Genomic DNA, 287,396 nt, shown 5'->3' on the forward strand with positions numbered 1-287,396 from the left:
GGATAAACATCAGTTATTTACTATAGGCCCTAGTGTTAATATATAGATCTTTTTCCTGATAACAGAAAAGTAAGGGTTTTACTTCAGCAAATTTACATTTATGTGTATTAGCTACGTATAACATTACCTCGTGTATATTACCTTGTACATTACCGTTTGTACTACTCTGGTCACTCTGTGTATTACTCTGTTTATATCACTGTGGGCACTTGTTTACCCTACCTGCACTGCTCTGTCAGTACATTTAACATTCCATTCGCACAATGTACATTTTCAGACATTTAATTCCAAAATTCCAGATTGTTTTATTTAATTTACTTGTATATAATTCACTACTTACTATATATAATGTCACCTTTATGCACATTCGAGGAGCGTTTCACAATTTCACTGCGCGTTGTGCTCGTATAACTATGCATTTGACAAATAAAGAATCTTGACTATTACCTACATAAACACATCTTGCTTGTTTGTGGGTATGTTTGGACTACAGGTATAGCTGGATTACAGTGTCAGAGGACATTCAGGGGTATTTCTGGTAAAACTAGTCTGCAACACGAAGTTATCACGATATTTGATGACGCGGACATTTAGCATACCAAAGCAAAGTGACCAGTAAGGTTATCATATTACGTTTTGTTATTAATAAGTTTATTTGAAAAAAAAAAAATGTCATTATTTACACCATAAGATACATATGATACATTTTGGGGATGAGTAAGTTTATAACTTGTTTTTCGTTCTTTGAAAAATACACACAGCCTCTCAGATGTTTCTAGAGAAGCCAATTAGCACAATGAGCTAACAGCTGTCTGTGAAATGAAATGTCTGTACACCGTGTATCAAGATATAGCTGATTTAATTGTTGTCAAATTTACACAAATTTAGCATTAGGCTATATTAATTAGTAGTTATAAATAGGTGGGCAGAGTCGGTGCTGCGACCTCCGTCCACCCAGGAGTTTGTCTTCCAAAAGCGTCCACTAAATATAAACTAACACAAATCATAAGGAAGAAAATGGAGCAATGCATGATAGGAAACTGCTTATTAACTGCTTTAAGAGATAAATTCAGGGTGGTTGATAAATAAAGGATTAAGCGCACAGGGATTAGGTTTAGGGTCATGTGTTTACAAGTTAAAGGTTTTTAATGGACTCGCTAAGTCCTTCACAGATACTGTAACGTGTGTATGTAGTAATGAGGGGGATGGGGTTAAAGATGGGGTTAGGGTCCTACAAACAAAGGCTCTACTGGGAGCACAAAAGAAGTGGGTCACGGCCTGCTGGCCCACCATGGCCTAACTTTGTGGATGGGGGTGCTACCATAGCTCAGTGGATAAGCTCTGCTTTGATAAACCTAAGCTTAATGAATTTATCCGTATTAATGTAATACCTACTGTTGCTCGCAAATATAAGGAGAAATTATAACATTTGTCCTATAGATAAATAGTTGTACAGTTCAAACTTTTTATATAGTGCTAAATCACAACAACAGTTGCCTAAAGTCACTTTATATTGTAAGGTAAACACTCTGCAATAATAGAGAGAAAATACCAACAATTACACGACCACCTATGGGCAAGCACTTTGGGACAGTGAGAAGGAAAAACTTACTTTTAATAGGAAGAAACGTCTGGCAGGACCAGGCTCAGGGAGTGGCATCTGCTATTGGGAAAGAGGTTAGAGAGACAGGACAAAAGACACACTGTGGAAGAAAGCCTAACTAAGGTAGGTGAAAGCTGAAGGCTCTACCTCCCATTCTACTTTTAAATATACTAGGAACCAACCGTCAAAGAGAGAAGTTCTCTTTTGGGGTGATATGGTACTATAAGGTCTTTAAGAGAAGATGGGGCCTGGTTATTCAAGACCTTGTATGTGGGGAGAAGGATTTTAAATTAATCTTTGTTACTATAAGTTTATTCATTTTCCTTTTATTTTTTGATAGTCATTTTTAAGGTTTAAGTAAATGCAAACCCCCTGGTCAAAAACAAGGTTTGAAACCTTTTCCAATTTTTCATAGAGGGTAAAAATTTCTTTAGAGGATACCAACGTTTTTATATGCAAGAGAAATCATGAAAAATATTTTTTTTCTTTTTCTTCTACTTCTTTTTTTGACGGATAAGGGATTAATCAATTGCTTAAAGCTTATTATTAGGGCTGATGATCAAAGGGACACAAATCAGACCAACCCCGGTGATTCTTTATTATAGACTGTGGCTCCCTCTGTGGAAAAAATGATGATATTACATCCACCTTCCCCAAGTGATGAATAAGAGATGATCATCCTACTTTCACTACTTGCAGCTCACTTCCTGCACAGATCTAAAAAGTATTTTAGGGTTGTGATGTGTTATAAATATTTATGCTATAAAACTGTATCTGAGCTCTTTCTGAATCATAGCCAATCCCTTTGTGTACAAAATGTTTTGAAATAAGTGAAGATTATTATAGAGATTCATGAGCAAAACATGTAAATTGTTGACATATTCTGTGAAGCTTCAGTATTTATGAGCAGTCAGAACGACCAACAAAAGAAGACGAAGAGCTTTCTGCCTGTGCTGGATTGTGAGTGACAATTCTCCATCCCCTTTTCACGTCAGTTGCCTAATTAACTGATTGAGTAATCAATTTTAAAATCCTCTAAAGAGCAAAATTAGCTCCCTTAATAGTGACAGTTCGGAGTGAATATGAGCAGTCTTTTAGTACTTTGTGTTCTGTGCTTATGTAACACCAACCCTTAGTCATACAGGCCTGACTTTGCCTTTTTTTTTCAACTGATGCAAGGTTTGGCTTCCTGTTATGTAACAGAACCAGGCTCTTCAAACCTCTAGATTACTGTATTTCTCCTTGATAGCCCTCACCCTCTACCAACATAACAGAACATACGGAATGCAGAAATGATGCTATATAAATTATTTTGCCAGTGGGTGGCAGTGTTTTTGCACTGCTCCTTCTGGTCAATGACTTGGAAAGCTTGTAACACCTGCAGAAGAGGTACTGCTCTTTCTGGGAATTTCAGTTTTTCCCTGTTGATTGTTTCTGCCAGTCGTATGCTCAAAAAATATTTCCTAATGTTTACAGGAACAAAATAACCCCTAAATTCAAGAATCCTCGCTTTAAAACGATTTGACACCAATCATCAGTCAATACAATATGGATCTGAGGTGATCTGGGAGTAAATCTTTACAGTGGTGTACATTACAGTGAAATACAAGTGAAAACAGCCTTGGAAAAGGCCTGTTATTTTCCATCTTCACTTCAGAATTAAGCTGTGGTCTTAGACACATACAATACCTTGTTGCTAGGTAACATCAGTATGATGCCTGTGCTCAGCCCAGTACTCAAGATCACTTTGAAAATGCAGCCTTATTTCACACTAATGCCAGTAAAGTATGCTAACTAAAATATTCCATGAACAGTTTTGTCAGTAAATTGACTTCATTGTGACTTTAATATTAATTGTAATCAGACTAACTTGTAATGACAGGTCAATTTCTACCGTTCTATTCAATGTAGATCCACACTTGTATATATATTAGCTATAAAGATTGGGAAAAGTACCAAGTGGAAACTTTACATACCTTTAATAACATGCTGGATTGTGCAGTGGCGTAAGCTAGAAGTAGCTCTATTTATAAATCATCACACATTTTTTTCCTTCAGATATTTAAGGATAAACAAAACAAACATTCTGTAATACTCTACTCCACAGATTTTGGTTTTCAGGTTTCCATAGCAGGTGTGTGCACTGTTTCTGAGTGTCATCCCAAGGTCTGTATGCTGAACTCTATAATTAAGGGCTCTTCTTGTATGTGTGTTTTTGCAGACACAGGAGGTTTCACAGTAACTGAAACAACTCAAAAGTGTTGTTAATGCGCCAAATTCAAGGAGGAAAGAGGCAAAATTGGTCCGTTACCTACAGCAAGGAGGATGTGCAGAGTTGGAGATGAGAAAGTGGAGGTGTGAGCTGATTCAAGGCCAACATATGGGGGTATGCAGGCCTTAAGAAAGAAAAAAGATGGCTTTTGTTACACAACTAAGTCAGTGATTTCATAACCTTTTTTTAAGTATGAAAGACACGGCGATCTAATTAGCAGCCATAACGAAGCATAAGTGAATACTGCCCATGTTCTCTGTCTGCCACTGATTACTGTCACACTCACTAAATGTACAGTACTGTATTTTCACCTTGATAGCATTTTGTCCCTTCTGTTGCGCTGATGTAGTACTGCTTGCCAGGTTAGGTTCTGCCATCTGTTACTGAGTGTGTAATCTGTCACTGTGCGCGTGTAGTTTGCAAGTCAGTGCTACAGTGACGTGTCACTTAGATTACATTTGGATGAAGATAAAAAAATAAATAAATAGAGATAAGTCCAGGCTAGTGTGCCAGACACCAGGGACCTTGTTAAGTTGTGAGATGACATGTACCATTATTCTGTTAGCCCATGTGCAATAATACTTTAATGTGTATTGCACCTGGTTTCAGTACTTTAAGTGTACTTTGTTACAGAGCTATTAGACACCATTATGGTTTATTGGGCCTTACTGAGTTTAAGCTAAAAGAGGGAAAATATATGTGAAAATGCAACATGTGGCTGACTCAGCTGTTCACAGCTCCTGCTTTATGTGGGAAAAGTCTTTCACAGTCCATGGAAATGGACTGATTAATTACTTTGCTGATTTAAAGCATTTCAAAGGAATACTATTGTAGGTTACAAACCATATTTGGCTGCCAACCTTGGATGACTTGAGTCTTTTTCCGTCAACTTGAAAATGAAAACAGATATTTGCTGTAATAGCACTCTTGTCCTGTCAGTTATTAGAGTGCAGTTCTGCTCCTCAATTAGAAGCTGTTTAGTGAGGGTCATTGCATTTAGAAACTAATGAGGTGCCCTGTTTAAGAAGTGTTAAGCAAACTAAATGATGTACAGGACGTGGATCAGGCTGCCTACATTAGTGTGATTAGTTCTGGCTGCTACAGAATAGAGAGGAAGACAGAATTTGGGGAACGGTAAGGGTGAACGGATGACAAACAAGCGAGAGAGAGAGAGCTTCCTCTCACACTATGGTATGTGATCTGGTCTGCTGCATTACTCTACAATGCATTTTCTATGTAGTCCTCCACTCCCTCCCTCTCTCCGCTCTCTGCAAGCAGTAATCTCCGGTCGCTCTCACTGCCTCGCAGCTTTCTGCCCTGCCACAGCGCATCTCTCTCTCCCTCACTCTCTCTCATTCTATCTCTCTCTCTCACTCTCTCTCCTTTCAGCTCTACTTTCTCCCCAGTGAGGATGACAACCCCGAATTTGATGAACCAGCGAAGCTCTCATTCCGGCTGGTGGCTTCTGAGGGAGACCCCACATGAATGGGCTTACTGGACGAGGAGGTGCCGCTTCTAAAGAGCTTCGTAGGAAACCTGTCAGCTGTAGCAGTCGCTGAGTGAGTGTTATACTATTTTACTTAGGGTTTCTGTCAAGGATAAAGAATGAGTGAGGGTGATTACTGGATCGGGGAAAGAATGAAACCAGGATTTTATTGCTTTTCAGGTGTGACAGTGCATTATTTCCCCTTTAAGCAAGCTGGAACCATTAGTTGACTGATTGATTGTCTGACACTACAGCTGAGGATTTATAGACTTACGAGATAACTAAGGCAGCGCTGAGCTTATGCAGCAGCTGTATCCCGTCTGTCAGGGCTGAGCACTGTTCTTGGTCACGACACTGAAATGCTGTGCCTTTGTTTGCCCATCTCTCTTCATCGCTGTGCTTACTGTAGCATACACTCATACAGATGGCTATCACTCCCTAGGGTTGTGTTCAAACTCACCATTGTTTGTAAATGGTCAGATTACGATCACATCAGGCTTTTTCAAACATCTGCCTATCTATACTAAGAGTGGGGAAGTTTTGAAACAAAGTTGACATGACTATTTATCATGTAAGGATTTTTCAGATGATCTTAGCTCACTTTAACCATCCACTTGGCTGTAATAGTTCACAATTGAAAAAACTAAAAAACTGTTTCTAAACTTCATCTATAGTATTCTGACTATATTTAATGTAAAACAGTTCATCAAGAGGGTTGGTTTGTTGGAGTTTCATCTCTAGTTTCCTGTTTGCGGAGGCAGGCCAGTCTGATGGTAGAGGGCAAAGAGGGAATAGAAGACACCGAGAAACTCTCGGCAGAAAAGATCTTCCAATGTTAACGTGAGCAGCGACGAGAGAGAGTTCGGCTGCTCCACATCCTCAAGTGTCATTTCCCCAAAAGGCTCCTTTAGAAGCCCACACTGTTCCTCTTTGTCATTTGGATTTGAAGTATAATGATGAGCTAGATTTGTGAAGTGGTTTTCCAAATGCTCAGCATAAATTGTGACATTCATTCAATTTGATCGCTGAAAATGGCTAACTCTGGAGCTCCGGAGCATTCAGTAGCTAGTCTGTAGCACTGATGGAGCTAGTTAAAAGTAAAAGTGTTTTTGGTGCCACGTCGTGAATATAGGACAGTTATCACCATCAATGAAGGTTTTAGGAAGGCTAACCAGTCGGTTAGTGATTAAAGTCTAACTGTGGCTTTAGTTTAAGGTCTGCACATTTTAACATGGCAGCAGATCTGTCTACAACTGGCTGCTTGGTAACTGGAAGCATTGAAGTGTAGCTCTGAATACCATTTTAACTGTTTCAGGGTGGAATTTTCCTGTAATGCTTATGTAACAAATGATATTTCTGGCCAGTGTTTACTCTGAGTGTGCTAGTTCTTCATGCTGTAAGTATAAGAACCTCTAGTGTCACTTGCATTGCCTTAAAACCTCTATCTTATGGAAAATAGTATCTTATATCTGATTCTGATATTCCCATGCACTAGGCCTATGATGGACCTTCAAATTAATATTCCTGTAGTCAAGCACCAAATAACATGGATAAGGCTACATTAGTAGTAGCCTTCAAAACTAAAATGCTAGCAGGAAACTGTGGAGCTTGAGAGCCTTGCACTGGGGTATTGTTAATTTGTCGTTGTCATGAAAATCAGCATAAAATCTCTCAGTATACATGGAAAAGATGGCCTGAAAGATCAACTTAGAGGGAAGTGGTTGAAAGAGAGACACTGAGCTTGTTCTTAGGGAGAATCTGTGCCACTACAAAGTTGCAACAGGTCTGTGATTCACCGCTGCCTACAGCCCATACAGTGGCCGTGGCCCTTGGTCACCTAGACTGAATGTGGAGCAACACCATGACTGGGATGCAACCTCTCTCCACTCTCCTCCTCTTCAACAACTCTGACTCACAGCCCAGCATGCATTATTCAACCCACGAAAAAGAGCTCTTCGAATGAAGCCAGTGTTCTTCTCGGAGCTCTCATTTGTCTCATTTAAAGTTTTTCTGGAGTTGTTTTGATTGCACTAGCACGCCAAACTGTTTTCAGGATTTGAGCACTGTTAAGTTTGAACAGCAGAAATCTAGAGATGTTCAATAGATACAGATTGGCTAGCTCAGAGGTCAAACTGTCTTTCCTGTTGTTGCAATGAGGTTTTAAAAGTATAGTTATTAGTAATTGCTTTCTGGGAGCTAATTATTGCTGAGGAGAGCCCAGCTGCACAGTCTGTTAGCTCAGCTCATTATGGGCAGTCAGCTAACACTCGAATCTTAGAGGAAGACAGCCAGATCTGAATCCCATCTGGTGCCTCATGCTCGGATGGCACCCATAACCACCAACTTTACCACTGGCTGACTGCTGATGAAGTTCTCCACATTGTTAAGAAGTATCAGCACATATAGATTCATTAGTGGCTTTGAGCCTCTTAGACCCACGAGCAGACATGAACCAAAGGCACATAAATCTTCTGTGCCTCTCTGAGTCAAAACAATTTCACAGGAGTGAAAATCTTTTGGGGATCACACTTGCAAAATTGTTTTTCTAACCGCACTGTCACCGTCGAATACAAATGGGACTTTTTGACATCTCATATAAACTATACAGAGGGAACACGCACCTCTGACGTGATGTGCTTACAGGCTGAAAAATCATCAGGTGCATGAGGAAGCTAACCTCATGCATCATCACCCATTACAAGCCACCTGCTCCTGCATCATGTTGTGCCAGTGAAACTTGAACTCTAGGCTGATGCAGCTTGGGCACATGCTGCGTGGCCTGTTGTGATACCGGACAGAACACTCAAAAAAAACCCTCGAAGCATGATGATTACAGAACGTCAGATTTCCGGAGGAAGTATTAGTAAGCACCAGTGGCGTCTCTAGAAGTTCACAGTGTGTGTTGTTCATCTGCAAAGTGTGCATAGCTTAGTTTCCACTTAGAAATCTATGCAATCTTCTAGTAAACATCCTGGTTATGGAAAAAATAGCAAAATTTCACTAACAGAGGATTGTCAAAAAATGGAAGTGTTCCTACTATGTTCATTTCTTTAGAGACATTACCAGCCATCTAAACCCTAAGTTTAAACATTACTTGTACATATTCTGACTTTATTATTTGAAATTTCACCATCTTTAATATGACCATCCCCCACCCCACTGCTACAGCATTTTTATGGCAGAAAATCAGAAGAACCAAACTAGATGGCCTTAAAACGAAATAATAAAGCATTTGAATAGTAAATTAAATCTCTTATGAACACAGTGCAGCGGCAGTAGAACACATACAGTAGTTGAGCTTGAGCCGAGCTTGTTACTGTAGCGAGGAGTGGGAGGTGAGCCTGTGCTTTTAATAGACATCCTGCCTCTGCCACTCATTCTTGTGCATGCTACTTGATCACAAAAGCTGCCAAATATATCCAGTGGTGGTAAAAGAGGCTGTTGTTGTGAACACAAGCAGGCTATTTATAGTCTCTGCCAGGAGAGAATATATGATCACGTATTTGATCAGCACAGTGGTTTGCTTACTAAATATCTAAGCTGTGAACAGCATCCTTTCTTCTAGTCATCTGTGTTATCATGTTAATGGAGTAAGTGTTAATGTATAAAGTGTCGCTGCTCTGGAATGACTGTGTGCTATGTGAATTTCACAAGTCTTCAGTGCTTGTTTGATAAATGCTATTTTTGGTATGAAAGTGAGCATTTGAGTTGGGATTTAAAGTGTATGTAATCACGGTACATTTGCCCGAGTCACTACATGCAGTAAACAGTTTTGACAATATGCCACTTATTTACTAGTTAAATATGTTGACACTTAAACACATGAATTCTGTTATGTATGGTCACAGGAAATATAGAAGGTAAAATATCCCAACTGACTTATGGAATAAGTCATCTATACAGTATGATTATGAAAGGTAAGTGTTTTACATAAGAGCACTGAGTCAGCCCTTCATATTTCAAGAGAGGATTAGCAGAAACTGTTTATTGTAATGTGTCTCTAACTGCTATCCGTTCACTCTCACCTACAGATTAATGACTGCATCTATCAACTCTCCCGATAAGACCATCTCCTTTGGCACAGCCTCATTACTTTAAAAGCACCAAAACAAAGGCCAGGATTGCCAGACACATGTCACAGGTATAACTTTTCACATGGTAAGAGTTTGTTTCTAGAGTCAGCCATCTGTTTGCCAGTTTGCCTTGCCTGACGTCTGTTTCTGTATCTTTGGAATTTCTGGCTATTTACCCTTGTGGCTACACTATGTGCTTTACCTTTAACAGCTATGGTAAGAATACCAATCTCTGAAGTTCAGCAACTGCTGTGAAAAATATAGTAATTAATCCTGACTGATGTGATGTAACTGATGCTTAGCAAAGAGGCCACGTAATCGTTCTCATAAAGTTGTCATGATAAATGTCGAAAGTAGAATCATCTAAATCAGCGTTCCCCAACCCCCGTGCCACAGACCGGTACCGGTCCGTGAGTCATTTGGTCCCGGGCTGCGAGAGAGTTGAGGTTCAGGTGTGAAATTTATGGTTTTCAGGATTTTTAGCGGTTTTTAGCATTATTTTTTTATCGTTTTTATCATTAACTCAGTTTCCAGTGTCTTATGAATAAATCTTCTTTTTTTTTGGTACCGGTACTGGTTTTATTTTGTTGTATTTATCTGCGAAACCTTAAAGGCTGGTCCGTGAAAATATTGTTGCACATAAACTGGTCAGTGGTGCAAAAAAGGTTGGGGACCGCTGATCCAAGTGGTGAAACACTTAAAAATATTCACTTGAGTTTTATTTATATTGCATCGAATCACAACATCCAACATGGTAACTGTGGGGAGGAAAAACTCTCTTTTAACAGGAAGAAACCTCCCACAGCACCGGGCTCAGAAAAGGGGTCCCTTCACCCCCATCTGAGTACGGGGTGAGGGGAACTGAACTGAGAAGGTGCTCAGACATTTATAAGTTAAATAAGGATCATTATGAATTGTGAATCATGCTAAGCTAGTTTAGTCCAAGAATAAAAATATGGAGTTGAAAAATGGTCCCTTTTAATGTTTGTTTTGCTGCATGAGCTCATCAACAAATGTTACCATTTTATTTCATAACTTAAACAAGTTAATTCTCACAAACAGATATAATATTTTGTTGAACGTGCTCTACTGATCGGTGGTGAGATTCAGTTCTGTATTGACTGTTTGTTTTGTATGCAACTCAAATCAAAATACTCAGAGTTAGGCATCTGGTTCAGTGCATCAAACCTAGCAGCTTGTAACACAAAGAATCCATCAGTGAGGGAGCAGTAATGTCTCAGCTACTTCAACACCTCCATCTCCTTGTTAAGCACATATTTAAACCTATCAGAAAGAAACTTTGCTGACTTATAAGATCTGGCTAATGTAATCTGTATGACTCAAAACATACCTCTTATAACACCTCCACAAGCCCCAACCAGATGAAGATATAATGAGCAGTGTACTTCAGTGTCCTGAGTCACATATAAATGTGTGCAGATTTACACCAGTCCACCTTTATTCATGTCACTGTATTTCTCTGAGCTGTCTGCTGAAAGACTCGTGAGTGACACATCATTTTGGATTCCTGTACCACACTGACCCTTTGGTTTTACTGGCTGCAACACCCATGCCGTGGTGCTGTGTTTTCGTGAGCATGTGTCTGCATTATGACTGTGTGTTAGTGCTGCCATAGACTAAGCGCTGTCACAGTATCTGTGACTGTGCTGCCTGTCCTGCTGTTTCTCTGGTTTCCAACCCTCCTCTTGGCCTGTAATGCTATAATGGCAAATGTAATTGTAACATCAATCACTACCAATGACATGTGGCACCAAACAAGTCTACTGCACTTTAACACAGACACACACACACAGATACGCATATTGCATGTGTGTTGTGGCAATTACACAAATATAGTAAATTTAGAAAAATTTGGTCACTGATGTTTTTTGTTTTCAGGTTGAGCAAGAGATCTCGCTCATTCAGAGGAAGATGTCTGACCTTGAGTCAGTGCTCCAGCAAAAGGACATAGAGTTGAAGGCCTCAGAGACTCAGAGGACAATCCTAGAACAGGATCTGGCCACTTATATCACCGAATGCAGTGTGAGTATCTCCAGGGCTTATAACACAGAGACATAGCACTGGAAAGAGTGTGAAATCTATGGAAAAATTTGCTAAAAGCAAAACTGAAACTGAACTACCAGGGAGAAAATTTTAGCAAGCCTTATTTTGGGGCAAAATTGATTTAACAAGAGATTTTATATTAATGTTTTTTATGATGTGTGACTACTGGAATTAATCAAGCACCAGAAGTGTCTCATGATGGTTGGGAAGAGGTAAGAACTGCTTCTACAAGAACTTTGTATTACTACAATCGCTAGCATATGGGCCGCTTCCCCATATGCATGTGTGTGTATGCCATATATACTATGACATCTGTTGTCAATTCACTGAAATGCAATGGTAGATGAACAAGATATTGGAAATACTATTTAGCTGATGATAGTACAATTCAACAGCATCCAAAAAGTGAAACGACACCTATTTAACGAACTATTTATTTCAGGATTTTGATATCAGGATGATTTGTGTTCAGCTGACTGAACACAAGTTTGTCTTGATTTCAGAGTCTAAAGCGCAGTTTGGAACAGGCTCGTATGGAGGTGACACAGGAGGATGATAAAGCACTGCAGCTCCTTCATGACATCCGGGAGCAAAGCAACAAACTTCAGGAGATCAAAGAACAGGTAGGACGACATTTTGGGTGTCACATTAGGTCAGCTGGCTGAGAGTACGCCTGATGCTGTGGGCTCAGAATTGAATAATTAATGAGGAAATTAGTCAGCTCTCTACTGTTGCAGTCATTTTGAATTTCATTTAAGTTTTGTTCTTTTGAGAGAAAAGACTTTTCTTTAGTGACTGTTTTTTTCCCCGTCGTTTTCCAATGAGTATTCATGCAGTACTTTGCAGTGAAGGGAAGTACTGTATTACATAAATAACGAATTATGTTTTTCAAAAAGAAGAGCATTTTAAGAGGATTTCATAATGGCAGTCAGATGGAGCAGGTCGAGCCACCAAGGCTGAGTGTGTGGGTTGTGAGTGTTAATTAGACAGGCACATGATGCTGAAACCCCACAGCTAGGGATGGGAGTTGATAAGAATTTAGTGATTCCGATTGCACTATCTATATCACTTATCGATTGTCATTGGGTTCTCATTGACTCTGTTTTGAGAGTCAGCACCATCACTAAGCAGCAACAAAGAAATTACATTCATGCAAATGAACTGCATGCTGTGGGTCAAATGTTTGTGCATGTTTGCTGAGCTATTTCCCCTCTTTGTTGTGCTCAGTGAGGAGTCGTTACTCAAAAAGTCATTATTTAACATAATACACACTTTTTTTTAATGTAATGCAGTACGTTTCTAAATTACTCTCAGGAAAAAGTAATTTGTTGTACTACTCGTTACATTACTTTCATGTTACTCTGTAAAAAGCTGAAAACACTGTCTCATAATCACTATTTTACAATATAAACAACCCCACACACCAACAAAAATCCCTAACGAGGACACACATCTCTAAGTTCTTTCTCTTAATAGAATACAAAGCAGACCGCACAAAGCACAGATGAAACCCAGCTCAAAAAAGCGATCGCTGCAGTGATTCTGCTTTAGAAACATAAACAGGTAGAAAGGGAGGCTGCAGCCTGACTGCTCATCTGCTTGTTACCTGTTGAAGGTCAGGGTCTGGCTGCATTCACTCAGCTTTCATGCTAGGTTCTTGGCTAGCTTAGCGTTAGCATGCTGTCTTGGCAGATGCTTGCAAAGAAAGTTGTGTTAGCAGCATAATGCGTTTTTTTCTGTCCTGGATGCAGTTTTAAGCTTTATCATTTATCTCGTTCTTTTGTGCAATAAAAATAAATGTGCATATCCAAGCTCTAGACTGCATCGCTGTTTTCCTCCTCTGAATTCAGCTGATTGTGGCAAGAGTGCAAGAACCGATAACCGGGATCGATAGGCAGGGAGACTAACAGTTCCAAGGAACTGGACTACTGGGAACCAGTTTTCTACGGGAACCGGTTCTTGATTCCCATGCCTACCCACAACACGCTGTAGGGGTGCAGTCAGTGTGTAGAAATGCCTCATGTTGGAGTACCCTCTTAATGTAAATGATTGTGGTCTTTTTTAATCCTTGAAAATCCATTTTTTATACATGTATATATTCAATTTACAGTATACGGATGGAGTTCATGTACAGCGCTTTATTGGAAAAAGGTTTGTTTACCACAAGACTGAGAAAAAGATCATCAAAGGTTTAGTTTACTTCTCTGTTTGTAAGACCTTGCTTTATTAGGCTAAGTTGATTGTGCAGTTTTTAAGATGTTAAAATACAGTGAGTCTATAAAGTGCTTCGGCTCAGTGTGTCTCTTTGGAATCAAGAATACGTCTGATATCAAATGAGACAGGAGTGTACACACAGCTCTTAATTAATGAAATCAAAAGTGATGAGTGTGTGGCATGTGTTTGTGCGAGCATGTATAGTTCTGCAGGGGTGACGGCACAACATGAAAGAATGTTGCCAGCTGTGAGAATCAAGATGATACAAGACTGACAATTTAGGACAAGAGATAAGGAGCATGAAAAATCATCTTCCTGGCATTATGCACCATTTTTTTCTTAAAAAGCAACCTGTTTTCCTCAGCCTACACTAGTGCTGGTTACCAAGCACTGAATACAGGGAATATAACTGGTTGCCATGGTGATGAGAGCCATATACCTACAAGTGAGGAGACCGCTGATGCAGTGGGCAGGCTGTCGTGATGAGGTGTTGGGGCCTTAGCTCATACTGTTTGGAAAACAGAAATTTTGACCATCACTTCATATTCTCCTTAAACAAACAGCGATCTGTGTGATGTAAGAGATTGCAAAATATCTCTCAGATTAATAAACTGTCCTGAAAAAAAGTGATTGAAGTATTTTCTGGGGGGGAAGAAAATGGGAAAAAAGCTTGAAATGGAGAGTGATATACTGTCACAAAGCTGTAAAGTCACTTTGTGAAGTGAGGATAGTTATCACATTGTCTTTTTGGAAAGTTACAGAGATGTTGGACACAGAGCAGAATCAGTTTTCAGCTTGCTTTTCGCGTAAAGCATACTGTGGCCCCCGGGGATCCCTCAGCAGGAGTCTGAGGAAGCTGTTTTTGTGTCTGTTTGTGTCTTTTTCTCAACATTTCAGTATTATTATTCATTTTAGCGTGTTACTGTGCAGAGCTCAGACTGATAACCTGAGAGTACAGTCAGTCTCACTGAGTTAAGTTAACATTACGGTTGTGGTTGATTGTGCTGACTTATATGTGTAATGCATAACAGGGGGTACTAAAATATCAAACATCATTAGGTGTTTTTTCAGGTTTCTTCTTATATGGAAGCCCTTCATGGATAAATTCTGACTAAAATAAAAAGAGTTCAGACTACACTGTCAAATTTGTGAGGGTTTTCTGCTGCTCGTGTGTATTATACGGCTCTGTGTTCCCACTGGTGCCTCCCAGCAGGGTATTTACACCAGCTAAATCCTGCATTTCATCTTGAATAGCATCTGTCTCCCACGCTCTGTCACATGACTGCAGTGTTTACCACTTTTGTGCAAAAAATCATGCAGTGTTGGATCAACAAAGAGAGATTGGGGATAGATTCATTTACAAAGAGAAGAACTCTGTGCCAAAGCCAGGAAGACCTGCAAACATATAGAAAGAGACAGTTTCACTAAAGATACAAGAGTAAAGAAGACCCACAGAAAAGCACACGGTTCCTTTTTCTGCTGTATTAACAAAAGAAAGGTTAGAAGTCATGAAATTTAAGAAAGTACCAAGAAAGAGTGCATGTACTGTGTCTGTATATATACATAATAGAATACTGCATACAAAAAATTAGAGTTAGACTTAAAAAACAAGACAAAACAAAAAACCCGCCCAACAATGGTTTGAATTTAGTTTTGATCTTAATAGGTCCCTCTGTGGAACAGTCCAAAACTAAGCCATGGGATGAGTGAAAATTTTGGGGAGGACTGTGTCCTGTTGACTTTCATTGTTATCAGTTGCAAACTCATGCAAGTTTCAAGAGCCTAACATTTTTCTTACTGAGTGGGAATAACTAAAACAACATTTAAGACAAATTCAATTCAAATTTTTTAATATTATAGAGAGAAAACTAATGAAGTAATGAAGAGAAAACCCACCAATCACACAGTCACCTACAGCATAAGCAAGCACTTGGCGACAGTGGGAAGGAGAAACTTCCTTTTAACAGGAAGAAATCTGAGGCAGGACCAGGCTCAGGGAGGGGCGGGGCCATCTGCCGCGACTGGTGGGGTGAGGTGAGGAGGACAGGTTGAAACACACTGTGGAAGAGAGCCAGAAATTAATGATTAAATGCAAAGTGGTGTGTAATTCAGTTTAATTCAATTCAGTTTTATTTATACAGCACCAAATCACAACAACAGTCGCCTCAAGGTGCTTTATATTGCAAGGTAGACCCTACAATAATACATACAGAGAGAAACCCAACAATCATATGATCCCCTATGAGCAAACACTTTGGCAACAGTGGGAAGGAAAAACTCCCTTTTAACAGGAAGAAACCTCCAGCAAAACCAGGCTCAGGGAGGGGCGGGGCCATTTGCCGCGACTGCTTGGGGAGAACACATAGTGAGTGAAAAGGGGTGCGTGAAGGAGAAATGCTCAGTGTGTCATGGGAAGTCTCCAACAGCCTATCCCTATTGCAGCATAACTAAGGGTCACCTGATCCAGCCCTAACTGCAAAACTAAAAAGGAAGTAAAAAAGATTTAAGCCTAATCTTACAAGTAGAGAGAGTTTCTGTCTCCTGAATCCAACCTAGAAGCTGGTTCAATAGGAGAGGAACATGAAAGCTGAAGGCTCTGCTTTTAAATATCCTAGGAACCACAAATAACCCTGCACTCTGAGAGTGAAGTGCTCCATTAAGCTGATAGGGTACAATGCGGTCCAAGTAAGCGCACCACCCAAATAAAATTAAAAACACAGCAAGGTTTGAAACATCAGAACACAATTCAGAATCAGAATTTTTTTACCTCTAATGAGGTGAAAATTGTAAACTACCTTAGAAACAATACATTTATGGATCCTTGTGTATTTGTCTTATGAAGTGAACAAGTAGGAACAATTTAATGTCATCAATTTGCTTCTTTTTCCAGTTTTTTCCTTTGAGTTTATCAATTGTTAAAAAAAATGTGCATAGAAAAGAAAAAAGATTTATTTATTTACTCTTTTTTTGTTTGCTTTTTTCTTCGCCAGTAAACGCAGATATGAAGATCTCAGTCTTTAGGAGTTTGAAGGTGTTAACAGTGGCTGCCTTCATTGCATCAGCTTATCTAAGTTTTGAATGTCATGTCTTGTCTCAGAGTTTTTTTTTTCTGTGCAGGTGTGTGAGCCACAATTATGCTCCATGTGAAGAAAAGACCGCTGCTGTGATTCAGCAGTTCACAAGCTGTATTTGTTTAGCACACTGAAACTTTTTTTTTTATTTCTTTAGACCGAATCATTGTTCTGCTAAAGAATTACTGGAATTGGAGAAACATTTCTAACCCATAATGATGATTATTGTCACTATCAAATGGGAGATGTACCTACGGATCCAATGAATTGTCACTATAATGGAAACTGCCTTGCTTTAATGAAGCCAAAGTGGTCATGGTGGAGGCAAATGTTTACTTCAACATGGTGCCAAGCCAGCTCAGTGATGTTTTTCTTCCTGGCCCACAGCAGTACATTCTGACAATGTGGGGACTCTTCGGATCACCATGTCTGATGCTGTGTGCTTCGACATAAATCTGTGTCGGCTGAGCATTGGTCTCCCTGGATGCACAATGATGCTAGTTTTTATTAGACTGACAGACAGGCTGATGTACCCTGTAAGCAGATGAGGTGGTTAAAATTAGATTTGTTATGCAGTGACTAATTACTGTTTAACAGACATGTGCAAATGACTGTGGCCGATCATTGTTTCTACATTCTTTTCTCCTTTTAACGGTCTTTTCATAAATGTACCGTTTATTTTCCTCTACTATGTGATGAGTTTTGAACATGTGCCTGGGACTGCTATAAATGATGCAGTGATCTCTAACAAGGACATCTTCTTCAGGTTCTAGTCAAACAATGTTAAGGTTGTTTCAGAAAGCGTGCAGTATTTGCTCTAACCAAATATGCTACACTGGAATGAGGGCATCCTTAATGGCTACTAAAAATATAGTTAAGTTACCTGGGTGGCTGTAGCTCAGGTGGCAGAGCAGGTCAGCCACTAATCAGAAGGTCGGTGGTTTGATCCCAGGCTGCCTCCTGGCTGCTTGGGCAAGATACTAACCCCATGTTTGCCTACTGGTGGTGGTCAGAGGGCCCGGTGGCACCAGTGTCCGGCAGCCTTACCTCTGTCAGTGCCCCCCCAGGACAGCTGTGGCTACAATGTAGCTTGCCATCACCAGTGTGTGAATGGGTGAATGACTGAATGTAGTGTAAAGCGCTTTGGGGTCCTTAGGGGCTGAGTAAAGCGCTATACAAATGCAGGCCATTTACCTGGATTAAGTGCTTTAAAATATTAAATCCTTGCAATATTGTGCACAAGTATTAATTCAACTCTCATTTGTTCATTGTTTTGCTTCTAAGGAAACAGACCTTCTTGCAGTTCAGTCCCTGTACCTGACAAAAAGGAGTGTTTGTCTTTGTTGTCTACAGTATGTTCAACATGTTTTAGTAAGCTTTCATAAACCTTTAAGAAACCTTCTTATTTCAAGGTTGAGTCCTGTCACTGTGCATTTGGAAAGCCCTATTTGTCACCATGTACAAAACCATTTGTAAAAGCACAATTGGACAATGCTCCCAGCTTCCTGACCGTAGTTTGCTGATGGTTGATGTAGATTCAAGTCTGAATTATGTGAGAGTCCCTAATTCGGGTAGATGTGCTGTTGGGTCAGCGTTTTGTGGGACTACTTGGACCCTTTGCTTTAATTTCTGTTTGTGTTCAGCCTCACTTATATAGTCATCTAAGGTTTCTCTTACCTGTGTGTAGGAATATCATGCCCAGCTGGAGGAGATGCGAGTTTCCATTAGACAGCTGGAAGAGGACCTGTCTGCTGCCCGTCGCCGTAGCGACCTTTATGAGGCTGAACTGAAAGAGTCCCGTCAGGCCAGCGAAGAACTGAAGAGGAAAGCTTCAGAGTACCAGCACAGGATTCAGAAGGTCTGCATTGGAACTAAAGCTTTTCATGATTCAAAGGTTTTAGGAAGGCAACGGTGACACAAACTGTACGAACAGTTGTGGTCAGACGTTTACATCTTGGGCATGAATGTCATGGTATTTTGGGGTTTTGATGATTTCTTTGAAATGTTCTTTCTCCACATTGCTGAGCAGTGATTGTATGGCATACATCTGTAATGGCTAAAACACAAGAATTGGGTGCCTAAGTTCGTGGACTACATTTAAAGGCAGGTCAGTTACAGGAAACCAAACAATGGTGCAACTTTCTAAGGGGCATTAAACCAAATATTAGTGTGGGTGTGTGCATATATTTGAGCCTAATTTTGAGCCTTAGTGGATTTGATGAATGCTGTGTAAACTACTGACCATACCTGTAATCTGGCTATTGGCAATTGTAGCGCTCAGAGCAACCACATGATCATGATTCATAACTTCTCACTTTTCTAGTAAAGCAGTGATCATTTCTGGGGTTCTCTTCCTGACCTTTATCTTCACAGGCCAAAGATCAAGGGAAAGCAGAAGGAGATGAGACAATCACCAAGTTGGAGAAGGTAGCTCATGAAGTTAATTTATTTGTGATAAAACTGTGTGATTGGTGAGGGTTAAAATTTATTCTAGGTAAAGACACTGAAGAGTTTCAATGACTTTAATGTGGGATAATATTTCCATATTTAAACGATTTTCTTTTTCCTTTTAAGACAAATACTGAACAGCAGATAAAGATCCAAGAGCTACAGGAAAAACTCACCAAGGTAAAATATTTTTGTTTAAAAGACCAATTAATAATTTATTTGAACTTGTATCCCAAATGGAAGAGATGCAGCAGTATTTTTGCACTTTGAGATGACTTTATAAACTTTTCATTACCCTTCCCAACCTCCTCCTTACTCTCTCTGTCTCTTGATTAAACTTTGGTCTCCTGTCAGATGTAGGCTATTGCCAGAGAACGATTAAGCTGGAGTTACTGATTAATAATCAACAATCAAACAGTTTTGGCTGATAATTGGCCTAAATCTGACACAGTGTGAACTAAATGTGAAATAATTAACATGTAGCATGTAATTTTCTTAAGAATTTGGTATGAGCATTATAAAGTAGTTTATTTAAAAGTAAGAAAGAGAGCAAAAGTTAGGTTATCCCTTCTAAATGTTTCCCATCTTTTCCTTGTAATTACTAGGCATTAAAAGCAAATGCTGAGGCTACTGACCTCCTTCAGACCACAAAACTGGCCAAAGAGCGCATGGAGCGGGATCTAGAGAGGCTCCAGAATAAGGAAGACTCCAGTGACAGCCTACGCAGACGTCTCCGTGAGACTGAGGTACACACACACAAACACTGCTGTCACAGGCATTGTACACGTGCACAAAGACTTTCATACATGCGTTCTGTTTTTTTCCTTGCTATTCTGTGATTTCAGTCATTGGCAGATTTGCACCGTCAAAATTTCTGTGTTAAAAGTCTTAAATAATCTGATAGAAGCACAAACCTGTTCTGTAATGATTCGTTGCTTGTCATAGAGCTTTTGTTTTGGGATTTGATTATTTCCTGGTTGTCGGGATCTCCCCCCGCTGTCCAGTTCTTGTGAGTGACACTAAATTAAACCAGACAAAAATGTCTAAGCTCATCGAAACATTTATATCCTTTAGTTTAAGGTCTTCAGTTAAGTTCCTGTTTTATCCATTCTGTAGCGACTGTGTGGTTTTGGACAGAAGGACATTTACTGTGAAGCTAACCAGGCTGCCTATTATATTTTACTACATGATCATCGAGTGGCTGTTTCTGAATGCAGTTTTATTCCAGGCCACATTCAGGTGACTGCCTTAACATCTTTTTTAAAGAAGCCCATTCCTTTTTTAAGCCTTTTGTCCTGTTTTGACATAAAAATTTAAGCATCTAAATCTGGATTCTTTTGACAAACTGATTAGTCCTTTAACAAAATTTACATTCCAATTTAGATTTTATACAAGCAAATAAAAAATAAAACACTCCAGTGTGCAGACAATCAGGCACCAGCAGCATGTCTTCAGTTTCAGCATCATCGAATTCGTATCTTTCTGACAGTACTAATCTGAATCTGAATGCAGTGCTACGTCACACAACTGTCAGGATAAATTATGACATAAAGATAACATTATGTATACTTTTTGCATTTTTTTGTGCAGTATCTAGAGTTTCATATAGAAGCTCTGTTTTTAGGGTCTTTTTGTTATGAACATATCTTAGTACTTCTGTAAATAGCATAACTTATAGTCAGAGAAAAGAGAATATGCAACAAGGTCAAATTTATACAGCTCCAAAGATCTCCTACACCTCCCAACATGAAAGGAAATGAGCTCTGTGGAACTTTAGTTGCGAGTAACTTGAAATAATGAGATATAAACACAGCAGAGATGCATCACTAACAAGCCAAATGGGTGTGACCAGTACAGTAAGTCCCCGGTTCTTCCTTGAAGTGGAAATTTAAAGTTAATTGCTGTTCTTATAATTGTGTGTTATGTCTAGATAGCAAAAAAGCACTGCTTTAGAGCATTCATTCTTTTGACTTGGGGATGAATTTGAAAAAATCATCGCTATGTTTTGTGCATAACTTTGGCTTGTTTTGTGTTTCCAGGATGGCAGGAAGACTCTTGAGAACCAGGTGAAGAGGCTCGAGATTGTTGAGCGCCGGGAGGCCAAACTGAAGGATGAAATCCAGAGCAAGGGCCAGCAGATTCAGCAGATGGCAGATAAGATTCTGGTAACTCACCTTTCATCTTTCGAGCAGAGCAAATCAGAGGAGGTGTGAAATAAACAGAACTCATTGTCATCATTGCAAAAGAAGTGCAAATTTACATGATAAATTATTCTAATATTTTTACATATGCAGTGCTCAGACACTCCACATTTTTTATTTTAATTCCCTTTCAGCTGTGATACAACCACGCCAGCGCTTTGAATCAGTTTACATCACCAGACTGTGTGTGATCAGATCTCTCTCTAACTTTCTAACTCTAAGTTTTGTTGCACCTGTTGTGGGAAATTGCTCCTTTATTTCCATTATTTTCTGCATTATCAGCATCTGAACTGTGTGCTTGAGATGAAAGTATTAAGCATATCCACTCAAAGCTGACAAACCGTCTCAAACAGACAGTTTAGAGGACTGTGAACCATGAGCTTTTGACTCACAGGGATTATACAGGGAGTGCAGAATTATTAGGCAAATGAGTATTTTGTCCACATCATCCTCTTCATGCATGTTGTCTTACTCCAAGCTGTATAGGCTCGAAAGCCTACTACCAATTAAGCATATTAGGTGATGTGCATCTCTGTAATGAGAAGAGGTGTGGTCTAATGACATCAACACCATATATCAGGTGTGCATAATTATTAGGCAACTTCCTTTCCTTTGGCAAAATGGGTCAAAAGAAGGACTTGACAGGCTCAGAAAAGTCAAAAATAGTGAGATATCTTGCAGAGGGATGCAGCAGTCTTAAAATTGCAAAGCTTCTGAAGCGTGATCATCGAACAATCAAGCGTTTCATTCAAAATAGTCAACAGGGTCACAAGAAGCGTGTGGACAAACCAAGGCGCAAAATAACTGCCCATGAACTGAGAAAAGTCAAGCGTGCAGCTGCCAAGATGCCACTTGCCACCAGTTTGGCCATATTTCAGAGCTGCAACATCACTGGAGTGCCCAAAAGCACAAGGTGTGCAATACTCAGAGTCATGGCCGAGGTAAGAAAGGCTGAAAGACGACCACCACTGAACAAGACACACAAGCTGAAACGTCAAGACTGGGCCAAGAAATATCTCAAGACTGATTTTTCTAAGGTTTTATGGACTGATGAAATGAGAGTGAGTCTTGATGGGCCAGATGGATGGGCCCGTGGCTGGATTGGTAAAGGGCAGAGAGCTCCAGTCCGACTCAGACGCCAGCAAGGTGGAGGTGGAGTACTGGTTTGGGCTGGTATCATCAAAGATGAGCTTGTGGGGACTTTTCGGGTTGAGGATGGAGTCAAGCTCAACTCCCAGTCCTACTGCCAGTTTCTGGAAGACACCTTCTTCAAGCAGTGGTACAGGAAGAAGTCTGCATCCTTCAAGAAAAACATGATTTTCATGCAGGACAATGGTCCATCACACGCGTCCAAGTACTCCACAGCGTGGCTGGCAAGAAAGGGTATAAAAGAAGAAAAACTAATGACATGGCCTCCTTGTTCACCTGATCTGAACCCCATTGAGAACCTGTGGTCCATCATCAAATGTGAGATTTACAAGGAGGGAAAACAGTACACCTCTCTGAACAGTGTCTGGGAGGCTGTGGTTGCTGCTGCACGCAATGTTGATGGTGAACAGACCAAAACACTGACAGAATCCATGGATGGCAGGCTTTTGAGTGTCCTTGCAAAGAAAGGTGGCTATATTGGTCGCTGATTTGTTTTTGTTTTGTTTTTGAATGTCATAAATGTATATTTGTGAATGTGGAGATGTTATATTGGTTTCACTGGTAAAAATAAATAATTGAAATGGGTATATATTTGTTTTTTGTTAAGTTGCCTAATAATTATGCACAGCAATAGTCACCTGCACACACAGATATCCCCCTAAAATAGCTAAAACTAAAAACAAACTAAAAACTACTTCCAAAAACATTCAGCTTTGATATTAATGAGTTTTTTGGGTTCGTTGAGAACATGGTTGTTGTTCAATAATAAAATTATTCCTCAAAAATACAACTTGCCTAATAATTCTGCACTCCCTGTAGGGATTTAATATGTGCAACCACAAAATACATGCAGTCATCTGAAAAAAAAAGTTTTTACAAGACTCTTTGGTGTCCTGTGAAAAACTAAGAACACCTCTTACTATTGACATGAATTAACAGGGTGAGTGCATTTGCTGATAACCAAACGCATCATTAACATTAACTGATTATCAGGAAGTGTGAGCACCTCCATAAAAGCAGTTTTTTTGCCATGTTGCTGGTCTGGATGATTCATGTGTTTATTGTCACAATGCCATAACAGTCCCCTGAGTGTGAATATTACGCAAATTCATATATCATGCCCTGCAGATTCAACTGAAATCAGAGTGTGCAGTGCTCAGGAAAAAAACAAAACAAAAAGCTGACAGCTGACAGCACAATTTGAAAAAAGACTGATCACATAGGGAGTGTTGCAGCTGGAGAAACCACAAGACTTCTGAAACAATGTACTTTGGGCAGATGAGACCAAAGTTGATGTTTGGCCATGATGCTCGACACCACGTTTGGCAAAAACCAAACACGGCATATCAGCAAAAACACCTTATACCAGCTGTCGAGCACGGTGGTGAGCAGTGATGATTTGGGCTTGCTTTGCACTCACACTGAGCACTTTTGCAGACCAAGAACTATTCTAGAGTTGAATGTGAGCCCATTTCTCTGAAGCTAGGTAAATGGCCTGGTTCTTATATAGTGCTTTTCTCTACCCGAGTGCTCAAAGTGCTTTATATAGCTTACCTCATTCACTCATTCACACAAGCACTTAAATACTTTCTGTCTTTCTAACTAACATTCACGCACATTTACACGCCAGTGGATGCATTGGAGACCACCTTGAGGTTAGTATCTTCCCAAGGATATTTAAGATGAAGACGGAAGCAGTCATTGATCAAGACACCAACCTTCCCATTAGTAGATGACCTGCTCCACCTCCTGAGCTACAGCCACCCCTTGACCAAAACTTGTTCATGTAGCAGGACAATGATACCAAACACATCAGCAAATTTCCAAGAGAGAGGCTAAAAAAGTAACAGTCAAGGTTTAGCAATGATCTAGTCAAGATCAATCTGATTGAAATGTTATACCTCAAGAGAGCTGTGCATTAATGGATGCCGCAAACCTCGATAAACTGGAGCAACGCCGTAAAGAAGAGTGGGCCAAAATTCATCCACAATGATGTGAAAGACATACAGAAAATGATTAGTTCAAGTTATTCCTGCTAAGGGTAAATCTATAAGGCACTAAATTATGGGACTGGGGACTGCACAGAGTCTCGTGAAAACGTTCTGGTTCATGTGTCGGCTTGTGACAATCAATAACAAAAGAAGTCCCTTTTAAAACCCTGAGAGAGTTGAGAGTCACAAAGCTTCTCCATTTACCTTGATTAAAAAGAAGTCATAGAAATTGACCTTTTGCAGCAGTGTGTGTGAGGTCCACCTGTGCATTCCCTGCTGCGTCTCAGCCAAAATCTGTGCGAGGAGCTGACGCTGGAATCATTGATATAAATGATTTTGTGTTACCTGAGCTCCTCTACATCCATAGTAACAAAGACAAGGAATTTTTCACTGTAATCATTGCATTTTAATACTAATCTTGCTCCTATATTGTATAAGGGATTAAAAACACCTGTGTGTTGGTGATTGAATCTCTCGCTGACTACCAGAGACCACAATCAACCAGAGCAGAGCTAAATAAACAGTTGTTATAATTATATCTCAAAACTCTCAAAACCTGCTGGTGACATCACCAGCAGGAACCATCACTGATTGTGATTAGGTGTTAGTGATTTTGAAGTCCTGCCTCTAACAAGTGTATGAGTTGTGTTTTGTGATGAAATGTTTTAAGCATTACCTTTATGCCAGAAATGATGGCTACTTTAGCGTTTGCGAGCATGGCTGCTGATGTCAATATGCAGCAGGTGACCTATTTGTATTTTGTGTAGGAGCTGGAGGAGAATTTGCGAGAGACTCAAGCCACAGCCCAGCGCCTGGAGACTCATCTGAAACAGAAAGAGAAGCTCTACGAAGACAAAATAAAGGTTCGATTTATAAATATGTACACACAATCATATACGCAGACCCATTGGTTTGATGTAAAACACCGTGCAGAAATGTCCTGATAAACTTGCTGCAAGTGCTCTGTCTCGTGGTCGTGCCTTAGCCGGGATGCTGGGAAGAGCAGCAATATGTCATATTCAAATTCATATTTTACCCTGTTAAGTGATATCCCGGCTATGGGTCTGTGGGTTGCCTGGCATTGAGCAGGTGCTAGAGGCCCAGATGAAGGCGGACATGGCCGATAAGGAGATGCTGGAGTCCAGTCAGAGCAAATATGAGGAGGAGGTGCGGGAGAAGTGCAGCATCATCAGTGAACAGAAGGCGGTAAGAACTGACCAGCTTGGGAACGCTATTTCAGGCGTATTTTAATATTTATCACACTGACATAGATTCCATGTTTGGAATAATGATTGTATAATTAAAAAGCACAAAAATCACCCGTAATCTGATCCCATTTAAACCTCTGATAGGAAGACCAAACTAAATGTTTGTTAAGCGTATGTTATAGCTTCCACAATTTCTTTTCAGACAATAAATGCTATGGACTCAAAGATGAACAGTCTGGAGCAGAGAATTGCTGAACTGTCTGAGGCCAACAAACTAGCAGCTAACAGCAGTATCTATACCCAGAAAAACATGTAAGTACCCCCAACACAAAGCATGGTTATTGTGCTCCACAGGAACAATAAAATAATAATACAATAGATACAAATACCCAGTGTAAGGGCAGAGTGAAGCTGCAGCTTGTGCACAATAATATCTGGAAGCTACTTAATTCTGACCTTGCCGTTGCTACGTAGCCTTCTATTTAACCTTTTGCACATTTTGATGTTTTGTCTTGCCAGGAAAGCCCAAGAGGAGATGATCTCAGAGCTTCGCCAGCAGAAGTTCTACTTGGAGTCTCAGGCCGGGAAGCTGGAAGCTCAGAATGCCAAACTGGAAGAGCATCTAGAGAAAATGACTCAGCAAGAGCAAAGCAATAAGAGCCGCGTGCTGGAGCTGGAAACCAGGCTCCGAGAGGTGAGGAGACATTAGAACAGGTGCAGGATATCTCTGCTGATAGATGGTGGTGGATTTTCCAACTGTGTGACAACACTTTTCTTTGTATTTGCTCTGTTACCTGTCTGTTTGTCACAGCACCATCCGCTTCATAGAGTCTTTTATTTCTATACTTTATTTTGTACATATGAAGTAATCTTAGTTAATAATATATTAACTAATTATAGAGTATCTGCACAGATATTTTATCAAAGCATAAAAGGCATTTTTAAATATTAAATAGACGAAGCTGAGCAGTAAACCTCTTCCATCTGTGTTGATCTGGCTCCATGTAGTATAAACACACTTGCGTGGAACTGTGTCCCCGAGTGTATGTTGAGGAAATAATTATAGTGTAGTATATATATTGTGACCTCTTGGGGAAGCAGGTGGTGCATATAAAATAGTTGTTTGATGATAATATATGGACTAGAGCTGCTAAGTTGGACATTGAAAAGGTAGGGACCATTTGATGTGCAGTGCATATTATGATATATGGAGTTTGGGATCCAGTAGCATAATTTAGGATACGTCCAGATGAACAGAATCAACTTTTTGGGATTTAGGATACAGGATATTTTCTTTAGAACTCCATGTATCTCCATAATAGCTTGTAATTTGAATTTCCCCGGGCCATAAAAGTCTCACTTGCTACTGTAAAGTCAGATGTTATAAAAAGTGAAGCCCAATAACTCAAGGCAGTCAGTCATGTGTCAGGTGTAATGCTCTCACACCAAGGTGATGTCAGCATGTGTCTGACTGCGCTGGGGATGAATCGCCTCCTCCTCCTGATCCTGGTCTTTCTGTCTGCTTTTGTAGATTGGGCTGGAGCATGAGGAACAAAAGCTGGAGATTAAACGTCAGGTGACAGAGCTGACCCTTTCACTGCAAGAGCGTGAATCTCAGATCAGCAACCTGCAGGCAGCTCGCCATGCCCTGGAAAGCCAGCTGCAGCAGGCTAAGACCGAGCTGGAGGAGACCACTGCAGAGGCCGAGGAGGAGATAACTGTGCTCAGAGTAAGAGAAATGGAAAGGAACAAAAGTAGTGAAGATGCTGTCTCATTGATGTTGTGTAATGTAGGCAGTAATATCTGTCCCTGTATCTCCTGTTATTCCTCCTAGGCACACAGAGATGAAATACAACGCAAATATGATGCCTTGAGAGACAGCTGCGCGGTAAGCTGCTCACACCCTTATTTTTGTCGTTCGCTCTTTACAGGAATAAACAGCTCTTCTGGCACCAAACACCAGCTGAATCATCGCACTAGAAGTAGCCTCGTTTCAGTCCATATGTGTTTCTGTCACTCTTGGATGAATTAAAATTTTAAATCATTTGGCTCCGTGTCACTTTTAACACCTTTTTTTGTCTACCTTGTTGGTGCTCTTTATGGAGATGTAAAACTGACTGCATAAATGTGCATCCTTAAATATGAGCAGGTCTCCACCCTGTTTTCAAAACATTATGTTTCTGGTCAAGGTGAGAATTGTTATTCCAGATAGAATTTTTACAGTAATATTAGACCAACTCTCAGTGGAACTGTTTGTTGTTTTCATGGCACCATTGTGCGCATTAACACAGAAACTAAGTGAGCCTCCATTAACCAAAGTTAACCCTACTGGATCAGAAAATAATGCCCTCTGTTCGGTGATCATTGCCATTTGGGAGCTCCAAACTCTGGAATTTTTTTCTTTTTATTTGCTTTACGTTGTTATGAATGAACATTTCCTGGTAACTCTTTGGTTTACTAACAAAGGATCTTGTGACATGACGGACCCTCGTTGTGCCACTAACCTTGAGAAATTATGTTGTCATTTTTCAGGTATTTAGGTGCCGTCAAGTTTATGTATCTTGAATAAATCCCCAAACCATCACAGTCTTCCTTTATCCCATTGCCCTACTTTTGAGATCCTCCCACTCACAAACTGTTCAGAAAGCGACAACCATAGATTTAGCTGGCCAGTATTCAGGCAAGCACAGCCAAATTCAGCAACAAGCAGAGCTTGAAATGCCACTCTATTTTTTGCCCTGCTGACTTGCAGTGTTGGTTTAACCATTAGTCTGTGGAGCATTTTGGAGGAGAACAGGATATCTGGACAACTGTGAGCCAAAGTGTCATTTAATTTAGTGAGGTCTCCCGGAAATTATTAATGCTTTATGGTGTGCGTTTTATATTATGAGAGCATTGTAGCGACTAGTCACCGGATGTGAGCTCATGATGTTTTTACTGCTTTATGATCTTTTTAAAACATCTGCATTCATTGAGGTTCATAGCATATCTTCACTTTTTTAACATTGTAGGTAATCAATATGTTAGATATGTGTAGAAACTGTATAGGATTAAGGCTGGAGCTATCATGGGTGTATTAGACTGCTGTGGGCAATGTTTAAAATCCATACAGACTGCAAATTCATTGGATGTAGTTATATATTGCCTGCATTGCATTTACACTCTATAGCATTCACGCTGCTCACTGAAAGAAAGATCCTCCTCTGTGTTTTGTAGCAGAGGTAAACAGTAAATGATATGTTAATTTTAATCAGTGAAAGTGTGTGACAGCCACAGATTTCACAAACAGCACTGAGCAATTTGTATTCAGCAGCGTTGCGGATGCAGATCTAGATGTGATTTACCTTAGCTCTGTAAGTTACTCTATAGATTTGGTTGACAGATGATTGGAATAAATATAGAGGGCTTGCCAGATCACCGCTGCACTCATTCCACTGTTGACTTCTAGCCTTGCCTTAAGAATTTAGTCGCTGCTGTCAGTCCCCTGCCGAAAGGCAGCAGAAGCACTGAGTCAGTACAGAACAGGCAGCTAATTTATGTACTTAAAAGCTTTGCCTCTTCCCCCCTGCCACCTTGAAGTTCTGTGTGGTCCCCTTGTTCCCACAAGGGCTGAGAATAAGGGGCTTTTAACAGACAGCCTCATCAGTTTCTAACCCTCATCTCTACAGTGTGCACTGTAGTCATGGCTGATTAAGGGAACAGACCGATGCTGATGAAATGATTATTCTCATTCTGAACGCTACTTGGGTTTAAACAGCAGCATAGAAAAATGATTACTGCATTACATCACTAACCCAGATATGTGCATCATGTAATCATGCAGCAGTAGAGTTGAGATTGTGTGGGGTGTTAGGTCAGCTGTTATTGTGGAGGAGCAACGATCTGAGCATTATATGCACAACAGCACCAAAACTTTTTCTTATGTGCGAAATGTAAAATTAACATTTTTATTACTTTTCCCGAACATCCAGGAATTCTGCTTTTACAGTGTAGGTACACACTGCCTTTGGAGCAACAAAAGCACTGTGTAGTGTCACATTACAGGCTTATAGTATTATACACAAATACAGCAAAAGGTTTTGGGTTTTTGGGGTACATTTTAGTTGCAGATGGATACTGTGTATGTATTCAGCCATTTAAATGTGAAATATGAATGTTCCCTTTACTCTGTAGGTGATCACAGACCTAGAGGAGCAGCTGACAACACTGACTCAGGAGAATGCAGAGCTTAACCGTCAGAACTTCTACCTGTCCAAGCAGCTGGATGAAGCCTCTGATGAGAGAGAAGATCGACTGCAGCTCAGCCAGGATGTGGACAGGCTGCGTCGGGAGGTGGCTGACCGTGAAATGCACCTTAACAACCAGAAACAGGTGCTGACTTCCGATGATGGTGTTCTGGTTCTGAATGTATGTCTTTGACAGATGCATGTTTTGTTTGTTTGTTTCTTGGTGATCCTTGGTGCAATCCTAAAATGCAGATGGGTTTGTGAACCCTGAATAAAACAGAAACTTAGTTATGAGAAATCACATTGAACCTCTAATATTAGCCCAGAGAGATGTTTTAATCCGATTTAAGAGACATAGCTCTTGTTAGGGTTTCACCTGGCTCAGAATGGGGCTTTAGAGGGCGACTACACAGGCCACTCACATGTCCCCACATACAGTATACATTACTTTTTGTTGTTATTTTCCACTACGGTAAACTTTTATATCTATTAATCTTAAAAATAAAATCCTAATTTTAAAAAAGGTGTAAAATCTGAATAAAAACGCAATGATTTGCGAATCTCATAAACACATATTACATTCACAGTAGAACATAGAAATAAAGAAATGGTTTAAAATGACAAAATTTAACATTTTAAGAAAAATAATCACTCATTATGAATTTGATAGCAGAATGCATATATAAACACTGGGTCAGGGGGCATATTTATCACTGTGTGGCATTCCCTCTTCTTTTAACATCAGTCTGTAAATGACTGCGAGCAGCTGCTGGACTTTTGGGTGAGGAAACTCATCCCATTGTTGTGTGATGTAGGATCCTTTGCTCAGCGGTCCTGGGTCTACTTTGTTGTATTGTTTGTTTCTTGAGCCCCAAATCTTTTCAAGCCTGTATACAGCTTTTAGCATTGATGGTGCCTTTCCAGACATAGGCAGTGATGCCCCCCCATAATAAGCTGAATGGTCCCTCTCCTCTTAAATCTAGTTGATGTGGTGTCCATATTTTCCAAAAAGAATTTAAAAGTTGGATTTGTCTCACCACAGAGCAGCTTTCCACTTTGCCTCAGTCTATTTTAAATTAGCTTTGGACCAGAAAAGATTACATCTGTGGAAGTGTTTCAGAATCATGTCTGTTTTAAATGGTCTCGTGCTTATATAGTGCTTTTCTACTCAATCTGAGCACTTCCATAAGGCCTTTTTTTCCAAGCGCTTCCTGTCTAACGTTCACATACGTTTATACTCTGATGGACGCATCTAAGAGTAACATGGGGTTAGTAGTTTGCCCAAGGATATATGCAGACTGGGATCAAACCACCAACCTTCTGTTTAGTAGGTGACCTGCTCTACTACCTGAGCTACAGCCACCCCTAATGCTGTTCCTTGTGAGGGCCCAGAGATCGCAGGCATCCAATATTAATTTTTGTCCTCGTCCTTTGTCCTCAGAGGTTTCTTCATATTCTGAGAATCTTTTGATGATATTATGTGTTGCAGATTATTCAGGAGAAATTGTTGCATAGCTTTTTGCAGATCGATGTCTCTAAGATGATCTTTTTCGTACCCAGTTTTGTTTTGACCTGTTGCTAATTAACCTAAATAGCTGCAAAATGTTTAATTTTAGTACCACTTACATTTTTTTCAATGTTTTATTGACCCCATCTCAACATTGAAATAGCTATTTCCATCAAATTAAAATGAACTAGTGAAATGTCTCAGTTTAAACATTTGATATATTTTCTGTGTTCTGCTGTGAATGAAATCACTGTATGCTGTTTTCATTTACATTTTGCACAGACTGGATCTTCCTTTGGTGCTGGCAAGAATTGCAAAAATTCTTATATGCAGGAACAACCCCGCTGGTATTTTTTATTATTTGCCAGCAGATTTATTAACTTCTGACACTGAATTTCCTGCTCAAAAGAAAAAGTCAGGGAGGTTCAAATCAAATAACTGTTTACTAAGCTCGAGCAAGGTCAGTAACAGGAAGTCTGTCAGAGAAGGCATGAGCATCAGATGAAGAGCAGCAAGCAAAACTACATGTACAGACAGGAACACTGTATTAAGCACAGGGAACACTACACAACAATAACATGACAACCAGATGTGAAATAAAAATAGATTTTACTGCAAAGCAAGAGCACAAATCAGATAAGCGAGAAAGAAAAACATAAGCAAAACTCAGATAAAGTGTGAAGTCTGCATTCATTCTCTGTATCATTTTGCACGGGCGGGCAGTCATTCAGCAACTAAACACATAAAGAGTTGACATCTGAACCCAGCATTTAGAGTCGGTCACAGTGCTTACCACTCCGCCAACATGCCACCGCTATTGTGTAGCAGTTGTCAAGTTTCTGCATGAAAGTTGAAGTCTGTGAGAAAACATCATTTTCTGTTTTCTAAGACAGTTGTATTCCTTCCTCTTATTCAAGTTTCTTCACCCTGCCCACTTCCCACTCACAGTCAGACAGGAGCTTTTCACTTACACTCACATTATTTGATATCTCCACAACACCTGTGACAGGTGACCTAGACATCTCTCCCAGCTCCGAGAGTGCCAAGTGTAAATCAGGCAGCCGAAACACTGGAATAATTTTATTATTGTTATGCGTCGTATTCTCAACGCAGTGAGAAAGAGAGATGGAGAGAGAGAGAGAGAGAGAGGAGGCTGTGTGATGGTGTGTTGCCCCTGTGGGAGGATTTGTGTGTGGGTGTCCAGTAGCGCTCTCAGTCCTGCTGGTTGTGTAACCATCGATGGAAGTCATAGACGAGGGATGGGGTGGTGTGTGGGAGGGATGTGTCATCCCCATCACTCCCAGGTCGTGTCAGCTGTGGAAGCATTGGACTTCAGAGGGCCGTGGTGTTGCTGCAGCACCGGCAGAGGCTATATTTGTCTCCCCATGCTTTGTCTAAAGGAGTCTGTTGTAAGACATTAAACATGGAGCTTTGTGTAGGCCTGGTGAAAAATATAGGAAAACATTCCGAGGCATGAAAATAACTCCACTCAAATGAAGGTTCAAATAGTCATTTACATGGAACGTTAGTTGTCAGACTTCATGTATATTATTTAAACAGTTTGTGAGCCCCTGGCTATAGCATGGTGATTTATATTTAACAGTTTGTGAATGACAATGCCACGAAAACATTTTTACCAATTTTTGATTTCTTAGTTTTTTGCATATTTGTTACACCTACATTTTTCAGATCATCAAACAGTTTTCGATACCCAATGCCCGTTGGTGATGTGATACCCACGTCTGTGAATATGACAACTCAAGAACAAGGCAAATTAAAATTTTCAAATTGATACCGTTGGTGCACCTACTAAAAATCTCTGATAAGTTTGAATCTCAGTAATTTTGACCTCAAGGTCAGGCTTAATCTTTTATGAAAATCACCCAGGATGTTCACATTTATACCATAAGTGCATCTGCTCAGAGACTGAGGGGTACCTAAGGCGGCCACCAGTATTTTTTCTTTTTGGACAAATAAATATAAAATGCTGTTTAAATTATGAATTCATTTTTAAGGGAAAAAGCTCTCTAACCTTCCTGTTCCAATGTGAAAAAGTAATTAATAACTTAATATAACTGGATGTGCCACCCTTGAGAGCAAAAACTACAATCAAGTGTTTGGTATTCCTGAATTTCAGATCGCTGTGGATGAATTTTGGCCCACTCTTCTTTGCAGAATTAAATTTTAATTCAGCCACATGGGAGGATTTTTCATCATGAAAGGCCTGTTTAAGATCGTACTAAAGCATGTCAATCTGATTAATGTCTGGACTTTATTAGGCCAATCTAAAACCTTCATTTAGTTTTGTGCTTTGAGTCATTCAGGAGGTGGACTTGCTGGTGTGCTTTGGATCATTGTCCTGCTACTTGAACCAAGTGTGTTTGAGGTTCAGAGCATGAACTGATGGCCGTTCATTCTCCATCAGACTTTTATGGTAGAGAGCAGCATTCATGCTTCTGCTCTTTACTGTAATTGAATACAGACCTGGATGGAGTATTTAATTACGACCGTACAGGTCCTAAAGTAGCAAAACAGCCCCAGACTATCACACTACCACCACCATGTGTGACTGTAGGAGTGATGTTCTGTTTGTGAAACGCTCAGTTATTTTTACGCCAGACTCAAACCTTCCAAAAAAGATCAACTTTTGCCTCATCAGTCCAAAAGTTTTAGGGATCATCACGTTTTTGGCAAATGTGAGACGAGCCTTTGTGTCCTGTTTGGTCAGAAGTGGTTTTCTCTGTGGAACGCTCCCATGCATACTTTGCTGAACCTTAACTGAAGCAAGTGAGACCTGCTGTTCTTTAGATATGGTGTTTGGATCTTTTGTGACCTCCTGGATGAGAATAGCTCTCACAGTGGTTCACTGGAGTCCTAAAGCATTAGAAATGCTTTGTAAACCTTTCTAAGCTGACAGATTTCAGTTACTTTGTTTGGCTTTAAGTGATTTCTTGATTCAACAGCTCTGGCAGTAATCAGACCAGGGTGGGGCAGGTGAAATTGAATGCAGCTGTCCAACAAATGTGATTAGTCACAGTTAATTCATGATTGAACAAGGAGGGGCAATTACTTTGTCCAGGTAGGATTGGACAGTCTTTTTTCCCCCATAGTAAATCAAATCTTCATTTAAAACCCTGACTTGGTATTTTCTTGGGTTATTTTTGTCTAGTATTGACATTTGTTTGATAATCTGAAACATTTAAATGTGACGAATATGTAAGAAAAAACAAGAAATCAGGAAAGGGACAAATACTTTTTAGCAGCGGTCCCCAACCTTTTTTCCACGAACCGGTTTATGTCTGACAATATTTTCACATACCAGCTTTTAAGGTGTCACGGATAAATACAACAAAATAAAACCAGTACTGGTACCAAAAAAAGAATTTATTCATAACACACAGGAAAAGACCCAGGGAAACCGAGTTAATGATAAAAACGATAAAAATATTAAGGATAAAAACCCTGAAAACCATAAATTTCACACCTGAGCCTCAACTCTGGCGGCCCGGTACCGGCTCGTGGCCGGGGGGTTGGGGACTGCTCCTTTATAACATTTTACAGTATAATACAACCATAGCTTGGGAATTTAAATGGCACCCGCTCACTTCCAGTTTTGCATTCTTACTAGAGTTGCTTTCCCACAGTCCTACAGTTTAAATAATCTTTATTTATCTTAAACCGAGTCTTGGTGCAGCCACTCTGTTAATTGATTAGTTCTTAAAGAAGCCATTTTGACTCTTGTCAACTTTCTTCTGATTGGCAGCCTCTTGTAAACAGAAGGTTTGAACAGTGGGTGGGCGTGGCTTCTGGATTCAAAAACAGAACTGTGCGCCTGAGGTGAACATTTTAAAGACGTGCCCTCAAACAGATCAAAAACAGTCTGAAACATTCTCATCTGTTCACCAGAATCTTGAGACTCTGAAGACCACGTGCACCATGCTGGAGGAACAGGTCATGGAGCTGGAGACTCTGAATGATGAACTGCTGGAAAAGGAGAGACAGTGGGATGCCTGGAGGGCAACACTGGAGGAGGAGAAGAACCAGGCTGAGCGGAGGACCAGAGAGATCCAGAGACTCTTAGACACTGAAAAACAGAATAGGTGACCACCACAAGATGTATCACTGTAACTCTGTGGGTGTCAACAATGAGCCCTAAATAGCTCAAATGTTTTCCTCACTGTTCTGTTTCTATTTTGCTTGTAATTTTCTTGCTACTATGAAAACAGTGTACAGCACATTAACTTATATTCAGTGCACCTATAGTTGCCTCAAAGAAACGTTAGTATATTTATTTCTGCACATTGCAATAGTCCAGTTATGTAATCTTGCCACAAGACCTTTAAGAAGGCTTATGAGTTTCTTATTTCATCAGCAGAGAAAACTATTTTTGCTCTAAATGTTTCTCTTGCTATCAGTGTTGGATAAAGCTCCCTTCGCCTACACGCACTGGATTCGACAGGCTTTGCCGTATTGTCTAGGGTCTGTCAAAGCAGGAATTCTAGGTAAAATATGAAATGATTTTCTGAGTTGCCTGAAACAGTGGAAAGTGATGAAAATTAGGTGAACTTTAAAGCATTCAAAAACTGAAATTGCATTTTAGTGGTGTGTTTTTCTCTATCCAGAACCACACGACTTTACCCCAAACAAACCATTGAGTGAAACAGCGAAATGAACATTACGAAATACTTCAGTCAGTTTGATTCAAATTATGTGTGTGTGTGTGTTTCAAAGAGCCTGTAAACACATAACAGATGAACTTGAAGAGCATGCACTTGAATGCTGAAAAATAACTGGCATTAATAGAGGACTTTTCTCCGATCTAGGCTCCGTGCAGAGCAGCGCAGCACCGAGTCTCGGCAGGCTGTGGAACAGGCAGTTAAAGAGCACAAAGCTGAGATCCTGGCCCTGCAGCAGGCCCTCAAAGACCAGAAACTCAAAGCCGAGAGCCTTGCAGACACTGTACGCATTTTCACACTCCTGAATAACATCTGTTAAGTTTCGTGTGGTTAGCAGATGTCGCAGCAAACTCTTCCTTTTCATTCCTCAGCTGAACGATCTGGAGAAGAAGCATGCCATGCTGGAGATGAATGCCCGCAGTTTGCAGCAAAAACTGGAGAGTGAGAGGGAGCTGAAGCAGAGGCTGCTGGAAGAGGCACAGTATTTCATTATTTTCACAGAGCCACTGATCTGATCGTTTTATTACACTTTTATTACAGACATGTGGTCAAAAACTGAAAATAAGTCTTAGCGGTAATAATAATAAACCTTTCTGTATGAAACCACGCTGAAAGTTTTAGCGATCAGTAAAAGCAATCAGTTGTAAGAAGTGTGTGTGGCTTAGTAAAGACCTTCAGAGGGTGATGTAAAGGTGCTTTACCTCCACAGCAAGAGAAGCTGCAACAGCAGATGGATGCCCAGAAGACCCACATATTTCGTCTGACCCAGGGGCTGCAGGACGCTTTGGACCAGACTGACCTGTTGAAAACTGAAAGGACTGACCTGGAATACCAGCTGGAGAACATCCAGGTGCTGCTACACACATACATGCACACGCCTACTAAAGAGAAATGAAAAAAAAAAACCCACACATGTAGGAATCATGTGAGTTTTAAATCACTGCAGGTACATGCACGTTGCTGGACTGTGTCATTTTCAGTCTTGTTCCTCCCCCACTGTTCTGAGCCACACGTATGTGCACACACACTATTTGTTTTACCGCGCGGCACACAACTCCCTCCCCTCCTTTCTGTCTCTGTCAACCTCTCTGTATGAAATGAAGTACTTGAGGAGAAATTCATGGCAGTAGTGATGTTCACTTAGCTCCACCTGCAGGCTGTATACTCTCATGAGAAGGTGAAAATGGAGGGAACCATTACCCAGCAGACTAAGCTCATAGACTTCCTCCAGGCCCAGGCACATGGTGGCTCCAAGAAGAAAAAGGTCAGATGGGATTACATATATATATATATATATGTATTGAATAATTTCTTATCTTTCTATTTCTTCTTGTTCATTTCTGGGCTCATTTCTTGTGTTTCTCCCTGTTTGTGTTTGCTTGTGTGTGTCTCAGGGTCTTTTTGGACGTCGTCGGGAGGACCTGTTGGCCGCCATGGCTGCTCAGGCTCAGGCTCAGGGTCAGACTCAGACTCAAGGGCAGGCTTCCCCTGTGCCTGCCATCCAGCCGGTGCCTCTGCAGTACAGCGACATGAAGGCAGCTCTGGACAAAGAACGTTCTCGTTGCACAGAGTTAGAAGATGCTCTGCAGAAAATGAGAGCAGAGCTGCGAGCACTGAGAGAAGAAGGTGAGACTGCCCTGCACCAATCTGTGGACTTTACACTCTGTTGTTCATTTATAATCATCGGTAGAAACTTGGACTGAGAATTTTTTTAATTTAATTTAATTTTACTCAAAACAAAATACTCAAAGTTAGTCTTTCCAACCCAGCTCTGCAGTATAAGGACCACGGAAGTTCTACAAACCCACCCACAGCTCGGCAACAGATAATTATGTCTGCCATGGTGAAGTCTCCTGAGCACCAGCAGGGCCCCACCAGCCTTGCACCCTCCAACTCTGGACGGAGGAAGGACACTCCCACACCCGAGGGTAAGGGAAGGGTGATTTTCATAGTAGCTCAGTGTGTTTTGTAATCCAATGGCACAAACATGTAGGCTCACAGGAGATGCATAGAGGAGAGTGAGGTAAGATGAGCCGGCAGGTTTGTTATCTCATCTAGCAACCACTCATAATTTTTGTCGTGTGACTTTTTCTTCTTTTTTACCTTGCTGTGTAAGGAAGAACTATTTAAGAAGACGTGTAAAAAGCTCAAATCAAAGCCTTTTTTGGCAGCTCAGTTTATTAAGTTCAATCTGATGTACTGTGTAGAAACATGTGAAGGAGTCAGTAAAGCGCTCTAGTTTACTCTAGTCTGAGTCTGATAAACACTGTGGTTGTGGTGTAACATGGGAAAGAGCCTTTGTGGTAAGCTGTGCTTGCATCAAGTGAGATATTTGAGGTTTAAACTCGTTTCCATTGTACCAGTGAGCAGATATTATTGTTCTCATTTTAGACGCGCTGTAGCCCGAGCGCTATCTTGCAGCATAATTACAGAAGAAAAAGAAACACAGGTCCCCTGCACCGCTATACTTCAAACCGGGACCTCTGTATGAAGTATCTGCAGTATTGCATGCAGCAAGATTCTGAGCTCCTAGTGCTTGTTCTTATTTGCTATTTTGAATAATGGTCAGCACAGCAGGTGCAGTGGTTAGCACTGTCGCCTCACAGCAAGAAAGGGCTTGATTTGGGCCCCCATGCATGGAGCCCGCATGTTCTCCTTGTGTCTGTGTGGGTTTCCTCTGAGCAATCTGTTGTCCTCCCACACTCCAAAGACATGCCTTATACTTTAACTGGTAATTTTAATTGGATGTAGAAGTATATAGAATAAAGCACTGTATAAATGTGTCTTGTTGTCACATTGATAAAGTTCAGGCAGTTTTCTTAATCTCTCAGAACTGTGGACAAGTTGTACTAGTATTTATTTCATGATCACCAATAATATCAGTAGAACTGGGGATTTGATTATTTAATTACTAGCTTTTTGTAATTATATTTTTCAGACAGCTGTTAAATCTTCTTACAGTCACACTAGATCAATTTTTACATGGGGTGACTTGATCCCAAAGACCAGTTGTTTTTTGGTTGTCTATTTAAGTGAGGCACGACTGATAGGTATCATATGACTTGAGTGCAAAATGGCTTATCTCTTAGCTGACTCTCCTCTACTGCCTCTGCAGCACACACCTCACATTCAAAGGTTGATTTTTGAAGCTCTTACTGTCCTCTTCTTTCACACACCTTTCAGAGGGAAGGAGGGTCACTTTTGAAAGTAAGTCATCCAAATTCATGGTTTCTGCAGCTTGGTCTCTTATCTCTCCTCTACTTTGCTACATCCACATCTTTGACAGGCCAGATTTTAAAAGCTCTGCACTTTTACAGTATAAAATGTCAGATCCAAACAGGTTTGTCAGATGAGGCTGAAGAACCTTCAGTGCAGAGCTTTAGAAATCTGAAGCATTTTATCTTGGTTGCTGAAGCGTGTGATTTGCAGAACCCTTCTACTTTATTTAACTCACTTTATTTCCACCTCAAATTCACATCATATACACAAATGTACCATATTAAAAATTCTGCAATGCAAAAACCGCTGTGTGCACTTTAAACCCACACTCTGATCTAAAGGTATTATCTAGCCATTTTGTTAGTCAAGGTTACAACAAGAAAAGAAAAGTCTCATATCTACGTTTTATGTCATAGTGACCTGCTAGTCACAAACAGAAACAACAGAAGCAAGAAAGGAAAGAAAGAAAAAGATGTACAGCTGTCAGTTACAATAGCAAATCTGATGGACACAAACAGCTTTGAGGCCTTGGGGAACAGACACAGGCTCCCTGAGAGCGTCCTGTGTCAGGGTTGTCTCTGGGATGCCGGATGAGATAACTGCACCTTTGGCTCATTGTTGTGTTCCCCAAGCTGTTCCTAAACAACTTTGCAGTCTGGGGGAAGGCCATTGCTGTCAGTGGGTGCCATTGCCAATGGGCAGGTGTATTTAGTTTGTAACAGTGCTTACCTTGGAGGTTTAACATCCACATGAATACCAGCTGCACAGCAGTTTGGACACTAATGTATGTGTTTCATGCAAGAGGATTAAAGAAGATGCCCAAGTTATTATGATTTATTTTAAATTGCTAGCTCTAATCATAAATAAGTGTAAAATGTACAGAGTTGGAAGGTGCTTTAAAGAACTCATTAATATAGATCACAATCAAAAAGTGAAGTGATGCAGTTAAAATAAAAAGAACATAAATGCTGTACAGTGTGAACGGTATTACAAGTAAAATAAATAAACACGGAAATAAATAAGTCCACAAAGAAGTGATAAGAAGATAAAACACTTTGATCAGTTTTCTGTAAATGTACGTTTGTAATGTAATCTAGATGTAAATGAAAGGTGAGTTTGCGAACATCAGCTGCTTTGTTAGAGAACAGTTAAGGGCTCTGATCAGAGGAACAACCCAGCAGCTCGGTTCCTAGGGTCTGGCTGTAAATTTATAACACAGGTAAAAGTGTGGAACAAGTTTAAAATCAGCTGAAATAGCTGGATAAAGTAGCTAGTGTACAGTAGCAAAACTGAGAGTGATATGGTGTTGTCTCTTTGATTTTGTTAAAAGTCTGGCAGCTGAGTTTAGGACAGACTGGAGGCGGGGTAAGAAGACCAAGGCTTTACATTTTACTTAAGTCCAATTAAACTGTAATTTGCCTCCATTCCCCTGCTATTAGAATAAAGGTCTAAACAACAGGCCCAGCACGGTGTGATGCTAGGATTTCGGAGCTCATACGTATCTATTAGTGAGATATGGCTCTATTGATTATTCCATTTTACTCATACTATGATTTACTCACTGATTTGGTCTCTTTCATACTTTTCTCATGCAATATCACATTAAGGTAGTTTTGTATGAGAAAAATACAAAAGGGGCCATATTCATCAGTAACTTAGCAACGATATTCAATACGTACACAAAATAAAGGGCTCACGTTTTTCTTTCTTTCCATGTTGGTTGTAGACATACGATTTGTAAATTTCATACTGATTGACATTATTATATCAACAAGTGTGACATGAAATTTTTCGACCATCTTTAATGCAGAATGCAGATCGCTGATGCTGACTGGATAATGCCTTTAAAATGCTGCAGTGTGTGGGCACAAGCAGAGGGACTGACAAAATGAATAATCTGTTTCAAGCATTTCCGTCTTCAGAGTACTTGCATTAATGCATTTTGCCAAACATGTACCACTCCTTTTGGAAAGCTTTTGTTGTTTTTTTGTTGAACTGATCTCATAGATGGTATGGCATGATGCACTGAGGTTTTGAAGCGATGGATGTACCTGACAGAGTAAGACATGCTGGCGCTGCCTGCCCTCACTGTGTTCCCTGCTGACTGTATTCAGAGTATAGCCGTCGCTTGAAGGACAGTCAGAGAGACAGAGAGAGGGAGAGAGAGAGGGTGATGCACCACAACACACCTCACCGCTTCACAGTGGGACTCAACATGAGAGCTGCCAAGTGTACTGTGTGCCTGGATACTGTGCACTTTGGTCGCCAGGCAGCTACCTGTCTTGGTAAGTTACGATTGTGCTCACAAGGACTATCAACAAACAGTGATGTATACCTTCACATAAACCATTTTTTTAACTTCTTGCTATATTACATTTTTTCCCAATTGTTTACACACATTTTCTGGAAACATCCCTCATATTATCAGAACTCTACACACAAATTAAAAAAAACACACACACACAAAAGGCAAAACCCTTCAATTCTCCTGCAAAATGAAACTTTACATTCAAAATAATGTAATTTCTTCTCAAAATTGTATTTTGTTTTCAAATGACACATGAACAGAGATGGGCAGTAATGCGTTACTTGTAACGCGTTACTGTAATCTGATTACTTTTTTCAAGTAACGAGTAATGTAAGGGATTACCATTGCAAAAACGGTAATTAGATTACCTTACTTTCCCGTAGGAACGCTGCGTTACTGCGTTACTAAAACCGTGATTTTTTGCGAGAATGTCTCATGACAGTGACGTAAGCGAGTGCGATGTTCGTGACAACAGCTGTTCACAGATCAACAATGGATAATATATCAAGTACGGGAGAGAGTATGAGCATGCAGCGTTTAAAGCGTGGAAGTACTGACCTTATTTTGAGTTTGATTCCATAAAAAGTGACAAAAACATTAGTGTCCATTGTGTGTGGGAAGAAAACTTCTTTTTACAGCGAAAAAAACCCCTAAACTTCCAAGCAAGCACCGAGTGTGCTACGACTGTAATGGGAAATTCACAGAGAAACTCGCGGATTCTTCCACTGACCGCCGCGGCACACCTGCACCAGGGTAAACCTCCGCCTACCCCACTCCTGCTTTACAGGTGAAAATAGAGCAACAGGACCGCTGAGTCTTTGATTTTATTTATTTTCTGCTGTGTTTTACTTGCATCTATTTGAAAGAGTGAGTGTAAACACAAAAAAATATTTTATTTTATGTGCTGGAATGTGCAGAAAATAGGTTTAAATGTTAAACAAATTTCTTCCAGTCAGAGAATGTTGCATATAATTAAGTTTTTGCTTGATGCATAAAGTTAAAAGATTTAACGTTTTAAAAAGAGACGTTTCCATTTGATTACATTTTGTATGATGGATTATGCAGAAAAAGTAGAATTGGGCTGAAAGATCTATCGCTTTATCACCTATTCAGGTTGTAAATTGTGTTTTTAAAAAGTAACTAAGTAACTAAGTAATTAATTACTTTTGAAAATAAGTAATCAGTAAAGTAACGGGATTACTTTTGGGGGGAGGTAATCAGTAATTAGTAACTGATTACTTTTTTCAAGTAACTTGACCAACACTGCACATGAATAAACATTTATAAGAACCAGTTGAACAGTGATGTGCTTAAAGTCATCATAATGACTTACTGTAAGCCTTTTGTTCAATGTTGCACTTACTACAGACACTACATAGGCCTACATAAGTGCATTGTAAAAGATTTCAGAATGTTTGTATACAAAACACAAATACGTGGTACCAAATATATTTTACTGTATTTTAAAACAATGTACACAGTTTTCATCCCAACCAACTCAAAGTTGCACATACCGTGGTCTACATATACAAACAACAGACGAATGTACTGAATACAGTTACATTGAAAATAAAACAAAAAAAACAACTATGCTGCATCCTCTCTTCTGTTCTATTGGATTTTGGTCATACACTTTCCATCTCCAGGCAGAAAAAAAATCCTCAAAAGGATTGAGGAATGGAGAATATGGAGGGAGATAAACAAGTAAAAAGCGTGGGTGGGCAGTGTACCAGTTACGAACCAGAGCAGCCCGGTGGAAACTTATGTTGTCCCAAATGACAACATACCTGAGCTGCAATGGGGCAATTTATCTCATCTGAACATATCTGATAAAAAAAAATAAAAGAAAAAAGCAAATAAGAACTAAACTAAAGAAAACCTAAACTGGGAGCAAATACAAAAGTAATACAAAGGAATTTAAAAAACCTGAGTGTAAGAGACATGAAACACAGAATATGGAAGAACTGAACTATGCAACCTGGAACACAGAACAAAGCAAAGAGTGATACACAGACAATCAAGCAACAAACACAGGAAGACAAAGGGCTTAAATACAGAGAGGGATAATGAGGGAAAGAGACACAGGAGGAGAGCACACCTGGGAGCAATCACAAACAACAAGACCGGGGAAGCAAAACTGAAAACACTAACATAGCACACGAGAGTATCAAAGTAAAACAGGAAACAAGAGACATTCAGAAAACAAAAGAAAGAAAACTTTTACAGTTTTTCTGAATTGCTAAAACACTAAATCCCATTGTAAAAACTAAACTCAACTATGAAAACTCTTTCATCAAATCAATCCCTCTGTTGCCAAAATCTTAAACACTATTCATCTGGTTAGGACACCATTTGCAAACCTGAATCTTTCATTTGCCAAAACTCTAAACACATTCTCAAACACAAAACACATTTAGCAGTGTGGTGCACTTGTACCCAGAATGGTGCACACAGGCCACAGAAGTTAAACACAACTAACACGCTGTTTTCATCATTAACACACTACCACTCAAAATGGAAAACACATGTTGCGACCTCTTCTTCTTTTGATTCTGATGAGGCCTAACCACTGAGTCAAGCTCAAAGATTCTCTGTACACAACAAACTAATTTTAGTTCTGTAAATGAAATAGTATGATGTATACATGTGCTATGTGTACAAGTATACTTATAACTAAATGATATTTTGGGCAGCCACATGAGGGTGGAAGAACACGCATGCGCTCACAACACCAGGAGACACTTGTTGTGGATATGGGCTGTCAGAATAATGCAATTCGACTGCATGAAATACAGCAGTGGATTATAGAAGACAACATACATGTTGAATCTAGCAAAAAGGAGAAGAAAAGGTCGCAATGTCATAGGTGCCATTATTGAACTGCCTGGTCAGCGTGGTGGAGATGTAACTATCTGTGCTGGCATTAGGAGCTATGGGGTTCTCCACAGTCATGTTACTGTTGGGCCATACAACACCGAACTTCTAGTAACATTCCTGATTAGTCCTGGATGGTGTGTCCACCATACTCTCCCTTTTTTTCACAATAGTGACCACTCCAAGTCTGTATTACGTATCATGTGTGTTTCAGAGTCGGTAACTGGTTCCCTGTCCACCCACGCTTTTTACTTGTTTATCTCCCTCCATATTCTCCATTCCTCAATCCTACTGAGGAATGTTTTTCTGCCTGGAGATGGAAAGCGTATGGCTGAAATCCACACACATATAGCCGTCGCTATACCCCCTTCTCCAATATAGCAGTTGATGCTAGTCATGGCTGGATTTGCCAAGCTAAGCGATATTTGCCCTGCTGATCAGCCAGGGAAATGATGTGGATGAGGTGCTGTGGCCAGATAGAAACAGAAGAGAGGATGCAGCATCATTGGTTTTTTGTTTTGTTTTCACTGTAACTGTATTCAGTACATTCGTCTGTTGTTTGTATATGTAGACCACGGTATGTGCAACTTTGAGTTGGTTGGGATGAAAACTGTGTACATTGTTTTAAAATACAGTAAAATATATTTGGTACCACGTATTTGTGTTTTGTATACAAACGTTCTGAAATCTTTTACAATGCACTTATGTAGGCCTATGTAGTGTCTGTAGTAAGTGTAACACTGAACAAAAAAGGCTTACATTAAGTCATTATGATGTCTGGAGAAGAAGTAGTCATAGTGTTTTACATTAAGCACATCAGTGTTTAACTGGTTCTTATAAATGTCTATTCATGTGATGGTTTGTGTGTGTCATTTGAAAACAAAATGCCATTTTGACAAGAAATTACATTGTTTTGAATGTAGAGTTTCATTTTGCAGGAGAATTGAATGGTTTTTTATTTGTGTGTAGAGTTCTGACAATATGAGCGATGTTTTCAGGAAATCTGTGTAAACAATTGGGAAAAAACTGTATGTTACTGTCTCTCCATCTTCTATTTGCCAGACTGAACCCTGCTTCATCTTTCAAAATATATCTCATGCGAGTTTCCATGAAATCCAGTTCAAACACTCTCTATAATAGATAATAGATAAGTAGTGATACAGAAAGACAGACTTATGAGTTAGTGTATTTACACTATATGCACACCAGATATATGTGCATTACAATATATAACTACAGTACTGCAAGAGTACCATCTGCAACAACCTAGCCAACAGTAACAGTAGGCCTATGGGCCTAGAATTGTACTAGAAGAGTCGCTGGTTACAGGTTACACTCGCACATACTGATATCGTAGATCTTTAAGTCTTGCAGAGGGTCTGATCACATCATTAGAAACATGTGTGTTCAGTTGTGAGTTGCTGTGTGTAAAAGATGACAGCTGTGTTGAAGTTGTGTTCACATTTTGCTGCCAGTGTTTATAGTTTTGCAACACACATGTGAAATGTGTTTAGTGACTAAGAATATGTTTAAGGTTTTGAAAAAAAGAGTGTATGAGTTTTGCAAATTGTGTCTAAGTACCTGAACCGTGTTTAAGGTTTGGCCAAAAGAGTGTTTGATTCGAAAAATAGGTTTAGGCCACTAAGAATTTGTCTTAGAGAATGGAGTCTAGTGTTTTACCAATTCAGAAAAACTGTGATAAGACCAAAGTTGACATTAGCCTTTCTGTATGTGTTTTGAAGTTTTCCGTTTTACAATGAAAGTCACCATTCTGGGTTTTATTAAGCTGAACACCCTGGTGACAGCTGCTTGTGCTGTTACCTAACACTCCTGATACCTTATGCCCTGCAAAAATAACAGCATTTCATCTTTGAATCTTTACATCAGTGAACACATATACAAAATGTTCAGTCTTTGATGGTTTGGAGATGTTTACAAGCTAGCAAACACAAGCTTTTTTCACAAGAAAAGGGCATTTTTATGGACAGATAAACCTACTGTGCATTCTCCTTACACTGATAATGTTAACACTCTCTCCTTTTAGACTGGCGGTGTCAGTAGTGTCGCTCTGCTCTCTTTAACAATGTTCTTTCTCCTCAGAATGCCATGCTTTGTGCCACCCGAAATGCTCCCCCTGCCTTCCAGCCACATGCGGCATGTCCAGTGACTGCTCCCTGCATCTGTCTGAGGGCCTGTGTCGAGATAAAAGCAGCGCTCCGGGCCAGCAGCTGAAAGAGGCCGGCGGACACATGCACTTGGAGGGCTGGATGAAACAGCCCAGGTTAGCTGTGGACACAGTGGTGTCTAACTCAGTCTTTGCTCACTTGCATTATTATATATCAAGACCGTCCTACACATCACCTGCCGAAACAGCTGCACATAAATCTGCAGTTCTAATGTGCAGACTTCACACATACCCATTTTTAAAGTGAGTTAAACCTCCAGCAGTGAGATGGAGATGAATGTGAGACACGATTTAACAAAATCTGACAAATTAGAGCATTATAGTGTAAATATTATCAAGCTTATATTTTTAATATTAGTAGTAGTAAAAGTACAAATTTTCAAACTTTTTTTTTGCCTTTTTTTTCTGTAATTCTCCAGTTCTCAGTTTCACTTTGTGTTACTATGTTACTATGTTACATTTCACAACGGTAGAGATTTACAAACGAGGAGTGTCTGTATAAATATCAACAAGAGTGGGTACCTCACACAGCTTTCTACACATCTGGTCCCTGATGTTTCGTATGTACAGTCAGTGAAAAAGAAATGATACCCAGGACGGCAAAGTTATCTCAGGACTCACCTGGTCTTTAGCAGATCTTCTAGTTAAGTAAATACTAAATTAGGTAATTAACATATTGTATACGTCATCAACAAAAACTTAATAAATCAAACAATAGTTCAGCCAATATACAGAAACAGTGTGTGGAAAAACAAAGTCCACCTGTACTCAATGAAGAGGGAAAGTAGCAGCCAGCTGCTGCTAATCACATATATTGATTAATTGATGATCAGCAAGTGAGAGCAACTCACATGCTCACAGCTGTAAAAGCAGAAGTTTTGGAACATTTGGGTGTGTTACAGTGTCAAGGAGGAAAGACATCAGTGATGATCTTAAAGAAGCAATCGTTAGTACCTGCCAATCTGGGAAGGACTACAAGTTACATACATTTCCATACAATATGAAGTCTGTCATTCTACAGTGAGGGAGATGTATGCACCCATGTCCTCTAACTGATCAGGTGGCCTGATGTTACTGAGAACAACTCCTCATATGCCCTCACAATAATACTCTGTCTAGTAAAATCCACTCATTTGGTACTTGAGCCTGTTTGAACTAAACCACCATCTATCTTCACAGTGGTTTTGTTGTCGTCTTATGTTTTTGCAGGAATGGCAAACGAGGCCAGGGCTGGGAGAGGAAATATGTGGTCCTGGATGGGACTAAAATATCCATCTATGAGATAGAGCCCAGAGAAGGTGACATGTTTAGCTGTCTGGATTTTTAGATAGATGGAAAGTTATTAGAGTGGGCACCAGTGCTTATAATCTCCTTATGTGTGTTGCTCAGAGTCAGTGAAACCACTGGAGGAGTTTGATCTGTGTCTGTCAGATGGAGAGGTGGTGGTTCATGGAGCAGTGGGAGCATCTGAACTACCAAACACTGCCAAGTCAGGTAGATGTGAAGTGTACCAGGCAACCTTTGCCTTCCCAATGTTGTTCAAAAGTCTGTCAAATATTAATCATTTGAAGTCGTGTCATACTTTATTCTCTCTGTGTGTCAGATGTTCCTTATGTCCTAAAGCTGGAGTCACGCTGTCACACTCCCTGTTGGCCTGGTCAGGCTGTTTACTTCATGGCTCCCAGTTTCCCAGACAAACAGCGCTGGGTGGCTGTGATGGAGTCTGTGGTGGCTGCGGGTCGAGCCTCCCGGGAGAAGGCAGAGGCTGACGCAGTGAGTATCTCTGGAGCAGGCGAACGCAACCCGGGGCAGCTCGCTCTCTGTCTTTAAGGTCTGCTGACTCAATTCATATCCGGCCGTGGTCACAGCTGTCGCGTCTGTGGTCATAAACTTGATATTTGACTGTGTTGGTGCTATTCACCATGAGCAGATTTCCCCTCCGTAGTCTATTTAAGACGTAGGCTTCGAGTTTAAAGTTTAACGGGTAGTTTCGCTTATGTGCGTCATTAATTGTCCCTTTCTCCTCTCTTCTTTTCTCTTTCTCTCCTCTCTCTTTGTCTCTCTCGCCTGTGTTTGTTGCTTTTTCATCGTGACACATTGTATGTCCGGCATATGGGCGTGTTTTGTCGATTTGCTCTATTCCTACCCATGTGTCACTGCACACATAGGCTGCTGTGTCCAAAAGACAAATGGTTCTGTCTCCACTGGTCCAGGTAAACAGTTAGACATGAGACATTCTGACACACACAAGCACTGCACATCCTACACGAGGCACGCTGTAGTGCATGAGTCTGTCATTTCGTTGGCTGTCACCTGCCCCCCACCCTGCTGTCACTTCACTTGCTGTGACCACTTCTCACTTTCACTCTCCTTTGCTGTATCCTGTACAAACTCTCAAATATTCTTCCCTGTCTCCAATGTCCTTTTTTCTAACCACAGTACACAAATACTCGCCAAGATGTCTGATCATCTTTGGGTTGAATCTCTGCAGCTGTCCTGTCCGGAGGAGCAGGGATCGCACTGCCGAGTTTTACCTGTTTGTGTACTTGTATGCGTTGTTACCTCTGCCCTTTCTGCACACTCTTCTGAGGCTGGGACTCAAGTCACTTGACTTAACCAAGAGACGCAAGTCATATTTGTACAAATCTTTAAAAAAAAAAAAAACAACATAAGAATCTATAGAATCTGTAGGTGAAGGAGAAGGTTTGTGCACTGGAACCTGGAACCTGTTTGCAGTGAGAATTCTCTGACCAGTCAAATCCGAACATGTTTTGGCTGCATGCTGGTAAACAGTCAGTGTGGAGGAAAAACGAGGGACTGTATTTGCTGAAATACAACCTTGGAATCATTAGCTTTTTTTTTCCCAATGACATTTTAGCTTTTTGTGAACTTATTAAACACTTATCTGCATTCATAAACAAAAACTGGTAAACACAACACAAGTCTTGAACTGAAAAGCCATTATCTGCTGTCTGGATAGCCTAGCTGCACCAAAATTGCTGAAATACTGTCTATTGCCCCAGATGCCTGTAAATTGCATACAAGGTGTCACACAGTTGAATTAAACCTTTACTTTAAATTACTTCAAACTAATGTTGTCTAAGTAATTTTTTCTCATTCTCATTAACTTGTAAATTCAGGTTGATATGAGTGAAACAACGAGTGAAACCTCACGTGTCAGTCATGGAGTGCATCTGAAGTCACTTTATGCCTGACTCTGTAAATGGCAATGCTCATTCTTCATAATTTACTCTATTTATGGACCAATCCCTGAAACTGTATAAGCACTATGAATGTGATGGACATGAGCTTAGTACATCTGTCATCCATATAAATCAGCACAGATCCGATTGGGTACACAGGCGAGTGAGGCCTAAAGCATGCTACTGTATTTCTACCCAATCCCTTAAGAAGTTCAAATTCCTATCAAACTCAATTATTATTATAATAATATTAATAGTTTAAGTTGCTATGGCAACTGTCCTAATCTGCTTGACCCTCTCATGTCAGCTTGCAGCTGTATGTATCTGATGTAATTCTGTTGTATATGTATAGAAGGCATCAGCAGCGTATGAGCTGGAACACTGATTCAGTAATGAGGAAGCCGGCGGTGAAGCTGATTACAGTGTTAATAATGACTCTTGTTTAAACGCAGTAGAGCTTGTAGACTTTGATCCTTTCACTCTGATCATTTGTGTAAACATTACATTTTTGCAATCTGTACATGACCACTGGTAAAATATTTACTTCATTTATTCATTTCAAATGTAAAATCTTGTTCTCAGCTTCGTAGGAGTTGCACACGTTTATTAAAAGTATCTTTTATTCCCTTTAATGCTGACAAGTTATACAAAATTACTTTATTACATATGAAAGCCTCATCTCTTTGGTACTGTAGAGCCTCTGAATAAAACAGCTGAAGACCGCTTGTGACTTGGTCCCACGTCTGACACTGTGACTCTGAACCCAGTCCTCCAGCCATCCAGCCCCTCCCGTCCTGCTCCTCTGTTCCCTCCTACCCAAGGTCACGTGGAGGTCGTGATCCAGCTGACCCCTCACCTCTCTCTCTGTTCTTTCAGAAGCTGCTGGGAAACTCTCTGCTGAAGCTGGAGGGAGATGACAGGCTGGACATTAACTGCACCCTTCCGCTCACAGATCAGGTAGGAATATGTTTTATATCCTATAAATAACATTATGTAACTACATATATATTTATTAGAAAATATGCGTTGGCCATGCATATAAAATATGTTTACTTCTTAATTGTGTATTTTAAGCATTAGAAAAAGACATGATCTGCATTTGCAGGTGTATTCAGGAGAAGAACGATTTATTGGAGCATGGAGCAGATGCTCGGGGCTCTCTGCCAGGATTTGCCACATGTTGCTCCAGTTTGAGATGTCACCACGTTCACCTGAATATTTATGTTTTTTTGTGTTTCGCTGCTCTGCTGCAGATCGTTCTGGTGGGCTCTGAAGAGGGGCTGTATGCGCTGAATGTTATCAAGAACTCCCTGACTCACATTCCTGGCCTGGGGTCGGTCTTTCAGATCTACATCATCAAAGAGCAGGAGAAACTGCTGATGATTGTTGGTAAGAGACCCAGCTTTGGTATTTTCAGTAGAAAATAAATGTCTGCTGAGCAGCAGGAGTCGACTCTGGATTTTCGTTCGCTCAGACATTCACAGTGACGGTCGTAAATCAAAAGGTTAATATCTGCTGCCATTACAAATAACTGGCATAATTGATGAAGTGCAATTATTATGCATCATTTAAACTGAAAGGTCGCTCTGCCATACTAATAACTTTGGAGAAACTTGTAAATATCTTGTTACACAAGACAGCAGGGTGGCTTAAAAGTGACTAATGTCTTTATCCTTGAACATCAGCTATGTGTAATGTCTGTGTGCTGCAGGGGACGAGCGAGCGCTGTGTCTGGTGGAGATTAAAAGAGTGAAGCAGTCTCTGGCCCAGTCCCACCTGCCTAGCCAGTCTGAACTGGCTCCATACATCTTTGAGACTGTGAAAGGCTGCCATCTGTTTGCTGCAGGAAGAGTAGGTCTTCTGTCTTTGCATGAATGCTGTTTTCATGCTTGCAATGTGATTGTACATAAGAGCGTGTGCATTCTCTTTGCAGATAGACAACACGCCTTGTATATGTGCTGCAATGCCAAACAAAATAACCATTCTGCGCTACAATGAAAATCTTAACAAATACTGCATTCGCAAGGTGAGTATGACTGGGGTTCACACTACAGTCTTTTATACTGTTGAAAGTATGTCATGCTTTTTTTCTTTTGACCAAACAAAAACAACATCTGGTTTTAAAGTGGATAAGTCTTCTACATTCAAAACATTTTCTACTACTAGATGTGCTTCAAAGTACTGGCTTTCCCTCACCTCCTAATTCTTTACCTCACAGGAAATTGAAACTCTGGAGCCCTGCAGCTGCATCCATCTGACCAGTTACAGCATCATCATCGGCACAAACAAGTTCTACGAGATTGAAATGAAGCAATTTGTACTTGAAGGTGAAGTACTTCTTTATGCCTTTAATGCTTCCAGGATCAAATCAGTTACCAGCCAGTCACAGGATGATATTTTACAGTTGTTGGATCACTGTGTGGCTTTTAACCTCAGCTTTTTCCGCTGCAGAATTTTTGGACAAGAATGACGTTTCGCTGGCCCCGGCTGTGTTTGCAGCCTCGTCTCACAGTTTTCCCATCGCCATCATGCAGGTGGCCAGCAGCATGCAGAAGGAGGAATATCTTCTGTGTTTTCACGGTAAATCCGAAGGAACTGAGCTCCATGAGCTTATGAGATATGATTAGTCAAGTCAGTGCAACAGAAGGAGTTTTTCTTCTAACCTCGCTAGATCGAAACATGTTTCAGGCTCCAAGTGTTTTACATTTTCAGCTGGGCGAATGTGTTTTACACGTGCATCCTGTCGTGCTAGTAGTACTGCAGTTTCAGAAGCACAAACTCTTCTTATCCCAGGATTTTTAAGGCATTATTTGCATAGTGGTTACCACTCTCACACTCCAAAGACATGCACTTACTGGGGTTGTTTCTATGGCAGAGTTTGGAGTGTTCGTGGACTCGTATGGACGAAGAAGCCGCACCGAGGAAATCAAGTGGAGCCGTTTGCCTCTGTCGTTTGGTAACGGATGCTTCTTTCATCCTTATTCTCTCATTGGATTAAAAAAACAAACAAACATTAAACTGTACCAAATCCACTTTGTAAAGGTACCTTTTATAAGACTAAATAATTGTGTCTGTGTCGTCTGATGCAGCCTACAGAGAGCCCTACCTGTTTGTCACCTACTTCAACTCCTTGGATGTCATTGAGGTGCAGGGGCACGCTGCTCTGGGGTGAGACACAGTGGCCTCTTTGTGTCACATTTTACACTCATTGAGTTTACTTGTCAGCTGCATTTCTCTCAATTTGGTCTTTTCTTCCAGTCCTACAGTGCTGGCACACCTAGATATCCCAAATCCGCGTTACCTGGGCCCAGCTATTTCCTCTGGGGCAATTTACCTCGCCTCCTCCTACCAGAACAAACTGCGGGTCATCTGCTGTAAGGGAAGTTTGATCAGAGAGTCTGGGGAGCTCCAGAGGACCGGGTCCAGTCGAGGGTCAGTTCACTCTGTCATGTTTGCTCACTTTAATCCAGTTTAAACAAACAAAAAATGATATTTCAGTGACAGTCGGAGTGAGTAAAACATTCAAACACAAAATAAATCACCTAAAAACTCCTGAATGCTTGTAGTGTCTGCTAAAAATCACTGGAGGGTTGGTTTTACTATATCTGCTACCATCCATGGTGTTTTGTTTTTTGTTAACAGGAGTCCCAGTAAGCGGTGTCCGCCCACCTACACAGAGCACATCACTAAGCGTCTGACCTCAGGCCCCGGCAGCCATGACGGCTTGCATCGGGAGCCGAGCACCCCACATCGTTATCGGGAGGGCCGCACAGAGTTCAGAAGAGACAAGTCTCCTGCCCGGCCTCTGGACCGGGAGAAGTCACCAGGCAGGGTGTTGGACAGCCGCAGGGAGAGGTCTCCTGGCAGATTCGGAGACAGCACTCGACTCCACGCTGGCTCTGTCCGAACCCAGCTCGCACCTGTTAACAAGGTATGCAGAAGTGTCAGGTCGGCCTGAGGAAGCGCTAAGGAAAAATTATGAACAAAATCAAGCTGCCCTTCTGGTAGAAAGGGCATCCAGATATTTAATGAACAAAGTCCTATTCTTGATATGGTAACACAAAGCTGTTCTGCTGAATGTGGATACATCATTCTGACATGTTTTGTCTCCAGATGTCTTCTCCCTGGTTATTTCTATCAATGTGCAGAAAAACACAGTTTATATCTGTAAAGTGTGGAGAATGTTGCACTTTCACAAAGTCTTCTGAAGAGGCTGAAGCTCCAGCAGCGCTTGTGGTATAAAGAGCAACCTTACTGCTTAGTCAGCGTGTTTCAGGTCCTCCTGATGAAGACTGCAAGCAAAAACCTTTATGCTGCAGTGTTGCTGCTGGAGCTTCAGACTCTTTAGATGTTTCACAAACCTCTGCCCTGTCTGAGCACAGATACATTAAAACAATTATGCACGTAACCACACACACAGTAGGTTATTTTGATTTGAACAAAGTGACTCTGTAGACAGGCGTACACAGGTGTGTGCTATGAGGAAGGTTCATCAGTATAGCATCTCCAGCTTACAATAGAAGGCAACTGTTGTTGTTATTTGGCGCTATATCAATAAAACTGAATTGAAATGAAATGAATGAAATAGGCTGGATATCTTTTTCCATATCTAACAAGTTACTGTCTGCAGATGAAGTGCTGAACTATAGGTGAAATACACAACACAGGCTAAAGGCAAAACAGCTGATGTGCGAGGATGCAGAGAAATACTACATGAATGTGTTTGTGCTTTAAGCGCAGAGTTCAGTAAGACTGGGAGAAAGCAACGTGAATTTAAAAGCTGTGTCACTGCCCAGCATCAGGAAAAGCATCACCTCTGATTAGAGTTGCAGATTTTATTAAAATACTCCAGGCTGTGTAAGACAAACTGCGACCCCAGTGGTGTGAGAGCAGGTAAAGAACAAATTTTTAATAAATGAATTCAAAAAACGAAATTAGACTCCTTTTTTTTTAAGGTTAATGTGAACGAGGCTCAGTTGCCCTGTTTGAGGATAGATAATATTAAGTATTGTAACATGCAGACATTATCCAAGGCACTGCAGTCCCCATTATGAGCTGCCTCTTGAGACCTTTTCATAGTGTGTAACAGATCTGATAATAGAAGTCAAAATCAAATAAACGGGGGGGGACCCTTTAAAGTGTGTGCACACTGCTGAGGACAAAAAAACCCTATAATATGCACCTTGTACTGGGATTCCCTGCTTCTCTCCCGGTGTACCAAATAAATATTCCTAGCAGCAACGATCAGGTGCAAAATAAGACAAGCTTTTGTTGTTAAATTTAGCAGTTTGCTGTAAACTTTAGTAAATCATGTTTGTACGATTCATTTAAATACATCCAGTAAGGCCTTTAGTCTCACAACTGATGCTGCAGCTCTTTAGTAAATACAGACAACGCCAAACTGTTCATGATGTTTAACCCACAGTAACACGCTTTGACCTTTGCCCTTAATCTGTTTGCAGGTGTGGGATCAGTCGTCAGTGTGAATTCACTTGCTGCTCCTGACTGGAGGTTGTAGAGAACCAACTGGAAAAGCCCTTATTCCACCCTGAGTGCAAGCACACACACAGAGACACATACACACACACAGCCACATTGCCTGTACATAGTGCAGCGTCAGTTCCTCGTTCAACCTCACAAAAACCTGCAACGGGAGAGGTCTCCTGTGACAATCCTCTTGACACGTGCTTTGATGGGAGTTATCCCGCAGTAGATTTGGTGGCAGGGAACCTACGCTGATCTACAGAAGCTACTTTCTATCTCCTCAGAGTTGTAAATATTGCTGTCGGAGTTTTTATAGATAAAAGGGAAGAGTCGGCTGGTAAAGCCATGTCTATTTTTTTTAAAAAATGAGTTTCTAAAGATGTTGCAGGGAGATTAATGCTGTCGCTGGCTAGGACGTACAATATCAACCTTACATAAAAATCTGAAATATCACATGGTTTTTTTCTCCGTTAAGAGAATTAAACTGACATTTAATTACTTTCATAGCTCACTAACGGTAGGGAGAGCTGAGGAGGCAACACTTTGCACACGAGACTGGATTTGATCAGAAGTTTAAAAGCTCATTTTTGTTACACGACCAGATCAACCGTGTGGTCTTCTTGACTGAATAGCCTTTGATATATAACTGCATACGAGTGCTTTGACCGTCGTTGTCCGGCCATACTTTGTAAAACAATTATTAAGCAGTGTTTCGCTCCAAGTGTTCCTTGTGTTGTTTTTAGCAAACCTAAGAAAGAAACACGCAGCTCTGCCTCCGATGCCGGACGCCGTGCTGTCAGGCTGGCTCAAAGCGCCTCAGCTTGCTCTTAGTCCGCTGCTGCCGATTATGGTACAGATGTCATGTTTCTGTGCAGTGATATGAAGTCTAGTAACCGTCAGGGGTCGTCACTTGCTAGTATCGTTTCTTTAGAGGCAGCAAGACCACCTCCACTCATCACATCAGTGAGCATGACTAACTTAGAGCAGCACTGTCGCTTTTTGATCGATTCTCTTGGTTGTTCTTTTCTGTCATGTACTCACTTGAATTTGCATTATATAAGTAGAAATTGATGTTAGACAGTGTAACTTAAGATTTTCTTGATTTTTAGAGCTGTATACCAGTACACGCATTAAACATGATTCCAGTGTGTGTTTTCTTCTTTGTGCGCTCTCAGTTGCAGATTCTCCACCACAGCAACTTGTGTCAGTGAAAGCAGGCATCATCTAACAAGCAAACACAGTCACAACAGAGCTTCATCTTCTAGTTTATTTATTCCTTTAATTCTACAACAATGTAATGCTCTTTAAAAGGAAATCCAAAACAGAACAAAATATTCAGACTGAACAAGGAGCACTTGTTGTTACAGGAATTTGCTATGTACAGCCATACACTCGACAGACGTGAGAAGGTTCAAAGTGCTTAACAGAGGGGGAGGAAAAAAACAAAAAAAAACAAAACAAAAAAAAACAAAAGAAAAGCACGAGTGATCCCTTTGTGAGAGACCCGTAATAAAAACTGCTTGGCACCAGGCTCCACCAAAGAGACACGCAGTCACACCAATGCTTGATGCATTTATACACTCACACACACACCTCATGTGACTACTGGGCCATTGCAGTGATGCCTCTAAAAGCAAGTCAGCGTGAGTGGGGGGGGGACACCCCCAACATATGCATGCTGGGGGTGGGGACACAGCAACGTGTTAACTGAAGCCCATATTACCAGCCCCTCCAACACACACACACACACACACACACACAGATCTGTCCATAGCTCGATCATGCTGTTGCAATACTGAAAAGCACACTTTCAGTTTCACTTTACTCAGATGCACCCTGTGGCAGTGTTTACTTAATGTCATGTGCAAATAAACAGCCTTTCCTCTCCTTTGAGACCATTCACATTCATGGATTGTTGAACAAGACGTCCCTGTGACGGTGGTGAAACTAGAAAATGGGAACTCACGCTGCTGGTCGTCAATGTGGGGAAGGTCAAAAAGCTTTGGCTTCACAAGGGAGTGTGGAGTCTTAGAATAAATTGTCTATTTGGACACTATTGCTCCATTTTGTTGCCATCGGATCTAGTTTGTGGAATTGACTCGTCTTATGCGAGAGGGCCAAAATAATGTATTTCAGTTCTCTTTGAAAGACTAAAGGTCAGGCTGTCAAATTAAACACCTTCACCACTTCCAGAGGAGGTCAACATTAAAACACACACACACACACACACACACACCCTGTTGTTTTGACCACCTAAAACAGCAGCTTCACCACCAGATGGCAACAATCTCAACTCAGCATCATGCACAAATCCAACAGGAAGTGGCAGGAACATGGGCTCAGTCAAACAGCTTTAGGATAATTAAGTAGCATCAGGTTGTCAATCACAGTTAAATGTCCGTTTCCTCCCATAGTCCAAAACTCGCTGTGTTTATATCTACAGCAGCCATCTGACACAGCGAGCTGGATCACGGGAATAGAGATTGGCAGTCTGAACAAAGATTATCAACCTAGTCTACGCTTCTGTGCTGTACCTTTAAATGTTCCAGCTGAACAGTAATCAGGGGAGGGGTTTACAAAAAGATTTGCAACACAACAACAACCCATTCACGCTGGAAATCTGAAAAGCAAGAGTCACTCAGCAACTAGAAGCCCAGTATGTGAATGTATGCGTGTCTACATGAACAAGTGTGGATGCAAGTAGAGGTAGTGTTTGTAGATGGGTGTGAATGGTATAAATGTATGAGAGCTTTAAAGGGGGTGGGGCTTCATTTTGGGTTCAGGCTGCTTGTTTTGGACCACTGTTCACTCAGTGCATAGACATCTCGTTGGCTACCTTTCACTGCTCACCCCCTCATAATGCTGAAATCTTTACATCCACACATGTTGTGATTGGCCAACACAAAATATTCTGATGGGATGCTGTAGCCAAAGTTCAGAACCACCGCTCCGTCTCTGTTTCTGATTATCCTGTGGCAAAAACTGAGTTAACTGGAGTTTTAACAGCAAGTCAACAATACAAATATCAATAAATAAAATCCAAGTAGGGGGAGGAGAGAGAACCACTGCAGCATCAAATCAGGTCACCCTGCTTCTCCATTTATTCAAAAAAAACAAAAACAACAAAAAAACAAAACTGCCTTAAACAGATTGCAAAATATAGGTATTTTATGCAATTTCAAAAAAAAAAAAAAAAAACCCACTTTGGTGACTAATTAAGTGCCACTATTCAAAGATTCTATACATTTTTCTTAAATGCTATGTAGGTATCCGAATATATTATTCCTCTCATTTACTGTACAAAAGTTGTGTCTGTGTGTGCACACAAGTAGTTCGTGAATGGGTGTGAGGCAGAGCAGGCGTCTCAGCGACACTTTGACGATTTCATGTGGCGTTACAGACCTGGGAAAATGCAGAAAGCCCTTTCTACTGCTGCTGTGCTCCTCTGTGATTTAGACAAAGTGGAATTTGTTTCGTAGTGGCTGACAGCCACCTGGAAAATATATATAGATAAAAAAGATGTCTTGTTGTGAGCTTTACACCCATCTGATTAGTACCAGAGGACTGAGGGGAGGAAAAACAAAAAACAAAAAAACAAAAAAAATTTGTTGTTCCGTCCCAGTGCCTGCTGGGTAAAACAAAACTGGATCTTTTGGCAGCGGTTGGCCGCACCGTCACGTGCTTCAGTTTGTCCATGGCAGACTGAAGCAGTATTAATGCAGGTCTATCGGCTAAACCTGTGTGATGATGTCAATGCTTTGGAACAAAAAACAAAAACAAAAACAAAACAAAAAAACAAAAAAAACAAAAACCAAAACCTGAAATCGGCAGAGTCTCACAGTGAGTGCTCCCTGCACACGAGTAATAAACTGTCTGTTTGTATGGAGGAGCAGCGCAGCACGAGCGGTTAAAGGATCAAATAGCCACAAGCCTTTTCCTCTCACTAACTTGCTGCATGACTTGTCTACACGGGGGCTTCAAACACAAAATGATTCACCATCCTCACCGTGGTCAGGATAAGAATGCCAAACTACTGAAAAAAATTAAAAAGCAATTAGAAAGGAAAAAAAGTGCATTTAAATATGTGAACAGCACAGAATTTTACAAATTCACAAACTCCACAAGTCCAGCCTCCCTTCTGTACTCTGGACTGAATCTCAACCATAACTAAATGTGATGTTCACAACAAAGCATCGAGGGCTTTTTGATTTGTACATCACTTGTTTGCCACCACATTTGTGCGTCTCCCTTCTGAAAAGCTGCTTAAAAGCTCACCCAAACAAAGCAAGCACAGTTGAGACTCAGCCCACAGAAAGTTAAAGGCTCAATTCACCCAGTTATCCAGAGTAATGACACTGCAAACAAAAGCTGCAGCCAGTTTCTTTAAGAGATACTTCACTGTTTTACACACTTTTCAGACAAGCTCTCCTCTAGACTGAACATGTGACTGAGTGTCTGTATGTAAGCATCCTCACAGCACTCTTACCAAGTCAAAATGGCAAAACTTGCCTCACTCTCAACAAGTCTGAATATATGGAGCCTAAACAAGCTTCTTAGGCACTCTGGTTTAATTTGGAATATGATGTTCTTCAGCATTCCCAGTCCAGGAGAGGGAGGAATGGGGTTTTCAAATGTACTGAGCTCTTGCACACAATGGTAGAGAGGACCAAATATTCCCAAGTGTGGTATTACTAGTTGATGGTGACAATACAAATGCATGTCTAAATATCACCTGCGTACAGTTGTTCTTGAGCAGTGGGGAACATCAACATTTAAGTGACCCATCTTTAAATAGGATGCTATCACTTCAGCTGATGATCAACCAATGTCTGAAAAGCATGCAGTGAGTTTTTCCACAGAGGACTTCATGTAGTTTATTACTAACTGATCAGTATGCGGTCATGTTATCATTAGAAAAGCAGCATTTTTGAACAAGATTCTGAGTTACATAGCCGGAAGTATTAGTAGTAATTTAAAAAAAATTAGTTTCCTGCACTCTTAGGACCTTTGACCATCCTAAAGTGTAACAGGTTCAGTGGGTCTGTGCCTCGAGTCAGATCAGTCTTATTTTAATGTGGCAATCATACCTGCAAGTGTAGCACTGCAAAGTTGATAGTTTGATTGGGGGACGAATCTCACATTGGATCAGGCTTCTCAAATTTGCTTGTTACATGTATTCAGATATAAAGGTGTTTAGGTTTCATTTTGGACTGTTTGAATATGTAACCAAGTTTTCTGGTAAAAACAGCCCAACCTTACAGTATTAACAATTTACACAAAAATATGCTGAACTGATAACATGACCTGCAGACTAATTGGCAGCAGAAATCTCAGATAAGGTTAAAGTATAATAATTTTTGCTGGATTGTTGGTACCATAGGAAGTGAGGGAATATGACTACCATCTCCTCTGGTGATCTGGGTGAATTGTTCCTTTAGTCCTTCACTGAGACATTGGCTTGCTATGTGGATATTTCCAACGCTGAGGGACAGTCTCGTGATTGCCAGGATGTCGGAACACCCTGCAGAGATGAGTCCATGCTCCAGGCTAGGAGATGAGAAACCTTTATGATTTTTTTCAGGATCTTCAGGAGAATCTTTCACAGACCAAAGTCCTCCAGGAGACTTCAGCAAATACAGTGAGACAACCTCCCCTGCCTGCCTGGTCCAAGGCACCAGGATGTCCATTTTCATTCCTTTGTGCGCAGTCCCATCTCACCAACATGCCACTCAGCTTCTCTTTCACACATACACTCACACTCCAAAGTGCAGCAGCACTCACAAAGTTGATGGGACATTCTTTAGCTCCTGTGCTCTTCAGCAGTGCTTCCGCATCAGCGACTTGCAGCTCAGCCCGACTCCCGTCTGTCCTGGTCCTCTGGACCTCAGTTGGAGCTGGCTGTAATGGGCTTCTCCAGCTCCAGGTCCAGGGCAGCTGAGCCATGCTGGAGATTGCTGTAGCAGGTCTTACAGACGCGACTGGGCTCAAAGAGCTGCTGGCTTGGCACTGGGATCCTCTGGTCACAACAGCTGGCGCAGAACACGTTACCGCAGTTCCTGCCAAGGAACACGGAGATGTTATTTGGGGGACTCTCAGATTCTTTACACCTCAAGTTACCATGCGTCCCTGTGGTAGATTCTTAGAAAATAACACCCCATTTAAAACTGTTTACTTAAACTGGACTGATGTGAGGAGTTGACATAAGGAGCTTGTGTTAAGTTGATTTATTTAAATAAATAAATTAAAAGGCTTTCAGGGGAAAAAAAATAAAGAAAAAAATATCAAGCTGGCGTGTGGGCTAGCTTATCTGGATGAAGTTTAAATTAAACTACGAACATTCACTTATCTAGGAGGTCCACACAGGGAAATACTGAACACCGGTTTTAAAGCAGGACTTGGGTGCTACTTATTTAAAAAAATAAAAATAAAATAAAAATTAAACCTCACACCTGCTGAAGTGACGCATCTATGATTCAACCACGTGTGACGCATGATAAACTTTTATTTTAAACATGATTTGAGAGTTGTGGGTAGACCCCACCCATCCAGTTTACAGCGCAGCTCTGCTGTGATGTTTACTACATGCCGCTTAGCAGAGGTGCTCCAAACATAACATGTTGATTATTCAACTCAAAACACTGCTGTGATCACTTGACAGACAGGTCACACTGAAGATTTCAAACACCCATGCTCTAATTCTGATGTAAGGCCATGCTCACATACACAGCGCTCCCTTTCAATTGCTTGTAACCACACAGAGCAGAAAGTGAATTAGATTCTGTTTTTCTTCCAACTCTTTACCCTTTTGCACCACCGAGTGGCCTGAGAGGTGTCTTACACCATGCTGTGCTGCTGGGAAGTGGGATGCAGGGTTGGTTAGGGGCAGCATGCTGCCAGGGTGTGTGCCGTGTAGGGGTGTAACGGTTCAGAGACAGAATCTGCAATAACAAACGTCCATGGTCTCCAGATGTGCCACGGTGGATTTGGAGAATCGTTACAACCCTGACGTTGTGGGTGAGTCGGGGGCAGGGTGCTGATGTGTTGCTATACTAGGATGGTCGAGGCTGAGGGATCAATTTAGTACAGATTTACAAATTTTCCAATGAAACAGGCAGCCTCTGACCGAGTGACAGCACCATGCTCACTGTCACAGCCAATTCAAAACTGCTGTATGGAAACACACTGCTGCTGCTGGAGGACACACACAAATCAACCCATCTCGGAAATGAAGACGTTTCCCTGATAACTTGCTGATTGCCAAAACAGAATGAGGGGATTCAGATGCAGCAGGTGAGTAAGGGAAAGGTTGAGGTGGGATTGGGTTAGGATGAGGAGGAAAGTGAAGGATGCTGGGTTGAAAAGGTTGGAGGGTGGGTGGGTGGGACAGGGGAGCCGGATCTCACCAGACCTCCTGAACAGGCTCCCTGCCACTGTAGAGGAGGAGAGGGGCAGAAAATGGATAAGTACTGCTGAACAGCAGAGGAAAACATAACACTTAAAATAAAAAAAAATTAAAAAGTCCTGATGGAGATGTCATGTTTAAGTTGCATTCACAGGATTCACACAAATTACATTTACAACTAAACATGCTAAAAGATTCAACCTCAAAGTTCTCCCTGAGTGACTTATGTGATCCACTGACAAAAAGGGAAGTACAGAGCAGTCAGCAGTATAAAAGGAAGTGATGACACCAGGAAGAAGTGTCCACCAGCTAATTCACCACATGATTATCAACCTGACTCAGTTTTGTGTGGACACATCGGTGCAAAACAGAGGGCGTCTATAATAAATTAAACAACCAAACAGTTTGTCTCCCTGGCTCTTGTTTATAGACTGACACAGTACAGACAACCAGTGTGAGTGCAGCGTCATTCCATCGGCAAATGAAATGCAAATTAGGTTCTCAAATTTTAAAAATAACTTTTCCTCTCCTTCTGAATGAAGGAAATGACACTGGGACCAATCCATGTCCTGAAGTTCACTAGTCTTCACTAGTTTAGTGAAGTATGACCACAATAAGATTTAGAAAAGCTGTAAAGGAGGCACATGAAACTCTTTGAAAGACCTGGACTACAGTATTCCTAAGCATTCAAATACAATTTTTGTTTTTTTTTGTTTTTTTTTACTTTATTTAGGGGGTGTAATGATGGTGCCCATTTTTAAGTTGTACCTATTGCATTTGTGTGTGGATCCTGGCTGCCCCGATGGCAGTGAACCAGGATCCAACCAAATAAACCAGGCAGGAAGGGTATAGAGATTTCTTTTTAATTCACAAAACAAAAACACCCTTCCTTTAATTAATAGTAGACATAGCTGATTAATAGCTGCCAACATTATACCAGTTCCAAGTACTGCTTAGTGCTTCCTTGAAATATTCTGAACATTCATTCTAACCGAATTTCCCAGAGGAACCCACCCGAGGGATTAATAAAGTTTTCTTATCTCTTCTCTATCTTTCACCCGAACGCTGTGTCCCTGCACGGACATGTACACTATGAGAAAAATGCATCAAGTGAGAAACTCTGCGTTGAAAGCCAAAATAGGTAAACTGATTTTAAGCTTTGGTCCACAGACAGGAAGTAAACCTCGTCACAAACGGGTTGACAAAGATTCTCAAGTTCATCTTCAGGTACCAAGCATGAACAGCCTCAGCTGAACCTACATACAAGAAGCTCATCTGACCTGAAGAGGAGTGAGCTAAACAGCAAAGGCCTCAATAGGAGAGACAGAATTGATTTGTGACAGAGTGAAGCCCTGATATTCTGCAAAAACAAAGCTGTTCTCACCTGCAGTGATGTTTCCTGGTAGCAAGCCAGAACCTGCTTTCACAGCCGTAACACTGGGCTGCCAAATGATCAGGGTACCAGCGGGTGACCTGCAATGTTTGGGGAAAGTATCAGTTCAGTTTCCATACACCGAGCAGCTCATCCAGGTTCTTCTGCATTGAATAAATGCTGCTAAAAGACCGCTTTGTGAGCCTTGTGCCATCTTTCCCTGACGAGTGTCTTTATATGGCTGCAGCTGCTCACCTCAGTGTCCTGCTTGTCCACCTGCTCCCAACTGGCCTCAGAGAGGAGCTCTGTGCTGCAGCGCGACAAACAGTTTGGGTCCAAGTTGTACTCAGAGTCCGTCATTGAGGTCTGAATGGAGGGAGACAAAGTGAACCTTACTGTGATCATCTAACTGGCAATGGTAAGCAGGGCAGTCTGAAGTGGATCGCTTCCATTTACAAGTTGTAAACAGATCAGAGGGTCAGTTAACTTTCAGTGGCTTACCACTTCATCTCCCATGTCTCCGTTGATCCGGTGGGAGCTAATGTGCTGTTGACTCTCCAGGCGGCTCCAGAGCTCCTGGACTTGCTTCTTCAGGGTCTCCACCTCCATCTGGTGCCCCGCTTCGATCTGCCTCAGTCTTTGCTGGATAGCATCATTGTGCAGCGTCAGCCCATCGTCATCCAGATGGCTCCGAGTTGGCTGCTCAGGGCTCATGGTGACCCGGCCTAGCAGGGCGTGACACCAGCGGTGCTGAGAGCAGCTGCCTCGTGGGTGGAGGATCAGAGAGTTGCAGCTTGCTACAGATACCTGACGGCTCAAAGGGGCCCTCTCCACATTCCCTTTGGCCCAGTAAGGTGCTCCACATGGCTCCCTTTCGGAGTTGTCCCCATTACAAAGTCCATCCCTGCTAAGGTCAGCACGAACTGACTGAAAGGCACTGACAGAGGGCCGCTTGCTGCCCTCGCTTAAAGTTCTGATCAAGCCATGTTCACTGGTCTCCAGCCCCTTCTCTTTCTTGGAACAGGGAACTGGGCTCCTGCCATCACTCATGAGGTGATGGTTGAAACCAACAGGTGGCTGCGCAGGGAGCTCCACCCTGCCACAGGCCTCTTCAGTTAAAGTCTCTGTGGAGCTTTCCATCAAGGAGGCCCTTTTATCTACCAACTCCACTGACTCAGGGACACTGTGGTCAGATTCAGAGTCAGGGCAGCTTCTCTCATCTAAGCCTAGTTTTTCAGGTGACCTATACATTAAGTCACTATTTATAGTTCTATGAGCTGCAGGCTCTTCTGGCTCACCTGTGCTACACTCCTTCGGTACATGTGCAAGTTCTTCTTGTACAGAAGATTTCTCTACATTCTCTGTCACCAAGTCCTCAGTTCTCTGAGACACATTGGCTTCCTGTTGATCCTGTTCCTCTTCCTTCTGTGTGGGCGCAGAAGAAGAGTCACCATTCTCCTGAGCCTTCATCTCACCATTTTCTGGGAGCTGACCATTTGCGAACATGTCTCTCTTCATGACAGTTTCACTGACATCCACCATCTGATGCTGCTCTACATGTCCATCCACCTCCTGATCTACAGCATTAAAAACCTGAGCAGCATCAGCATGGTCCTCTCTTGGCACGTCGCATCCTGCCTCCTCCTTTGTGGCTTCCTGAAGAATGTTCACCATTTGTCCCTCAGCCACACCCACTGCCACAGAGAGCTCTGCCTCCTCCGCTTCATCTCCTGCTGGGTTCACAGAGGACTCTTCTCTACGTTCAGTATTTGAGCCCTGGGATTGCTGCTTGCTGTGATCCATCTCAGAGTCCAGTCTGTCATGATATGGCTGCACCTCATCCTGGTTCTCCCCTCCTTCAGGCCCCACTGCCACATTGAGCTCCAGAGATCGCCGGTGGTCCTGCCACTTCTCATTCAGGCTTGGGTCACTGGAGCGACGGTTGGGAGCCAGTGAGCTTCCCAGCTCACACGCACTAGGCAAGTTGTCAAAGGAGCGAGTCTTTGTTCGCCTTAACAGGAAAGGAGAAAAATAATTACAAACAAACGGCATTTCATTACATAACAATAGCCTAGTATGCTTGACAGCCTATAATTTAATGAGAAACCGCAAACAATTATAAAATGTTTGCCTAACAAATCACTCACATGTCTGTCTTGTCAAAACAAGACAAGTAAAACAGACATTTCAGCAAAGTATCCAGACCATCTCTTTCATTCTAACCTGGCTGTCACAAACTATGTAAATGAACTGGCATTCACAGCACTTTTCTAGTCCTATCGACCACCTGAAGCGCTTTAATGACAGCCTTAAAGACTTCCTGTTGCACTCCCAAGATGTTTTGACTGTCGTGACACAAGATAAGAGCATAGACTGCATCTAAGCAGAGCATGTGACCAGCAGAGTGGAAAAGCCGGCCCCCTCTGGCTGTGGGTAGTCTGTGGCTTGCGTTTTATCTTACACGATAGGGAGAAGAGTGGGAAGGGGTCGGGTGCCAGCGCGCCAGGCTCACCTGCCCAGGGGTGCATCTTCCGGGTTGGCACCGGGCACTGGGTAGGGAGCGCAGGAATCATCGGAAGGAGTGGTAGGGGAGGAGCTGGGCAGATAGACGGCCGTCCACAGCATCAAATTCCGTACATGACACACTGGATGGAGAACCTGCAACAAGAGCTGCAAACTTAACTCAAGATATAATCAGACATGACGATGACAAAAGTTATCTGAATGCAAATCTTTAGAAGGGAGTGGAATAGAATAAATGAATAAACAAGAAGTGCCTAAATCTGGGATGAATAACGTTTTATAAGATTTGTCAAGAACATCTAAACTCGTTTGTAGTTTCTTTTCATACCAAGAGGACAATATTTATGTCTGCCTGTCTCCACCCACACAAAGCAAATGCAAAAGTAGTAACCACAAAAATGCAATTCTCAGAAGGGTGTCAAAAGCACTGGTATTTCACAGTATTTTAGATTTATTGCCAATTGTTATGTACAAAAATTTACAGCACTCTTGGGTTCCTTAAAAAAAATAAAATAAAGCAGCATGTGAAGACATGCTGTCTGCAATGGCAAAAAACACATCTTGATTCTGAGATAGATTGGACCGTTTCAAACAGGACGACCGCTTTACAAGCTTCCTTTTATACTGTATCCTGTTCACTTCTAGTCAGTTTTGTTTAAAAGCAGAAAAACTTTGAATGAGCCTCAGGAAATCTTTCATTTAACTGCAGGAATCAATCTGACTGTCTTTCCACTTACGAACAATCCAGATACCTCAGTTTCACCAAAGTTCACTATATCTCTATAGTAATTCCACATGTTTTTGTTCCCTAGTGCACGCAACAACAAGAAAAGCTGAGGTATGTCTCAGACAGACAGCATCACTGGAGCACTTGCTAGCTGCACTCCATACGACAGGAAGGGCAAAAAGTGGATGGAAATTACTGATGCAGTTAGATCAGTAATGAGGGTTTTAAGGAACTGTTTTACTAAAATATAACTGAAATACAGTTATGTTATTCACACTATTTTTACTTCTCATATTAAGAGTAAGCAACCAGGCTCCTACATAATGCCGTCAGACACTAGTTTCTCTATTCCTTGTCCTCACTAGTGCACCTACTTACACTCACTAACACCACGTGTTGAGTAGAGCTGATAGGTTAATGACAGCATAATGAGTGTGAGACTGAGCCAGCGAACCTCACAGTAAAAGCATTGCTGTCTGAGCTTTTCACTTTGTTCAAGTAAGTCTATGCAACGTTTACATTTATGTAAACATGCCAAGAGAAAAGCTGTTGGTTTTGCTGTGTAATACTTCTGAATTGATGAACTGCTGCTGACACAGTGTAGTAACTACACAACTGAGTACAGTGGCATTCTGTCACTGACATCCCATCCAGCTTTCTGAGCTGGGAGCCGATCAATTCTGTCCAATAGCTTGGTACATCTCCAGTTGTCTTTAAGTTTAAACATTAAATGTTAAAGTCAGAAAAAACAAAGACAAGTATCTTTGCTTTCTTTCTGTAGGACTGAATGATTAAAAGTGTTGACGTACAATTTCGGAGTGTGAGGAGTAGAGCATGTTCCTCAGAGAGCGGTTGGCTGGCCTGAGGAGTGACCAAACCGAGCAGGTCCTCTCCTGAACGTGGCGATCCTCCCTGTCCTTGCCGCTGTTACACAGGAAAGTCCCGAAGAGACACGAGTAGGTGTGCTGCACCAGTTTCACCTGCACAAATGTGAGACAAACGCTTGTATACACATTTTCAAATATAACAAAAGCTTGGATAAAAAATTCCTCATATTACATTTTAGCACACCATGAAGGTAAATGCATCTCATCTCTCACATCTAGAACCTGAACGTCAATACACTTTAATCAGAGACACCATTATGTCTGTAGATAAATAGCCAATTTCTAAGGATTTTTTTTGTAAAAAAGCAACAAAAAAAACAACAACAACAAATGTACATACCAGGAAGGCTTCATTGAACTCAAATGAGCATGGAAACTGCCTCTGCAGTTGGTGAACACAGTCCAGCCACTGCAGGAAAACAGGGCAGCGCTCATTTAGGTCCTCTGAATTTTCTCCATGGCCACATCTGTCAGCAAACTTGTGGCCAAAGTCCAGCCATTCTGTCTCCACCAAAACTTGGAAACCCTGCATGAAATATCATGAGACAATCCAATAAATGCTTTCATCATTTATAAATTTTATTTGAATACAACAACATTACCATCTCCATCCATACCTCAATAGTGCGGTAGTAAGGGTCCAGCAGTAGCTTGGACAAAGCAACAATCTGTGGTGTGCGGTCCCAGCCGTCAGAGCAGTGCACAAGAACAGGCCTGTGGTCTCTGTTCACAGCATTGACCACCAGCAGAGCTGCCTTCAGTAGCAGGGACAGGTGTTGCAACCACTTTGTGCTCTCAAGTGCAGAAAGCCAGCTGCAGACATAGACAGCAACAGTTCATAGTGCCCAGTTTATAAAAGTTGAAGCGCTGAAATAAATATAATCTTCCAACAACACCACGTTATGTGACTAGGACACATACATACACCCTGACTGACATAAATTATGATTTTAAACAGTGTCTGTGACTGATTCTTTCATATTACATAGTTTATCAATCTAAACTGTGTTTTCTAGATCAACAGTCAAAAAGAGTGCACACATATACACAACACCCCTAATAAACACCCTGCTTCAGAGTCAGTTTTATCTCCATCTTGATCTGCAAACCATATGAAGAAGAAGAAAAAAAAAGCTCCACACAAACACTTAAAGCTGACAATTCAGCTACACATCACTGCAGTGTTGAATATGGCAGTGAAAAGAGAAAGAGGGTTTGGGCCAAGTTCTCAGTATCAGGCACAGCTGTAAGCCCAAAGTCAAAACAGCTATGATTACTAGTTACATCCAGCTACTACTAAAGGTTGTTGGGTTTTTTTAGTTTTAATAGTTTAGTGTTAGTGTTATGTCATAAAATCTTGACTTGGGAAATCTGGGTGTACAGCTGGAGGCATATTTATAAACACACACATACTTGGCTGGGTCAGGCATCTGAGTGCAGAGGAATCGTAGAGACTGGAAACTCTTGCGAATGGAGTGGATGTTAGCCATTCCCATGAAAACCACCTCGCAGTTGGGATAGTATTCTGAAATAAGATGAAAGCAACACTTCATATAAGAAAAAATTGATGTCTTTAAGCTAAACTGAGGTGCACACACTGACCCAATTCGGTATGCGACTTGGGACCAAAGAGACCAGACTTACCTGGGCATTCACAGCCTCCACCTTTGGCCCTGTTAGCTACAGCAGCTGCGTAGGACCTGGCATCTAAGATCAGCAACTTGTGAGGTTGGGTGGCCAGTGTCTCCACCTCTGAGCTGTTGGTCATGGAGGATTCTGACAGGCACACACACAAAAACAAGAGTTGCAGCTCAGGTTGTATAAAGCAACTTCTGGGGACATAAGTGAGATTCTTTTAGGCACATCAAACATATCTTTGACAGAAATTTACTGTCGTTTGCAGCTTCAGACAAGCACCAACAAGTCAGACAAGTCAACAGTGTCTGCTGCAAATTCATAAAGACAGCAACACTTCGAGAAAATGTGCAGTGGTAGGTGCATGTTCAGCTGGAAGCATGCAGTTGTTTGTGGGCGTACACGGCATGTCAGAGAGGCTGACTGAAGGACATTTTACACAGATCTCACTGCACCACTAAGGCCCCTCCTTGTGATAGCTTTGCTTGTTTACACTGAACTAAATAGAGCCAGCATAACACTGCAGCAGTGAGGAGTGTTATGAATGAATGCTGGGCTAACATGATGTAACAGTAGTTTCTAGTATGATGCAACACAGGGACCCAAATTTCAAACATATGGGTTCTGCTTTCAAAACAATAGCAAGCAGGTGAACAGACTTGGAGAAAGAAGGGGAAAAAATATAACAAACATTTCAGCTCTGACAGCCTCTGCTGCCAAATAAAGCAGAATATTAACAAATCCTACTCTGAGTGGGCAGTATAAAAGTGTCCGAGTGAGAGCTCTTACCAAAATCAGTGTCAGGCAGGTCTGAGCTGTTGGTATAGCTACCGTTGGGAACATGTTTTCGGGAGCTGCTGTCCACAGCACAGGCCTTGGCGATGGACTGAACCAGGTGCTCATCATCAGCGTTCCTCCAGCCCCACCAGCTGACCTCTGGCTGGCCACAGCGAGCAATTACAGCCCCAGTAGTTGTATGCCTATGTGAAGGGCAAGTGAGGAGAAGCTAGCAGAATGGTAATGTCTGGTCAGTGTAGAGTTTATTTAACCTCCTAAGACCCAAACTCTTTCATGACATGCATTTTTAAATTCTCTTTGCTATTTGAGACCTGATGAATTAAAAAAAAAAAAAAAAATTACCAGATTTTTTTTCCTGATTTTTGTTTCTGAGAAAAGCGAGATCCACATATGAGGACATTCATTTCAAACTTCAATAGAACAGTGGCAGTATGTCCTCGTAAGTGGATATCAGGACCTTGTAGAGCAAAATTTTGTATTTTGGTCTAGACAACCCATATATGGGCGCCTGGTCCTATGAGGTTAATGGAAGTAATTACTTTAATGATAGCAATACCAGTACAAATCCTACAGAAAAAGACCATTTATTGCCTTTCACAGAATTTTACACTACATTCAACTTTTCTTAGATTTCCAAAAATACCAATCAGACCCTTAGAATGAAAAAGTAAATTAAAAATAGAACTTCATAATCACAACTCAGTGTGTACAAAACAGGCATACCAAGTTTTCACTTCTGAGTGGTTCAAGCATTAAGTTGACTAAACAGTCCCAAGCACTATTAAACTAAAAGTGCCACAAATGCTTGAAGCACTTAGAAAATTGGTGACATCAGTGCTTTTGGTCGGGTAGCACACTCTAAACAAAAAAATAAATCTGAAACTAGGAGGGTTTATGGCACTGATATAGAACAGTCAAGATTTTAATCCAACAGTTGCTTCATTTCCTCTGCAGGAAGGTTTTTACCTCTCTAATGATAAACAGGCCAAGGGTCTGCTTTGAATAGCTGCGGAAGAAATAAACAAACCTGTAAACTACAGCAGGAAACCTCTTCCAGGAGCGGAAGGCTGCCACATTTTCTAGCTCTTTGTCAGTAATCCAGGCTGGCACTAGGAGTTGCTGAGGATAGCTGGGGCAAAGCCTGGCAGTGCAGAAGGGCACAAAGAGCAAAGTTAAACAAGGAGAGGGAACACCAAAGGATTGTGATGGCTCAACAAAAGTCTCTGTCTGCAGACACCTAATCCTGGGCCGGCCCCTTATCTGTCCAGGGTTCAGCACTCATGGAGTACAATAACACAACCACCCACTGTTTAACACATACTGACTTGTGCTGTTTGCCAACGAAAGCAGAGGATGGGATCCATCTTCTAGCTACGATTCTGAAATCAACACGGGAGCAGTATCCTGAAAGAAAGCCGCATCTACCTGAACTTGCTGTTGATGTCAGATATCCTCCAAGCATTTTGAGTGTCAAAGCCCATCCTCTCCACCTCATTCTTGAACCATGAGGTCACGTGTTCACCTACAGTGACAGCAGAGATGCCCGATAAGAGCAAAATACAGGTTTTGGGAAGGTTTCTATGAAGACAAGTGAGCGATTAAAAGGGTACCTGGTCTGCACAGCTCGCCATGCTGTTCTTTCTCTCCTGCGTACACCTCCATGCACCAGGCGTGGAAGGCAAAGGCAAAGAGGTCTTCCAACCGAGACGGAGGCCTCACTGCTGTGTTCAGACGTTTCAACCATTCCTGGCACTGCTCAAAGGTGGAGAACTGACATCTGGGGATAAAATTGAAAGAACACATTTAAAATTAAAAAAAAAAAAAAAAAAAAAAAAAAAAAAAAAAAAGGTACAGAATGCAGGAGTCTAGTACTCAAATATTCATCTTCACTAATAATACAAGTTTTATCTTAAGTGTAATCAAGACAATTTCATAGCCATTTAGTCATACAAACCAGGCTCACACTTTAAGCAAGGGGTCTTTTTTGGATACTGCAGTGATTAATACAAACAAGCTTTATCTTTTTACTCTCAGGACTCAAAGTTTCTCATCTAGACAAAGACAAGAAGGTTCAATGGTCATACCTGATGACTTTACAATCCTTACAGGTGACATGAAGCTGGAACATATCCCTACACTCCACACACTCAATGAGCTGAAGAGGAACCTGAATAGGGGGGGAGGAAAACAAGGAACCATCAAATCACTTACACTAGTGTTGCAATGTAAAGCCTTAAAAAAATAAAATAAAATAAAATAATCTCAAACCCATGCAGTCAGTACAAGTAGTGTGGCAGACTTCAGCAATCCTTTAAGCAAATTAGTGGTGGCTGAATAGTGGCTTCATGCCAACAACACACAAAGTATGTGCTGATGTGCAAGAGCAGTTTAATAAGTATCAATAAAAAGTAAACCATCAGTCACAGTGGTAAAAATTCAAAGTTAAAAGGTTATTTGTTGAAGTACATTTTTATTTTTTTTACAAATCACATCCCATTCTGCTCTGCAAATATACACTGTCAGAAAATTCAGACCCTTTCAAATCTTATTTCAGTTTTACTGCAATCCTTCAAATGTCATGGAGAAATGCTAACAACTGAGGCTGTTGCTTAAAAGTGCTGAAGAGTCTGAATAAATCAATTTGTTTATTAAAATTTTGATTGGAAAACTATTTATATAATCACCCCATGCCCGACCAAAAAATAAAAATTAATGTGTAGATTAACAAAAAAAAAAAAAAGAAACATCTTAAGATGAGTCCACACAAGATGTGGAAAACTTGAAAGAGTCTGAAAACTTTCCAAACAGACAGCACATAATCCTCTTAACTTTGCATATGGGAACCAAAAAGAAAGAAAGAAAAAAAGCAATCCTAGATCTTACAGTAGTATCTGCATTTCCCTTTGGCACAAAGCCACAGTCTTTTTTTTCCCCTCCTCTCCCTAAGCAAAGTACAGAACTGGCTTGTGCTTATGACTTAACAGCATACTTTAAATACTGCAGGGAAATACCTATGCTGCCTTTGACTAAGCTTTGTTAATTAGATAAGAACATTTCAGTAGCTCTGTGGGATAAAAAGTTGATGTTCACACAGTCTGGAGTCATGCATGATCATCAGCCAGTCATCAGCACGTCAAGCTCTCCAGACATATGCACAGTGGCAGAGTCACAGCCATATGGAGACTTTATTGCAGTATTTAGAGATTGGCAACCTAAATGCTGTGAGGATAGATTTCCCCCATACATATTTTTTGTCATGTCTAGTTTAATCCAGCACCTTGTGCAAAACTAACAAGCAGTTTTCTAGTCTGAGGCACCAGCTTGTTAACAGGCAGATACACACGAAACTGTACAGTTTAACCACACCATGCAGCTCTTCTGGGTACTTACTGACATCTCACAACAACAACTCTATGCAAAACAAAGAGAATACTAACGTAAGCGATGCTTGTCGATTTGTGTGAGGCTGGCGTCACCGCACATTCCAGACATTCATGCATCTTGCTGTCACAACTTAATTCCAATCTGCAACCCTAATCTAGCCACCCTGAAAATTCCTGGGCTGCTTGTTAACAACCTCTCCCTCTCTTGCAGCACATCCCACCCCTGATTTGCCATGTGATGCAACACATCCAAATATGTGTGAGGAAAATGCTGGCTGTGTGACATGGGCACAGGGAGGCACTGTGTGAGGCATGAACCAGAGGGTTCCTGAGGTCAACAGGAAACACTGATGGATGCACACACTGGAGTAAATACACCAAAAAAAATAAAAATGTTCCAGTTATTTGGATAAGTTGTCTTTGAGACTAAATCTGGTGTATTCATACCTTCATTTATGGAACTTGGCCAAAAAAACAACAACAAAAACAAAACAAAAGAAAGCACCACTCACACTTTCAACTTTTCAGAAAGATATTACTTGATGAGATTCTTTATGCGTTTGGGCTTTTCATGAGATTTGAAATGACACAAATGAAATAAAAAAAACATTTCAACACTAAAACAATGAGCAAATAAACTTCTCTATAGATGATTAAACGTTTTCATTGAGGCGGAAGTGAAACAACCAAAACTTCTGTAGCACATGCTTGCTCATTGCAAAACTGTCTTGTGGTTGTACGTCACTAGCGGATTAGCTTAATCAAATGATGGCAGATACTCAGCTGAGATAAACAGCAGAAATAAAAACAATAGTAATAACTTTTTAAAAATACTACACAACATAAAAATCCAGGACCACTGGGCTTTAACGGGCTGTTAATATGAGGTAAAGGTGGCCAGCAGGCACCAAGACCCTGGTGAGTAAAGCAAGCAAGAGGCTAGCTGCAATATGACGACCAGAAACCATGAAAGGCAAATGAAATTCACAGGGTAGTAGTCATGACAGGGCAACTACCATTTGCAGTGTTAAAGTCTCCTCTGTAACTTTAGGTTGTGATAAATCATCTTTTTCTGAATAAAGAAAAAGTAAAGATCCATACAAGGACAGTGTGATGGTATATGAAGACCGTACTTTGTTAACAAAGCTTATCTCTAACATAGTGAAAAGAGATGGAAAGAAGGGCCCTGGCTTTTATGCAGGACCCTGTGGGCCAACTGCATCCATGGCAACAGCAAGTTCCAGAGAGAAGCCAAAGTGAGTAGACAAGTGTAGAAAGAGAGGTGATGAAGAGTCACATGACACTGCTGCCAGTGGAGAGCAGCTTTGAATGGCCTGGTCACCACAGTGCTGGCCCTAGCTCTGTCCATTCACAAAATACACAATACACACATACTGATACAGCCTCCAATGGAGACAATGTGGTTCATTTTGTAGTGATTTTGTGCCACATGAAGATTTTCTCTCTGAAGCTACAACACTTGTCACTTAGAGATACTTACATTGACAACTGATTCTTTGAACTTTATGTGTAAGCGGTAGTTGGACATTGCAATAATGGCATCCTCTGCTCTCCCCACATATTCTGTGAACTCCCCGTGCAGCTCAGGAAAGGGCACCTGACAACAGCAAGAGAGAAAACATTTCAAATAAACTGCAGAGCTACACAAACAGTGGGAAAAGTCATGAGTCATATGACAACTTTGAAAGTTGTGTCAACTTTATGCCCATTTAAAAGAAAAAAACAAACAAACAAACAAACCACCCCCCCCCCCCCAGAATCCAGCTGACTCAAAGCACCAAAAATAAAAATAAGTAACCAGAAAGAGTCTGTGTCTCCAACTAGGCAACAATGAGTTTCTGAAGAGGTGGTAAAAGTTTATTGACGTGTTCTGAAGAAACACTTTATGCTCAACACAAACTCTTGAGCATAAAAGGTAAGCAGAAGCAAGCAAAAGTTCCATATGTCATCAGGGTTGTGTAACTGATTAGGAAAGATTTACACAACTGTCACCAAGTTTGTTTTCTCCCTCATACTGCACAAAACAAGCAGCTAGTTGCAGTGGTTTTCTTACCTGCATGTTTTCCTCCTCCAGGACGGGGGACTTCTTGGGGAAGATCTGATTGGCCTGGATACACTCCAAGCTCTGCTGCCCCTCCTCCTCCTACAGAGCAACAGTCTGTTAATGTTTCTAGTGAACTAGTACTAACAACTTTAACTATGACATTCCTCTCCACACACATTCCTTTTTAGTCTGACTACTTTCTAGCCTGTTTGGAAGATGCACGCAGTATATTTTTGTAATGTAGTAGCTGTGGTCAAACTAACTGCATTTTATGCTTATACAGCCACACAATGATCTTGTGCTGACAGTCAGACTCTGTAGCATTCTTGTTTGGCCATTAACAAATTTTAGATTGAAAACTGAGCAAAGAAAGATTAGGTTTGTTTGAAAGAGATGATAGATATCACACAGAGGAAAAACTTCCTCCAAGATCTTGTCTGAACATGAGCAGAGCTAATATGAACAGTTGCCACAGCTAGAAGAGCACCATGCCTAGGCCAGACAGGGACAGGCACAACATAGCAGCATGCCAAAAATGGCAACAGAAGAAAAAAAAAAAGCCAGGTTCAAAAAAGGCAATGCATCAGATGCAAAGGTTATGTCATGGTGCAACGCAACAACTCATTTCTGCAGTGGAAACTGAAAGTGTTCCTGCATGGATGGCAAACTTGGAGGACCTTTGATACTGCTGACACTGACATAACTGTCTGCCTCCTGGTAAACCGTGCTGATTAAGAGCAAAAATCAATTGAGAGTTCCGATTATAGAGACAGTACTCAGGCCACACAACAGTTATTATCAAAAGCATGCCTGGAATGATAATACATTACCATGGCCCCTGTCAAGGAGTGTGGGTCACCCAACAAGGAACTCCGGCCTGGATCTGTCTGTAGAAAAATAAAGAGACAATTTATTAAAAAAAAAAAAAAAATATGCCAGTAACTTTAGGAGAAAATGGCTCATTTAATCTCAAGTTATCTTTTCACAGTTGGTAAAGTTTTAAACTCAGTCTTTCCAAGAATTAATCAAATTATTAATGTAAATTCTCGAACCCACAGGCCACCCCAGGCCAATGATATCAGAGACATTTCTCCATTCACCACCTGAACAAACTTGACTCCCTGAAACAAGATTTGGGGATTTTTTGGGAGGTGGAGGGCTGTTGTAGTTTATCGAAGAGCTGAACCCACACACAGTGGGCAGCAAAGATGCATTTAAAGAAGAGTTAAAACGTTGAGTTGATAACACTGTCACTAATAGTCAGATCCTTTGCTGGGAAAAAAGAAAAAAAGTTTTAATAAAACGAACAAAATCAAGAAGCTTAATACCACCTGTTCCTATCCATGCCCATTTTTGTTTTACACAGAGACAAAGCTTTTAAATTATGTCCAATTTTTTATAGTCTACCATGAGCTTTAATTGTGGCAGATTTATCATAAACTTTGCTGCAGGCTGACAGCAGCATCCTCTCTCTGATGCTTTGTCCTTGCAGCATGCAACATGTCTAAACAAGGAATGGACTAGTATGTAGTATGTAATGTAGAATAAAGCCAACAGTTATGCTACATTTACAGATTAAGCTATGATACATTACATATAGTACTCAATGACACTGTTCAAACACAGCTCAGTGCAGGCACAGATACTGACAGGCACACTTCTTTCATCATACTGTTAAAGCTGAGGCTATTACTTGTAAAATACAACACAACTTGCTAATCAAAACAATTTTATTAGAATAAAAATTAATAAATCAGCTCACTGGACAATAATTAGTAACAGAAATTTGGCTAGCAGATGGCACTTAATGAGGAATCTCTATCATAGATTTTTATTGTCAACTACAAACTGAGTAATACATGTTACCAATAACACCTTGGGTAACACCCTCCCCCACCAACCAACCCCCCCTTGCTTCTATTGATATTTTATGAATTTTTGTCAAAGAGATACCACCCGACTTCTGCTGATACACAACTGAGATTAGGGCAAGTATACTGTACATCTGTACTAGAATACTATTAGTATTTAAACTTCAATCCTGGTTAACCTACTGGTCAAATTATGAGTTAGGTTTGTAATTCGCTGTCATTTAGGGACGCTAAAACTTTCCCTTTTTGATAAAGCTTATAGTTAGGGCTGGATCAGGGGACCCTGAACCCTCCCATAGTTATGCTGAAATAGGTGTAGGCTGCTGGGGGATTCCCATGATGCACTGAGTATTTCTTCTTAAGTCACCTTTCTCACTCATTTTTTGTTAATAGACCTCTCTGCATTGAATAATACTTGTTATTAATCTCTGGCTCTCTTCCACAGCATGTCCTGTGTCCTGTCGTCCTCCCCTCACCCCAACCGGTCGCGATAGATGCCCGCCGCTCACTGAGCCTGGTGGTGCTGGAGATTTCTTCCTGTTAAAAGGAAGTTTTTCCTTCCCACTGACGCCAAAGTGCTTGCTCACAGGGAGTCATGATTGTTGGGTTTCTCTAAATATGCATTATTGCAGGGTCTACCTTAGAATATAAATTGTCTTGAGACGACTGTTGTTGTGATTTGGCGCTGTATAAATAAATTAAAAAAAAAAAAACACCAAAAAAAAAAAAAAACCACTGAATTGGCCCTGTGCTCTCAGCCCTTGCCTTTATGGACAAAATGCTATATACCCGTCTTCACTGAGCTTGATTATGAGCCGATTTCTAGGCAATGTTAAACTAAGCATAGTTTAACTGTTCAACTCATAGTTCCAGCAAATTAACAAATATTTGGGAACCAGCATAGTAAATACGAGTGAACATCATCTCTTTCAACACATTCATCCAGGGTTAACTTCAGCATGACAGATGATTGTCAGAACTACTGGCACAAAATCAAATGAACTAGCAATTGGCTAATCAACTTTCTCAAAGCATTTCACTATGAATCCTGACCTTGGATTTACATTGTAAAACATAGAATTTATGGAAAAACACATTAGCAAATTGGTCTGACTAGTTGGCCAATGTCCCTAGCAAGAATTTAATTGTCATTTAGGGACACTATGAAACTGCCATTTTACCAGAAGAGAATGCATCCACAATTACGTTTGCAATTCAGTTCAACATGCATTTAATCATTTAAACCAGAAACCCTCACCTTTGCCCACATACAACCCAGGTTCTTGGTGGTGTGGGTGTGCTAGAAATAAACTGAAATCCACTTTTAAGGTTTCAAACCTTGTTCTTGAAGCTGGCACCGGCCTGGTATGTAAATACATGTTTGTGCGGACGCCAGGGTGGTTGAGGGGTTAAGACACCAACCACAAACTACAATATCCCCAGTTCGACTCCAGACCAGATCTCTCATCTCTGACCAACCTCATTTCTCTGCTGACATGAACAGACTAACAGCATTTTCTACATAAATTTTAAGTGTTTCTGTTAGCATTAGAAAGCATGTGAGCATATTTTCAAGTTTACACGTATAAAAGTAGTAGTAGTAGTAGTAGTAGAAGCAGAAGCGAGAGGGAAAAAAAAAAAAAAAAAAAAGGAGTGGCTCATAATACGTTAATGAGGCTGTACATGAGCACCTGGATGCACAAATGCCTTTCCCATGCAGTGTGTCCAGGCATTGAGAAGACTGTAAATGATGATCAACTATGATATGTTGGGCAGTCAGAAAAATGGCAGTATGGGGGAAATCCAATGGTTGGATTTACATGGTTAAAATTTAAGAAAATGAACAAAATGTGAAAACACAGATTTTTAGACTTACCACAAACAATCACTAATGGATGATAGGCAGACCTGATGATCCTGTGTGGAAACTCTCACAAGTAAGACATGGAAATCTGTGGAAATGAAAGTGAATAATGAGAAAATGCTTCTCCTTACTGAGGCACACAAGCTACAGAAGCTCTTTTGATTCACTGGCAAATATAGATGCCCTGGTGGTCACAGTGGCTTGCATGTGAGCTCAGATACCACTTAAAACTGTACTGCAGACTGGAAAATAAGCCAGCTGGTTCTCCGAGCCTACAGTTTAGCTTGCATAAAGACATGGTTCAGTCACGTGAATTGATCGGCTAATGTTCACCTTCAAAAAAAAATAAACAATTATGTGCACAATACATATTTAAGAACATACAGTCACATTTTGAGGTTCTTAAAGGGTAGTGAAAGACATCAGAAATGCTAGTGTTCAATGAATTGTGCTTTGTGGTTCAACTACCCAACAATGGTTGGTAATTTGCCCAAATGGTTGGCCAAGCAGAGCCAAAGACCTTGCAGGACTTGTCCAGTGGCTGACTGGTTTTAAGTTCCTACCCAGGTTGCCCTTGAAAGAGCAAAAGAAATGCAACTTATCAAGAACAGTAAAAGCAGCAGCAGCTTTGTTGGTCAGATCATGCAAACCATCTATACAGAGCTTTTTCTTACATTCCATTATCGATATCCTCTAACATCACTTTTCAAAAGGCAACCTGTTAGGATCTCTCAGCAAACAGGCCCACAAGTAGTTGTAAAGGTCAGCTACGCTTGCAAAGACTGAAATTTGATCTAAGAGGGTCAGTGGAGGGGCAGCTCAGGAGACCAACACACCTTCTCAGGAACATTTAAGCAGCCTGGAGACAGAAAAAAGACAAAATATCCCGCTGTACTGCCAGAAGCATCTCCGGTCATTGAGAGAGAGTTGTGAAGGAGGCAAACGAGGTCATTACTTCACTGAGAGCAGAGGCCAACTTTTACTGCTGCTGCTACCTGATAAAGCATATCTGCCCAACACACGGCTCTGTTTACTGCAGCCCGCTCGTGACCCGTGGCTACGGCTCAGTCTGGCTCTCAGTTCAGCAGTCACACAGAAAAGTCTAAGCCCCTTAGAGCCTTAACCTTACTCCTATCCCGTGACAGGCCAGTAATTTTCACAAGTGGTAACATTATCGACACTCTAGCGTCTAAATGATATAAGGAAAAAACAAGAAACGAGACAATGAACCAACACGGTTGACAGCGGAGCTTTGCGTTCACAGCTGGGTAGCCATACTGAACAGCGCCGCTAAAAAGTGTATAAACGCAAAAGCCTCGGCTAACTTCGTATTTGGGGAAAAAGGATTTCCCAGCTCAATTTTAACACTTTGTCGTTACCTTTTACTTCACTAGGGCGAATAAAACGTAAACTGGACTTAATTAATCACCAGTTAATGTTATTTCAGCTAGTTAGTATTCGATGTAAAGATACCGGTAGTTTTGGCCACTAAAAAAAATAAGCTACGGTCAACCCCAAAACAAATGCTTCTCGCAAGTGCTCTGCAACGTTACATTAACACGTTGCTAGTTGACGAAAAACCGTTTGCAAGGGTGGAAAAGAAAATAGCTAACGCTTCTTGTACTAGCAGGTTGTTAAGTCAAGTAACTCCTCTTTCGTTATTTCCTTTTTTTTTTTTTGAATAGCGGTTAGCTAGTTTTTCTGCAGCTATGTAATGTAAACTGTTGGCTAACCAGTGTTCATCAACAACCACTCGACAGCGTAAAATAATGCTAGCGAGCTAACGCTCAGTCGAAGAGCTATTTACATGCAAACAGTGGAAATTAACATTTGCTGGCAGGCAGTGAACTGTTGTGCAGCGGTCTTTTAACACTCGACGTTTGGCATTAAAAGCCATGACACAGAGCAGCGCGTAGACCTGCTAGCTAGCACTAGCTGGTTAGGCTGAAGCTGCTTTCTGCAACTGTTTTTGTTGTTATGAGATGGAGGGCGGACCCCAGAGCGGAGGCCTCTGTCAAAACACACCGAGCAACGACTACAACCGGCGGACTCACCAGTCAAACGAGTGCTGAGGTGTTAGACGACAAAGACTCATCCGAAACTTGTGCAATTACCAAACATTAAAACAACGTGTCCAACATGAACATGAATCATACCAGAGCCGAGGCCAGCTTCACTGCGTCCCTTTCCAACACCGAGCCGTCGTCGCCATCGCCGCGAACTCTCCCGTCTAAAGAGCTCTACGTGTGAGTGACGTCATCGCGTCAGAGTGGTTCTCTGGAAAAGGGGAGGGGCTCAGCCACACGGTAAGTCATGTAAACACTGGCAAGTGGGCTGCCTGATAAATTAATATTACAACAGCTTTAAAACGTTTTTTCCTTTTCCTTTTTTGTATTCAGGTAGAAATGCGATCTCAAGTATCATCGATTTTCAAACGCCTTATAAGCAGACAGAGTACATCTAATTAAACAAATGGGACACTATATTATATATACTCATTTTACACACTAAGGTAAAATATGTAGTTATATATCTGATTGGTGAATGAAATTAGAAGTCAGATGTTTGAACTCAATGACATTTAGTCATCAGTGACATTCATTCAGTCTGAAGAAATCCAAAACCATTATTCTTATTCCAAGAGGTTCATATTAATGAATGTAATAGTGAGTCATTTTCCTAAATAAATAAACATTCAGTCTACTTTGTTTGACTGGCTTTTCTTTGAAAATCCAGTGGTGTTTATTGTCATATTTATAATATCCACAATTGCCCAAGTATCACTGCTTAATGTAGTGGACATGAATGACCCTGAATTCAATAGGAAAGATGAAGTGTTTCCTTCACTGAAAGACTGCCAGAGAAGAGTGCGATGTGAAAATGATTACACTTAAAAATAGTTAGGGATGCACGCTACAGTGTAATATTTTATATATCCACATGAATTTGCAGTAACTTTTGTATGTTAATGTGTGGAGCACTCTTTGCTCATCATAAAGAAATAAAAACACAACACAACAGGATCTTAAACAATTATGTATTGACTGATGGCTTACACAGCCTATGCAATTTCATTTCCAAGATGCTTGGCATACCATTGTCCATTCTTTAACATTTAATAGCCTGACGTGAGGCATCAGACAGTTATCTAAGCCTGAAGGATGCTTCTTTCGATTGGCCCACAGCTGACTTATAAATGACAACTTCCCTTGGTGACAAACTCTTGGTGCCAGATTTTTTTTTTTTTTATATAAGCAAATCTTAATGCATTCATTCAAGTTTTGCCAATCAATCAGTTTCTCCATTATTTAGTGACTGAAGTCAGTTATAAAATTAAAACATCTACTGTGTAGGGCTATTGTGATATAGAAAAAGCTTTGCTGTTTTCTGAACTTACAAAAAGCCCTACACCCCTCTCGGATCAGACTTCACCACAAGGCATTTCTCCATGAGGATAATGCATGGGGCATGTGATATGGCACAAAATAAATCTGGAAGTATAACGTTTGTAGGGCCAGTCTCAGGTTCTGATTTGACTGTAATCTTGACAAGTTTGTGAGAGCAAATTTCTCAGCTGCACCATGCGTGGACTTCCCTAATGCAAAAAGACTTCAAGTGCTGATTCAATGTCCCTGTGCAAGAACAATAACACAAAAACAGTCTATCCCTTGTTGTGTGAGCAGAATGGATTTGCATGCAAAACAATGAGATGAGCTTTACATGAAGAGATAATGGTCTGGGTAAATACATTTCATTTTCAGTCATATGTCCATGTTACCTTGAGAAACAATGAAGCTTTCACATAAGAAATGCCACTTCTAATCATACAGTATATTATGCACAAAATATGATGGTAAGAAAACCAGAGAGAAATCTTCTGTGGCTCCAAGAAAAAAACAAAACAAAACAAAACAAACAAACAAAAAAAAACCAAACAGTATTTCCAAGAGCAAAGTCTACTGATCTAAAAAATGCAACCCATTTAGCCTCATCCTGGTGGTTCCGCTCGACACTGTACTTTGACACATCCATGTAATGAATTACAAAACAGCCACGACTTTCCAACAATCCGCTTTTTTTCCCCTCCGTGTGAGTGTCGAAAATCCCATAATCATACAACTTCCACATGTTCGTCGAATATTTAATGGAGTCATTCTCCACGTCACATAGTTTTCATATTCAACACCACTGATGAGAGCAACTGTTTCAATAAAGCTTTAAAAAGCAAGACTACCCTGAGAGAAGGTCTAAAACGTGGGCAAGCTTGCCAGACCAGAACTGGCTTGAATGGGTTTGGTTTATTAAATCTGTACACTCTATTTCAATATAATCAGCACATTTTTGTTCCAAGAATGTAAGATAGTATTTTTTTTTAGTAATTGTGTAATATATATCTCTACATAATACAATCCAAGTCCTCTGAACTATGTAGACATGTGCAAGTGTTCACTACCAACTTCAACGATACAGTAAAGGCAAAGACTTGTGGACACTAAGTTAGGATAATGTTGATATTTGAAATTTTTCTTGAGTCCTCACAATTATCAAAAAAATCTAAGTGCTGTAAGTACTTCATACACGAGGTATTGAATATCTAGTTAACTGTTCTGAGTATAAAATAGAGGCAAAATACATAAAGAACATCTTGCAAGCATGACAAAGAAACGTCTACAGACACAATACACACGTGGTCAAAGATAATATGAGGGGATACCTGTAACCTTTTGTGTTCTTGAATATAGCATACTTACAGACTGATGAGAGGTCACACTGTACGTATCATGCTTTTAAACACTGGGAACTTCAGCCTCAAAGTAGATCAACGCAGAGCAGGGGTGGCCTAGCTAAACAGCATCTCTGTGCTTGAGGTGTTTTGTTCCGTATCATTTACAGTAAAACGCAGATTTTCAGAATGTGCAATCAATCAGGTGTTACTCCATAACACATACAAAGGGACGAACAGCAGCAGATTTATCTCGTAACCCCCCAGCCCCCCAATCGCCACCACCACTCGCTTCATTGTTTGACCCTCTGAGGCGTGAGCTCGCACCCGAAGCATGATACGCCAGCGCCTTCCCTCCGTCGGTCCAAACAAGTGTGCGTCGTGTTTATGCAAAAGAATGGAACGCATGGTCGTCGCATGATGTGCATCAACATAATCTGAGGTAAACTGGGTGTCCTGTGTCTTGGCCCGTTACAGTCTGAGAACCAGTGCCTTAGAGAGTCAGAGAGGTAAGTCTGAAAGAAATCGTGTAAACTGTGCTCGTGCGAAGTGACTGTTGCACTCACTACCAAAAGCACAAGGGCCCTAAACTGTAAACCTCGAGGATTATTCAAAGCAAACTAAAGAAACCAAAAACACTTCAAAAGTACTCTACTCATTAGGTTTAACATTTCCTTTTTTTTCTCGTTTTTTGCAGGGTTTTCAACTTTTTTCTTTTTTCTCGTGTTTTCGCTCAAGTATAATCACAGGTGACTAACTACAGAGGATAAACAGGGTCAGGTGAGTACCATGCTACATCAGGTTTAGAGAAGGCTATTGCAGACAATTCTACAACATGTACAACCACATTTTATACGAGTGAGTTACAAATATTTCAAAACATATCACCAGGAAACTAAGTACATACAAGATGTTGAATATTTAGAGTCTTAAAGGACTATCCCTCAGTCAGTAATAGGATTTCATGTTACTTGACTTAAACTGTCCAGTCTTACAGACAAAATCTGAAAAATTGCTATTCAAAAAGTAGCAAATTTGGTCAGTGTCTCTTTTCAAATAGTTATAGTGCTTTTAATGGCTTAAGACAGGGGTCTTCTTTTAATCTCACCCAGTGGCAATCTACAGAACTTCAGTGTACATTTGATGACACCATAGCTGCAAAAGTCTTCATGTCAAGTCCAATAAGTAAAACGACAGCTAGTGCTGTCACATATATTTCAAAGTAGTATGCATTATCAAAAGGAAAAAAACAAACAAACTAATACACATTTATAAATTTTTTTTCAACTCTCAAGTTCTTGTAGGGAATTCAACCGTATGATTAGCTCCGTGTTCCCATTTCCTGTGAGTTATCGTTCTTGGAGGACAGGCCTTCAGGAGCCACGCTCCATTTAAAGACGTCAGGAAGCTTCTGAGACTCTCCTGTGTGGCGCAAAGGTTTGGATACACCTAAAGTGGACTTAAAACTCCCATTCCAGAGTCTCTTCTCGATTGGCTGCTCTCTCTAACCTGTGGATGATGTTATTGAGGTTGGCCATTTTCTCCGTGCGTCTCTGAGTGCTCCTGTTGAGTTTGGGACTTTGGAAGGGAGGGGGCGGGTTAGGGTCCAGGCTGTGACTGGTGCTCGTCGATGGAGGGTTGGGCAGCGAGGGCGATATGGGCGCAGAGGAGGAGGGAACGGGCGACACTGACATCATGAGGCCAGGTGAGGATGCAGCAGAGGGCGAGTTGAGGGAGACCTCCAGGCTGCTGCGGCAGGGCTCTGACGAAGCCTTGAAGCTGACCGGGTCGACGGGTGACTTTCCGGAGTCTTCCCCCTCGTGCCTGGTCTGATTGGTTCTCTGTGGACCGTCTACGGAGAGCCCTCCAGGGTAGAGACCCTGACCTTCTTCCTGCCTCAGGCTCTGGCCTGCCAAGTGGGGCTCGCGACAGCCCGCGATGGAGTCCTCGTGCTCACTTTTCAACTGCGGGAGCGGCACGGCTGTTGGAAAACACTGAACCCTGGACTGTTTCGCCGAGCTTTCCCTTCCCTCCTCTGCGTCATCTTCCCTGTCTAATGCCTCCTGTTTGACATGAGGCAGTGAGGTGTTGGCACTAAGAGGAAGGCTGGAATGGATGTGTCCTGAGGGCTGCTGCAGCCTCCTCTCCTCTCCGTCAGAGTGAGGGCTCCGTGTCACTGAGGGGGAGTAGCTGTGGTGCTCAGCATCCGTGTCATTGTCTGGCAGACCCTCCATCAGCACCTCCCGTCGCATCCTGGACCTGCACACAAATACCACAGTTAGACATTGACTGAAAGAGACTTTAGAGACTAAAGTTTACTTTCTAAATCAGATTTCAGTTGAAGTGTAAGAGACAGTTTATCACAAAATTAGATTTACATATTCTTCCTTTGGCTCTTTAGGTTTTACATTTCAGAAATCAGGACTTGATTACTCAAAAAGATAAAAAATACACGTCTATTTGCCTATTTTCCTTTTACTGGATGTAGACAATAGAAAGAAAATAGTTCCTAAATGAAATTTCTGTAATGTCTGTTGCCATATTATTCAAGAAATGGCTCTATAGCAGTTCTCTTTAACACTGGACAACACAGCTCTGGAGGCCAGAGAAGAACTGATTTTGAATGTAGTGTGAGCTGTCCATCTAAAGTAAATGTACAGTAATAATAAAAACAGCAAAAACAGCCATTTGTAAAGCTTATAAAGGACTGGCCTGTAGTTATGAAACCAGTTGATGACGGTGTTGGTTTTGAGGTTGAGCTGCGACGCCAGCATCTCGATGGTGTTTTGAGAAGGGTAGGGCTCTAAAAGGTAGGCCTTCCTCAGGGCATCTTTCTCTTCGGCTCCCAGCACCACCCGAGGCTTCTTCGCCTGGCTGTAGGGGCACAAATCCAGAGAGGCCAAAGCCGGACTCACACACTCAGAGCGAGTGCTGGGCGAGTCGCTGTCCGAGCCGGTGCTCAGCAGGCCGTATCGCCTCTTCAAATAGGCTGGAGGGCAGACAGAAACATGAAGAGTATGGAGATTACAAACGTGTCAGAATCATCTCTCCCGTCATATTACAAAGTAGACTCTGGTTCCCACCTTTCTTCTCCATCTTTTTCATTGCCCTCAGCTTGTCTACATTGTGAGGATCATTGAGCCACAGCTGCATGCGGACGAAGGGCTCCCTGCCTTTCAGACTGAGCTTGTGCCATGGTTTGGGTCTGGAGAGCAGGTCAGACACCGAGCCCTGCGTCAGGCCCAGGATGGTCTCCCCAAAAAGACGCTGGCCTGTGGAGAACAAATATACACAGGTGTATAGTTGCTATGGTGTCTTCAAGAAGTGTTTTGCGGGGGTTTTTATCCCAAGTTGTGAACTCAGACCCACCTAAGTTATTATCTGTTAGCACCTCTTTGACCTTCTTGGTGATGGCATAAGTATCTAGCTCCGGAGACATGGCCACCAGCTCCTGGATGCCCAGTGGGTTTGTGGGCTGATGCAAGGTCATGAGGCTGGGAGTGGATTTCACTCCCTCTGGGTTGGTGGACAATCCCAAGCTCAGGCCCTCTGGCTGCTGGTTCTCTTTACTGCTCTCCAGGGAGAGACTCACAGGCTCTACCAGGGGACTTGGGTGGCTGTCCGCCGGGCTGGGAGGTGGGGATGGTGAGGACTGGGCCGTCACTGGGCTTTTATCTGTAAGTAGGAAAGAATAGTCACACCAATCAAATAAATACAGTTGACTTTGTAAGCTGTGCGTCTGTGATTTTGTTTGTTTTTATTAGTTGCAAAGTTTCTCAAGGAGTCTAGATATTCTCAAGCGTGTGTTGTGAAATGCAGACTCACCCTGAGTGTGGCCCTGGTTTGGGGGCTGGTTAAGGCTCTGTCCTAGCTGATCCAGTAACCACAGCTGCATACGGATGAAGGGCTCCCTGCCTTTCTGGGTCAGCTTGCTCCAGGGTTTGGGCCGAGACAGCATATCGCTCACGCTGCCCTGAGAAAGCCCCAGCACCTGGAACACAAACACTGGTTGATATATTTACCTTTTAATTAGACACACTATCTATGTCATTACTCACATCAAATGTATATGTTGCACAGAAATGACTGAAGCTCCAAGTTATTATTGTGAAAGATGGAAAACTATTTGGTCATGCACTTTCCCCATACAACCACTGGAGGGAGACAATGTACTATAAATCTTCATGGTTAATGGTTTAAGTTCGACTTGCAGCACACCTCATATTTGATCAGTATGAATTTTCATATGTGATTTATATTTCTGCGATTCAAATACGCAAATTTCTGTAACGATAAATTTTCTTCCTTTTTTCTCACAAGATCGTATATTTTAAAAAATAAAAAAACTGCTGCACCGTCTTCAGCTTTAGTGGGAATCGCATTAAAGATATTTTACAACAGTCATATCAACACAGCAGAGAAGGAAGACAGCACCTTTCATATCACTCTGAAAAACCTTTGTGACACCCGTTATATTTTATCCACTCCAGACAGAATAAAGTGATATATCACAAAGGCTGCCTAGGAAGACACCCAGAGGGATTTTAACGACAATAAAGGCACACTTTCTGGGGCTTGAACTAACAAAACTGATACAGAGTCTTCAGTAGCTCATTTCAGGGAAAATGCAAATAAAACACAGTGTTCTGAACACACCATTTTTAAAAAAAAAATGATTTAATCTTCTGTGTGTTTGTCACAGAAAATATAACACCTGGGTGAAGAAAAACTAACACGTTCTGCTCAGCAAAGAGTTGTTGAAAAGATGACTTTGGCTGAAAAGTGAAAGAATGTTTCACCAGATGATTCAAACTCAGAACCTTTCAGCCGTGCAGCAGTAAAAACCTCTGCACCACCGGGCTGTCCCAGCAATAAAGTTTGATTGCATTGAGGCCTCTATAATATATATATATATATATTTTTAGTCTAAGAACCTTGAGTGAATGCTTTATTGCTGTTTTATCACAACAATTTATCAACCAAATTTAACTAAATTTTGAAAAATTCTCAAAAATTTACATTTCACTCTTCAACTAAATTCAGATATAACAGAGGCGCTAATCAGAAACCCCAGAAAACATCACTGGACATTTGATGCTCCGTGGGATTTGATAAGACTGAGATTATAATGTTATTCATTTAAGGAACACCCGATAAAAATTAATTAATTAATAAAAAATAGCCGTATTTCCCTCAGGTTCACACCACAAAAGTCCCACAAGCACACTGCACCACAAATGTAACTCTGAAAGAGATGAGCTGCTCAGATGCCTCATTCTGGAAAGCCCTCCCAAACCACTGTGACAGCTAGGGAGAATAATGTGGTATGGTAAAACTTGCGGGCAGCCTCTAAAAGGTTTTTCAAGGGCACGAATGACAGCTCAACCAAACGCAAGCCTCTCAGCTAAAAATGTTGATGGTTAAGAAAGAGATGCGAGAAACTAGGATTCAAAGGAAGAGCAGCAAAGCAGAATCTATTGCTGTCTGACATATGGGGAAAAGCACCTGAAGGCTTTTTAGGACAATGTTGTATGCAGAAAGTAATAAAATGGCAAACTTTTAACCGTTTTCTTACAGGGCATATAATGTCAAGACTTCACATCATTATGTCAAGTCTGCTGCAAGAAATTCTAAAGAGCAGACTAAAATTCTTTCACAGCGATGTCAAATACCAGCACCGTATTATGCAAAGCTCTGAGCTGCAGATATGGCTACTAAAGTGCCGGGACCTGTTATTAGGTTTAAAAGGAGTCCATTACTTTTCCACATGGATGAGTTGTTTTTTTTTTTAACATAATTAAAATGTGTTTTATGTTTACTGAGATCACCTCAGTCTAATATTTCACATGCTCTGAAAATCCTCACAAATTCTCATTATATATGTGCTGCTGCTTACATTTGCTGTCTATAGAGATAAGATGAATTTTATGATTACAATTGCCATGAAAACATATTCAGTTTAAACTAAAATTCTATCCTTAATATCATTTTCTTCTTTTGTATTTGCAGGCTGTTTCGTTTGCAGTATGTGTTAATGTGAAAGGCCAACATCTGACCTTTTCACCAAAGATCCTCTGACAGATGCCGTTCTTTGCCAGCTTCTCCTTCACCTGCCGGGTCAGCTCGATGGTGTCCACCTCCCGGTACATGTACATCTCATACTGCTCTGGTGTCAGTGGGGGCACGGTGGGCTTCAGTGCACGGGGGATATATGCTGGATAATAGGAAAGGCGTCCCGGGCCGGGTCCTGGGGACTCCCCGCTTACCGAGGTATCTGACTCCACCTTCACCTCCACCGGCCGGCTCAGGCCCAGCTCGTCCTCGGCAGCAGAGGCCTCCTCACTGTTGGGGAGACCCTCGCCGTTCTCCAGACGCAGCCACGGTCGGGGTAAGGTGGAGGGCCCGGAGGAGGAGGAAGACAAGGAAGGGGAGACCGAGCTGAAGGGCCGAGAGCTGCTTCCACCACCGAGCACCATAGATCCCCGCTCCTGAGACCAGTGCTGATCGAAGTAGGTGCCCGCTTCGCCGATTTCTGATTTGACTTTGCGGATGATGTTCTGGACGAAAGCGGCAGGGGAGAGGACGCTGAGGGGTGTCTGGGGGCTGCTCACGGGGTTGGCTGTGCACACTGTAATGCAGCCCCCTTCCTCCTGCTTGATGGAGACGGGTAAAGGCAGGCCCCTGGAGCGCTCAGGGGGCCCCAGACGTTCCACCTGAACTCCTGAGCTAGCAGTCGAAGCCCTGCCGCACACTTCCATCTCCATCAGGGCCTGCTGCTGAGCTTCCATCTCCCTCCTGGCCTGTTCGAGGATGCTCTTTATGGTTTCGTCAGAGCTGCTGCCAGGCCCGTTACTGCTTCTGCCTGATGAGCTGTTTAGAGATGACTTGCCATCACCTAAACAAGAAAAACACACACGCTGACACTGACGCACACTCAAATCACCTTTCCTTTCTAATCTAGATGCATTCAAGTACTGATCAAAATAGATAATAGAACTCATTGTGCATAGAAAAAAAAACAATCAATAGGGCTTTTAACTATGACTTATGACTCGAAGCTTCATCCTCACCCCTCTGGGACTGGATCTCCTTCTTAGCCTGCTCCAGGATATTCCTAATGGCGTCGTCTGACCCAGTTTCAGGAGTTCGGATGCGTGGAGTGATGCTCCCTGCCACAGAGGGTAACAGAAAGAGATGGAGATAGAGAGAGAGGGAGGAGAGAGGAGGGGGTGAGTGGGATGGTTGATCAGAGAGCAGTTCCAAGGCTTTGCTTTTGACTGGTAGATCAATGGCTGCCTTTGAGCGCGTGCTGTCTGAGGTTGCAGTATACGGGAAGCTCAACTTTCAAAAGCTGTGAATCTAGGGAGAAAACAAAGTTTAAAAGTAACACTATAAACATGGCAGAGGAAACCGTGATGAAGTCAAGGATGAGGGCCAAGTAGATTTAAATGTAGAAGGTTTAAATGTGCACAGGTCCAGGAGCTAAGCCACCAATAGATCTGCTTTAAAAACCTCTGCGTACATAGTAGCACAGAACTGATGAAGCTTTTCAGTCGTATATTGTATACGAATGCTCATACCAAACATCAAGTTTCAAATAATGAGGTCAGAATATCCAGTTGCGTGAAGCCTTCAGACAGTTTTTTCTACTTCTGCCTCTCAATGATGTCAGTGAGAGAATATTTGCCTAATATGGTCATCACAGGTACGCAGCTCTGCTTGTGGCCAGTAAGCCCAGACAACATGTCTTTCAAAGATTTTGATTGGAAACAGCAACCAATCAGAAGACAGCTGGCTTAAAGGGAAGGGGAAGCTAAATAAGGATTATTTTGAATTATACAAAGTTAGTCTAGGAATAAAACTTGCAAATTAGTGCAATATGTCCCCGCTAAGCATTCTGAAATGCACTTTGTCTAAAAACGTATTTTATTAAGAATATTTCTGGATACCATTTGTAGTCTGCTTGCAGTGCATGTTCAAGCTTTGGCTGCATGCAAGTAAACAGTCTGTATGGAGAGCCAAAGAGGAATGGCTGTACCAAAATGCCTTTAATAACTACAGTCATCTGATGATGATTTCACTTTTTATTAGCTTTTTCCCCCCATTTATCTGCATTCAAAAACAATGAACAGAGCACAGAACAGAAGTCTTAGCACACATATCCGCTGGCTGCCGGCAGTCAGCAGACTAGCCTAATGGTTTCCAGACTGGTACTTGTTCAATTAATTTGATTATTTCATCGTTACTGTAAAATATGACCTTCCTTGTGCTTCATCTATCGTCATGTATGAGTGCAGTGGATGAAAATCACTGTCACTTCTAATGTTTGATTTGCAAGCCAGCGGTCTTTAAATTATGCTTAAAACAAACTTAATTTGCCAAACTTTCTGACGCTATGTCAGCTGTTGTTATGTGCTATAATGGTATTGTGTATTGTACTTTATACGTCCATGTGTTGCAGCACGGTTTTCATTTAGTCCGTGTCCTGTCACAGTGTGTGCTTCAGATGCAAACCCAAATGCAGACACAGGAGAACAGAGCTTGAATTCAAACAAAAAGCGAGAAACATGGAAACATGAAAACTAACAAAACTATGAACAAACTATGATAAACAATGACTTGAATGACAGAGCATGATTTACTGTAACGTTGATAACAGACGACACGACGCTGAACACAGGAAGACTGAGGACTTAAATACACACATGAGGTGATCAGGGGAAGTGGAGACAGATGAGGACACAGCTGACTAGAATTAAACATAATGACAACACAGGGGAGAGTAAAACTAACCACATGAACACAGAACACACACACACACGATCTATTTCAAAATAAAACAGGAAACTAGACATGACAACACTAAGCTTACAGACCTAAAACACATGATGAACTAGAAAAGAATCCAAACATGGAAACCAAGGAAACAATAAATAATGGCTGCCTTTAACCTAAGCTAAACAGGAATAACACATGATCACAAAGCTAACATGAGACAAATACAAAAATAAACTCAGAGCGATGGGTCAGAGACCCAGGCTGTGACACACAGTATTTAGCACTCACCTCTCTGTCGGACCTGGATGGTTCTGAGTGCCAGAATGTTCTGTTCATCAGACAGAAACTGCTTCATCTTAATAAAAGGTTCTTTGCCTTTCACAGTCAGCTTCCTCCAGGGTTTGGGTCTTGCCAGGATCTCGCTGACCGAACCCTGGGACAGGCCCAGCACATAGTGGCCAAACACTCGCTGGCCGATGTTATGCTTTAGCAGCTGCTCCTTCACCTGGAAGGCAATCTCTGCCGTGTCCAGTTGGTCATCGTCTCCTGCGGTCGAGCTGCCGCTTTCTGACTGGTCGCTGGGCAAGCCGGCATCAACGCTGCCCGCCCCCACAGGCCCTTGTGAGGCCGACATAAGCGCGACTTTGGCTGCATAGAGGGCGGTAGGGAAAGCCATGAGGCCATCCTTTTTAAAGTGTGGAGATAACAGCTGTTTGTGGAGGATGTGGTCTCCTGACAGCCGGTCCCCGGAGCACGGCGACACTGAGAAAGGCCGGGGGAGATCGTGGCTGGAGGAGGAGCGGTCCAGGGTGGGGGGACCGGGGCTGGGGGAGGCACGACTGTCCACCTGAGAGGAGGATGAGTGGGATCCGGGCGGCCTGCCTATCTCCCTGCCTGCATCCTCAGAATGGTCATCATCTGGTGACAGAAAAGCCATCTCACTCAGGCTACATGTGTACAGCTACATGGCTTTAACAATGAAGACCTAACTATTATTCAGCTTATAAAAGATATTTCCTGAATTAAATCACTTACTTTATACCCTTGCAAGTCCTACATTATGCAAACTCAGTTTAAGCACAGCGATTTAAATGTGGAAGTAATCAACTACAGAATCAGCTGCCCAGTGAGTGCCAAACAATCTGTGAACAGTATTTGGTAGATCACAAAACTCAACACCATTTAGAACCTCACAATCTCTTAGTACTAGTTTTCTTTTAACTTTATAGGCTAAAAAAATGAGACATTTATTTTACCATTGCTGTGTAGTATTCGGGTCTTATCCACCAGGTACTTGTGAGATGGAAGAAAGGCCTCTTTATCCAGCAAAAGAGCCTCTGCAGCCTTAGCAGAATCCTACACACACACACACACACACACACACACACACACACACACACAACACACACACACACAAAAGCTGTTAATTCTCGATTAATCAATTGCAGTGGCTGCCGATATCCTTATATTGGATATAATGGATGATGGATCAGTGATGCATTCAATTGCACTGCTGTAGTTTTTCTTCTCTGGCACTAAGAGAACATTAGGAAGAAACCAGAGGTCTGATTGTTAAGAGGAAGGCAAACGTGTGAAAGTGCAGGAACATGCGTACCTGGGATGAGCTGCCATTGGCTGAAGCCAGCTTCATTACCTTTAGGATACTACGGCGAAAACCAAAAGAAGCACAGTCATATATTTGGATGTACATTAACATTACTATGAATTATTGACACGTTCAATATCAATTATCACCTGAGTTCAGTTTTAATCTCTTCATAGTCCATCTGGGATTGCAGTTTAGCTTCTAATCTCTGAAACGAAAACACAGAAGGATAATATTTTACTCCGAATTAGTAAAAGATTCTGCGGACAGAGGACGCTTTCCCACATTTCCCATCATGCGTCCCAGCCACTCACCTCTATAGCTTCTGTCTTATAGGCTAGCTGGCGCTCCAGCTCTAGAATCTGATTGGCTGAGGTTTCTTGAACTTCCTGCAGTGTGAACTGCAACCGCTGAATGTTTTCGAGAAGGCGGAGGATTTCACGGTCTTTAGCCAGCAAGGCAGCCTCCAGCTGGGAGGGCAACACCTCTCCCTTCTCGTTCTTCTCCTGACAGGGTGACAGGAAGATGTGACAAAAGGTGTGAGAGTGAGGGAGAGGGAAAAAGTGATAAAGGGAGTGAGGGCAGCCCGTGAATCACAACCTCTGCTGTGGTGATGAAAGGTGAGAGAATATGACTTCTGCAAAGATGATGAGGTCACAATTAATAGCATATTCTAATTTATCTCAGAGACTGATAAAAGACAACACATTTCTACACCAATTAAAAAGCTCTCTGGCAGGGATTTCATAATTTCATAACCTGGTGATTTTTACAGAACAAATCGTCAAATGTGGTTTGAAAATTTTAAAAAGGTACGTGTACATAATACGTTTTTAAGATGCTCTAATATCTAGTTAATGACCACTTTGTTAGGTACACCTGTTCAACTGTTTGTTAATACAAATGAATTAATCAATTAATAACATTGCAGCAACTCAGTGCATTTAGACATTTGGACGTGGTCAAGATGACCTGCTGAAGTACAAACTGACCATCAGCCTGGGGAAGAAACACGATTTAAGTGACTTTGACCGTGACTTCATTGTTGGTGCCAGACGGGCTGGTCTGAGTATTTCAGAATGACGCTCTACTGGGGATTTTTCTACACAACTAACTTTAGGGTCATTCTCTGTAAACCATAGAGAGTGGCAGTGGGTGAATATGCTTTATTGATGTCACAGGAGAATGTCCAGACTGCTTCAAGATGATAAAGTGGCAACAGTAACTCAAATAACCACTTGTTACAACCAATGCAGAAGAGAATGTTGAACTTGAAGAAGATAACAGAAGATTGAAAACAACATTGCCTAATCTGACCAGTCTCAAATTAGATGCGATATTTGGATGGTAGTGTCAGAATTTGGCACGAACACCATGAAAGCATGGATGGACCATGCTGCTTTGTATCATTGGCTTAGGTTGGTGCTGGTGGTGTTGGTGTAGGAGACATTTCTCATGGCTGCTTCCAGCAGAATAAAGCGCCATTGCCCAAACTTTAAATCATCTCAAACTGCTTTCTTGAAAACAACAATGAGTTATCTGCGCTCAGAAGTCACCAGATCTCAGTCTAATAGAGCACCTTTGGGATCTGGTGGAATGAGAGATTCACATCATAGATGTGCAGCCAACAAATTTGCAGCAGCTGTGTGATTCCTTGTCAATATGGACCAAAGTCTCTGATGAATGTTTCCAGTGCCTTGTTGAATCTATGCCATGAAGAATAAATGTGTACTGATGTGTGTATGTTTATCTAGCTGTTGTGTTACATATTATGGTATAAACTGTAAAAAATGGAATTAACAAATTTGTGGTTATTTTATTAGTAGTAGTATTATATCAACATTATTTGATTAATGTGCTAACATGTGAACTGAAAGTTACAGTTCAATGGTGTTAAACATGAGACCCACAGGCTAAAATCCAGCCAATTGGAAGGCTTTGCAGAGTGAAACAATTGGAAAAAACACATGGAGTTACTTTTAGACTTATACCTGCATTTTTCACCAGAAATGTTACACATGGTAATCACTTGTTCTTATGAAGGCATTTATGGCTGTTTGTTATCTTTTCTAAGTTGCAATTTCAAGGTCGGGGCTCTGGGAGTCTAATCCATGTCCAATAGTGTTCCTTTGTTTGTTTGTTTGTTTGTTCAAATCCAGGTATGCTGGTAGTGTGTTTGGGATCATTCAGTTCAGTAGTCCAGTTCTAGTGTAATTTAGCTAACCTCAGCCTTTTGTCCTGGTTTGCGTTCCTCAAACGGGCTTCTTGACAGCCATCCTTCCACCGAGACCGTTTCTGTTGAGGCTTCAGTGAACAATCAGCTAAAAGGCCAAGTTTATCTCTGAGGTCTTGTGTCAGACTTTGCTGGATTTGTTCCTATTTCTGAAGGACATCACTTTCAGACACTGTTCATCTGTTGTAGATTTTTTGTTGTAGGTTTTTTAGACCTGCCAGTTCTTTTGTTCTGCACTCATTTTCTCCATTTTTTAAGGACACACTGCCCAGCATGCTCAGGTTTGCCAGTCTTTTGGCTAATAGCTGTAAAATCTGTAAATCACCTTGTTTTAATAGATTCAACTAAAGAAATGAGAACATGTGAGTGTGTTTGTAACAGGCTGCTAGTAACAACATGTCTAAAGATAAAACTTAAAATGAGTTCTTTGCTGAGCTGTGTATTTTATGTTATATAAACACGATAGCTTGAAAATATTTGAATGAAATCTAATCACATCTATATCACATTTCACCTCTGATCTCTCGTTTGCATTTCACCTGTGCCTTTCTTTCAAGTTGACCCCAAAATCTGTTCCATCTTTAAACAAAGTCACATGAAGAGAACGAGAACGAGCTTCCCAGTTAGTTAGAAATATACTGCAGTATAATATTATATTATAAACTGAAGTTATTCATGTCCAGTTATTTACAAATCAATACTTATTATCCACTATCTACTCCTACATAATGTTTATATACAATATACAATACTATTCAATACTACAGTCAGGTAGAAGGACTGGATTGAAAATGAGTGAAAATAAAGTAAAATATCTCAAAATGATACCTGCAGTTGAGTAATACATTATTTGTGGCCATTAAAAAAGCAAAAACTAAAGAAAAAAAGAAGAAGAATAAAAATATTTTACACACAACATGTAACAGTTCTTACCCTGCTAGTGCCCTCTGCTGGATGGCAGCTCCCTGCGGTGACGCCGTGGCCACTGGATAGCTGTTCCTTTAGCCTTTCCACTTCCCTCTGAGCCATTTCCGCTCTCTGCGCACAGACAAGGCATCACAGCGTTACAGTTTTCATACACCGGCCACATCAATTGGCTAATGAGTTGATCACAGCGAGAGCACACTCACACAGTAAATCAAAAAAAAAAAAAAAGGCGCCCTCGCTCAGAAAATTTAGCGAAAACCTGAGCAGGGGCCCAAGGAGGTGAGTGCAGCCACTGGTTTATTCTGCTGCGAGGGGTGTTTAGTCAGCCCACTTTATTCCCCAAACTGTTTACCTGCTCTGTCACACCCGGCCTGCTAATTAATGATTCATTTTGAGAACATTTATCTGGGAGCGGTTGGCAGAGAGCAGCAGCAGCAGCAGAGAGAGGGAGAGAACGAGAGCGAGGGAGAAAATCAGAGCAGAGAAGAGGGAAGCAGAAGAAAAGAAGTATCACCAGGACAGGAAGCAATCAAGGCAATGAGATAACTAAGAACCCCGGCGTTCGCCACTCCGGCATCAATCGCGCTCGGCAGTCTCCTGTTCTCTGCTGAGTGGAGCCGTGCTGCCGTAGCACGCCCACCGACGGGGCTTCGGGTTTACATTCACTAATCACACTCTCAGGGCACGGGAGGCAGAAGGGGGAGGAAGAGGAGAGGGTTGGGGAGGGGGGGGCACAGGGCGGAGGGTGCCTAATTAAAGCCGAGGCTTGATTACAGGAGTGATTACCTTAATGAAGGAGCATCTCAATCAGAGGAGTGCACAGGAAGACCGAACTCACCTGGTTTGCTTTCTCAAGACTTGCCATGATGCCGCCGACCTCCTCCGCCCTGCAGCACATGCACATCCAGACAGAGAAGGTTTACTGAGGACATATTTTCACTTTCAAATAAACAAAAAAACAAAACCAACTCCTATTACACATTCTGCTACACATGAAAAAAAAAGCTGTAGCGTGACAGTCATATTTCAGGAAAGCTGTGGCCTTATAACCAAATACTGACCAAAAAACGGGAAATGCACAATAGAGTTTTGCATGCAAGCAGATAAATTTACACATATACTTTATACTCAAAGGACGTTCTAACACTTACTACACATAAATCATTATGCACAGAATATTTGGGGGAAAAAACTGTTCAACACACTAGAGGCTAAAAGTCCCTAATGAACTGGCAATTGAGTTTTATCACTGTCTGTATTCTGGCATTTCAGTTCCTCAAATTAGAAACTCAGCCGGGATTTTGGAAAAAGTGAGTTTAAATTCCCACCCCCTACAGCTAATATGTTACCAAGCATGAAAAAAAGAACTATCAATTAGAATTTCAGAGACATATTTTCAAAGCAAAGTCCACAATAACAAAAAATCAACTCCCGAACTGTTTATTCCCTCAAAATCATGGAAATAATGGGTTTTCTTTAATCCACCAGGTGTAGCCGGTGTCTATGTAAACCCAGGTCATTAATAATCCTAGATACCCCAAAACAGTCCTGATGGCACAACGTCAGCGGCCGAGCGAGCGGATGCATACACGAATCATGTTTTTTTCCCCCTCAGAACTCTTGAGGCTGAACTCCAACTTCCAGCCTCCATACATCTAACAATCAGAGAAGTCTAATTTAAACAGAAGCTCAGCAGGATTATTCATGAGGTGTGTTTGAAGTTCAACAGTTTCATTTTGCACACATGGGATCAGATTTTCAAAAGGTAGATAAGGATGAATTAACGAGAACGCTGTGATTGATTTAAATATGCACATAGGTTTCTCAAGTTTCGGGACACAGCAGTCCTTTTTAACCAAAGGAAATAAAACTGTTCAAAGAACACATCAGACTTTTTAAATCCTTATTAAACTAACTATATTCAGCCAAACCCTCATTATCTTTCATGTTTGCGCCTATCTGCTCCATTGTCTCACATCAAAAGCTGTGATTACCTGAAAAATCATTAATCCAATGGGATCACAAGAACGCACAAATACAATCTTTCAATACTTGTGCATAAGACATTAAGACAAATGAACTTGATAATTTTGGGAGAATCAGCTGCTCTCTCTCATATGTGGTGCACACTTCTGCAAAGTTTAGAGGAGCTAGACTTGTGGCTTGAGCGTGCAGGAGGCAGGACACATGGCATCCATGCACTACTTATAAATGCACCAGGAGGTAAGCTGCGTTATTCACTCATCAACACGAGGTGGCTTTGCATGACAACCAAGGTAGTGCAGGTATGAATGCAAATGTCTGATTGGACATCAATATTCTCACATGCACTTCTGTCAGGTATGTATGAGCAAAGTTCAGGAATGCAATGCATGTGTGAACGTGGCTGTAGTGCAGCTATCTGTCAGATGATGTCTCTGACCAATCCCGTTCTTGCAGTTGGTGCAGCCCCAGTTTTAAAGGGTCCTGGGCATGCCCAATAAGGCCTGTATAGATGGCGTCCTCCTGACAGTAAACACTAACAGGTGTCAGTTCCACGTTTAATGAACTTGTGCACTACGGAAAATGTTTTGTATTGATTACCTGTTCAGCTACTCAAGCCGAGGCAGACAAATAGTTTTTCTTATCAGCACCGAGGAAAGAGTCAGTGAGACTAATAGAGGCCCGGCACGGCGCTCAGACGCTTGGGGTCAGGGCGGGATAGCTGCAGCTTGAGCTGCGAGGTCGCTGCTGCTACTGTCGGCCTTGAGGAATGCGTCCGGGGCAACACGCGCACACAGTATGACAAACTGCATGACAGAAATGCTCTTTCACATTGCAGCTCTTTGCAAAAAGGTAAGGCCAAACTGAAAATGTGTCCAATCCGACAAAATGGATGGCAGCGGGTCTGGAGACATCAGTTCAATTGCGCCAAGGATTAAGCCTGGGAGAAAATCCATTAGCAGCGGCTGACTGTGCTCTAGAGCACAACCCAAACAAAGGAGTGTTTACTTTGAATGTCTATCGACATCCTTCATACAAGCTCAGATTCATTTCAGCCGTGTGGTGGATACATTGCGCTCAAAGACCAGGACAAGGTAGAGTGTTTTCTGAAGCAATCTTTAAATGAAGCAATTCTTCTTGAGGGCTGTCAAGGCCCAGCTGCCAGTGAAAGCAAACATAGACCTCTCTCATCGACCTGCATTAGTGGCTGAGTCACTCTCACTCTCTGCTTTTACAATGGCATTCCTCAGCTCTACACTGGACGCGAGTTTATGTAGGTAAAATAAGAGAGGCTTGAGCGCTCGAAATGCTACAGTGATGCCGGCGTGCGGCCGTCACGACTGCGGGAGGGACCGGGGAAAAACCTCTGAAATTTGGAAATGTGTGCCAAAGTAAACAGAAAACGTGAGATGAGAGGCAGACTCTTACTTGTTCGTCATCTCCTGGTTGTATTTACACCGCAGCTCCAGCAGCTCTGTCTGTGCAGTGTTCAAAGCTAATGAGAAACACACAGGGGGGAGTCAGAAATTAATGTTAAAAGAAAAAAAAAAGACACAGGAACTTTTACCTTGTACAGGTCCAATTTCAAGATGGATCAATATCCGTTCCAGATTCAAAACACAGCTTGTTATAAGTTAAGTTTAACAGCTGACATTATCCTATAACAGTACACAACTTACACTGACAAAATATATCAACTTCCCATTTTTATTTATGTAAACACGAGCACCAATCAGGGAGCAGTGTTGCAGCAGGGGGCACCATACTGCAATTAGACAAGCAATGGTTCTTTAATGGGTTGATATTAAATCTAACAGCTACAGCACATGCCAGTGTTTAAACCACTTACATGAATGCAGAACTTTGATCTTCTCCTCGGCCTCTGATAGTCTGTCAGCCAAGCTAACATCAGCGCTCTCCTCCTCCTCCCTGAGAAAAGAAACTCTTGTCAGTTCCTGCCTACATCATGGCCATACGTTAACACGCACTTTAATATGTTAATCAAAACCAAGTAGAAAGAGCAAAGGGAAAATGCAAAGTAGAAAATGCTTTAAATTACTGAAATGCTGACGTGTTTTGGGCCACATTTGATGCATGTAGATAAAGTGGGGTGTTTGCAACCATTCCTCATGATTGCTCACTACAGACACCAAACCACACACACACTAGAAGCCAGTTTTAGCTCAAATTTAAAATCATTTTACTAGCTTTTTCAGGTTAGCCACATTCTTTTGCCCATTTTTGCCCACTATAAAAAGTTTTCCAGTATACAGGGTAGTCCATCCCAATCTGGAAATACTGCTAATATACTACCAGGCTTTTCTTCTGTTCCCTATCCATGTCGCTATGCAACATGCTAACATGATACCCTTCTAGCAACTAATTTTGCAAAATTTCAGACAGAGAACAAGCAGCTGCCTTAAAAGATCCAGATGCAGTCAGCTGCTTCACAGTCCGCCATTACTGCCTTGCTAGAGCTGCTTTTGCTAACTTTAAAATATGTTAGCAAGGTACACAAAATGTTAGCTGTGTGTTGCAGGAGTGGACCAAAACATTTTCATGTATTCCCAACATCTGAGGAACTGAAGAGCCAGTATATAAGTTTTAGTTCTGACGGTAATGTCCCCACCATAAAAGGAAAATCCCCAAACGCTTAGTGTTAGCATGGTGCGCAGCTAATCTGGGTAATTTTACCATCTGTTTGCTTCTCTCCCACTCACTGGGCTCACAAACACTATATTTTTATACAGCCAAATTTACATTTTGTGTATGTAAGGTGTATGAACATATTTTTATGTTTCTGCAGCATTATGTGGTGAAAACACGGCCATTAGAGTCATTTTTTAAACCGCAAATGGCTTCACATAAGTTACAGAAATGACTGTGTTGTGATATTGTTTACATTTATGTGTAAAATTATCACCCAGAGACAATGTTAGAAGGCACAGAAGCCAAAATGGATTTGTTAGCAGTCAGCAGCTATATGAAGTAAGCAGTCTTGCCTCATTTTTTGCTATTTTAGGAGTTAAGTCCTAAAAAGATGGGATTGGCCTAACAAGCAAAAAAAATAACAGCAAAAAGAATAGGCTGGTTCATTTCTGTAAGTACTGGAAATACTTTGGGGTATCCAGTGTAAAAATCTGACAAATCAAACATGTGGAGCTACCTGCTGTGGTGATCCCTTGTGAAAAAGGGATGGGAGCTAAAAAGGTATATTTCAGACAGGGTGAGAAAAGGTGCAGCGGTGTAAAATGGAATATTAAAGCCTGTTTTCCAACAGATTCCCAAAATAACAAACCTCTACATGAGAATAATAAAGTCAGTGTAAAGTCAGCATGAGCTAGAAAATGTTTATAACATTTCTATAATCTTCAATTACACATTTAATTAAGAATTACAAACCTCTGTGTGGCACAGGCTATAACAACAATTTATTATTTTTATAAATTAAAAACTAGCTCTCACCGGCCATCATTAGCTCGATCCCGGTGGTTCTGCTGTGGGGAGTCTGGGGCCCCAGAAGCCGGGGTGCTGTTTGGGGTCATCAGGGCGGCTGGAGAGCTGGATTCTGGGGCCTCTTTATTCACTGCTGTGTCTGAGATTGCCTGATCGTCCTCTGTGGGCTCTGTGTAAATGAAGAGCCGTGAGTGGGTAAAGTGAAATAAACACGACAGTTTATTTTATGTAACGATGTTGCTTTTACACACTTCCTCAGATACTCAGATATATTTCAAGTCCAGGTGTATTTTAATGAAGCTTCGTATACCCGCAGACACGTACTGCAGCAGGCGCTTAATGTAGATGATTTGAGGCTGACCTGTCTTTTCAAGGCACTCCAGGTGTTTCTTCCAGTGCCCACTGATCTCTCGTACCAGGGCCTCGCTGTCTGGGGCTGAACTCTGAAGCTGCTGCAGCCTTTCCTCCAGGGAATGTGAGGCCTCCAGCACAGGAGCGGGATCTGTGGAAACACGCGCAAACAAATCTGTGCAGAAAGAACAACTGAGATTCACATGATACCCATACACTTCTACTTTTCAAAAAAAGCAAAATAGCTGTTTAACTGTGTGCACTGTCTGTGAAGCACATTACAGAGTTTTCTGCTTCGCACTTTCAACAGAAGCAGGCTATTCCGCTGAGACTTGTTTCCAAAGAGTGACTCTTAGACTTTCCCCACTCAGCCGCCTTTGAAAATTTCACAGCCTGGACCTAATGACACAAGTGCTGTTCCGACCCTTCACATGTTCAAAAATCTAATCTAATGAGTCCTCTCACATGCTGATGAATGGCAAAGAAGACAAAAAAAAGGAGAGATTACAATGAATATGTGACGGAGACTTAAGTCCCATGTATACACCTAGGCAAAGTGTAGAAAAACTCTGCTCCTGAAAAGGAGGTTAAAAAAAAAGCGGGATTCTTTAGCACAACAGAGGAGCTGTTTTGCAATGCATGCGCGGCAGCACCAGGCCCATGGGGCCAACTAGGAGGCTGTTTCTCAGCTAACAAGTCTCCTCTGTATCATTTGATCATTTAAATTATTATGCCAGGAATTCTCAGGAGGCAGCTCGGCACTCCACATCACAGGGCTGTTTTTAATCTTCCCCTTCCCTTTTTTCCCCTCCCGAAAAGTTCAACAGCTCAGAGAGAGAGAGCTGCTCCTGTTGTGTACCTGCCTGCCGAACACCAAAGGAGGTGACTTCTAGTGCCAAAGCACAGAGAAGGAAGCTCAGGGGAGCTCCTTGACAAGTGGGGGGGGGAGCAAGAGCCACGCGCACACATTCACACTCACCCACACACACACACACACACACGCAGATGCACAGACACACCGCAGCCCTTCAAAACTCTAAAAGAGGAGGAAAATCGCTGCTTTGCTGCACAAACTTTTCTCCCACAGCTTTCATCCACTCATCTTAGACTTCTGTGTGGAACCCAATTGGATCCCTTCTTCAGTATGGGCACTGACTGAAGTGACTTTTCATAAGAAGTTGGAGCCACAGACATTTAAACTTTGCCAGATGCCACCGAGAGAATGCAAACTCTGAACCAGCAGGCCACGAAATAATAAACGCTCATCAAAGAGCCGAAAACTTCTGCAACGTGCAATTTGTTGAAATCCTGCTCGAACATTGCAGCTCGCCATATCTGCATTTTCATCAGACAAACATTTTGGGCCATTTAATTGATTGAGCTATTTTTCCCAGGACCGTTTACAGTCAAACATTGTCTGCATTCATTGTTACACCAACTGTAGAGATATTGCATCAGTCACGAGGGACATCACTATTAAGAGCACAGCTCTTCTAAGACAAACAGGATGACTTAAAGCACTGCTATTCCATCGACCCACTGTCACAGAAATCACTTTATCAGCCTCTTTCCCATATATCCTTTCAACTTTTAATGATCAAAGGACAGAGATTATAGTAAGGGATCTTTCACGCATGGACAAGCCAGGATTATCAATCAGTGGCAGGGGAGTAAAGTAAAGTCAAATTTAAAGTGAAGGGATATAACTTAAGTCTGTATACAAAATTAACCCCCATCAAAGTAGAGCAGAGAGGATATTCTCCAAGGGGCTCGGATCTACAGTTACTCAAGGAGAGTCCAGAAAGACTGCGGCTAACTTTGGAAAATAGAGCTACTAATTGATGGAGGTTCTTCTTAGAGCAGCTCTGGTCCTAAATCCAACATTAAAAAACTGGAATTGGAGAGGAATTCAACACTAACCTTAAAGTTCACATTCCCGCCAATCAAGAAATATAATGCAGCTGATGAGGCTTTATGTACGTTGTGCGAGTCACACCAGAGTCTGCCCAAATAAATGGTTCCATTTAATTCATCCCTTATCTTAATTATGGATGATTGGATGTGCGCTCTCAGGTCGTGGTAAGTGACTGGGCAACAGTGGGTCGTTTCAGCTAATAAATCACAGGACATTTAATGCATCGTTTTCTCTGGTTAATATAGGTCCAAGTGTGCGAACACTGAAATCGCTGCCACTGAACAGAGTGAGATTTTCTTCCTCTTCTAAATGAGGGAGGCTGGTAATAATATGTCTGCCTGGCTGACTTCTTGTGTTTCTTGATCCAGTCAACTCCTTTTTTAGTTAACATCAAGACATTTTTAGTTTTGTAAATGTCATTATATACACTGTAAAGCCCGAGCAGCAACTTCCAGGTATCAAAAACTGCAGTTCCTCAAATGACCACTTGAGGTTTGCCTCAAAAGTAAGTCACTCAACATCAACTAATGTTAAAATATCCAACTTTACAAGTGAAATATACATAAATTTGTTTTAGTTTCCAAGTAGGTGACAGATGTACCGGAGTGAATTATTCATGCATTCATTTTTTAAACTTCTAAAAATATTATTTATGGCTAAAAGGCCATTTTGAGTGACAGGTGGCAGCTGCGAGACATCTGTCTGGCATCACCTGAAGTCCCTGGACTTGGTCTCTCATCGTCTGTGCTGTCGATGCCTTTTGGAGCATTTTCACATGCAATTTTAAATTTTAATTTTAAATATCACTGACTGGCTATGAGCTTAACTGCACCATTAGCCAATTTGGTGTGTGAAATAACAGAATTTTATTAATATGCCAAACAAAAATTTGGCATCCACCCATAAAGGCTATGAATGCGACTTGCTGAACGCCTCCATCTCATCCACATGTGGTCACTTCTGGCTCGAAAAACAAAAAAGCACAAGGGGGAAGTTCCAGCCCATTTTCACTCCCGAGGCGTAACATCCTGACAATTTGTCACATCCCGCGGTGTTCCTGAGGAACGCGAAAGGTGACCTTCCCTGTTGTTATGCTATGCACTGGGTTATGGGTGAAATCCAGTAGAATCATAATGGTATAAACGTGGTAATACACGTTCCAGCCATGTATTCCAGCCCTAACCATAACCATAACCTTATCCCTAACCTTAACCAGCACTTTAATGATGTTAAATAGCGTTTTCCAAAGCGATTTAAGTAAAATGACTGAACAGGTGTAGATTGATTCCAAACGGTTCTCATGTTTCCTCATTTTTCTGATCTCATCATTTAGGGACGTAATGGGTGTCCGCAAGCATAATATGTTGACGATTTGTCACCTAGCGCAAAATGTTACGCTTTGAGATTGAGAACGTGTTGGGAAGTTCACAGTGAATACATCCATCTTTTATATACAGTCTGTGGTAAAGACCATATTTTAAACCCTGAACAGGTCAGGTGTTCTGCAAAACTTAGACATAAGTATGAAAAAAACAACAGGTTAACATAAAATACTGTTTCACACTGATGTCGCCACATTATTGATGACGCTGTACACGGTTTCTTTCTTAATCGTCCGCATCCATGAGAAGTTGCCACTAATCGTTAACTGTATGCGAGGAAACTGGAAGTAGAGAAGATGCATGGGCGTGCTGCAGATTTTCATTCTGGCTGTCTCGCTCATCTTGCTGTGTGTGCATCCTTAATTAGAAATTACAATGTAATTAATACCAACATAAGCGAAGGCCAAACTACATAAACAATACCCATTTGATTAATGTAACCCCAACTGATCCTCAACAAAAGGTTAGCGTGACTTTTTAAAGTTTTCACGCCACCTCACTCGCTGTGTTGATATTGAGTTTCATCACTTTAGCTGAGCGATAATGAGGTTACCACCCTGTAGCTCCTTGCTTGTGGTCACTGTGCTGCTGTTTCTGTGCTGTTACACATCTCAAAGCAGCTACTGTGTGTCTGGGTGAGCCTTCGGTCCAGCAGTCAGAGCCTGGCTAGGTGGACGGCGTGTGGCACCGGGGGGGAGGAGGAGGGTGCACAGGTTCAGGCTGCGCGTCTAGGTGGGTGGGGGTGGACGAGCGTGGCGTGCGCCAAGACAAGCAGGTGTGTCGGGGCGGTCCGTCTTGGCCCTGTCAGCGATACACCATCATTAGGCGGTGTGGGCGCAGTAGGGTGCACCATTATGTCTCCCTGGGCCCTGTGTAATTACGCTCTGACATAATTAACCCAGCAAGCCCATTAGCCAAGCATTGGCTGGCTGAAGAGAGAAGAAAAAAAAAAACGCTATAATTATTTGTTGTGCGCATGTTAATGAGGCCAGCTGTGTTCCCATCATACAACACGAACAAATTAATTTACAAGGCTGTGCTCCAAGGTTTTTTCTTTTCATTCAAAACAGTCTTGTTTTTTTTCCCCCTCTGAGTGGACTTCAAGGTCCATAAACATGCTCTGGCGCTGCTGCAACAAACAGCAAGACTGCTGTAATATTGTTGTCAAGGATTAAAACTAGGTTGACAGAACACTAAAGCTTCGCTCTCACCTTCGCACACAATGCATCGTGACATAAGATGTATCGAATAAAACGGTGCCTCTTTCCCGCAACCAGTCAAGGATTAGTTTTGATTAGAAGAAACACAAACCACTTGCAGCAAATTCAGAAACATAACTTTGTTCCTTTTGTGGCGTATTTTAAACCAACGAGCATTTGATATTCAGATAGCAAACCCAAGTCTCGCTTTACCTTGATGTGGCAGGAGTGAGAAAATGCTAAAATAAAAAATAAATAAATAAAAAAATAATGAAAAAAGATAGAAGGTGGAATGAAAAAATATGATTGTGGGAAGCGGAGGCTTTTGTGTGCGCGAACAAAACAAAGCTGAAAGAGAAACTTTTTAACCTGTTCTTTTTCATTGCCGTTCTGCGTCTTTGTTTGACAGACTGAAGGACGAAGAAGGAATGACATCAATACCGAGACATTTTAAAGCTCAGAACAAAGACCGGGGCTTTGGAACAAAGAGTAGAGCTAGACAGCATTTAAAATTAACACGAGATGCTGCAGTGAAAAAAAAAAAGATGTGCCAATAACATCCAAACCAAACTTCACTGGAAATGTGACAATGATAAAACCACCTACCTCCCAGTCTTGTTTTATTAGAGTTGTAAGACAAATCACAATGATTTAACCTCATCAAATATACCGGCCTATTGTTTTAACATTTTTTTGAATACTTTGGTTAGACACGCACGCACACACATACATTCCTACACACGTGCACACAAACACACACACGCTGCTGTCTTTTAAGAGCACACTCTCCTGGTCCCTCTGGGGTCTCCTACTCCACAGGGATCAGTTGGAGAGGCCCCGGCTCTTTTATGAACATAATGCATTATTAAGCACCTCAAACATCTCCTGGGCCTTTGTTTATTACTGCTCTTATTAATCACTTGTGCATAATCTCGTCCCGCCCAGAGAGCTTTCATTTTTCCATCAGCTTTTATATGCCCTTATTTTCCAACAGGACTGCCACAAATGCACAAGGCACTTCTCCTTCGCTCTCCTCCTGACTGTAGGTACTCAGCTGCACAATTACAATAAAGCCAGCTCGCCGTGCCTTGCAGGCCTCTCTTGCTGGTGCTCGCATTTGTATATGGGAGGTTGAAGAAGGACAACTATTCTTTATGCATCTGAACAACTCTGAATTACTAAGGTCAGCGTGCTGCGTTCAGATAATCTCATAGCCGAGGGAAACATCTGATGTGAATATGTGAGGCACTTACAAGCATCTCCTAACATGAGACGACGCGCGCCTTAATGTGGCAAAAAAGCTGCTTGTGCCTGGGCTCTCGTCTGCAGTGCTCGCGGTCACCACTAGCAAGCGCTGTTGTCATAACATTTCCACATAAATAGACACACATCAGACACGCCGTAGGCCCCAACACAGACACACATACACACTTAGAGGGGTGTATTCAGATCAGAATCTTCAGAAAGTCTCAGTGAGCTCCCCGCTCAGATAAAAGGCGATGTGTTCTAAAGGAGAGGGGGAGCGGGGTGGATCCTGAGGGATGAGTGTGTGAACTGCGAGGAGGAGAGGAAGAGCAAACACCTGGAGCGTCAGTCTCAGGGCTACGCCCCTGGCGACAGGGCCTCCTTGCTCTCACAGAGGTGGCAACAAACGCAGACGTTCAAACGCCACTCGAACACGCAGGCACGCGCACGCACACGCGCACACTCCAGGAGAGAAGGCGAGGAAGAAGAAGACAGAGACGAAGTCGGGAGCATCTCTGGGAAACCGATGAATTCGGGCAGAAGCTGCCACTGTTTTTCAGCATTCAGTGATCAGGAGGTGTTTATGTGCGCTGATCAAAACCATGTGGAGGTGATATAAACATTGTTAGGGAAACACTGTTAACAGGCCTCTTTCAAGCCCCAGACTGGGTAGGAGTTACACTGCACAGCATGGGGAGATGTCACAGGCAAATCAAAATATAGAACGCTAATGAAACACTCCAGCGGATTGACATCTCGGCTTAGGGGCCTCATGAAAGGAGACGAAAAAAATCACTTCAATCACTCGCATCAAAAAGTTATTTCTGCTCTGAGTTTACTGTTGCAATCTGAACAGCAGCATTAACAAACCGCAGCATTATCACGCTGGAATCTCACAACTGTAATGGATACGGCTTTTTGGAGCCGATAGCGTGCGTGGCAAAGTGAATAACTGATATGTGACCACATGTTAATGATATCCATATACAACAGGTCACTTATTGAGCCTCTGCACTAGGGGGCCCCTCCCCCCTTCTTTCCTTGTTCTCCTCTTGCATTCAATAACTCCGCTGTCGGCCCGCTCTGATTGGACCACAGGCTTGGTGCTGGCGCACACTGAGCGTGCACACGGACGCACACACACACACACACACACTGAGGGAGAGGCACTTTCAAATAAAATAATAGGAGGGGAAAAACGTCCTGCAATGAATAGTAATAACTGCATTAAGATTAACGAGCACGGCGTGTAAAGAATAATTGCATCTGTCAAAAGATTAAAAATACATGAGCTGTAGCGTTTGTTGGGGGAATGGTGGGAAAGCTCACTGTTGTGTTTGAGGGGCAGAGAGAAATGAAGTGGGGCCACAGCCAAATGACTGTCCTCCGGTGTACCTGGAGTCATCCATTCTAGCGAGAGGTGGGCGGGGAGGGGGGGGGGGGTTGACCTTGGACACAAGCAGCAAGATGTACAGTGACAAACACGCACAGGATACTGTAGGCCCTTCTCACAGATGGCAGATACTGGAAGGCCCAAAAACATAAGCACTCAGTGCTCTGACTGTTGTTTGGCTGCTGAGATCAAACCACACCATGTGACAGTGAGTAGGCAACTGCAGAGTGAGACATTCTAGCAGACAGACATGGAGACCCTGGTCACATCATTACAGGATAATGTAATATTTTATGAGTGGCAAGTGGAGCAAAAAAATGATTAGAGGGAGGTTCCAATTAAGTTATTTAATTCTCCTTTAAAAAGCCTGTGTATTCAGTGTAACCTAGCTTCCTTTGGTCATAGTTACAATTTACAGATGTCCTATAAACGTGTCAGATGTTACTGAGAACAGTTATGTGACTGTGCCTGTTAAAAACGTAGCTGTGCAGAATGGGAAGACAGCGAGCTGGAGCATCCAGACAACTTTAAGAGCTTAATTTTAAAGGGAAAGTTAAAATTTGGTTCGAGTGCAGTCTTGCCAGTTATGTTCAACTGTTAAACTTAGAGGTACGAGGCTGTCCTCACAAAGCTAGCCAAATAAAAACTGTGGCTCTGTGTGCATGTATGTTGCTACTCACAGACCAGGCAATAACAAAAGCAATACACCAAAATATGAAAAGGAGTCATCCAAATGACATCCGCCATGGCAAGGTTATTGTGGTGAATAACAGAGAAACAGATGAGCATACAGAGCTTTCCCGAATTGATATTTGACAGATATTTCAAAATTGTTTATTTTTTAAGTAGTGCTCTTTTGATTTTGCCTCAATTAGTACCTTAATTGCTAATTGCTCAGTGTTTTATTTACCTACAAGTTAAAAAAGCAAAGCTGTGACACCATGAGTGCAGTGGGTAGCACGGTGACTGTCACTGTGGTAGACAAGTGCAGGTGCAGACAGTCGTGTGCAGAGTGATGCTTTTAAGATTGTAAAAAAGGAAGACCTTTAATGAATACTGAGGAGGCTACACCTTAATTTGAGAGTAATGTAATATTAATTTGTATTGTCTGAAAATGACAATTTAATGCTCTTTGATAGTAATACTAGTAGTACATATAGTATGTAATCCAAATTGTGGAAATTCTTCTTAAAAATTACTTTTAAGTTCAAAAAAGCAAGTAGTAGTTTTTCTGTCAGCTTCGTTCGGTAATTTTGTCACCTCTGCTCAGCTGAGTAATAAAAATCAATGTTGCACTAAACGTAAGGATCTCTGGTTTATCATTACGCTGTTATTACAGTTTTCATTGAGTAGTTATTACAGTATTAAATCATGCTCCCGTGGAGTTACAAGCAATGACTGCCTCATGGTGTTCAGTACCATAGCTAACTCCCTGACCTTTGCTGAGTGCTGAGAGTGAAAACAACTCGCTTCACTCTGTATGAGTCGCAGTGCTACAGTGAAACAGACTCCCTTTGTAAATGTAAGGTCAAATGGAGGTAGGAGGTTGGCTGCGCTACGTCACCTGATGTAACCTGATATAGGAATGTCTACTCCTGCATACTCGATATAATGACCACAGGCGGGGTGAATAAATACACTCGATATAAAGAAACACGGAGAGAAAAAAATAGTCGTTACCCTGCAAACGAATGCTTTTTCTTAACAGCAGGTGTTGGATGTTTTTTGGTTTTTTTGGTTTTAATTTATCAGTCTTTGTTCTTGAACATAACATAACTCTTAGTTGACTCTATTTGCTACTTGAGAGAGTTTTGTGACAATATATATCTCACAAGACCCTCCTGGGCTTGAATTAAGGCCTCGATATAAAAGGTATAGGTCAGAAAATCAAACTGAATACATCTTCAAAGAAAGCTATCTTTTATCAAGGAAATAACTCCATTCAAAGTGTGTGAGAGTGTATGTGTGTGGGTGTGTGCATGTGTGTGGTGGTGCAATATCAAGCAGGGGACTTCAAGGAAAAATGGAGACCTTTAAAAGTCAGTTGCCGCCGTCGCTATTTCTCTGACGCAGACTTTTATCTTGTATTCATTGAATCTGTAAACAGCATTCTCTACTCCTGCCACAAGTGTTTCTCTGATCTAGACTGAGATTGGGCTGCGTTTTGCTGCCGTCTCCTGCAACAAAGAGCAATACAGTACATGTGCCCTGCGTGGCATTGAAATAACAACTAAATAAACACGCAATATGTCTTTCCTCCGCTCTAACTTACTGTCTTTCCCCCCTTTTTCCCCCCATTGGCCTCATCAGACCTGCGTTCTGCACAGAGCCAGACTTCAGTTGGGATTTTAATTGGCCCTCCACAATCAACAGCAAAGCTCCTCAAGGATGTGTTCGCTCCTCAGCCAGGCTACACTCAAGGACCAGTGCTGGGTTTTGAAGTGGCCTCACGCAGAGTTTTGGAAACCACTCTGAGAGCGTAGACTTTGAAAAACAGATAAGAGCCACAGGCTATAGGGTTTTATGCATCTTGTATCATATACTGTTCCACCATATCTGTCTATGGTTAGAAAATTACTTTTTTGCTTCACATATGCATGATATGTCTCTGCGTGTACACTTAGAGGCCTGGTCCAGTGATAGGGAATTGATCTCTGGGGAGGGATCTTGGAAGGGAGAGAGATAATTCTAGGAGTAACACCGGTGTTTATGCTGCTGCCGCCGCTGTTGTTTGTGAAGATGCACATCTCAGGTCTTAGTGGGAGACTCACCTGGGGCCTCGATAAGCTGTTTGTAGATTCCCAGGAACGCAGACTCTGCCTCCTTACTGCGCTTGTTCAGAGCAACCACCTGCAGGGGAGAAGATGCCATTAAGGAAAACACGGACTGATACGATCCTGGCACACGCCTAACTCACAATGCACAGAATATTTGCACTGCAGGCATTAAATTGACGCTTTTACACAGAGCAGAAAGCATGCAAACTCTCCTATTGCTCGCAATAAATGAATGGTAGCGAGAGCAAAGGTCAGCCTCACAGCATCCTGCCGATAAATCAAACATTCCTGCTTCTCTTTTATATGTGCATACCAGAAAAATGCTGCGTGGCTTCTACTGCACATAATCTGCGACAACTAGAGAAACAAGGTATAAACTACGACCACGTCCTTGCTGTTTCACTGCCAAGATGCTACATGTTGCGAGGTGACATTTGGCCTGTTAAATGTAGGTGCTGGTGTGTGCGAGGAGACTTGCCAGTGGCCTCCATCACCAGCAGCACTCAGCACCTGCTATCCTTGGCGCTGCGGGTGATGCAAACCAATTAACGATTCATTAGGAGGGACAAAGAAAGTGAATTAGCCACCACCTGGCCCCATGGAGAGGGCACCTGCACTAGTGGATATGTGGGTTACTCTGCTCCCAGCTCCCGCTAAGACCTCAGGCCTGTTTTCGTAAGTCAGAATCTGCCTCTCCATGTCCTCATGCAACAGTAAATCAGATCAGGCTTGTTCAAATGGCCCCCCACTCCAAAAGCAGATAGAATTCAAATTATTGTCATCTATTGTCCGTGTCATTTCTGTCACTGTTGATTACAGACTCTGTCGAATTGGCTCAATGGACTCCACAACAGTGGGTCAAGTGTGCAGTATGGCTAAGCCGGGGCCCCTCCTCATCAGCACGGCTGCACTCGAAGGGGGAAAAAAAAAAGAAAACATTCATTTTGCAAAGGCAGAAAACACTTATGAGAATGGTGGCAATGTGTTGGGGGCGGTTTAGTGGGGTTATAAATAAGGTGTGTGGAAAACAGCGAGGGACGCAGAGCCTTTGATTTACTGGAAATGGCTGGTGTCTTCCCCAGGGAGGCATAACGACAGCATCATGTTTAAAGAAATATCATAAAGATCAGGCAAATCCCCCCCATCACTCCCACTTGGAGCAGCTCCGAGGAGTTCATGGAAAATGGAAAAGGCTGGAGCCCAATCAATACAGATGCAATAGTCTGCCGCTCTCAGTCAGCTGCCTGCTACACTATGCTGTTCTGTTTCACTCCGCTCTACCCATATTTAACCATCCCACCACCCTCCATTTGCCCCCCTCCTCCCCCAGTCACCCGTCTCCCCTGTCCCTTTGGAACATGACATTAATGTTGGCATGTTGGTGCACAAACAGTGAAAATGCGTGAAGCTCAATGGCACCATAAATAACGTTCCGGCTTTATCTTTTGCTTATGAGTACATCAACAACTGAGCTGCTTCAGCTGAGGTGGGCTTTATTCCCAATGATGAGACACTGTTTTTATGTTTGCTTCCCGAGGAGGAGCAGTTTGGTGACCCAGAGCTTGTTTTTGAGCCAGTAACTACAAAGACTCCTTCTCCTCTCTTCAGCGTGACAATGAGCAAACCAACAACACCACTCTGTGACACCAAGACAAACTATCACCAACCTGAGCTTACACCTCATCTACATGGCCACTACAGCAGGGTGGCTGATCCCACAGCTAGTCATCAACTTTTCACTGACAGTCTGCTGGCTGGCGTGCCTTCCTCAAAGCATATACATCAAATGAGGCTCCCAACTGCATATGTAAAAAGCCTGAGCTCCTTGTGAAGTCACCAGCCAGGGCTCCATCTTCCAGGGTCTGCTGGCCCTCCATCATCCTTTAATGAGAGAACACGGAGATTACCTTCACAATCACACCATTAACCTGCCTACAGACGCTAGCAAAGACATCAATCACACGCCCGTCTGATGCCTTCTCACGTTAGTGCCCGCTCTGCGTAAAGACACCCCCACCCAAATCTGCCTTTCCTGTCATCGAAGCACTTTGTGGTGTCGTGCATGATCACAGAGTCATCCTCTGGACCCCGATAATCCACCTCCAGTCAAGCACGTGGGATTTTTGAGCCACAAGTCTAACTGATATGAGCAGATGAAGCTGGTGCACAGGGACCAACATTTGTATGATACCCCTGGGATAACAAGTACCTCAGCCGATCAATGTTTATGATGACATCACAAAGATCCAGTTCCAGCTTTAGTTCACAGTCTGCTACTCCAGTATTATTATGTTGACTACTCTTTGATGATACTAAAATGTGGAATTACTTCATGCATTTGCATTGTTATACCATAAAACATTAGCTTGCACAGATGAGCTAGGCAAATATTACCAGAAAAACCTGCCCAGGATTATCCTGAAGTCCTGGATAGTGACAAACACAACAGTATTATGGACAACTTGCTATGTTTAGGAATGCATTAGGACATTTGAGAAACGTTAGGAGTATAAATATGAATAATACAGCTAAGTATCTGCTTTGTTAGCTAAACCAAACTTTTTCCAGCATCCTTTACATATAGAGATAAATTTTATTTGACTCAAAATTATTTTTGAGTCAAATATCTGTATTTATGCTGCTCATTTAACTTTGCTTTGTAACTTGCTAGCATGTGCATTTTTATTGTTACCTAAGTTTTAGCCTAGATATTAAACTGCCAGATATGTCACTACTGTATTATGTAACTAAAAATTCTGCTTTGTTAAATCAAAATATATATTTTGCTCGTATACTTTAAATATCCATATGAATCACATTCTTTTCAACTTAAATATACAGTAAAAAACCCTCTTAATACTATGGTTGTGCATACCAGGACATAAACAAAAAAATGTTACGTCCTTACCAAATCTTACAATTATTTATATGCAAACTCACATGAACAACAGCTCATTTGACATTACACCACATCATCGTTTATATACTAAAAACTAAGCCAACATGCAGAAGCAGTTTGTGGAAAAACTACAGAACCATTATTCAGTAGCTTATAGAATCAGAAATAACATGATGAAATGGTGGTTGATCATTTTCTGTTTGATTTAATCAACGCTAAAATGCTGTGGAGATTTGAGATCATTTTGATTCTTTTCTTTTGCTGCTGTTGTCCTGTTGCATAACCTACTGTCAGCCAAGCTCGATCTGTCAGACAGATGGCTTACATTTGACCCAAGAATACTTTGGTATACAGACAAGTTCACGGTGGACTCAATGACTGCAAGGTGCCCAGTTCCTGTTGCTGCCAAACAAGCCCAAATCATCACCACTGTGGTTGACAGTTGGTATGAGCTCTTTGTGCTAATATTCTGCATGTGCTTTTCACTAAACCTGGAACTGTGCATTAAAGCCGAACATCTCCACTTTGGCCTCGTCTGTCCGAAGGACATTTTTCCAGAAGTGTCACGGTTTGTTCAAATGCAACTTTATAAACCTAAGATATGATGCCATGTCGTTTTAGTGAGAAGAGACTTTCTCCTGGCAAGTGGCTCCATAGTGTATGATTTACGCATTTGTCTAACAAGTTAAAGACCCCGATTCAATCCTGGGAGCAGACAAATCTCTTGGGGGCCACATCAGGAAGTGAAGCTGGCATAAAAATCTGCCAGATATGCAGAGAGCTACAGCTGTGGTCGCCAATTGTGATTAAGGGAACAGCCAAAAGTAGCTGCTACTACTACTAAGCACAAAGCCATAATTGTTCATCCTCTTTTTAATTGTAATGTTATGAATTTTAACACGCTAACCGAGGCCTGGGATGTAAGTGTGAGATGTAATGTTTGGGGTTTATTTAGTTTTTCTCAGCACTGCATGGTTTAATCTTGGGGTGAATTTGCTGGAACATTCACTCCTGTAAAGATTGGCATCTGCCTTGAAGGTTTACCACTTGTGAATCATCTCTCATTGGAGGTGCCCAGGACTGCAACTTGTCTGGAAATGGCCTTATAACCCTTCCAAGATTTTGAATGGCAGCCACAGTTGCTCATTTAAACTGATGTTTTCCTCCTTGGCATTGTGTTAACACACACACACACACACACACACACACACACACACACACACACACAAACTGCCGAAACGTGTGCTCTTATGATATTAGTAAAGCTGTAGCAGCAACGTGGAGAAAAAACCTTCACACTGCTCTTAAGTACCGGATAGCTTGTTTTTCTTTGTCCTTCTTTTTTTGTTTTTGGTCTGAGGCAGTTATTCCGGGCATGTTGTTGGTCTCAGGATGACAACAGCTTGCCAAAAACCAGGACATGCGCTGTAAGAACAGGTGCAGCTCAAGGTAGGTCTATAACTACCAGATCACTTCTCCTCTTTTGGCTGTGTGATATGGCTCTTGCCCTGGGTTTGGCTCACATTTCTTTCTTTGTTTTCACCCATTTCATGATTAAGGATATGGCTACCAAGGGAATGGGCTTGGCCGCAGGTTGATTTTCCAAAGAGGAATAAAGCCTGAGGCAGAGCAGCAAAAGAGAGACAAAGGAAACCTGTTAACGCTCCTCCATAACTCTTCACGCAGCAGCGGAGTGGGCAGAGCACAGCCTCTGGGACAAGGCTGCTGGGAAATACTTACTGATAAGCCTTTGAGAATACTTACAGTGCCCACTAGTGAGTGTCTATGTGTGTATGTGAGAAATAGCTAGCATGTGCTGAAGAGAGAGGAATAAATAAAGGAGAACAAGTCAAGAATGAAGTAGAGGAGGCAGCGTGAAGGGCTACTGAGCAATGCTGAGAGAGAGAGACCGAGAGACAACAGAAAAGAGAGGTTCCCATAAAGAGCGCAATTAGCAATTATGCAGTCATCAATTACAATTATCACAACTGGTGATTATGCAATTATCACACTAAATCATCGTTTCCCCCCTCTGCCTTACCAGTTTGCCACCCCCTGTGATTTGGTTGTTTGAGGATGGGTTGTGATGATGCAGGTGATTAGAGTGTGCGACAATGATGGGGGTGTTGGGCGGGTGTCAACGCGGAGAGTGTGCAAATAAATGTGTGAATGCTTGGAGCATGTCTGCATATGCATCTGTGCCTCCGTGTGAGCAGCGTGCCATTTCATTCTCTCTGAGTTAGTGTGTGCATGTGTGTATTCACGGATGCGCCGCCTCCATCTCAAGGTGAATGTGGTCGTCGCTGGGGGTGGTTTGGGGACAGAAAATGTATGGTTCCACAGTCCCTGAGGCCTCTAAATTACCTGTCATCTTCCCCATGATGCAAAGGTCAGCGCACAATCAGAGGGAGTCCATCCTACTGTGCTGCTCACTGAGCTCCAGTCCAGCCCACAGGCTGACAGGATGTCACAACAACCCCGGTCCCGCTCCATGCTTATTAGAACAAAACAGTGGGAAGCCCACTACCACCACAGCACCACTTGTCACCAGAATTTCCGGAAGAATCTGCTGGATATGTGACAAATATTTGCTCCTTGGAGCTGATACAGGAGATAAGCCAAAATATGATCGATATTATTCTTTCCTGAGATACAGGTTTATAACATATATTCAGTATATAACCCCCAGTGATTGTTTGAGGATTTTTTTTTTTACATTTCCAAACACTGGTTTTAGTGGACTGACTTCTCCCAGTCTGCAGGTAATACTATTTTAGGGTGTACTTGTTGACTACCACTCTGGAAATAAGGTGACATTTACCCGTGGCTGTGGCTGATAATTATCTGTGCTATGCATGTTGTTTACAGAGATACCCAGCGGTGCATCCCTATAAACCACATTCATTCTGACCTGTCCTGAGTAAAATTACTTTGATAAAGTATCTCATAGTGGCTTTGATGCAAAATTTCTTTGTTTCCCTGGCGCAAAAAAAATGGAATATATAAATAAATAACCAAAAACTGGTAAACAAAAAAAAATATTGGTATCATCTATCAGCCAAATTGCTATTTCAGACAACGGCACCAGTGTGGATTTCCTGGTCAGTGGGTCCTTCATCTGTAAATCATCATTTAAAGCCAGCAAAATTATTCAGCATCTCACTCGGTAATTTATAGCTGAGTATTAAGGAGGCCTTAAATAAAGGTCAAAAGAGTTAAAATAATTTCAAGATGACTTTTTAATGGCTGACTGGTCACAGGAATGCCTCTGTGAAGCATGACAAAATTTTGATTGTAAAAGACAATTCAAGGAGGAAACCGGTGAGTTACCTGCTTTCAGTTTCTTTTATGTGATCTGTATGTTAAAACGAAAACAAATGCAAAAAAGAAAACTATCATCATTTTCTCCTCAGAAGCAGGAAAGAGATCTGATCTTAGCCATGCAGGCCCAGCACTTGTGCAGCTGTCACTGCAGGCGGTTGTTTTGCTTTGAGAGTAGGTTCACAGGAGAGGCGGGAGCGCAGAGATGAGTTGGTGAGGAGTGACTGATGAGTGGGTGGAGGAGAGAGTCAGAGGTAAACACTATTGCAATACAGTCTGGACATTGAGGGACCCGTGTACACCCACACATGCACTCCCACGTACACACACACACACACACATATACATCAAGTTGCTCTCATTCAGCCTGTGTTTGAGGGCAGATTTAATCATGGTGACACCCATCTTGGAGCGGTGGTGGCAGCATGGCGGTGGCTGCGGCCATCTTTGGGTGCCCGGTGAGATGAGCAGTCAGAGCACTGACACACATCTCGTCGCCACGTCAATTCCAATCAGCGGTGCCTGTCAGTCAATGCGCCGCGCTCACAAAAGACTGACGCTGCCGCCACTCAGCCACTGCAGAGCTGCCGTCTCAGCCAAATAAATGGCCAAAGCTGACCAAACCAATATTCTTCTGAACCACTTATCCGCTCCTCGTGTGAATACATGCTGCAACAAAAGCAATGACAAATTCAATGTGAAAATTTGACACCATTCATGGTAGCCTGTAAGCCCAAGGGGAGAGGCTCAACTGTATTGGAATAGTTGAATGATATTTGAATGGTACAATGAATGGAGGCAGAGTAGGACCTTATAAAGTGTACACCAGAAAAAAATCCAATATAGGTTTCAAGACCCTATTAACCTATGGAGAAGAAGGCAGAAAGGTTTTCATATAGCATTTTACAGCTGCTACTGGATTAGGCTGTGGTTATATACTTTCCGTGTTCGTGAGTCTGCTCAGCTGCACTCGGGTCTCAGTGTTGCAAACTCTGTCATCAAACGGAGTTCAAGGGTCTGTGCAGATGTTCGAAGGCCAGCCTTTTTTTTAAAGACTCGTCCATAGAGAATTTACATTAGAATGCACCAACTATGCATGCGATCCAGCTGGCGGACATCGAAGAAGCATAGCAGGAATGACTACTTGGCTGTCGGGGCTTCTACAGTCTGCGTCCACAATGGAGTATCATGTAGGCCTGCCCTAACCCTTTGACTGATGAGATATAATAAGCTTTGTTAGGTTTTAATGCTCAAACTCAGGGACTGAAACTGAAGCCAGAACTACCGCAGTTCCTTGAATAGTCCCCACAAATTAAGTGTTACAAGGAACAAATTTAAAGCAGAAAAAAACAAACATGTTTATATCCTAGTGCAAAAATTTGTGTTATGAAGGGTTTTTTAAAAATAACTAATAAATTTAAATTATTCTGAGGCACAGGTGTCGAACTTCAGGCCTCGAGGGCCGGTGTCCTGCAGGTTTTAGATGAGTCCTTGATCCAACACAGCTGATTTAAATGGCTAAATTACCTCCTCAACTTATCTTGAAGTTCTCCAGAAGCCTGGTAATAAACTGATCATTTGATTCAGGTGTGCTGACCCAGGGTGTTATCTAAAACCTGCAGGACACCGGCCCTCGAGGCCTGGAGTTTGACACCCCTGTTCTAAGGCTTAAAGTTATGCATTGTTTGAGGTGTGGCCACTTTTACAGGTGTGCTGACACAGGTGTCTGCGGCTGAAAGCTATCAGCTCGGCTTTACATCCACTAATTCAATCCACTGCACTTGACCTCTCAACTCTCTCGGTGCCATTTGGAGCATTTTTAATGGAATTATCTGACAAATAATAGAGCCTGCTGTGCAGTTAATTATACAGAGCAGCCCATCCAAGAAATCTGTGCTCCAGTTTTTCTAAGTAAATTCTACCATTTTATATATGTTACTCAGTAATAATTAGCTTTTTTCTTTGAATACAGGGTCTTTTCACACCTATTGCCACAGGTGTATAATATCAAGCACCTACCCATACAGTCTGCCTTTATGATCATAAAGGCAGACTTGACGTTCTAATGAGCCATTTACAGTTTAATTCCACATTAAACTGTAAATGGTTTTAATACAAAGTGCAAAAATTTAATAACGACAGCAACTCATCCACAAAGTGCCAGGCCACGCAAACTTAGAGCGGTGTCACTGAGTGCTGAGGCACATAGTCACCAACGCTCAACTGACTCCATAACTGCAGAGCTCCAGCCCTCCTCTGGCTTTAACATCAGCACAGAAACTGTCTGCTGGGAGCTTCATGATTTGGGTTTTTATATCCACGCAGCTCCTGTAGGTGTACTGTGGCCCAGTACTTTTGTCCATATGCATGTCTGGGCAATATGCCAACACAGGGCCAGATTGACTGAATGCAACAAACTACTGTGTGAGCACAATCCCCAAATAACGCTTATAGTTGAAGTTAGTTTTATGAGTGATTTGCAAAATGTGCATTGTTTTAGTTTAATTTTAGTTTTGCGTTGTTTAATTAGCAGCAAATTGCATGTTGCAAACATTAGTAAATCTTTGTGCCTTTTTTGCAGATTTCAGAAAAACTCCCAGAAACATATATGCAAGTGGGTCAATGCATCTTATTAGTATGGCTCGCTAGTGTTAGCACTCCTCTCACCTAAATACGCTTACTTCTACACCTGCTTGGTTCAAATAACCAAGATGGCGACAGCAAAAATACTAAGCTCAAGGCTTTAAAATAAAACCAATGGATAACCTCAGGATGGCTACATTAATCTTTTATATACAATCATATATAAGATTTGCCAAATTAATAATTCAGAATCATGCTAGATATAAAGACAAATGTCATCCTTTGAAGACTTAAGGTTTGCATCTAATAGTTGCAAGATACTTCAGTTGGTGCCTAAAGGTGGATACACCGACATCATTTTCTCTACGGCAGCTAACATGGCTAAAACTGCAAATCTACATATACTGTGTAAGAGGAGAGAGACTTCAGGTCAATGCCCCAGTGTAGTATGCTGATAATGACCCAGACAGAGAGAGAGAGAGAGACAGCAAACCTCTACAGATCAAGGTGGGGCTGACGTAATCCTGACGGACGTGGCACGTGTCGCTGCATGAGAGACACAGAACATGGCACGACATTAAACCGAGATCAAAGGGCCTGCTGTCTCCGCTAGGCAGCAGGTGCCTTCTGGGTCCCCCCCCCAGTCATCATCAACAGGCGGTAGAACCACTGTGTTTCCCACCCTCTCAACAAAATTCAAAAGCACCAGCCTCCGTACTAACACCTCAAAGTCACAGCAAAGTCAAAGTCAAGAGCCGGCGAGAGACAAACGGAGAAGAGAAAACAAATCTTTTTTGAACGTCTTTGTAGTTCAAAAGACGGGAGTTGTCATTTTCTTTGAGTTTGCTCTTTCAAATGTTTCAAGCAGCGAGTGACCTAAACCTTGAGGAAAGTGTGTCTCCTGAAAATGTATCCATCATGGCATGATGGGAGGGAGCGCGGGCATGCTGAGGGTAAGATGAAGGCACCGGTTGATGTGCTGAGAGGGAGGGCTGCGAAAAGTAGTAATGAGTGCACCTGGACTAGATTTCTGTGCTGGGAGAACTGTTAAGAGGAGAGAAGAGAAGAGAGGAGAAGTGTAGGTAAGGGCTAATTATAAAAATAAAGTGCCCCCATTATCCCGGCGCTGTACTGCCCTAGTGAACAGAGCTACAACAGATGGGGTGTCACGGGTAACTGTGCCAATGTGAGCCAAAGCCCTGGAGTGGATGGACCCTGGCAGGCCGCTGGTGGAGCAGCTCTGGCAAGGGGGAGGCACAGCTGCATATCTCGCCCCCCCAGACACATGTTGACAGTGTTTCTCTAGCCCTGCCTACACTAGTCAAGGTGAGACAGCATGACACGAGAGGAGAGGGAGGCAGCGAAAGAGGGAGTGCGAGTGCTCCTCTATGATGGATAGCGCTCTCCAGCCACCTCTCCTCTCTCTCCCTCTTAGAAGGCTGGTGACTTTCCAGTGAGGCAATTATCATTGCGGAATGCATAATAGCCTAATTAATTACAGGTGTCAGCGCTGCCTTTGTTTCAGCATGGAGGAACATCATGCCAAAGCCGCATCCGCTAAAAAGAACAGCGCTGATGAACGAGCCTTGAACCGCGGTTAGAAGAGCGCAGCTGACAGAGGAGCGAACGGTGTGGAGATGGCTTGAAGTCTGCCAAACAATCCGGCGTCTGTTGCAGGCAGAAGATGGATCGGAAACACATGGTGCAGAAATTAGGTCCATTATTTGCTTGATAAATCTGCCGTTGTCAATCGCAAGGGCTCGGAGGAAGATCTCAGGTAGGCCCCGCGTAGGACGGCTCTGCGGTTAATTTGGCTTCAAGTAGAGGAAGAACGAGCGCGACGTTGGTGGCGGCACTATCAACAATCAAACGGCCCCCTTCACCCAGCCTTCCCTGACAAACACGCCGTATCATTTGTCCTGTCAGATTTGCCGATCTCATTCATTGTAGTGAAAAAGCCGGAAAGTAGACAATTGCCGGGGAAAAGAAACGGGACCTGCGAAGGAGAGGAGTGAATGATGGGGTGACTAGGGAGGAGAGACAAGCACAGAGATTTGTGCTCCTCTCCGCCGCAGCTAAACACAAGCATACATTTGTGCAGAACTTAATGGAACGTCACATTTAGTGTGCCAGTGTGAGCGTACTGTACAGCCGTGTGTGTGTCTGTGTGGGGGTCGTGGTGGTAGGCTGATAATCCCTCCACGCCCCCAGGCAGCGAGGGCTCATTGTAGAGTACATTGAGTCTAATAGAAGCAGGCGCTGCAGTTGTATGCAGCTTTTTTCTGCTCCCACTATGAGAAGAGTTTTTACATAATTAATGACTGTTGATGTTTCCTAGGTAGTCGCCCGGCAAATTCACTCCAGACTCGGCTGCCACCATCGTTGGTTCCACAGAGAATGAGCGACAGTAGAACAGACAGCTTACATTACAGGCATAAATAAGGCAATTTTGTACAGTGTCTTCAGACATTACTGTGAGGGGGGTTCAGGGCCAATGATTCGACTTGCTTCAGAGAAACGCTCAGAAAGAGCTTTTCTGTGTCTCCGAGTCTTCCGAGAATTTGCGCTTGATGCGAGTAAAACTACTTCCTTTAGTGTTTTGTTTTTTTTTTCATTCTGTATGCTCTTAGAGAGGCGCAGATGAAGAGGCGCCTTTTCAAAAACACTTGACGGCTCCAGACGGGCGATCATTCACATCTGCATGAATCAGTCTAATCTGAATGTCGCTTTTAATACACGTGAGTCCGGCGTAGGAGTCTGGGTTTGTACGCCGCAGACCTCCGGCAGTCTGGCGAGGCCTCGGGGCCCTTTGCACATCTTGCTGGGAGGCAGTCCACATTTATACTGGAGCATGTTAAATTAAACATTTAAACACGACACCAAGGGAAGGCTATTTTTTACTGCTCCCAGCCCACTACTCATTATTAATTTGTAATAACCTTTAAGGCTTTTTGATGTCATACATATTTTACAGAGAGATATCACTCCCAGCCAGACTGGTGAGGGCCTGTCGATGACAGATCACCAGAGTGCCACTGAAATGTGGCTTCATCTGCTATAATTAGGACCAGGTGGGGGTTGGATTCCCTGTGTGTGTGTGTTTGTCTATACACCAACTCACACACAAATGTAATGACGTGTCAAAGACCAAAAAAGTGTGGAGGGTCAAAAAGAAAAGGGAAAAAAAGGCATCTTACTGGCAGTTACCTGTCCATCACTGTATACCTTTTAGATATTTATGAATGCCAAATGTGAAAGTAGTTAATTTCAGCTACATAAATCACCCGAGTGGCTGAATGCTTCAAAAGGAGGGGGGGCACATTAACACCCCACACTCTGTCTCCTTCATATTCCTCCGTTAGAGGGCTGGCCAAGACCCATCTTACTCCCGCTCTGCTGGGAGGCCCTTCGTGCCCGCTGGATGCCAGCCTAAAGCTCATGTACGCTGGTGCCAACATGCCACTAAAAGCTGTAAAACAAACGAGCTCTGTTTGGTTAATGTACACTGATTGACCTCCGCTGCCAGGCATTTGATGTCATGATTGTAATGACCAGCTTTCTGCCTGATCACTCATATACAATGTGACAAGCGTGAGGTGGCGTTTCTATTTGAGTGAATGAGGACTAATCAGAGGAGATGGCTATAGCGGCACAGCTGATGTTTGCAAACGCAGATCTCGGCGACGATCGACAAAATGACACCAGCCACATTTTATTAGTTGATATTTCTTAAAGGTCAGTTAACCAAAATTATGATTTTTTTTCTTTTAGGGATGCACTGATTTTCTAATACTCCCCTTTCAAGTAGCAATCTGGCTGCCAGCAGATAGCAACACTGATTATTTTGTTTTGCTCTTGGTTGTTCTCCTTTTTAGTGCCATGGAAGTTTTAAAGTCATTCAGCACACTATGGACATGACATAAAGAGATATTCTGATATCAGTCAACAGATGTTGTTACAGGCATTAGGTTGCAATATATTAGTAGGTACATTTGTGAGGCATAGCTGAAGAAATGTAGTATTTTATTTCATAAAATTGTGCAGTTTCACACCTTTTTGACAGATAAAATTTCTACTTGACTCTTCAATCTCGTGGAGCATTTGCATTAGTGCTTGGCAGTTTGATCGAAGCACGACTTATGTTAAGTTTTAAAGCTAAAACTATACAGCATTTCAAAAGAAAGAAGCCAATATCACAGATTTAGAGAGTTTATCTTACTCCAGCTAGCATCTGCCAACCCTGACCTCTCGGATTCATCCATGAACCCGTTGCAGGAGTCCTGACCGTGAGGTTGGAAACCACTGAGCCACAGTTTCAACAGTTTTCTTAGCAGTGTTTTTTCATTTTAGCGACTTTTTTTTGTCCTCCCCTCAATAAAAAGAATGTGAAATAAAAATGACGAGAGTGAGGTCCTTGGATTATCCTGAGTAATAAGGACATCGCTTCTTTTTTAATATTTCTTCGCTTTGAGGACCACCAACGAAATTCCTTCCTCATCCATTGTATGAAGGGGTGGAGGCAAATCTCACAAACCGACAACTGTGCAAAGCATTTAGATACTAAGAGGAAAGCAAAGATACTTTCAAAAATAATTCCACGAATAGTTTTTATTGATCAAATAACCTCATACAAAGTGCAGCAAACATGAACAAAAGATAAGCTCAACCTTGATGAGCCCCCCCCCCCATTGCCTTTAAAACAGTGCTAGTCTTCCTCGGCACTCTTGCACTGTTTTCCACATAGGTTTCGCACATAGGTTTGTTTTTTTCCCCCGTAGGCATCTGAATAACATGCCACAGTTTTTGTTATGGATTACAGCTTTCTCAGTGTCTCCTCTCCTCACCGGACTCCCCACAACATCCATCAACATACTTCTTCAGACGTGTTTTCACGCATCAGCTTTGAACGATTTCAGAAAAATCAAGCTGGGAGAAAATTCCACAATTTTCCTTTATCACACATAACACACAAGAGGAAGTAGTGCACTTCAGATGGGTTCACGCTACAGAAAACGCTCCTGCCTGGACAGAGCGTGCAGGAGGCAGCACACACGACGCCCACTCAAAGGCAGTGAATGCACCAGACTATTAGCTCCACACACACAGGCTGTGAACTAGTGAGCTGGCAGGTTAAACACGGGCTATTGTCCTACGTGACTGAGTCAGAAATTTGCGCTGGCACCTCTGCGAGGTAATGTTTCGAAAACTTCAGAGCCGCACAGCATGTGTGGAAATGACATTAGAACCCGGCCATATTTCTGAGGTCATGTCGAACAATGAGTTTTGATTAGATGTCTCCCTGATGGCGTGCCTAATGGAATATAAAAATCGGAAGTGCCTAGAGCCTTTAAAATAAAACAAAAACATTGTATATATTTCAAAACCTGTGTAAATAAAAATCACTAAAGTTAAGAGACAAAATACTTCTTTTTTTTTCTTTTTTACCTGAGTGAACCGACCCATTAAAGAAAGAGCCAGGAAAAATATGCTTTTTGTTACATCATTGTGAGGCAGACGTTCAGGAGTGCCAAATCAATCTTAAGCAGCCTCAGAAACAAGTCTTCAGCGAGCTTTATATATAGGCCCTCACTTTAGTGGTTATCTATTGGATGCTGAGTGTTACATAATCCTCCATATGCTCAGAGTGTAGGACAATTCCGTACGGGTTATAAATAAAGAAACCTGACGCACGGCTGCAGCCACTGTGATTTGGGCAAGTTCTCACATGGGATGTCATAGTTCTGCAGTGCTAGCCCCACTGCTATTTCAGGCTCTGCCTCATTAGAACATCCACTGTGAGTGAAAAAAAAAAAAATATATATGTGTGTAACTGAATCTACAAAAGTCATTTCATTAGGGACAAGAGCGCATAAAGACGACGTTCACCCTTGCAGCAACCGTGCGGCTCAAGCTAAACTCTACACGTTTGCTACACTTAAGGTAGCTGCATCTGTGCTGCCTGGTCCCACAAGGAGGTCTGCAGACCTCACTGACAGGGGCACGCACGCAACCTATCACAATGACTGCAATTACCCCACATCCACTGCCTTCACCAGGGGAGTGTGTGAGCGTGTGTGTGTGTAAGTGTGAGAGAGGGAAAGCGAGAAACAGGACGTGCGAATATGTATGGAAGTTTGCGTGAGAGTAGAGGGGGAGGAGAACCATGCACAATATTGCATGACTGCCTGTACCTGCCTCTGTGACTGTGTGTGTGTGCCTGTGGAGGCCCTCTCACACCACAGCGGCTGGCTAATTTAGTTAGGGAATAGCTGGCTGTCCTTCGGGTGAACGGACAGAGATTGGTCTCAATATGAGATGTAATAAAACAAGCCCATCACTGGATCTCGCCGCACCTTCGGCTGTCCTTCACATGTCTCTCCAGAAGAAGACACACACCCACAAATATATCCGCATTCACACGCGGACACACAAACACACACACACACATTCGAGTTTGTGCGCCTTTATATATAAGAAGACCTATAAGAGTTGAGAATTTGTGAAAACAGCAGAACAATTGTTGGTTTTTCCAGTTACTTTGCTTTGCCTGCAATGTGTTTGTCATTTGTTCATCACCACCATCAATAACTACAAGTATAACTAATGCCAACTGAATATCCATGAACATTTTAGTTTATTTTTTATTTAACCTTTATTTATACAGGTAGTCCCATTGAGACCCAATGTCTCATTTGCAAGAGAGACTTGTTCCAGAAAAACAGTAAAAGTACAAAAAAAGACCCAAATTCGTCTAATGTACATACATATATATCTTCAGTTTAAACAAGCTGGTGAATGAAGTGATTATTTACTTTTCCCTGTGCCCGTTCAGGACTGAGATATATCAGGCAACAAGTGAAAAATCCATTATTTAAGTTGATATTTTGGAAGAACTGAAAATGGCCAAGCTTAAGACTTTGTCACCCAAACACCAGTTTGACTCGTTCAAGCTTTTTTGTTATATTTTGTAACTTTGTAATATACTGTATTATTTAATTTACTTTAGCTAATTAGTGTCTCACTGTCTTGGAGCAACAGTGACCATATAATTTCCTCTTGGATTAATAAAGGATTCTGATTCTCATGTTGCATTTCCAACATGGTAGGTCATGTGGGTGCTGCAGTGGTTAACAAAGTGACTCAGTGAATGACAAACACTGAACCAGTGACACAGGCATGGACACCCAGGTTTCAATGAGGGAGGGAAGTGAGGAGCAAAGACCGGCAGTCTGTAACGTAAACTGCTGCAAACCTTGATGCTAGCAACAGAGGGCTACTAGATCATGCAGTGCCTCACAGCTTGCCACCCTTGAGGCTTCATATCCATAAACCAGTCAGAGTGCCCACGCTGAGCTTTGTCCACAGCTGGAAGGGCCTACACTGGTTCCACTGGTCTTCTTCCATTGCTCCTTGTATCTTTGTTACTGTTTATAGTGGGGACAGATGGCACCAGGATGCACTATGGAGAGCCGGTGGAGGTGCTGAGCATCATTCTGCTAGGAAGCCTTTGTGTCTGGCAATCACATGAATATTATTCTGATATGGACCACCTACTAAAACATTGTTAAAGATTATGCATCCTTTCATCCTGGCTATAGTATTGGATTCTTTCATCAGGATACTGGAAACACTATTCCCGAATAGTTTCAACGTGTCTGTCTTGGTATTCACATACCCAAGATCTCAATTCGGCTCAACATCTGTGGGAAGAACAGAAGCCCCAACTCCATACGTAACAAGACATTCTGGAATTTGCAATTACTCACAGGTCCTATTGTCACAGGTTGGCCAATTAAAAGTTTTGTCAAAGGATTAACCATTTCTTTAATTCTCCTTATCTCATTACAGTGTTATAATCTAATGTAATCTATTGATTAACTATTCATGTATCGGATTCAAATTACTGCAGCTATTATTTTAGTGTAATGAAATGTTTACAACTTCTTGGTTATAGCAACCAACTGCAGGAAAACCAGGCCACCCAGGCGGTTCTGCCGTCTCCTTATCTCGTCCTGACTGACTAACAGTGCCTCTCTGTTTGGGACTGGAGCACGGTCGAGCGCCTTCATTCCACCTGTCCTCCCGTTTGGCTGCATCTGACTCCTGTTCCTTCCTGCCAGCTGCTAGCGTCCAGAGCCAGACGACCAGCAGCTTTTTCCTCTTTGGCTGTCCCCTTAGCCCCACTCCACAAGAAGAGCTGGAACTCTCCCGCTAAATCCACAGAGACCCAATTACGGGGACTGCAGGAGAAATGACGAGGAGATGCAAAGTTACTCTGCTTTAATTGAGAATGTGTTTAACATTCTCCTCAGGCCACCGTGGCTTACGTCTCTGATGAAACACAGAGCCCTGCAGTGGGACTTTAAAACATATATCTGTTTGTGACAAAGGCAAAGCAGACTCTGATCTGTGGGCTTAAGATATTTTTGGGGGGTGGGTGGGTGGGTGTGTGTGGCGGGGGTGATTTAGGAGGTCGCATTTCCAGTAGAAAATAGGAAAAGAAACAAGGAGGTCTCTTAAAAGTGTTGGAGCTGATTTGTGATCAGGATGCAACACTTTAATGTGGGGCGTACATCAGAAGAGAGTTACTTCACTTGCAGCTGCTAGTTTTAATAGAGCCACATGTTAATTAGCATTGTAGCTAATCCCATATTAAAGAGACCCAAACTGTCAGGTCACATTATAAACAATCGGTCCTAATGTTCGTGCATGTGACATTTGGAGCTGCTATCTCTTCTAGCAAAATGTTCCCTAGGTACTAATTGGCCTACTTTACGCTGTCTTTCTTTGAATTGCCACTTTCTTTATCATTTAGGATATTAGCCTTGACAAGCATCATCTCATATACCATAGGCTCACTAAAACTGGAGATGAGGTGCATCTTTTTTCCTTCTTTTTTTTTTTTTGCAGAGGTACAGCAAAAATGGGAATAAATGTTTTATGCTAGCATGTAATACTGCGAGATCTACCTTCATGGGATATTAAATACAATTTGAAAGAAGAATAAAAAGTTCAAACACTTAGCCAGCAGCAAAGTAAGTGTAACTTTTCACCGCTTGCATTATTTAAGATAGGCTCCATCATTTTATCAATCTATCGATCTCGCACCAGAAAGATGAAAATGGAAAAATAATGAGGCCGATGAATGCTGTGTAAAGAACATCAATGTGCAAAATTTAATTATCTGTGCTGGAAAGAGCAGAGAAAATGTGTCGGCTGTTTTCTAAAACAAAAAGAAAGTGAAAAAAGGAGCAGTTAATATTTTTCCCTCTCTGCATATTTTAATTACCAGATCAATCATAACTACGTACTGCAGCACTGCAGAGAAAAGAAAATTGCAAGTCTAAATGAAAAACAATAGATTTGCTTTAAAGTCTTCACTCTTTTGAAGTCTAAATTAAAATTTCAGGTACCTTTACAAGAGCCTTCTTCAGAAAGTTATGATATTTAATTAGCGTGTTTAGATTTTGCTGAAATTAAACTTCACAGCCGAGCATCATGTGAAATGAAGACTGGTATTCCCAGGCTTCAGGTGTGGGGGTGGGGATGGTGGGGATGGTGAGGGGGGAGGCCACTGCAGATGAACAGTGGGAATTAAATCACTTCGGCACGTGAGGCCTGTGTATCCTCTGACAGAAGCTCATGTTCTTCTGACTTGTGCTGACACCGGCCTGATCCGGTGCCGGGTCTCTGTGTTCAGTGGAGTGGAGAAACAACTTTACTCCGACTGTGTCTGTGCAGCTCCGATTCTGCGCCTGAAATCAGAGAGTCGTGCCGTAGAATCGACGGAGCAGCTCTCCCGTTCCGCCTTTTTCCTCTTCACACGAGCCTTTCCTGGTTGTGCGAGCACTGATGTTTATTTCTCCTGGCACGTCCTCGCCGGCACTGAGCCACCGATTTCACACATTTTTATTGGCTAATTTGACTGTGCTCTTGCCAGCAGCTGAGAGTGAGCCAGGACTCAGAGAATCTCAGAGACAGTGCTGCTGCTGTGGTTCGTCCTGCTGCTGCTGCTGTCTGACTTAGGGTGCCTGGAGGGAGCAGATGAGGAAACAGAGGCGTTCACCTGCCTCGTAACCAGTAGCTGACCATGTTAAGACCGAGGCGAGCTCAGTCTTAGAAGCTGCCTCTTGGATTAGTTACTGTGTGCTGCTGGTGAGTGTCCAGTCAGGGATGTGATTGCCTGTCTGTTAAGGTGACAGGGGTTTAGAGGAGGGGATGTACACCCAGTCAGACATCCAATAGGAGCGCTGCAGCCGGTGCTATGCGTGCGTCCATCCTCAAACATGGCTAACATTTGCACAGCAGCGGCAGTCAGGCGTGATGTCTCTGGGCTCTGAGGTTTGTGCTGTCAGGACGGTAGAAATTAAACCTGGCACTGCAGAGCAGAATGTGCTGAAACTCATCAATTCCACATGGCTAGAGAGCCAAGTGCCTATTTATAACAACCCCCCCCCCCCCAACCTTCTCTTCTTTACCTGGTGTGCATCCCTGACTCTAAACACGCATCCATAATGATGAATACACCCAACTGGGACGCTCCGACAGGGCATCAGTCAGGACAGGAAAACAAACACGCCAACACACACACATACACACGCCATCAGATCACAGCACAGCAGAGGAGGGATAAGACTGACACTGGGAAGGCTGATGGAAAGGTTGAGGCGTCTCAGCATAAAAACACCCGGCAGAATCACAACAATCAGTCACCACACAGGAAACAAACAAGGGCAGTCAGATATATTAAACTTCTACAAAAGGCCCAATATGCAGCTGAAAGATGGTGCAGCGCTGGTGAAACGCTGCCACCCAACTACTGGGTTTGTTTATGTTGTCATTTACTGAATTAATGATATTTCATTTTAAAAAGGTACTGTCTGAGCTTCTGCCAAGCAGACGGATGGCAAATTCTTAAGCTATAAATTTGGCCAGAAAAAAAAAAATGTGCTCACCTCTGCAGACAGAAAACATGTGTAGCAAGCATATTTAAAAAGAAAACACAACCTGTATTTTCTGTTTGGATCTGCGAGGTAATGATTTCTATTTTTGTCCATCTCGTTGAAGGCTGTTTCTGTTACAGCCCTCAGTTTTATTTTATGAGAACAAACTGGTTTGGTACAAAACTGGCAGTGTTCACCAATTCAGTATTTACTTGTAGCTAGCAACAAATCACGACCTATATGAGACACCTAGAAAAACCTATTTGTCCATATCAAGCATTAACTTCCAGTTCGGGGAAATGAAGCGCTTGTCAAACTGCAGTTCCTCTAGTGGCCACTTGAGGCTATCTTTAAGGGAAGTGAACTCTCATAAACTTGCGGCTGCGGCTCTCTTCCACAGCATGTCTTTTATCCCGTCTTCCTTCTCTCACCCCAACCGGTCGCAGCAGATGGCCCCGCCCCTCCCTGAGCCTGGTTCTGCCGGAGGTTTCTTCCTGTTAAAAGGGAGTTTTTCCTTCCCACTGTCGCCAAAGTGCTTGCTCATAGGGGGTCATATGACTGTTGGGTTTTTCTCTGTATGTATTATTGTAGGGTCTACCTTACAATATAAAGCACCTTGAGGCAACTGTGATTTGGCGCTAAAATAAATAAAATTGAATAAAATTGAATTGAATAAACTTCCATGTTAAAATGACAATTACAATAAACATTTTTGGTCTTTATTACTAATGTACTTCATAGTAGGTAGATTTTTATTTTTCTCATTCATTTAAATCCTTCATAAGGCTTAAAATTTTACATTGCGCATTAACAGCATGCCCTCTTTGAGTGAAAGGTGAATGCTGACACAGCTGTATGTCTTTTTGTAACAACAAACCACCCAGGAAGTGCATGCTTTTAGGTGAGGGCAATTCTACTTTTTTCTCTTTTTTTTGACTTCAAAAGCCAAAGTTCACAAACCTGTGGGTGGCATCATCCTGGCTTTATATTAAATTTATCTGTAAATATACCAACTTAAAATTCACTTGGTGATTACAATATTTTCACATTTATTATTGTGTATTTTGTCAGTTGTGCCCACAGTACCTGGCAGATGTTACATGGGTCACTTTAAAGTTATTCCAAACAAGGATGTCGGTATAGTGCAAAAGGCTGTGCAGGTTAACCAGAAGCCCAGGTTCAAATTCGCCCCGAGGCCGTTTACTACGTGTCTTGCACTGCCCCCGCTCCAGAAAAAAGAGTTATCTGAAGCAAAAATGACTCAAAAAACAATTCAGTACATAACTGAATGCATAGAGGATACTATCTGGAAATAATCTGCTGAATAAGTTTAGAATATAAAGTGATGTGTCAACTTAAACTAGACTATCTCTAAGAAATATCAGTATCTTCAGAAAAAGGCTATTTATTCACTGCTCATGTACAGGACTTGGCATTAGACGAGATGAAGTTGCAGTGGTACAGCAGGATACAGAGCATTTGATCCAACATCCACATATAAGCTTGTTCATCTCTGATTAATCGTGATCGATAAAAGTAAACTTTAAAGTAATAGAGACTGAAACAGCGAGTGAATCGAGGTGCATTACGTTTGGCTCAAAGCAGCTTTTCTGCACTGATGTGGAGAACATGCAAGGCCATTCACCCTCAGGAGATGCAAAGGACGTAGAAGACTCGAGGAAGGTATTATCTAATGTCCAATTACACTCCCACGCCCCCTCACATCCCTCTCCCTCTTGGCTCTCCCTTCTCTCTCCTAACTTCCTTACTCTCACCTTCATTCCCTCTCCTTAGCATGAAAAGGACACAAGCGATAAACTGGGAGCAGAAAGCCGGTGGTTTACATGGCCCCGGAGCCCATTATGTTCCCCACAATAGGCTGGAGGCCTGTGCGTGCTATGAATAGGTAATGGCCTGGAGATCCTGGGCCTGGCCTGCTGCTCAATGAGCCTAAGACAGCCGAGCAGGAGACAGGCATTAGAGATACCTCGTCGGCCCAGTATGGAGCAGCCTGGTCATAGCCGGGGGGGAAGCATGGGAGGATGGGCGAGTGGGAGTGAGTAGGAGGGTGTCGTAAATGCCCCTTACATAAGGTAGGGCATGAATAATAACACAAAGGGAATATTCAGAGGTACCTGGGAGGCACAGATCTGGTTTACTGGCACAGAAATATGAGCCTATAATGTACAAAGAAATCCACACTAGCTTGCTTTTAAAACTGTACGTAGTCTACTAGCAGCTTTTTATCAGACTGTATGACTCTGCTGCTCACTCATTCCGACACCACCTTCCCAAGTTAGCCATCCACTCAAGCAATCTGTACCTAATAACCGCAAGGTTTAGCCCATGATGAAGATCTGTCTTCATTGAGCTGGAAAAGCTGTAGCGTCGCCGAGCATTTTTCCTAACGGCGCAGTCCCTCATCTATGAAAGTGCCATAGAGCCCCTCAGACAATTAGGCAGGGAAAAGCTTTATGACCGTTAGACTCACTCAGCGAGCGGCACTCTCACTGCCAGCACCGCCAGGAGCGCTGGCTCGTGCAGAAAGGTAATTATGGAGCCTCTCATAATGACACAGAGGAAGCTTGCGTCATAACACCCACAGCCTTTTATCATAGCGCTGTAATTAATTATCATCCTTTACTCTTTGATTCATTCCACTATTCATAACATATTCATACATTCAAGAGAAATTATCATTTCCTTCAGGAATTAATCAAAAAGGAGGAAAAACTGGTCGGCTCTCGATGGATGATCAAAGATTGTGGTCGTCTACCTCGCCGCGTGGAGTACGGGAGGGCAGCTCAGGGCGAGGCATTATGGGCAAAGGTCTCCACTCAGCTCTTACACTCGTGGACAAATTATCTGCAAGAAGCCTTAAACGAGGATGAAAATACAGTTGCAGAAGCTTTTAACGACAACAAAAAAAGCACTAAAGCAGATATGACGATCCAAACAACTGTTTTGGCTTTTTTATTGCACATTTCTGGTGTCGCTCTCCAGCATGAAAGGTCATATTACCAGCTCAGTCCACCTTTCCAGACAAGACACAGCAGCCATTTTGAGATGTCTTAATTCATTTGAAAAAGACCTCCGAAGCTCACACAGAAAAACAAGCAACCACAACAACAACACTATACATGAAAACATTGTCTTCCCTCACATCATCACTTTTAGCACCTCAGGGGAAGAAATGGCACAGTTAGACTCATAAACAGGTGTCCACCGGCCCCCAGCTCGCACTGCTTTAATAGCTGTTTGATGTTTTTGATGTCTAGTCAGCTCGATCGTACCTTACTGCTTGATAATGAGGGCCAATAATGATTCCTGAGCTTGAGGGGTTAATGGCATGTAACCGGCAGAGCTGCTAATTACACGTTACAAACTATTTATCAGAATCTCCATCTGCGCAAGCACCACAACTCTCATTGTGCACGCTAAATTACTCTACGGATTATCATTGTAAAGCAAGTTTCAGTAATTAGGGACCCATACTGCTGTTTTCTTTTTCCGAGAGCGCTGTCGACATCAAGAGGAGAGGAGAGAAAAATAGAATGAGTGCTTAATTTGGGCCTGATATTCAGATTGTCCGGATGTGAGGAGGAATCTGCCTCTCTCCTGCAAACATACCAGGAATCAAGGTTCATCCTGAGGGGAGTTTATACTCTAAAGTGAGAGGGAGGTGTAAATTGCACTGAGAAGCCCGCGAAGTCTCGGTGAGAGTCGGCAAAGTCTGTTTTTCCTGTATGTTCAGATGGCAGCGAGAGCTCTGAGAGAGAGAGCTGTGTGAACAGCGCGGTCCAACGGGCCCCGGCTCTCCAGCGATCGGTTATTTGAGAAATAACTGTCATATCCCTCAGCCCCAAAGGTGTGCCTGAGACCATGGAGACGTGTACCATCTCCTCTTCTTCGCCGTAAATTTTTATTAAAATTACCTTCTTAATAAGACAGTGTTCATTATAAAACCAAAAACGCCGGTCTCCCAGGGCCCTGTGGATTAATAAGGACAGCGGTGTATTTTAAGCCGTAAACTCAGCTCCTCACTGTCCTTAATCTCCTTCCTACTTCACAAGGCCAAATTAACACCTCTCCTCAGCTCTGACGGGACCTCATTAGCAAACTTCCAGGGAAAGAAAAGAGGAGAGCAGAACGAAAGGAGAAAAAAAAGAGAGAAGAGAAGAAGGAGGGAAGCGACCAATGACAGCCACCAGCTCTGGGATTAACCCTTTCTCCTCCTCCAGCTCTGCGGAAAAACTAGGTCGGCAACGTGTTTCTAATCAGTCGCCTGGTTAGTGATAATTAGAAGGCGAGATTGGACGGGAGAAGAGAGGGAAAGTGGGTGGGGAACATTGAAATGAAAAAAGAAAAGAAAGGGAACCTGTCATGTCGCAAACACTTCAAAGGAGCCGACTTCTCCTTTAGAAGTGGCATGATGAGGGTCCAAATACCAAGAGGCACTCCTCTGGGCCTCCGAACTGCAATGAGGGAGGGGAGGGAAAGGGGGGCAAGGACCCAGTTTTTTTCCTCCTCGCAAGTATGCATCCTCACACACGCACACGCAGAACACGCCGGGACTTTTCTACGGTTCACCACCTGTACAGCGCACCTGCAGGGGAGCTTCGGTCTATCCCAAACCACACAGCCAAATAAGCACATCCAACTCCAACCTTCCCTTCCACTTTCTCCCCCTGCAGCAGCAGCAGGTCGAGGTCCCACGGCTTACACTGAGGTCGAGCAGACTACTGCTGGGTAAAGTTCACAAGCCTCTGCAAGCTGTTTGACATTACCAATAAGGTCAAAGTGTATCAGAAAAACACCAGAGGATTAGATTATTATGGTGTGCCGAGTTGCCTGCTGCACCCCGCGATCAAAAAAATAGCTTTTTTTGCTCTGCAAGCTGGCTTACTTATAAATGTGCAGAACACGAGCCTGTGGTAGTTACACAAGAGAGACCAAGAGGTACCCAGAGAGGCCTGAAGCTAACATGAAAAAAAAGAAAAAAAATCATTGCTCATTATCAGCCATCTATTTTATCTACTATGAAACATCTCGAGACTCCCAGTTGTCAGACATCAATGGTGCTTAAATTAATCCTTTGGGTTCCTGTTTGCACAATAAAGATATGGAAGGGTGCTTCTGATATTTGTGGAACTTTACAGTCGGAGTAATTGAATTAGCACAGAAATCAACCACAGGGTGCTGAATGTGATAGCTCCTGCCAGAGAACACGCTTACTTGGGCATAGTCAATTATAAAGCATTAAAAAGAAGCTGCCAATAATCGCTTCCAAGAGATCTGAACAATCCATGCCGAGTGTTCTAATGTTTACCGATGATGAGGCTTTCAGGTTAGCGCTGAGCGGGAGTTTAGAAGGGGGAGAACGAGACTGGAAACATATTTGTGGTATCATTTCCATAAGCCTCTGCTTCGTGGACCATAATGCAGCTCACAAATGTGATTTATGACCTTGGTTTAATGGCTAGAGCAGAGTCTTGGTAGGTATCAGATGACTTTTTCAATATGGCGACGTCAGAGGGGGCACGCTGAATGCACCATCACAACAGGAAATGAGGGCTTGTCTCAGCCAAGAAAATATGAGAAGCCAGATATCTGATCATCTAATGGCAGATAGATGCTACTTCACTTTGACAGAAAAGGCATCAGTCAATAAGCACCAGATGAGCAGTAACATGAAAAGCACGCCATGGATTCCTTGCCCTATCAATCAAGTGTTTCTTTCCAGGAGTACAGCGGTCTGCTTTGGTCAGTGTGCTAAGCAAGAGTGTCTCCTTTCAGTAGATTATAATGTTGTGCAGACAAAGCCTCAGACATCGTCGATAAAAGCGCTGAATCTGCTAAATCCGCTGCTGAATCAGTGATCTGTAACATGCAAAAGTCGTGTGACTCACCTGGGCTTGGAAACTCTTGAGAACAGGTGCCACCATCTCCCGGACTTCCTGTGTACAGACAAAAAAAAAAAGTAAACTCTGTCTCGGCACTTTGTCGTTTTTGCACACACTCCACCTGTCTACCAGTCCCAGTGAGGCACAAACATAGGAAAGAGCACGTTAACGGATTCTGACCACAGCTTCCCTCACATTGCACGTGTGCTGCCAGTGAGTTACGTCGTAATGGGGTGTGAGTATTAGTGGTTAAACCTGAAGAGTTTGAGTGGGCATGTTTCAAAAGTGGGGCTTTCCACTAGCTAGAGATCCAGACGTGTGCGAGCTCTCGCAGCCTCAGGTAAGGGGATTGTGCTGCCAGTGGTGACAGCCTGATCCTGTCTTAAACGCCTGTATTATACTGACAAGATTACAGCAGCGCACTACAGGCTGAGATAGGCAGGCAGCATGGCAAATAGCCTGGAGGTTAATTTATAAAATATAAAAATATTCTCTTTGAATTCAGCCTACATGTCAATAGTTGATCATTTCAAAGGAAGATGATGAAAAAGGACTAAATCATATCTGTATCTCTCTTAGGTTTTGCTTTTCATGTACTCGGTTCAATCTACCTTAATTGCCATTTTGCTTTACAAAAGCAAGGTGCATCGAGGTCTCAGCACATTTTTAATGTAAAGCAGAAGAACATGAAAATAAGTGATGTCTATATAGTTTTAAGTAGGTATCAAAAATAGCCCAGAACATAAATAATGACACATGAAATTCTACATGTTGTTAAAATCTTATTGTGATGTATTAAGCGTAATGGTTAGGATAGTTTGACATCCACCCCTCTTAGTAGAATTTAGTAGCTTCTGAAAGTATGATTAGTCATTGCTCTTTCACTTTTTCTACTCTTGGTCCTGCATGATGTCAATGCAAGGGGATATCCCTGTTGTAGTCACCTGAGCCACACACCTCTGGATGTAAGAATTCAAGCCCCACCCACCTGATGTTCAAACCTCTTGTAGTCAGAAGAAAGTTTGCTTAAAGGGAGGGGAAAGGAAGCTGAAGCAGCTCGCTTCAGACTGAAGATAAGATGAGCTCAATAAAGATAATATTTTAACTGTGAATTATGCAAAGCTATTCAGGTCCAAGAACACAAATATGGAGCTAGAAAATGAGCATAACGGGTCCTGGTTAAATAAGACATTTTTAGTACCTCTAAATAATGACAAGATAGAACTGATCGTAAACAGATCCCAAGAAATATTACAGCTAACGTTCGCTTCAAATGACATTCACATTCCAGTACTTACACTGGAAGATGCATTGCTTGTGTTTAATAGTTTCTCTCGGTCGTGCTAACCACAAGGAGATCTCATATCTGACTACACTGTAGTTAATGCAATGAAATTTCATTAAGGAAAGCTATTCAGAACTGGTTCCAGATTGTCCAGTTCATCAGAATCACATGGCTCCAAGTGCATCACTCCTTTTTACCAGTGTCAACATGTTTCTTTTGACAGCTACATATTGAAAAATAATCAACATTAGCTTTTAATAAGTGGGGCACACCTGAATCAAATACATCGCTTTTTTTCTCCTTTAGTTTCTACACTGTGTTCAAAACTCTAACATAACAAAACTGTTTTGTTGTGGCTGAACTAAGAAGAATCAATAGCAGTATTGGTATCATAAAGTCTTATCAATATCTATCGCCAGTCCTCATTCTACGGCAGCCCTGAGAGGTCAAATGCATTGCAACTTAAGAAAACGTCAGCATGTAGAAAAGCTAAAAAAAAAAAAAACTACACACACAAAACACAACGGAAAGAGAAAAGATAAAATGCAACTCAAGTGTTTCTGTGGAGACGATAACGTGACGGAACAGCTGCGAAAGTGACAAGCTAACAATAAATGGCTAATAGCAAACACGTAGCTACAGTATTACATGAATCATGTGACTTTACCTTTATCTTTTCTCCCTCACGGCACTGATTAGTCCTTCTTTTAAGCGTGTCTCAGCGCAATCCTTCACATGTTTTGGTTTCTGTCACTTCTGCAGCTGTTTTGTCACCTTAATGCCCCCCCCCAAAAAAAACAACCCCAAAACATCTGTTGTGCTTTGACTCTCAGGGCCACCGTATCATTCGCTTTAAAGTCTTAATTAAGGAATCTCGTCAGTGGCAAACAACAACTTCAACATTTAAATTTGACTTTGGCTTAAGGTAGACATTTTTTGTGTGTCCCTCAACAAAAAAATCTAAGAATTACAGATTAACTAGTAATTAAGAAATAAAATAAAGAGGAAAAATAGTGCTGGTGGCAAGGCAGCAGCGGAAGGAAGTAGCAAGAGGCTATATGAAAAGATCAATGCAGAGTCAGTGGTCCACACCACTGCAGCTGAAGACAAACAGTGGATGAAAAGAAATACAAAGCTATGAGATTACGTGTGAGATTATGGCTAAGAAGCTAAAAGGGCCTGCTTCATCACTCTAGCCAACTATAGGGATGCTACTTGTATGTTAGCCTAGCTTTGGAGTAAAATACACAATTTATCTGAGCATCTGTTTACACTTTTTTTTAGCATGAGCACATTTCATGTTTGTGTACAGCATGTGTGTAAACATATGTTGAGAAATAGCTTTGGTAATGTGTATATGTAATAATATTCTAATTAGCCATGTGCTTGGTTATGGTAATTAGCCATGTGGAGCTTTGTTTTAAGAGACTGCAAAATATGCTAGTCTAGTGAAAGCTGTTAGAAGAGAGTTCAGGAAAAAAATGAACTGAAGATACATCAGACTAATGGAGTTCACTTGTTGTTAAAAGAAAGGAAAGTAGCTGCTTTGATAGCTCAGTGTATTGTAACATAGAACCAGAGACAAAGTAGTGAACCCTAACAGGCGTGATGGTGCAGAGGGGGATGCGTCCTAATCAGCATTCATCACATTGGTTAGTCAGAATCCCTTTCCTTAATGGGTTTGGAGAGACACCTGTTCCTGATCCATCACATAAACCTGGAGATATATCAACATCAACTGCCAACTCTGACACCAAGATAACTTTTTCATAAAGTGGTGCTTTAGCTTTGGAGTTGAAAGCAAGCAGCACAGTCGTGCATACCTTTTTTGCAAATGAGCCCCCTCACCTCTCATCGCACCGAGCCAGAGGCTAATACTGCAAGGCCTCGGCATTTAAATATTAACTGATCTACTGGAAAGGGGAAGGGAGGAGGCTAACCCTGATTTCTCGCAAGTGCTGCGCACTGTTAACGTACAGTATGCTAATGCAGGCTTTACAAGAGAAATAAACAATTCCCTGTTCAAAAAGGTATGTGCGGGGGCTTGAGCAGCTGCAGTGATGCAGACAGTCAGTACCTGCTGAGGTGAAGATGAGCAAAATGACACATATAGTTGAAATAATGTAGGGGGGGTCATATGTGTGTATGTGTGAGAGAGTGTAAGGGGGGGGCGGTGCCAGACTCACCTCAGGGACATTTCTCTTGAACTCTCTGCTCAGCTCTACCAGGTGCTTGTGGGAATGTTCACTCTCCTCTTGACGACCCGCCAGTTCAGACGCTACAGAGTTTAGCTCCCTCTACAAAACACACAAAAGACAGACAAACGGTGAGACGGGGGGAGAGAGAAACAGAGCGAGACAGAGAGAGAGAGACGGCACTTTAGGGAGCCGGCCAAAGCTCATCCAGTAAAGCTTAAGAGTGTACATAAATAAAAATACACTGCTGAATATTAACAATGTAATCCTTCATGATCTCACAGCAGTAATACTTACAGCTAGCCCTGGCCCATAAATAATTAAGCCAAAATAAATCCAATGCCTACAGTAGCAGAAGGCCTTTTAGATAATCAGTATTTGAAATAATCAATACGCTTGCAACGGCTATAGAGCGCCAGTGAGCGAATGGGGTGAGAGGGTGAGAGAGAAAGGGAGAGAGAGAGGGGGGGTGTCACGTGTTAAGGCCCAATAACCTGACAAACACCCTTATAAACAAATGGAGCTTCCTTCTGAAATGAGTGGCTGTTTTTTAAGCCCGGCCGAGACCTGATTCAAACACACGAGCGCCTCACATGCTGTAGTAATTACCACAGGTCAGATCTATTTTCAGCCTCTTTTCCATCTCTCTCCCCCATCGCCCGCACCAATCTTTATATTGATCCCGCTCAGATTTTCAATACGTGACAGCAGCCTCCATAGCTTTAAACCACATTACCCTTTTTGCTACAACAACGGGCCCCAATCGCTATTCCATTAATGTCACATCGGTTGCTTACATATCTGTAGTCATAGCAAAACGAGAGCTCCACCCTGCCGACATGTCTGATCCGCTATGCAAAGCTGCCTGTGCAGCAGGCCCCTTCATCAGAACCTTGCATTCACCGTGGACTCAGCTGCACCACATGCCATCCGCAAATCCAATATTATCGATCAGTCATCCAATTCCCGGCTCTTTCAGCAAACAGAAAAAAAAGGGAGAAAGCAGATTCTAACTCTGCTTTCCTACACCGAGCAGTGAAACAGACAGCAGTGTATTCCTCTTAGTTTGGACTGTGATTATCAGTAATTGACGAGGATCTTCTTCTCTTGTAACTGCTGGGTTACAATATAAAAAGTGGAGTAGGGGATTCAATTACCACTGCGAATTTATATATGACGCCGGGAAATTAAATTGACTGTGTTTTAATTAATCTGCAGTCTTACTTAAAGGCAATTTAATAAATCATAACACGACGAGGAGGAGAGGGAAAAAAGGCAGATAATGGAAGGATGAAGCTTCCAACCAGCCGTGGCCTCGTGGGATGGTGACAGCCTGTCGGTCGGAGAAGCGGTCTGTTAATTGAAGGGCTGCTGGTTCAAGTCCCTGGACTGACGAGTCAAAAAGGGGCTAAAGTAGGAATGAGTGCACTGTCTTAGGCGAGATGCTACACACTGAGACTCTAATGCCACAACTTTACCAATTAGTCTACAAGAAAGGTACCTGACTGATGCTATCGCCTTGGCAGTAAAAGTTTGTTGTGACAGCATGCAAGCCTTGAGGACATTTACAACCTTGGCGCTGTATTGGCCAAGGTCCATGTTCCTGAGATGTAACGAGCAGCGTCCAATGTCAAAGCTACAGCTTTAATGCCCATCAATCCACCCCAGGATCCTCTACAGGAGGTTATATTAAACTTATCCTACTAACCCTTTCTTCTCCAACCGTCTCAGCCTATAAAATGTTCCACACAAGTCCATTTAAATGTTAGGTCTGGCATTATTGTATGTCACACAAATATAACAGCATTTTATTCTTTCTGACTTCCTGACTCTTTCATTGGCGTTCAGCCTCAATGCAACCCACTGAATCTTTAAATTTGTTCAATCAAAACAACACTTTAAGTCATTAAAAGGTTAAAAACCATACAACTAAGGATGATACATCAGTCCAATATCACTATCAGCCCAGTTGACATATGCAATGAAACAAGCGAAAGCCAAGCTGAGGCCTAAAACTTTCAATTTAACTTTTTTTGGTTGCCCTAAAATGTAAAAAATAAAAATAAACAGATTTAATTCATGCAGCTTTGTTTATTTTCTATAGATGTTTAACTTGAACTGTCGAACTGTGTGCAGTTGTTGAATTATAGTAATTTAATAACAACGCACATGGATAGTCATGTGTAACATGTTTGTAAATGATTTCATTTCTGATAAAAACTTCACTGACTTTACAAGAAATCAGTGATCGATCACTGAACACAGAGTGTTATTGCCACAGGCTAAAGACGGAAAAGTCACAAGCATCACTACAAGGGGGCAAATGTTCCTGACTGGCCAGGTTGCACCTCCAGGCATGTGCTGCTGTGCTAAGTTGCAGTTTTCCGCTCATAGCCAAGAGGTTTGCTAGATGAAGATTTTCAGCAAAATAGTGAAGTTTACAAATATTGGAAATATTGGAAAGTCTGGTTGTTCTCGACTGTATCATTGCTTGGCTGTTTTTGTGGCAGCAGCCATTCTCTGTCAGCGTTTTTGCTCATTTTTCCCCATATGCATCGCATATTGAGATTGATATTTATCATTTGTGTCACTTTAGCAATGGTGGTGTATATGCAACATATAAACCAATGGCCAACTGAACAGATTAGGTGCATGCAAATAAAGAAATAAGACGAGCTAGAAGATACATAATGCAATACGGTAAGTCAGATTAATCAAGTGTAGTTTTGTCTTTTAAGGGAGACTGCTAACAATACGAATAATAGACACTGCCACCCATTTTATTCTGGGTCAGTTGTTTTCATATCTCACTGTGGGGTTTTTTTTCTATGTGTGTGTGGGTCTGTGTGAAATTGCTTTGCATAAATACAAAAAAAACTAAAGAAAAACTTAAACTGCAGCAATGCAATGTGTAGTTTTCAAGTAACGACAGGTCAAGTTGAAGTCAATCACGCCTAAAAGACTGCGTGCCTTGTATTTATACCAAAGACCAACGTAGCATGTTTGAACATCTACCCTTGTCAAAGCGTTCCGATATTTATGATACGTTTGGTGAGAGGGAAATGTGTCTTTCCTTGTAAATCGTGCTGTCACAGAAGGGAAAAAAAAGAAAAGAAAAAGGGCATGGCTGTACAGGATAAGGCGACAGGACTTTATAAATTCCTGTTAGTCCTCACAGTCCATCTGGGATGAGCCTTCCTGGAGATTAGAGAGTCGGCTTTCAGAAGCCGGCCAACCTCCACTAGATTCAAATGGCCCTAGACTGGCTAATCTTGCCAAGAGAAAATTCCTCAAGAAGTGACTTTGAGTGGATTTTATAAGTACTTAAGATATAACAGTGTGGTTTTTCTGAGTCTGCCTGTGCGTCAGTGGCTTCGCCGTAAAGCTGGGCTCACTTTTATTGCAGCTCAGCTGATGAGAATGGTGGATACTCATGCAGTATGCAAGTCAAACAGTGCAGTCATTATGGCACGGTTATTTTGAAAGCATCCCCACAGTTTCTAGACCATTACGAGGGAGGGGAGCCTGGGCAACAGCCCATCAAATGAAACCTACTGCCTGTCTTTCTGGAAAGAAGTGAGGCAGAACAGACGGTTTGCTACTTTGGTTGTCTTGTTCAGACTGATGATGGGAGAAACTCACAATATAGTGTTGCTGAAATAGCAATGCTATCTCTGGAGACAAAAAATACTGAGGAAGACTTTTCCTCTGCTTCCTAATCAGATGTGATCCGTTTCAACCTACAACCAGGGGACCTTCAAGATCCCTGATAAAATTCACTTATCTCCCTTCATTATGTTGGGCTTCATCCTTCACAGGATCAATTGCATGAACATGTAGATTTCCTCGTCTTAAAAAAAGAGGAAGAAAAGGCAAGTTGCAACAAGCTGTGCAAAGAGGAGTTTCTCAGTAATCATTTGACAGGTTTTAAAAAGGGCGATTGGGACCAAATTTTCAGTGTGTGGCAGTCAGGTCAATACAGAGCTCCTGTCATTAAGCCTCTGCCAGTCAAACATCCAGCCATAATTGATGAGTTTCCCCTGGGAGGGCGGAGCTGTCATTGGGACCAGAGGAGGCAGGAAAGAGGGATTTTGAGAATGGAACCAGTCCTGGTGTGCGCCCATCGATACGCGAGGAGAAGGCAATCTTGGTGACTTCTGACTCGAAAACAAAGAGCAAGAAAGAAGGAGCTTAGTGGTTTTAACAGGCTAGATCTGCACCCTATTGGCAGTCTGTAAACGGACTAGTGGCTCAATGACCAGCTAAACACAAGGGAAGGAAAAAATAGCTGTGAAACCATGACTCACATATCCTTTGGCTTACAAAAGCAGACTGTGGCCTTCTGACACTGACCAAAGACGGACCCCATAGTGGAGCCATCAGATGATATGATAAAGCAGCTGTTTATACTACATTAAGAGGTCTGAGGTTTATGCAAGCGTGTTGCAGCGAAGGCTGCAGGCACAGATCCTTTCAGACTCCATAGTGTGAGAGAAGCAGGCAAGAAACTGGAGGTTAGAGGTGGCAAGAAATCTGACAAAAAAAAAAAAGACAAAGTGAGCTGTTTGTAGAGTATGTTATGTTTCTTTAAATGATGATTCTAGGCAAAGGGAAGTTGGATAAAAGCTAATTAACACAATTGTTCTTGACAAAAAAAAAAAAAAGTGGAGCAAAAATGATGTGCTGTAGCAATCTGTGCAAGCAGGAATGTTTTAGGTAAAATCCGGGACTCACTAATGTGTTATGTTAGAGTAGATTTGACATTGATTCATTAAACCTAGCTCATCTTGATTACATCTGTGGTGGTAAGCTATTTTCTGGCCTTTCACAAAGACAAGCCGTGGTGGAAAATGTTGACAACTGTGCAAAAAAAAAAAAAAAAAAAAAACTAGCAAGGTACTGCATTGAGGTAGACTGAGTCAAAATCACTATTGTGTGCAGTGGGCTTGGACAGCACAAATTAAAGAGGGAAAAAATAGGAAGGAGGAGGAGAGAGGGGAAAATGCAGATGGGGGTATTATTTTTCTTTTTGTATCCCATCTAATTGCAATCATAGGCAGATGTCTGAAAGTGTGACAGCATCAGCAGAATTGCTGCTGAGAGCACAGAATCTTTGTCTAAAAATAATCAGACATTCTGTGTGCTGCTGTTTGTTATAATGGTAATCGATGCTGGAGGCTTTGAATTCCATCAATTTATAGATCCACTCTGTTCTGCCTGGTGACTGTACTGCCTCACAACCCCCACCGCATACGCACACTGACACAACAACACACACTCTTTGCACGCAAGGTCTTGCACAAAAGAGCGGTTTGGCACACATGTGTGCGCATAGACACATGTGCGCTGACATCTGCACACGGGGGGCTGCAGCGAGCGAGGCAGAGCGGGGACCAGTATGTGATTAAGATAAGTGTAGTTCCCTTTCATACTTTCCTTATCGCTTCTCATTCTCTGTGAGGCACAAGATTGTCCATAGCAGCCTCAGATTAGCCCCGCATCTGAGACGCCACATTCGAGAGGGCAGACTGATCAATAAATCAAATCACTACAATCAATGGCCCCAATCACTGCAGTCTAGTCTGGCCTCAACATTATGATTGGCAAACGCTCCCAGCCGCTAAGGGAGGAGGGAGTGGTTTGGCTGAAGGGGTTAGAGGAGCTCGGGGAGAGGCGCACGTTGGCGCCTGTCCATATGAAAGATCCAAAATGAACTCTTATCTGGCCTCCTTGAGCTGAGCATCAGTTAAGCGCACAAACAAACAGTGTGTGTCTATGTGGGTGCTGGAACGCCCAGACAGACCTAGCAGGGAGGAGCTTCTGACCTCCGCGACCCCACACTTGGAATGTGAGCTGAGCATGCAGCTTCTGACAGGGATGCTGTGGGGGGGCGGGATGCTATCACCTGGCATCCCCCTCCATCTGTTTATCCCCCGAACTGATGCTTCGTTAGTTTTGCTCTACATCATTTCATGTCACCATCACACTGCGGTTTAGCCAAACTATCCGAGTGCATTTAGCTCCGAGTTTGTTTAAACAACTGTGAGTGCCACATGGGGTGGAGCTTAACCCAAGATAAAGATTTAGAAAAAGTTACAAAGTATACGGTCTACCCACAAAAATGATACCTAAATATTGTTATGAAGAGGTCTGCACTGAAAATCTGCCAAACACTGACTGCCAACGGCTAATTAAAGAGAAATAAGGGGCAAATAAGCAGCTTCCACACACAGCAATTTGCATACAGATCTGTTAGGTAAGGTAACACAGACTTGCCTCAACTATATATTCAATTCAATTCATTTTAGTGAAAAATCACAACAACAGGTAAATACCCTACAAAAATACAGACAAAACCCCAACAATCAAACGACCTGCTATGAGCAAGCACCCGGTGACAGTGGGAAGGAAAAACTCCTTTTTAATAGGAAGGACCCTCCAACACAATCAGGCTCAGGGAGGGGCAGCTATGTGCCGTGACGGGTTGGCAGTTAGCAGAGGAAGACAGGACAAACACGAATGTCTGTGGGCAATAAATCTGTTAAACTGTCATCTGTAAAGACAATTTCCTTGTTTTCATGGAAAAAAAGGGAGAATGAGTGACCACAAAAAAATAAAGAAGAGAGAGAATAAAGCATCAGCTATCAGCCAAATCATAATTTTTGTATCTGCCCAGAAAATCACAATCCATGCCTATTTCAGTCAGAGAGCTCATATTTGAATTTACTGATTTATTAAAGCAGCAGAATATAGCAAGAATTCTGAGATCATCTCTTCCCAAAAATATGACACACGTAGAATCTAGGACGTGATAAGTAATTATCCCCCAGAGCCCACAGGTGAATGCTGGGGTAGTGGAGGGGCAGCAATGCAGGACAGCAGCAGGCCTGACGTGTCTGAGGAGGCGATAGGCAATTCTGCAGCTTAAACAGACTTCGAATGATATGAAGACATGATGCGAGGCCTGTTGTTCCTCTCCTTTTCCCTTGCCATTGCCTTATTACATTTGTGGGAGTAGAGTAATCACAGGATTGGAGGTTTGATCCCATGCTCATTGCGCACGTCATATAAAAGCGTACAAGCTGCAGCAGCTGAAAAATGCTGCAGCAGTCACGCAGGAACTGTGTATAATAAGGATGTGTGCTCCGAGTGTCCAATAAGTCTAGAAAAACACTAGAAATTCCACTCCTTTCACCTCCTCTGATACATTTTCTGTCTCCTTGTGAGGTCCTGACACTGAGGTTGGGAACCCTAACTCCGTTCACAGTGCAGCAGCAATGCTGACTGCATCGTGCATAAACAGGTAAAGGTGTATAGTGTACAGACTGTGTGAGGACTTAGCGGCGAATGGGGAGGGAAAATAAATAAATAAATGTTTTTAAAAAATCACGTTTCATTTTGACACCTCGCTCAACTCTGGACTGGAAAGTCTGATAAATCATCCAAAATAATTAATCCCCAGTCAGTCAGGCTGTCTTCAAACAGCATGCTAAATCTTACAAAAGGAAGGAGAAGCGCGTGAGCGTTACAACCATCAGCAAAAGGTGTGACTGGTGTTGTCAGCCATTATTCGTCATACCCTGCTTCATTTAGAGAGTTTTTGGCGCCTGATGCGCCAGAGCACAGCCTACTTGTCAACACTTCTCTCTCTTTAAATCCAACATGCACGCTTGGACACACATGTACACACAAACACAAGCTTTTTTTCCTCTTTTTTTCACACTAATGCACTGGTAATTCATCTTAGTATGACCAGGGAGGCCCTAATTCCATTTATTGTCAAGTCTTATTCAAAAATAGTATCAAGAGGTATCATGAAAACATCTTATTACAGCTCTTTCAAACAATCCTGTATCCACTCTGAAACCAATGAATAACTTTAAATGCCCTCCAATTAGAAACTTCAAATTACAATCCATGACTGAGTGCTCCAAACGAAGGCCAATTACAACACCTTATATATCATCATTAAGGCCGAGCATTGTTCTGCTCCTTTCAAACTCTGTGGTTACAATCAGGGTGTCTATTGTCATTGTGTTGTACATGCAGGGTGACTAATTACACAGTCCTATGATTCATTAGCAGACTAGTGGGTTGAAACCTGAGCGAAGACACGATAACCTCAGTCGGCCAAAATGATCGGCTCAAATGGAGATGTGAATATGAAAGAGCAACGGGGAGGTGTTACAATAGTTGAGAATTAGAAAAAAGAGAGAGAGCCCGGTGCTTCAAACACAATAACCGTCCAAAATAAGTTGGGGGTTTTTTCTTTTCTGGGGTATGCGTGAAAAATTAGGCGAGCGGCAACAGTGTCGCACTTAAATAAAATTGGGGACAGGTTTTGCTTTCTGGTTTCTAATAACTTTCAAAGTGGAAACAGAGGAGCGTGCTGCGGGGGACTCGTTCCTGTGAAGCTTCACCATTGAGGTCAGTTTGCACGAGAGGAGGAAGGCTCCGCAGACGCAGCCATCGCTGCCGTGGCCCACTTTCACCTGAAACGACGAGCTGCAGCGATGCAACACAGCTAACCTGCGATTGTTTATTCTCTCTTAAGAAATGTCAATCTGTTCGCTCTCAGGTGTGCTGCTCTTCCTCTTGTTTTTGTTGTTTTCTCTACCCCCCACCACCCCATCCTCTCCGTTTTCCCTTGTCGATTGCGGCGAGATCAAAGCGAAGCCGCTGGAAGAATCTGAATATTTCAGGTGTGGAGAGAGGGCTGCGTTTCACACCACCTGTGTAGCGCCGAGAGACGGGTCCCTCCTCTCGCTCAGACTCAGTTAGTGGGGCCCCTGGGGCCCGGCGACATAAACCGGGGCCACCTGTCTGAGAGAGAGGGAACACTCCCTTTACCCTCCCTCTCGGCATCACACTTTCATTTTACAGCATTTGAACCAAAAATAAATGAATCTAAATAGAGCGGTGAGAGTGGGAATAAAACCGGAGCTGACAACAAGCAGCCGAGAGCTTTGAGCTCCGTCACAAAAGGCTCGGGGAACTGGCAGGCGAGTTCTGTTGTCACAAAATGGGAGCAACCACTTGAAAGGCCAGTTTATACTTCAGTCGCTTTAAAATTTGCCCTGTTGTGCAACAGAAGGTAGCGCTCATATATTAAATGATAAGCTCGGTCAGGAGATTGTTTCCTGCCGTAATACGGCGCACAGCGTAGAGCAGGTCTGTGGGATGATTCTCATCACATCGTCAGGGCCACCATTTCTGACCCAAAGCAAATAAAAAGCATCCCTGATGTCTGCACCAGCTTCGCCAGTTTGATGTAGCCTCTCTCCTCGGAGGGCCGTGCGCCTCGACACGTGTGCAAGTGCAAGCGCTCGCCAACGTGCGCGTGTTGTGCGGACGTGTGCTCAGGGGGGCGTGGAGGAGGTTCCACGCTGCCGGTTTCCAGCCATGTCTCTCAAAAGGGCCGTAAAGTCTTTACAGCAAATTCCTTACATTCATCTGTGTCAGAGCGCTCGGCACACATTAGGCGTTTACACGGGAGGAAACACAATCTATTTGATGCTACACTGCCCACACGTCCAGAGCCCTCCTCCTCACGCTGGAGATTCACAGTGTTTAACTTCCATTTCATATTCTGAACAGGCAGGCAGACAGGCAGGCGAGTGCGGGGAATGGACTCCATCTTGCTGTAAATCAGCGTTTAAACAGCCGACTAAATGTAATCTGGAATGAGTCAACAAGAGGGCCCGCTCAAGATATTTGTTTTTATTTATTCTGGAATGTGCAATTGATTTTTGTTGTTCTCCCTAATGATGTATGCAAACGGTGTACTGAAAAAAGTCACACTTCTTTTCTTTTTTTTGCCCCCCTCCGCCGCCGCCTGATGCTGCTTCCCATCTTTTAATATCAGGGATACTTATGAGAACAAGTGGAGGTTAATCTAGGGAGCGGGTCATAGCCAAGCGGCTCTTTGTAAATGTCAGCTGGGAGATCCGGGCCTCTCTTATTACCACACTAAACCAACACGGCTGACGGCTCCAAGACGGATGTGTGACTCGGAGGTGTCTTCCCCCTCCGCCCCTGCTTCTCGCCACCATCACGGACCGAACCCATCCCAGAAAACCTTATTAATCAATCGATTTATCGCCATAAATCAGGCCAGGCTTTGATTGTATCAGCAAGTCCATGCGATCAATCAATTAGTCGGGACCTAGCGGCCCAATTTGCCTAAAGAAAGATGAATGCTTCCCCGCATCATCCATTTGGCTGTCCGTTTACCCATCAAACACCGCTGCTGTTGACTCCCAGGCCCAACGTGCATCCTTTTATTGATTTCTGCAGATTAAACTTGCAAAAGAATCAAAGGACACTTAACTGACTGGGAATTATTCTGCCTTCATTTGTAGTGAAGTATGTTCTGTGCCGTCTTTTGATGGTGTCGCCTCGTATCATCAAAAACAAGTGTAAACATTAAATTCCAGCATGCACAGCTCTTTTGAGCAGACCGAAGTGACAGCTACAGAGGATAATGCTCATAAGTAACTGGGGGAAAAAAATAAAATAAATGGGGCACAATGGGACAAATCATGGATTATTAGTAGTCAGCCCTACCCAGGTTTATATGGCAAGGCAAGGGGGAGTGGGGGGAGCTGAGCTAGGAAACAGCTGGGTGAACAAACAGCGGAAAACATATGTGTAATGACATATTTGTTTCATATTTTATCCCAACTGTGAATTCCAATCCACATTGTGACACCAGCTGCCTCGGTCCAGTGCCTCCCATCTGCAACTCTGTGTCAAGACGTCTCCCAGGACGGGCTGCGAAACTTCGGGGACGACAAAAAAACCGACAGGAGCAAGTAGAGCACGACAGAGTGGGCTCCCGGAGCCTCGGTGTGCTTCTCCCCGAGCGGCAGGTTGGAATGCGGCAGACTGCGGCGCTGCCATGGAGAGGAAAGAACGCCCGGACTCCCCAGAGAGAAAATCTGTAGGGGCATTAGGGCCCCACCAGACCTGGTTCTGCTTCACACCCCTAGATCCTGCGCTGTAACAGCCAGGGGGAGGGTGCCGCAAAGCTATCTGCCGGGGCTTTACAGTGCTGCCCAATCTCCCCAAGACTCACCATGTAATTAGAGATAAAGACAGAGGGCTCGGCTACTCAACCTCAATTCTCCCAGCTTCACACACGGCTGCCCACCCATAGCCCCCCCAAGAGGAAACCCCACCACACTGCCACTACATCAGCAGCCGTGTACGCTAGCTGTCTACAAACTCCATCATCTCCCGACCGAGAGTTCCACACACTAAACATTTAAGACATTACGACGTACCACTACACGATCGTGACTGACTGCCGTTCAAATATGAAGTATCCTGGAGTTGTACAACGGCAGAGTGCTTTTTTTTCTTCCTTCGACGCCATACTCCACATATTATCTGTACTGAAGAGGATTCATATTGTAAAATTTTCTCAGGTAAACAATAACCACGGTAAATAAGTAATTTTTCTTCATATCTAAAACTTCATCCAGGCAAGGCAGAAAAATTTAGAGGATATAGCAGAGGAGGAACTCTCGAGTATATTCAAGAAACATAAAATTATACTATGGAAGGATCCATTATTCATCTCAGATACATTTTTCATTTAAGAGTGGGCTGGATATGAGCAATGATGAATGCATCGCCCAGGATGCAATTTGTATGTAAAATAACAGAAGATTACAGAATATGTTTTAAGTGCAAATGCAGTTTGTTGCCATCTAAGTAGAAAATGCATTCCTACAAAAAGGAATAAGACCTGAGCCCCATGATGCTCCCTCATAAAAATCACTTAGCCCATAGCTAGGCCCCTCGCCAGTCCACAGAGCGGGTTACAATGAGAGGCTCAAGTGATGAATGAGCCGACTGGAGTAGATTTTCATTCATATAATATACACTACCTCTTGGCGTGCCATTTGAAAATGTGGGGATAAGTAAACTGAATTACTAAGACTAATTCAACTCGCATCCAGCTCAGCAGCACACTTCCTTGAAATCCGCCCCTCCACAAGCGAACGCACACGGCGTAAACACGGCGTCTATGCACAAGCGCGCACAAACATACAAGAGCGTTTCGCTGCCTGCCAGGCATCCACATGTTCCTCTCAGGACTCGCTCTCTCCTCATCAGCTTCACTCGGTGCACACCGTCTCAATTCAGCGCATCTCAAAGACACACAAAGAGCCTTCCCCAGCATTCACAGTACAAAGATTGAATACAGGCCCCTAACACAAGACATGCCCACCACAGAGCATGTAATACAACTCATTACTGGGCACGCAGGGTGGAGAGGGCTGTGATGGGAGAGACAAGCACAACAGGGAGAGGATGGGGGGTAGGGGGAGCCTCTTACACCAACATCTCCATCTTTCTTCACAACTAGCAAAGCTCTAAAACAAAAGCTTAATAACTAAAGCCACCCGTGTTTTTCCATGGCGGTGGAATTGCAAGAAAAAACAGAAATACTGCTCACACTCTGGGTGAAATTCAAACAGCCTGAAGGCCACTGTGTGCCTGCTTTACATGGTGGATAGCATTCAGCTCTGAATTGTAACTTCCCCTGCTGCCTCTGACCCACAAGCAAACCACTGTATGTCCAATCACAAAGAGACAGGGGGACAGTGTATCTGGGTCAGCCGCATTGATCTGAGCTCTGGGGTCAGGTTTTTGTGTGCGGACGAGAGGGCACTAGGTTTGGCTCCGTGCACGCAGAGCCAAAGAGAGGGTGCCATGTTTATCAAGGTAGGCAGCGAGGAAGGAGGACAGCTAATCCACCACTGCACGCAGCCTCGTGGACTTTCCGTAACCTCGGGGCAATCGCATGACCTGAGGCGAGGCATTACACACATTAAAAAGACATGAACTTCAGAGCATTGGAGTTTCAAGCACGCGATCAATGGGGCCACAGGTGCAAACATTTTCTGCACTGCCAGTGGAATGCCCTTTTTCCACCCCCTCTCATAGGATTACACTGGAGCCTGTTTTTGCACTGTGTTCATGTTAATGTCAGCAATAATAAAGACCTGCAGCACAAGAAACAATAAAAAAAAAAAAGCGTGAGCTGGAGACAGCTTTTGGAGGTGGGCTGGAAGCAGCGCGGGGAGTCGGGAGCGAGGGCAGGATGTGAGGAGTATGTCAACTTCTCCCTGTCTGCTCCCCGTGTTCGCTCGCTTCAGACTGAGGGGAGCAAATGGGCCTAATTCACACTGGCTATGTGTGAGTGTCTCTGCTGTCTAGCAGCGTGAGAGGGAATTAGATCTATGGTTTGTAGCCTTCATCCCTTCCCAGACAGACTTGTTCCGGCTCAGAGGCGCTGCCTAATCCGCACCTCTCTCCCGCTTGCACTCCCGGAAAATGACTTCACACAGCTGCCTCAAACACCCAACGCAGCAATTCTCGTCTGACTGAACTCCCCCCTACTCAAAAAAAAAAAAAAAAACTCAGCAGACCTCCCATAGCTCATTTAACATACCAATTCATCCCCAAAGCCCACCCTACCCCCCTCCTTTTAGGAGTTGAAAACAACAAGGAAAACAACTAGAGCCCCACTTGATAATTTAAGGGCTCTTTTCTCCAGAGAGCTGTCAAATTCAGCGGTATACTGAGAGGAATTCAAAGTGTGAGGAGGTACCCTGAGTGAGCAGTAGTTGGTTTATAGGATGTCTGTGACTCACCACGTATTTTTTTTAAAACATGTAGGAATTTGAGTCACCTGAGGTACCAATTCAGCTCTTCCTCGAGCCAGTCTTCCTCCATCTATGTACCCATCCCCATCAAGTGGGTAAGAAGTGAATTAAAGTGAATGTCAATTCACAGCGAGGGCTCTGGGAACACAAAGCCAAACGAGTTCTCACATTAAAACCCAGATCTTGGCCAGGTGGATTCTTGTAGTTGTTGTCAAGGACACAATCATACTAGATAGGGCCGGGCTGCAAGAGGGCTGCTCCCAGGCACAGCGGCCTATGGAGGGTAGCTCTGGATAATAGCGAAGGCCACTCAGACAAACACTCCAGCCTTGAGGACAGGAAACGGGGGGAGATCCTTGTTATAAAGCCCAAGTCTATCTCCTAATGGCTTTTATCTGTTTAAGAATACCCCCACCTACGCAGTGACGCCTTACACTCCTAACCTGCTTTTGTCTGTTCCATAGAAAGAATATAAAAGATGGACCTAGACACCTTGACATCACCCATTGGTTTCTGGATTCTGCATTTTAAAGTCTCAAAGTTAGGTTTTTAGTGCTCGCTATAATGTTGTTTTTTATAATGTAGTGTAAGTTATTGGCTAAGGCTAGCAAGCTCCAAGGATTCAATGGACATATATAAACAGTCTGCCAAGTAAGAAAAAAAAAGTATAAAATAAAAAAATTGTAGAAAGCCTTTTGGTTTGTCAGATATGTACATTAAGAATATTCCAAAAGGCACCAAATCAACTCACTGTAATGGAGGTGATGCCCAGCAGACCTGTAGGAGCTGTAGCTGCTTGTGTCTGGGTGACTTAAAATCAAATCAAAGCAGCAAGAGCCCCAACTTTAGCTTTAGCAGGACCCAAATGGAAACAAATGCTTGCCACAAGGGTAGCTCCAGATGTTTGGTTTGGCAGGTTTATGCCAGATGTCCTTCCTGGTGCAACCCCAAAGGGGATTTGTGTCTCCAGCTGGACTCAAACCAGTGACTTTCTCTACCAGAACGCATACCAAATCACCCATAGTACAGCTGAAGCAGGAAACTACCCATGGAGACCAAAGCAAGTTTTTGTACTAGGCTATAAACACACCTTTTAATGCTGTTAATATGGGCATTTTAACATTGGAGCCTGTGGGGACTGTCTCGGTTTTGGAGGCAGCCTCCAGTGGCCACTCCAGGGACTGCGGTTTCCAGCAGTTCTGTGCTGGCCTAATTTTTCAGGCCCTATAGATTACAACTGAGTCCTTTCTCACGTGACAAAAAGATGCTGCTACGAATAAAGAGAGCTAGTTTAGGTCTTTAGGAGCCATTTGGGATCTTCAGGGGAAAGCTAAATTGCTTGTATTTCAAGTAGGGAAAAAAAAAATGTGGAAGTGAAAGACGCAAGCATTGTCTTCTATATGCTCAAATTGAAGCATTTGTAAGCAGCCGACTGATGCTGCAAGAAATGCAGTGTAGTTCTCAAGAACTCCTTAGGCAGCAGTGAGAAACAAGTGATATTACAAGAAAAGAGAATGATTAAAGCCTAATATGGCACAGCAGAGAGGGGAGAGAGAGGTGATTTATCCCTTCACGGCCTTTTGACACTAAATTAAACTGTTGAGTCCATTCCCCCGTGCCAGCTAGTTATCTTTCCAGGCTAATTTAACACTATAATTTACATTCCATATAAAATACATCCTGATGTGGTGCTGTCAAGGCCGTACATCATTTACAGAGAGTGCTCCAGTTTCAGTGAAAAGGACAGAATTAGATCATATTCATGATGCAATTAAACACTTCAGTGGGAATCGATGTAAAACCGATGAGCCCTGAAAACAATGCATATGGCTGAGAACATTAGAACACATTACCTACCCTCGGATCTCTCGCTCCACAGACGCAATTTAAAATCCTCCACTACTCCACTCTCCGTCTCTGCAGATTCATAACGCACAGTGATAATAAATGAATTTTTCACAAAATTATTCAACTACTAAATTGCCCATGGTAACTGAGTATCAGATGAAAGTGATGTGAATTATTAAGTAAGGAAACTGTTTGTTCTCACCATGGGTGTAATAATCAGCTAAATGAGGAAGAGAAGGGGCGCAAGAGGGGCAGGTTACAGTAGAGGAAGATCTCATAGTAAACATCAGTGTTGATGTTTTTAAAAAAATAAAAAAGAAAGAAAAAAATGGGGAAACTCTGTCTGCCGCCTGGGCCTCCAGCTGGGATGATGGTATCGACCAATTTCCCTAGGGCGGCAGTGTGGGTTTTCTTATGGATACCGAGAGCAGAGAGAGCATTACGAGGCACTGCTGCACATTCTCATGTAAAACTGGCAACAGGCCCTGTGAAGCTGGCAAAAACCACTGCAACAGCCAGCCAACGTTACACCACCTCACCACATTTTACATAATCAGACAGACAGCGCAGCAGACCACACACTCACACCGCTCCACTCCAGATCACATCAACTACCTGTCACACTCCTCTCCACAACCATCACGCTCGCTTTGATTGGCTTAGAGCCACAGAAGCTGAAAAACCTTTACAAAGCAAGCTCCAAAAATACATTTCTCAAACCCTTCCATTAATCACCATTTGCCTTTTCAATTCTCCTCGCTAAACCCATTTCTGCTTTCAAAGCCCGAACTTGTTGATGGCAAGAAAGTAGACAAATGTAATGAAATTCAGAATTTAAGAGCCGTGTGAGGGGGGGGGGCAGAGGTAAAGCAATTTGTAACCATTTCTGACAGGATGAGTTGGCCTCTCCAACTGAAACAGTAATTATGTTTAATGGTCCTTTAATCTGTCCATCAGGCAGGAGGTGAGCGGCCGGGTCAGCCTAAAGTGTTTCGGGCGTCACGGTGTGTCACAGTGCAGTCAGAAGGGCGAGGTGCTCCACGAGGAGTGCCAGGACTGCCCGCCTCGCCACACAACATCTGCAGGTCCCCCTCCAACACACACATTAGTCAACGAATCATCCACCTACCGACCTCCTCCGGCATTAAAAAAAACCCCAACAAAAACAAAAACGCTTACAGCTGGACTATGAAGCGGCGGCGAGAGAGAAACACGTTCCCTCAATAGCTATGAAGAGAGCAAATGAGTGAGCAAAAGTGTGGGCATCTCAAAAGTTTCATGTAATTTGCTAAAATGTTAATCACCCAGGATATGATGGGTACATTACACCCTCTGCTCTGGTGAGAATTCCAAAGTATTGTGTCCAGCTGGTGCCCTGGCTCTCCGCCATCACCATTAATCTGCACCTCTGAAAGGATTTCTTAAAGAATCACAACTAATGAAAACTGGATCGGAGCTCCGCTGATTCCAGTTGACATAAGTCCCAGGTCATGTCCCTTACATACCTCGGCAGCCCCGTGCACAGGCAGAGCATTCCAAGATGGCACTGGGTCAATCCCAATAGTAATAGTAGAGACACGGGGCCCATACAAAAACAAGGGTGAACAAATAGTACCTTTGTACCCAGAGTCATTTGCACCCAGCTCAGGCGCTTGGCTATCTCGGAGCTTGGCAGATAGAGCTCCCAGTCCCAGCTATGCATCTGCACTTGTGCTGTATTTGTTATCTTGGACAAGCATTCTCCCTCACCGTTTCACTGGCCAAATAGAGAGGGGGGAGAAAACGAATCACTCCTAGACCTACTCCTGTTGTTCCTTCAGCTGTCAACACTTCTCACAGACTTCACCCCCGCCTAGCCACATCGATACAGAGAAGTGACTGCCGTTTGCTTTATGATTGCCTTGTTTTATTCTCTCGGCCGGGCTTTTTCCTCAGCCTTCACAGCTCTAATCAGAAAGCCTCGCCTGGACAACAGAGGCATTGTCTCTTAAAGTGAAAGAGGCTGTGGATCAGTGAATCCCTTTCCATTTTCCCACTTTATTAGCCCGCCGGCACACCACTGTTTATACTAGAGGGTATTCTGTGTTTGCTAAGAACAATTACAGTATGAAAAATGATCCGTCAATGCCATCTATCAGGCCAGAGTTGACAGGAATCCTATAGACAGGGCAGCCATTCGTCCCCCCGCTCCCCATCTCTGGGGTCCCATGCTTTAGTATCCATGACAACATGCAAGCCACTTGCCACGCTTGCCACTTCACAGTGAGAGATGAGCGCCCGTGAGGGGCTTTGAAAATTAGCCTTTGACACCCCGTGTTCCACTGCGCTCCCACCCTCCTCGCATGCAGTCCAGACCCTTTGGGGAGGCCTCGGAACAATCCCGATCCTTCTCCGCATTCAGCCTCACACAAACAAAAGCAGACTCTGCGCGCTACTATAAACATACTTCTTTAGGGTCTCGCGGTGTCAGTTTTATTGTGCCTGAGCTATATGATTCTCAACATTAACCTCACAGCTACATTACCTATCCGCCAATGGAAATGAAAGAGAAGCACGACTCGGCCGGCATCCATAAAAACGGGGTGAAAAATACAACGGCTGGAACCGAAAGGCTGAGAGGTACCTGACTGCACATGAGCTGCCAGCACATTACCAGACAGATCCAGCTGTTTGACCCCTCCGCTCCCCATTCCTTAAATGACTTTGTGAAAAAGTTACATCTGTCAAAAAATACAGATTTGCTTTTTAGTCAAGAGTGGAGTTCACCGTGCAGATGGACCAGTGAACTGTAGCAAACTACTGTAAAATTACATGGCATTTTTAATGATGCCATAATGTCCATGTCTACATTTAAATCATTGATCTTTTTTGGTTATTTGTTTGTGGGAGTTTGTTTGTTTTTTTGCATGACCAAAAATACTGTTAAAGTTTACTTTAAGTTTAGATTAAAAGTTAGTCACGGCTGCGTTTGGTCAAATGTGGCATTGGGCAGAGTTCCCATAACCTTGGAGTGTTAGGAGTGTCTTGTGGAAACAAAAGCTGCTATGTTGTTTTAGTTCAAGGTAGACAAGAGACATCGGTGCCAAATTGTAAATATAGATAAATATGACTATAATATACTTTACAGTACCTTCATGTTTTACCAGTAAAAACACTTTATTAAGATTACAGTAGGCGCCATGTAAAATACAAGCCAGCAATCTGGCTGCCAATACAATTATTTAATCTGATTATTGTGAAATATCAAGAGATCAATGTCCAAAAGTTCCATAAAATTCTCAAACGCGACTGCAAACACTTAAAGTGACTAAGTGAGTTAAGTCTAAGAGATGTTGCTGCTGTTCCCATTTGACTCCCAGACACACCTCTTTGGGGTTGTGTTTATGCCATAAAACCACACTTGGCAGCTGAGGATCATATTACTAGCGTGAAAGAAACAAACAAAGCTGTGCAAACGTGGTGCGCTGTCAGAAGCAACGGTTTTAACGGCTTGTGATTAATCATATTTGGAGAAACATTAAAGGGAAAAGGAGGGAAACTGGCTCCAGCACTAGGAGGTAAGGGTGTCAACTGATATAACCCACCACTGACATCAAGCAGAGCCAGCTAGCTCATTGATGTGGCAGCGTCTCATTTTCACCAGTTTGGAAGCAGACAGTTTTGCAGTGCCTTGCGGTTCTTAATTATCTTCCGACTTTGTCTAATTCAATCAACACAACTCAGATCTAGCTGCGAAATGGCACTCACATCCCCTCAAGCTCAGCAAGTCAAAAAACACTGAATAAGTGGAACAGTCAAACTGACAAAATGGCATAGCACATGAGAAATAACTGCTATTTTATCTCCCGGGCTGAGACCTCATCCACAGCAGAGGGGATGAGGGGAGGCTGGGAGAGCATCCAATCAGCTTTTTGTTTTTGGTTACAAGGCTGCGTTCAGGGGGGAAACACAGGAGTCGAGCGCTTTGATGACGCTGCAGATGCCGCCTTGCTGAGCACTGTGAGATCACCGCGTTAGCCGAGACTCTTGAGGTCCCTTTGCTCGGATGCTTCCTGGCGAATCTAATATCCTGTTAACACAATTGCATCCAACTATGTTGTCATGTGTCAGGACAGTACGCTCTTTCAGCCGTCCTCCTTACAATCATACATTTTTAATCGACAACAAGACAAACACATGCGCAGACCCACACTGGGAGAATTTAAAAGGTCATTAGGGATTAAATTGCTTCCTAATTTGCCATTTTAAAAGCGAACGACATAACGAGAGGAGGTGGGGAGGCCGAACCCGATCCCCACCGAAATCCTTTTCCACATTACCTCCATTCCCACCCATTTCACCTCCCATCTAATTCCAAGGGCCACAGCATTATTAGATTTTGACATTATTAGCCCAAATAGCAGAGAGGCCCCACTGTCATTATAAAGCCTTTACTTTTTGCGCTGACTGCCAAATCTGTTTTGCACCAGCTACACACTGCCAAACCCAACAATGGCAGATTAGTGAAGCCCTTCTCTTGTTGCAGCAGAGGTTAATATAAAGTGACAGGGCTAAGTCCGCTCCGATTAAGTATGCTGAGAGATATTACGGCAGTTTGTTACATCAGATCGTTATTGGATTAAACAGCATGCACAACAATGAAAGTTTAATTTTAATTTTCAGCAGGAATATAAAATAGGCTCTAAGAGCGCTCCTGTCAGAACAAAGGCAGTATTACAATACCTTCTTGTTTTTGCCCCCCCCGCCTCCCTATTTGCCATTTCTGGAGTGGCAGACATGAGAAAATATGATGGTAAGTGAGGATGTCAACCTTTAGGGGTTTTTTCCTCCCAGAAGTTAATGCATTATTTATAAACCAACAAAATTCAAATGCACTTCACAAACCAGGAAAAAAACATAAGGGAATACAGCAGGTATCAGAAATAGTATGAGTAATATAATTCTCATAATCTTCCTTACTGTTTATTGGTTGGGTCATCTACTGCTGTGCAACATGCAGCGATAGCCCAGTTGGCCAATGCATTGTTAGCTCTGCAAGAGGTCACTGCACCTGACCAATAAGCTGTTATTAATCCTCACAGAGTCATCCATTAGGCATCCAATTTTTATGACCCTCTTTTTTATTAGATGTGCTATCAGCTGTCCATACCTGACAGAATTATGGACTTCCTCATCTTCCTTTTCCCAGAAGATGTTGGGCCAGGTAGACTGAACCTGAAGCCAGGGTAGCAGGTAGTGTGAGGGGGGAAGGCCGGGCAGAGCTGAATCTGGCAGTCTCCTGGGGTGTTCCCCCACTGTCCCGTTACCACCGATAAATCTCTGTGCTTTACGATTAGGTACATAAAATGAGTCATAGATCTGAACGGTAAATAAGAGCTTGTCAGTGGGGCTGACGCCAAGCCCGGCTCCTCCCCCACCTCCTCCTCTGCCAGATAGTCCCTCTGTACCCCAGCCATCAGACTGCTGCTATTGAGCTGGGGCTAAAAAGGCTCCAATAAATAAGCCTGATATTTCCCTCTGGACTTCTACGGTGCCACCCTGAAGCATGCTTGCATACACTGAACAAACAAACAAAACAAAAAAAATAAAGTTCCCGCATCAGAAACTGGACTGCCTGGACAATAACAAAGGTTTATTTCTTGTTTTTCAAATTCAGAAAAGTATTGAAAAATATTAAGTACTCTTTGTCTGTAATTACTCCTCTCAGATAGAAAAGGAAGTCAATGGATCAATCCATCTCAAGTATATTCAAACTGTATGCTGGACTCCGAGACACTGATGTCTTTTAATGGACCTTCAATCCATACTTGCAATTAAGCATGCAAAATCTCCCATTAAGTAACTCCATTTACAGTGTATTTACTCTAGAGCTGTTTGGGTTTTTTCTTAGAGTGTCTTCCACGAGGCTGAGAGAGCAGCAGCGAGATGACCTGAGGGAGGCCTGATGGTCTCAAAATGCACTCGCACAAAGACGGACACTTCCTCTGCAGCGCCAGCTAATCATTGTTGCCGATTTCGTTTACACTGTTCCAAAACGACTCCCTGAATGACCACCTTCGCATATTAAACAGACAAACAGACAATAGGGACACACTGTTAGAGGACATGAGAGCAGCTAAACACCAGCAATGTCATGACAGTCTGGGGAGAGGCAGACTCATAATGCTGTATGTACAAATGGGAATCTACCGGGTGATTGATAGCATATTAAACAGAATTGTGTTACTGCCTATCCACTGCACATTTTGACAAGGCACCTGCAAAACTGTTTTCAACATACATCAGCACCTATTCAGCATAACTGCATATAAAGTGCACTACATCTCTCTGTACCAGGGAAAAAAAAGGCTATCAGTAGAAATAGGTCTAGAGAGGAAAGCAGAGAAAGTGCATGGCTACAGGCATGCAATCAACTAAGAATTCAAAATCTCGCCCAGTTTATACAGTTCTATAATCAGAGAGCAAAGAAGGAAAACAACGCCATTGGCGCCGCACCAAAGAGATTCAAAACATTTTCATTAGTGAGCAAAAAATAAGTACTTCTTACAGAGAGCATTGCTTCTTTTTGCATAAGTTTGATGTTTAAGAGGGAAGATTAGATGGAGGACAGGGGGTTTTATGTCAAGTCTAAGCTCTGCAAGAGCCTTTCTCACTAGTTACACCATCTGATTAAGACTCTTGTTATCCCGAGTGTTTCATCCATCGGTCGGAAACTGGAGCATCAAAAATATAAAGCAAAAATAAAGCTGTAACAAGTAACTGTAACCCAAGTTGATTATATCCAGGGCAGGGTAATGCAGAAACGTCAGGTTACTTTTGGTTGTGCTCTCCATTAAAAATATATAAAGTCAGAAACATTTCTACGCTGACATTAAGGAACAGCCTGGCAATTCAGGGCTGCATGGTGGTGCATCAATATTACGACGCAAGGAAGCATCATCACGCTGGTTTTAAGCAACTGTATGTCAGTGTGTACTTACACAACTATGTGCCAGTGTTGCATTGCCATGATACCAACAAGCCACACTAACACCATCATGGTAATAAGGCAGGCATGTCACCAAGTCATGCCAGTGCCATTTGCCAATATTCTGAATAAGTCAATATGCCAATTTGTCATTCAGTGTGTCCTTATGTCATAGATTACAGTCAATATGCCAGCAAAGCAGTGGGATCCAGATCCCTGTGGAGGCCAGTACAATGACAGCAACATCATTACATCATGATATGGTCAATATGTCAAAATGTCATTATGTCATGATATGCTCAATATACAAATATGTAAATAAGCCAAAATGTCATTATGTCAGTACAGCGGTAAGTCATTATGTGAGTGTGATATCATTACGCCAAAGGGTCACTGCAATGATGCCCATGTCATTACACTGTGATACAAATTAGAGGATAATATCATGCCAGCGTATGCCACGTTATGTCAGTATCTCATAATACCACCGATTCGACACGCAATGATGCCAGTATGAAACGAATGTGCACGTGGCACAGTGCCATGTTATCATGTTAGTATGTAAAAGCAGAAAAATATTTCACCTTCTGTGTCTGTCAATAATCTGTAAATAGCATTTATATCTGTTTTTATATATGCACAATGCAGTTCTTCTATAGAAAAAAACAACCTGACAAACCTCACTGTCAGCCTTTGTAAATGGAATTTAGTCACTGCTTGCCGAGCTACGTCCTAGGAATCTTGCTGCTTTTGTCCAGCCACCCACTCCACTGCTTACTCTACCTACAGTCAGTGTTTAGAACTGTGAAGAGAATATGTTCTCTCTGATTTTAGTCTATTGTCTTTTTATCCTTGTAGCTAGAACTTTCGTCTTTGTTTTGCGTTTTCCTCCCTCTCCCATCACTACCTTCTGTCTTCTTTTGTCCTTCTACTCCACATCACCTGCTCAGTCTTTTAGCTTCTGTGACCATGAAGTAGTCTAGAACTTGCGCACGGCAGTACATACAAAATCATACTGTGCTTATAATTATTTAAACTTTGATTGAACTGATTTAATAAGATATTGCACACAGAAACATTTTATGGTTTGAAAAGAATGCCGCATGAGCAAATGTATATCTTTCAATATATTTTAAACCTTTTTTTATATGCTTGCTTTTGATTTTGACATGTTTGTTAACTTCTTGTTTCCAGTACACACACAGTTATTTAGAGTGCGTTAGCGAGCAAGACTGTGTCAACTTCCTCTCATAAATGCCACGCTACATATTAAAGTTTCAAGAATACAGCATTTATATTTCAAATGTTAATAATAAAAAAAAAGGCTGGCGATGCTGCAGCCCACTCTAAACATTTTCATTCTCAACATACACGTCTTTGAAGCGGTCACACAAATAATATTGGGAGTCGGGTGTTTAAAGACCAGATGTGCAAAAATGAGGTGCACTCTGAAGAAGGATGATCTCCCCATAATTCTGCCTACATATCGAGTCATAACTAGACATCGTCAGCAGTTGCAGAGAGGTTCTGAACATTAAGTTTATGGGCTCCTCATTATTTAACATGTTAGGGTCTCCCCACAGCCCAATGAAATTTTGATGGCAGTATTACAGCTAGTTTGTTGGCTCTTCACTCCTACTCACTACTTAGGCAGATGTAAATGCGTATGAGATGTCTCTTTGGACGGACCCATGTTTCACACAGGAAAAGATACTAGACTAATCCACCTTTCTGCTCTGATGTGAATTCATATTCGACGTGATTTTCCAAAGAGTCTGATCAGAGAGCACTGGGTTTGCTGTGGCCTTGATGGTGTTGTTGTTGCTGTTGTTACAGGCCTCTGTCTGGACAGGCCCAGGACTGCAGCGGTGCAATGATCTGCCTAAGCCATTTCCTGCCTTCCCATCTGCATAGTGTAAAAAACAAACATTCCTGTAAATAAAGACGGCTGTCCAGCAACTGTCTTCCCAGCGACAATGCTATTGACCATAGTCAGATGCTCCACTGATTAAAAATTGATCCATTTTGAAAAATCTAATCAACTGAATAGGTTTCCTTCATACGTGGGGTGGGGTTAGGTGCTTTTGTTGAGGGGGGATTGAGCAGCTGCTGACACAGGGAGGGAGACCTGTTATTAACCCCTGCACCTCCACGCAGCCCCGTGCACCCTGATCCCCACATCACCTCCCCCTCCGCCCCGGGACCAGACAGGGACCAGACGGTCTGAATTATTCAGCAGTCTGAGAGAAGCTCCGGCCACTTGGCCTATTAATGCCTGCCAGTAGAGGCTAGTGGCTCTAATGGCCAGCCCGGAGAAGCCCCAGTTCCCAGTGGATGCGAGAAGGGCTGCTAACGCTAGGCTTCAGGGGATGTGAGAGTGAATTCATCAGAGGCCGAGGTCGCGGCAGGTTAATGATGCCGCACGTCTAGACGGACGCTGGACTCACACCCTGCCCAAAAGGCAGCGGGGAATGGGGGTGGGATGCAATAATATTTTTATCTTTGAAGGAGAACCAGCCCTGCAATATTAAGTCTTGAGGCTTATTTATGAAGGAGCGGCGTTGTTGACTTTGGCCATGATCCGCAATTGACTTGAGGGTGTCCCTTTAAAAATAACAGAACAATGAATATCTCCAATCCCGCTGATATGACTCGGCTTCATGTTATGTTCCGGTAGTCCTCCTGTTATTTAGTGCTAAATGAAAAGGAAGCACGAAGAGTAGCATTTATCACAAATGGATAAAATGTACAGACGTAGCTGAACAACGTTCATAACAGAGAGATTAAAGAACTGTCGGCACAACCCAACTCTGATTACTCGCTAACCCTTATCATCATTGCACAAACAATGCCAACAGCTGGAGAGGCCCCTCAACTCTAACACAAAGTCACTCTGTAATCAGGGCATCTCCCCCAGAGAGAAAAGGGGATGAAGCTCGGGGTGCGACTCATTTGGGAGCAGCTCAGCTGCCATGTGCTCCATCACCGTGGTGATCGTATGCATCCGCTCGGTGCCTCGGAAGATGTAAACAAAAAAGTAAACGCAGGACCAATGAAAGATATTACCCCCTGGGTGCAGCGTGGAGGATCCAGTCAACAACTGCCGAGTATATGATCCGTGTGGCGTCTACCTGGAGATTCCTAATAGAGGAAGCTCTCAGACAAACAGTAATCATTTTTGCACTCAGTCATCATTCACTGTGAGGACAAACACATTATGAAGTCCAGGCAGAGAGGCAGAGGAAGGTATTCTTATTATCATCCACTAGAGATTTATGCACTTCAAGGTTGAGTTCTTTGAGTGAGTGGGCTCGATCAGTCTGATGAAGCGCAATGAGTTTAGCCTTCAGTGGGTACTATATGTTCCTGACTGTATGGCCACACAACAGAAGCGCTTCCCTTATTCAGGATGCCAAGCGCTATTACTGTTGAGGTCAACATCGCTGCCATGATTGCGCCAAACCAAGGGCATCCTGCAGAAGGCTACCGAGGGGACACAGACACACCCCACGCCCATTTGCACAAATGTAATTTCCCACCATCTCCCCTCACTCAAGGTGACCAAGCACATAATTCACAGACCCATGTGAGATGATCCTGATGGACTTGTCGCAGCACAGAATGGCTCGCATTAAAACAATCTCGCCAAAGCATGCAGGAAAAAAAAGCTTCTTCAAGAAACTGTGAGCGCAAACAGAGGAGCAAAGCAATTATTTTGCTTGGCCGCAGCTAAAAATCATATGCTTATCATACAGAAAGCCTGAATTGCAGTCTAAATATTGGTACTGCATTAATAGTCAATTGGATGATTTCCATACAGTGTCAAGCGGCGATGAAAGTAATGTAAAGATATAAATTCCTGTGAGGTCTGTGCAGACCTCCTGCAGTGAAGGAGAATTAGAAGACTGTCCACTTCACATGCATGTCCTCTGACTTGTCCCCCCACTCCTCCACCACCACCTTAGCCACATTCCAGTTCCTCAGGCATACTGTTCCTCCTGCCGCATACAGCAAAAGCCTGGAGCAATGTTTAGCTAAACCTGCTGGCCTACGTAGGCAGTGAGAGTCCCCAGAGGGCTGAACAATCAGACAATTTCAAGATCATGAAGCATTAAACCAATTCCGGCAGGGTACACTAATTAAACAGCCGAGCCCGGCACAGCCAACCAATCCCCACAGAGCAATTAAATCCATCCCCTCTAAAACACTGTGGAACCTGTCTGGGGAAAACTGCCGAGAAGTGAGAGAGCGAGAAAGAGGGAGAACGATAGAGTGTGGGGGGAGTGGGGGGGAGGAGGAAAATATCATAAAATTCATCTGGAAAAAAAAAGAGGAAAAAAAACTATAGGGGGAATGCAGCAGGAGGCTAACAAGGGAAATTGAAAAAAACGAGTCTCAATTCAGTTCTTTGTTCTTTCCTCTATTTTTTGTCATTAATATTCAAAATGTCTGCCTTTATTCTCAGATGAGGAGGTGTGTGTGTGTGTGTGTGTGGGGGGGGGGGGGGGGGGGGGGTGACCACATTTAAATTCAAAAATAGTGACCCTGTTGCGATCAAAAGTTGCATATTTAATTAAGATTACAAGGTCTGGAAAGCACTCGTGAGACTGAAGGGAAAGACAGAATAGCCTCAAGGCCTATATTACACACCGGCAGAGCTGCTAACACAGTTGCAAACCCTAATCAATACCCCGATGCTCTCCTCTACGAAAGTAAATGAACAGGTGACAATGGAAGCATGACATCACTGGGCTTTTCAGGGAACAACAAAGCTCAAGAAAGTGAGAGGCAGCAAGCAGCGGAAGGATGAAAAGTGATTTCTGGGTAGCTCCCACATGCCAGAAAAAAAAAGATGCATTTGTTAACCTGTATAATTGCCGATATTAATAACTGATGATTAAAAAAAAGAAAAGAAGGGCAATCTCTTTTCCCAACAATCTTATGGTTATGTAAAGCAAATTCTCCCACTGTTTGCCCATTTCTCCAGAGTGGCTCGGACAAAGTGCAAGTGTATTTTGGTGGCGCTGAAGAGGAGCAGAGAACACCACAGGGGTATGAATCTAGTGGGAGCAAACCAGAGGTGTGGACAGGGAGGCAGACCTGCTCTTTTCTCTCCCCCGACTGAGGCGACGTATAAATCAAGAGCCCAGCTTCACGTCTCCACTTCCTGTTCCTCTCCATTAAAAATGATAAACTGTACCTCTTGAAGCCGCTCGCTCGCTTTAGGGTCCCGGTCTGCACCTTCCTGGTGGAAGAAGCGGGCAGAGTGCGCGGCTCAGATTTATTCCATCCCCTCCCATTGTTGGAGATGAATAAGGGAGTAATTAACTGTGTGGGGGTAGCAGCTGCACAAAGACGAGACCGGCTAACACAACAAGCCCGATCCATCTGCTTTTGCTATAACACACCTTTTGTGTTATTTTGATAAATAAGAGCACATCTGCTTAGTAATAACAAATGCTGCTTTAATACTCAAAAGACTGTCTTTCGTGGTTCTTCTCTCTTCCCACTTAAATGAGGACAAATGGGCCTTACAAATCGGTGGCATGCATAAGACTAGTATTCCTCCAGTCTGGTAAACACACTCTGAGCGCTGGCACATAATGAGAGTGGCTGAGATCCCTGAAGACAACCTGGAGAAGGTTAGTGAAGCATTGATCTCATGAGTGCGCGCCGAGCTCAGGGGCACCCTTCACACCACGCGAACCCACGTTACCAGACAACCAGCATCAGAACACAGAAAACCTGGCAGCTGCACATTTGGAGGGTTAAAAAAAAACAACTAAAAACAAAAAAAAATGTGTTTTTTCTTCCTTCATGAAGGACAAAATGGACAATAGGGGAATAAACTACAGCAAGTGAAACCCTCCCAAATACAGCTGAGGCACGTTATTTAGAGAGATGGAGACACAGAGAGAGCGAGAGAGAGAGAGAGAGGGCAGCAGGATTCATTGTAAGCCTAGTAAAATGAACAAGAAAGGACTGCTGCTCAATACGTCTGCAGTGGCGTCAGACAGTCAAAACAAATAAAGCCAAGGCCGCGGTGGAGAAATGCAGCTCAATATGGACTTACGGGGCAGGGGACTGGCTGTCAGCAGGGAGAGGACACAGCTTTATACCAATGCCGATGAGCCATTAGCTCTCTCCTCCCGATGCTTCCGCCTGCCTCACTGCGAGCGAAGAAGAGGCTGCCCTACCGCCATGGAGCCATCCTCCAGCACACTAATGTGTCCCTGAAGTTTTGTTAAAGCTGGTTATTTACTCCTGCAAAACAACTGCTCCAGCCTAGGGGCAGCAGTATGAAGAACACACTGCTATGAAAAATCTGGCGTCTCTTGCTATGAAGCACTGTCAACTACCAAGGGGGCGTTCTTGTTGAAACATTGGAAGTACTGTGGTTTTTTTATGTTTTTACCCACAATACCACACGAGAGAAAACAGCTAATATCCATAACTTCAAGAAGGTAGCAAATTACCACACAGGTAAATGGAAAAAATCTTAGTAGTCATTAGCCACAGTAATTTGGGATCAGTGCTATGAAATCATGTGTGAGGTATGTCAATTTCTGTTGCTCTGGCTGAAAAGGGTCCACTCACATAACACACACACACTCGCATGTGCACACACACACACTTTCTCACTTACCTCTAGTGGTATCTATTCTTGGAGATAGAGAAAAATCAGAGACTCAAAACCTGAGTGAATAAAAGCAAACCTTTCTTTGGTAGAAAATACTTCCAATAAAAAAATACATTAAAAAAAATTAAAAACCACTCACAGAGAGGTTGTGTTTTCTAAGCCCAACCTTAGACCACCACACCTCCGTATTACAGTTCTGCATCACACAGCATTTCAGTCGCTAAAATTTGTCACAATCCTCCAAGCGAGCTAAGGTTGGGGCAAAAAAACATCTGGCAAAAGTCATTTAACAATGTTATCATTACAGAGTTTGTCCAGCAGAGCAGCCTCAGATCCATTATTTAACACGCTCCTTCACTTTCAGTACTGCAGCTGCCCTTACAAATGACCTCCCAGCAAACACGCCTGAAACAGACAAATTATCTCCAAAACTGGTCACAGTATGGCACCAAAAACACGGATGTGGACGTGTTTTCCACAAATAACAGATCCGGCCAGAGAAAGTAATAAATACCAATCAAATTAAAGCAATGAAAACTATATATGACTGACAACTAATTTGATTACTAAATGAACTTAGAGCTCTGTGTACACAGACTAGCATTAATGAGCCTGTTTATTTAAACAGAGAACTTTTAAGTCATCTATGTCTGTGACTAGTTGAATTTTGGAGTCAGCTGATTGTTATTCCATGTTGAAATTTTCACAGGACTGCAAACATACACCTGGGATATAGGACTTCGTCACATTCACCATTCATTACCTATGTGACATTTTTTCAGGAAAAGAAGGGGTGGGGGTCAGAATAGCCGGGAAGGCACGCTGGCTTGCATGCTGAAAAATGCAAAAACAAAAGCATTACATATGACACACTGGGACCAGTGTTGACAATGATCATCACAATGGAAATACTACACCTTAATAGTGGTTGACACCTGCCATAATACTACTAAATGTGCAAAAAAAGACATGAGAGAGACTCTACTGACTCCTTCTCAATGCCGTTTAGTGCCATTTTAACAGCGTCTTGACAGACCAAAGTCGCCAAGATGGCAACTGACTGCAAGTGTTCACATACCTGGTTCCCATCTTCAAAGCATTTCAAAGACAGAAAAATCACAAGTTCGTTGGCTATGGTCGCGATAATTCTGGTTGTGCTGCAGTCTCCAACCACGGTTTTCCCTGTGACTGTAGCATAATTGGAAACTCTAAACTGCCGTGAATGCAGGAGTGAATGTGAGTGTCTGTGTTAGCCCTGTGACAGACTGGCGACCCGTCCAGGGTGTACCCTGCCTCTCGCCCTAAGACACACACAGCTGGGATAGGCTCCAGCCCCCCTCACGACCCTGAAAAAGGATAAGTGGAAGCGAATGGATGGATGGATGGATGGATGGATGGATGGATGGATGGATGGATGGATGGATGGAGCATAAATAGCACATATGAAATATTTTCTGGCATACTGAAAAAAAAACTGATGCTACCAACATACATACAGCATGCTAGCATCACTATTGGAATGGTTTAGACTGTAAGAATCAAAAATCCCTTGTATCTCTATTTTTGCTTAAGTGCTGTGAGCAGCAATGCACTCAGTGCTGCCAGTAGTGGCTGGAGGCTTCATTACCGCACTGCTACTAAACGCTTTTGTACGGATGATGAAATGTGTGATATCCAAAAGACGGAGATAAACTATGAGGCATAAAATAGTAGAGACAGATTGCAGATGTCATTTTTCTCTGCAAAGCTATAAAGATTGCGAAGGACATCACAATCAACAACACTGTATTTCCGTGGAGGAGCTATTTAAGAACGGTACTATATTTGTAGCTGGTATTATCCAAACCTTTCATTTTACAGCTTTCAAGACATTTCAAGTTTACATAAACAGTAACATCATCACACCAGGGCTTATCAACCGAGAAAAAGAGAAACAGTCTGCAAACAGGAGCCCAAGCAAGGCAAAATGATTGGATAGGTATGGAAATCTACTTGAAGGAAGGTCAAAGTGATTAAGCTGACATTAATGACAGGCCTAGTCTTCCTGTGAGAATGCTCACCGTAGCTGTCTCTAAACCCATTTGTCATTCTGCTTCCAACGCTGAAGCATCTGCTTTGAAGTCTCTACCACTAATGCTACACAGAGAGGTTAAACAGCTTAATGCTGAAGTCTGTTTCACTCCTCTCGCTCTCTAATGTTCCCCTCCGTTTTATGTACCGGGGGTTATGGCTCTTGGATTTCACATCTCAATTTGCCCCAGATAGTCGTGTAAAAGCTCCCCTTCTTTCTTATTTGCTTTGTTGTCACTGTCAAAAGGAAGAGAGGGGCAAGCTGAAGGATACCGGGGACCGTGACAGGCATGCCCCACCCATCGATTCACAGAAGTGGGAATAACAAAACCGCGTTAAGAAATGTTTATATGAGAGGCGAGCACAAGTGAGCTGGCTTTTACGTTTGCACTTAATCTTGCAAAGATTTGAAAGACAAGTCTTGAAAAATGAGCTAATGAGCACTTTTAGCAGCCACCGTGGAGGTCAGCTTCAAATCCTTTTACATCAATCGCGGTATGTGAATAAAATGATACAGCCATTATGATAAATAACACAAGATCTGAGGCGCTCTGGACTTACTCTCCACTACAATGAGATTATGGTGACGCATGTGACATTAACAATATCTGCAAACAAATATATGAAAGCATGAATGAAAGGGAGACAGAGACCGATTTTCACAGCCAATTTGAGATTGCGGGGTGTGTGTGTGTGTGTGTGTGTGCGTGCGTGTGTGTGGAGGAGCTACTGGCAAACAGCACACAGAGCAGGCTGGCAGCGGAGGCAGCCAGGCTCACAGGCTGCAAAGCAATTTCACTGTTTGGCAATACTGTTGTCTCTGTGTGTGGATTAGAGCTGACACCAGAGCAACTGAGTCATGCTAAATGTAGTACAATCACAAGCTTTTGTTCCTGATCTAAAACCCCGCTGCCTCTTCGATTCATGCAAGAGAGTTTGGAAACAACGCTGAGAAACAGTAACAAATAAGCAGAGTATTATTTCACCATATGAGCACAGCGTTGCGACATTACTAAAAAAAAATAATAGATCAACAGAGGGATTACAGTGACTGGTAGTAAAGGCACAGAGCCCAAGTTTGCTGAAGGAAAATCTAATTGGCCTTTTAAGTCAGCTTTGACGATAGCCTTTTCTCCGACTTCTCAAAGGGCAATTAAAGGTAACATTATGTGTGATAACTAAACAAACCGTGACTGTAATCAAGCTGCATTTCCACCTGGTTTCACCGCGGCTTCTCATCGCCAGACCATCCAAAAACACTCTCTCACTCCTCAGGTACCACACTGGCCCAGAGTTGCTTCTGAGCCTGGCAGGACCTGGCAGGACAGACCCTGACCCGTCCTTTTCATGCTCGCCCACGGAAATGCCATCTGGCTGGTGTGAATGATTACCACAGCAACGGCCGGGTGACCTGCAGCCAGCAGGAACCAAGGTCACTCCACCTCAGCACTTCGCACTTTCCCTGCCCTCTTTTCATCAGCCTGCAGGTGAATTATTCATCCTGTGCAACTCAAGAGGCACAAATCCACTGCACAAACACTGGAAAAAAACGCACACTCGGTTTACTGATATAATAACTTGTAATGAGAAAATAAATGTTCCAGTGTGAACTGTTCAAATAAATAGCTTGCAGTTGTACTCTGCTAGAGCAAAAACTCGGGTTCTATATGGGAATAGATGGCGAAACGGCTGTAATGATTTTACATTACCGGAGCTGCTTTCTGCAGGATAATGTGATCAAATTTGTGGAAAAATATTAAAGGTTTCGGGGTTAAAGAAACCGAATAGAAGAAGAAAAGATTAATTTTCAACACGGCCACAACTTTCATCACATGCATGCCTGCAATGAGTTTTAACACTCTAATGAGTGAAAGTGAATGTGCACCTATCACAGGTGCTAAAATACAAGACAGGTAGCAACATATGGATCTCAGCTTAGTTGCGGTCTAACACACCTGTATTTCTACCTTTGCACACAATGACCTGTTTCCACCTGATTGGCTTATTTTTTATAATATGCACCACATACTTATAGTTCAAATGCCATCTACCTTCCAGGCATTCACTACTGGAGGTGTTATTTATTAATAAGCTGATAATAATCGTCCTGAAAGGGATTTACTACTTTATAGCAAAGGGTGCCTCATTTAACAAGTATGAGTTAACACTTTTCTACAGGTACCATGAATTTAACTTATACAGCTGGTTATTATAAGCCTTATTATCATCAGTTACCGAATGAGGGATACCATTTTTTATTATATACCGCCACATTAGTGCTCCTGACAGAGGGCATCCTTAAGGGGCACTTTACATTTAGCTCCTCGCCTACTGAGACGCATTTAATAATAATAAAAAATATATACTGCATGTATACGTCTATCATAAATCTGGTGCCGTGGTGACATGGTGAGAGCCAGCAGGGAGGACGCTGCATGAAGCCGCCAACAACAATAGCTCCCTCGCCCCTCTGGATCCCCAGCCTGGATGTGTGAGAGGTGTCCAGCGGCCGGGAGCTGGAATAACACTCGACCAACCGGAGAGCCACTAAGATCTGATTTCTGCTCCTCGGCAGGCTTTTCCGACAGAGCCGGACTGCCATGCCCCTGTCATCTCTCATGTTACAGAACATCAGTCAAACGGCAGAGACGGTGCCCTTGCGCCGGCCGAGGCTGATTTACAAACATTAGCGGGGAATACAATTACACAGCTTCCCCCGGCCGAGCAGCCCTATGCGGCTTCAGGATGGAGAGAGAGAGGGGGGAGAGGAGAGGAGCAGGGGTGGGGGGCGGAGTGGACACTGAAAACAGCGTTTAGCTTTCCTCAACCTTATTTCAACGTTTGCTTCCAGGACCAGGAGCGAGCTACGAGCCCGTCAGCGCCGTGCTTCATAAATCCAACTTTGAGTTTGAGTGGCTCAAGCTGTAGCCAAAGGCTACGGAGGCTGACATGCTATTTAACGGGACTACATGTTATGGCTGTGATACAAACAAACCGCTCACCTGCCACATTCTCCTCGCTATTAATCACAAACATTTTGGTGCCAGCGACATGACAGTCCAAAAAAATTTAAAAATTAAAAGAAAAAGAAAAAGGTCGTCTGTGAACCGCGAATAAACGCTGTGTGAATGTAGCCTAACAGTAGTCTACTGTGTCAATACAGCCCAAACACTAGTCCGCACATTAAATATTTCATCATTAAAAAAATGTCCGAGCAAAACGACTAAATTAACTTTCCACGTCACACTTAAAAACTTCCCGACATGCAAATCCTTCGGAGCAGAAAATGTAAAATTCAAAGAAATGCACTGTAGCCTGCTGAAAGGTGCAGCAGCAACGCAACGACCGTCGACACAAACCGCATAAAACATTAAGCTGGGAGAAAAAGTTACAGCCTACGTCCAAGAACAGCGATTCGGAGGCGCATTAAAAGTTTCCGTACATGTAAGTACGGCTGTGCTCGTCGCGGACAATAAAGAGTAAAAAAAAAAAAGAAGAAGAAAAGCTAATGCATAAACATCAGTGCTGTCCGCGGTGCTGATCCCAGATCGGTGTGGCACAGAAGGCTGTGCTGCTCCGCGGTCGCTCCACCGCTGATCAATGATTGAACTGAACAAAGGCAGGAGAGGGATCAATTTCTAATAACTATCAATGCAAACAGCGCTTCCTTTCGCTTCACGTCCGCCCAAAACAAGCAAACACACCCCGGAGTACAGTAGCAAGGCATACCGCTGAAAAATAAAGCGAGAAAGGTGAGAATAGCACTAACCTGCAGCCGCCGTAGATCAAATTTCTTCCAATATTGAAACATCGATCCTACATCGGCGGCCATCTTGGGGGATATTGAGGAGATTTTTTTCAGCGGCTGCAATAAATATGTGGGCTGGATTCCCCCTCGTTAAACAACGTTTACGATCACCGGTCCCACTTTTTAAAAAAAGTAACGGAGAGACTTAGCACGAGAGTCCGCACGTATGTTTGACAAGTCTGCCAACATGTCTTTTGTTGGAGTAGGAATTAAAAAAAAACAAGTGGAGTTGTTCTTTTTTTCTGGAAAAGTGCCCACGTCTTTAAAAAAAAAGAAAAAGAAAAGAAAAATAATAAGAGCAAAATGTATCCGTGCCTCTGTCCCCGACATTAACTGGACAATTGCACTTGATTTCGCTTAGGCAAAGTTATCAATAGTGACGAAAAAGCCCGAGTTTGATCAATAGTGTCTGGAAAAGGGAAGGAGATGATGTGCAGATTAGTGGAGTTCTGGGAATTTAGCCAAGCCTACTTTTTTTTTAGCGTGTTTATTACACGAGCACATGGGACTGACTAATTAGAGGCAGAGTAGCAAATTAGAATGGGCTACATTATCGATACGTGTAGTCCAACTATTATTAGAATCCCACTTATCAGTCCGCATGTCGCCTTCTTATCGTGCAAATTAGAGCAAACTTGCGCATTATGAAACACTTCCTCCACATTTAAAGGAAAATGTACACAAAGATGAACATTTCAATTATGTTTTTACGCTATTTTCCCAAATCGCTTTCTGATGGCAGACAGTGTTACTGTCAAAAGTTCAATCCCACATTTGTTATTAAACATTCCACATGATGTACTACTTACGGTATTTCACCATATTTGGATTTTATTCTGGATCAATTTCTATAGAATAGAAATGAGCCACTGTGACTTGGTGGCTATTGAGTTTAATGGTGCATTCACATTAAGAGGAGCAAATTAGGATGCAAACACGCTCACTGTAAGACTATAAAAACATAAAGATGGATTTTAGGAAATTGGCTCGTTTCCTATTACTGACACCAAAATGCTGGGAAGAGTTAAACTGTCACAAAATCGACTGTCTAACTCACTATAGCATGAGGGTGCTCTTTGTCTACTTAAAATAACTCATTCCTCTGGTCTGGAGATGCTGCTGTACTGCTACAACACTGGAGTCAGGTGCTCCCCCTGCTGACACCACAGAGTCAGAAGGAAGGTTATGTGCGGATGGGCTTTGTGTGGTTCCTTGCACAGGTAAAACCAAATGGTTTGCACCACGTAGCTTCTCACTGATATATCCCTTATATGAAAAATCAGTCCCAGTTAGAAAATTATATTCTCTCGAGTCATAATCTAAGCACCTCCAGGGACGATGACATATTTCTCTGCCACAGACAAACACCTGAGGGGGAGAGCGAAGGGAAATTATTAAAAGTTTTGCTTATTGCATTTTATTTCTGGCTCTAGGGTGAGGCTAAAGTGATGGATTCATATGTAAGAAGGAAGGTAGTTATCAAAAAACCAGCATTCACAGTTGAGCTATAGAAAACACTTTGATTCTTATAACTCATTAGGATGTATGAAAAACGTAATGAATACATTTAGAACCAGCAGCAGTCCCAGCTTGATGATGTTGAATCGTCTTCTGTTCTCATTTTGACATATTTAGAATGCATATATATATATATATATATATATATGATTTATTCTTATTTACATTTGAGGAGAGAAATAAATCTCAGAGACACACACTTCAACAAAGGAACAAGCACAGATGTAGATTTCAATATCTGTGTCATTTCACCCCCACCGCAATAAAAAACAAAAAAAAACAAAACCTGAAAGTAGCAGAGGAGTTACTGAGGAAGAGACCACGGGAACGTCACTCAGAAAAGGAATGCCTCCAAAACAGGGTCTGTTTTTTAACCCCCAAAATACAAGAATGAATTATGAGTTAATGCAATTCTTCAAACGCAGTTATCACCACCGCATGCAAACACACATATTTAAAGACACACAGACACACACAGTGTTGTGGTCTCAGTCAGCAGCTGTGACACCTTAGATACAGGCAACCACAGATTTATCTGACAGAGCAAAGCAAGAGACCTGATATATTTTCTCAAAAAGTTTGTTTGTTTTTATTGTAAAATGCTGCTGTGGGCCTTTATTGTTTTCATTCAACCTGATTAGCATAGATGATATGTACATGATCTTAAAAATGAGGGGTTAGGGGTTGATATATCAAAATAAATGAATTTATCAGTGAGACAGAGGTAGTCTGATATCAGACACCCTGACTCTCATGTCTGAAAGAGCACAAGCGCAGAAGACCGTGTCTAGATTTGTGCTCGCTTAGCAAGGACACCACTAAATGAGAAAAGCTGAGAATGGTTATTTGAAAGCAAGACGGAAAGCCACTGAGGTCCCAGCATATGTTGAAGTGTTAGCTGCAGCCTGATGATTGTGTTTTCCTTTACATGAATAAACTGATGCAGAAAATGCACAAATTGGAGCATGAAAATTTACCAAAATGTGTAGGAAAATAAATGCACGTTGCTCCAAATTTCAGGGGAAAGGACACATCCCCACGTGTCCTCCCTGTGAACCCCAAGCCAACAGGAGTGAGAATGAAGCCCACCTCTGATCAAGCACACTTCACTAAGTAAGGACATAAAGTTCGTATGGTACATACACACATTCTTAGATGAATCTTTTGCGTTTTCTTTGTGCACAATCGCCTGCTAACGCTAGAGAAATTCTATCTGCCAGCAGATATAATAAATTGTTTTCAATCACAGACGTTTTCCAGTGCCAGGCAGGAACACTGTTCTGGCTCACCAGGAACATATAGAGAGAGCCCAGGCTCTGCAGGGACTTAAATGTGGCTCCAGTTGCTGAGACTGTGTCTGTCCAGGTCCCTAAATCCACATTCAGCCTTTTGAAAAATTGCTTAATCTCACAGCCTCAATCAGCTCTGAATATAATCTTGACCCCACGTTCACCACCATCATCAACAAAGCACTACGGGCCTCTTCCAGTAACCCCGTCACCTCATTCAAATTAATACATTCTTCTGTAAAAGCTTAATCTAAAAAGAAATCCACAGTTACTTAAAATGAGGACTGTGTGCACAGATGGGAACAATAAAATCATAGCTTTGATGAGGTCGCTGAATGAGGCATTTCTTTGAAAATGCTGACAGTATATTTAATAAAGTGTCAGGTTTTTGATGAATGATAGCAGCTTCTCTGAGCTTGTTTGGTGATTTTATTACGGATTAAAAGCTCCACCTAAGTCTCAGTCAGACGAGGAGAGTGTCTCGTGCACGTTTCTGCAGCTACTCTGATAATAATCCATTGGAGATTCATTTTAGATGAATCGAACATTTATCAGTGTGATCAGAATACCTATATGTTAACAGTGTTTTACCATTTATATAGAGAGATGAGAAAACAGAAAGATGGCCCGTGCACGCTGCTGAGAGGCTTCGGCTGTGCTCAGGAGGAGCAAGGTTAAGGGTTATAACTGTAGCCTGTTTTATTTAAATACCCATTTAACCATTTTCTTAACCCCTTATCCTATCCTATACTATACGATGCCTATCCTAGCCGTCACTGGCTGAGAACCATGGTGCTCTCTGAATAGGGTTTCCATCACAGGGGTAACATCCACACCCATGGCCAGTCTTAGAATCACCAGTCAAGCAAACACACATATCTTTGGACTGTGAGGAACGTTCAAATGCTCATCGCTAAAATGCAGTGATACTGACTGCTTTCAGGGCAATGCAGTGGTGTAGTGGTTAATGCTGTTGCCTAATGTCATTTTCTGGTCTAAAATCTGTGTGGTATACCTAAATTACATATAGTGCATGAATGAATCCTGGCATAAATGTGTGTATAAAGAGCTTTGAGTGGTCAGTAAGATTTTTAGAAAAGTGCTATATAAATTCCAGTCCATTTCTTTGCCAGCTTGCTGCCTTACAAAAAATAATAGGTGATTATGAGCCAATTATTAAAGAAAAAATAATTCTATTCAATTCAGGTTTGTTTATAATGTACCAATTCTCAACAATTACCTTCTTGCACTTAAGATCTTATAATGTTAGTGGGAAAACAATTAGACTGTGAGCTAACACTTGGCGACAGTGGAAAGGAAAAACTCCCTTTTAACAGGAAGAGGCTCAGGGAGGGGCAGACATCTCCAAAAGCAGTTTTGGGGTGAGGGAAGAGAAGAGAAAGGAGAGCAGAAAGAAAAGAAAGAAAGAAATTTAGTTGCATGCAGTAAAATAAATAAGTGTTAAATAAAGCCCATTATTCATAACTGACTTATTAACTGCGCTAACTTGGTGTAAGAGCTAACACTTGGACTAAGTCATAACTTTACAACTACATTTTAGTTGCAACCTTTCGCTGGCATTCTCATGAAAGCGAACAACATTGTTAATACCTGGGAGTTCTTTTTTTATGTTCTTATTTGAGATTATCATACGAAGTATATGAGTTCACACAATGCATCTGCACTATATTAAATGTGCAATTTACCTCAGTTAGTTGATTAGCAACCACACAAAGGTTTGATGTTTTATTCATTGGAAAATGTGATATTATCCTGAAATTTCCATTAATAGAACTTATATCAACATAATTAAATAACCTATTTGAGGCACTTTGATTGCAGATAAAACTTTTGAAACACCAGAACACTAAAGGTTTTGAAATTGCATGAGACAACAAAAGTAAACAGATTCAGTGTTGCTGAAAATGATGCAATGTCCCAGTCCCATCACTCGCCTAAGGCCAAAATCAGTAAACCCTCACAGACTTCGTGGAAGTCAGCTCTGAATTTACAGGTTCAGAATGGTACAAAAAGTAGGAAGAGGACAGCACTATGCCATTTGAGCCACAATTACAATAATTTATTAATAAATAAATAATAATTCATGTTTGTGACATTAGACATTTTAATAAAAGTCAGGAAAACCATGAACATATGTAAACACTATCCAGCTGTTTAACTGGATACAAACAAGTGTGCCATAAATAAACACACAGTGAGCAGTCAGATGATGTCACTTCCATCCATGATTGGTTATTATAGATTTTATCTGGGGACAATTTTACTATAAAATGTATGGAGACACCCTAAGAAAGCTCTTAAATGCTCCAGAAACTGGTCCAAAATGCCTTCTATACTAGTTCAGCCTGGATGCTGAATGTTGTGGGTTGCTAGCACTATCTACTGGACAAACTGGGTAAATGACTGGTCAAAGAAATAAAAGAGAAGTTTTTGTAAATTAGTAAAAAGTGACGCATTTGTCTCTATTTTCACAGCAAAGCTAGTAATATAAATAATATAAACTATCAGATTTCATCAAATATGAAAAATAAAAGATACATAATGAATAATAAAAGGGGATTAAAAAAAGAACAGAATATACAAATGTGATTGATTAGGGATGGAAGAGCCCAGTGTCAGAGTCAAATCAAATAAAACGGGTAAAGATGGAAGCTAAATGCTTTGTCATTATGAATTTGGTGGATCCAGAAATACCAAAGAGGTGGTGTTGCAGTGAGGTCTAGGTTGTGGGACCAGAGCACCTGGAAGCAGTTTTCCAAGCTCAGTATGAACTTGAGGAGTTTGCAGACATACTCAAAGGCCCGAGTCTGACATGATCCAGAGCACCGGTCTATCTCAGAAGCAAACTGCCAACAGAAAATCCACTTAAGCTGTTAGCAGTTAGCGCTAAAACTTCACCTTTACACTGCTGTGTTCTGCAGTATGGTGTGTTAAGTGTGTCCACTACCTTGTTAACTGTCTAATGAAGCTCGGTTTCACTGCTGGATGTCCAGCACTGCTGCAGGACAGAAACTGAACACTGCTTTGAAAAAACACATGATATGAACAAGGTTGCCTATTTTCCACAGCATGACATACTGTTTATGATCAACTCTTATTGGGGCCTCAGAAAGCTTCAGCTAACAGTTCTGTTTATTGTGCTACCAAGAAATGGCTCCAGTCAGAGGTTGTCCCTCAGTCTCTGTGGAGCAGTAACAGGACAGCTGGATGATGGATCCCATCAAGTGCAACTGTCAGTCACAAACACAACTGTCCTTCCCGAGCCAGAGCTATGTCCTGTTGTTATTCTGGGGGCTCAGTAATGGGGTATGTGTGTTTGGCTATTATCCCTAAATCTCATGAACTCAGACAATGGTGGCAGTGAGAGAATAGACCTCTTTACCTGTGTCTCTGCCTAAACAAGGCATGGAGTATTTATAGCCCATAAGCATGCGCCATTATAGATGGGAGAGGGGTGAGTATATCAGCCCCTTGTTTTGGGGGCTGCTCCATCATAAAGCAGCGAGGATACTGCTTGGTCCAAATCCAGCTAACACTGAAACATGGTGAGTGGATACAGATCTCATTGTTATTGTCTTTAACATTGTTTAAAATAAGCGCCAGACTGTGAGGAGACACTCTGTTTCTGCTGTGTGATTAATGTGTTTACTGTAGATATCTGTATAACAGTCCATCAAAGTCTGCTCTTTTCAAACAACAGATAATGCACCAATGTACTCCATGTCAGTATGTTGGGAGATGTTTTTTTTTCTTTAAATAATCAATCGGACAATGCTCCCGTTGTCCTATTGATGAGATATTTGTCTACTCGACTTGAGAAGGAGGAGACGGTAAGGAAAGCCTTAACCTTAAAAAAAATATATTTTACTTGCGACTTTTTCCTCCGTGTTTACAATAAAACAGAACAATGACATTTAAAACACACACAATATTTAAGGAGAGGAAATGGGAGGGATGAAGAGGAGAGAGGTGAGAGAAAGGCAGCAAAAAACAGAGAAGAGACTTAGAAGAGCAGCCAACCGGGTTGGAAAGAGCAAAACAAAGGGAGTGCGGAGCAGACAGCAGAGAAACATGAGCAACAGGTGCAGGCTATGAAGAGGTCAGTGGTTATTCGTGTAATATTTGGCCCAATAAAGTTTCCGCTGGTCCAACAGTGATGTGCATTGGGCAACAGCAAGAAATGGCAAATTCTGCCTCATTGCCCACGAGTACATGAATCCTCTTAAAACAAAATAAATAATTAAATAAATGTATCCGAATGCCAGAGGTCCCTTCCATGAGATATACAAGAGCTAATCCACAACAAGGGTTAGACAGCAGCTGTCGAGAGGACCCTGAATCCGAGCAACATGATGTCACTGCGCTGCATCCCCCTTACAGTGTTTTTCACAGTTTCTTGGCAGTCATGTAAATAGCTCAACATAATCCTTCCCTCTGAGGGATTTCTGATCAAACAGGGCTCAGTGTACCCTCCTGTCATCACATAGACCCTATAGAATAATCCCTCATGTGATCCTGGGACTATGAGAGTGCAGGCAGTGGACCACACCCTCCCTAGGCTTACCCTGTGTGCTCCCAAAACTGGAGGCTCGAATAAATATTTCCATAACAAACTGACAGTGTTTGTAATCCTCACTAATGAAATGTGTGCCCCCCAGTACAAACCTTTCCTCTTGTGCAATGGATGCACCCCCCCCACCACCACCACCACACACACACACACACACGCACTTAGTGAGAGTGAGCTGATCGTTGGCTCATTACCACGTGTGACAGTAAAACCGATAACGAGTAAAGCCATACGGAAGAGCCAGGTGACGATCGTGTGTCATTACTATTGGATCTAATTAAGAGTGTCATCGTTAAACCCCCCACAGGCACCCAAGAAAGCAAAGAAGAGAGCGGAGGGAGCCAGCTCCAATGTGTTCTCCATGTTTGAACAGGCCCAGATCCAGGAGTTCAAAGAAGTCGGTACTCTGCCAAATGCTTTCTTTCACATTGAATTTGAGCGGTTTACTCACTGCGATGTCTGCTCGCTGTGTATACTCCTGCAGGCGTTCACTATCATGGACCAAAACAGAGATGGCTTCATTGACAAGAATGACCTGAGGGACACCTTTGCAGCTTTAGGTAAACTCACTGTGTGTCACGTTTCTGTTGTGATGGTTTCACATGATTACATTACACAAGTCCAGCAAAAAACAAACCTTAGGAATTCTCAGGTTCCAGCTTCTCACATGCACGAATTTCATTGTCTCAGCTAGTAGAACTCACCTTGAGTTCTGGGATGTATAATTACCATTTTTAAAATAATGTCTGAAGAAACAGATAACTGACAAACTGAGCTGTAGCAGTCATCAGATTAATCATTAGCGGACTTTTTTCCCCCAACCTAAGACTTATTAATATTATACATAAACAAGCAAACCTATTAAAAAGAATACAAAACAGACTAAACAAGAAAAGCACAGCAAACAAACATGATCCAATTTACATTAAAAGGATATTTTTATCTTTTTAAATAACACATGGTTCACAACAAACAGATACTGACTGACTCCTGGTCAGATCCAGATCTTCCACATATTTCAAAAAGAGTTTCAAAACCTTTCCCGGTGTTTTTATTTTAATACATATGTTTTCCTTCCTAGGGTTTACTGCCAACATATTTACTGCATACCCGGAAATATCTCCAACTGTTTCTACTAAATGTATTAAACCTGCAACTGAGTCATTTTGCAATAAACAACATTATGTCCTCTGGATATAATGATAGCTATTGCCTGAGCTAGTTATTCCGAACATTTGTGGTGTGATCTATTCCATTTTCCATTTCTACGCCAATACATTGATTAGATAGTCATTCAAAGAGTTTTATCAAAAGCCACACCTCATTTTTCTTTATTATTGTTCATTTAGTTTTTATTTTGTATAAGAAGAACCTTAACTTACTGCAACAAATCTGTTCTAGTCTTTATCGACCTGGGATTCAATTTTGTTTAATTTTTTTGGAAAATTTTGTGTATTATATTGAATACTGTCCATCAAGCTTGCTGACTTCATGTTCTACATTTGTTTAAATGTTCCAGCGGTTTTAGATTATATTTAAAGGACCAAGCGTAGAATGTGCCTTGAAAAAATCTCTATAGATTTCTTTTTTTTTAATACAAAGCTGGAAAACTGTTGTTATTCCAAATTTCCAGCAATTGCATCCTCTTCTAATTCCTTCTTTGGTCATTTTGGGCTGGATGGTATAGTCAACCCATCTAATAGTTCCATTGAGCTTTTGTGGATTTGTTTTAATCTCTTTATTGGACTATTTTCCATCAATAAAATATCAGTTTAAAAAATGAGCATTAATTGCAACCCCCGTTTCACCATATATTCCATGTTTTTCAGGCCGTTTAAATGTCAAACAAGAAGAGATTGATGACATGCTGAAGGAGGCACCAGGGCCCATTAATTTCACTGTCTTTCTCACCATGTTTGGAGAGAAACTAAAAGGTAAACGAGTTGCCGTTATATGACGTTGAAAAAAAGTGAAATTGTTTTTCTTCAATGCAGAACTGCCACTTTTCATCTATAGGTGCTGACCCAGAGGAGACTATCCTTAATGCTTTTAAAGTCTTTGACCCTGAGGGAAAAGGAACACTAAAGAAAGAGTTGTGAGTAATAGTCTGGTTCTTAAGCGACTCGTGATATTTGCATCTCGTTTGCTGATCATCACTGCTCGTCTTCACAGTGTGACAGAGATGCTGACGACCCAGGCTGACAGATTCTCTGCTGAAGAGGTTAGTGCTCCACCTCCGACGATGTAACAGATTGTGGAGCCTTGAGTTTTTATAAATGCAGATACGCTCTGTAACCATTCTTTTTACTTCGTACCCAAAGATGGAGCAGATGTTTCAGGCGTTCCCTCCAGATGTGGCAGGGAACCTGGACTACAAGAACCTCGTCTATGTCATCACACACGGTGAAGAGAAAGACCAGGAATAATCACGTCCTCCCTCACCGGGTCGTACTTGTGCTGAGATATGATCACATATGACAGCAAAAATGTAACTAACTTCAGCTTCAGTTTTTGAATGTGCACATGGATCAATGTGTTCATTATTCATTCATTCATGATTATAACATGTATATGTATGTATATTATTTGAATATAAATTAGTAATCTCTTCAAAGGTGAAATTAAAAGTGTATTTGACGTCAGATGTTTTTGACAAATCAATAAAGAAAGATTCAACCTCAGAGAGATGCATTGGAGAAGCTGAATCTCAGTGTATTTCATCTTCCATAAGTATTGATATTTAATTATCTGTATATAGTCATTTTATTTCAGTGCTCACAGTTGATCAGTAGAAGAACACTGGAACCCAGAAGCTCCAAGACCCATTTGTTCAATTTTGCCTTAAAGAGTACTTTAAGTGTATAAATATAAGGGAAAGGATTGCTAGGTAGACAGTGTGTCCTTTAAAAGGCTCTGTTTAAAGGTTTATTTTCCAAAGGGAGTAATTTCTACTCATTAAACAACAACTGCACCCAGGTTTTCACTAACCTCAGCTAATCTGAAAGATGCAGTGTCTATTTAGAGACTATACTTGTACTTTATCAATCACAGCTAAAACTTTTAAATAAATATATGTTAAAGTTAAACTCTAAACAGTCTGCATCCACTTTTCCATGGAAGAATAGGTGGCTACTCCACCATAGCTCACTTTCTGTTAATGGTGAAGCTAATCTGTAATTACACTTACTGTATACCCTTTATCTTTATTTTACATGTAAATCAATTTCTTGATTGTCTAGAAATTGGTGCGTCTCTAAGGTTTTTATTGGTTAACTGATTTTCAAATTGAAGCAAAAGTGTTCATCATACTGAATTCTTTCCTCTTCAGATAACACAGAACAGGAACCTGTAAAATTAATATCCGGTATGGTGAAAAAACCTAATTTCATTATACTTTGCTAGGAAAATGGAAAATAAGTGGAGCAATTTATTGAAACAAGATCAAGCATACATGGAAATAGACTATATAAGCCAAAAGTTTAGAAATTTCTAATGAACTTCAAAGTCAATATTTGATATGAATACTTTTATTCTTCACAACAGGCTGAACGTTTTTAGGGACGTTTTCTTGCCATTTCTTTAAGCAGTCTTCAGGAATAGTTCTGCAGGCTTTTTGAAGGACAATCAAAGCTCTTCTTTGGATGTTGGCTGCCTGTTATTCTGTTTTCTGTTGAGATGATCCCACACTGCTTCGATAATGTTGAGGACTTGGCTGGTGACTGAGGAGGCCAAACCATAGTGTGTGTTTTTCCATCCAGATATACTTTTAGGCAGTGTGTTTGGTATCACTGTCATGTTGTCCAAACGACATGACGTTCAGGTACTGTGTCAGGTGGCTATAACAAAGTGGCTCAACGTACAGTTTAAAATTGGTTCTGCGCTAAGTCGTGTGTTATGTGTAGAAACAACACTGATTCATTTCTTGAGTTAGGTCCCTTTTGTGGGTTAAGTAGCTTACAAAACACGCAAATAAAAAAAAATATCCCTCTGAAAATGGTCAGGTACAAGGACTGGACTGAAAATGAGTGAAAAATCAACAAATATCCAAAGAAAAAAATTTAAAGGACTTCATAAAGTCTTAAGCTGTCCCCATCCAGCACAGTAGGGGGCAGTAGTGTAGCAGCTACCAGCACAAGCCGCTGGCTTTAGCAGTACAAGGTGCGGCAAAGGAAAAACAGAAACGGGACACCGTCGCTAGCAACCGCTTGTGTTGGTTGACGCTTATTTTTTTATAGTCCCCGTCCCTTTTTTTAACAAAACGAAACAATTGATGTTGGCATTTTTAAAATCGCGATCTTTAAGTAGCGTATTAGCCTGTCAAAAGTGTCGGCGAGCGGCTAAACAGTATCAGGGTCACGGCAACATCTTTTACCCTCAGCCGGAAAATAGACGAAGCTAACATTAGCAAGCTAATGCTAGGATAGCTAGCGGGCTAGCTTTCACAAGTGTGTCAACGCGAAGACCTAGATCTACTGGAGCGATTTTTTCGTAACACCAACGCTTGCAATGGCTGATGTTGACAAGCTCAACATAGATAGTATCATCCAGCGGCTTTTAGAAGGTAAGTAAATACTAAAATTTCCACGAAACACTTGTTTTATTATTTAAATGTTATGGTAAATGCTAATAGTAGATAGCTAGCTTTAGCTGGTGTTCATCTTGTGGCAATAATTAGTAACAATAATCAGAAATATTTGCAAGATAACTTATTATTTTAATTAATGTTGGCTACCAGGTTTATATAATGCGTCTCTTGAGTCAGAATATTGGTGTGTCTGAAGGGTGTGAAACGACATGTCACGTACACTGTGTTCTCATACACAAACACCGCGAATTCCGTCACGGCATATGGCTTCTACACTCACCGTTTGTCCCACTTGGCGTCCGGGCAGAGATACCGTGCCCGGGTTAGCTGGAATAGTGTTTAGGTGTTATTCTTACTGACTTTTATTGATTTTTGTCTTCTTGTTCCAGTCAGAGGAGCAAAACCTGGCAAGAATGTTCAGCTGCAGGAGAACGAGATTCGTGGATTATGCCTCAAGTCCAGGGAGATCTTCCTCAGTCAACCCATTCTCCTGGAGCTGGAGGCCCCCCTCAAGATTTGTGGTAAGAAAAGCTGTGCACTTACTTACCAGAAAAGATTGACTCAGCAATTGGCTGATAGTATGTACTGACGTATGATAAGTGGTTTATGACTCAAAAGAGCAATGTGTATAATTCAGCTTGGTATCTTTGCCTTGCAGGTGACATCCATGGGCAATACTATGACCTGCTGAGGCTGTTTGAGTATGGGGGCTTCCCTCCTGAGAGCAACTACCTGTTTCTGGGGGACTACGTGGACAGGGGGAAGCAGTCACTGGAGACCATCTGTCTTCTACTGGCCTACAAAATCAAATACCCAGAAAACTTCTTCCTGCTGAGGGGAAACCATGAGTGTGCTTCAATCAACAGAATATATGGTTTTTATGATGAGTGTGAGTATTGTTGAATGACTAGAAATGTCCAGCCTGGGGTCTCTTGTGTCCATTAAGGGTACCTGTCAGATTCTCTGTTGCGTTTTCTTTTGCCGGCTAAACTGTTTGAAGGAGGTTGTTGGTATGAGATAATGGGAAAAAATTAAATATAATTTCTTGTCTTACTGTGTTAGGTAAAAGAAGGTACAACATCAAACTCTGGAAGACCTTCACAGATTGTTTTAACTGCCTCCCGATTGCCGCCATTGTTGATGAGAAGATCTTTTGCTGCCATGGCGGTGGGTTATAATGCGCAGAATGAATGTTTTGGCACAAAACTCTACTATCTACTCTACAGTCTTTTGGTTGTATGCATGATGTCAGAAGTTGTGTACATTTGATATCAGCGTTTCTTATTTGTCCTTGAGAAACGCTGTCTTTGCAATTTGTTACCTGACATGAAGCTCACCCAGTTCCAATCGGTGCTGACCTCAGTATCAGTGTGTTTATTTGTACTTTTACTTTACTGTTCCATTTAGGACTGTCCCCTGACCTTCAGTCCATGGAGCAGATCAGACGCATCATGCGTCCCACTGACGTGCCTGACCAGGGCCTGCTGTGTGATTTACTCTGGTCTGATCCAGACAAGGATGTGTTGGGCTGGGGGGAGAACGACAGAGGTGTGTCATTTACCTTTGGCTCAGAGGTGGTAGCCAAGTTCCTGCACAAGCATGACCTGGACCTGATCTGTCGTGCCCATCAGGTACTCACCTCCGTCATCACAAACAGAAACGTCACTGTGGGAGGTGGGAGGTGGCCGTGTACTGGCCAGAGGCAAGAAACACTTGGTACAGGGAGATAATATACTAGCACACATGGTGCGTGTTGTGGACAGTGGGTTTTGACCTTTTTGGCTTGCGTTTGCATCAAAGTAAAATTATTTGTGTATTTCCAGAGGTTGTTACAAGTTCAACTAAAGCTTTACTTTAAAAAAATATCTAGAGACTTAAAGAATATGGAGAGAAATTGATGTTAGAATAGTCACGAATTACTTTAATGCTGCCATTTAATGCCAGTGCAAAGATAAGAGAGCTCAGCTTTCAGTGCAGTCTTGTGTAATTTTGTGGGAAAGACATTTGTCAGAATAGACAGTAGCTTGTAGTAGTAGAATAGAGTGTAGCTAATTAATGTAAATATAGAGTATGGTCAGTAAGTGGTTTCTTCTGACGGTAACAGAAAAGTCAGAAATAATGCACTATTATATTTATTAATCAGTAACACCAACGACTGTTAAGTCCACAGAAGACGCCTAATAAGGAAAAACACTGTTGAGGCATGTCAAGTCTGCAATTAAGACAAGTGATTGTGAACGTAAATACACAAGTTTTACTTGAAACTCCTGACCAGAGGCCAGGTTAGACTTTAATAGTGACCAGTAAACCTGGGCCACTAGTGTGCTAGATGATGTAGCTGCTGATAGAAGTATCAAGATGAATTGTGAAGTGTATAGTGTCTAATCAGATTTGTCTGTGTGCTGCAAAACTGATAGGCTGGTGTTTCCGCGGTACATAGTGCAGCTCTCTGCGCTTTGTCATGAGCCTCTCCTACCAGACAAGCGCAGACAGATGCAGCACACCCTTCATTTGCTCCACAAACATAAAATTGAATCAGTCTGCTCCGTTAGCCTTTGGCCAAAAGCTGTTATCAACATTCAGTATAAGCTACTCATCGACTGATTGCATTGTTATCTACCACAAGTGAGCAGCCTACCTTGTCAAGAGAGGAACGGCAAGCTCAGAATAAAGTAGTTACTGTTGGTAACTCCGGTTCTGCAGGTACATGTTTTATTGCCAGAGTTTTTGATCGGTTTCTCTTTGATGGGTTGCCTTCCAGTGTCTGCAGTTGTTGCCAAAGCTTAGAATAACAACTTTTCCAGCAGAATTTCTGGGCTTAAAACCATCTAAGGGAACATGCATGTGCATTTGTAGAAGTGCTACTATTAAGGAGGTGCAGAAATCTAGTTTCCTCTCAAACCAATTAGATATATAAAGGTTATTTTGGAGTGGTAGGCCAGTAAGGCCCAATCATAGATGCCTTTAACAATAAATGGAATCTTTTTTGTTATTTGTTGGAGTGCGTAAGTTAAAGCTTCAAGTCTTCATTTCACTTACACCCTGCTGTTTAAACTCCACTCAGACTCCACTTACAAACCTGACAGTATGTTTAGAGTTTTTAAATTGAGTTAAAGATCATGTGAACCATAACCCATTAGGTTAGACTGCTAGACTAGGCTTTAGATCTGACCACCTTAATGTCTGCTTGCATGATTTAGTCGAGGCCAATCCTAGTTTATGTATTTTGAAAATGTGTAAACGTGTCATTCCAATTTGTATTTTCTCACTGGCAGGTTGTCGAGGATGGCTATGAATTTTTCGCGAAGAGGCAGCTCGTCACTTTGTTTTCAGCACCTAACTATTGTGGGGAGTTTGACAACGCTGGTGCTATGATGAGCGTGGATGAGACTCTCATGTGCTCTTTTCAGGTACAGTACCTTTTGTTAATTTTATGCATTGCGTTTTCGTGGCAGTGATCTAATCTAAGCTATTTGTACAGACAGTGTACAGGTATTCATTAAATGTTTTCAACCTGGTATAGATTTTGAAACCAGCTGAGAAGAAGAAGCCCAACGGCAGCCGTCCTGTCACTCCCCCCCGCAACATGGTCACCAAGCAAGCCAAGAAATGAAGGGGTGGCCAGACTCTGACTCCTTTGTTCTGCTCTGTTCTTCTGCATTTGAGGGATTGATTATCCTTCATGCTGCCAATACTGAAAAGATATTCACTCCTTCTCGATGAAAGCAAAATATTTTTGTTGTTTTGTCCACAGGGGTAAATTGATATGTCACCATGAAAACCTCAGGTGTTTTGCACTCCCATTTTGCAGCTAGTCTTTGCCACATATGACTGTTCAATCAGGAAAAATGTAACAATATGGCTACTTATGCACAGGAATGCCTTGTTTGAAGCTGTGCACAATTTTTTCCAGTTTCGTTCATGTCTTATTCCTTTATCATTGTTTTTTTTTCCCCCACTGTCAATAATTAATGTTATTAATGGCTATACAACTATGGAGAAAGTCACAAACACCTGTTTACTTCTGTAAACTTTATATTGTGTTCATTTAACCGTCAGTGTCTTAGAACGCTGACTGTACACTGCTTCACATTTTTAAACAAGTCATGTGCTAAATTAAACGAATAAAGACACACTCTTGTAATGTCTAAATCTTTCTAATAAACGTTTGAGTGTATTTTAGGGGGAAATTTTCTGAGTGTATTTATTCCAAAGAAATTACAGCTTTTTAAAAATCAAAAGTTGTAAACGAAAATACTTAACCATGTTCCTCAAGAACATCTTATAAGTAAGGGTAGTTTCCATCCAGGGATACCCACAAGGGGGAGATAGAACATACTGCAAACTATGTTGCATCTAGGGAAATGGTAAATAATCCCAGATGTGAGCAGTGTTGTATATGTACAGGGTAATAAATTCATTAATAAAAAGGCTTAACGTTTTTATTTGCGTTCTTATTTATTTGTTAATGTAATATATTCGTAGCTATTTTCATGTGTTATAGTTGTTCAGAAAAAGGCCATGTAAATTTATTTTTGTCCTTAAAACGTGTATCTACGCGTAAAACTTGCCTACTGCCGGAGTTTTATGGCCTTTTTATACAATAAAAGCTGACTGAATATAATATTTCCATATCAGGAAGTGTACGTTGCGTAACGATGTGTGACGTCAGAGCAGTCACAAGACCGGGTTCGTGGAGCAGAATGTGTTGAGAGACCGCAGGGCTGTAGGTCCACATTTTGTGTTATGTAGTGTCTCCGAGGCAGAAGTGGCGCCATGGCCGCCGGGAATCAACGCTTACAGGGCTTCTGGTGGGGAACAGGCGACGTTTTTCCTTAACTTTCTCCTAGTTATCACAGCGGAGGGATAAAGCACTCGGAGGTTGTGGTCATATCAGCGGGAGTCATTGTCTGGGCGTGCGTGGCGGCTGTTGTCTATGTCTGGGTAGCTCAGCCGCACATTTCCAGCCTCGTTAGCAAGCTAGCAAGTCAGCAAGTCAATATAATAGTGTGCTCGCGTCGACGCTGAGCTAGCAGGACTGCTAGCTTGGCCGGTTTTTTCGGTGGGAGCTGGTGTCGTAGGTGATGTTGTCCGTGCTGTCGTACGGTAGACTGGTTGCCAGAGCTGTCATCGGCGGACTTTCTCAGACAGACAGCCGCGACTACAGTCTGGTGACAGCGAGCTGCGGTTTTGGAAAGGATTTCCGCAGAGGCATACTGAAGAAAGGGATGTGCTATGGGGACGACGCGTGTTTCATTGCCCGACACAGATCTGCCGATGTTTTGGGTGAGTATCCCATGTTTGTTTGCTGATGAAACCTTAACCAGACAATAAGACATTGCTCCATGTACACACTGGTTATGACGTGACTGACAGGTCAAGGGTCAGCCCCTCCGTGGGTTGCACGTGTTTTTTGGGGGTGGGGGTCCAGAATGAAACTGGTCAGAAGGCTTGTGTCAATGCCTTCTGAGTGTTAAAATTGTGCGTGTGTTTGTCAGACTTTTTTGCTTGTTGCATCTTCTTTGTACGCTTGAACCTTTAGTGGGTTCATATTGCGTGCAGCATTCATTCATGACTTAACGAATATCTTAAGCAGCCAAAACCGATACAGACTTTAAAACCTGCTCCACTGGGGGCTGATTAAAAAGACTCTTAAGCACGGAAGCCTTGATCCCGTGTAAACCTATTATTGAAGACCTTTGCAGCTTTTATGCATATCTAACGACTGTCTGGGTATTTCTAAATGATTGCTATTGATTACTATGATACTTTCACAAAGTTGCTGTTTTTCGGCACATCAGTTGAGCCGTGTGTCTGACTTGAGCAGGCCTGTTTCTTAGCAGTGGCACAGGGTGGTGAGACTCCTCCATGTATGGTCAGTGGAGCAGATGTCTGCGCCCTGGGAGTAACAAGACTAGAGTTTCCTTCCTAGGAAAATCTTGGACCTAACTAAGTGCTCCTTTGGGGATAAAAGCTCTTACTGAAACTCAAATAAGCAGGACATGTTTCTGTAGAAAGGTTAATGAAGGTTTCCCTTATGGATTTAATGCATTTAACTGAGGGGACAGATTTTAAGGTGGGTTAAATTACAACAAACATAAAGCGGGACAGCAATGTGGAGCTACTTGAAACAGCTTTTTCACGTTGTTAGATGAGCAGAGACTCTACCAATCGCCATGAGAAATGCTTGAATTGAATAATGGGACATTTGAAAGCTTTGTACATTTTGTCATTTTTGCGTCTTTTTCCATCTTGCTGGAAGTGATTGTTGTTGTTCATCATGCAGCTGCGAGGCATTGTCCTCCAGGCTTACTTGTGGAATGTTAAAAATCATATCTGTATCTTGGTGCTAGTTTAATCCTTAGATCTCTTAACTGGAACATTGAGTTCCAGTTTGCAGATTTCTTTCTGTTTAGTTTTTGTTTTAAAACATTGTACATATTACACAATTAATGGTTATGAGGAAAGTTTTGTTTTTTTTATGTAATAAGGGATTAATCATTATTTCCCATAATGAAATCGACTCCTGTTTGACTTTTAGGTGTGGCGGATGGTGTAGGTGGTTGGAGGGACTATGGCGTGGACCCGTCACAGTTTTCGGGTACACTGATGAAGACGTGTGAGAGGTTAGTGAAGGAAGGACGCTTTGTACCCAGCAACCCGGTGGGAGTCCTCACAACCAGCTACTATGAGCTACTGCAGAACAAAGTGCCACTACTGGGTGAGTGCAGCCACTGTAAACGCAGGGTTTCAGTTTTTAAAGAGAGCTGTGCCCACTTCCACAGACTGGGCTCTGTTTCCTTTGTAGATCACAGACTACATTGTGTTGAGTTCAAATCCCAAAAGCGTAGAACCATATTCAGCTTGTATCATATATATTTGTTATTATCTGCTTTCTCATACCATGGGTCAAATCATGAGCTTGAATGGGCTACAACCATAAAACTTGGCACAGTCGCTGGAAATGATGTGCAAATGCTTTCCAAGTAATGTGATCCCAGACGGCTAGATGGTATCAAGGTGATTACAGCACAACAAATTCAATATAAGAAAAGCCACATCTCTTGCACTGTAAGTCTGATTGCCTTGAAATCTGACACAGAACTGCAGTAGAAACAATGTGCAGACACTCTGTAAAAATAACCTTCAGTAGGCCCAACTGGTGATCTATGATTAATAGTTCAAAATGGTGAAAAAGACCATTGCTCCCGCATCGAGTCTTTGAAAGACTCGCATCTTAAGTATTAGGGTAGTGCAACTGTACATATTGATTTGGTTTGCAATAGCCAATTGGTCCTTTATTACTTCACAGAAGAAACAGACAACAAGTGACATAATACAAACTGGTACAAAATGTTCTCTGGGTGATGAAAAACATCCACAAATTCCTGTGCTTTACAAAAAAATATCTCTTGGATCTTAAAGGCCTGGTTGGCAGGATTTATTTTTATTTTTTTAAGCAAATTTTAAAAGTGTGAAATGGAGTCAAGTGACATGTACTTTTTGAAAATTGACTATAAAAATCAGATTTGGTTTATAACAGTCTGGGATTGAGGTACAAACCTAATTCTGCTGTTAAAGGAAAAGATTGCTCTGAAATAATGGTGCCCATTGTTAAAAGCCTCAAAGGCCATGGCTTAATAGGAAATTGTCCATAATTCATTAACTTCATCAGATCATTTCATATCTTGAGGCCATTTCTGGAAATGGGTCAACCAAAGTGAGGGTGCCACATAGACGAGAGACATTTACCTTGAGAGCTGGTAGTCGAAGGGGTCAAAACACTGAACATCTGCTGACTTCAAATCTGAGTCACGTCTACAACTTAATGTGCCTATTTGACAATAAAGGCCACGAAAGGGTTTTTTAAATCATGCTTATTGAAGGTGACATCTACTCTTTTTTTTTCTTTTCTTTTTTTTGGATATGTTGAAAATTTGAACACAGCGTTTTGGGTTTACTGAAAATTGTCAAGAAACAACAAAAAATCTTAGCAGACAGCTGCTGTGGAGAAATCTTTATGCTTTATACTCTGGTACATACTTGCACTGTGTAGGGCAGTAGATTTAAAGCATTGCTGTGTAGAGGCAGTAAAACGGGAGGCTTTCCATAGAGTTCAGCTTTCTTGGGCTGGGCTGTGTTTACATCTGTTTTGTTTAATGGTAGCTGGCTAGAGATTTTTGCATCATGAGTAATAGAACAGCCAGCTCCCATTAGGAAGCCCTGGTAACGTTACTAGGCCCAACCTGCTCCATGCACTTCACTTGCACCGATCCCTTTCCTGCTCTGCACCGCGTCCCGACGACAAAACGTGCACAAACACGTAACATCAGTGAACAAATGTGTTTGGAACAGATCTGTCTCGGCGCGTGTCAGTACTTTTCCATCCCGTTATCACATGTGCGGCAGGGGAAACAACGCTGTATTGTGTTGCTTTTTTATGGCAGAAGGAATGTTCTTGAGGCCGGTAGTGTGAGTAATTTGTACTGCTGGAGAGAAGAAAGGGAGTGAGTCAGAGTGCGTGAGGGGGTTTGAAGGTTGATCCCCCCAAAGAGCATATTTTGGTGGGCCAGATGAATCACCAGCAGGGTGTGATCACACGCTGTCCGCCTCTTCCACTAGCTCGTGTTTCCTCCTTTCATCCCAGAAGGACAAACTTTAAAAAAAAAAAACTTCTCTCATTGTTAAGTTTGTGTTTTTAAGTTGTCCTCATTTCTCTTTCTCCCAGTTTCACTTGGAAGTTGTGTAAAACTAGAAGGAAAGTAAGAGAGAGTTGCTTTTTTGTTTTTTAAAGAAATGTATGTATTAAAGTCTGTACTCCCTAATGACCGTCCTTCCTGCTGTTAGAGATGATATATTTACATGTGACAGTAGTGACAATAGTAGAAGCACAGGTATTAAAAATAATCAATAAATGGTTTACAGCTAAAACCTTTTCAGTTCCAGTGGGCCGGTGCTGTGCATGCTGGCTTATTGTCACACTTTCACGCCATACAGGAAAAGAACTCAGGCGTTGTTAATTGTCATTGTTATTAGCAACCACAGTACTTGTCCTACAACTCGGCCTCCTCTGAAAAGGGCAAAACGATGCAAATGCAAATGTTCGGTCAGTTTATTCTAATCAGAGCGCGTGATAATGAAATGAATAAAATGCAAATGCATTATTTATGGATGGACACACACACAGACACCCCTTACGTGCTAAACTAACAGACATGCAGACACTGAAGCATTGTGCCACTTGATCTAAATCTGTGTGACCTTTCACTTTGTTTTCAGCTTAACCGGGTCTGTTGTCTCCTGTTTTCAAAATGTGCCTTGAGAATGTTTTTTAAATCATCAGTTAGCCGCTTGATGAAACGAAGATCTGTTGACCCCGTTTCCACATATAGCCTCTGCAGCGGCTGATGTTGATGTGTATTTTCAGAATGCTGCAGTGCTGTGATCATTGTTTTGTAAATAGGCAGGAGTCCTAAAATCTATTTTGTCTTCCTTCTACCTCCATACAGCTTGCTGGTATTGTGGTTCTGTGTTTATGAGTAAAGTCATGCTATACATTTGTGTTTTTATAAAAAAATAAGTCGGGCATCTTTACATGACGACTAACTGAGTTCAGACTCATAAGTTGTCTTCCTCCGGGTGCAGCACCAGAGAGGACAGCTCCACTGTTGTTGAAAGCTAAAAGATTTTTGACTGTTTCCAGCTTTAAATGTTGCATCTATGCTATCTTTCTTCTTTTGGGAGCTGAACACGTATTTGGGTGCAGAGATGGTTAATGTGCTAAAGTGTTGCATTTACCCATTTTTATTTGTTTATTTAATCTTAAACATTTTCTTTATGTTTTGCATTGAAAATAAAAAGTGACGTGTGGGTTTTTTGGGGGGTTTTTTGTTTTTGTTTTTTTAGGAAGCAGCACGGCCTGCATTGTGATTTTGGACCGGCAGAGTCATCGGCTGCACACGGCCAACCTGGGAGACTCAGGCTTCCTGGTGGTCCGGGGAGGGGAGGTGGTCCACCGCTCAGATGAGCAGCAGCACTACTTCAACACCCCCTTCCAGCTGTCCATTGCTCCCCCGGGGGCTGAGGGGGCCGTCCTCAGTGACAGGTGAAACACTTAACGAGCAACACCTGGTGCATCTGCTCTCCCACACTCGTTTGCGCGAGTCTGCCGGTGACACGGACGGGTGTCATCAGCAGACTTCATTGCTCATTCATGTGTTCTTTACAGCAGATGTGATACATTATACTGTACTTATAACAAGGCAGACTGCTTGCAGAAACGGCATGGACTGCAGAACATTCAGTAGCGCCTGCGCACCTGGCCTGTTGCAAGGCTGAGCGTATGTAGTGACTGTGCTGCGGCAAGCTGCAGTGTACCACTGTGTCTGAGGCCACGTGCTGCTGTGTCTCGTTGCTGTGGCGTGCCAAGCAGCAGCACAGTAGATGTCAGAATGCAGGACAGGCCCTGGATATGTGCCAAGCTTTCCCTCTTACCTCAGGTCAAAGTCTGTGTGGGCTGATGGGGCAAATCCACAAGGCCACAGCCAATCCTGCACCAGCAGACTCCTCTTAAATTAAGCAATTTATTCTTTAAAAAAAAAAAAAATAAAAATGAAAGATTGCAAGTGAGCTTACTTGTTACTATAGATATATGTATTTACTTTTCTTAAAAGCTGACCTTGCTTCTGTTTCAGACAGCCCAATATAGATTTGAGAAATCCTTTTACATTCGAGCATTTCATCTGGTTGAAGGATTTAGTCGTAGTGCATCAGCAGATTAAGCTTTCAGTCACTAATGTAGCAACCAACAGAAAAGAGTGCAAGGGTCAAAGCTAACAACTAGTTACAGCATTCCTGAGATTGCACTAAAAAAATTTTGGTTAAAGATGTTTAAACATACAGCTAAACACTAACTACTCTCTATGATAACGCCACACGGCTCTTTATTTGCCACAAGTCAGTTTGTACATTCATTTTCATTGCCTGTCTTTGTGTTAGTAATAATATACAAGGGAAACATTATGTTCTAAATGCATTGCTTCATAGCTATAAGCCCACAGATTTTTGCCTTCTTGCCTGAGGATTAGCTTCATAATTATACTGGCTGTGTAATTATCAAGTGTCACAAATGTCTTTGGCTTATGAATATATTAATGATGAATCACCCAGTGTGCACAGATAAGAAAGTATGAGGAACAGCTCTGGTAAGTGGCTGCGCAGTCATAGTGCTAACTAGCTGCAAGAACAGCCGCTGCAGCAGCTTTTTCTTCCCATGTGACTATAGTTTTGGCTTCATAAAAAAAATACATAAAAAAATTAGAGCACAGGACAGGCTGTTCCTGGGAGCTTTGGCTCACTGTGTCATGATGCACTCCAGACAGTTTGTAATGAATCACATTCTTGACTGGATTTAGGGGGTAAGGACATCTTCCAGGAACTGAACCCGACACTGGCAAACTAACTTGGTTCCTGCCTCTGTGTATTTGAAGCGCCTTCATAATGGCAGCATCTTTTCTCGGACCCAACTGTCCTTTCCAAGAAAACAAACAAAACAAAAAAACCTCATGTGATGATTACCTGAACTTTTCATTATCCATTAGCAACCACATTTCTGTTGCTAAGCTCAGTCGGTATGTTTAATGACAAAAATTGCTGCACCTGTCTCTTACCTGAAACTCACCTGTGTCTCCCTCAGCCCTGACGCTGCAGACAGCACCTCCTTTGACGTACAACTGGGCGACATCATCCTCACTGCCACTGATGGGCTCTTTGACAACATGCCAGACTACATGATACTGCAAGAGCTGAAGAAACTCAAGGTGAGTGACAAACATGTCTGCCGTAGAATCAGAAAAGGGCACGATAAACGCCTAATGCCTGCTTTGTTTGGTTCCTCAGAACACAAACTATGAGAGCATTCAGCAGACGGCCCGCAGCATCGCAGAGCAGGCCCATGTGTTGGCCTATGACCCCAACTACATGTCACCTTTTGCACAGTTTGCCTGTGACAATGGACTGAATGTAAGAGGTAAGTGTCCGAGTATTACAAAAAGATGAGCATTTTTGTAATTTGAAGGGTTACAAACATTTTTTTCAAGCAACAAACCTGACTGGCTGCTGTTTCCTGTCCATGCAGGAGGAAAGCCAGATGACATCACAGTACTGCTCTCCATAGTGGCTGAGTACACTGACTAGAGTCTGCATGGAGTATCCATCTGCTGCTGCAGGTGATGGACTGCTTTGATTCCTGCTGGCCAGGACGTACAACTAATGTCTGCTTCCCCCACACCTAAAGGATCTACTCTGCCTCATCCACCCACCGTCTCCCCCAGTTGGCCAACCCCACACATTTAAAAAAGAAAAAAGAAATCCTTCAACAAGCCCTTTTCTGTGTCGTTTTCTACATCAGACAGTGGCCAGATAAATCCAACTGAAGGCCAGACACCCTGTTGGCCGGGCTGCAGTGTTCCAATGCTCACCAGGTAATCCCATTGGCTGGGATCATTGGGCATGCTGATGAGGATAAGTCAGCCTCTTCTGGTAGTTGCCGCAGGGAAGAAGCTGCAATTCAGAGAAGATGGATGCTGACATAGCCCAAGAGTATGTGTTAGCGTGTGAATGTGGCCACGTACTGGCCTGCCGAACAGAACTAAACAGTCCTCAAGAAGGGAAGCGCACGAGAAATGGCAGCATTAAGGCTCAATAAATGGGTCGGTCTTGTGCAAGCACTTAATAATACAGTGGTACTTAGGAAGCCTTTATGAAAGGGACTGGAAACTTGTACGACAGGGCAGGGAGTATATGTTTGATATGAATGGTATGCTGTTCTGGGATGTTACATTAAATGTTTGCAAAAAAGAAACAAAAGTGTGATACATGGGTATACACAGATGGTTTGTTTCTTGTGGCAGGATAATCCAACAAGATTTCATAAAGAGTGGCAGCTGCCTTTTCCATACCAGTTCAAGTATTGCACATATTTTGTAACTTAAGAGTATTTTGTAGCTCAAAAGCCTCTCAAGATAAATATATATATATATATATATATATATATAGTATAAATGATAGTGTCAAACTGATGTCCTCCCTTTAATCTCACAGCTGCTGCTGAAGTCTTGATTGTGATTATGTGTGATGTGTGTATGAATGGGTGATGAATGCACATGAGTTCCTCAGTGTGTGTCTATTGAGTAATGTGCAATCGGTGTCAATGAAATGGATGTGTAGGCTAGAGACTTCTCCATATCTGCTGGTCTGAATTGGTCTCGCAGCCTTAAACGCACAAAGCTTAAGGAGCATATCTGAAAAAGTTCAACGCAGCGGAAATTGGTCAGGTGACCAAATGTATTTTTGTAACCTCTTTGTTCCGTGGGGATTGTTCGCCGCGTCAAGTAGCTTACAGAAACTCTTGTTCACAGTCACCATTTGCTTTTCCTGTCTTTCTCCCTCCTCTCCCCCTGCTTGTAGAGCTCCAGTGGCGCATTCTTAAGTCATGTCACTGCAGGTTTCATGTGAAAAATGGTCAGTATGTTTCTTTGCGTCACTACAGGAAGATTTCACGGTAAAATCCACATTTTTGTGTAATATTACAATGTGCCTTGTATCATGTGTCATTGATACTGGCAAATAAGTCTTCAACCTTCCCCCTAAAAATGTGCCAGCACTGAGCACAAAGCATTGAACTGTTAAGTAGCCATAAGAGTTGAAAAAAAGAGAGCTTTCCCATCATGCCCTGCTGTCTTAACACCATCATTTTAACGCCAGTGTATTTTAATTTTTTTTTATCCCCCTCCCCCTTTCTCCTGAAATCTGCTTCCTCTCTGCACTCAATCAGGAATAGTACTAAAGCCATCCCACACTTAGAAAATCCTTCCCGTGGATCTTCAGATCACTGTTTACAATCTGCACTAATCTAAAGGATCGTTTCCTTAATGTGTCTGACAATTTCACGCTGTCAGGTGTCATGTTGAAATGAGAACAGATTCAGGACGGTGAACAGTGAGTTGGCAAAATGTGATTTTTAAGTGTTACAGCACTGAGGACAATCTAAGCAGCCTTAACAAAAATGATAAAGCACTTCTCCCAGTCATTTGGCTCTACCACTGTAAGCTCCATAGTCCCTGCTTCCTGTTTCACACCTCCCTGGACGACTTTTCATCCACCTCACCTTTCTGTTTAAACCAGAGCATGTCTATGTGGAAGAAACAAAAAAACATTTTCACATGTGTACAATGTTTAAATAAAGACTATAATATTTATTAACCTGCTGTATTTCATGGCTCTGATGTGTATTGAACACACACCGCGGCGGCATTTTATTCACATGAAGGACATTTGGCTCACTGCTCAACAGTCTGGGAACACTTTGTACATTGTGTTTGTGCTACCACATTCCTCAGACACAATGCGTGCCAGTTACCATCAGATAGGTGTGGCATCTTCCCAAGATGGCACTTTTTTTATTGACAGACTACATGGATGGTATATTGTTCCAATGAACAGTAACTGGAAAAAAACATTTTAACAATATTTAATAAAAACTATCCTGGAGAGATTAACACTTTGATAACTATTTAGAGAAGAATATTGTTAATTAGTGGGTAACTGCTATTCCCTCAGAGTGACGGGCTCCTCGGATAGTCTTCCTCGTCACTGAAATATGCCAGGACAGGTAGTCTGGGAGCACCACCATCATCATAATCGTCGTCATCACCAAGCTCTGAGGACAAGGCCTTGAACAGCAGGGAGCAGATCTACAGGATACAAATATCCAAACATGAGTCTATGCAGTTCATTCAAAAACATTCTGCCATTTTTTTTTTCTCATTTTAGATTTACAGCACTTGTGCATTTGCTCTGACCACCTGTCAATTTCTACATTAAATCTCAGTACAACAGAGGACACTGCATGAGGGTCACTTAAAAACAGTCCAGGGGGGTCTGGCTCAAGATCTCAAGTGTGGGGACACCTCTGCTGCAAGCTCCACTCTGACAACCGGAAGTAAAATCAAAGAGCTGTTCCCAGAACTGCGTCAGGCGATGACCACGTCCTTCATTTTCAAAAATAATAAAATATATTCCTATGATAAATCATTACTGTTAATTTGCTCAAAATAATGACATGCTACAGAACTGATACGTAGAACAGTATTGGAGCAGTCAGTTATTTCACATGGACACAAGCAAAACTTTAAGTTCACTTAGTGCTGCACATCTGCCTTCATAATCTTCTTGTGCATTTGAAATATTTTTTAGATGGTGGAGTTTCAACTAGCATGCTTTATTTTGGCAACGCTTCCTGTCTTGAGAGTCGGGCCTGCACCAGAGGTGTCCTCACAGTGCAGTCTGCAGCTTGGAGGATGACCTGAAGGCTCATCAGCTGAGGAGTCTTAAATTTAAACACTATTAAGCAATAAAACTGTGTTAACAGGGAAAGTTGCATAGCAGACATTTGATAAAAGGTTCTGGGTTCAACTGGGATTCCAGCAACAGTCTTTAAATGTAAAGGGGTGACAAAAACATAAGACATGTCTCAGCTGATATTGTAAACCATTACAGCACACCCTGAGCCATACTTCTCAGAAAGACTGTGGCAGTGTAGAGCATCCAAACCACAAGGAACACACAGGCCATCTGCAGATCCCAGTTAAGATTTAAAAATCAAGAGCGAGCTTTTATTACCATGCTGGAAGGTGGGGTCATTCCAGCACAAGCACAGGCCTCAGCAGGTACACAGAGTTCTGCAAGGTTGTCGCCCTGGCACTGGAGTTGCATCAGAACAGGTGGGTAGGTTATAGGGCTGCCTTGGCTGGATTCAACAAGCTCTGTTACATCAGGAAGAACTTGGAGGTTGTTGCTCTGAGTCTCGTGTATACCCACAGGCAGAGCAGCTGCATCTGCACAGCTGGGAACAGACAGAACACGCTTGTGTCTGCAAGCTGTAGATGACGCAGGATGATGATGATGCAAATTTGTATCTCAACACAGATTCAGAGTGTTTTTACACACATATATTCACACAGTATTGATAATGATATCTACTAGTTTTAGAAATGAGGATGTTGTGTAGTACCTTCCGATTCCATATAAATATTAAAAACATTGCTGTTATTTGCCTTTACAAAAACAGTACCTAGCATTGTATCAGCAGATGCTGAAAGCAGCCTTAAGCACGGTAAAAGGGAACAAAACAACAACCTCGTGTGTGCAACCACACGACATGTCAACCTCAGAAGTAACCCAGACACGTAATTAGGAGCACAGCAGGAAGGAGTAAAGAGATTTCTAAAGGCCCCAGAGTCTGCAGGCAAGCAAGTTACTTATCATACCATGAAAAACACAAACACATTGCACATAGTCAGAAATATCCTGCATGATAAATTTCATAAGGAAAAAAAAAGCATTAAAATGTAGATCAATTCTGAGCAGTAGAGACAGGAGCACTGCAGAGGGCCAAGTCATGGGGTTGGTGATGTCTCTGCAGACTTCCAGCAGTGTACACAAGCAAAACGAGCTACAAATGACCCAGATGTTGAGCAGTGCAGCTGGGAATGGTGTAATAAGATCCAACTAGACCCACAAGTAGAGGACAATAGGGAGAGAGCAGGCTAGCAAAGCAGGACAGAGATTCTGGCTAGGATAGTGTGGAGGAGGGGATTATAGACTGTCACACTGACGGGCTTCTAACCCAACCCTGCGTGCCCTGACCTTGCCCTATTTATCTCCGTTACAGACACAAGGCTGGCTGCTGCAACATGATGCCTCTTAAGAGGCTAAAAACAGCCAATGAGGGCAAACCAGCTTGACTGAGTGCCAGGAGAGAGGCTCAGGTAGAGCTCTGCAGGAAGTTCTGCTCTTCGGTACACTGGACTGTAGGCCTGACAAACTGGACGCACAAAGACTGAGACAATGACAACAGCTAGTCAACATAACGATAAAATAAATACACTCCTCACACGTCATAATTTCTTAACCCACGTAACTCCTGCCAATTTAAATTGTTAGAAAAATAATCATATACAAGATATATGCACAGATGTATCACTGCTTCAAGCTGATAGGAAGTCAACAGTAATTCAAATAACCTACATCAGCAGAAGACCACAGCAGGTGGCACTCCTGTCTGCTAAAAGCAGGAAACTGAGAATCCAATTCATGCTGACTCACAAATATTGAACAACAGAATACCGGAAAATGTTGCCTGGTTTAATAAGTGCTGCAACATTCAGATGGCAGGACCACAATTTGGAATAAACAACATGAAAGCATGATCTCCTGCCTTGTTTCAGTAGTTCGAGTTGGTGATGGTGTTTTAAAGGTGTGGGGGATATTTTCTTGTAAACTTTGGGAATCTTAGTACAAACTGAGCATCATTTAAAGGCCACATTATAGTTGTGGATCATGTCCATCCCTTTATGACCACAGTGTACGTCCCCATCTTCTGACATGTGCGTCTAGCAGGTACCATCTCACAAAGCTCTCATAATCTCAAACTGCTTTCCTGAATGAGTTCACTGAATTCAAATGGGCTCCACAGTCACCAGACCTCAGTAAAACAGAGCATCTTTGGGATGTGGTGGAACAGGAGTTTCACATCATGGATATGCAGCCAGCATCACATAGCCAGCAACTATGTGATGCTGTCGTGTCAGTATGGACTAAAATAGGTAAGGAATGTTTCTGAAGGCAAAAAAGGTAGCCTACCTAAAGTGTCCGGTGAGTGCAGATCCTAATTGATTGCCATCCAGGGGCATAATTACAAACAAACTTTTAGGCTAATAGCTTAAAAATGTAAATGGAAGCTCAAGTTATCAGATATTATAGATTAGGTAAGACGAATGACATCAAACTCTCAACTAAAAAAAAAGAAGCAAAAAAACAAACAGGCTGTTCAAAAAGGCCTGTGGACCCTTTCTTTATGTCATAAAATATCTGGACTATGTAGAAAGTTAATCTGCACCATTATCTGTTGCGGTATTTAGCAGATTTTTTGATTATGACAGTTTTTTTTAATGATTTTGATCTTTTTTTTTTTAGAAGCATTTTTATCTGGCAATGACTTGTTTTCTAACTAGATTGTGGTCTGTTGTGTTTTCATTGAGAGGAATTCCTTTTATGTTCTGTGTATTGCAGTAATTACTCCCCCCCCCCCGCCAGGCATTGATGCTTAAAAGTATTGCAAGTAAAGCCAGGGGTGGTCGTTACCTGTGTGTAGTTGGGGCCGGGGTCTCTGTTGGCTGTGAGGGGCCTCTGCTTTCAAAGTCAGCCAGCGTAGCCAGCACCACAGTGGCCTCAAGGACCATGTCCTCCACAGAGAAGCACACAGGCCTGCAAACAAAGCGCGTTTCCATGGCAGAAATCCTTCACTGTCTTCTTTTTTTTTTTTTTTTTTATTTGTCAGCACTTTTTACTTTTTAGCAGCAAACACACCACAACTGCTCACTTAGTGATGTGACTAGTGATATATAAACGTTAGTCTGGCTGCAGTCTGGCTGGTGTTAATTTGTTGAACAGCACCACAAAGCCTAAATTTCACTCAAGGTAATGACAGTAGCAAGGAAACGTACTTTCCTGGAGCGCCAAAGTGAACCGACACCGGAAGGCAATGTGACTCCGCAAAACACAGTAACCCCTGGCAAAAAAACAAAAACAAAAAAGCAACAACTGAGTTTAACTGCTGAAAAGTGTGGGCTAATATTGTATGTATTATATGTATGTATGTTTAACTATTATCAGCCTGGAGATATACGTCAAATTAAGGCTAAGACTAAAACTTAAAGCCTAGTTTCTAATCCGTCCAAACCCGATTTTCCAAAACCGACAGGAAGACGACGACTAGGCGGACTAATGAGGAGCCTCACAGCGGGAAGCCCAAGTGACTTTCCAAGACATTAGGGTGAAGAGTTGTAGGCATTAATGCAGGCCAAGTCTCATTAACTGAACGTACACAGACTGTTATTTCAAATATCCAACAAAACTGTCTCCTTTTTTTTTTTTTTTTTTAATAAGCCATGTGATTTTGCTTTACTGAGCACACTAGTCTACACATTACACTTCTCTCAGCTTTTTCTGCTAATCAATTATAAATAGCTGAAGATCAGCCTTTAAGCAGCCCATAAAATCCACACTCATTCCTACTTGGCTTTAAAGTTTATAATAAAGCATGCAATGAGGAGCCTTCAACTTCAGTTACTTTTTCTACGTAGTGGAGCCTCACTCAGGTCAAGCTATCTTTGCTATAAAGATGAGTCACAGCACTGAGGGGAAAGTTCACATGGAAATGATACCGAGCACCGGGTACAGGACAGCAATATGACCTCTTAGACATGAATTGCCCACATGTGAGCCAGTGTCACTCTCGCTCTCCGCACACATAATATTCTCATGTGACAGGAGAAAGGAGGCCTCCAAAAATAACCCCGTTACCCTCAGCTCCTTCAGACAGAAGGTTATGTCCGAGTCCACTCCGGCTTGAAAGTAGTCAAACTCGTCTGGGTGTAAGGACATCTCAGTGTGCATCATCTTCATGTGATCTGTCACACAGGTACGTCCAAGTCAAACAGCAGTCGTTACAGTGTTTCCTTTGATGTGCTTAAAGAACTGAACATGCAGTATGTTAGGAAGTCTTATGTTGATCTCAAAGCTTGTGCAACTTTCAAGCACTTTGTGAAACGTGTCAGTCACAGGTTACCACTGGGCATGAGCGAAATGGTAGTCTGACATTAACTGACCATTTCTCCCCTCGTTGTAATTTCTCAGACTGACTCTCAGGGCGGACATCGACAGAGTGACTTCCTCCTGAGACGCGTGGAAATGCTTCACCATATTGCCCAGAAGCCTGAAGAAAGAGGAAAACACACGCAGGCAGCTCTGGCTGCTAACTGATAACAGGTTTTTTTTGTCAATATATATTCTTGGTTTTGTCTGAAACACAAAACCAACAGGCAGCCAGCATGTATTGATTGTAGAAAAGAAGAGTGAGGCTCTAATGCTGAAATGCCAACCTGGCAGGAGCTTTCAGCACATTGGGACAGAGGTGTGAAGCAAACACTGCCTGCAGCGCCTCACTTTCCAGGAAACGCACATTGTAGGTTTTTGTTATGCCTAACTCAAAAACAGAGACATTTAGAGCACAGTGCCACCATGTGTTCAAAATATAAATTGCATGCACACCTATGAAATATGACATTTTGTCATTGATGCCATTTCCTACCGTGTCTGCAGAAAAACTGAATGATCACTCGGTCACTGCCAGTGCTGACTGATATCTGACATTGTTTCACACTGCGCTCAATAGAAGTCGAACAACGGAAAAGTGGCAGCACAGACTTAAAAACAAAGAGATGCTGTTTAATCATAAAGTCTTGAAAGAACGGCATGATGTGTAGCCCTAATTTTACTGAACCGTCACTTGTGACCATGATGTTTCTGCCTACAAATGAAAAATCAGCAATGCCGATATACCTTCATTACCAGTTTGCATTTGATTGGTCCACTGTCCTGCTGCCTGACTGAATCCAGACTGTACTGCTGGAAGAAGAGCGGCGAGAAGAGGAAGCAGGCGTATGCAGAATGAGCAGAATTCACTGATCTCAGGGCCAACTTTCAGAGGGAGAGAGAGAAATTAGTGTGGAGGAAGTAAGGTGGTGAACACCTTAACACCTGGAGATTATCGATACAGTGTATACACACTGGTCACTTTATTAGTTGCACCTGTTAAACTGCTCATCAACACAAATATCTAATTAGCAAATCACATGACAACAATGCAACGCTGAAGTTCAAATCAATGATCAGAATGGGTGATTGAAGTGACTTTGAAGGTTGCATGCTTGTTAATGCCAAATGTGCTGGTGTACTGTGATTTGACTGTGACACTGTAGTGTTTACAGAGAATGGTACAGAAACAAGGAAATATCCTGCGAGCAACAGTTCTCTTAATTAATGTATGCAGAGGAGGATCTCTGCTAGCACCACACACTGAACCTTGAAGCAGATGTTCCAAGCTGAGAACAGGAAACTGAGGCTATAATTTACGAGGGTTCACTGTATTTGACAATAAAAATGTTGCCTGGTCTGATGAGTCTCGATATCTGCTGCAATATTCAAATGGTAGGGTCAGCAGCATAATTAACATGAAAGCATGGCTCCCTCCTGGCTTCTGTCAACAATCCAGGTTGATGGTGGTGGTGTAATGGTGTAGGGGATATTTTCCATGCCCCTGAGTACTAAATAAGCATGGTTTAAATGCTACAGCCTACCTGAGAACATCACAATGTTCAACCGCAACTCGATCCAATAATAGAGCTTCTTTGGCATGTGGTGACTTGATATTATTCAATCATTTTCGACACATTATAGGTCAACAAGCCATTTACAACAGTTTAATACTATTAATTTATTTTTTTTTAAACTTAAATACTTTTTCAAAGTGTACCTAATAAAGCGTCAATGAGCATTTTTACATGTAGCTGCTGTTGCTGCTCACCCCTTTGACCATTGGATCCAACCACAGCTCATCTCCAACCCGGGACAGGGCATGAATAGCCTTCCCAAATGCTGAAACACAACACAGCCCCTCCACAGCTCAAGTTTGACACAATATTGTTATTTACTATACTATATTATTTTACTATAACCTTAATATTTCTCTTTCTTAATACCAGGAAACGAAACTTTTTCATACAGGAAAGTTACCCCTAAAGCTAACTCATTATTAGCCACCTTAGAAAAGCTATTTGTTCGTTCCAAATGAACAATTTCGTAGCTTGAACACCTTTCATCAAGATTATAGTATTAAATATGTACATTTTACAGCAAATTTCAGTTCGTATCTTCCTCGAGTGTTCTTTATATTACCTTTTATAGAGTTTCCTTCCAGGACGCAGTTCATGGTTTGCTATGTCAGACACAGGCCTGTCACAGCTAATCACGGTCACTCTACGGTCACAGACAGGCTCATTACCAAAGTTATTATAGTTAACCAAACCTAATTAACCGGTTAAAGAAAAATAAACTAGTTAAGGGAACTTAAAAAAAAAACCAAAACAAAACAAAAAAAAAAACAGCTAGTTAGCTGGAGTAGTTTTAGCTATAAAAACAAAAATTTGATAAATTAAAAACAAAATGCACTTTAGTTAACTAAAATAAAATATTAAAAATTATCCATAAAGCTTTGTGAACTTGGAAAACTTACTGAATTAACATTGTTTTAAAAATGCAGAGAAGTTAGTCTGGTAAAAGTTTAAAAAAAAAAATTCTCTTACGAGGCTTTGGTGGACATATTTATCGAAATTTATTGAGTTTTCCCGAATCTTTCCTCTTATATGTGACCAAAACATACGTTTTCAAGCAATATGATGTTTGTTTTTTGTAATACCTATAATGATTTTCCTAAATCTTACCTCTTACATATTCCTACATTTTCCTAATAATAACTGGACTAAAACCAAGATAATCTTGACTAAAACTAAACATTTGAAACAATAAAATTGAATTAAAAGCAAAAAAAAAGTTCAAATGAAATAAAAATAAAAACTAATTAGAAACTATAATCCTTTTTAAATAAATAAATACAGAGAGACAGACAACATTAACCAACCTAACGTATGTTTGGACTGTGGGAGGAAGATGAAGTCCCCATAGAGAACATGCAAACAATACAAGTCTCAGATACATGACAGCACTGATAGAGCCACTGTATAAACATGCTGACTTAATAACAGATATGTTACATTTATTGATGTATTTTGGATATTAGCATGTGTATGAATGTAAGACTTTTCCTACGACAATTTATAAATACATACATATCATCTGTTAACTATTTTTGGAAGTGTGAGATCAGAATAAGCTCTGTCGCTGCTTCTCCTTTGCTGCTTATTTGCAGTTGCATTGTTCTTCTCTGGATCAGTTTTAAACATGCTCTTTTCTTTGCAATGGTGATCTCCATACAATCTCCTGCGGGTCTCATCATGACCTGGGCAATCCAAAACACAGGATGGGTTGGACTTTGCTGGTCAGTTTATATTTGAGACAAACTTTCACTGCATTCTGAATGAATTCAGATACAGACCTAACTGAATGCATGCGTGCAGGACATTGAGATAGTGCTGCTTCATTTGCCGTCTCATGTGCTCTGTACTGTAGATGTTTGCTATACTGCAAAGGTAGGGTGTGCGTCCTCCAGTAAAAGCTGGCTCCTGACACAAGAACAGATGTGATTATACATGGCAGAAGGACAGTAAGGTCGTTATATATAAGAGATTCCTTAAATATGCTTTAAATGGGAAAATCAAGTTCCTCTCCTGGCATGAATTAAACCCGTACAGAATCACTTCTATTCACCAGGAATGGCATATTTAGAAAACACTCTTTGTGCCTTAAAAATTGGTAACTTTTACTTCACTTTGTATGTGGGTTTCAGCCCTCCATCGCATGCCTGCATTCTGCCACCATGCTCCCTCTGCAACTAAAAGCAAACCAGACCCCACTCACTCACTAGTTCTCCTGTTACATGGAGGGAGGGAGAATGGCTGTCCCCACTGTAGCAGTGTGTGTTTTAGGTTTCTGCTCTAACCCTAACCCCAGTGCTTTTCTGTAAAAAGGAACACAATGTTAAACATATTAAGACGATACTGTTTTGCAACAAAAGCTTTCCAGCAAATATTCCTTGTTGTCAGCTCAAGTCACATCTTCACCTGTGTCTGCTCTGCTAAAGAAACCGGCTGGCCTTTGAATTGGAGAACCTATCAACCAGCTTATAAAAATCTGTCACTAGTATCAAATGAGTCCTGTTCTGGGTGGATTTAAATTGATCAGTCTAGCTTATTAGGTTTGTTACTTTAGAAAAACTCACATCATATAGTAATAAATAAAAATAAAATTTTGGGGGCAGTTTTAGCCTTTTTTTGAGAGTGGAGCACTGATAGGTAGATAGGAAAGAGGAGGAGAGAGCGCGAGCACAGTGAACGACATGTAGTACAGCATCGCAAAAGGAAAAAACACCATATTTTTTTCCCAGGGGAGGTTCTTTAGCCCCTGATGGTCAAAAAAAAAAAAAAAAAAATACCAAAAAAGCTACCTGTTCCAGTTTTGTGAGGTTACCTGTAAGAAAGGGGCAGACATCATAGATTTTGGAGGATGTATCGTTTTCAGGTGTTGGCTGCCTGCAGGTATGTTTGTGTGTTGTCCTCTGTAGTTTTCTCTCACCTGCTGACCAGGTAGACATTCAAAGCCTACCAACAAGCAACATGAACAATGCTGTGTTTATGACAGGAAATCTGTCTGAAGTCCTCTGAACACAACAGTATTATAAAGTCAAATATGAGGCCATCTGTTCGACAGCATAAGATTGGCTGGGCTCCTGAAACAGGCCTGTGATCCCAAGCATGTGACTCAAAAATAGTCAAAGTCCAAACCTTAAACTGACTGAGATAATGTGGTAAGATCCCCACAAATCTCAATGAACTAAGGCAAAGCTGTAAAGAGTGCAAAGAAGCTGTAAAATTCCTCCACAATGATTTGGGAGACAGTTAAATCATACAGAAATGATGACTTCAGGTTACTGCTCCTAAAGGTGATTCTACAAGCTACTGAATCATGGGGTGTACTTGAATTTTCACAGTACACCTCAAGTACATGTCCTGTGAAAACTCTTCTTCATGACTGTATGCCATGACACGTGCCACCGAAATGTTATTCACCCTTTCTTTTAGTGGGTTTAATACTGTGGCTGACTGATGTATACATGTATTTGGACAATGACACGGTTTTTGTAAATATTCCTGTTTGATTTCAAATCTATTTTAATCAAGATATGACTGATTTAAGAGGTTTAACTAAAGTGTTACTTTATTAAAAGGCACAAAAACCAAAAGTTAGAAAGCAAAGAGAGAAGCGGTGTTAAAAGAAATGAACAAACTAGTCTAACACTAGTAAGTTAAGGATAAATTGTAAAAACTATTTTTGAACAGGAGAAATAGCAAAAATTAACAGTTTAAAGTTAATTAACAAATGTTGGTTAGGCTAAATTTGTGGATAAAGTGTAAAACATTTTAGCCAAGCTGTAGACAGATGAAATAAAGAAAACAAAAGTCTGAAAAATTACATTAAAAGAACAAAATTTGTTGCACTAAAGTGAAACTAAAATTTGCAATCAGCAGCATTAAACAACATCCAGATGTTTATGGCAGTCTAGAAGCTACATTGGCAGCTCATTATTTTTCAACCGAGGTTTAGTAATCAACTATATACAAACCTCTGATTTATGCACTCTCTATTAAACCTTTAAAAATAAAAATCGCTAACAAAAAGTTCATGTCCAGCTGGTAAATAAGAAAAATCTAACTCACCACCCGTGCATCTCCTCTTAGGGCCTGCAGATCTAAAAACAACAAATTACAACTCTGTGAAAATTCATAAATCCATCAGTTATGTTAATTCACCGAGGATGTCAGGACCATGTTACCTCATTAAGATGTGACCACTTCCATTTCTGAACAAGTTTTCTTTTTTCAGGTTCTCAGCAAACGTAACCCGCTTCCTCATCTTCAGTTATACACACAGCAGTATTTCCTGTCCTATATCAGAAAGGTTGCTAGCATCTTTGTCTGCTCAGTGCATGTTGCAGCCAGCAGAGCCTATTATTGTGAAACGAAACCAGCCCTGAAACGCGAGAGTATCCCACTGGGTTCCAATTACAGAGCAGAGGTCTAATATACTCGAACCCTGAGTGTGTCCTCATCAAAAATGTAAAACACAACATTACAAAGCACTCTGTTTACACACTTTATTGAGCATCATGTCCAATATACATTGCATTGACACAAAATGGAAAAAAAAACAAAAAACAAACAAAAAAAATAAAACAAAAACGAAAAGAATGGCGTTAGGGTGGATTACCTGGACACACCATTTTCAGAGCGTATTGCTTAATGACATTTCAAACGCACCGAATCTGTGCAAATACAGTGAACACCGGTCAGAGGAGGTCATGGTAGGTTAGAAAATTCTGACTTTAAAAGGTAATGTCAACAGCAGTTATGTGATAATCAAGTCTACAGAAATCTACCAACTGTACACATCACATTCACCCAGAATGCACTACCAATGGTATCCTACTGAAACTCACCCCAACTCCCTCAAACCTGATTGCATGCGCCAAAAGATGGTTATAGCTATGTTTCAGTGTCAGTCACAGATCAATACGTTATACAGAGTTCACGTCATCATGGCTTAATATTCAGCAACAACATCATCAATGAGGTGAACAAAAGCCAATGGTTTCCAGACTCCACCCAAACACAACCTTTTAGTGTTTTTTAAAATAAAGCCTAAATGGGGGGGGGGGGGGTCGTGTTCAGCCCCCACTTGCTTACGCTTTACTAAGCGGTGAGTTAAGTCTCTGTCAAGGATCACAACCCAGATTTAGTAATCGAGTGAAGGTGATAAATTCTAATGAAGTATGTACCGATCAGAACTCAAGATGTTCACAGAAAAACACTATCCCACAAACTAGCCAAAGTCCTGAAGAGTCTAAGCCCGCGAGTGAATATGAAGCACTAATTGGAAGCCAAATGTGCCACGACAAAATAAGAATAACTAGCCTAACTCTACTAAGGAGCCATTAAAATCCCCTGTATTCCCCAACAGATTAAGAACTCAACCATAAACCTGGTCAAATATGCTATCCGTTTAAATTGAGGTAAGCGCAGATGCCAGTTAATCAGTCCACATGCAGAATAATCACAGCTTAGGCTATTTTCACAGTCTGGATTTGCTTGTCCGTGATTTTCAATAACTTCAACTAAGTGATCATTATCAGACTTCTTTGTTGACGGTGAGCATTAAGTTTATCTTACTGATTGCTAATCGAGATCCCACTAAAGTTTGATCCTGAGAAGTTGGCACTAACCTCCTGTTACCATTAGCTATGCTTGTGTGAGTCTAACAATAATAAAACAACAACTCTCAAGGTGCTGCGTAAAGCTGTTCCATTTGCATCCATAGCTTAAAACGATACATAACAGAGCTGTTTGAGGGGATCATGCAGGTTGAGAGTCATGGTTTTGAAACTCTTACATGTACTGACATTTGAAGAAAATGCTAACAGAAGGCTTTTTCTCAGAAAATGTGAATACCACAAAAAGTTCTCAACCTGTCCCTCTGAACGAGACGGGGCAAACTGTGACGCCGACGAAAGGCAACGGTGATTCAATGACAAAAAAAATCGCATCTACGGACAGAGCTGACGTTGGGCTGCCGTTAATCTATCTCAGTATGAAGCAGGGAGGACAAGTGATGACCTAATGACAACAGGCTTTCATTTTGTTTTACACAATCTTGACCACTAAATTGCATAAGAAACCTGGTATAAAGTAGAAACTGTTCAGCAGCAGATAAAAAAAGGAAGTTAATTTACAGTAGTGACATATTTTACATCATTATTTTTTTCTCAAAATAAATTAAATTAAATATACAATTCCAGGTAAGAAACAGGATAATTTTGCTGGTAGGTTTCTCAAATTGGTTCGTCTGGCGGAAAATGACAACCGTTCACAAAAACGTGGTTGAAGCCAACCAACTCCTTTGACTGGCAAAACAAGGGGTGCAAAAGCCTTTTGCTGAATCTTTCCCTCTGAAGGCATTTCCTTTAACTGCAATACAGAATGAAGTTATTACTTACAGAAGCAAGGTATTCCATGCGCATCTTACTCAGCAGGTCAGTTTGCTTACCCTGGAATTTACAGCTGACTCCTAATCGTATGCCATCTCTTGACTTTTTCTTACACAGCGAGCCACCTTCCTCTTAAATTCTCCATTAGGGTCCTCCCTCCACTCTTTCTGCAGGAGAGGAGAACCAGATTCTTTTATTCACACTTTCTCGATTTACCTGAGCTGCTCAAATAAAAAGGTGGGACTTCCAGCGTTTGAAGAATGACATAAATAACTCACCGCAGCATCCACATTAGCTGGTGAATCGCTGTTGGGGTCTGCGAGCATGGAGATAACACTAATCATGATTGTCTCTACTGTGTGGATCGGAAGCCAGCGTTCCTCGGGCTTTTCATAACCAAACTTATCTTCTCCTGGCTCATGCAGAATTGAGATGCAAACATCGCCGTTCTTTGCAACTGTGGAGATGAATTTCACACATTTTTTGGTTACACTTTCAAGTCAGTCGCATGGATCTGTTCAGTAAAAGAGAGTTTATAAATCTATTTATATGCAGAGATCAAGTGATGGCAAAGGAGACTATGTGAGTAAAAGGATCAAAGGGTAAGAAGTGTGTTTACCATTTGGATGCCAGATTTCAGTTATGAACCTCATCTTCGGCGGCCGTAGTGGATAATCATAGGGAAAGGTTAGGTATGCTTTGAAAAACCCTCCTTCACTGCAGTGAGAAATACAGAAAAAAAGCACAAACACCTGACAAATGACTGAATTAAATCATCATTTGTGTTTCTGAATATCTCAACCAAAGACCTTCTTACTTACAAAAGGGTATCTTGTGGACCAATGATCACAACTTCCCATTTATATATGTCATCATCATCTATCAGACCAGCTGAAAAGCCCTCCACAGGGTTCTTATTGAGCTCTGGGAAAAACCGAGGCACAAAGTGTATTTTAGTCAGTAGCAAAGTGAAAACAGAACTGTAGTACAGAAAGGCCTATCACTAGGAATAGAAGACAAGTCAACATCCACGGTGTTAACATATTTTGTTGACAGACCCCTACTCTTACTACGAGCTATAAAAGTATCTCTGGATATTCAGAATTTTGGTATCATAACAATCAGTTAAGCTGACATCAATAGTACACAAGTAAAAGAGACTAGGGGGAAAGTGGTAGCAGCTTAACAGAGAACACAAGCTGACATGATGCAGCTGACATACTGACAAGGTAACCAAGCTCTGGTTTTTCACTTATGTAAACAAACTTGAGTAAATAAAACCCAGCAGAAATAAACTATTATGACAAACTCGTGGCACATAATTTCAGAGGAAAACAAATCTGTGCTGGAGTCCCAGACACTTATTTGGTGGATATCATGTAAACTGCAAGCCCACGTTGTTTACTGATGCTGACACACTTCACTGTGGGAGGTATCTAGCATCTGTGAATTCACAAAGAGCAGGTGACTAAAAATGAATCAGCAACAAGTACTATATACACTCAACTGAGCTGATTGAATTTTCCCGAGCCACCGAGAGACCGACCCACACAAGGCATTATGACGAATATCTCAGTTTTTTATATTTCAACATGGCATGTTCTTGAAGCACTCTTTTAACCTTGGTCTTATAGGAAATAGATCAATCTTACACTCTGGTTCCATGGGAGCAGTCTGTTGCTAAGGACTGAAGAAACAGAAAGATTACTTTCCACATCCATTCATTTTAAAGCCTTAATTATACTTCGTGTCTGTAAGCCTGCTAGAGTCCTGCCAATTTTTTGTAACAGTGTGGATGTCCACAGAAATTCTATGATACGATGCACCAACAACACATACAGCCCACAGAAAGTCTTCAAATAAAAATAACAGGAATAATTACTTGACCACTGACCTGTGGTTTTCCTCATTTGATGTCATATACAATAGATATTCATAATAAAGATGACCAAATTATGTCAGCATATGTACAATTAATCAGTATGACCCAAAAGCTCAGGGTTCACGCTGATTTAAATGCTCTGTTTCAGGCAGTTGTTTTTTTTTTTTAATAACTCTTAGCTCTGTGTTATGTCATTGAGAGGTGATAATATGGCCCTGATATGGCTAAACAAATAAATTGAATACAAACATGAAAACTATGGGAACACAATAGATGAACCTTTACTTCACAGTTGAGCAAAAACTGAAACTCCATAAATTTTCATTTGAACAACCTGTTTACAGAATCGAATCGTGATGTCCAAAAATAATGAAGACCGCTGATATGAATCACTGACTTGAAAAGAAAAACTGCATCAAACACTGTCAATGATTCATTTTCCCACACACAGAGTAACTAATATTTGTATGTGATGGTCAGTTGGTGCAAAATCCCAAATCACTTGGATGCTGTCATTTTAACTGGATGCTGTCATTTTAATACAGCATGCTATATACAAACATACATAGCACTTGTGTTTGTCGTGTGCTGAAATTGGACTCACAAAATGTGTTACTTTAGCTAAATGGACCAGTTTGGCTGCAGTGTATTAACAGTGAATTAATATCATTTACATGATTAAGATTGCACGATTTCCCGGATATTGTTTTTTATATTTTAGTGATCCACGGCAGATTTCATCACCTGATCTTGAATGCTGCATTAAGTTCTTTTACCCTATCGGGTAAAATTATAATTGAATTATAGCATTAAAGTCATTAAATGAAAAGCTGCACCTCATATAGCAAAGTGTTGACTGAGGTATTGGTTTACTTTTAAAAGATGAGAACTGAAGGAACTGGACAGTCACGCAGCTGCAAACCAAACTTTATACCACGGGTTTTAAAGACTCGTGAATCCATGTGTCATTTACGGGGCACAACAGCAATAAAATCAACTACATCTCTGAAAAGACTTCAAAAGGAGAACAATAAGAGTTTCAGCATTGAGGGCTTGAATACTAATATAGATTGCCTCCCGCGTTAGACTCCGGGCCATATTTGATATCAGAAACGTTAGATTGTATCTTAAGTGGCTATATTATGGATTTGCAATTTCAAATCCATAATACTGATGTATTAGTATATAGATCTATGAAACCTTTGCGGTGCACAGCGCTACCATTAACAACGCTAAAGTGTTTAGAGCAGATGAGTGCCTGGTTGATTATTCCTTTGTTCCGTTAGCTAACTAATGCCCAACTTGCTAGCAAGCTAGCTAGCTAGACTGGTCCTGCAATGTGTTGTTTGAGGTGTTTTTGAGCTCAGTATACTTCAAAATTATGTATTTATTCACAACACAGGTAAGCTATTCAAAGCTGCTTAGCCACACACTCAGCTAGACTGATAAAGGAATCCATTATGCTGTTCGGCTACCTTTCTGAGCTTACTTCTATTGCGTAAACACAGCTTTGCCAAGCCACAAAAAAGCTAACGTTAGCTGCTAAGGTATGGAGCCTTTATGTCGGCTCTATTTGCTTACAGTTTTACATTATTATTACCTGCCAGTTGTTTTCGAAGAAGCAATGCTGATTGTTCGGTCATGGTATGCACGCGCAGTTGAAAAAAAGCACTCCGTGTAGACAAACACTTTACGAAGAGAAGAGCTAAACCCGAACAAACCGAGCTGAGATCTTAATGCTGCCCGTGCCTGCTGCTGATTTCCCTCTGTGTTTTGACACAAGCCTGAGCTGTACGCATGCGCGCCTGCGGTCGACTGTGTTTATGTGTGGCTTCAAAGCAACATTTAAATCAACAAGCAACAAACTGGAAAACTGTATCAGTCTTGTACTGCAGCAAAATCAAAATTATTCGCCAATGCGTTCGGGGAGAGATGTGTAGATGTGATTCAATAAGACTGTAGCGTGTACGAATGAAACTGGTAAATGTCCCAGAAGGTTGAATCTGTTCATCTGGACGTAGCGTTTTCAGTGGTTGAAACGTTTCGTCACTCATCCACTTCTTCAGTCTCAGCTGACTGCAGGATTCCCGAACCTTATAAACACTACAGTTGCACAATGACTGAAACCAGCCCACTGAATGAACAATGGGCTGTGAGGTCAGTTCCTTGATCATTAATATACAAATTGCCATGACCATTGATCGAAGCCCATTGATCAATGGCCATAAGTACCATTCACAGAGAGTTGGGGAATGGCTGCAATCACAGCATTGTAAGATGGCGAAAGATGTACCCTTAGGCCCCCTCCTCAGTTCAGAGATGGTCTTTCCCTTTTCACGTAAATTGCCTTCTTGACTCCTGCTCAAGCTAGTGTTCCTCCCTGCCCAGGATGTGTACATCCTCATCATTGAAAGAGTTTCCACTGGCTGGTAAATGTGTACCAGCCCCACCCCCAACCATTCAGATAAAGCATCTGAGGTCAGTTCTCAGGGAGACTATGATTGTTAGTGAGTGTTTTCTCTTTTCAAATAGCTACAGACACCTTTTTGTGATGATTTACACTGATTGATTGTTGTTTATTGTACAGTTTATTATCATTATTGTTGTGTGGTTTGTAGCCATACTAAAGTCTATTAGGTTGTGGTTTTGGCAGTCTCAGTCCAACCTAAATATTGGTTGGAGGAACCGATGTGCAAACTTTTTTTTTTTTTTGCTGAACATCATTTAGACGTAGTGGCAGCTCATTGCTTGGATTAAGTCAGCAAAATTAGCTTTTGAGCAACTTTGAGCAAGTAACATTTGGGAGTTTAATGTAACTGAAATGCAAGGTTACATTGTTATGTTCAATTAAAATTATCTTAAAATTCATCCAGTTATCTCTGTTTCACGTTGTCCTTTCACTTGCCCTTTTTACTTGAACACTTGTGATCACACAAAAAAGTGCAGTGCCTGAACAGTTATAATGTAAAACATCACCTCAACACAGCGCAATTCACCAAAGTGTCCCAGTTTACCTGAGTCCACCCAAGTAACAGTGCTTATTCAAGTGGTATCTTTATGGACAATTCTTAAGCAGGTGCGTCTCCAGAATATTTTTAAAAGGGTGGCCATATGGGGGCCACTAAAATATTGGGGTGGCACACCAAAAACAGAATTTCCAGTTTTATTAAGCTGTTGTCAAATATAGGTTACTTGAAAAAGATTTCCTGCTATTAAACTTGATATCACTGAAAACAGGTACATATGAAAACCAAATAATATTTTGAAATCCACTACTGGAAAGCTACCATGTGTACACATCTAAAGAAAATCAGATGATATATTAAGCTCACCGTTCTTTTGCATTAAAGAGAACGTGTTATACTCTTTTCCAGCTCCATTAACAGTTCAAAATAATCCTTATTCGTATAATAGTGGGGCTCACTGCTACCTTCATTATATTTCATCCACTATCTCAAAATTAGCATATAGGGTAGTCTGAAGCCTTTGTTTTTGACTCATATTTTAATATTAGATTAGCGACAATGTAAACTGTTTTAATATATTATAATTATATCACGTACTTTTATTACAGAATTTTGCAATAGCGTGATTTGATAAAATACGACAGTTTAGGTCAATAGTTGAAACAAAATTTCCAACTATTTTAAAAATAGTGCTGCAGCAAAAACAAATATGATGCATTCAAAGCTATCGCGACATGTGAGATTCAACAAATTTAGAATAATTAAATAAAGACGCCTTGGTCTGTAAAATATTTTGTAAAATGTAATTTCTCGTCCAACGTCCCTAAAATAAAAGTAAAGTCGATAAAATACTTATTTTACTCAACATCAAAGATTTCAGGCAGGTTTTTATTTTAAAGTTTTGAAAATATACGAGCTTTTGAAGAGCATTTAAACGCAGCACTATGCGGAAGGAAGGTCAGCCGTTGGACGTCTTATGCGTCACATGCTAGCTAACATTAGCCGTTCCAGAGCCCAAACTTTTAACCTGAGCCGGACACCTACAGCGAGCCTTTCAAATAATCCAAAATGAATGTAATAGATTATGTGCGGGATATGGCTGCAGCAGGCCTTTACTCTAATGTCCGGATTTTGAGTAGTTTGTTGCTGACGATGAGCAACAACAATCCGTAAGTCGTGGTCTGAGCGGGAACCGTCTAATTCCCGAAGACTGCTTTTCAATACCAGTGGTAGCGATACCCCCAAGCTAACTAGTCAACAACAGCTAACATTATTATTTCTACTGAAGCTTTTCATTATCCACTCATTATTGGATAGTGTTTAAATGCGAGTGCAATTTAAATTATATACATTGTTTACACTGTGTGTACTCCTTCACTATATAGTCGCATCTACAAGCGTATGCACTTAACAATGCTGCTATGAAATAGCTTGAAATTTAGCTAGTATTGTATTAGAAAACTTGTCGTAAATGTTCTCTTACCCAGTCATACTTTTGACACTCTAGAGTGACTGACTTAAAAACGGTAACTGTGTAGGACAATTTTTATGAGTTTGTGCATTGATGTTTTTTCGTGTGTCATTCAGTTTTGATGGTTTTCCTCAGTCTGAGCACTTTATTGTTTGTGTGTTGTTGTTTTTTTTAATGGAAGAGAGCTGTTCTCGCCGGCTCAGAAGTACCAGCTGCTGGTTTACCATGCTGATGCCATCTTCCATGACAAAGAGTATCGCAACGCTGCCTGCAAATACAGCATGGCTCTGCAACAGAAGAAGGTGCTCAGCAAAACATCAAAAGTTCGTACTTCAACTGGTGGAGCTGCCTCTAACATACAGGCACAGGTGTGTTTGACAATTTCCTGTAAACAAAAAACCCCTGAAATCTATAATAGCACTTTGGTCACCTGGGGGATTTTATTTTTTATTTTAAATTTGTTATAGAAATCTTTGGCTTGGCTTGGCTTGACACAGAATTGAACATTAGGGTTGCTGACGCCCAACATCTCTCCCGAATTTTTGACTCTTTCCATAGTAATTAAAAGTTGCCTTTCTCATTGAAACATTTAATAATTACATTTGATAAAGTTTGACTGGAGTAATGTAGATCCTTATCAGCCACTAACATTCTGGTAATTTGAGGTGTCTTTACCTGCAGTTGTGTTTTTTTTTGTTTGTTTGTTTTTTTAACAACACTAAAATCTCATTTTACTTTACTTTCACACAACGTAAATCTAAGGCTTTCATCCTGCCAGTGATTTATTAAAATGCCTTAAATGTAAAGATGGTTTTAGATGTCCTGCAGCACCACATGAATATCCAGAGCACAGGATGACTGGTTAGAATAATGTACATCTACAATGAATGTTGTCTTTCAGAGTTTGCCTTCAGAGATTGAGGTAAAGTACAAAATAGCTGAGTGCTACACCATTCTGAAACTGGATAAAGATGCCATTGCAGTGCTCGATGGGATACCATCCAGACAGAGGACTCCGAAGGTACAGTCTGTTAACACAGTGACTGTCAGTCACTGTTTACCTCATGCTTTAGTTTTATGTATTTATTTATTTTTTATACTAACTGATTAGACTAGTAACTGTGTGAATTCAAATAGTTGCTTTAGAACTAAATAATGAATGTACCTACAAGTTTAGGTTTGGTAACAATTCAGCAGTAGTTGTTTTAAAGTAAAATCACCTTCTAAGTAAAAACTAGCAGTATGAAATCTGTTAATTGGAAATAGTGTGACAGTTACAGTTTGAAGCCAAAGACTGGTCTACAGTCAAAAATACGACTGAAATGAATCTTAACAAACCTTACTAAAATTTGTTCACTGATGCTAAAATTTGTTAGTTGGTTGGTTTTCATGATATGCTAGGGTATTAGTTATAAGAACAGAAGTCATTAATTGAAATCAGAAATTACCTACATTCATTCTGACCCCTGAATTCTGGTAAATTTAGGGCCAAAGCAGTGTTGTGTACTAGTTTTCAGAACTCTACTCTTCCTAAGTTATTCGTCCAGTTTTGTTGAAATGGGGCTCATATGATATGGAACTGTATGAAGCTCTATTTAACCTTTTGAAACCAGCTCAAGTGCAGTAACTTGTATAAGTTGTAGTAATTACCTTTTTGCATTCCTTCCTGCCTCAGATCAACATGATGCTAGCTAACCTGTACAGGAAAGCTGGACAGGAGCGATCTGCTGTGACGAGTTACAAAGAGGTCCTCAGACAGTGCCCTCTTGCCTTGGATGCAATCATTGGTATGCATGTTCACCGTAGACTCTGTAATCTCGCAAGCAGCACTTCATCTGCTAAGATGTTTGTACCTGCAGTCCTCTCCTATGTCCATGCCGCTTTAAAACAAACTGTCTGCTTGGATTTAGCATCTCTTTTAAACAATTGAAAAATGTGTTTTTCCTTTAGGTCTTCTCTCTCTGTCAGTCAAAGGAGCCGAGGTGGCTTCCATGACTATGGACGCGATCCAGAGTATCCCCAACCTTGACTGGCTGTCTGTTTGGATCAAAGCGTACGCCTTCATACATGCAGGGGATAACCAGAGAGCTATTAATACCATTTGGTGAGCAAAGCAATAATGATTTGTACACAGTGACTGAATATTGTGAGCCATGTTTTGTGACAGTCTTAACTTCCTCCCTGAAACACTCTCAGCTCTTTGGAGAAGAAATCACTTTTGCGGGACAACGTGGACCTCCTGGTGAGCCTGGCAGATGTCTATTTCAGGGCAGGTGACACGAAAAATGCAATTCTCAAATTTGAACAAGCCCAGATGTTGGACCCTTACCTCATCAAAGGTGCGTTACAGGAGAGAACTTTTTGACTTACACATGTATTTTGTAGTTGATGACAGTTTTATTATCATATTCTGTGTGTCACACAGGTCTAAGTAGCCTTAATAAAGAAAGATGTGGAAACATGTTTGCTTTTTCAGGTATGGATGTTTATGGCTACCTGATGGCCCGTGAGGGACACCTGGAGGATGTTGAAGTCTTGGGAGGTCGATTATTCAATATATCTGATCAGCACGCTGAACCGTGGGTGATCTCTGGGTGAGTAATCTCACTTTTCTCAGACAAAATCTCTCTCATGTAATTTCTGTGTTTTATATCATTAAACTTTTCAATTTGCGTTGTTCAGCTGTCACAGTTTTTATAGCAAGCGTTACTCCCGGGCTCTCTACCTGGGAGCCAAGGCCATCCAGCTGAACAGCAACAGTGTTCAGGCACTGCTGCTGAAGGGTGCGGCGCTGAGAAACATGGGCCGAGTTCAGGAAGCCATCATCCATTTCAGAGAGGCCATGCGTTTGGCACCCTGCCGCCTTGACTGCTATGAAGGTAGGCTTACTTTGAGCTTTTTTTGGCTCTTCAGATTCTTTTTGTTTGCAATAACTAAGTATTAATGACTCCAGGTCTAATTGACTGTTATCTGGCATCCAATGGGATTCGTGAGGCTATGGGAATGGCTAACAACATCTATAAGACTTTAGGAGCCAATGCACAGACTCTGACCATCCTCGCCACAGTGTGTCTGGAAGACCCAGTGACTCAGGAGAAAGCCAAAACCCTTTTAGACAAGGCGCTGGCCCAGAGACCTGACTACACCAAGGCTGTGGTCAAGAAGGCTGAACTCCTCAGTACGTACAGCAAAAAAGACTCTAAGTACTTCTGTTTTCCTCCTTTCCTCAATGATAAATAAATCTACAGTTTAATGACTTGAAAGGAGGAAAAAGAAGCTTCACATACAGATGAGATAAAATTGTTGCTTTTGCTTTTTTTTTTCTCTTGTTTGAAGGCCGGGAGCAGAAATATGAAGAAGGGATCGCGCTCCTGCGGAACGCCTTGGCCAATCAAAGTGACTGTGTCCTGCACAGGATGCTGGGAGATTTCCTAGTGGCTGTCAATGATTACCAAGAAGCCATGGACCAGTACAGTATAGCATTAAGGTAAACACTGATTATTGATCATGGGAAAACGCTGTCATAAAATCTAGTAAGTATTTTTTTATTAATTTAAAACTGTGTGGTTTTCTGTCCTAAAGCCTGGATCCCAATGATCAGAAATCATTAGAAGGCATGCAGAAGATGGAGAAGGAGGAGAGCCCCACAGACGCCACAGTGGAGCTGGATGGTGACGACATGGAAGGCAGCGGGGAGGACGGCGATCTTGAGGGCAGTGACAGTGAGGCGGCTCAGTGGGCCGATCAAGAACAGTGGTTTGGTATGCAGTGACTCCGGTCCACTGACAGACGCTCTGTCAGTATCACACGGCAGCCCACGGGAAGCCTTCAGCCATGAGAGCTGTCAGACGGAACAAGACGAAGGTTGTACTGCATGTTTAACCTCCGTGATCTCCGAGGTTATTGCCAAGCGATGTTGCCAACCTAAAGACGACAACACGGCTAAGACTTAAATACAACAATTAATGCTTACTCCCCTGGATGAACTGATGCTCAACTTTGCAGTACAGCTACAGGAAGCAGTCAGAACTTTTATTAAAATGCAGCTTAATGCAGAACTCCAGTCTTTATTTTGCCCTAATGCTGTTTCCCATCAGTCTGACAGTCTCAGCTGTGTCACTCTGTCTGTTGAATGCATAGCATCATAAATCCAGGAATCACCTAAAGTTCTTATATTACCTCGTCTATTTGTGCACCCTTCTTGCCTGCCAGCCATGCAGAATACACCACAAAGACATTAAAAATAAAAAAATAAAAAATACTATTTATAGCGAGTTGTGTGTCCTGCATTGAAAGGTTGTTCCCAGGAATGGTGGATGCAAATAAATGAGCAGCTGAAGTTTGATTAAAATCTGATGGTGATTCAGTAAACTGTGGTTGAAGTGAAAAAAAAAAAATGACTGGAGTTACTTATGACTTGTATAATATTTTTGGACACGTTTACCACAAAGGAGGCATTGGGTGGGTGTCAAAGTGTCACACATATACCAGAAGTGACAGTGAATTTCTGCTGCTCTTTAAAATCTGTTGTATGAATTTCTAAAACCTGTTTTTGTGTCATGTGATAGTTCTGCTTATTTGTGTGTGTTTGTGTCGTCCATTAGGTCTGCCTTCTGTATCACAACAAAATAACATAACTTGGAATATTTTAGTTTATCATTTCAAAACAAAACTTTATAGTATTTTGTACATATTTTTAAAATGTATAATAAAATAATGAAACACTTGACATGCATGGAGCTCTTTCTCAAGTCATCCCACTTGCTTATAAATGATCATCACCAGGTGATCAGTGCTTTCATTCACTCTTCCATATCTCTGGTCAGTGTGAGGGCGAAGAACCAAAAACAGCTCAACAGGGTACATTAATGGACCCACAATGAACAGTAAGCAAAAGTTACCAAACACATTAAAGTTGAGCTGACTGAAAAGGTGATCCTTTATTTTGAAAATCCTAAGGTTTCTTCCGCTCGGCTCCAGCTGTGCAGGAGGGGTTTCAAATGGAGTGTGTCACAGGGGCTGGATTTAAGGTGGACTGTGGAGTCTCACTAAATATTTGCACCAGTGTGCGCACACATTCCTCCAAAACAAGGAATATAAAACTATGCACATTTCCTTTTAGTTAGCTTAACCTTTATTTTGAAAGTCATTTCTTTTATTTCATAAAAATAGTTTTTCCCTCACTTACATTTAGGTTAGTTTTAGAGTAAAATTTATTTTAACAGGCTTGGGTCAGATACAGTTGGATGAGATGCTGAGCTGAAACACATTAATTCAAATGCTGATTCACATCCCTTCCCTTTGTTCAGTTCCAGCTGCTTCGAATTTCCAGCCAGCATCAGGATCACAGCTGCGTCGAGATCATTCCTAAAAATCCTCAGGCATTTTATAGTATTGAGCACAGCTTTTCTGAAGGTGATAATGACCAGCAGTGAGCTGACAACTGGTAGCCAACACAGATAAATGAAACTGATGCTCCATACTGAAGTCATTCTGTTGTGGCCTGTTACAGTTGTCCTGGACAGCAGTAAAAATTCAGCAACAAACTCTTCGTGTATGACAGTTTTATTTTATTTACCTGAAACCAAAGTCCATGTGATACGTTGTACAATCATTTCTGAAAATACAGTACAGCAGTTTGGCAAAAAATGCCAGTGGAGGGACCGCCTGCCGTTAAAAGGGTAAAACATCAGCATCGCTGCACACCTGCCTTCCCAGATTTGGCAAAAAATCTGCTCATCTCAGTGTAAAGCAAAAAGAAAAATCTATTATCTCATAAAAGTATTTCCTTAGGAAAGATGAACTGTGTTTTTGAACTTATACATAATCTATTACATATGTCTGGTAAAACAGATGGCTGACTGAGCAGACATGCACCATAGAATAATGTACAACTGACTGTACAAGGTACTAAGCTTAGTCTAAAATGAAGGCATGAGGACTCTATGGTAATCTAAGGCTCTTCATGCAGGAGGATGGAAGGACCGATGAGGCGGGACTGGCTAGTTTCCATCAGACATTCATTTATGGGCATTCTGTAAAAACGATGTGTGAACTTTCTGAGCCCCTGTCATCACTTCACTGGCATGCAGCTCTTGTAAGATGTGCTGCAAAACACACATGCACAACACAAAACCAAACCAAAGTTTCTGCTAGGAATTTACAGGAGAGATGGGCTTACTTGGCCTTTGCTGTAAAGGGAAAAAAGAAAAGAAGAGGAGACAGGAAGAAACAGATCAATGGACACGAGAAATTACAGAACAAAGTAGAAAGCATCTGAGCAGCAGATCATTTCAGTGAATTTCAGAGCAATAAAGGCCATGCAATAAAGGAGGGCAGAAGATTCATACAAACGCAGTTCAAAAAAGAAATACATACAACACCGTGTCCTGTAACGGTGCGGGGGCGTTTAAATGCCATCATCTCAGCCAGTTGCCCAAACATGCTGCAAGCCTACATTCAAAAATAAGCGGCACCAGCAGTAACACTGAGCCCGTTTAAAAATGCACAAGGTTCCCATTTCTGCTCAGTGTGCATCTGGCACTTAGTGACATTATAAGCTCCTCTTTTTGTACCATTTAAAGTATTTACATGATAAAATACAAGGAGCGGTTATTGCTGTCATTTCGACACGAGCAATGACAGACTGATAAGCTGTGTGTGCAACCACCATACAGACGAGAGCGCGGCAGTAGTTAGCATGCACGTCAAAGTGTACTCACTCTGCAGGTAAATAGGGGGAAGGCGTGGGAAGAAACAACAGTTAGCTTTTCAAATAAAAAAAAACAACAAAAAACACTCTCTGGTCTATCGGAGCGCGCATGCAGAAAGGCTACGCTTGAGTAAACGGGTGTGAATGTATGCAGGAAGAAATGAAATGTATAGTCTACTTCGTGTTCTATGTACAGATATACAAACACCTCCGACAGCAGCCAATCAGAGGTCTGAGCGCCTATCAAACCGTCCACGTTGTGCTCAGTTTACAAGACTAACAGCTTCTTGGTGCCTTTTTACATATTCAAGTACAGTATGTGCACATTTTACATACATAAAGATTACTGTCGTTAACACACAAAATTAGGACTGAAAACTTAGAATGAATCTCAAAAATTTAACTTTAAAAAAACAAAACAAAAAAACCCAACCCAAAAACAAACCCCACACACACAACACAGACAAATGTGTTTTCTTCAAGTAAATAAATTTAACAACAGGCTGTACCAAAAATTTACTCAGAATCAAACTGGTAACATGTCTTTGTCCCCTCTTCCCTCAAATAACAGAGGAACACAAATATATATATATGTATGTATATATATATATGCACATTAAAATACATGTGAAGGTTTTGACTCTACTGGTGCTTACCTCAACACTTCAAATGATCACATATGAAATGACAGCTCGGACAAATGGGTCGTTATGGTCAAATCAGCAGCACTGAGGTAGCTGTGCTCTGCCTAATGCAGAAAATAATGAATGAGTACGATGCACGGACCTCAAATGTGATTCATGCTCAGGCAAATGTATTCTGCTGAAAGTCTTTGCCTGTAAATTAGTATTTAACTAAACTACACAGTCCTCAGAAATCTCCATTCCCCAAATTATAAAATATTAATTATTACAGAATAGTAAATAAATTCTCTGTACAGCTCAACATGTCGCTCCAACACAGTGGGCTTCTCTAGCTATTCTCAACGGGGGTCAAAACAGAGAAAAGCACGATGGTAACATGAAACATAAATCATGTCGATAAAATATTACTCTAGCCCCATCCACCCAAAAATATGTGCAAGTCTAAATGTACTTAACAGAGGCGTTCTGACAGCGGTTGGAGAAGGTGTAAATGCTGTTGCTGTAATTTGTTCCGAGTTAATGTAACTGTGTTAGATGTGTGTGTTAATGTCCACTTCACACTGGTGCACAGGGAGGGTAGTGTACTGGAGTCAGTCAGGGCCACAAGATGGCAGACACGTTAGTGTCGGTGCTGTAGATCCACAGCACCAGGGGCAGGGAGATGGCCACAAAGGGCCAGGAGATTCCATCGGCGCATGCAGACAGAGAGCAGCCTTTGCTTGTCGGCTTCTCCAGTGGTTTACCGAATTCCAAGTAGTTCCTGGCCATAAACTTAAGCAGCTCGTCCAGCAGAATGACAGGCATTGAGATCTTCAGCACCATCAACCACTGGGTCACATCCAGAGGGGTGATCTGGAAGATGACCTGGGAGGGAATACGCAAATAACTTACAGCTGCTTTTTAAAGAGAGCGAGATAAAGATTTATGAGGATTATCACAGCACGGGTAACAGATAAAACTCTACCAGTGTTTTCTACATGACCGTAAGAAGTGTGTGGTGACTGACATTTATTCAGCATTTATAAAAATACACTGCTTTGTCATGAGCTCAGAGTGAAACGATCAACACGGCTTTTATGTCAGTACACTCAATATGTAGCTGGACACAGGAGATGGTCAGCCTCAAAGATGGGAAACAGCAGTGAAGAGATCACCTGGGTGTGTGTTCCCTACCAGATCAAATGTCTAATGTATACAGAGTTATGCTTTTTTATGTTTAAACTCAAATACTGTTCCTTTATTTCAAGGTGGTCCCAAAAACTTCTATGAAGTACCTGAAACTAGAGGGCAGTCAGAGAGTACTGTACTGTCATCAAATACATCGGTACTGGTGTGGTATTGATATTTCTTTCCAAAAAACACAAATTTACATTTCAGATGAAAATGGCTCCATCTGGCATCTGCTGTTTTAAATAATCCTTAAACTTCCAAAGCCGATCCTGACAACGGCCAGTAATCACAGGTGGGCCATCAACACCCCATCCCTCGCTTGTAAGTGGGTCTAACCATGGAAAGTATACTAATGGATATTCATCCTCTGCAGGAGTTTACACCGTTATTTACTAATTATTTATTTTTAAATGTTGGCACATTGTTTAACACTTTGCTTTTAAAGTCTGTAAAGTACCAGCGGACTGCTCTCTTTCCCTCCAAACCAGCAGTCATATCCCTCTCTCGCATTGCCTCAGCTCTGAGAGCTTCATCTTTGGCCATTCTGAAGCTGAAGCCAAAGGCTCTAATCAGTTTGGCCTGGATACAAATGGTACTTCACCACACTGATGTCCACTTCAGAGGATTATGGAGGGAAAGCCCTCCATGTCCAAAGATCCCCCTGTGGCAGCGGTGCCTTGTGATTCTGTGTTGCTCATCATTTTTCACTTTAAATGTTACAGAGAAACTGGCCTCACATATCCATACCTGCTCCATCCCACGTTTTTAACGTTCAAAGCTATGCAGCTGGTAACATTAGCCTGAACTGGGAGTGAATTTCCACTTTAACCTCCTAAGACCCAAACTCTTTCATGGCATGCATTTTTAATTTCTCTTTGCCATTTCGGCTGATCGGGACCTGATGAATGTAAAAATAAAGAATTATCTTTTTACCCAATGTAGTTTCTGAGAAGAGGCTATCAGGCCCTCGTAGAGCAAAAGTTAGTGTTGTGGTCTAGACAACCCAAAATGTTATGTCCATATGTGGATGACAGGTCCTAGGAGGTTAAATAAAGTTATTTGGATCTGTTCCCCCCCTCATGCTTCACCTTTCAAGGTCATTTTTCCTACAACAAACAATAATAAATGGCCACTAGAGGGCATCAAAATCCACATAAAGACCAAAACTGCAGCAGACAGATCACTTTCACTTGTGCCAATGTCATCAAGTCATGAACACACTGTTCTTATTTTTTAAACTTACAGGCAGAGGTTCCACATAGAGGATGAGGAAGTGGAGAGACATGGAGAGACAGATGGCCCCTAGCAGCCAAATGTTCTCCCAGGGAGGCATCCGCAGCAGGGACTGGTTCTCTGACAGGCTGGACAGGAGAGAGCGCACAGATGGTGGATCTGGTTATACAATCTGTCTATCATCATGTCATTGCAAATGGTTCTTTCATGAGAACTCCTCCACTCTTTAAAAGACCCTTATTTACCTGTTCAGAGCATTGCACATCTCAATGGTGACAAGCACAGACAGGGCCATGGTCATCGGGTAGGGTGACTCAAACACGTGGCAGTCCAAGCCGTCAAACTCTGGGTTGTCTGGGCCACACTGGAGGAAGTGGCTCTGTGTGGAGGAAGAGGGGAGAGTGAGGGGGAGACAAAGAGCGGATGGAAGCTGAAGGATGTTCTCTCAGACAGGCCTACTTACCAGCTGGTACAGAGTGACCTGCGGTCCATCATCAGAGAGTGTAAACCACCACGCAGCAGCTCCCACAGTGGCAGCACCTACGTAGCCTGGAAGCAAAGACAGCAAAATCATCATATTACTCACTGGATGTACTGCGGGAAAAAAACAAAAAACAAGACAGCTCTCCAATACTGCTCAATTTTAGTTAACCTCCAATAGCCAGGTATCTGAAGAAGAGCCAGCCAGAAATCAGGGGCTCCTTAGCGTTGCGAGGAGGCTTCTCCATAATGTCCAGATCTGGGGGGTTGAAGCCAAGGGCGGTGGCAGGGAGGCCATCTGTCACCAGGTTGACCCAGAGCAGCTGGACAGGGATCAGGGCCTCAGGGAACCCCAGAGCCGCAGTGAGAAAGATGCTGTCAGGAGAAATCATTCCAGTCAGAAAGTGCTAATGATAAACTGGAGCAAATATGACTTTAATATTATCAACAGCATTGCTGTGTGAATGTAAAGCTGTAACACAACAGTTTTCTTTCTCAGCTTCATTAAAAACAGAAGACTGAGCTCTAATCTCCTCCTCCGAAGAAGACTCACCAGACAACCTCACCCACGTTGGAAGAGATAAGGTATCTGATGAACTGCTTCATGTTATTGTAAATAGCTCTGCCTTCTTCAACGGCGGCCACTATGGAAGAGAAGTTGTCATCAGCGAGGACCATCTCAGAGGCTGACTTGGCCACGGCAGTGCCAGAGCCCATAGCGATGCCGATCTCTGCCTTCTTCAAAGCAGGGGCATCGTTCACCCCGTCACCGGTCTGTACACAAACATGTTCTTTATAGTAAGTGTTGCCTTTTTCTTCAGTAACAACAACAAATCAACCCAAACAACAGAGAATGAACCTTCCACCCAGAAATGGGCAGTTTTGATCAGTACGACAAACTTCATACCATAGCAGTGATTTCATCGAATCCTTGCAGGAACTCAACGATCTTGGATTTGTGTGAAGGCTCGACGCGTGCAAAGCAGCGCGCACGAGTCACAGCCTCCCTCTGGGCATCGAGTGTGAGCTCATCAAACTCCCGTCCAGTGAAAGCCATGTGCTCAGTATCGTCCTCCTCGGTCAGGATGCCGATGCGGCGGCAGATAGCCACAGCTGTGCCCTTGTTGTCCCCGGTGATCATGATGACGCGGATGCCAGCCTGCCGGCACAGTGTGATAGAAGCAGCTACCTCCTGTCTGGGAGGGTCCAGCATGCCGACACAGCCGACAAACGTCAGGTCAGACTGGACACAGAGACAAAGATTCAAATGAAAGTCTGCTCCTGAAAAGAATATGCTACAAGCAGATTACACAAATGTATATCCACCTCATACTCGATGAATTTGGCAGTGTCAGACAGTATCATGTCCTCCATTTTTGGTGGGCTGTCTCGTGTGGCCAGAGCCAAGCACCTTAGGGTGTCACGACCTGTCCCGTACTCACGGATAACAGACATGATTTTTTCCTTGATGCCTTGGCTGAGGGGAACTTTGCTGTTGCCCACTCTGACATGAGTGCACCTTTCGATGACTCCCTCTGGGGCTCCCTGTGAGGAAGAAGAGAGGCATAAAACATTAACAACATTAACAACACAGCAGAAGACTGCACCGAATGCAGATCGAACAGCTGCACATATTACACTGGGTATACCTTCACAAACATTTTGCCCATGGTAGAGCGGGACTTGTTTGGGCTGCAGTACACAGACATGGACTTCCGGTCTCTGGAGAACTCCAGGGTGAACTCCTTCTTCATCAGCTGTTTGATCACCTGATCAGACAAAGAGACAGACAGTGAGAAAAAGCTGCTGAGCACGAACAGTGGGAATGTGCAGTGCATGCAAGTGAGGGAGCTGATGTCACTCACCGAGTTGCAAGCATTGGCTCTGTCAATCTTTGACAGGTTGTGAACTTCAGTGTCGAAGACATTCATCTTCTCCACCAGACAGGTCAGTGCGGTCTCCGTGGCCTCGCCGACCTTCTCGTACACCCCCTTCACCTGAAACGTCAAAACTTTCACACTCATTTCTTTTCCATAAGATCTTAAATTTGCCCAAAGAAAGAAAGATTTAGCCATCGTTACAGCTACCGGTAGTTGTTTCGATGATGAGTGAAGAGGAGCTGTGACATTGTGCTACATTCCTGCTCATGAATCTTTGTAGACGAATAAAGTGTTTATTCACCTGGCAAAATATAGTCTTTCCCTTCATTCACGATACCTGCATGATGGATCTCAAGCCTTTATTACTCACTGTGTTTAGCTTACACATATCTTTGGCCAAATGGAGTGCGACTGCTTTGGTGATTTCAGTGCCTTTGTGAGCTCGATGGATACACTGTACAGACCCGTTCATGAGCTGAAGTTGGACGATTCATGCTAGCAACCATTGCTTTGTTTTTCTTTGCCTCATTAATTCATCATACTGGAGTTTGTGGTGTGTTTTTGCATTTCTTCCAAACATCATTTGCTCATAATCTGAAGTTTTGCAAATGATCATGACTGTTCTGACTGTCTGTTATTTGTAGTATATTACTAATATCAAGGGAAAAGTTTTGATTGGCTCATGGAGGTACTTCATCAGTATCACTCGGTTGTGTTCATTTAATTGTGGGATGCCAAAAATCACAGCTGAGATTAAAATTTGATGAATTTTTCAACCCTGGAAGCTACATCTATCTTTCATATACAGTCTATAAGCGTACATAAAAAGATTATTTCACTTAAATCCAAAAGTACAGCAGAACAGGCAGTCACATGTAATTGTTTTCCCCCAGATCTGAAAACTGCACTCAAACACATGAAATAAGCAGCAGGAAAGGTGCAGACCTCGTTGAAGTCCAGCGAGGAATCATTGCACAGGGCACAGATTGTGGCCAATTCAACCAAAGCATCATAGTGGGAGGATTTCACTGGTTTACCATCCTGGTACCTGAGGACAAGTACAGAACATCATGTTTCCATGTATTTCAGAATCTGCCAGTTATGGAGAAGCTATAAAAGTACTCACACTTCACCCTCGGGGGCATAGGTAGAACCTGTGATGGTGAACTCTGACAGAGAGCAGCTGTCCCCTTCAGCTTTGTTGATAATGAACATCTGGAAATGAGAAGAGTCCGTGGACATTAGAAGACATCACACAGATCACGTCAGTGTTTGATTGAAATGCCAGAACCTTTGTCAAACCACAAAACCTCCAAGTGAACTCGAATAGATTAAAGGAAAAAAAACAAGATTACATTATTAGGCTCTTTGCAGATGATGCTATTGTTTTTCTATTATCCTAGAACACTAGAAGTATTCAGGTTGTGAATGAAATCTAACAGAGACTCAAACCCTTTCATCTGAGCAAGAAATGAGAGAAAAAAGATTAATTGGAAAGTAATAACAGTCAAATATCTAGGAGCTGTAATAGTAAAATAATTTATTATAATCAAAATAAATTATACCCAGATTCAAGATCCAGGGAGACAGAAGGCATTGGTTGGGCTTCAATCTGGACTGGCCCAAAAACTGAGGTGATTAAAATGAATGCATTGCAGAGATGCAATGCATTCCTCCACATCTGATCTACAAATGCAGATTAAGACGTGAGGCAATGGTTATTTTGATTTATTTGTGCTGGTAGGGGACCAAAGCTGAAGACCTCTTGAGTTAAGGAGACGCTGTAGCTCAAGTGAGATTCTTAATGCGGATGCTTCCCTTTGAAGCACACAAGATGGAAGAAAATCTGGAGATATTTTTCCATATACAAGAAATATTAGGAGGTTAAGAAAGCAATAATTAAATAAGTATATAATATAAAAATATAACATATATTAGATAGAGATTAGTTAGAGAACGCTTAAAAACAAAAAAATACCAAACCAGAAACAACTGGGGAAGACAGCAAAGACAGATGTTCTGTCTGGACTGTATAAAGAGAACTGAAAGAAGCCTTTTTCCAAACTTATCAAGGGATTACAGAAAAGGAGACACGGGATATATTGAAGCAAAACTGAAAAAAAACCAAAAACCAAAACAAATACTCAGAACCTGAAAAATCACAGCGGAGAACATGAACACTCATCCACAGACTGAAAGCAATGGGGGGATGTGGTCGGAAAAACTCGATTTGTTTCTTTATTACACCTCATATTAAAAGTACACAATCCCTGTTGCAGCAGAAAAAAAATGACAGTAAATTGGCTGCAATGTTAGAGTGTGTCTCTGTGAGGGGCAGGCTGGGTGGCCTGCTGCCTAATGTGAGAAAAGGCTGTTTAGTTTCTCTCCATAAGTAAACAGAAGAAGCTGCCAGGGAGCCTGACTAAAGAGAGAAGCTGTGCCCAAAAGGAAGACGCCGCAGTGCCAGGCCTACTCCCGCAGGAAGCTTTGATCATTTCGCTCACTCACAAACAAAGATGTACAAAGCCACACAGTATACACACAAACAGGGCTGCTTATATCAGAAAATGGATGAAGACAATCAGCAAGCCCTCCTGCAACGACTAGCCAGACATAAAATCCTGGCACTGCCCTGCTGCAGTATATTTAGAGCAAACAGGCAATCCATTAATTATTTCAGTAACCAGTTGAAGACTTTCAGGAATGATGCCTGTCAGAATAAGATTTAATAAAGAGGACGTACAATCACAAACTACATTTAGGCTGCATAAATGTAGATTGTGTTTTCGCTATGTTGTTATTATTTTATTATACAATGCTGGGTGCAAATTTATATCTGTAATAAACGATTCAAGTGAATGAGACATTGCTTTTTATTAGCAACCACGAGTGTAAAGTCAGTGAGCACACCTCTTTGAAGGCTTTTGTTTGCTTGTCCTGGCTCTGTGTGAATTACGATAAGTCACTACAGTAACTGCAGAGTCACACGGCCAACTCAATGTGCAGGGACTGAAACAACTGACAGTAACTGTAAATGAGTGCCACCCTTATTCAGGCTGTGCCAAAGTTCTGAGACAGCACTGAACAGACAACTAAAGGGGATTAAACTTTAATAAATGCTGAAATGTCCTTTTTATGTGGGGCCAAGTAGCACAGAGGTGCCACTCACAGAGAGAGAGAGAGGAAGAGAAGAAAAAGAAACTACAAGCTCACTGCTTTGCAGCTTGGTGACGCAAGGTCAGTTATGCAACAGCAGTAGTGTAAGTCATCTAACCGCTCGATGCAGATTAGAGCAGTAAAAGCAAGCTGCCTTCTAGCTCAATAACCAGAAACTACCATTTCTCTGCTTACAGAGAGCATTAGCATTTTACAGATAAATGAAAGAAACTGCTGTCACCTTATCTAAACATCAGGTAGGGACAACGAATACGACAAAGGACAGACGACCAACCTGCTCAGTAATGCAAAAACACTGATTTTGTGTGTGTGTGTGAGAGACAGATAAACTCACTCTGCAAACAGACATCTGGTTGGTTGTCAAGGTTCCTGTTTTGTCAGAGCAGATGACAGAGGTGCAGCCCAGAGTCTCCACAGAGGGCAGGCTGCGGACGATGGCGTTCTTTTTGGCCATGCGGCGAGTGCCCAGGGCCAGGCAGGTGGTGATGACAGCGGGAAGACCTTCAGGGATGGCAGCCACAGCCAGCGCCACGGCGATCTTGAAATAGTAGACAGCTCCACGGATCCAGGAGCCTCCGTGGACGGGGTCATTGAAGTGTCCGATGTTGATGATCCACACGGCGATGCAGATAATGGAAATGACCTTGGATAGCTGTTCGCCAAATTCATCCAACTTCTGCTGCAAGGGCGTCTTCTCCTGCTCCGTAGCTGCCATCTCGTCACGGATCTTACCAATTTCTGTGTTAACGCCAGTGGCAACAGCCACACCCACGGCCTTCCCTGCAGCAATGTTGGTACCCTGAAAGAACACGTCACATACGTGTTGGCTCAAGTGCAACTGATATCATCGCGCACATCCTCAAATAACAGAAACTTGTTTTTCCAGGAAGTTTACAGAAGCCAAACACATAAGAAATAATAGGAAATCAGCAGGATGTGTGATAACATGTGCAGACTCGGGCTTACAGAGAAGAGCATGTTCTTCTTGTCTTGATTGACGGCGCGAGGGTCAGGCACAGGGTCGGTGTGTTTAATGACAGAGACAGATTCACCTACGAGGACAGAGGAGGGTTAAATCGGTTTGCATTCTTCTGTAGATGATTTAAGGAAAAATGCTCAGCCAGTCGTCTCCACAGGCAAATCTGCGGTGCTGGTTATTCATCTTTCAGTTATGATTCACATGAATGTCTCAGAGGACAAAGGTGTTAAGTGGGAAGAGCGTCACAGCAGACCTCTGGGCTCATTCTGTTCATCAGTTACTCAAAGCGACCAAGTTGAATTTTTAGCAGTGACCATTTATTCAGACAAACTGACTGACCTTGGTTAACTTACTTTAAAGGCTTTGTGGTGATACTTGTGTTTTAGTCACTAGGTAAGCTTTAGACCATCTATCCATTACTTAATAAGGGGTAGCATTCAAATAATTAAAATATGTCAAATTTGATGTCTGCCATCAGCAAAAATATCTTACCAGTCAGGATGGACTGGTCTACCCTGAGGGTTGTGGACTTGATTGAACAGATGCGGATGTCAGCGGGCACCTTGTCTCCAACTACAAAAAGCAGATCCATAATTAGATAGAGAGAAAAAAAAAAAACATACAAACAAATATAAGGAGAACAAATACAAATATCAAAACAAAGACAATGCCACTGAAAATTGTTACAAATCATCTAAAGTTGATTAATTATATTAAAAGCTTTAGAGAAAATACATTGCAATCTCTATATATAAGGAACAAAACTGACAGCAGTAGTCATCTTTGGGCCCTTTTGAGGAGCTACATTGGAAACAGACACTTCTCTCTAGAGGCAATCACTTCATGGCCTCAGGGAAAAACTGTTAGTGAACCCAGCTTGTTGCTGCATCCACAAATCCCAGTTAAAACTCATTACATGTGATGTAAACCAGATTCAGAAATGCTGCCACCTTGTCTGGGCCTGAGCTAATTTAAGATGGACTGGGGCAAAGTTCAAAACTTTCCTCTGATCTGATTAAACCAAATTTTAAATGATTTCCACAAACTATGGACATTAAATCCAAGAAGAGTGGAGCATACAAGTTAAAAGTCAACATCTGTGACAGGGACGGGTGAATTAGTGTGCAAAGCCTGGAAGTGAAGACACCACTGAAGCTGCAATTAAGAGAAGGTCTTTTTCAGTGAAGTTCTTGCCCATTTCAGGAAGACAATGTAAAACCTAGTTTTGCACATCTGTCATCAGCATGGCTCAGCAGTAAATGGTTTATTTAAAAAAAGAATCATAGAAGTTCAAAAGGCTACAACTTCTTAAGTAACGGACATAGAAGCTTGTGGTAAATTTTTAAATATATGGCTGAATATGAACTTTCACCTACAAAACACTGCAAACATCTATGCAATACTCAAACTGGTCCCATACTTTATCGAGCATGTCTGGAGTCACTGCAGCTCAACCTCCTCTAACAGTACATGTTTGATCGCTGCCAGTTAATATGCTGTTTTCCAGTTATGAAAACATCTATGTGCAGGGGCCTGTGTCTTCTTCAGGGCGTGGTGTAAAATAGCTGACAAAGGCAGACATAAATTCTTAGGCAATGAATCAGTCACTTCGCTAAAGCCCAACTTCAAAAGAGTTCCAGGATACATTCAAAGCTAAGCGATTTAGCACGTGAGAGAAAGATTTCAACCATACATCCAATCAAAAAACAAAAGCTAACAACAAAGGAGAAAGGGCAGTCTTAACTCTCTACCCATGCATTCCTTGTACAGTACCGTTTGGGGGTGGGTGTACTGGCCAAATGAAGATTTAACAGATGAGAAGTTGTTTATTTTCTACAGGCAGTAACTCTGCTTTAGAGTAAACTAAATTTATGAACCACAGCTCACTACAGCATGATTGTTATGCCTCACAGCAGCAAAGGAGTGCTGCCATTGGTGTAGGAAAGAGAAGGAGAACCAAAGACAGAGAAGGAAATGAAGGACTTGTGAGCCATAAAAGGCTAGTCTCAAAGGAAATGGCCAATTTGGGTACATCAGAACTGCAGTGACCCAATTCAGCTTCCTAATCGTACATAAAGGCAATGGAAACTGGGGAAATGGCTCAGGCTATGGCACAGTTCCGTGGGTGTAGTCTACTTATACAGGCCTACTTAGTTAAAAATGTAAATTGTGTCACATTGTTACAAAAGACTCCATGAATACAATATAGCTAGAATCCAGGAAACCGTACTAGGCTGCCAAATATCTAAGAATGTAACAAAACATCTAAACAAGGCTGTAGTGGAAACTCACCCAAAAACAAATAATGATTTTTATCAAATGTACCAGTGTCCAGATCCAGACTGAGGGAGACAGGTATTGTATGGCTAAACCAGCCTTGGCCTTGAAGGAGGAGAGGGGGAAAATAGCAATGGGACCAATGACGCATGCAGCCAAAAAAGGAAAAAGAATTTCAACCTGTTTCCCAATCTGCTGATGTGGTTTAAATGTGGCCCTACGATGGCAGACATGTTCTCATCATTGCCACAGGAAGAGACAGGCAAGATGCAGAACACAGGAGCAACTCATCTGCATTACCTTGGAGTTTCTTATAGATGCCTGGAATAGAAGCTGCAAACATTTTTTATGAGTGCATCTATACAATCTAATCCAAAGCAGACCCTTGCTCTAGTTATGTGTATTCCAGCACCCCTGCTCTGTGAAGGTTGATTTCTCACTGGGAGGCATGACCCTATGTAAAGTTGGATGATCATCAACTCATCCGAGTGCCAGAAACGCTCATCTGTCAGCAGGCACTGGCCAATCAAGGCAGACAATGACAGCATTTCTGAGAAGACAAATGTTGAGCTCAGCTGCATCTTTAAACTATCTCAATGTGGAAACAGACGTGCAATGGAAGATTTGCTTCCGAGAAGGTCATGCAACCCGAATCAAACGGCCTGACACAGGCTCAAAGACATTTCACCTTAGAAACCAAAGGGGAGCTTACACAGAACAATGTGCCAACCAGAGACCGTGAAATGTCAATGAAATTCACCGACTTGTAGCAATGGCAGGAGAAATAACCATTAGCAACATGAAGTTAAACTTTGAGCTAAACAATTGAAGCAACTAACAACAGGGACAGCTATACGAGGGCAAGGAATTCATTACACAGGTAACTATGCAACCAGAGTCTGGAGCATCAAGCGACCAAATGTCAGCTACAAATCAATGAGCAAAACACTTCACATATAGAAGAGCTGAAGGTTGCCCTATGAATTCACTGTCCTAGTTACACAGCTGTAACACTTTACTTGAATTATAGATGTCAAATAATTTCATTAGAATTGAATTAAAGAATTACCCATACCTAACTTTTACTCAAACTTGCATCCTTTCTCGCTGTGTAACACTTCCTGTGTCACGTTATTACTTTCAAAGAAATACAAACTTCTTAGGGAGTGCTGAGCCAAGAAACCAGAGGGCCAGGCTGCTAACAACGGTTCCTACTGATGTTCTCATGCAAAGTAACCAGTGCTCTGTGACGCCGTGACACACTGGACCTGTCTTGAGGCTGTGTTACACTGCAGGCCTGCTCTGGTGAAGCGGGTATATATCATCTGTCCCTTTGTGTCAACATCCTACTTGGTAGCAGTCCAAGCATTTCCAGAGGCATGACCACGTCTTCACCTCAGGGCTTGCCAATGGCTCAAACTGTCTGCAAATTTAACGGTGGCGAAAGCTCAGACCTGGTGATACATCGCCACCAATATGACTCCCAGAGGTGCCTTACAAACAGAACAGGCAAAGCAATGACTGAACTGAAAGTACCAGCTTTGACTGGCACTTGCACCTGCTGTGCGTTCAGGGACAGCGAGTGGTTCTGCTGGCCAGGCTTCCTTGGGGCCGGCCAGGAGGCTACATGTGCTGATGGCAGCTGAACAAAAGGCTGAGCTCCTGTCATGTAGAGTGGGCTGTTTCAGAAGAGTCAGCAGGCAAAGCTTATTGCAGCTTTCCAGCACATCTCTGACTAACTACCTCACCATCTGCATTTACATATTTATGCAAACTGATCTGGTATTAGCAAATGGTTTATAACAGATAAGCCACTAACCTTCCATTGGGTTTAAAAGTTTGCTACTCTATTTGGGGCCAACAATGGAAGAAGTCCAAAGCAGGGAAACCTAACCGACCCATCTCATTTGTGCAATTTTACTTTTTTGCGAGGACAGTTTGTTTTACCAATGTCTCCTTTGCCCTTTGGCCACTGCACTAGCACATTTCCAGAGTAATGGGTGAGATTCAATTGTGCCTTTTTCCTGATCAGAAAACAAGACCTGAGTAAGTCATATTTAGTTAGATGCTGCCTGGTGACAGAGATATGAATATAATCTAAGAAGTGACATTTTTCCAACTTCCTGCTTCTGTGTTGTCACAGATGCAAAACACATGTCAAGTTTTGACCCTGGTTATGCAAGCACCATCTCCACACTGTCTCCCTGGGATCTCTGCTTCTCTTTGTCTGTTATGAATCTTAAGCAGCAGTGGCTGGCTGGGGCTCTTCATAGCATGCAAGTGTTTCTCCTGCCATAGTAACAAATCTTATCCCAGGACCGGGAGCACTAAAGTTCCAGCCAAAATTAGCCAAGCAGAGGATGGTAGGAATTCCATATGTTTGGCATAGAAAATTTAAATTGGAACTGAGAACAATGCCATATCAGGTACTGATCTAATAGATCCAACCATAACAATAATAATTTACATGAGTATTTACCACAGCCTACTTCAAACATGCTCAAGATGTGGACATTTAACTCACTGCCACTGAAAGAGGCCAAGACATTTACAAAAAAAAAAGTACAGTTTAAATATAGGCTTTAAAGCTTGGATCAATAAAAGGTGACACGAACAAACAAAAGCTCATCACTGACATCATCAGAGCTGTTCCTTAAAGTCTGACATCTCCCACCTTGAACCAGTCCTGCAGTATTTAATGTGCCCTGGCCTTCCCCTAATTTAAATACTGCATATAACATGGACAGGCCTGCTTCTATCTACCTGCTTCACCATACATCAGAGACTGTTGCTGCTAATTTCCCAAGTGTTTTTCTTATATTTTAATGTTGCTAATTTACCATGTGGAAGTACTGAAACACTAAATTTGTCTAGTTCATTTATTTGTGTGGTTTATATTATTTCCCCCTCATTTATTCAACAGTAATGCTATTTTTAAAACTTCTTACAGCTTTGTTATCTGTTTTTAATTTTTTTTTATTTCTCTTTATTAGCATTTATGCTTGCTCCGTCTTAAAGGGCTCATCAGTCTTCAGTGAAGCATTTTGAACTGCACTAACAGATTCCCAGCCGTGATTGCGTAAACAAGGTTGACCGCTGCACCTTAAGGCAGCTTTGTTACACATCATTTATTCAGACACTTCCATGCATACTCCTATCAACCCAAGCTCAACCAGTGCGCTGCTTAGTTTGAATGAAAACCCCTGTGACCCTCCTGGACTACATCTGAGGGTTGAGTTTTTTGAAGTCTGCTTCTCCGGCTGGCAGGATGAAACCATTTCTCTCAGCCTTGCTGAAAAGTCAGAAGCCTCTGCCAAAAGACAGTCCCTCAGTGACATCGGACGATTGCCAGACCACATTAAATGCCACATACTATCCATGGTGTCTGGAATCTCAGTGGAGGGTGCCGGTGCTGATGGGCAGGGTCGCTGTGCATTGAGCGTGATAGGGCGGGATGGTTATTCACAAAGCACTTCCCTATAAGGTCATCTCTCTCTAGCACAATAGGAGCAGATGAGAGATCCTCCCCCTGCACTCCCCCCCACAAGCCCAGACTCCACAATTTCACAGGCAACGGGGAACAAACACACTGAGCTCTGCCGCTCTGAGAAAAGGCCAACATCCAAATCTCCAAACCCTTAGGGGGAACCTATTATGCTCATTTCCAGCTCCATATTTTTTATTCTTGGACTCTTTCTGAGTAGCTTTGCATAACTCACAATTTAAAATATATTTATTTATATATCTCATACTGGAGCTTGGTTGAGACCCTCGGCTCATCCTGTCTAAAACCAGTTGTTTAAGATCCCCCTCCCCTCACAAACACAAGCTTTGTACGCCTGGTGGACTGGGCTTCTGTACTTACAGCTAGAGCTGTGTACCTGAGCTCTCCATATCTTAATATGGATGGATGAAAAATATCTTTATATATTCACCTCACTGGTGTCATAATAGAGTCAAAAGCAGAAACAAATGTTTGAAACTGAGTGTTCAGAGCAGCAAGTGAACTGACAGCATGCATTGCTACATGCAAAGGACTTCAGTTCAGTGGACTTTACGTTATCTGACAATGTGAATTTTTAGGGATTAGTTAGGTGGAGCGATGTCAGCATTTGCTCATTTTAAAACCGCTTCATATTTATGCTACAGTAAATGTCTGCTTAATAAAATCAATCACAAAAATCTACTCTAGATAAATGTCTGAGAAATGCATTAAACAGAAAGTCATCATCTCCACTGTATGTTCAGTAAGAGTTCATCTGTGAGGCTGATAAGCGAGTAGGAGGCAGCATTTAAACGCACAGCGGCAGCAGCCTCACAGAGAGCCGTGCAGTTTGGCTGCTGGGTATTCTTCTCACGGCTGAGGCAGCCACAGAGGGTTCATCTCTATGTCCTCTATCGCAGCTCAGCTAAGCAGCCTCCCAGCCAGCATCTGCGTCATCACAATCCTCCTCTGCATGGCAAAGGTCACTTTGGAGCTTCAGGAAAATATTATTCATTAAAAAAGGGAGCCTGACAGGAACCATTGTAAAGGATAGTTGGAGGATTAAGCAAGTAAGTAGAGCTGATGAGCTACTCCTGACTGTGGGATAAAGCATCCAAGTCGTCTCCCTGCTGGGTTGCGCTCAAGCTGCTGACAGCAAAGCCTCCAGCTACCTTCATCATGAGTTTCTAAATAACTAGGTCTCTAATATGCGAGAGCATCTGACTCACAAGTTTCTGTTTTAACCAGAGCCAAAAATTGAACTCAACTTCTTATGAACCCAAATTAACATGTCATGATTAGCACTGTCAAGAAAGTAATTTACATATAGTATAGAAACATATCCCAACTAGAAGGATATGTGATGTTAAATTGCAGATCACTCCTACTTTCTGTGCCCTTGTCAAGGTCACTCAGGATTCCCGCTGAACACTGTCCCACGTCATCTGCTGTACCAATGTTCCCCCCGAACAGGAGGGGAGGGGAAGAGGCTGACACCTGTCATCTTCTAGACTGTCGCTGCCTCTATAAATACAGCATTCCATAATCCATAATGAAAGCTAAAAATAAAACCCACACGATGCACCAAAACGCTAAGCATCACTTGAGGGGCTTAGGGTCAAACAGAGTATCAGGACAGCGTTTGAAGGACTCAGTTAGTACTGTGCACATGCGTTCCCGTTCATCCCTCTGCAGTATTACATACGTTTGTATGCCGTAGGGGAAACGGCACTATTAAAACCAAAGCCTTACATCCTGAGGATTTCAGCTGCTGAAATGCGCTGACTGCAGGGTGGGAAAGTGTTGAGTTGGGATGACACTTTAGAAGCTTTGCAAGATCACACGCACAGTTACAGTAAGTGGGCCTTAACAGCATGTGTGCCCAGCCCTTTGAGACAATGGGTTAATAGGAAAATCTCAAAATACATCAGCCTTACAGGGTGAGTCACCGTGCTGCTGCAGTGGCACTTGGGGATGGGGGAGGTCTGAGCATGTGCTAAATAATACATGTCCATACCTGGACTCATATGACCTAACCATTACCTGAGGCAGAGCCAAACACAGACGAGGTGCTATCTTATGAAAACACCAGATGTCTCTGATATTTAAAAAAAAGCCATATGGAAAAATAGTCTCTTTCAGAGTGAAACCATGGCATTAAATTGCCAATTTTCTGTGAATTTCAAGGTTTATTTCTATCATGTTCATGTGATGCCCTGATGCTTCTTTTATGAGAGAAAGGTCTGTCAAACCCCAATCTATTTTTTTCTAAACAACACGTATAAAAGCATTACAGATGCAGGTCAACTTACCAGCAACCTCCACTATGTCACCAGGCACGATGTCTCTGGCCTTGATCCTCTGCACAGTTTTCCTGTCCTGTCGGTACACTTTTCCCATCTCAGGTTCATACTCTTTAAGTGCCTCAATGGCATCTTCAGCATTGCGTTCCTGGCGAGAAGAACATTAGATTCAGGGCAAATATTTCTGAGTTGCTGCACAGCGAACTATCACGATTGCAGAAGGCTGGACGCTTCCTTTGGAGAGGCACTGACTGTTCTCGCCGGATGTGCGTGCATCTCTCCTCGGGTTGTGTTTGGGGACATTTAGGTGTTAAGTGTATTAAATTTTCTCATTTTCCAATCTTACTCTTCACCAGCAAGAAAAACATCACTCAAGCCCACACAGTTTGAAAATAAATAAATAACTAGAGAAAGGCTGCTGATGAAAACCGGCAGCCTGTTCCTTTTCAATAGGAAGTCTTCTTTGAGACAAAAATAACTTTCAGCGCAGTGTTTTTCTGCATTGCCTGTGAAGTTTAATGGTAAAACCTCCAACTCACAGCGGGGCTGTAACGCAGATACAAGGACTGTTTAATTAAACATGCAGTACTGTTACGTAGATTTCAGTACTCGAGTCTCTGAAGGAGATTTGGAACCCAGTTTGAGCTTGTTTTTTCATTTTGGATGATCAGATCATGTTGCACTGGATTACACTGCACTGGATGCAGGATCAAACTGATAGAGGTTATTAGTAAACTGATAAGGGATATTTATTTGAAGTCTGTCACATTGGTGGCATCTGATTTAGCTCAGCTTTATTAGGATTTTTTCCTCACACTGACACGGCTTCAAAACTAATATAACTGTAGTTTAACACATTGCTTTGAAATGTTAAAAATACCACGTTCATATTCATGAAATTAGATTTTTTTTCAACAAAAATGCGTTAAACCCTGATGATATTCAGACATAGTGCTCAAACTGTCCAAAAACAGAATTAAGTGCGAATAAAAATGCAAAGCCGTGATTCGCTATGCTCTCACCTGCCACACGCCAACGATAGCGTTTGCTATAAGAATGAGTAGAATTACAAAAGGCTCCACAAATGCGGTGATAGTTTCCTCTCCCTCCTCAAACCAGGCCAGGACCTGAAAGAAGTCAAATAAACCATCAGTATTTATTAGACATTTCAGAGAAAAGAGAGCTCTCTGCCTCATGCTTGCATATAGCACAGCTCCATCTGTCCAGAATCAACCTTTTTAGGGTAAAATCTTACTACTTCATCATCATCCTATGACCAGAAATGTGTTTTGCAAGGTCACCTTTGACCAAATACAATCTTGAGTTGAAGTGAGCTTTTGTGTCAAATTTTTGGGGAAAACAAAAACAAAACTCTGCTCTCATCCAAGAGATGTCAAGTGTCTCTGGCTACGACTGTTACCACTGTGGCTGCACAAAAAAGGGGACAAAATCCAGAAAGCACTAACCATGGTTTTTCCATGGCAGATAAAAAACTGAAGCTCACATCTCTAATAAAACTTGACTGCTTTATTTCTTAAAAAAAGAGATCCCTTTTTAATACTGCCGTGTTTATTTTATGTGAGGATTTAGCCATCTGCCAGAATCTTCACATTAAAGTCTGAGATTATTAATAATTTAGGATCAGCAGCAGCACATTTTTATACAATGTCTGGGAGAAAATAATATCCCATCACACAGCTAAAATCCATACATGTCATATCATCCCTGAATACAACACACTCTTGTCCTCAGTTTAAATTTGGAATAACAATGTTCTGAGTTTTGTTGTAAACAGCAGACCTTTAAAATTCCTAGTTAGGTTAGAAACATTAGAAATGGATTTATTCTATTCATTGTGAGCAGCTGGTTATATACTCATATGCACAGCAGTATATAAACATACATACATTGTAATTACTGGTTTTTACTGTTGCTGTTAAAACTATAAAGCTTGGCTAAGCTGTGTATGGACAGAGGCTACTTCATAAGTAATTCATTCAATAATGCAAACAGGTGGCTGTGGAGAAAGCTGTGGGGACTTGGTTAACACGGTCAGACCTCCATTAAGTTAACACTTTTTAAGCCTGTCAATTTTACTTAATTCACATCACGAACACCAAAGGACCAGTCTCAACATTGTTGCACACACATACACTCAAAACTGCCAGGAAAAGAATTACAGTATATTGACCCGGAGTCTCATTTGGCTTGCTGTTCCTGAGAAAACGGTCTTTAAATTACCCTGTCTGTCACTAGCAATTAGTTAATCTCCCATAATGTATAAAGCAATCAACCTCAGTAACACCCAAGTGTCTGACTGCAGTGGATGCCAAAGACCTTTGAATGGCATAATTCAAAAAGGCAAGCATAATGCTTTAATAGCCGTCTCAATACAGAAGTGCTTATAATGCGCTATTGTATGTCATGGCATACAATACATGTAAAGATACTACTCTAACCAGCCACCCTCTTCATTTTAATATAACGGCAATGTGGTTGTCGATGAATTGATTAGTAAGAAATAGCAAAGAAATGTTAATTGTGGTGTGTTAGAAACCAGAGTAACCTCTTCAAACATTAAATCCGTCCATCTAAAATCCATACACACTTTTAATTAATTAAAAAAAATAATAACTCTAAAATAATATGCTCTGAAATACTCAGACCAGCCCCTCTGACATTGCTGCCGTGTCATTGGCTGATTAGATATTTGCATAAAGAGCAGCTAAACAGGTACACCAAATGATGCAGCAGGCGAGTGTGAGTCACTCATCCAAGCACATTCTTCTGGATATGGTTTTTAGTTTTTCTAAGAGGTTTGATGGTTATATACACATTAAATTTACACCGACGCTGGTGTGCACTTTTGTCTGATAGAGAGCCCTCCCACTGAGGGGTGAGGAACCAAATTTGGTCTCGAGTGGTGCTCTGCTCCACTGTTAGACAGCAGCGACTGACACCTCTGTATCACCTGACACCAGGCACCGCGCTCTTACCAGCTCTCTCTCTCACACACACACACACACACACACACACAGGCAGCCTCAGTTATCAAAGTCTTCTTCAGCCATCTGTTAAGTTAGCAGTCATTTATAGAATTAAATAGCAAGGATGAATCTTTGCAGTGCTAAAGACTGCTTTAGAAACAAGAAAAAAAAAAAGCACGGCAAAATGTAGCAAAATAAAATGCTTTTATTTTTATTTTACTCAATTTAGCTTTTGGGAGCAGATCAGAGAACATGTTCTCATTTACTTGTTACATTTTATCTAAACACAGTAGAAGAACTTAAGAGACGAGACGAAGAGATGTGCAAGTTAACCATGATTGCACCTTTAACATTAAATAATGTTTTAAAAAGTCTCTTCCCCGCAGCTGACAGGTACATTTCATAGGCTGCAAGCTGCATGGTGGATCTATAGTTTATACGGTGGATCTATAGTTTATATCATGTGGAAATGTTCACTCAATTTAGCTTATAAATTGGCTCAGACACATGGCAGTGACGCTGTTATGTAAGTGCAAGCCATCAAACATATATCCATGTAGCACTGGAAGTCTGCGGCCCGGATGAGACCGAGTGCGAGTTATTACACAGCAGTCACGCTTGGCGACTCAAATGTCTTACTTGGCACACGGTGATAGCAACTCAATGCTGCTACTGCTGTTGTCACCATTCCTCAGACGGGATGCTAGCCTTCTCAGCTGTTTAGCTCCCATATGTGAGTGTAACCATAGGCACGTTATACAAACTGAAGACGTTCACACTTCAGCACTATGCACTGAATAAATAGTGTGCTGCCATTTATCACACCGGGCTTTATAATAATCCCATCTGCGGCTTTGGCTTCATGTAAACACTTTCAGACAGAGGTGGGAAGAGGAAGCTATTTGAGGGATGTGAAAAGGTTTCTTCTGACTTTACTTTAAGGTTAGCACATCATCACACGGACACGCAGGGGGTGACAGGACAGGGGAGTTAACACTAAGAATAAAAATAAGAAGCTCAGCTGAATTTCGAGAAGAAGCCCGCAATTCAGTTTCAGTTCACTGAGCTTGGGATGAGATGACTGAAAGAAAGTCTGTGTGGTACATTAAAAGAAACACTCTAGCATATACTTACAAAAGATATGCATGCAGCCAGCAGAAGAATTCGAACGAGCAAATCTTCAAACTGTTCGAGGACAAGCTCCCATAAAGATTTCCCTGGAAAGAGAGAGAGAGAGAGGGGGGTGAGTTAGTGAAAAACAAGCCAATCGCAGAAACTTGCCAGCACAAAAATGATGGGAGTGGTGTGAGTGACAGCAGTGATTACCTTCCTCCGCTGGTAACTCTGTGTGTGGGTATGCGGTTGTCAATCCGGGGATCATACAGGAAGCAGGCAAAGAAGAAAAAGTGATATAATATATAAGTGATATATGAACACAACAACAAAAAAGTTTCCCACTTGAGAAACAGCAACTCTCTGCATGTTTGTGAGCGCTACTTTCATAGCTCTAAATCTCAGGCACATTTAGGTGTCAAAGCCACCAGCTTATTCTCAGTTTCATGTGAGACTTTGCTCAGTGATTATTCAATCATACACAGTGAAAAAGAGGGGAATTTCTGTATGCACGTCTCTGTTTGACTGTTAAAGCCCATGAAAGAAATCACACTGCAACTATTTAATACTTTTGTATGCAAGACCCCATGTTCACATGTCTAGTGCCAACAAGGGTACATAATTTACATCAGTGATGCTTTATTACACAACAGGAATAAATATTTAAATAAAAATCCAATCAGTGCAAAGGTCAAAGTGAGCTAGAAGGAGGGAGGAGGGAATACCGTCCATGGCCTCCCAGCTGATATTAATATAAAACAGCTGTTTCAATTCAATTCAAGTATTTATTGTCATTGTCAAGAACAATGAAATTGTGTTTAGAGCTTCTACAACAGATAATAATAATAAATACCAAAATTCCCCTTAGACCCAAGTGTGACTATTTAACCCAGTGTGACTTAAGTGCAATGAGACGATCCTTAGCAAAAACATGAGAATATGACAGGTAATGTTCATGGGACATTCAGACAAAGACCTGAGAAATAGTTTAAAGTTTAAAGCCTTTGGCAGTGTTGGTCCAGTAAGCCTGTACCCACTGCTCAGTGTCCAGTGCACTCATGTACTACAGTTTTGCTGAGGAACATTCAACAGGGTTACCGTGTGAAACTACCGCGCCACATTTCCCCGCTGCTGTCAGCAGTGTCACGGGGAGCTCGGCTCAGTGTGGCCGCGATCACAGGCAGCTCACGCACTGTTACCGTGCACAGCTACGGCCTCTGAGTAATGATTAACTCGTTACTGTGTAAAACACGGGAAACCCTCGAGGTGACGTCAGCCAAATCACTTTACGGTCTGATGATGATGCTGGCGACTTTTACCCCGCATATCAAACACTAAGCTCGCGGTGCCCACGCCACCGTGACATGACACTTTCACGCCGTGTCTCGTTCACAGCCGCAGCGTTTTTGCTTTTCCGTTGCTTTGCGGTTTTTAGCTGTCGTACCGTTTAGGCCCCATTTCTCCCGCTGCCGTTTCACCTCGTCCAGGGAAAGTCCTGTGCTTTCATTGACGCTGAAATAACTGTAAACTTCTTCCACACTCTTCGTGTGAGCGTTCTCCATGGCGGACAGACGGCTCCTTCCCACTCAGCTGTACCCGAGAACACCGGTGAAGGATACCTTGTGGCTTCCTACCCTGTGAGGACTTTTAGAGCAACGAGGACTTTGTCAGCTCGGATAGCTATCGGCTGCTACTGACAGAGGTGTAACGTGTCCCTTTCTCTTCTCGGCCCCTCTTTAGATTTCCTTTACGACGGAAATTTTGTAGCCAAATTCCTCTTCCCCGCGTGGTTACTGTGCGCCTCCTGTTATGTCCGATAATGGTGGGAAAGTGTCTGCAGCAGCGTCCCGTGCCGAGGACTGCATTCACCCGGTCCAGTCCTGCTCTGTGCTCCCGTGCCGTACCCTGCCTCACCGTGGCGCAGCTCTCAGTGGCTTCACGCGCTGCCGACAGTCTGGTTTTATCAAAGCGCCTCACTGCTGCCCCTCTTCCCTGCGCTGCATGTGGACTCATATCATTGGACGACCCGCGTCAGCTAAGGAGAGCCGGAAAAAAAACCGGAACATAACCAGGAAATGAGAGGCCGACATACCGGGGGGTTTGTTTTATGTAAGCCGTGAGGATTGGGTCTCTTCGTACAGTGTGTAGGGTCAATATGCATTCATTGTAAGTGTTTCATATTGCCCGCCATGTCTTCCTCGGTGTACCTGGCAGGTGACACTGTTATAGTGGTGTGACACGTGACGTGCTGGAGCTATCAGTTGGCATTATACGGCTGACAAGTTATTCCTTAAGATACCCTTCCGCCGTTTCATGAATATCCAAGTTGAAACAGAGGAATATACATATATATATATATATATATATATATATATATATATATATATAGGACTTCTTTTATTTTTCTAGGGATAGGTTTAACAACTTGTTCAAAAACAAGTCGAGAATAGACATTACAATAAAAACACAACATCAGACATTTATTATAATATTTTGAGAGAAACATTACATTTCAAGGAGATTTCTGCAGCAGCAAAGGTGGTGGTTTTGCTTTGCTTTTTAAAACTTTTTTTAAGCATCGGCGATTATATACATGTCCTCTCAATGTCCTTCTCATTCAACGCTGAACAAGGGGCAGCCCTGATGGTCCTGTATTAATAAAAATATATAAACAGGTAATACGAGGGGACGAGCAAGATCTAAAGACTGAAAGTAAAGACGCCTTTTGGATATTTTTCAGTTACGTCTTAAGTAAATATTACCACAATTTCACAAATATGATATTTAATTACCTAAAAAATCATTCCCCACACCTTTTTAGTTTTTATTAACTACAATAATCTTGCAATGCTCTGTCCAAATGTGCTTATACAGCTTTATAGGCAGCTTCATGCAGACAGAATGAAGGCATCCAAATACAAAAAGCTCATTGCTCGTTTAATGTATCACCGCTTCAATTAGAGAAAAAAAGGATGGAATTGAGATTGTTTTAGAAAATTGGAACATTTATTTACACCAGCTGGTAGCAGAGACATACCAATACCACAAAATAATAACCTTTAAAGTCAAAGGTGTTTGCAAAACAAAGGTCCAATTTTCTGTAAAGGTGTAAAAGGATCCCCCGCCCTCCTCTGCGGTCTTCAGAGGGTAGTACTGTCAGATGTTTTACAGGACTGGCGTGCATCATCTGTTAACATGTCTTAATAAGGTCCCAAGAAGCACAAGGTGTTGTAACAACAATAACATGGCACCAGCCAGCTGGACATCTAGCAGCCTTTTACAAAGCACACTTGATCCGTTTGGCACAAGGGCCACTAACATTGGCTGTCAACAGCAGATTAAGTTTCTGTGGGAGAGGGGGAGGTTGAGACCCTGAAACATCCATGAAGACATTTGCTGGGAATGAGTGTCACACTCAAAAGTGAGCGGGCAGTGTGTCGTGTTACCTGCTAAAAAAGATATTAATCTTAAGCATCCAAATAATACAAGTTTTTGCCTTCAGATATGATGCAAAATTGATTCATGGTGAAAAAACAAAACAGAACAAATGAAGGCAATGAAGCTGGACAGACCAATTGCTCTTTTAAACTCCAACAGTCTACATAACTTTCCTAATTTACATTCATACTTTTCTTTCTGTCACAATGAAAACATGAGTCAAAATCATTATTAAATATATTTAATAGAAATACACAGAAAATATTAACAACTATCTTGAAATACGGATCCATTACAGTATTCCACAAGCAGAATATTTTGACTGTTTCAATGCAGTGGGGGCTCCCAGTGAATTCCAAAACTGGAATCTCAACCCATGCTCAAGGTCATGGTTGGCAGTGCCATTGGCAGTGCCAATAATAGTTGACTGTGGCCACATCCCAAGAGCACCACTTTGTATGCTGTTATCTTTGGACACTCTGATTGAAAGGAGTCTCCTGTGGGCCAGAGAAAGTGAAAACCCCTGTGCCGCTGCACGTGTTCTTTAAGTTGGCGATTCAAAAGCATCTTAAACCATGCCACCTCTTTAGGTTAGTGGTTTGGTTCTAAAGTTCCAAGTGAAACAACAGCTGAGTATAAAGAGAACAGAGAGATGAGGAAAATTAAGCCCGTGACAGAACGATGACAGAAACTCTGTTATGAGAACTCAGTGGGATCACAGCCCATCATTCCTAGATGACTCCTCACAGCACCAGCCTGTCCTCCCCTCCCTCCTGGATGATCTGACCGATAGACTCCCGGTTCTTTGCCCTTATAAAGCACTGCCTCTTGCACTCCATCAGCTGCTCTAGGTCACGCCACATCTTCACCTGCTCCATGTTGGCACTGTGGCTCTCCCGCACCATCTTCTGTTCCTCTCGCAACTTCTGCAGACCACACGTGAAAAGAGATATTGGTGAAAAGTACCCAGCGCAGGCTCCGTTTGCTCAAAATTAAATGAACCCCAACATGATCACATTTGTGCCAACCTGGTGCAAACAAAGGTATGTTAAATCTGTCTCGTTATGATATTCTACTGTCCTCTGAAGACCTGAGATAAAAACAACTGGCATTTATTTGAAAATAGAATTCAGATTAGATACTATATATCTTAATATAACCTCAACTCAGCAAACTAGATGTATATTTATGGCATTTCTAGAGAATTCTATAAGGAATTTGCTCGCACTTTTCTAAGGTAATACATAGAATTTACTTTTTGTTTTGTGTCTTGATGTGAATGTTCAGGTGTATCCATTACTTTACTTCCAAACCAAACTCTGTGAAACCTCCTTGGCTAACCTGTGTGTCCTCAGATCATGTTCTTGACAGAATAAAGGAATATGTTCAAGTATTGACCCATCCTAGCATCTGCTGGGTCAGCACTCGCTCAGCACACTTTTCTCACCTTGCCAAGTAACTCCTGTTCGGAAATATTCTTCATGTACACTTCCCTACAGTGAACAAGAGAAAGATTAGCAACATGCGTGGGACAGCCATTTCTCAAGCTGATTTCACCCCACGTATTAAAAATAAAGGTGTGTCATCACAACAGCAAGGAAACAGTGGCAGTAGATTAACTAGCTTTAATGTAATGAGAGCCTGCTGAAGTAAAAAAGGCCATTCATCTCGCAAGCAGCTGGCTGGCCTGGCTCAGCAGGCTCACCTGATGGCTTTCTTCTTCTCTTGCGGATCAGGGGACACGTAGGCCTTCATCTCCTCAGCTGCCCTCTGTATTTGCATCTCAAGGATCTGCCGAGGACAGAGAGGCAGAGATCCGAGTTTACAGTTTGTCCCAGTGGGTGCTTGTGGGGGCAGGTGGCTTACAAAATGCTGCAGCATTGTATGCACTCCTGTTTCTAATTTGGCTTGAAAACAGCGATAAGAGTGCACAGTCTTTGGTCCTGCTTTAAGTAACTACTGTATCTTTTCAAAATACTTGCCTCTGACATGGTGTTGATATAATGGTATCGGTTTTCCTTCTGTGCCATCTCATCTCTCAATGCTTTCACCTCCTGTGATTTAAAAAGAGAAGATGGAGGTTCTTATATAACCATGCTAAAGATCAAACATGTAATAACACACTGGAGAAAAAAAAGCATGAAAACTGCTGTGCACATGAAATTTTTGCACTATAATAATTATACCTGCTCCAGTTTTGATCTGTTGCTCTCCAAACCAGCAGCGCAGCTTTCGTACTGTGCCTTCTTTTCTTCATACTCTTGGCCTAACTCCTATGAAGAACCCGAGCAGGACACACCGGAACAGAAAAGCAAACCCATTACTAGACAGTCAGAACTGAGACAGATGCACTATTATCAACACTCGTGTCCCGCTCACAGCACCGTTTAATGTCAACAAAAGATCCCAGCTGTAGTTTTAGCACTTTAACTTCTTACAGAGTCTATTTATGTCTTCCTGTTGCAGCTCTTCATTAACAGACGTGACCCATTGAGATGTAAGAGCAATTCTGGGCACACATGTAGGAAAATTAAATCCTCTGCTCTAGCTCAGGGATGCAGGATGCTTTCCCATCATACATTTATTTATGGACTATGTAAATTACTCCTAATGGATCTTGTCCATGGTAGCATAATATACAAATGAACTTCTACTTGTTTGCAGAGACAGAATTAGGACCCACCGAAGATATTTTGGAGCATGAATTACCCACTCTTTCTGAAAGTTATACTCCGTAGTGAAAAATCCGTACAAAATTCTTGCCAGGATCCTTTTCCTGACAGGCTGGGTGTTAAAGAGGGATGCTGTTTTGTCATGTGAGCTGAAGGTCCTTGTTTCAGTGTGGTCAGGAGGCCAACTGTCTTTACAAACACCGTTTGATGTGCCGTGAGGTTTCTTTGAAGTTCTCGTTTAATAATTCAGATGATGCTCACCTGACTCTGCTGTCTCAGCGACCTCAGTTCTTTAATAATTGGTGCTAGCGCAGACTTCTTCTCCACTATCATTGAGTTTAACTTCTTCACCTGCAAAAAACACAAGATAACGGCACACACTGCATTAAGAATAAAAACAAAACAACACAAAAAAGGAGTCCTACAATAATCACACACACGTACCCTTGTATGCATTCAGAGTCTTGAGAGTAAACAGCAGGTAATACGACTGTGATGAAGTTAGACAGCATTGTCAACCAGATCCAGCAAATCAGATCAACATTTGGAGAAAGTGCCTGTAGCGTGTGTGTAAGTAGGTAAGTATTGATTGAAACATTCCAGATTTCAGTTTTATGGGTTTGAAATGCCATTTTTAAATTTCAGTGTAACAGCGTCCTTTCAGCATGGATCCAGGTATATTTGATATCATCATTAACGAGCAATCTTACAGTCTGCAGAAGTACACACGCTACCGAATTCTTAAAAAACATCACAACTGATGTCCTGGGCTTCCACACAAAAGGATGATGATGGAAGTTATGAACTAGTATTCTTGTTGTAACTGCCCATTACTGATAACAATAAAATCACACTTTCAGCTTTAATTAAATATCCCGAGCATCAACACAGAGGTTATTATTTGCTAACTTGTGCTGAAATTTCAGTTGGCTGTAGTTATTTTAGACTTTCATAAACTCCCTAAAGGCCAAACTCCAGGGAAAGTGCAGATAAATAAATGGTGGCTAAATAAATAGTTCAAATCATGGACTGTGTGTGTGTGCATGCTGGTTCACTGTCCAGCTCAGGACAGGATCATAAATTCCACCTTTTCCCTGCTGTGGGAAAACAAAATGTGGGCGGTAAAAGAAGAAAAAAAAAAGTCTATTACAAATTACAGTGAGCCGGTATCCACAATACGAGGGCCCTAAAACTGAATCAGCTAAATGGGCTTCATTCAATTAAACTGTATAACTGGTGCTTTTCTTTTCAGTGGCATATCATACTCTCCCACACACACACACACATACACACACACACACACGCACACAGTTAAAGTTAAAGTTAAAGTTATGCTTTAACTGACAACACTGGAGACAATCATGTCATTTAAGTTCACTTTATCATCAATGCTAACAGTATTTGTTGGCACATGTGCAATAAGCCTTTTACGCCTATGGTGGATACTGCATGCTTGTCGGGGTTCTGTCTGTAACTGTGTTGGCTACGTCTGAATGAAGATGTGAAGAACATTAAATTGGACCTGCTCTGCTTTTCCTTATTTTCTGTCATAAATACAATGTTCCAATGGTGGATGCTCATATGTTCTTATGAGCATCCACCATGGCTAAAAGTTCAAATAATGAGGTCTGTATGTGTACAAGTAACCCATGTCAATCAAAAGCTCAGCGTGCAGACTGCATTAAACACTCAGTTGTTTCTACTCCTGGCTTTGTATGAACTCACTGAGAACAGACTAAATAATCAGTAATCAGTATGTATCTATAGTAACTACTAAGCCTACAGTAAGTCAAATAGCACTTCAGAGTTAAAAAAAACAAAAAGTATAGTCACCATTTCAGACATGTCATCCAGAGTGCGGCCCTTCTTCTCATCTAGCTCACTCTTGATGGCAGAAACCCTCTCCAGCTCTTCCTGAGTATCACTGTAGCCAGAGATACCCTTCTCAGCCTCCACGGTTTGCTTTAAAACACAGCACAAATAGTCAGATATTGTTTTTTGATGATTAGGAATATTGTCTTTGATTTCAGACATACCACCCAAATTCCCCCAATTGTTGGGATTCTGCATAAAACACAAATGAATACAAAACGCAGCAATTTGAAAATCTCATAAATCCATATCAACATTTGATAGGTTTTAATACTCCAGTTTGAATAAAATGTGGGTTTATGAGATTTGCAAGTCACTGCATTCTGTGTTCATTTACAATTTATTTATTTCATGGAACTGGGGCTGAATATTGCTCCACGTAAAATTAACATTAACACGGTGTCTGTTATTTGATCTCTATAATGCATTAGGAGGTATGATGCTTAAAAAAAGGGGGGGGGCTCATATGCAAGACATTTTTCCAACCAGAAATGTGATCAGAAGGAAAACGTCCATTGCTTTATCAAATCCTTGTGTGGGATGCAGACAGAGGAAGAGCAGCAGATGGAACCGTCAGAAATAGTAGCTCAGCCTGCGTCAGAGAGCCCATCAACAAGTCAGGTGCTGGGACCACACAAAGGTGTGAAGCCCTTTCTAGGAAGCTTCTACCACTTCACTGCTAGCAGAGAGTATGTGAATGGGGGGATCAAGTGAAAACAACACATTTGGACTGGCAGTATGACGAAGGGGGAGGAGGTGGGGCAGTTATTGTATGAATATGACGGTTCAGAGAGGACAGCAGGAGCAGTTAGGAAGATTTCTCTGGTCCAGGTCCAAATGCTTAATATTAAATTATTACTGAAGGGTTTCTTTAATGAGACTTCCCTTGTGCTCTGTTTATTTAAGTATATCACGGTAAGCCTATGTGGGATTTACTGTTGACTTTCCTTATGGTTTGTGCTGTAGCATCACAATAGTCTTCAGAAAGTAAAGTAAAGATGTGGATCCCAGTCCTTCCTCTGCTTTATTGTAAAGAAATGAATGGTTCTGCTTCTCTCACGTGAAATTCAAAATCAGGAATTACCAGTTTCTGCTGGACAGCATCATGTCTCTGCTTGAGAATCTCCTCTGTGCGCTGCACGACTCCATAATCTGCTTTCAGCTCAGCGATTTCCTGGCGTTTCTTCTTGTATACTGTTCCCTTGCTGCGGAGTTTCGCCACTAATCGTTTCATCTTAGAAGAACAATGAAACAGAATTCGGCATTAGTCACAAATGTGAAAGAACACATTATGGACATGCCTGGAAGTCCTGGATAAACATATTTTGGGCAGACAGAATGTAAAGGAAAGAGGCCAGTCAGTGCCTTTCTACTGTATGTGTTATTTGTGTGTTCTCCCAGTGGCTGCATGGGTTCTCTCCAGGTACTCCGGCCTACTCCCACAGTCCAAAGACATGCTTGTTTGCTTAATTAGTGAATCTGAATTAGCTGTAGCTGTGAACAAGATCACTTAGTGTTACTCAAAGGTTGCATGAAAATACCCAGCAGCTCTATATTCAATATCCTTTGTCCAATATGTCCACCATCCCTCCTCTACACATGCCCAAACCATCCCCGCCTTACCTCTCTGTCTCCAAACAACTCAACCTGACTGTACCTCTGATGTGTTCATTTCTAGTACTTCCCTCGCTTCCATCAAAGATTTTAGCATCAACTCTGGCACTTACAGCTCTGCCTCCTGTCTTTTTTTCCAGTGCCACCATCTGCTAACATTAAATCATAGCAGGTGTCACTGCCGTCTTGTAAACCTCCCTTTCACTCTCACTGCTATCCTAATGTCAAATGTCACCTCTGATACTCGTCCCCAGCCACCCTGCCTGCACTCTCCTTCACCTCTCTTGTGAGCTGGTGATCCCAGATCCCAGATATGTGAACTCAACTAACTTTACTACCTCTACTTGCTACTTCACCTTTCCACCTGCCATGTATCAATTCTGTCTTACTAATACCGACTTTCATTCCTCTTCTCTCTAGATCATACATCCAGGAAAGAAGACAAATTTCCTTGTTATCTTTCCACACCAAATATCTTCTTGGTAGTTTTCCTCACCAATTCATCTGGTAACTCTTCGCTACTTTCTAGAGCCTGTCTCAAATCCTGCCTGAACTTTGGCTCAACATTCTTCCTTCTTCGGCTTCCACCATTTAATATTTGCCTCTGGCTTCACTTGCTTCTTCTTCTTGATGTGATCCTACAGACTCAGATTCTCCCTGGACCCCACCTTGCAGTCTCCTAACTCTTTCATACTGTACCTTCTGCATAGAATATAGTCCATCTGCATGCACCTCCTCCACTCATTTACATCACCTCTTAAAGTATGTGATCAGCACAGTTTTACCATTTGTCTTTCTGCATTTCTATCCTTAATACCATCCCAACCCAACAGCTCCCCCTCACCTCTGTCCTTTATCTACATGTCCACTGAAGTCTCCTCCAAACACCACTCCCTCCCCTCTCTGCCACTTCCTTTCCCTCTTCTACCTAATATTCAATTTGTTGGGCACACACACTAACAACATTCATCATCACCCCTTCAATTTCAAGCTTCAAGCTCATCATCCTATCTGAGACTCTCTTCACCTCCACAACACTATTCACTTACTCTTCGTGCAAGCTCACCCTTGCTCATTTCTCTTCATATCTACATTATGGTGGAACAGCTTGAGTACATCTCTAATGCTTCTGACCTTGTTTCCCTGTAAGTAGTCTCCTGCACAATACATCCACCTTCCTTTTTTCCCATCATGTCAGCCAGGTCTCTCCCTCTACCAATCATAATCCCTACATTTAAGGTCCCTATTCACACCCCCACACTCGTGCCTTTCCTTCTCTCACTACCTCCGAACACGCTTCCCCTCTCCTCTGCCTTTGTCATCGGCCAACAGTAGCACAGTTTCCACTGGCACACTGGTGGCCAACAGTACTGGAGGTGGTTGTTGTTGACCTGGGGCCCCGACCGATCCGGTATGGAAGTCTCGCTCTTGATGACCTGCCTGTTTGATTTGGCAAAGATTTTACGTCACCTGCACTTCCTCATGCGACCCTCCCCATTTATCTAATGTAAATATTGATTACAGGTCATTCAAAATAACAAGACACATACATTTTGATATTACTGATGGTTCTGTGAAGCACATTAAAACCTGCTGTAACAAAGAAAGTGTAAAGTTCATATGGAAAGTGCAATGAAAGAGGCCTAAACACAGTTTATATTTGGAGGCATGGTGTCCGGCACAGCTGTGATACTATGAAAGGCTACAGGAGAAGACAATGGCTTGAGCCAGGGGAGGGAAGGGATTAGAGAACAGCAGCGGCTGCAGGAGGAGGCCTGGAGGCCATGCTATGATCTGAAAGAGTCACCCGATCCTTTGAGAGTCACAGCCAGCTATGTGCAGCAAACAGCTTCATCTGACAGAATAACTGCTTTAAGTGGATGCTCACTTACTCCCCACCCCAAATGTCTGCTGGGACACACTGAAACTCCTCCACAATGAAGAGCAGCTATAAATGAACACGGACACAGAAGAACAGCCCCAGAAATCACAGAATGTGCTTCATGTGGATCAATGCGTGTGTTTGTGTGCACATTTATTCTTTGTGTATTTTCGGACGTCAAGGGCAGACGTGACTGCAAGAGGAATTAACACAGCAGAATTATACTGCATAGTGTTCCTGACACTGTATCCCCAAAACAACTGCTGTTAAAATGGACGGCGGCTCATTCGACAGTACACCCACACACATGCAGACCAGTTAACAAAACCCTCAACTGTGCAGTGTATGCTCCAAATAACTGCACGTGGGACAAACAGCAGGAAATCAAAATAAATCCACATTATTTGTAGTTTTAAAAAAAAAAAAGCGTTAGCCAGATTTGCAACTGAAGTAAGACTAAATTTAACCAGAGTGACGAGGATGCTGGATAAAATGGTTTCTTGTTACTTTCCAACCAATGACGAACAGATGCAGTCATCCCCCCTCAGAGAGACCCTGCAGTTGGTGGGCGGCATGTGATGACACGTAATGGTCAGAATGGAAAATACCTCTGATAAAGTGATCATCTCCACTGCGGCTGATAGCCCGAAACTACAGGAGGAGTCTGATAAGCCGCGTTTGACAAAACATTTTCCATTCACTTCATTCATGTGTCGTCTCAAGGGCCTCTTTGTTTCTACAAACAGCTCTCTAATTTCAGTTAAAGAGTCTCAAATTGATTGTAATACACTGTCATGACTAATGTAAAATATAATAGCGTGCCTCATACTTCACTGTTTCTAACTATATTTCTTCCAGTGGTGGAGAGTTTGTGTCTATTTTTTGTGTAACCAAACACGTCCATTTGTCACATTTGTTTAAAATAATGATGCAATATAATAACGTATTTTACTATTAATGTAGTTATGCTTAAGGTGATTAAAAAAGCTGTGTAAGAAATCAGAGCTAAACATATTCATCACATTTTCCACATCAGCAACTTCATGCATTCCCTTGCCAACGCAGTGCATGCAGCTTGTTCTGTGGTTCAAAAGGCTGCCATATAAAAATGTGTTCCCTCAGCTGAGAATCTGCATCTCTCTAACAGTATGCTCCCAGGAAAAGAATTTGCAAAAGTGCCGCGTTTCCATTTTACATTAAACAGAAACTCTGCGAGGTCTGTTGTGTTTCCATCATATGCTACAGTATCGCCTCTTTTCCACTAACACAATGTCAGTGCAGAGGTGTTTTGGCCTGGCTGCCTTAGGGGGAACAGCCTGGATTTCAACAGCTTTCAGGGCTCATCACTACATGCTTTTACTGGTTGTGCTAACAATTTGGGGATGAAAATCACAGTGTACAAAATCGTTTTTTGTTTTTGTTTTTAGGGATCCAACTTTGGGCCCAGCAATATTGCTATGCTGTGCTGGTGTCAGCTTTAGGAAACCATGGAAACTAATTCTAGAAAATTGAGCTCTGATGGTCCCAGTGCAGCTCTCATTCATTAGCATCTCTCTGCACTTTCAGAGCAGTCCCTGTCACCTCTGTAACTTTAAATTTGGTCTACTGGCCAGCTGAGAAGTGATTACTCAAGTCTTTTTTGATTCAAGCGCCAGATTTTGTTTAAGTTTATTCTATGTTAAGTTCACTTCTACTGATCAGCATGACAGCTCAGAGTAAACCATACCATGTGTCTGAAAGGACAAGGAGTACATCTTGTCATGGGATATAAATAGAGAGCAAAGTCTCTATACCCAAAGACTGCTCAAGGTTTTTTTTGTCCAGCTGACTTGAATTAGGAGACTGATTACACTAAAGATTAAGAAAAAGGCCAACTTTCAGGAAGTTTGTCCAGTACAATCCTTGTTCTGGACATTCTCTCTTTTGTGTTCTATTTATGACTGTGCATGGGAATGTGGGGGAGAGTAGGGAAAAGGGATAAGTAACATTAGACAGTGAGCCTGTCTGTGTTTGGATAAGAACAAAAATAGCCTCTTGTGTTTTCTGTGGATTGCAAATCTTCTAGCACTTTCTTTGATAAAGCTGGAGATGATAGCGGTTACCTCGAACACACAGACAGTGTCCTGTTTCTAAAAACTCCTTTTTTGTGGAGCCAAAAAAACAAAACAAAAAACACACACGTACACACACACAAAAGAATCCTCAGCAAATATTGCAATGATTTGTGAGTGTGTGAACCGGCAGTGTACCTCATCACCACGAATGACCTCTTCCCCATCTGAGCCTTGTGTCTGGTTTGTCCTCTGCCTCAGCTCCCTCTCTGCCGCAGCCAGCTCCTCCCTTGCTTCCTGAAGCTCCTCTGCCTTTGACTCCTTCCTTCGAGCGATGATGGAGGCCTACAAGGGTCAGGTTATAGACATAAACAAACACGATAAATCCATGGAAAATATGAGAAAATGAAAGAGCTGAAAAAAATACAACATTTTTCCTATGACACACACTGAGAACAGAATAAAGATCGCTAGTGTTCAGTCGTTGACCTTTCAAATGAAAAATATCTTTCTGTCTCTTCCTCTTATCCTAAGAACAGATGGACAAAGGGATGAATGATTGCACAATATACATCTTTAGAGTGAAAAACCTTAAGAATTTGAATTTTCTGAAATAAACACAGGGTCACAGTAAGACGTTTTGCATTCAGACCTGTCCTTTGGTCTCTTTGCATGTTCTACACACACTTATGTAAGCTCCATTTGCTCAGCAATCTATCTTTCCTCCAACTCTGTTATGAATATAATTCTATGAGTCCCTTTTGTGGATTCTGAAAGGTCTCTGTTCCATAAACATCGAAAATTTCAATTTGTATGGTGTGTGCAGTAAGTAAGTACTTGTGCAGACATGCCCCCTTTATCATAGCACAAATTGCACATCCTGGATTCCTCTCCTTGTGTCTCTTACCATAGATGTGAGCGGAAGAGGCAATTAACAAAATGAGACATTGCTCCCCCCGAGCCTCATTTTAAAGTAATTAAATATGATGTTTGGCATAACTGTATCAAAACTTGTTTGGTTATTGCTTGGCTACAACTTCATATTATGATCTCAGAAGTAAAAGTGTTCTTAACATGAATTACATTAAGGTTCCTTTTAACCTGTGGGAAAAAATGTAGCTGATTAAAGAGTCAAAACTAGACAGGACAATGAATACGACTGAAAGAATGAACACAGTCAGCACCTGTTGTCTGTAAAGGGAGAGTTTGTCATCCATGGGGTCATATCTCATCATCCTCTTCTCAATCAGCTGGTTTATCCGAGAATCTGCTTCTTTAATCTGTGAAAGAGTAAATTAAAAGACATTTAGAATCTTGAAGGAACACAAGCATAATATCACACCCTGGTCCTCCAGACCTTGTCCTCCAGCTCCTGGAGGTCAGCCTGGCCCATCGCAGGCTCTGATGCCACCTTCTGCAGGAACTGCACGGTACGCCTCATGCCCTCCAGCTCCTTGGGAAGCTTCTCAGAGACCATGTAGGAGTTGATCTTGATCTCCTCTTCGAGTCGCTTCATTAAGCCTGAATGAAGGGGACAAAGAGACCAATCTTTTCTTTAAGCTATTTCAAACCTCTTTCAGGCATTCAGTGCCTAAAAACAAGACTATATGGTAAAACAAAGTATTCTGCCAAAATGTTATTGTAGAAAGACAAGCGCTTACTAAATGTATACTAAACATCAGCAGCCCCATTTAGCGATCCTAAAAAATTTGTAGCGCTTCTGATTATTGACTTTAATTGTGCAGGTCTATCTCAGTCTGCACTGCAGTCGTTTTAGAAACTGCAAATGTGTAAATCTCTCATTTGGCTAAAGACGCCAACAGCAGTTGAGAACAAAAGGCGACAATTTCAACATCAGATAAGCTCTATTAGAGCACTTCAAAGATCAGCATAATCAGAGGGTCTCAGCAGATGAAAGCCCGTTAGCAGAGAGACACCCGCATCACACTCTGTTGTGACCTTGCATCCACCCATCCAGCTGTATGCATCTAGCAGGGACATGGCTACTCACTCTCTGGATTGGCATCTGCTGCAGCTTGCCGCAAATCCTTCAACTGCTGCTCTGATCTCAGCCGCCTCTGCTCAGCCTGAAACAGCTGAACACACAAAAACAGTCACAGATACAGGCACTGTCAGGAAATCAGAGCACTATTTTCATACGAAATCATCTTCCTGTTTTCTGCATTGATGTGCCAGTTTTCAGTCTATAAAATATCTAGAAACAATGAACGTGAAAATAAAAACAAGACTTTAACATGTGTTAGTCAGCCTGAGGCAGCAGTCGTGGATGTGTTTGATGGCGATGAGACTGTGTGCCAACTGTTTGCAATGCTGTATCGTATTTTTGTGCTGTTGTGAACGTCTTATGTTAAATGCTAAACTCTGACAAATGCCACATGTACTGCAATACAAACACTAAATTAAATCTGAAATTATTTAAACAATAAAAACTAAACAAAACCAAACTGAAAATAGAAAACTTACTCAGTTAAGTAAGTCCTTCTAGAATCTAGTTTTGCCACCTGGCAGTCACACTGCAAATCCTCTGAGCACCTATTTGGGCAGTTATTTTAAAGCATTAAACTATAGACATAACACTCATTTTATATCATTTGTTGCATACAGCTCACTGTGTGGGAGGGACCAGTGAAACTCTGTTTTGTCAGTGTATAGAAGACAGAAATCTGTCACCTCAACTAAAAAAAGGCTTAAATTTAAGAAATAATTATATAAAATTACAGTAAAAGTTCTGGTAGCTCATTGCCCAGAATATCCTGTAATTATAATTATTTGTTAATGTACAGAAAATATCCTTGTTCTGTTTTGTCGTTGTTTCTCTATTAGTTAATGACATTGGTGTAGTATGAATGGTCATGGGTGAGGGCTACATCAGCAGGAAAAGCTGTAAAACTTACAAACACACACAAAATTTATGCCCTCCTTTACAGTGTTCAAAGCCAGCCTGGACTCTTTGGTGGGCTGATTCTGTGTGACAACGCTCACTAAACACTAACAAAAATAGTCACAGACAGATAATTATTATAGAATCAACAGCCAAAAGTGATCAAAAGGTGCTTACAAAGGTTGCCCAAAATGGCCCAAGATAAGGTTTCCAAAAGCTTTTTCCCAAGAAATTATATTTCTACGATCATTGTTGTTCTTACAGAATTCCTACACAGATTTCAGTTCAGTTTCTTTCTTGTGATGTATCAGCCAAAACTAAACTGAAATGAAAACAAAAAACTAAAACAAACAATAAAAACTCTGTGAGCAGAAAACTCCACATTAAATCCAAACCCAGATTTTGCCAGACAGTTTTTTTTTTTTTTTTAACTCCATCCAGCAAGAAAGGAGAAGCAAAAGACAGTGAGAAAAGGCAGTGCGCATAACCACAAACTTGTTTAACTTGACTGTCATGACTTGCTAAAATATACTGTCATGAACAAAAGCGCTGATAAATGACACAAGTAATCCCAAGTATTTACCTGATTCTTTTGCTCTTGCTTCTGGTGAGTCAGCGCCTCCTCCCTCTCCTTCTCCACCCGCAGCTGCCTGGCCTGCTCCAGCATCCGCTGATGGTTAGACACCGACTCCACCTAGTGGAAAGAAAACACCATTCAGTGCTGCGGCAGTCATCGGAGGGTCAGCAAAAATAACTGCGACTCTCTGAGAGTCAGGTTTCACCTTTTAACAGGGCCTGTAAGTAAGACCTAGAAATTCAGCACCTCATTACTTCTAGCCTTGTTAAGCAGCCTTGGAGCCTGTCACATCCCTGTCAGGTTTATTAGAGGAGCTGATAATATATGTTTGAGGTCATGTTTTCATTCCACAGTCAATTCTAAAGCCTTCCAAGCATTGCAGGAGTACCGCAGCCTCCCAGAGCAGTCTGCCTTACCCTCTTCTTCAGCCTCTCCACACGTTTGATGAGCTGGTCTTTCTCTTCCTCCATGGCACTAATGTCCTGTTATTGCAGAAAAGATCAATTAATGTCATGAATGTCAGTTAAGCTTATGAAAAAGTTCTGTATTATTTATTACACAACAAATATAAATGAAAATCAATATGTGAGTTTCATACTGACGAAAGATTATAATCAGTAACTTCTAACAAGCAGTGTAGTTAGAAGCAGTAAAGTGTAGTAAAGTGTAGTAAAGAGTAAAGCGTGACTACAGTGTGAAAAAGTGTTTGCATCCTTCCTGATTTTCTAGTGTTTTGCATATTTTCCACACTTACATGTTTCAGGTCAAACACATTTTAACATTAGACAAAGATAACCAGAGTAAATAGAAAATGCAGTTTTTTAACGATGATTTCATTGATTAAGGGAGAAAAGTTTTTCAGACTTACCTGGTCCTGTGTGGAAAAGTAATTGCCCCTCATGTTAAATCAAGAATTAACTCTGATAAACCACATTTTTGGAAATCTGTGTTCAGTTTCACTTAACACAGTCAGGACTGATTACTGACAGACCTGTAGAATGAAGAAATTATTTAAATAGAACCAGTCTGACGGCTGAAGCAGGCACAAATATCTTAAAAAACAACACATCATGCCACGATCTAAAGAAACACCTGAGAAACAAAGTCACTGCCATCTATCAGTCTGGAAAAGGTTACAAAACAATTTCTAATGCTTTGGGACTCCAGAGAACCACAGTGAGAACCATTAGATACAAATGAAAGAAATCTGGAACTAACAAACCTTCCCAAGAGTCACCGGCCTACCAAAAGGACTCCAAGGACACATCGATGACTCATGCAGGTGGTCACAAAAGAACCCAGAAGAACTTTAAGAACCACAGCCTTCACAGTCTCAGTTAAGGTCAGAGTTCATGATTCAACAATAAGAAAGAGACTGGGCAAAAATGGCACGCATGGGAGAGTTTAAGGAGAAAACAATTGCTGACCAAAAAGAATAAAGGCTCGTGTCACATTTTCTAAAAGAACTACGAAAATAAAAGGTACATCATACCAACAGTAAAACCTGGAGGTGGTATTGTGATGGTTTGGGCTGTTTTGCTGCCTCAGAACCTGGAAGACTTGCAGTAGTAAATGGAACTATGAATTCTGCCGTCTACCAAAACATCTCAAAGGAGAATGACGGGCATTTGTTCGTAACCTCAAGCTGAAGTGCCCTTGGATTTGCAGCAGGACAATAATCCAAATCACACCAACAAGTCCACCTCTGAATGGTTTAAGAAAAAAAACACAACAATTTTGAAGTGGCTTAGTCAAAGACCTGACCTGAACCCGATTGAGATGCCTTGAAAAGGAAGTTCATGGTCAAAAACCCTCCAGTTTCACTGAGTTACAACAATTCTGCAAAGAGGAGTGGGCCAAAATTCCTCCATAGAGCTGCAGACTCATTGCCAGTTATCGCAAACACTTGATTGCAGTTGTTGCTGCCAAGGGTGGCCCAACCAGTTATTAGGCTTAGGGGGAATCACTTTTTCACACAGGGCCATCCAGGTTTGGATTTTTTTCCCCTTAATAATAAACACCTTCATTTAGAAACTGCATTTTGCGTTTACGTGTGTTATCTTTGTCTGAATATTTAAATTTGTTTGATGATCTGAAACATTTAAGTGTGACGAACATACAAAAAATAAATAAATAAAAAAATCAGGAAGGGAGCAAACACTTTTTCACATCACTGTATTTGTTACCCTTCTTATTTCTGCTGTGGAGAAGCCCGAAGTCCTCAGCTGCTCACACTCCTTATGATAAGTCTTAAATCCTTCCACCAGCTCTTCATACTGTCAACACACATAATTTACCTTTTTATTAAAATAGCAGTTCCAGTAATGCAGGAGTGGTATGTATCTTTAATATAAGATAAGATAAGATAAGATAACCTTTATTAGTCCCACATGTGGGAAATTTGTTTTGTCACAGCAGGAAGTGGACAGTGCAAAAGTTATGAAGCAAAAATTTGAATAAAATAAAATAAGAATAAATACAGTACACAACTGTACAGAATAGAATAAAATAAAATACTATATACAGTAGAATAAAATAGAATAAAATATACAATAAGATAGAAATAGAATACAAATGCTATATACAACTGAGTAAAAAATACAACGATGCCAGGAAGATTATTGCACTTAGTGTTATTGCACATGTGTGTGTTTGATCAGTTAAAGTCTTTGTTGTGGAGTCTGACAGCAGTGGGGAGGAAAGACCTGCGAAATCTCTCCGTCCCGCACCGTGGGTGCCGCAGTCTCCCACTGAAGGAGTATGGTGACAAACCTGGTGATAAGTGTCATTGATGATATCGTCCTGCAGAAAATCTGCAGGCACCTCGAGCTTAACAAGAAAACGAGCCAAGTAAGCCCTCTTCTTCAGCTCAGGGACTCTCTGCAGCAGCCAGTGGAGGATTGGGTGAATCACAGGTTTGCTGCCAGTCACCAGACCCTGTCTGAAGCTGCTTCTGCAGGGAGGGATGAAGGAGGAGAGCTGATTCAAACTGCAGAAGGTGAATGCTAAAACACGGAAGATCCACTGCTGCGTTTCACTGGTAGTGAGATGATTACAAGATTTAAGGTACTTTATTTATGTGAATTCACTGTAAACAGTGAAAACTAAGGAAAAGGTGAAAAAATGAGAGCTCTATGAATGATGCACATGTCGAGTTTAATTTTGTCAATTTAATTTAATTTGATTTATACAGTGCTAGTTCACAGCAGCCATCATTTTATGGTGTTTTGTACCATAAGCTAACAACCCTACGATATTAAAGAGAAAAGCAGAACAGCCCCACAGTCCTCTGTGAGCAAGCAATTGAAGAGTGGAAAGAGATGAAAGGATTGCTCAGTACACCACGATGGTTCAGGCTCACCTGATCCAGCCCTCACTATACAAGCTTTAACAATAAGTAAAATTTGGAGCCTAATCTACAAAGTCAAGAGGGTGCGCGTCTCCCAGAGTTACCCTGAAACTGTTTTATGTTATAGATGTTGAATTAAAAAAACAAACTAACAGAACACTTTGAGTGAAACAAGAAAGATCGTACAAAGACAATTCGTCAACATTATAAACATCAGAATTAGATAAGGGGAAATTTAGCTGAAAGTGTCTGCAGATACTTACACATCAGAAATGTTGCCAGGAGGTTTGTATTTCAGCATCCCCAGCAAAGCACATATTCTCTTCACAGTCTGTTCAGGCATTTCTTCACGGATGTCTATGGCTTGCTATAATGATAAACATCAGTAAGCGGCGTCCCACGTTATTTCTATGAACACCACACATAATCACTCGGTGTTCAACCTTAAAAACAGTGTAATTAACTTTAGCGTCTAGTGTTGGTAAAAGTATCTGATAAAAATATGCGTTCACCTTTGGGTCGATTTCAGCCAGAACGTCGTTTAAAATCTGCAACAGCTGCATCGGTTCAAGCGAGTCAAACGTGATTAGATTGAAGTTCTTCTTGAATGGCTCCCTGTTCAGCTGTTCGACGATGAATTTCAACTGTTCGCTCATCTTGGAAAATTGGGATTTGATGCACTCAGTGGCTCTTCTTTACTTGATTAGCCAGCTAACGCTAACGTAACTACGCTTTCTGTCGTCGACTAAGTTAGCTTAGCTCGCAAACCCGTAAAATAATTATTAAAAATCTTGCTGGTTGCGCTAGGAAATCACTATTCAGAAATTATAACAACAATTGTAAATCGTCTTACAGAAGTTTTAAGCAGCTAGTTAATTAGCAGAAGGAAAGGCAACGGTTACTGTGGAAACCATTCAGACGGCGTCGCTGATTGGTTGCTAACCGGAAGTCGCTCTTACGGTCCGTTCAAGAGTTGTGTTCAGCTAACCAAAAATATAGTTTTGGTTCAACGGACAAAACACTGGCGGAATAAAAGTATTCTACAATCACTGGTCAGAGGAGTAAATGAAGAAAACCTCAGTCTAATGTCATTCGCGATCGAAATATATGAGCGCAATGCCATATGTAAACCCTTTGCCTGAGGTGAACATATCAAATAAGTTCAATTCCCCAAGCTAAAGTGAATAAAAACGCAATTTTCTTGAATATGTAGTGAAAATCAAGTTTTAAATTTAATTCCCGTGAGAATAGGAAGTGTGGTACGGACAGAAGAACCGTAACTGCAACACAATGTTTAGACAGTCCTTAAATTTGAAAAATCTGTCCGGTGTGAACCTGAACGCATCAACTTAAACATTTGAGCCGCCAGGAGGCGACATTTCCACATGTTACCTGTATTTTAGTTCTCTACACGCTGAACTTTGGTCGGATTAGCCCTAGTTTTCAGAACATAACTGAAAGGACAACTGTGCGGTGTTGCAAAATATCACGCCAGGAGCTGGGTGGGAAAGAAGGAAAGATTAGTGTGTTTCTCAAAAAGAGGTCAGGCTGTATTTGCGCTAACACAAAGTTTTGTGAACCTCGTTTTTTCTTCATCTAACTGAAATTCTGCACACAACATCACAAAATCCTCATCATGTGGGGCAGGCAGGGTTTCTTACTTTGAAAGTGTCAGTTTGTCCCCTTTTATTAGACCACATATTTCGCAATAGCTGTGCTGTCATGCTAGTTTTCATTTCCTGGTGGATTCCTATTTTTCAGCTGTATCCGTCTGTACCTGAGACAGTTTGGGGTTAAGAAAAAGCAGTTCAGAAAACCAGTAGTGTTCATTTTGATGTGTTTGCGGTTTAAATCACATCTCTGACTTAGCCCCGCCTCTCTCAGCTGCGACTGACAGAGAGGCAAAACACCAGAGAGCTGCAGGACTCAGTCTGACACCAAGCACAGAGGAAGGCAGAGGATCTCCAGAGAACAGCGCAGGAACGAGATCAAGTTGGAGAAAAGCATAACCTCGCACTTTGTTGGACTTTGTTAAACGGAGTAAAGCGGATTTGATTCTCGTGATTGTGAGTAAAGACTGTAAAGTATGTTTTATTTCCCTTTAAAGTGGATTACTCTGAGAAACACCTTGAACTCGTAGGACGATGGAAGCTGTTGGTTGGAAAGAGTCAAGTCGAGCTTTGGAAATGCTTCTGCTGGTAGCTTATTGAACAGTTTGTGTCAGAGTAATAATGGTGGAGCCAGCTGGGTTTGTGGAGGCATGGAGAGCGCAGTTCCCTGAGTCTGATCCCCCTAGCATGGAGCTCAGCTCACTGGGGGATATTGAGCAGGAGTTGGACAAATGCAAGTCATCTATCAAGCACCTGGAGAAGGAAGTAAACAAGGAGCGCTTTCGCATGATCTACCTGCAGACTCTGCTCGCAAAGGAGAGGAAGTCTTACGATGGGCAGAGATGGGGGTTTAAAAGGATGGCAGAGACAAATGATGAAGACAGCCAGAGGTCCAGCATAGATGAGGCAGGAGCAGAGGACCAGCAGCACAAGTACAGGGGGGCTGGTAAGACAGTCAAGTGCAAACCTCATGCAGACACAGAGTTGGATTGTGCCACCGACAGCAAACAGAAGGGTGGCGTGTCACCTGTCCACCAAGACTCTGAGCTTCCTGATTTCCCAGTGGGTCCGGGCTCGGTGGCAGCTCTGAGATCCAACTTTGAGCGCATAAGGAGGGCCAACTCCCACACAGCGGGAGATTGCAGGGGGCTGTCAGTGACTGGAGGCCAAGAGAAACCCTTCTACGTAAACATGGAGTACCATCAAGAGCGAGGGCTGGTCAGAGTCAACGACAGGGAGGTCTCAGACAAGATCAGCAGCCTGGGCTCTCAAGCCATGCAGATGGAACGAAAGAGGTCCTTGCATTCACTCCCAGGGAACCTGTCAGCCGCCACCGGGGACATCAGCAAGGCCGTTCAGAGAGGCAGATCCGCCGAGGGCAACGGCAGCTACAACGGGTCATATGAAGACTCCGAGGTCAGCCCACACCCCCTAAAAGAAGGCGAGGGGCGCTGCTCTATAGGGAAATCTGAGCGGCAGCCGGTGGAGTGCCATGCTTACACCAGCATGTACGTTGGGGGGATGATGGGTGATGGGGATATGCGAGTCATCCACATCAGGGACCACGGCACAGATGAGGACGTGCACCTCACCTGGCCAAGGCGCTCCTACTCTCCAGGGAGCTTTGACGACGTGGGAGGTGGCTACACGCCAGACTGCAGCTCCAACGAGAACCTGACCTCCAGCGAAGAGGACTTCTCCTCAAGCCAGTCCAGCCAGGTGTCTCCCAGCCCCACCACCTATCAGATGTACAGGGAGAAAAGCCGTTCACCCTCCCAGCACTCCCAGCAGTCCTTCGACAGCAGCAGCCCGCCCACACCTCTGTCTCAGATTCGCCTGAAGCAGCAGGGAATGATTTCTGACACCTCCATCATTGGACTCCGCAAGGCGAGCCACATCTGGCCCAGTGATGGAGACTCCACCACGTCCAGCAGGACCTCTCATGACAACAGCATTCAAGGAGATTTAGGTAGGTCTGTAATACACTAATGTGGATGTGGTCTGATACTTAAATTAAGTCTGATGCATGAAGATGATACACATCCAAAGCCCGCTCTAATCCCTCTCTGAAACATGTCTGTCTGCCCTGGGTGGCCCAGATCCCGAATAACTCAGTGATGTGTAAAATGCACCTGCAATCACTCAAATAAAGTCTCAACATTCTGTGCATGATACACTAAATCCGTCCTAAAACGTTTTCATAACCCAGAGGACTTTTCAACAGCCTTACTTATCTTTTGTGATAAAAGTGGCCTTAAAAAAAGGAGGCTAGGTTTAATGAAGATTCATCTTCTTTTGTTAAGGAGAGCTTTATTTCCTCCTCCTCACAGCCGTCATCCATACTGGTCGGCTCTGTTAGGCGCGATCATCAGCTGCCATCAGGCTGTTTGTGAGCAAACTGTGGCCCTCGTGTGCAGATCCCGAACAGCAGTCCCTTTGCACTTCTTTGAGCAGGGCTTTCTTTACCCTTTTGTAAGCAGGCCTGCCCTCTCCTTTTCACCCCTCTCCGCTCTTTCCCCCGCTGAGTGCTGCAGTACTCTCGCAGAGATGCTCTGGCTGAGACAGCATCTGCCCCCCGGGGTTTCCCGGTCGCTCAGCCCTATCCACCCTGAGTGTTTTTGTGTCAGCACGCATCAACGTTGTTGTCCTTAGTGTGGCGTAATTAACTTAAAGGGGTTTGTCTAGCGTGATAAATTTAGGGCGGTTCTTTGTTACGGGTGGCGGGTTGGAAAAAAGCCCTGACAACTCGCCCAACGAGGAGGATCGAGGGGGCTTTAAGTGTGTCATGTGGCTTCCAATCAAAACGGCCGCCATCGGTGTTTCCTGTTGTTATGCTCCAGCATAATAGGAGAATCACTCACTGAGCAGCAGTATTGACATGTTAACAATATAACATTGTTAGGAGGGATAAGGAGAGTGGTTGGGGTAACTTGGTAATTCCAAGGACAGAAGGGCAGGCGGGAGCATTTGTCATAATAAAAGACACACAAGGACACACATCATCGCCAGATCCTCACCCAAGACGGATTGGGAAGCAGAGTGCTTGTTGGAGGATTGGAGTTAAAAAACTGTCTCTATCCCCCCCCAAAAAAGAAGTGTTATCCACTCAGGGTCAGATTAAGCAGATGAGCAGAGTAGTGTGTTTTTGTTACGTAAGGTGATTCGGTCCAAAGCTCTTTGACAAAAAGCATGTGACAAGTGAGCAGATAGTCTGTGATATAATCAGCATGAAGTGAGAGCCAGCACGCCACTCCGATGACTGAAATGCATAAATCCATTCGATCTGGGTATGCATCATTCCACCGTCGTGCCATGTGTCGCGTAGTCCTGTAAGCATATTGTCAGGATGGCTGTCTCTGGTCATTTTTTAAAGTCATAGCTGCTACATTTATCTATACAATGGCAAATCAATACTCATTAAAGCTGCAATAAAGCAATTTAGTATCGCGTGAGTCAAAAAAAACCAAACAAACATAAGTGATGCAGTAAAAACTGATGCAGTAGTGGCTGGGGTAGCCTCCAATTCCCATAATGCACCTGTAATCATTTTCTTGTTATATCCTTTTTGTCAGATAAAAATGCCCTTGTCATTCAGGGGCTGTGACTGTAGCAGTGTAGGCAGGGGCAAAGTGCATTGTCCCTGTGCACCTCACACAATCAGTGTGCCTGCCAGGCCAGTCACAAAGGCCTAGGGACTGGTTGGTGACTGCCTGGCAAACACTGCTTGCTAGGGAAACATTAGTATTCCCAGGCCGGTTGCGAGTTGGTGCTGGAAGTTGCTGTGAAGTCAACTGCAAAGCCCCAGTCAAGCAAACTGCGACAAGCAAATAGCTCCTGTGGATAAAGTGTAAGAGTTGTTGGAGTGTCCAAAAGAAGTTGAGATCAAGTGGCAGCTTTCTGGCTAAAAATGAAGCCAATGAAGACATTTATTAGCAAAATGCTAGCTTGTTATAGGTTTCCCAATAAGAAAAAATAAATAACATAAATGTTTATTTTAATTTGGAAATATTATTGGTATTTTATTTTTGGAATAAAAAAAATATTTTTTTTGTCAAGAAGCAGTTAAGCTCCTGTACCTCTGTGGATAACCTAGCTAGCTTGGTTAGCTAGCCTACACTGCTAATTTGGCATTCCACTTTGTCATCCAAATATGAAAAAAAACAAGATGTGATGGCCAAAATGCTATATCTGAGGCTTTAAAACAGTAGTTCACAAACGAGTGATGGCAAAGTGGCTGCTTCCATCTTTTCTTTACAGTCTGTGTTCAAGGCTCACTACTAGTTTTTCCAGGTACCTCCAAATATTGCTCCTTTCCCTACTGTGTAGGTGTCACACTGTGTCAGCTCTTGTCACAGGCCTGAACAGCAACGTTATTGTAGTTAATTAAAAAAACTCAAACTAGGTGTAAGAAATCTCTAAAACTAAACTGAACCGAAAGCAAAAACTTCACTTAATTAAATAAAAACTAATTAGAAAGTCCAAACCTTTGTAACTACTATGCCAAATAGTGCATCCCATGACCAGTCAACTGACCTTTTGTGTGTTTCCCCATTTGATGCATAATGCCTGTTTGACTACAGAAAGAGTCTGAAGTGCAGCCTTTTTTTCCTTTTCTTCAGAGACATGTTGCTGACATAATGGCAAACCTGTGTCATGTGGACCTTGCTTTGTGGATTACCAGAAGTCTGGATTTCATGTTGTAATAATTTATTTATTTTTTGCATGTTGTTAAGTTAGTCCTCAAGCAGGGAGCTGGTTTGAGGCCAGTTTTTGCAATAAATTGCTCTTTGTTGTGGTTCTTGACTTTCAGGGAGCTGCTGGAAAGTGTTTTTTCTTGTTGCATTTATCACAAAGCACTGCGGCATTGACTAAAATCTCTTGAAACGACTGAGTAAAGCAGGCTTGTAAAGGCGCTTTATGGTCCAGTTAGCTGCACATTCTGTAACCATTAGACAAACTGCCATATACTGCACATGTTTGGGTGGTAGTGGGGGGGGTTTCTGCACTCTGTCACTATGTCATTTCGCAGGGTCCGTGCTGCTGTTGTTGGAGTGCCGTGGTGGCAGTCCGCCTGCGCCTGGGGAAAAAATGAGTGACTTACTGTTAGTGACACCTCCGAACTTCTCTAAACAAACGCGTGCTTGTCCTACTGTGTCTCAGCTGTGAGAACTCTGTGAAATGGCCAGTCTAAAATTGACGCATCTCAGGGGACTTTTTCCTATGAATAGAAGAAATAAGTGTTGTCTCCTGGTTTCTGGTTTATCTAGGCCAATTGTCAAGCCTGACTGTGAATAGAGCTGCTGATTAGCTGTGGACCTTTAAGGAGGCCAGCTCTCTTATGGGTTTATTTTGCCATAATTAATTATCATCACAACGTTGACGTGCCTGTGGCTAAAGAAGAGTCTGGGTGTGTAGACTGTCTCGTGGTTAATGTGTTCTAGTGAGAGGGCGTAAAAGAAAAAGGTCAGCCAAAAGGGAAAATAATAAATCTCCCATTAGTTTAATCATAATCCTCTCTGCAAAAACCAGGAGATTGTCTTTTAGGATGCTTTTAGCCCGAGCCTGCCTCAGTCAGGACATGGCACCGTTTCTGAGCATAGATGGGCCTGTCTGCTGTCGCTGTGACATTAATAGAAAGTGTCTGTCTGGAAGGTGACTAACGTTCGTCTGATTGCCTCAGACCACCACTTGCTGCCTCAGCAGGAGTCACACCGGTCCTCCCGGTTAATTGTGGACTCATGAATATTTGAGGTTCCCCGTGTAGGCCCAGACAGGCCTATCGTTGCACCTACGTATCAACATCTGAGGTTTGGTGGGTAAAGAAGGGGAAGAAGTCAGCCTCTCCCTTTCCTTAAGTAAATGTAGGCCTACAAGAGGAAGTGCTGGCAGCTCTTGAGGGCTGCCAAGTCTGCCTTTGTGTGTGTGTGTATGTGTGCCTGAGCAAGTGAGGCACCTGTTCTTCTGTGCAGTGTACTGGGTAAAGTGGTCAAAAGCTGGCAGGCCATCAGTACACCAGGCCAGGCATCGCCAGCTGCTCTCACAGTAAAAGCCATGAATGGCCTTTTGTTTCTGTCAGAAAACTCAACAAAAACATTTGTTTCGAAACTATGCAAGAAGGTTCACTTCAGGTTTTCTTCAAGCTCCTCTGTGCAGTTACTAACATACATGCAGAGGAAAGGCTCGGGCCTGTTTACGAGCCTCCTCGGGCTCGGTGATCCTCCCTCGTGCTTAGCCTCAGCCCTGTGCTCCTGCGGCTTCAGCTCTCCTCAAAGGGCCCTCTGTGCGGCTGGCTGGCAGGCCAAGTGTTTATGGAATGTCTCAGCTGCTTGTTGGGGTGTGGGGGGAAGTGGCTAATGAAATGTAATGTGCTAAACGAGTTCACCTCTGTCACAACGGCCTGACCCGTGGTGCTTGTGTCAACCTTTTTTGCCTGTTGTAGAACGTTTATTTTAGGCAAAACATTCAGTGGCGAAGTAGAAGAGGCAATATCAGAACCAAAAACCCTTGTTAATCATGCTTGTGTTTTAAACTTTATACTTCCGGTTAGTAACTTTGAGCTGGAATAACGCAAACGATACTGCAGTTTTCAAAGTGTCGTAACTTCTATGAAACCATCTGAGTCTGAGATGATTTGATTCTTTTCTGCCACACGCCTGCACTCAGGTACCATTTACCTTAAGGCGAATGGGCTGTAAAAACTTGTGTTGCTAGGCAGAATACTGCTGGCCAGTCACATCAGAGCACATCAGGTGAGGCCCGTTCACTAATATTTAATTCTATTCAGACATGCAAATGAATATTTCATTACACCAGAAGGTCACTTTAATTTTTGTCTTGTCACTGCTTACACACTGATAACGGGCAAACTCAGCAGTTATATTTGTGTCTGCTACAAAGCACAAACTTGAAGGTGTCATCCTGAAAAGTCACAATAATTGGCAAATGAAATAAATCCTGCTTCATGTTAATTATTCATCGCTGCTGGACTCGAGTTAATCTTTGTGCTCGCCTTTGCACCGTTGTGTGTTTATTTACCCGGGCTGGAACGGTTATCGGGGCTTTTATTTGCTCTGTTATGCGGCACATTACAAGCTGCAGTGTGTCCACCCCGAGCTATTTCTACATACGTTGATTAGTAGGTGTGCCGTGTTTGGTGGCCCAGTTCTGACCTACACCGCTCGATGACTGGCACTAATTTTAGGCTGCCCCACAGCAGATCAGAGGCGAGTGCTGATGGTCTTCAATGCGTTCCACAGGCCTGTGGTTTAAAGGACCTCCCGGGCCAGCAGGCACTCTACACGAGCCCAGATGTGATGATGGCTTGACGGGTAACATCTTTACAGTTTGAATGGCGAATCAGGGGAAAGGCAATCTTAACTGAGATATTCCTTCATTTATTTGAAAAAAACACCGCAAATCTCTGAGAATAACCTCACAGACGTCACAAATGAGCAAAAAAAATCAAAAATCAAATACATATCAGAAATTCTTTGAGATTTAAGTAACAAAGTTTATGATTGGGGGGGGATGAAACTGCTTTTCTTCCCCTCTCACACATCCAACTTTAGTTTACTGGGTTTGATGAACCTCATCACACCACAGTTGCATCCTTTCTGCTTAAGTCTATAGACTGTATGTAAAAGATGGGCACTAGTCTCTGTGTCTTAGAACCTTAGCATTAGTGTTTAGGCCCCTGCATGTTGCTTTTTTTCTTTCTGTCTTGACATATATAGACCAGAGAGCAAAGTTCTGTGTTACCAGCTAGCTACAAAACTTCGTTAGCTCATGTTAGCACGCATTTAAAGTTTTTCAGAAGAGCTTTAATGTCAGATAAAACATGCATTTTTTTCACATGAATTAATTTAATCTCAAAAACTGTCATGTTTTTCTTAGAAATGTCAAAATCCTAAATTCTGAGGGTATTTTTCCTCTGATAAATTGCAGTATGAGGATAAAGTTTCTTGTTGCTAATTATCGTCTGCTGTGATAGACGGATATCAAACTCTCAGACTCTGAATTTCGATTATCCTGTGTCACCAGATATCGTAAAGTCCATCTAAACTTGCTATGAAGTGGGGTCACCACATCAGGTGTTTGAAAAGCTGTCACCCCTTGACCGGCCCCAGTGTTTGCCCTCCCTGTCACCGCTGTTTCCCGAGTGACTCCACAGATCAGAGGAGAATCCATTTGCTGGAGCCATAAAGCGGTGCTAAGCTTTTAACAACCTCTCACATTGGCCTCTTATGTTACTTTTTTTTCTAGAAGTGATACTTTCCTCTCCAGATCTATACAACCGTTATAGAGGCAACAGAAAGGCCGTCCTTTAGGGTATCTATTTTTTTTAAAACTTTGTAAATAAATTATGGATGCTTACTGTAAAATTTCAGTTCCAGCCTTTTCTGAGCATAGTGCATTTGTTATCTGTGTGTTTATTTATGGGAGCTTGTGATCTAAATTCTGTCCATCCTTTGACTGAGATTTTGGTGGATAGTCAATATGTTCACAGCGGGGTCCAGTAATTGAGGATTGACTCAATTTGTCTTTTCCCAGCAGTGAAATGGGTAAATATGGATGCTACCATTCTAGTTCCAAGGCTCGATCAATAAACCTCTTTGCCCTCTAAGTTTTATTTTTGGGAGCTGCTGTCTGATAATTTCGCCCATCAGTCAAATAGAATTGAAATTTTACCTGTGATACTTTCAAACAATGACATTAATTCACACAAGCCACAATAACAGCAGATCAGTTCATCTCAGTCCCAGCCCACATCAGCTGATCCCTCAGCTGAAACTCTTCAAACTGGCTATCCCATGTGGTGCATCTTCAATCAGTTCAATTGAATTTTATTTATAAAGCATCTAATCACCTCAAAGCTCTTAATATTGTAAGCTAAAGGCCCTACAATAACCCTAAACAATCAGATGACCTCAATGTAAACAAGCACTTGGCGACAGTGGGAACCGAAAACTTCCTTTTAACACGAAGAAGCCTTCAGGAGAACCAGGCCTCAGGGAGGGGCAGCCATCTGCTACGACCGGGTGGAGGTATTTAAGATGCCTGCCTACAGTCACTCCAAATCTGCAAGCTGCTGCTTTGCAACCCATCTCCACACCAGCTCCCCCTCTGTGTCTGAACCAGTCAGTGTCATGTCTGTTGCCACTGGTACCTGCTTCTGTGCTCGGGTCGTGCAGTTGATCTCACTTCCTCTGGCTTCTGTGTATGCAAGGGGAACGTCAGGGAGATGTGCTCCCAGAACGTAAATGACCACAGATGAAAAAATAACTACTTAAAACAGCAAATGGATCCTTTTCTCATATTTAAACTGCTGTGACCTTAAAATGGTCATGTGATAACCCCAACCATTATTTAGAAACCCAATACAGACTTTCACTCTGATGAAAGTGTCCCAAATAACACTTCCTAATTGCTGTGTAGTGAAAAGAGACCACATGATTATTCCTGTGTCAGAGAATTCCCGATGCTGCTGCCACAAAGATTCTGCTGCACATCTGTCGCTCCCTCCCTGCGTGTTTTGTCGTAGTTCATCTCTATGGATTAGGATTAGTGTACATCTTTGCTTTGTCATCAGCAGGATATCCAGCGTGTATCCAACATGTCTGTGGTATTAAAACTGCTGTGACTGTATTCTGTGCAAGGCTCTTGTTTACATGCTGCAGGAAGGCAAAGTGCTTCACGATGACTGATTATTCCCCAGAAGCAGGCATGGCAGTTTGTTTGGCCAAGCCCCCTTTTATATATCCTTGAGATCTATTTTTGGGTGGTGCTCAGAGTGCTGGTGTGGGAAACCAAAACATTCAGTGTTGTGCATTAATAGGTAATAATACTTTTTAAATGATTTGCTTTGATTCATGGAACCAAAGGAAATCCTTCAAAAACATGGAATTACAGATTTCAGGGACAGTCCAAAATGAAATCAGCTTCTGTCTGATCCACAGCTCCACACAGCTCGCGACCACAGCTGTCGGGTTCAGCGATCTTATGTAATGTCATTAGAATGTATTTATTACGGCTCTATTGCACAGCTGAAACCATTTGTTGGGTATGAGACAGAACAGCAGGATTATTTTGCCACCCTCCAGCTTAATGTGTGATACTTTCTATTGTGTGATTTTGAAGCTGTTGGGATGCTGATAACAAAATAGGAACATAGCTCCTTCACTGTGACTTCCAATGCTGGCTGGAACATTACATCCACTCTTAAATTGACTGAAATGTGTACTTTATTGAGTAGTAATGTGCACATAGAGGCTGATAGCTTAGCAGTAATTGTTAAATCTAGATAACATTTATCTCAGTTTCGTTGGTCTATAACAAGATAAGATGTTGTGTTGCAGATATGACTAGAGTCAAATTTAAACAGGTATTTTGCATTGAAGCTAATCTGTTTAAAACAGCAGAGCTGCCATAAAGGACATCCAGGTCATGCTCTTAGTCATTTTTCTTGGACTAGAAGGGTCATAATAAAATGAACAGGCATTTGCAAAATACTTGAAAATGAATGGATTTTGAACTTTTTTTAAGCACATCTTAGATCAAAGTTACTTACATTAACAGGTGCAATAAATCTTGAAGATTGGACAAAGTTTGGTTGGTGGCTTGTCAGATTTCTTAAAACCTACAACCACTATCCAGTTTATTGCTAGTACTGGGTTAGAACCTCTTCGATCAGATGATCAAGCAGTTGTCCACACCGAGGAAGAAGTAGTCTGCCTTAACAGGAAGTGAACCAGATTTCCAGCAAATCAGATTCAAATCTTTATATGTGTGTGTGTGTGTGTGTGTGTGTGTGTGTGTGTGTGTTTTTGTATGTTTGAGTGATAAATTTTTTGAATGCTTGTTGTATTTGTGTTGCTGGGCAGAAATGTCAGGATTACTGTTTGTGGTTAAAATGTATCATATTTATATTGACGTCAGACGTTTTAAACCAGGGCTGGGGGAACTCCAGGCCTCATGGGCCGGCGTCCTGCAGGTTTTAGATGTGTCCTGGATTCAACACAGCTGATTTAAATGGCTAAATTACCTCCTCAACATGTCTTGAAGTTTTCCAGAGGCCTGGTAATGAACTAAACATTTGATTCAGGTGTGTTGACCCAGGATGATATCTAAAACTTGCAGGACACCCTCTCTTGTGGCCTGGAGTTCCCCACCCCTGTTTAAACAGTGAAATAACAGCACACTTTGGGTCGGGCTCTCCTGTTTAAAAACTGTATCTCGTAGGTAGTTTGTAGCTGTGAAAGAGCAGCTTTTACTTTGGTTTTTTTGCTCAGCCCTTTTTAAAAGTCTGTTTGACACATAGGTTCTTAGTATAAGCAGATAAGAGACATAAATTGTGAGTCACAGTGAATTATTGGAACCTGTACAAATCTCTTTCCATGTATGTCTGAAAAGTGTGGGCTGTCTGCAAAGTCTTTAATTATAAAAGGCATCTCAGTGTTAGCTGGAATGTAGATTTGATAGCCGTGACTGTAGATGAGTGTGTGTATTAGGAGTGGAAGCTTTTGTTAAAAGATGACCTTGTGCAGAGAGCCTGTTTCCGCTCTGAAGCAGACAAATTGCCGAATTTTCCGGACAAACTTGCCTGGACACTTCCTTCACGGTATCAGCCCTTGTGATTGCTAGAACAACAGCACTCACTGAGGGTCCATTGTGATGTGCACTTTCTCACACTGACCACAGCCAAGTCTGTGCTGTGCTTTTAAAAATGTCCCTATAAACAACACAAGTGGCTCAGTATTTAAGGCTTCAGAACATTTTCAAGTCCTCCTTTTTACCTATTTGTGTTTGGACTGTATTCTAAGCTCTGGCTTTTTCTTAGTTTAGATAGTTTGTGGCTCCAAAGCTGCAGCCTGAGAGAGGATGTGTTAGTCATCCTTTCCCGGGCTCCATGTATAATTTCACCGAAGTACAGAGTAACCGTTCACATGGACTTCCCCCCTGGGCTCTGTAGCTGTTTGGACTGCGGTAGTCTCCTCCTCAAGCAGTTCATACAGCTCTCTGTCTCTGTTGGGCCCAGTGTGTTTGTTTGACGCCTTTGTCACAGCGTCTGTGGATGTCATCCTGTCAGTTGCCTGTCTTCAAGGCCTCCCCAGGGAGACTTGTCTTTATCTTCCCCCGTTTTCCGGAATCCTCTCTTTCCTGTTTTCAAGCTGAGGTAAACCAGTCTTGTAGCCATAAAACTGTTATGAATTGTTGTCTTTTTAGTGTGTCCACTCCATAATGCTATTTTGTTGTTGTTGTTCTTGTTGTTGTTGTTGTTGTGCGGATAGGCATCTCTGCTCTGGATCTTCCACACAGCTTGACAAGCATGATATACTAATAATTGCTGGTGAGTCAGGATTGGCTGACACTGATTACAGGATCTAGTCATTGGCGAGCTGATCTTATCTGTCTTAAAAAGTCTGAAATCACAAGGCCAGGGAGTATAACATGTTACGCTGTGGCTCAGTTGGCTTTGTTGTTTTGGATCTCTCTAAATGCAAAATAGCACAGATGTGCATCTTGGGGCATGTTGTGACCCATTGTCATGTTATAATGACTTTATGTTCAATTTGTTATTGTTATAGCTTAATTTTTCCAGCACATGCTATGAGCTGGATGTCATCCTGATGTTAACAAAATGACACAAATTTATTCATGTAAAAAGGGAGTCCTCTTTAAAGGTTAAATAAGGAGTTCCACAGGGTTCTGTGTTGGGACCAATTCTTTTTACATAATATAATATAAGTGGATTTGAATGGAATTGAATATTATGCCCAGTTAAAGCAATATCTTTCACATTTCCTGTGATGTTGAACACTGCATTAAAAAGGTGAAGGAGGCATGATATACCAAGGCTGGCATGACAAGAGCTTGTGTGTTACTCATGCAGTTTGCCAGGCTTATCCGATGACCTG

General features: G+C 42.0%; 12 protein-coding genes and 1 long non-coding RNA gene across 31 annotated transcripts in view; 7 read left to right on the forward strand and 6 right to left on the reverse strand.

Annotated features, from left to right (window-relative positions):
* Positions 1-5,107: 5,107 nt before the first annotated feature.
* citb (citron rho-interacting serine/threonine kinase b) lies at positions 5,108-56,610 on the forward strand. 9 transcript variants are annotated; one of them, XM_025896905.1, is made up of 42 exons: positions 5,108-5,434; positions 9,393-9,502; positions 9,646-9,650; positions 11,334-11,477; positions 12,002-12,121; positions 18,471-18,641; positions 19,157-19,210; positions 19,358-19,411; positions 19,837-19,977; positions 21,271-21,396; positions 25,340-25,435; positions 25,662-25,778; positions 25,983-26,092; positions 26,300-26,474; positions 27,312-27,509; positions 27,615-27,668; positions 29,954-30,151; positions 35,420-35,613; positions 36,337-36,472; positions 36,561-36,665; positions 36,899-37,039; positions 37,334-37,453; positions 37,584-37,815; positions 37,959-38,117; positions 39,373-39,396; positions 41,523-41,693; positions 46,691-46,871; positions 47,985-48,073; positions 48,165-48,269; positions 48,379-48,548; positions 48,944-48,988; positions 50,855-50,935; positions 51,232-51,367; positions 51,690-51,829; positions 51,912-52,004; positions 52,197-52,305; positions 52,430-52,558; positions 52,854-52,934; positions 53,068-53,146; positions 53,237-53,410; positions 53,621-53,909; positions 55,441-56,610. In XM_025896905.1, the coding sequence occupies exons 3-42, from the start codon at positions 9,648-9,650 to the stop codon at positions 55,462-55,464; spliced, it is 4,968 nt and encodes a 1,655-aa protein (XP_025752690.1). In that variant the 5' UTR covers positions 5,108-5,434; positions 9,393-9,502; positions 9,646-9,647; the 3' UTR covers positions 55,465-56,610. The 9 variants fall into 9 exon arrangements, with proteins under 9 accessions (XP_025752690.1, XP_005473006.1, XP_005473007.1 ...); XM_005472949.4 differs by lacking the exon at positions 9,646-9,650 and having other exon boundaries at positions 9,393-9,519; XM_005472950.4 differs by lacking the exon at positions 9,646-9,650 and having other exon boundaries at positions 37,346-37,453.
* Positions 56,611-56,715: 105 nt separating this feature from the next.
* On the reverse strand, positions 56,716-82,262 carry mtmr3 (myotubularin related protein 3). 2 transcript variants are annotated; one of them, XM_005472947.3, is made up of 21 exons: positions 82,146-82,262; positions 80,002-80,077; positions 77,085-77,141; positions 76,264-76,353; positions 75,691-75,807; positions 72,891-72,973; positions 72,417-72,583; positions 72,232-72,328; positions 71,834-71,947; positions 70,798-70,988; positions 70,018-70,149; positions 69,787-69,898; positions 68,991-69,186; positions 68,714-68,899; positions 68,296-68,466; positions 66,749-66,894; positions 64,738-66,247; positions 64,492-64,602; positions 64,249-64,337; positions 62,866-62,892; positions 56,716-61,518 (listed from the first exon to the last, which is right to left on the reverse strand). In XM_005472947.3, exons 3-21 carry the CDS (start codon positions 77,085-77,087, stop codon positions 61,347-61,349), a joined length of 3,714 nt encoding a protein of 1,237 aa, XP_005473004.1. In that variant the 5' UTR covers positions 77,088-77,141; positions 80,002-80,077; positions 82,146-82,262; the 3' UTR covers positions 56,716-61,346. The 2 variants fall into 2 exon arrangements, with proteins under 2 accessions (XP_005473004.1, XP_003448609.1); XM_003448561.4 differs by lacking the exon at positions 62,866-62,892.
* A 750-nt stretch (positions 82,263-83,012) lies between these two features.
* Positions 83,013-178,516, reverse strand: cux2b (cut-like homeobox 2b). 4 transcript variants are annotated; one of them, XM_005472953.3, is made up of 22 exons: positions 178,060-178,516; positions 143,078-143,188; positions 139,613-139,660; positions 113,952-114,030; positions 104,057-104,197; positions 103,705-103,864; positions 102,089-102,168; positions 101,668-101,734; positions 99,095-99,143; positions 98,263-98,367; positions 95,411-95,602; positions 95,246-95,304; positions 95,106-95,154; positions 94,747-94,846; positions 93,779-94,408; positions 91,783-91,881; positions 90,769-91,607; positions 88,538-88,703; positions 88,082-88,387; positions 87,796-87,984; positions 87,425-87,701; positions 83,013-86,971 (listed from the first exon to the last, which is right to left on the reverse strand). In XM_005472953.3, exons 1-22 carry the CDS (start codon positions 178,120-178,122, stop codon positions 86,173-86,175), a joined length of 4,608 nt encoding a protein of 1,535 aa, XP_005473010.1. In that variant the 5' UTR covers positions 178,123-178,516; the 3' UTR covers positions 83,013-86,172. The 4 variants fall into 4 exon arrangements, with proteins under 4 accessions (XP_005473010.1, XP_019221666.1, XP_025752691.1 ...); XM_019366121.2 differs by lacking the exon at positions 178,060-178,516 and adding an exon at positions 177,293-177,882; XM_025896906.1 differs by lacking the exon at positions 178,060-178,516 and adding an exon at positions 163,763-163,925.
* Positions 178,517-184,359: 5,843 nt separating this feature from the next.
* myl2b (myosin, light chain 2b, regulatory, cardiac, slow) lies at positions 184,360-188,177 on the forward strand. The gene is made up of 7 exons (XM_003448600.4): positions 184,360-184,471; positions 185,804-185,893; positions 185,981-186,056; positions 187,326-187,430; positions 187,513-187,591; positions 187,669-187,717; positions 187,818-188,177. The coding sequence occupies exons 1-7, from the start codon at positions 184,469-184,471 to the stop codon at positions 187,920-187,922; spliced, it is 507 nt and encodes a 168-aa protein (XP_003448648.1). The 5' UTR covers positions 184,360-184,468; the 3' UTR covers positions 187,923-188,177.
* Positions 188,178-189,630: 1,453 nt separating this feature from the next.
* Positions 189,631-194,271, forward strand: LOC100689853 (protein phosphatase 1, catalytic subunit, gamma isozyme). Its single transcript, XM_003448599.4, has 7 exons — positions 189,631-190,057; positions 190,471-190,602; positions 190,740-190,970; positions 191,144-191,248; positions 191,489-191,712; positions 193,357-193,491; positions 193,605-194,271. The coding sequence occupies exons 1-7, from the start codon at positions 190,003-190,005 to the stop codon at positions 193,692-193,694; spliced, it is 972 nt and encodes a 323-aa protein (XP_003448647.1). The 5' UTR covers positions 189,631-190,002; the 3' UTR covers positions 193,695-194,271.
* Positions 194,272-194,747: 476 nt separating this feature from the next.
* Positions 194,748-204,343, forward strand: pptc7a (protein phosphatase targeting COQ7 a). Its single transcript, XM_003448598.5, has 6 exons — positions 194,748-195,367; positions 196,623-196,802; positions 199,988-200,186; positions 201,777-201,900; positions 201,980-202,109; positions 202,218-204,343. The coding sequence occupies exons 1-6, from the start codon at positions 195,166-195,168 to the stop codon at positions 202,274-202,276; spliced, it is 894 nt and encodes a 297-aa protein (XP_003448646.1). The 5' UTR covers positions 194,748-195,165; the 3' UTR covers positions 202,277-204,343.
* rad9b (RAD9 checkpoint clamp component B) lies at positions 203,293-212,107 on the reverse strand. Of its 3 annotated transcripts, none has more exons than XM_005472955.4 (11): positions 211,940-212,103; positions 211,569-211,639; positions 210,554-210,682; positions 210,294-210,408; positions 210,085-210,184; positions 209,812-209,918; positions 209,507-209,613; positions 208,648-208,712; positions 208,286-208,408; positions 205,763-205,985; positions 204,074-204,834 (listed from the first exon to the last, which is right to left on the reverse strand). In XM_005472955.4, exons 1-11 carry the CDS (start codon positions 211,971-211,973, stop codon positions 204,697-204,699), a joined length of 1,212 nt encoding a protein of 403 aa, XP_005473012.1. In that variant the 5' UTR covers positions 211,974-212,103; the 3' UTR covers positions 204,074-204,696. The 3 variants fall into 3 exon arrangements, with proteins under 3 accessions (XP_013128823.1, XP_005473012.1, XP_003448607.1); XM_003448559.5 differs by having other exon boundaries at positions 210,545-210,682; positions 211,940-212,100; XM_013273369.3 differs by lacking the exon at positions 205,763-205,985 and having other exon boundaries at positions 203,293-204,834; positions 210,545-210,682; positions 211,940-212,107.
* LOC112841795 (uncharacterized) lies at positions 209,421-211,468 on the forward strand. The gene is made up of 2 exons (XR_003213167.1): positions 209,421-209,624; positions 209,840-211,468. It is a non-coding gene; the product is annotated as an uncharacterized LOC112841795 (long non-coding RNA).
* A 380-nt stretch (positions 212,108-212,487) lies between the features above and the next one.
* Positions 212,488-221,433, reverse strand: LOC100712204 (ubiquitin-conjugating enzyme E2 G1). Of its 2 annotated transcripts, none has more exons than XM_025896918.1 (6): positions 217,817-217,835; positions 215,550-217,737; positions 215,434-215,465; positions 214,187-214,317; positions 213,156-213,282; positions 212,488-213,059 (listed from the first exon to the last, which is right to left on the reverse strand). In XM_025896918.1, exons 2-6 carry the CDS (start codon positions 215,627-215,629, stop codon positions 212,893-212,895), a joined length of 537 nt encoding a protein of 178 aa, XP_025752703.1. In that variant the 5' UTR covers positions 215,630-217,737; positions 217,817-217,835; the 3' UTR covers positions 212,488-212,892. The 2 variants fall into 2 exon arrangements, with proteins under 2 accessions (XP_025752703.1, XP_003448645.1); XM_003448597.4 differs by lacking the exons at positions 212,488-213,059; positions 213,156-213,282; positions 214,187-214,317; positions 215,434-215,465 and adding exons at positions 218,036-218,214; positions 218,377-218,474; positions 218,579-218,681; positions 221,240-221,433 and having other exon boundaries at positions 215,857-217,737; positions 217,817-217,924.
* Positions 221,434-223,556: 2,123 nt separating this feature from the next.
* Positions 223,557-228,805, forward strand: anapc7 (anaphase promoting complex subunit 7). Its single transcript, XM_003448596.4, has 11 exons — positions 223,557-223,774; positions 224,258-224,444; positions 224,978-225,097; positions 225,752-225,863; positions 226,027-226,180; positions 226,273-226,415; positions 226,553-226,670; positions 226,759-226,955; positions 227,030-227,254; positions 227,413-227,563; positions 227,659-228,805. The coding sequence occupies exons 1-11, from the start codon at positions 223,674-223,676 to the stop codon at positions 227,846-227,848; spliced, it is 1,698 nt and encodes a 565-aa protein (XP_003448644.1). The 5' UTR covers positions 223,557-223,673; the 3' UTR covers positions 227,849-228,805.
* An 820-nt stretch (positions 228,806-229,625) lies between these two features.
* On the reverse strand, positions 229,626-254,558 carry atp2a2a (ATPase sarcoplasmic/endoplasmic reticulum Ca2+ transporting 2a). Of its 3 annotated transcripts, none has more exons than XR_269619.4 (21): positions 253,960-254,557; positions 252,729-252,746; positions 252,537-252,619; positions 249,438-249,542; positions 248,425-248,563; positions 240,844-240,924; positions 240,339-240,424; positions 239,707-240,171; positions 237,322-237,410; positions 237,141-237,243; positions 236,181-236,312; positions 235,965-236,084; positions 235,642-235,860; positions 235,223-235,558; positions 234,869-235,089; positions 234,488-234,690; positions 234,299-234,384; positions 234,081-234,214; positions 233,846-233,963; positions 230,799-232,296; positions 229,626-230,267 (listed from the first exon to the last, which is right to left on the reverse strand). XR_269619.4 is itself a non-coding variant. In XM_005472956.4 (21 exons), the coding sequence occupies exons 1-21, from the start codon at positions 254,075-254,077 to the stop codon at positions 230,254-230,256; spliced, it is 2,991 nt and encodes a 996-aa protein (XP_005473013.1). In that variant the 5' UTR covers positions 254,078-254,558; the 3' UTR covers positions 229,626-230,253. The 3 variants fall into 3 exon arrangements, 2 of the variants coding, with proteins under 2 accessions (XP_005473013.1, XP_003448606.1); XM_005472956.4 differs by having other exon boundaries at positions 232,176-232,296; positions 253,960-254,558; XM_003448558.5 differs by having other exon boundaries at positions 229,626-232,296.
* A 1,620-nt stretch (positions 254,559-256,178) lies between these two features.
* ift81 (intraflagellar transport 81 homolog) lies at positions 256,179-274,000 on the reverse strand. Its single transcript, XM_003448595.5, has 18 exons — positions 273,385-274,000; positions 273,136-273,239; positions 272,296-272,476; positions 271,710-271,799; positions 269,940-270,005; positions 269,530-269,640; positions 268,056-268,140; positions 267,402-267,565; positions 267,229-267,324; positions 266,243-266,389; positions 261,582-261,731; positions 260,459-260,587; positions 258,887-258,976; positions 258,140-258,226; positions 257,936-258,007; positions 257,659-257,744; positions 257,401-257,446; positions 256,179-256,879 (listed from the first exon to the last, which is right to left on the reverse strand). Exons 1-18 carry the CDS (start codon positions 273,526-273,528, stop codon positions 256,697-256,699), a joined length of 2,031 nt encoding a protein of 676 aa, XP_003448643.1. The 5' UTR covers positions 273,529-274,000; the 3' UTR covers positions 256,179-256,696.
* Positions 274,001-274,257: 257 nt separating this feature from the next.
* The window catches only part of si:dkey-91m11.5 (PH_BCR_vertebrate and RhoGAP_Bcr domain-containing protein), a 31,719-nt gene continuing 18,580 nt past the window's right edge, over positions 274,258-287,396 (forward strand). The window contains exon 1 of one of the 2 annotated variants that reach the window (XM_003448557.5): positions 274,258-276,451. In XM_003448557.5, coding sequence (XP_003448605.1) covers positions 275,104-276,451 — 1,348 coding nt within the window. In that variant the 5' untranslated portion in view covers positions 274,258-275,103. Of the gene's footprint in view, positions 276,452-286,494; positions 286,655-287,396 lie in introns of those variants that run through there. The other variant, XM_019365716.2, reaches the window with a different exon arrangement.

The sequence above is a fragment of the Oreochromis niloticus genome, linkage group LG12 (assembly GCF_001858045.2).
Source record: "Oreochromis niloticus isolate F11D_XX linkage group LG12, O_niloticus_UMD_NMBU, whole genome shotgun sequence".
In the NCBI taxonomy this organism is placed as follows: domain Eukaryota; kingdom Metazoa; phylum Chordata; class Actinopteri; order Cichliformes; family Cichlidae; genus Oreochromis; species Oreochromis niloticus.

Excerpts from the sequence above, each read along its gene's own strand:
- mtmr3 (XM_005472947.3), bottom strand. Across the intron at positions 72,329-72,416 it reads TGGCGAGCTGTGCAGACCAG|GTGAACACGTGACCTCATGG; the intron begins GTACCCTTTTAA and ends CTGTCACTGTAG. Across the intron at positions 66,895-68,295 it reads ACTCCTCACACTCCGAAATT|GTTCTCCATCCAGTGTGTCA; the intron begins GTACGTCAACAC and ends CTCTTGTTGCAG.
- atp2a2a (XM_003448558.5), bottom strand. The coding sequence starts at position 254,077 with ATGGAGAACGCTCACACGAAGAGTGTGGAAGAAGTTTACAGTTATTTC. Across the intron at positions 248,564-249,437 it reads CTATCGTTGGCGTGTGGCAG|GAACGCAATGCTGAAGATGC; the intron begins GTGAGAGCATAG and ends TCTTCTCGCCAG. Across the intron at positions 235,090-235,222 it reads TCGATGAAATCACTGCTATG|ACCGGTGACGGGGTGAACGA; the intron begins GTATGAAGTTTG and ends GTTTGTGTACAG.
- ift81 (XM_003448595.5), bottom strand. The coding sequence starts at position 273,528 with ATGAGCGAACAGTTGAAATTCATCGTCGAACAGCTGAACAGGGAGCCA. Across the intron at positions 272,477-273,135 it reads CCTGGCAACATTTCTGATGT|AAGCAGCTTCAGACAGGGTC; the intron begins GTAAGTATCTGC and ends CCCTCCCTGCAG. Across the intron at positions 257,745-257,935 it reads ATATCAACACCATGTCAGAG|ATCCTTGAGATGCAAATACA; the intron begins GCAAGTATTTTG and ends TGTCCTCGGCAG.
- rad9b (XM_003448559.5), bottom strand. The coding sequence starts at position 211,973 with ATGAACTGCGTCCTGGAAGGAAACTCTATAAAAG. Across the intron at positions 208,713-209,506 it reads TCTGTCTGAAGGAGCTGAGG|GGGTTACTGTGTTTTGCGGA; the intron begins GTAACGGGGTTA and ends TTTTTTTGCCAG. Across the intron at positions 204,835-205,762 it reads TGACCCCACCTTCCAGCATG|ATCTGCTCCCTGCTGTTCAA; the intron begins GTAATAAAAGCT and ends TGTATCCTGTAG.
- LOC100712204 (XM_025896918.1), bottom strand. The coding sequence starts at position 215,629 with ATGAGGAAGCGGGTTACGTTTGCTGAGAACCTGAAAAAAGAAAACTTG. Across the intron at positions 214,318-215,433 it reads TAAGAGGAGATGCACGGGTG|GCTTTGAATGTCTACCTGGT; the intron begins GTGAGTTAGATT and ends GCTTGTTGGTAG. Across the intron at positions 213,060-213,155 it reads GCACGCATGCATTCAGTTAG|GTCATGATGAGACCCGCAGG; the intron begins GTCTGTATCTGA and ends TGGATTGCCCAG.
- citb (XM_025896904.1), top strand. Across the intron at positions 19,412-19,836 it reads TACAGGAAAAACTCACCAAG|GCATTAAAAGCAAATGCTGA; the intron begins GTAAAATATTTT and ends TGTAATTACTAG. Across the intron at positions 52,306-52,429 it reads GAAGCAATTTGTACTTGAAG|AATTTTTGGACAAGAATGAC; the intron begins GTGAAGTACTTC and ends TTTCCGCTGCAG.
- LOC100689853 (XM_003448599.4), top strand. The coding sequence starts at position 190,003 with ATGGCTGATGTTGACAAGCTCAACATAGATAGTATCATCCAGCGGCTT. Across the intron at positions 190,058-190,470 it reads CATCCAGCGGCTTTTAGAAG|TCAGAGGAGCAAAACCTGGC; the intron begins GTAAGTAAATAC and ends TTCTTGTTCCAG. Across the intron at positions 191,713-193,356 it reads TGATCTGTCGTGCCCATCAG|GTTGTCGAGGATGGCTATGA; the intron begins GTACTCACCTCC and ends TCTCACTGGCAG.
- pptc7a (XM_003448598.5), top strand. The coding sequence starts at position 195,166 with ATGTTGTCCGTGCTGTCGTACGGTAGACTGGTTGCCAGAGCTGTCATC. Across the intron at positions 196,803-199,987 it reads GAACAAAGTGCCACTACTGG|GAAGCAGCACGGCCTGCATT; the intron begins GTGAGTGCAGCC and ends TTGTTTTTTTAG. Across the intron at positions 200,187-201,776 it reads GGGGCCGTCCTCAGTGACAG|CCCTGACGCTGCAGACAGCA; the intron begins GTGAAACACTTA and ends TGTCTCCCTCAG.
- anapc7 (XM_003448596.4), top strand. The coding sequence starts at position 223,674 with ATGAATGTAATAGATTATGTGCGGGATATGGCTGCAGCAGGCCTTTAC. Across the intron at positions 223,775-224,257 it reads ACGATGAGCAACAACAATCC|AGAGCTGTTCTCGCCGGCTC; the intron begins GTAAGTCGTGGT and ends TTTTAATGGAAG. Across the intron at positions 226,956-227,029 it reads CCGCCTTGACTGCTATGAAG|GTCTAATTGACTGTTATCTG; the intron begins GTAGGCTTACTT and ends TAATGACTCCAG.
- cux2b (XM_019366120.2), bottom strand. The coding sequence starts at position 160,315 with ATGCATAGCTGGGACTGGGAGCTCTATCTGCCAAGCTCCGAGATAGCC. Across the intron at positions 102,169-103,704 it reads GATCGAGCTAATGATGGCCG|GGAGGAGGAGGAGAGCGCTG; the intron begins GTGAGAGCTAGT and ends TTCTTTTCTCAG. Across the intron at positions 95,305-95,410 it reads ATAAGACAGAAGCTATAGAG|AGATTAGAAGCTAAACTGCA; the intron begins GTGAGTGGCTGG and ends TTTTCGTTTCAG.
- myl2b (XM_003448600.4), top strand. Across the intron at positions 185,894-185,980 it reads AGATCCAGGAGTTCAAAGAA|GCGTTCACTATCATGGACCA; the intron begins GTCGGTACTCTG and ends ATACTCCTGCAG. Across the intron at positions 186,057-187,325 it reads GGACACCTTTGCAGCTTTAG|GCCGTTTAAATGTCAAACAA; the intron begins GTAAACTCACTG and ends CATGTTTTTCAG.